This window comes from Hyperolius riggenbachi, chromosome 1, assembly GCF_040937935.1.
Source record: "Hyperolius riggenbachi isolate aHypRig1 chromosome 1, aHypRig1.pri, whole genome shotgun sequence".
Lineage (NCBI taxonomy): Eukaryota > Metazoa > Chordata > Amphibia > Anura > Hyperoliidae > Hyperolius > Hyperolius riggenbachi.
Window position 1 is genome coordinate 563,100,996 of NC_090646.1, and position 268,470 is coordinate 563,369,465.

The 268,470-nt window shown below is 46.1% G+C and overlaps 2 protein-coding genes across 3 annotated transcripts; one reads left to right on the forward strand and one right to left on the reverse strand.

Moving 5' to 3' along the window:
- Window positions 1-31,371: 31,371 nt before the first annotated feature.
- On the forward strand, window positions 31,372-55,486 carry GLRX (glutaredoxin). The gene is made up of 3 exons (XM_068271690.1): window positions 31,372-31,708; window positions 49,749-49,868; window positions 55,364-55,486. Exons 1-2 carry the CDS (start codon window positions 31,502-31,504, stop codon window positions 49,860-49,862), a joined length of 321 nt encoding a protein of 106 aa, XP_068127791.1. The 5' UTR covers window positions 31,372-31,501; the 3' UTR covers window positions 49,863-49,868; window positions 55,364-55,486.
- A 7,713-nt stretch (window positions 55,487-63,199) lies between these two features.
- Window positions 63,200-191,722, reverse strand: RHOBTB3 (Rho related BTB domain containing 3). 2 transcript variants are annotated; one of them, XM_068247500.1, is made up of 12 exons: window positions 191,499-191,720; window positions 180,298-180,493; window positions 173,655-173,847; window positions 156,499-156,653; window positions 135,541-135,637; window positions 131,536-131,883; window positions 107,051-107,163; window positions 103,093-103,210; window positions 96,079-96,252; window positions 78,848-79,014; window positions 68,163-68,259; window positions 63,200-64,016 (listed from the first exon to the last, which is right to left on the reverse strand). In XM_068247500.1, coding segments are annotated over exons 1-12 (1,776 nt in total). In that variant the 5' UTR covers window positions 191,501-191,720; the 3' UTR covers window positions 63,200-63,900. The 2 variants fall into 2 exon arrangements, with proteins under 2 accessions (XP_068103601.1, XP_068103602.1); XM_068247501.1 differs by lacking the exon at window positions 78,848-79,014 and having other exon boundaries at window positions 63,906-64,016; window positions 191,499-191,722.
- Window positions 191,723-268,470: the final 76,748 nt, after the last annotated feature.

The following is a 268,470-nucleotide window of genomic DNA, read 5'->3' on the forward strand; positions in this document are numbered from 1 at the left end:
AGTAAAGAGGAGGCAGTGACTGGATAATGCAATGGTTAAAGAGAGCCTGAGGTGGGCTCATAGATTTAAGAAAAACGTAGGCTACCTGCTGAGCGGATCAGGCAGCCGTAAAAACCGCCGCTCCCCGCCACTCCTGTGGGCCGCACTGGCCCACTTTCATTTTCGTAATCTCTGGGTCACGACGTTGGAATGAGAGATTCATTCTGTTATTCACAGCGTGCAGGAATGCGGGTGAGCGACAGGGGCGCGGCCAGGGAGAAACCCTGCAGGAATGCCCCTAACGGGAGTTTTGAACAGGGAATCCCTCTCCTCTGTTTACCCACCAAAATAGCGATAAATATTGTTGCTAATTTCGGGGGGCTATAGCGCGGCAGTGGGGGGGGGGGGGGCTAAGAGCGGCGGTGGGGGGACACAAGGGCATGTCATGAGGCAGAGAACATGCCTCTGTGTCCCATCTGCGCCCCCACGAACCACCTCGGGTTTTGTGAACAGGCTCATAGGCAGTGAGTTGACACATGTAGAATTATTCTGCAATGAATCTGAGCACTGTGAACAAGCCCTTATAGTAATAGTCCATAGCAGGGCTGGGCTACAGTAACGCCCAATTCTGGAACCTCGTTGACCAATAAATGCAAACTTAATAACAGTTTTTTTTACAATCTGAAGCATAATAATATACACTGATCTAAATACAGCACTTGTAAAAACAAAAGTCTCTTATTTTATGTGGCACAGATACTGCATTTTACACTCTTCTATGGAAAACTGGATTGCTAATTGTCTGTCCCCACCTAGATGTTCTGCTCCTTGTTATAATTTAAGTAGGCCTCAGTTATTTGGACTGAGTTTTAGGTAAAAGGCTTGTTCGCAGAGTATACCTTTAAATAGAGTTTCTCGTGATGCAAGCAGAAGCATCTCAGTGTCGGAAACAGTAAAAAAGGGCGCAGGAGGCTAGTGGACAAATCGGGCGCCGCCATTCACTCCCATAATAAATATTGTTTACTGGGCGCCGAACAGGAAAAAAGGGCGCCCGAGAATAATAACGTTTTCCAACGGCGCCTGAAGATTTTTAATGTTTTATAACTGCTTGTGATGATTTACGTTTCCTATTTCAATAAAACATTTTAAATGTTATCCCTTACTGTTTCTAAAACATTATTATTCACAAAATAAAGCGATCAGTACGTAACGTAAATTGTAATATATTTTATCCCTTACTGTTTCTAAAACATTATTCTACACACAATACAGTGATCACTAAGGAGGGTCTTAGGTTTAGGCACCACCAGGGGGGGTCTTAGGTTTAGGCACCACCGGGGGGGTCTTAGGTTTAGGCACCACCAGGGGGGTCTTAGGTTTAGGCACCATCAGGGAAGACTAAGGTTTAGGCACCACCAGGGGGGTCTTAGGTTTAGGCACCATCAGGGAAGACTAAGGTTTAGGCACCACCAGGGGGGTCTTAGGTTTAGGCACCACCAGGGGGTCTAGGGGTTAGGGGTAGGTACAGGGAGGGTTACTTACTAATTTTTTTTTAAACGTTATTATACATTTCACTTTTTAAACGGAAGATTAACGTTTGCCGATTTCATGCACATTATTTAATGATTTATAACTTTATAAAACATTATTTTTAAACGAAATATAGTACATTATATTTTTAAACTTTATCCATGTTTATCGTTTAAAACCCCGCGCCCTTTTTTCCCAGCGCCCCTTTTTTAACGTACGCCTCAGTGTCTGCTTGAAGCAGATTATGCAAGCAGATACTGAGAATATGTCCTGCATTTGCCATTTGCTGCTGTAAGCCTGCAGCCTCTGCCCTTTTCCATGTGGCTGACATCTGCACACACCCCTCAGGCTCTGAGTATTGTAGTGTCATGCTATTGGAGCTGTGAAGTCACAGGTTACAACTTACAAACAGGAACACCAGATAATACATAGAGGTGAACTTTCGTTTCTAAACTGCTCACCGACCTTCTAATTCTTTTAGTTGTCTTCACTCTGAGACCCCCGGAGAGTTTGTAAAAGGTGTACTGGATGTATGCAATGTTGGAAGTGGGAAATCTATGGACACTTGCAGAAGAAACTGTGCTCTGTATTTCAACATTTATCCTGACTATTAGAGTATGGCTTTGCAATGAGAATGCATTTCCACCTTCGCTAATGAAAGCACTTATCATTTTAATCTTGAAGCCAGACAAGAACCCTCTGCAAGCTGGTTTATATAGACCCATCTCCCTTCTCACGTCAGACATTAAAATTATTGCGAAAGTCTTGGCTATTAGGCTATCGCAAGTAATAACGAAATTGATACATACCGATCAAACAGGATTTATTCCTCTAAAATCTACAGCAGTTAATATTAGGAGGGTCTATTTAAATATGCAAGTACCTTCCAAGGATGCGGGTAATAGAGCAGTTCTGTCATTGGACGTTGCTAAAGCATTTGACAGTGTGGAATGGGGTTACTTATTTACTATACTAAAGAAAATGGGATTTTGGGCCTAATTTTATTAAATGGGTCAAAATGCTTTATCAACATCCTATAGCATGTGTTGCGGCCAATGGACTGACATCAGATAAAATACCTCTCTCTAGGGGAACGAGGCAGGGGTGTCCTCTCTCCCCCCTATTATTTGCAATTGCAATAGAACCGTTAGCGGAACGTATAAGGGCCTCTACTGGGATTAAAGGGTTTAAATTTGGGGATTTAGAGGAGAAAGTGTCATTATATGCGGATGACACGTTAATATTTTTAAATGACGCACATGAGTCGTTGCTGTGCTGTATACAGGTTTTAGAAAAATTTGGCTTTTATTCTGGCCTAACGGTAAACTGGGATAAGTCCTGTCTGATGCCCCTGGACCCCTGGGTAATGCCCCAATATGTATCACAACTTAAATTAAATATTGTATCATCCTTTCGGTATTTGGGTATTATAATATCCGCAGACCCTACCCAGTTTGAAAAATTAAATGTAGGCCCATTGATTGAACATTGTAGGAGTAAAATATTTGCTTGGGCCAAACTACCGTTATCAGTAGTTGCCAGGGTTAACCTGGTTAAAATGGTCCTAATGCCCAAAATATTATATATCATCCACAACTCTCCTATTTGGCTTCCGTCAAGGATTTTTAAAGTAATTGACAAATTATTTAGGGAAGTGGTCTGGAACAAAAAAAGCTCTAAGATTAAACTGGAATACCTACAATATTCAAAAGATGAAGGTGGGTTGGCTCTTCCTAACCCTTGGATCTATTTTCTGGCCGCTCAATTACAACAAATTGCAGGGTGGAATACCCCGGATCTAATGGATTCCTCGAGGAAACTTTTGACATGGCTTACTGGTCATAATACAATTTATGAGGCCCTGGAGACTTCAGAAGTTGAGCGCTATAACAGCTACCCCACTTTTAAACTACTATGTAAAGTTTGGGACAAGGTTAAACTGTTACAGGGAATAAAGGGGTTTATAGCATGTACGCCCCTGTGGGGTAATAAAAAATTACTTGAATTTGAAAAGCTTTCAATTGGACCAACTTGGGCAGTGAATGGTATTCGATATTTGAGGCAAATCCTTCATAATCAGTCACTAGTCTCTTTCTCTGTACTAGTTCAACCGAATCTACCGCCTACAGGTATGAATCAATATCGCTATGTCCAACTACAACATGCATTTATTAAACAAAAGCAAACAAAAACCCTAATCATTGATCCTTCCCCAATATGTGGTATGATTGAAAATGTTTCCTCCAAAAAAGGGCTTATTTCATCAGTCTATGCATTTCTCCTTAGTCCCTATTTGAATAAATATCCTATTAAAAGTAAAACTGGCTGGCAAAATGAAATTCCAGAATTAACAGATGAGCTCTGGAGTGATGCTTTACAAGCTATTCCTTATTTATCTGTAAATGCTTCACAAAAATTTTCCCAAACTAAAATTATTCATAGAGCCTTTTTTACTCCTAAACGACTTTACAGAACGGGTCTAAGAGAAGATCCTTTATGTCCTCGATGTCAAAGGGTTCATGGAGATTTGGTACATATGTTGTGGAGATGTCCCAAACTGCACAGGTATTGGGGAATGATTATTAATACTTTATCAGGGATTTTTCAAACCGAAATAGTGAATGATGTCAATACATGTATTCTTAGTGCGACTGATCTTTCTGACCCCAAACAAGTATCCCTTATTGCAATTCATAGAAGTCTCTTTCAGGCGAGGCTATTAATTCTTAAGCATTGGATAGATGAAACTCCCCCTACTTACACGCAATGGGTTAAACAACTCAATGAGTATCTTAAGCTGGAAAAAATAGTACATATGCATAGAGGTAATGGGGCTCGGTTTGAGAATATTTGGGATAAATGGTTGGATACCCCTGAGGTGGTTGACTTTGACTTGATTAGGGATAGATTATTTTGATAAGAATCTGGTGGAATGTAATATTTTCTATCTGTAAAATATATACACATCTCTTTAGTAATATGTTCTATGATGATGATCTAGAAGCTCCAAATCGTTCACACAAAAAGTACTCTTTATTTCTATTGCAACTAGATATAAGTCTGAATTATGGTTTTCTCTGTTGTGCCTTGAATACGTTAATAAACTTGGTTTGATAAAAAAAAAAAAAAAAAAAAAAAAAAAGAGTATGGCTTTGCAGGGGAGGTCAGAGATACGTGGAGGTCTCAAGTTGTGGGGTTCATATCTCCTCATCACTCCTTCCCCTGATACAGGAAGTAACTGTGGCTACACTGTAAAGGTGGCTTTGCATCAAGAAATGTGGGCAGCTGATATCCAACAGACAGATCTCTCTTTCATCGAATCTGATGAGAGAGAGATCCGTTGGCCGCCATAAACTGCTGGCTGATTCCCGATCGATTTCAGCATGAAACCTTTTGAGAATTGGCCTAGTGACACCGCCTCATCTCCCTCAGCAGCGACACCCCAAATGTCCATATATGCTTCCCCCCCCCCCCCCCCTTTGCCCATGTGTTAATACTTTATCAGTTAGCTGCTGTCTCTTGTTCCTCATGCGCACACCACATAGTTGCCGGTGTAATGTCTGATTGCGCTGCCCGGAAGCTCCATTCCACACTGAGTAGTACGCATGCTCAGTGTGAAGTGAATTATGCTGCTGATGGTAACATAATAAATATCTCCGCTTCCACACATCATACACTCACCAAATTTTCAGTGTAGGGAGAGGATCACCCGAACGACCTCTATGCCAAATTGCAGCCCCCGAGCCCCGCTGGTTCAGGAGATAGATTAGAGAAACCTATCTCGGGAACCAGTGGGTCTCAGGGGCTGCAATTTGGCATAGAGGTAGTTCGGGGGGCCCCTCCCTACCCTGATTTGGGGAGTGTAGGATGTGAAGAAGCAGAGATATTTAGTATTTTACCTCCAGCAGCATCATTCTATAGGAAATGTGGCTGCACAGTCTCCTACTGCGCATGCGGGGCAGCACAAATCCACAGGCAGCGTAATCAGACACAACACCGGCACATTGCACGTGGGGCAGAAATGAGGAAAAAGAGTGCAGAGACAGCAGAGGACAGATAAAGTATTAATGCACAGGCACCGGTGGGGGGGAGGGGGGAGGTACGCGGCTCGGGTTTCCGTCACGTTCATCTGAGATTATGGCTGTGCTTCGGATATTTTCCAGCATGTCCAATTCATACATAATTTGGCTTGAAAGTGGTTGAATAGTCGATTGGGCACGCTCTTGGCGGCACAGATTTTTTTTTATCAGAATCAATAATTGAATCTGATGGGTGATCAGCCACTAAATCTACAGATGTATGTGTATGGCTGCCTTCAAACCTCTATCAGACAGGATGCAGATGTTTATAATCTCTTGTGTGTGAGTGTTTTTTGTTGGGGGAGGGGGGGGGGGTGTCACAGGACTTCTTGTCTGGGGTGAACAAAAGGCTAGAAATGGCTCTGCACACAGGTCTGTGCTTGGATACACTCTTGCTGCCATCACCACTGAAGTCCACTGACACTTCAGAAAGTGCGGCAAAAGCATAATCAACTGCTTGGGGTTCCCATTGGATTGGAACAGATTAATAGGAATCTTCCCTCCCAAGGAAAGCTATTCATGATTAAAGTGGTTGTTTTAATCCAATGGGGAGTCCTATTGATTTGTGCTTCTGCTGGGGGTCCCATCGGTATAGCAGCTCTTGTCCTTAGTGGCGGCAATGCAGAAGGTGACAGAAGAAGGCAGAAGGTGAAGGTGACAGAGGCCAGAAGATAGAGAGCAGGAAAGCATACGGCAAACAGACTAGTGAGAACAGGCACTACTCATTCTCATAGCCTTTCATTGGTTGCAGGAGCTGGTTGCCCTATATGCCCCTAAGTAACTGCTTCTCATTCATCCTTACTAACTTCCAGAGCAGGGACAAGGTCCTCCAGCACCCAAGGCTGAGACACCAAAGTGCGCCCCTCCATCCCTCCCACCCTAGCTGTCACACACTGATTGCTATTAGACTAAGAGGGCCACAGGGCCGACAACCTCCCCAACACCTTAATATCTAGTTCCTGGCTTGCAGTCACAGCTATGTATCCCCTTTTCTTATTTCTTTCTGCTTCATACACAATTAGGAATGACAGCTGAATGAATTGTGCGCCCCCTCCTACACTGCACCCTGAGGCTGGAGCTTCTCCAGCCTATGCCTCGGCCCGGCCCTGCTAACTTCTCTGTGGGGGAGAAGTCTGCATAGCGTACTGGTTAAGGCTGTTGAATTGGATGTATGATTTGAGCCTTTCACCAGGGTTTAAATCCTTGCTCAAGTCAGTAAGGAGTCTTTGGGCAAGGCTCCCTAATGATCCTGGTTGCATGTGGTGTGCACCTTAAGTGGCTGCAGCCCTGAAGAGCTTTGAGTCCGCCAGGAGAAAAGCTCTATATAAAAATACCTCCCAACTTTTTGAGATGAGAAAGATCGACACTTAAGCCACGCCCCTAATCACGCCCCTAGTCACGTATACCATAAAGATTTCATAAGAAAAATATGTTTTATAATTCAAACCGCACTGGTCCTTTCTTTCCTGGTTCATTTTCCTTCATAGTAACATTTTAAAATGAGAAATATATCAATTTAAAAGGATGGGAATAAAGTTTAGAGTCAAACACATTTTTTAGTAGAGAACTATATATATTAACATAGAAAGATGGACAAAGTCCTGAAAGAGGGACAAATGATTAGGAAAGAGGGCTCCCAAAGAGAAGCCCTGTCCCTCCAAAAGAGGGACAGTTGGGAGCTATGTATAAATCTTGTCTTTAGTTCAGAAATCAGGTGTGAATATAGATAGAAATCTCACATTAGGATGGTCTGAGGAGAAAGTTTGGCTCAGGTTACTCAAGTGAACTGAATATGTGACATTGAAACAAATGTTGGTCCAACAATTTAGATAAATATCATACCAGGATGTAAGACTGGTAGATGCACCATATGCTGAACAGCAGTGACATAACACCATGTTTTATAAAGATCAGGAGATGCAGCATGTGATTACCAGCAGTGTCAAATCATGATGTCTTAGAAGATTAATTGATACAGCGAATGATAAAGATAAACAATCACCTAGAAAAATATCTAAAAAGACTGGGAGATGGAAGATAGAATAAACAGCATAGTTCTAACCCCATGTTTAAAAGGATCAGGAGATGTAGCATGTGACAAATAGCAATGTCATACCTTGATACCTAAAGGTAGCCATGATGCATCAAGAGATTTGGCTGTATGATCGACCATTTGATTCAATCATTTTATAGAATTGAGACAGAATCGAGAGTGTTCCAGAATTCCCAATCGATGAAAAGTGGCTGATTTAATGTCGAATCGACCAGCTTAGTCCATCGAGCAGGATGCAGGATATCGGTCAATTGCACAGGAATCGGCTACTGTTCACATGCCATTCAATCAACTCGATTTTTGCATTCAGACCATGGAGACATTGGTCAGATCAAATGTGAAGGTGAATTGCATAGGATATTGCTTGTAGTGTGTGTGTGTTACTAGTCAATCAACTTTCGATCAACCATACTGAAGTCGAATCCCTAATAAAGTTGATCGCTTTGTCGATTGAATCAGAATCACTAGTTGTATGGCTACCTTAAGAGGATTGATTGATGTAGCATATGATAAGGGCCCTTTTACACTTAATCAGTTACTCTCAGTTATAATTGAAAGAAAATTGATTTTCAAAGTAATGCCCATGTTTTCCTATGGCACCTTTCACACTTAACGCGTTTTAATTGAAATCTCAATGCACTGCTATGGAAAAAACGCGTACCAACGCGCACTAACGTGTACTAACGCACACCAACTGATTAAGTGTAAACAGGGCCTAAAGGTAAACAATAGTGATAAAACTTGAACAAAAGAAAATATGGCATTGGTAGTGATAATAAGGATGAGGGTGGTAAGTGGTGCTAGGGCCATCATGGTTTACTTTAAAAAAAAAAAAAATTGTCAAAATCATTAAAAATGGTGCACTTTGAAAGTACATGTTGACTAAGCTTATACAAGATAAACCCAAGTACTCACACTAGTGATGAACATAATGACCTAAATAAGATTACGAAAAATGTTGCGCAATTCACAAAATTACAATTATGGCCATATTAAAAAATCATCATTTTGCGAAATTACGTGTTTATGCGGAATTTCGTAATTACAATCATTTTTCGTAATGACGATAGTTTTCATAATAGAAACAAATCGGAATTTTGTGTTTAATGTGGAAATTCGCCGTTCCCGAAATTGTGTTCCAGTCCTGTGCCTCCGGATACATTTAAAGCGACAGCACGTGCAGGGACATGTGCATTATCAGATATCGCAAGGCCCAAAATCAAGTGTCTCAGCATGCATGACCACTAAGTGCACCTTGGCAAAGAGCACCTGTCTTAGAAGTGGCTGCAGGTAAGAGCCTCCTGATATATTTAAAGCAACATCACATGCAGGGGTCTTTGCATTATCAGTAATTGCAATCAGTAATTGCAATTAATGAGTGACTTTCCTGAGTTTAGTAATAACGTACATTTGCATAATTACTATGAAAACAGAAATTACGTCCATTTTCGTTATTAAAATAACTGTTACTATAGAAAATACGAAATTACGAAATTTCATGTTAAACATGAATTTGAGACAAAAACGCAAAATTATGTGATGGAAATTTCGCTTACGGTATTCTGTTTATATGGCAATTACGAAATTATGAACGTAGTGGCAAAATTCGCGTCTAATTACAGAAATACGAAATTACGCAAATTTCGGCACAACACTAACTCACACCACAAACTCATGTTGCTACTGACCTACATATTCTGGTACTGTGGATGCAAACGCACATCCTGCGCCACCTTCTACGTATACTGCAGCTCCCAGTGGCTTTCCGACATCTTTATTGTAAGGCTCCCGGCGTGTCACCTGACCTACATCGGGTCACATGACATGCCGGGAGCCTTGTAGGGACACAGGAAAGCTGCTGGGAGGTGCAGGATGCGTTGAAGGCGCCAGACGATCAGTGAGTAGTTCCTACTTACAAAACCACCAAAAGCTCAGCCCCATTATCGCACTTAGGCATGCTGATTAGTTGAGACTTCCGGTTGCTTGAGTTCCGTATAACGGGTACTTTGCTGTATACTGTAAGTCAGGTGCTGCTTGGTTATGAGCAAACCCCACAAAACTTTTTTGGGACCTGTTGATGTTGACACTGATGGTGTAAGTGGTCTCCAATAGTATAGCTCTGTGCAGGGGCGTAACAATCAGGGCTGCAAGGGAATGCAGCCGCCGGGGGCAGGGGGGGGGGGCAGTGCCGTTTTGGGGGACAGGTGGGGTTACAGCACATGAGGGGAGAGCAATGGCCACACGCACCTCGGGCTCCCCCTTCAGCGTTCCTCCCTCCAGCATTAATTGGTAGCGGCAGCAGCAGCGGGCAGGGAACACGGAACGCGGATATACTTCTGTGTTCTACGCGATGGAGGTTCCTCTCTGTAAGCGTTCCTGTTTATCAGGAAGTAGTGTGAGGTGCTTACAGTGACCGGACCTCCGTCGCATGGAACACATGGAAGAGATATGTGCACATTTACTGTTCCCTACCCGCTGCTGCCTATTAATGCTGGAGGGGGAGCGCTGATGGGAGAGCTCAAGGTGAGGGGGGGGGGGGGAGTGGGCCCTTCTCCCGGCCGCCCCTCATGCACTGTAAACCCTCTTGCCCCCCCCCAAATCAGGGGTGGGGGGCATCCAAATTTTCACAGGGGGGCCAATTGATTTCTAGTTACGCCCCTGGCTCTGTGTTTGATTTGTTGGCCATTAGATTAAACATGGCCATTCTTCGGTTTGGCGAATACAATGCAATTTGGGAAAGTTGCATTCAAAGTCGATGGAGCTGAATGTAGTAGTTAACAGCTAATTCCCCATACATGCTAGAATTACCAAATGTCCTAGGTGTGCTAAGAACAAGATGAGAACAAAAAGACCTTGTAACTTTTAAGGGAATCAATTTTAAAGTTATGATAAATTATTTTTAAATGAGGTTTATTGACAGATAAAGTATCTTACATATCAATAGTGAAAACTTACACATATCCCCAGAAACAGCAGGGGAAAAAAAAACTTTATTTTTCATTATTCCCACTGTTGTCCTTTAACATACCTAGAAAATGCGGTGATTCTAACATGTTTCATGTATCACGCATACATGCTTTATTATTAACTGCTTCCTTGAGTTGGCTGACTTTTCACTTAATTTTTACAGTCAATTCGGTGGTTTTTGGGTCGTGTAAGTCCAGCTTCAAACAGCTATATTTGTTTAGAATATAAGGACAACCCAAATCAGAACACCAACACTAGTCTCCAACAGTACATAGAGTCTAAGTCGAGAGATGTCTTCACCCTATTGCTGGGTACACACGATGCGATTTTCTGCTCGATTAGCGGGATCGTTCGATTATTTCCGACATCTTCGATCGGGTTTCGATCGATACAGCCATCGATTTTGCATACTTAACATGCAAAATCAACGGCTGTATCGATCGAGCATGTCGGAAATAATCGATCGATCCCGCTAATCGAGCGGGAAATCGCATTGTGTGTACCCAGCATGACAGTGTGGCTAAGACCAGGGCATGCCAGGTTATCTTTCAAATGAGCACAAATGGCTCATTCAGCACAGACATAAATTTGCAAGAGCCTTTGCACTCCAGTAAGTTGCAACACAGAGAGCAATAAAAACCACTGTTAAAATTAAGGCTTTTAGTTCCCCTAAAATGCAGCATTTTTGCACTATACCAGTTCACCACGATGTGGTTCCATCCTTTGAATTGATCCTGACATGTGACATAATGAGATAGACATGTGTATGTACAGTGCCAGGCACACAAATAACTATGTTGTGTTCCTTTTTTTCTTTCTCTGCCTGAAAGAGCTAAATATCAGGTATGTAAGTGGTTGACTCAGTGCTAACTCAGACAGGAAGTCTACAGTGTGACGCTCACTGATAAGAAATTCCAACTATAAAACACTTTCCTAGCAGAAAATGGCTTCTGAGAGCAGGAAAGAGAAAAAAAGGGTCAATAGTTCATAGATTTTATCTTTGGCATACGTCAATGAATGTGTCATTGAGCAAAAACAATGAGAGCTCGTTCACACTAAGGACATTTTTGCCCCTCTTGCAACGGCAGGCGAGTTTCAAAATCGCCCTAAAAACGCTTGTGCAATGATTCCCTTATGAGAGAGTTTACAGCTGAGCGGTTCGTTTGCCAAGGGAAATAAAAGCGCACAAAAACTCAAAACGCTTGAGGCCTAAAACAGTAAAAACTTAAAAAGTAGATTTAAACATAAAATAAAACTGCGGAATATCTTAAAAAGTCATTTTTAAGAGAAAGAAGATCGATACAAACGTTTATTTCATTAACTTATTTTCGGCTCGGGTGTCCTTTAAGCCAATTTTCTGGAGAGCAGTGAGCACCTATCACACCATTTCTGAAAATGTACTGTAATGCCAAGTCTGCGCCGATCGGTCAAATGCTCACAAATAAGTGGACCTGTGCTCTTCTTTTTAACCAGCTGTGTTTTTTTTTAACATTTTAGCAGGCCTGCACCAGTAGTCTCATTATAGACAAGTAGTGGCAGGGCATCCACAGCCAGACAAAATCATTTTGCTGCCTAATGCAGCCATGCAGAGCTGCGCAGGGATTATTTTTATACTCACCGTTATATTTTACCGTTTTTATATTTATGGCGCAGGGATTTCTGCAGTGGCAATGCAATCCCGACATCGTCTTCTGATCACATGATATTACATGTGATTGGGGCTCAGAGTGTCAGCTTTGCAGTGCCACTGGGTGATGGAAAAGACTCATCATTCCTCTTTCACCACTAGAGATGGACCGAACAGTTCAGTATCCGGCGAATATGGCATGTTCGACCCGCCCCCTATACATCATCATTGAGCTAAACTTTGACTCCTTACCTCACAGTCAGCAGACACATGGCAGCCAATCAGCTAGCAGCCCCTCTTGGACCTCCCGTGGGTGGGGGCCGCCGAGCTGGAGAGGGTAGCAGCCAGGAAGGGGGGCAGCGGGCACAGCGGTGGGGAGGGGGGTCAGCCCCTTCTTCCCTCACCTGGGACCCCCCATCCCCGCTCCCCCTCCAGCTATGTCCGCTATAGCAAAAGCAATAATAAGCGAGTGGGGAAGCAACCCCCTCCCTGCCGCTGTGCCCGCTGTCCTCCTTCCTAGCTGTTACCCCCTCAGACTTGCCCCCCCCCCCCCCCCCCCCCCACCGCCACCCATGGACGAGGCTGGGACACTGGAAACGTATCCATGTCTGTGTCCAAAGCTGCCTGTGTAGAGGGAGATCCATTTTTGCATTGCTTTTCCCTACCCCTCCGTGTATCCGGGGTCCGTGAAAAACCTGCAAATCCGAACTCTCCATTCAGTTTTTCAACACGGATCCCCTGGATTGCCCACGGATCCGTTTTTGAAGTGTGTGAAGACGGCCGCTATTTTTAACATTGGTATCCGTGGCTCCGGCTTTGGTCTGGGCCAAAAACTGAGCCAGGGATACGTTTTTAAAAAGAATGTGAACCGACCCTTAGTGAGAGCAGAGTCAGACTTTTTTTTGTGTGTGACCCTCCACAGCCCACTGACACCCAGAGCTGTGTGCACACTACTGCTGTTGCTACATTAACTTGCAGACACAGTACCACTCCTGTGCATTATTATTATTTCACTGTATTCTGATAGTACTATTGCATTTCTGTGTGTGAGTAGAGATGTCGCGAACCTCCGACTTTCGGTTCGCGAACACCGTTCGCGAACTTCCGCGGAAGGTTCGGTTCGTGAAAAGTTCGCGAACCGCAATAGACTTCAATTGGTAGGCGAACTTTGAAAAATAGAAAAAATTATGCTGGCCACAAAAGTGATAGAAAAGATGTTTCAAGGGGTCTAACACCTGGAGGGGGGCATGGCGGAGTGGGATACATGCCCAAAGTCCCGGGGAAAAATCTGGATTTGACGCAAAGCAGCGTTTTAAGGACAGAAATCACATTGAATGCTAAATTGCAGGCCTAAAGTGCTTTCAAACATCTTGCATGTGTATGCATCAATCAGGGAGTGTAATTAGAGTACTGCTTCACACTGACACACCAAACTCACTGTGTAACGCACCGCAAACAGCTGTTTGCGTAGTGACGGCCGTGCTGGACTGGTGCGCAACATGGCCAGAGTGCAGGCCGTGGCAGTTTTCCAGCCCATATGGTCGCCGGGCTGTGGTAGTTCAATGATAGTACAACGGTGACTGTCAAGCTGATCAAATTTGGTCTGTCCACAATGAAGCAACGACCTTATTATCTTGTATGTAGGTAGGCATAGGTAGGAGTCCTAGTATAGGTAGGTAGGCATAGGTAGGAGTTCCAGTATAGGTAGGTAGGCATAGGTAGGTGCCTCAGTAGTTAGCTAGGCATAGGTAGGACACCCAGTATAGGTAGGTAGGCATAGGTAGGAGTCCCAGTATAGGTAGGTAGGCATAGGTAGGTGCCTCAGTAGTTAGCTAGGCATAGGTAGGAGACCCAGTATAGGTAGGTAGGTGCCTCAGTAGTTAGCTAGGCATAGGTAGGAGACCCAGTATAGGTAGGTAAGCATAGGTAGGTGTCCCAGTAGTTAGCTAGGCATTGGTAGGAGTCCCACTATAGGTAGGTAGGCATAGGTAGTTCCTCTAGTATAGGTAGGTAGGTAGGTGTCCCCGTATAGGTAAATAGGTGCCCCAGTAGTTAGGTAGGCATAGGTAGGTGTCCCAGTATAGATAGTTAGGCAGGGCCTGGCTGGCACAGTAAGAACAATTACCAAGTTCAGCTGCAACAGATAGGGCTGTATAATGTCAGTGTCAGTGAGCAACACACAAAAAAAAAACACATCAGGAAAACATTAGCTCTCAAAAGAGCTGTTGAGGGGTGCTATTTTAGCAATAACAATCAGCCAGGAGCAAGCCAAGAGCCTAACTAATCTTTCCCTAGGAGAAAAAATCTGCAGCAGCTCTCCCTAGTCTGTCTATTTGCAGCAGGCACACGAGTGAGTGTCATGGCCAGCGAGCCTGCCTTATATAAGGGGGGGGGGGGGGGGGCTCCAGGGCTTAGTGTAGCCTGAATGGCTACAATGGGCTCTATTCTAAAAGAGCCAAATTTTCCGCAAAATGTTACCGCTATATTCCCGCCAGCGGTAAACTCCGCATTTTTTCCACATTCACTAATATTTTCCGCATACTTTCAGAGAAAAAGACAAAAGACCGAGAGCCCAAATGGTGCGGTATTTCAAGATAATAAAGGCTAAGTTGATTAAAAGTTATACTCACAAACATTGGTTGCCCCTAGGCAACCACTCCATGTGCCGGTGGGGAGAATTAGAACCTGACCCCACTCAGGTATAAGATGTCGCTCTCTGTAGATAGAAATAGGAAAAATCCTTGCCACCATAGGTGGATTGATTGTAGTAAGGAAAAGATCCAGAGGCGCCAAAAGAATAAAAACAATTCGAATTAAAAACCGGGGGGAGATATACTCACCACCCATCAAACAGACCAAGAACCAATAAGAAATTCAATGTTCAGTCAAAAAATTGACAATTTATTTGTGCTCCCAGGTGCTACGCGTTTCACGGGATTAACCCGCTTCCTCAGGCAATCAAACAGGAGAACAAGCTATAAGGAATACAAAACAATGGCATACATAAATAAAGGGCCCCAAGTACTTGTGATAATTCAAAATAAAAGAAAGCGCTTCAAGATAAAATGTAGAGACAGTGCAGGCGCATGCCTTATATATATACATATACCCATATATCCATAAATACACATAGAAATATACATCTCAGTGTCTATAAACCTTGATAGAGACCCATGTCCCGTATATCATAAATAGCGCTATGTTCAATGTCATAATCATTCAGAAATAAATAAATAAATAAATCAGTATTTAATGATAAAAAATATGGCCGTGATTTGGTTGTAGTGATGTATAAAAATAGAAATAATGTGTTAGGAGATAAAAAACAGCCAGGTCTGTTATAACCTAACTTGAAGTGACCACAGGGTAGAAAACAGCCAGGTCTGTTATAACCTAACCTGAGGTGACCGCAGGGTAAAAAACAGCCAGGTCTGTTATAACCTAACTTGAAGTGACAACAGGGGGAATAGTACAGTAAAATGTGAAAGAACATGATTGTCATACATAATAAGTGTAGATTAGTATAATCAGAGGACTTACCAATTGGGGGTCTGGAACACGCTCAGCGCCTCAGTAGAGAACGAGGTGCACTGAGCAGAGTAAATAGATTTGGTGAGCAGAAGACGCCGTCTCAGCGTTCTCCCACGTCATCCCCGGTGTGCCAGGCGGAAGTGACGTGCGGCGCGCATGCGCTAAGCGGCGCCAGCGCCATCTTGGATGTGGTAATCTGCTGGCATGACGCGTCCAGCGCAAACGCGTATTGTCAACGGTCGGACGCGTCAAAGGAGACGCATATGTAAACAGGGGGAACGCATCTCAGGCGCCTGGACGCCATAAAGACGCTATGACATGTTAAAGTGGACACATGTATTATTACGTGGGGCTGATGTGTACGCATTAGATAGGGATCCTAGGGGGTCATGAAGGAAGAGGATTTAGTGCAATAAGGGGATATAACAATAGACCTTTTGCAAAACAGATCTCAGTAATATGTTTAAAAATCAAACAAAATAGACATACAAAACAATATAAAATGACAATATATGTATAAAAATCCAACAATAACCACATTGTGGACAAACATCCATAAAAGAGAGGACAAGCATAATAAAATAAAATCTCGTATCACTATTGGTTGTAGTGCCAATAATGGCGTTTGGAGATCAACATAGTTTTGATATCAAGATAGATCTTTTTTGTCTTTTCATTCTAAAATGCTTTCTCCAGAACCTCATTAAGACCGTTAGGAACCAGACTTTTTAAGATATTGATCCAATATATCTCCTTCTGGCGCAAGGCTTCAAAGGTGTTCGGAATGTGTGGGGGAATTGCCTCTATAAAGGTGATACGGAATAGTAGAGGATTTTTGTCATGATGTGTGCCAAAATGTCTGGAGACACTGTGGAGTGCAAGGCAATTCAGAATATTTCTCTTGTGCTGGCCGACCCTGCTGCGGGCCTCCTGGGTCGTGCGGCCCACATATTGGAGACCGCATGGACAGGAGATGAGATAAATTATGAAACGGGAGTCACAGTTGATATATTGTCTTATGGGGTAAGTGCTAGATGTAATGGCCGAGTGAAAGACGTTAGTGTCATTAACGAACTGACATGCCATGCAACGGGGCTTGTTGCATGGATGGGACCCAGGTCTGGGATTATCTTTGGGCTGTATGTTCCTTAGTCTGCTCGGTGCAAGTAGGTTTTTTAGACTTGGGGCTCTCCTATATGTCAGAGATGGTCTATTAGGTATTGCTACTTTTAGGTAGGGGTCTTGAAGTAAGAGGTCCCACCTGTTTTGTAATATTGCTCTAATAGTATTATGTTGGGCACTAAATCTGGTGATAAATCGTGGAAAGGATGAGTCCTGGGTGGTAGCCCTAGGAGGTAAAGAGGGAACAGTTTGAATTGCTTTGCGTCTGGCATCTCTAAGTAGTTTATTGGGGTACTTGCGTTCAATGAATTTATTTGTCAAAACTGTGGATTGTGAATGGAAGTCCTTTTGGTCAGTGCAGTTACGAAAGATGCGCTTATATTGGCAATAGGGGGTATTAGTAGTCCAGGGTCTGTGGTGATGACTATTGAAATGGATGTAATTGTTAGCATCCACTTTTTTAAAAAAAGTTTTTGTTTTGATTTTGTTTCCATCAATGTATAAGGATAGGTCTAGGAACTCCATGGTATTCTCATGGTGTTGGGCTGTGAATTGAAGGCCAGCTACATTATTATTTAGGTAGTGGACAAACTGTGTAATACTGTTGGAATCGCCCTGCCAAATGAAAATTAAATCATCAATGTATCTCTTATAAAATATGATATTATTGCAGAAGGGGTGTTGTGGGTGAAATTTGAGGTGTTCCAGGAGGCCCATGGACAGGTTCGCAAAGGAGGGTGCGAACGAGCTGCCCATGGCCGTCCCGGTCAGCTGATGGTAATATTTATTTTCAAAGCTAAAGGAGTTGTGCGTTAAAATGAATTCAGCACATTGGATAATGAAACTTTTCTGGGCTATGGGCATGAGAGGGTTATTGCTTAGAAAAAAATCGATGGCCGTAAGTCCGAATTCATGGGGAATATTAGTGTATAAGGATGTTACGTCACAGGTGAGCCAGTGGTAGTTGTCTTGCCAGATAATATCCTTTATTGATTGTATAAGGTGCTGGGAATCCTTGAGGTAAGATGGAAGTGCCTGTACGTGAGGCTGGAGGTGGTGATCAACAAAAACAGATAGATTACTTGTAGTGGAGTCAATGCTTGATATGATCGGTCGGCCCGGTGGTTTACTGAGTGTTTTATGTATCTTGGGAAGGTAATAAAAGAATGGGGTTCTGGGGTGCTGATTAATTAGGAAAGTTCTTTCATTTTTAGTAAGGATGCCCTTGAGAAAATTGTCATTTATAAAGGATTTCAGTGTTTTATTATGTTCCTCTGTCGGGTCATGATCAAGGATGGTGTAATGTTGGGGGTTATCTAGTAGGCGGGAAGCCTCTTCCAGATAATCCACCCGATTTAAAAGAACGATGCCCCCGCCCTTATCCGCAGGTTTGATCACAATATCATACGTTGTTTTAAGTCTTTGGAGTGCAGATTGTTCAGCCTGTGTGAGGTTGGAGGGGGAGGGATCCTGTAAATTAATTTTTTGAAGGTCTTCTAAGACCAGGTCATGGAAAGATTGTAACAAATGGCCCTTAGAAGCTGTGGGGTAAAACCTAGAGCGTCCCTTTAACTGGGTGGTAATATACTTCTCAGTGGAGATCTCATCTGGGTTTACTGTAACCAGTGGTATTGAGGGATTATCCGTAATGATCAGGCTATTGTTGGGATTAGTGGATGATTCCTTATGCTTTTTTATGGCAAAATGACGTCTTAAAGTGAGCTTGCGTATATAAGCATTAAGATCAGTGTATAATTCACTTAGATTCGATGTATTTGTGGGGCAAAATGATAAACCTTTCTCTAATAACTTTGTTTCGTGGGCAGAAAGTAGGTGATCAGATAGGTTAAAAATACTTCTTAGTGGGTTGGGATTTGCGGAGACACTAGAGCATCCTTTTTTATGTGTTTTGCCTTTGCCCCGGCTGCCTCTTTTCCGGGGTCTGGGTGCGACCGCTTCATGTTGTGTCTGGGGTTCAAGAGAACTCGATTGTTGGTGGGGCTCGGTAGAGGGAGAACCAAGGTGCTTTGGGATAGGGAGGCTGGTAGATCTAAAAAACATGCTGTGGTAAGGGTGTTATCCAGATTCTCCGTAGTATCAGGTGTATCGTTCAGAACTATCTGGTCTAAAGAGTGGTCTGAATTCTGTGTTGATGTGTCATATACACTTAATTGAGAAATGCTGATATTGTCTGTGGTGGTGTTTTGGGCGGGATTGACCTGTGCGGATAACTCTGGGCCAGGTGTAGGTCGAATGCTCAGTGTAGCCGGTGGTGGTCCCTTGAGGAATTTGTAGAGTGGTTTTAGATTGCTAGATTTGGGGATGTTTTTATTATTTTTAATTTTAATGTTGGGTAGTGTACCCTTCTTGGACCTAATTTTGAAAATGGGGTCCTTCTTGGTTTTGAGTGTAGAGGTTGTTTTTATAACTGGTGTTATTGAAGGGGCCGCAGGAGGGTCGGCCAGACCCGTCTCCAATGTGGAGGAGGAGGTTGTAACTGGTTCAGAGCAAGGTGTCCTTACCGGAATGGTAGCATGTGCAAAAGTGAATTTCGGTGGAACATAAGCTGGGGGGGGTGGTAGTGGAGTGACAGTTGCTGTGATTGGTGGTGGGAAAGTGGGCGGTGGCAGAGGGCAGGGAGGTGGATAAGAGGGAAAAATACGAGGTGGTGGTGGGGGAATAGTGATGTTCATTAGGGGCTGCGGTGGGTGACGTGGAGGTATAGGATCGGTTATAGGGAATCGAGTTTTGCGCTCGCGTTCCCTATGTTCAGCATATGCTAACCGATCCCTGTTCAGTTTCCTCAGTTTTGTGTCGATGGTGTCAACTTCAAATTTTTTGACCCGTGAAATGAGGTTAGACATGTGAAACTGATACGTTTTGTTTTTGGAGTGTTGTGCCAGTGTGTGTCTGAGTTCTAAAATAACGGGTTGGAGGTCATCAACTATGGAAGTTCTCTTTCTTATGATTCGCTCCATCATCCCGCCCGTACAGGTTTCAAGGTAGATATACCACTCCTCCGTGTAGAGGAGATCCTTAGGGAAGGAGGATAGTGTTTTAATACGGATACCGTCCGGCGATATTTTCTCGGCTATATATGTTTGCTGCATGCAAATGTCTGCTAAGTTGAAAAACTCATCCTTCAACGCGGCCTCGAGTTTATGGAAGATGGGCTTAAGATCGACGTTGGGAGTCGCAGGGTAGTCCACTGTCGGTGTATTTGGAGGGGCATGTAGTTCCGTGTTACTCTTGAATTGTGCAAATAAGCAAGTCCGATGTACTGCGCGTTCATCTATAAACTCCATTCTACAGGCTGCTATCGGGTCTGACACTCCACCAGGCTGGGGAGGCTTAGGTACACTTTCAGAGAAAAAGACAAAAGACCGAGAGCCCAAATGGTGCGGTATTTCAAGATAATAAAGGCTAAGTTGATTAAAAGTTATACTCACAAACATTGGTTGCCCCTAGGCAACCACTCCATGTGCCGGTGGGGAGAATTAGAACCTGACCCCACTCAGGTATAAGATGTCGCTCTCTGTAGATAGAAATAGGAAAAATCCTTGCCACCATAGGTGGATTGATTGTAGTAAGGAAAAGATCCAGAGGCGCCAAAAGAATAAAAACAATTCGAATTAAAAACCGGGGGGAGATATACTCACCACCCATCAAACAGACCAAGAACCAATAAGAAATTCAATGTTCAGTCAAAAAATTGACAATTTATTTGTGCTCCCAGGTGCTACGCGTTTCACGGGATTAACCCGCTTCCTCAGGCAATCAAACAGGAGAACAAGCTATAAGGAATACAAAACAATGGCATACATAAATAAAGGGCCCCAAGTACTTGTGATAATTCAAAATAAAAGAAAGCGCTTCAAGATAAAATGTAGAGACAGTGCAGGCGCATGCCTTATATATATACATATACCCATATATCCATAAATACACATAGAAATATACATCTCAGTGTCTATAAACCTTGATAGAGACCCATGTCCCGTATATCATAAATAGCGCTATGTTCAATGTCATAATCATTCAGAAATAAATAAATAAATAAATCAGTATTTAATGATAAAAAATATGGCCGTGATTTGGTTGTAGTGATGTATAAAAATAGAAATAATGTGTTAGGAGATAAAAAACAGCCAGGTCTGTTATAACCTAACTTGAAGTGACCGCAGGGTAGAAAACAGCCAGGTCTGTTATAACCTAACCTGAGGTGACCGCAGGGTAAAAAACAGCCAGGTCTGTTATAACCTAACTTGAAGTGACAACAGGGGGAATAGTACAGTAAAATGTGAAAGAACATGATTGTCATACATAATAAGTGTAGATTAGTATAATCAGAGGACTTACCAATTGGGGGTCTGGAACACGCTCAGCGCCTCAGTAGAGAACGAGGTGCACTGAGCAGAGTAAATAGATTTGGTGAGCAGAAGACGCCGTCTCAGCGTTCTCCCACGTCATCCCCGGTGTGCCAGGCGGAAGTGACGTGCGGCGCGCATGCGCTAAGCGGCGCCAGCGCCATCTTGGATGTGGTAATCTGCTGGCATGACGCGTCCAGCGCAAACGCGTATTGTCAACGGTCGGACGCGTCAAAGGAGACGCATATGTAAACTACCACTGGCTCACCTGTGACGTAACATCCTTATACACTAATATTCCCCATGAATTCGGACTTACGGCCATCGATTTTTTTCTAAGCAATAACCCTCTCATGCCCATAGCCCAGAAAAGTTTCATTATCCAATGTGCTGAATTCATTTTAACGCACAACTCCTTTAGCTTTGAAAATAAATATTACCATCAGCTGACCGGGACGGCCATGGGCAGCTCGTTCGCACCCTCCTTTGCGAACCTGTCCATGGGCCTCCTGGAACACCTCAAATTTCACCCACAACACCCCTTCTGCAATAATATCATATTTTATAAGAGATACATTGATGATTTAATTTTCATTTGGCAGGGCGATTCCAACAGTATTACACAGTTTGTCCACTACCTAAATAATAATGTAGCTGGCCTTCAATTCACAGCCCAACACCATGAGAATACCATGGAGTTCCTAGACCTATCCTTATACATTGATGGAAACAAAATCAAAACAAAAACTTTTTTTAAAAAAGTGGATGCTAACAATTACATCCATTTCAATAGTCATCACCACAGACCCTGGACTACTAATACCCCCTATTGCCAATATAAGCGCATCTTTCGTAACTGCACTGACCAAAAGGACTTCCATTCACAATCCACAGTTTTGACAAATAAATTCATTGAACGCAAGTACCCCAATAAACTACTTAGAGATGCCAGACGCAAAGCAATTCAAACTGTTCCCTCTTTACCTCCTAGGGCTACCACCCAGGACTCATCCTTTCCACGATTTATCACCAGATTTAGTGCCCAACATAATACTATTAGAGCAATATTACAAAACAGGTGGGACCTCTTACTTCAAGACCCCTACCTAAAAGTAGCAATACCTAATAGACCATCTCTGACATATAGGAGAGCCCCAAGTCTAAAAAACCTACTTGCACCGAGCAGACTAAGGAACATACAGCCCAAAGATAATCCCAGACCTGGGTCCCATCCATGCAACAAGCCCCGTTGCATGGCATGTCAGTTCGTTAATGACACTAACGTCTTTCACTCGGCCATTACATCTAGCACTTACCCCATAAGACAATATATCAACTGTGACTCCCGTTTCATAATTTATCTCATCTCCTGTCCATGCGGTCTCCAATATGTGGGCCGCACGACCCAGGAGGCCCGCAGCAGGGTCGGCCAGCACAAGAGAAATATTCTGAATTGCCTTGTACTCCACAGTGTCTCCAGACATTTTGGCACACATCATGACAAAAATCCTCTACTATTCCGTATCACCTTTATAGAGGCAATTCCCCCACACATTCCGAACACCTTTGAAGCCTTGCGCCAGAAGGAGATATATTGGATCAATATCTTAAAAAGTCTGGTTCCTAACGGTCTTAATGAGGTTCTGGAGAAAGCATTTTAGAATGAAAAGACAAAAAAGATCTATCTTGATATCAAAACTATGTTGATCTCCAAACGCCATTATTGGCACTACAACCAATAGTGATACGATATTTTATTTTATTATGCTTGTCCTCTCTTTTATGGATGTTTGTCCACAATGTGGTTATTGTTGGATTTTTATACATATATTGTCATTTTATATTGTTTTGTATGTCTATTTTGTTTGATTTTTAAACATATTACTGAGATCTGTTTTGCAAAAGGTCTATTGTTATATCCCCTTATTGCACTAAATCCTCTTCCTTCATGACCCCCTAGGATCCCTATCTAATGCGTACACATCAGCCCCACGTAATAATACATGTGTCCACTTTAACATGTCATAGCGTCTTTATGGCGTCCAGGCGCCTGAGATGCGTTCCCCCTGTTTACATATGCGTCTCCTTTGACGCGTCCGACCGTTGACAATACGCGTTTGCGCTGGACGCGTCATGCCAGCAGATTACCACATCCAAGATGGCGCTGGCGCCGCTTAGCGCATGCGCGCCGCACGTCACTTCCGCCTGGCACACCGGGGATGACGTGGGAGAACGCTGAGACGGCGTCTTCTGCTCACCAAATCTATTTACTCTGCTCAGTGCACCTCGTTCTCTACTGAGGCGCTGAGCGTGTTCCAGACCCCCAATTGGTAAGTCCTCTGATTATACTAATCTACACTTATTATGTATGACAATCATGTTCTTTCACATTTTACTGTACTATTCCCCCTGTTGTCACTTCAAGTTAGGTTATAACAGACCTGGCTGTTTTTTACCCTGCGGTCACCTCAGGTTAGGTTATAACAGACCTGGCTGTTTTCTACCCTGCGGTCACTTCAAGTTAGGTTATAACAGACCTGGCTGTTTTTTATCTCCTAACACATTATTTCTATTTTTATACATCACTACAACCAAATCACGGCCATATTTTTTATCATTAAATACTGATTTATTTATTTATTTATTTCTGAATGATTATGACATTGAACATAGCGCTATTTATGATATACGGGACATGGGTCTCTATCAAGGTTTATAGACACTGAGATGTATATTTCTATGTGTATTTATGGATATATGGGTATATGTATATATATAAGGCATGCGCCTGCACTGTCTCTACATTTTATCTTGAAGCGCTTTCTTTTATTTTGAATTATCACAAGTACTTGGGGCCCTTTATTTATGTATGCCATTGTTTTGTATTCCTTATAGCTTGTTCTCCTGTTTGATTGCCTGAGGAAGCGGGTTAATCCCGTGAAACGCGTAGCACCTGGGAGCACAAATAAATTGTCAATTTTTTGACTGAACATTGAATTTCTTATTGGTTCTTGGTCTGTTTGATGGGTGGTGAGTATATCTCCCCCCGGTTTTTAATTCGAATTGTTTTTATTCTTTTGGCGCCTCTGGATCTTTTCCTTACTAATATTTTCCGCATGTTTTCCGCATGCGGGAAAAAAAGATGCGGAAACAGCCATTATTCATGCGGGAATCATGCGGTAAAAAGGTCGCATGAAAAAGTGTTTAAAAAACAAAAGTTAAAGTCCAGCAAGCACAGCCCTTAAGCCTCCAGACTTCATTAAAGTCAATGGGATGCGGAATATATCACCTACTACTTGTAGGTGATAAAAAAACGGTAATTAACGCCGAAATGATGCGCCTGAACATTTTTCAGAATTGATCTTTTATTGCGGAAAATACCGACTTTTGCGGAAATTTTTCCGCATGAATCCCGCACTTTTACCACACTTTTTCCGCATGCGGAAAAAACATGCGGAACATTTTGAGAATTTCAATGTGGCGGTGTTTTGGTCGGTAACTTCCCGCATGCACTTTACCGCATGCAGGAAGTCTTTGAGAATAGAGCCCAATGTGCCTGCTGACTGTGATGCAGAGGGTCAAAGTTGACCCTCATAGTGCATTATGGGGCGAATCGAACTTCTGCAAAAGTTCGCATGGTGCAGGCGAACGCGAACCACCAAAGTTCGCCTGGAACCGTTCGCAGGTGAACCATTTGCGACATCTCTATGTGTGAGACACTCCACAGCCCACTGACACCCAGAGCTGTGCATAATGTGAGTTCTGCCCTTTAGGGATTAAAACCCGACTTAGCATCAACTCTGTAATTTTTGGTGGGACTTTTGACATGGATCCCCCTCTGGCATGCCACAGTCCAGGTGTTCAACCTCTTAAAACAACTTTTTCATCACTGTCGTGGCCAGAAAAAGTCTTTGTAAGTTTTAAAATTTGCTTGCCCATCAAAGTCTATGGCGGTTCACCGTGTTCGCAAACATTTGCGGAAGTTTGCGGTCGTTGTTCATGAAAGAAAAATTCTATGTTCGCGACATCTCTATCCACCACCAGATGGTGCTGCGGCAGATAAAATCAGTGTATGTGTGGCCAAAAGTGGGGACCACCAAAAGTGGCATTTTCAGTTAATATCACCCTTAAAGGGAACCTAAACTGAGAGGGATATGGATGTTTCCTTTTAACCACTTCAGCCTACAGCTTCGAAAATCTTATGCATCCAAGCAATGTTCACCTCCCATTCATTCGCTAATAACTTTATCGCTACTTATCAAAATTAACCTCCTTAGCGGTAACCCCGTGCTGGACACGGGGTAAGCCGCCGGAGGGTGCCGCTCCGGCCCTGCTGGGCCGATTTTCATAATTTTTTTTTTTGCTGGACGCAGCTAGCACTTTGCTAGCTGCGCCAGCACCCCGATCGCCGCCGCCGCGCGCCCGATCGCCGCTATCCGGTGCGGCGCGCGGCCCCCCCCCCCCCAGACCCCTGCGCTGCCTGGCCAATCAGTGCCAGGCAGCGCCAAGGGGTGGATCGGGTCTCCCAATGACGTCCCGACGTCGCTGACGTCGGTGACGTCATCCCGCCCCGTCGCCATGGCGACGGGGGAAGCCCTCCAGGAAATCCCGTTCTTTGAACGGGATTTCCTGATCGCCTATCGCCGGAGGCGATCGGCGGGGCTGGGGGGATGCCGCTGAGCAGCAGGTATCATGTAGCGAGCCCTGGGCTCGCTACATGATTTAAAAAAAAAAATTTAAAAAAAAAACTGCTGCGCTGCCCCCTGGTGGTATTTTTCATACCGCCAAGGGGGTTAATTGATCTATATCTCGTTTTTTTCTGCCACTAATTAGGCTTTCTTTAGGTAGTACATTTTGTTAAGAGCCACTTTACTGTAAATACATTTTAACAGGAAGATTAAGATAGAAATGGAAAAAAATCATTATTTCTCAGTTTTTGGCCATTATAGTTTAAAATTAATACATGCTACAGTAATTAAAACCCATGCATTTTATGTGCCCATTTGTCCCGCTTATTACACCATTTAAATTACGTCCCTATCACAATTTATGGCGCAGATATTTTATTTAGAAATAAAGGTGCATTTTTTCAATTTGCGTCTATCACTATTTACAAGCTTATAATTTTAAAAAATGTAATAAGATACTCTCTTGACATGTATATTTAAAAAGTTCAGACCCTTAGGTAACTATTTATGTAGTTTTTTTTTTTTTAATTGTAATTTTTTTTATTTTTTTTTTAATACAAAAATGTACCGTATATACTCGCAAGCAAGCCGACCCGCATGTAAGCCGACCCCCCCACTTTTACCCCAAAAAACAGGAAAAAATGATTGACCCTCATGTAAGCCGGGGGTAGGAAACGCTGGCCGCGTGATCCCCCCAGTATGTCCCAGTATAGCTAGTATAGTGCCCAGTATAGGTAGGTAGTGCTCAGTATAGCTAGTAAAATGCCCCAGTATAGCTAGTATAGTGCTCAGTATAGCTAGTATAGTGCTCAGTATAGCTAGTATAGTGCTCAGTATAGCTAGTATAGTGCTCAGTATAGCTAGTATAGTGCTCAGTATAGCTAGTATAGTGCTCATTATAGCTAGTATAGTGCTCATTATAGCTAGTATAGTGCTCAGTATAGCTAGTATAGTGCTCAGTATAGCTAGTATAGTGCTCAGTATAGCTAGTATAGTGCTCAGTATAGCTAGTATAGTGCTCAGTATAGCTAGTATAGTGCTCAGTATAGCCAGTATAGTGCCCAGTATAGCGCCCAGTATAGTGCTCAGTATAGCTAGTGAAGTGCCCCAGTTTAGCTAGTATAGTGCTCAGTATAGCTAGTATAGTGCCCCATTATAGCTAGTATAGTGCCCCATTATAGCTAGTATAGTGCCCCATTATAGCTTGTATAGTGGCCCAGTATAGCTAGCATAGTGCCCCATATAGCTAGCATAGTGCCCCAGTATGGGTGGGTAGGTGCTGTCCCTCCCCGCTCCCCCGCGGCCGCCGCTGCTATTACCTTAGGCGGCGCCGCTTCCTCTATCCCCGTCCTCCTCCGGTAACTCATTCACAGCAGCGCGCCTCTCGCTGCTGTGATGACGAGGAAACCATAGAGAGCGGCTTCCTGTAGCGGCGATGCCGTTACTATGGGAACCGCTCTCTATGGTTTCCTGCGTCATCACAGCAGCGGGGGGCGCGCTGCTGTGAATGAGTTACCGGAGGAGGACGGGGATAGAGGAAGCGGCGCCGCCTAAGGTAATAGCAGCGGCGGCGGCCGCGGGGGGAGCGGGGAGGGACAGCACCTATCCACCCATGACTCGCAAGCAAGCCGACCCCCCAACTTTTGGCCCACTTTTGGGGGGTCAAAAATTCGGTTTGCTTGCGAGTATATACGGTATTTGGGTAATTTTAGTTTGGGAGGTAAATAGCCAATTTTAGATGTAATATAATGTATTTTTTATTCAATACAGGTATGTGGGTGCAGTTTACTATTTGGCCACAAGATGGCCACATTCAAAAAATTCCTGGATGCGAACAATGTCTCATCTAGGAACTAAAATGAAGAGAAGAAGTTTCCTGGGGGCAGAAATACCACGCTCTCTGATGAGAAAGCGTCGGTATTTCTGCCGGGGACTTAGATCGGTGAATGGGAATTATATTCCCATTCACTGATCGGGGGGCAGCAGGAGGCAGCGGGAGCGCGCGCGGGCGCGCGCCCGATCGCGCGCACCACACGGCTGCAGCACCACTGCCTATCTGGACGGATATATGCGTCCAGATATGGCGAAGTGGTTAAACAATACCAGTTGCTTGGCAGCCCTCAGGCCTGGATTTATACAATACAATACAATACAATAACATTTGTAAAGCGCTTTTCTCCCGTAGGACTCAAAGCGCATAGCTGTGTCTCAGATTAATACAGGGTTTCAGGCTGGGTTGTGTTACAGAGGAGATAGTCAGATGTTCATGAATGTCAGACTGAAAAGGTGGGTTTTCAGTTTAGACTTAAATGTTTCCAGGGATGGGGCTGTCCTGATTGGGTGTGGCAGGGAGTTCCAAAGTGTAGGGGCAGCATGACAAAAGGCTCTGTCTCCAAAGGTTTTGAGGTGGACTCTGGGGGTGACCAAGGTGTTACGTCCTTTTGATCTAAGATTGTGGGGGGTGTGATGTAGTTGCAACAAGTCCTTCAGGTATCCAGGGCCCAGATTGTGCAAGGATTTGAATGTCAGTAAGCCAATCTTAAACAGAATTCTCCATTTTATCGGTAGCCAGTGGAGTGAGCTCAGGGTTGGTGTTATGTGGCAATGGCGGGGTTGGCTCGTTAACAGCCTTGCGGCGGCATTCTGTACTAATTGCAGGCGGCGTAAGTCTTTCTTATGCAGGCCTGTGTAGAGGACGTTGCAGTAGTCTAACCTTGATGTGAGGATTTACCTCACAGGAGTCTATAGGCACATTTGTCCTGGCACCTTAGAGTTCGCACTCAATGAACCTACAAACCCCCCGCCGAACCGCACCTGTGCTGGATGGCCCAGCTGTCACTTCTCCCTTACTTCCCTTGCACGCGATAGGTAGCTACAAGTGCCCCTTAGTATTAGGTAGCCAGAGCTTTTCTCAGTATTAAGTAGCTAGAGATGGCTGTGACTGAAGGGAGATCTCATAAGTGGAATGCCAAGAGTGGGATAACTTCTCATTTACACTCTAATCAGAACTCTGCATAGGGAAGGAGGGAGGGAGGCGCTCAAGGAGGGGTGTGAGCCGCCTTTTCATCATCAGGCGCCTGTAGGTACGTGCCTACAGTGCCTTATGGTAAATCCGGCCCTGGCAGCCCTACTGGTCTCTGGCTGCAGTAGTGGCTGAATCACACACCTGAAACCAGCATGCAGCTAATCCAATCTGACTTCATTCAGAGCACCTGATCTGTATGCTTGTTCAGGGGCTGTGGCTAAAAGTATTAGAGACACAGGATCAGCAGGAGAGTCAGGCAACTGGTATTTTTTAAAAGGAAAATCCATATTCTTCTCAGTTCCCTTTAAGGGCCCATTCACACAAGGAATCGCAAAACAATAGCGCATAGTCCCCTCAAATAAATACCTTGCCCCTCAAATTTCTGCTCCCAGTCACAGGACTCTGGCCACCGTGCTATGTGCGGGAAGGCGTGGCCACTCGGCCGCATCACCTCACCCCCAGCCCTGCCCACCCACAATCGTGCGGCTGCATGGCCGCGTCCGTTCCGCCCCCACTGCTCTGCCCACTCCAATCTCCCCACAGACTAAATTGATGCCGGGTATGCGCCACATACTTCCGGTTCTGCATACCACATGGACCACAGGAACCGGAAGTAAGTAAAGGTGCTAGACTCCCAGCGTCCCCACTCCCTGCCCACCTGGCTACCTTTACCCCTGCTTTCCGGCTGGCTACCTATGCCTAGCTACTTATGCTGGGACACCTACCTATGTGTCTAGCTACCTACTACTGGGGCATCAACCTACTTTGCCTAGCTACCTATACTGGGACACCTACCTATGCCTACCTACCTACTGGGGCACCTACCTATGCCTAGCTACCTATACTGGGGCACCTACCTATGCCTACCTACCTACTGAGGCACCTACCCATGCTATGCTTAGCTATATATAGTGGAACACCTACCTATTACCCTTCTCCCCACCTAGTGTCTGTCACCCACCTCCTGACCCAGTCAGTGTCACCCTCCTCCCCACCTAGTGTCATCCTCCTCCCCACCCAGTGTCACCCTCCCCCCCTTCCAGTCAATGTCACCCTCCTTCTGCCCAGTGTCCCCCTTACAGCCGCATCCAGTGTCCCTCTCCCACCCCACTCAGCAGCTCAATCCCGCCAGCACCCAGTGGGCCGAAACATTTAATTAAATTATGTCTGAGCTAACATTTGCTGCATTTCATATGTGTATGTGCATTTTTCATGTGTGGGGGGTAATGTTTACTGAATTTTAGCATGTGTGGGAGGCAATATTTGCATCATTTCCCTTTTGCTGCATTTCATATGTCAAAAGTAATGTTGGCCTCATTGCATGTGTTGGGGAAATCATTTAATGCATTTCATGTGTCGGAAGTAGGGGTTGTTGCATATCATGTGTCGGAAGTAGGGGTTGTTGCATATCATGTGTCGGAAGTAGGGGTTGTTGCTTTTCATGTGTCGGAAGTAGGGGTTGTTGCTTTTCATGTGTCGGAAGTAGGGGTTGTTGCTTTTCATGTGTCAGAGGTAATAGTTCTTGCATTTCATGTGTCGGAGGTAATGGTTTTTGCATTTTATGTGTCGGAGCTAAAGGTTGTTGCATTTTATGTTTTGGAGTTAATGGGTCTTGCATTTCATGTTTTGGAAGTAATGGTTCTTGCATTGTCTCCTCACTGTTACGCGTTACATTACAGCTGGCCCCGCCCATATGATGTCATGGCCACACCCATTTTTTTCCCCACGCACTGCACTAGCATGACTGCAAAAAAATGTGCTCGAACATCATGTGAACACGATGCCCCCTTCACATTTCTGACTGACCCCTCATATGTGCCTTTCTAGAGCCAGCCCTGATTCCTATTACGGCCTATGGTGGCTGTTTTTACAGCGCTTGTGTACAGATACATTGCTAAACTGTAGGCTAGCGATTAATTCTGTTCCCATCTGGGCGTGGAGGGCTGACGACAAGGCGGGTAATTGAAGTCACACAATTGGCAGGGTAAATAGAAAGAACAATGCTCTCGGCTGTAACAATCCGCCAGGTGGATTGCTGGCGTGAGGAGGGTCGGGTGGCCTGTACACATGATGGATTTACAGAGTTGGTCTATCAGCCACATTTCATCCAGTGTGTCTATGTACTTTAGCAGAAGTGTTTTAGAATAGTCATCTTGGCAGAGAATTATCTAGCTTATGTAGGAAGCCAGATCAGAGATAGATACTTTTAGATTTTAGAATGCTAGGATGGTCCAACATTTGCTGACCAGCTGTAGCCTGCTGGAACATGTAGTTTCAATGTCCACTCACTCCCATGTAAGTACAGAGTGACTCAGCAGCGTGCTGACCGTTGCAACGCTTCCACTTCCAGTTATGTAAAGTTTCCCTTTGTCAGAACTGGTTCCATAAGTGCGCTGACACGGTGACCCCCGCCTCCTTCCGCCCCTCCCTCCTGTAGACTAGCCGGGATCCCTTCGCCGCTCGCTATTATTAGACTAGACTGCTCTTCCTGGCTGAGTGCAGTGAGTGCGCTGAAGCCTCCTCTCCTCCGATCATGGCTCAGAGCTTTGTGGACGGTAAGCTGAAAGCGTGCAAAGTGACGGTGTTTGAGAAGGCGTCGTGCCCTTACTGTGCCAGGGCGAAGGATATACTGAGCAAGTACAAGTTTAAGAAGGATTGCCTGGAAATCATTAATATCGCCAATATGGATAATATGAGCAGCATTCAGGATTACTTCCTGCAGTGCACCGGAGAGCGGACGGTAAGTCCCCAGCTTGGTCTGTAATGAGTGGAGCATCTATAGCGCTACATATGATGCCTGATAACCGCCAGTGCTGGGCTGAGCTTCTATACATCTGCATGGGATGCCTCTGCTCAGTCCTGTCCTGCAATGCTGCTGATGCTGCTGCTGGGGCATTGGGGATTGATGTACAGACAGCATATCTGGTGCAGAGACTTGCTATAGAAATTCAGCTCTTCTTCTGGTTAATGCTATTGTAATTGTGAGGCTTTTAATGCTGATTACAGCCATAAATTATGCATTCTTTTGTTATTTTGCTGATTTTTTTTTTTATACATAAAATACACTTTTTAATTCACTAGTAACTGTTGCTTATAGAAGCTCACAATCTACAGTCCCATCACAGCCTAGTCATATAAGACCAGTGTTGTGGGAAAGGCAGCTATATACTAGTATGTCTTTGGGATGTAGGCAAATACTGAAATACAAACTCCGGGCTGGGGCACACTGAGCGGCTTTTTGAGCGTTTTTGGATACGCTAGGATAATGTATTTCAATGGGGGTGTGCACACCACAGCGGGAGGCGTTTTGCAGAAACGAATCCTCCCGGGGTGAGGCTTTTTTTTGGATTGCGGAGGCATTTCTGCCTCAATGTAAGTATAAGAAAAACGCAAACCGTTCTGAGAAACTGCAGATCAGAGCGGTTTGCCAGGCGGTTTTGTTACAGAAGCTGTTCAGTAACAGCTTTACTGTAACAATATATGAAATATGCTTCACTGAAATCCGCAGCAGTAATCCGCAAAACGCCTCATAAAAATAAAAAAAAAAGCGTTTAAAAATCTGCTAGCATTTTGCGGATCTGCTAGCAGGTTTTGGTGTGCACCCAGGCCTCCATGCAGATAGAGGCCCGGTGCACACCAAAAACCGCTAGCAGATCCGCAAAATGATAGCAGATTTTGAAACGCTTTTTCTTATTTTTCTATGGCGTTTTGCGGATTGCTGCAGCGGATTTCAGTATAGTAGATTTCATATATTGTTACAGTAAAGCTGTTACTGAACAGCTTCTGTAACAAAAACGCCGGCAAAACCGCTCTGAACAGGCGTTTTTCAGAGCGGTTTGCGTTTTTCCTATACTTAACATTGAGGCAGAAACGCACCCGCAATCCAAAAAATGCCTCACCGCGGCATTTTTCGTTTCTGCAAAACGCCTCCTGCTCTGGTGTGCACCACCCCATTGAGATACATTGACCAAGCGGATCCGCAGCCGCAAGCGGCTGCAGAAACGCTGAAAAAGCCGCTCGGTGTGCACCAGCCCTGAGTTCTGGTTAGAACTCAGGGCTGGTGCACACCGAGCGGCTTTTTCAGGTTAGAAACAAGCATTACAACTATCCGCTTAGGCCTAGTGCACACCAGAGCGGTTCTACTGTGGTTTGCGATCCGCTTGCGGGTGCGGATATGCTAGGGTAATGTATTTCAATGGGCTGGTGCACACCAGAGCGGGAGGCGTTTTGCAGAAACGCATACTCCCGGGCTGCTGCAGATTTTGGATTGCGGATGCGTTTCTGCCTCAATGTTAAGTATAGGAAAAACGCAAACCGCTCTGAAAAACGGCACTTCAGAGCGGTTTGCCAGGCGTTTTTTGTTACAGTAGCTGTTCAGTAATAGCTTTACTGTAACAATACATGAAATCTACTACACCAAAAACGCTTCCCAAAACCGCAAAATGCTAGCTGAAACGCTACAGAAAAATAAGAAAAAGCGTTTCAAAATCTGCTAGCATTTTGCGGATCTGCTAGCGGTTTTTGGTGTGCACCAAGCCTGAGTGTAGCCTTGTTTAGAATGGAAGCTAAGGTGACTATATACACATATAGACTATTCAGGTGATCATTCTGTCATACACATGGATTATGTGACCAGTTGCTCTACCATACAAACCTTAACTGAAAATAAATAGTCTTTACTTGCTGAAAGGACCGCTATCGGGAAAAAAGTAGGCAGTTAAAATCTGACAGAACCAACTGGTTTTGTGCTAGCCCATCTCCTCATGGGGAATTCTCAGGGTTTTCTTTGTTTTCAACAGCATTTCCTGAACAGCAGTTGCAAAGTCTAACTGAAAAAATAGTGTGCAAGTGAGTAGGGAGGCCGGCTGGTATCTGACTATTTTGTCAGTTAAACTGCTGTTCAGGAAATGCTGTTTAAAACAAAGAAAACGAAAAAACAAAGAAACACGATAGTGGTCCTTTAAAGGGAAGGTTCAGGGAGGGTGGGGAAAAAATAAAAATCAATTTCCACTTACCTGGGGCTTCCTCCAGCCCGTGGCAGGCAGGAGGTGCCCTCGCCGCCGCTCCGCAGGCTCCCGGTGGTCTCCGGTGGCCGACCCGACCTGGCCAGGCCGGCTGCCAGGTCGGGCTCTTCTGCGCTCCAAGTCCTTGTACTTCTGCGTCCCACGCCGGCGCTCTGACGTCATCGGACGTCCGCCGGGCTGTACTGCGCATGCGTAGTAAAAAATGCATAGCATTTTTTAATGCTATGCAGATTTGCAGATGCCTCCTGAAAGTGCATTTTTCACATACGTTTTTTCATTGCTGCAAAACACTGCAGATTTTTCCAAATGTGACCCCTGCCTTAGGGAAATATGGACATTAGGTTGTCCTGAGGGAAGCCCCGGGTAAGTAGCTCTCATTTTTTTGGGCTGTTCGGCTGTTTCCTTTAACCACTTGAGGACCACAGTGGTAACCCCCCCCCCCCTAAAGACCAGGCTGTTTTCATAATTGGCCACTGCAGCTTTAAAGGGAAGGTTCAGGGACTGTTTAAAAAAAATAAAAAAACCGCATCCACTTACCTGGGGCTTCTTCCAGCCCGTGGCAGGCAGGAGGTGCCCTCGGCGCCGCTCCGCAGGCTGCCGGTGGCCGACCCGACCTGGCCAGGCCGGCAGCCAGGTCGGGCTCCTTCCGCGTTCCAAAATGCGCCTCACGGCGGCGCGCTGACGTCATCGGACGTCCTCCGGGCTTTACTGCGCAGGCTCAGTAGTTCTTGGCTAGTGTATTTCCATGGGATGGTGCACACCAGCGGTTTGAGGTCTTTAGCAAACCGCAAGCGTGGGGCCTGCAGCACTTTTGCGGTTTGCAGAAGCATTTCTGCCTCAATGTAAAGTATAGGAAAAGCTCAAACCGCTCTGGAAAATGCTAGATCAGAGCTGTTTTCCAGGCGTTTTTGTTACATTAGCTGTTCAGTAACAGCTTCACTGTAACAATATTTGTAATCTGCTACACAAATACGCTCCAAAAAACACTAGGCATGTTTAGAAAATCTCCTTCAAAAACCTCTGAAAATGCTCTGAAAATCTGCTTCAAAAACCTCTAGCGTTTTGCAGATCTGCTAGCGGTTTTGGTGTGCACAGGCACCTGCCCCATGGTGGCACATTTGACCATGGCTGCAGGTGTAATCTGGATACACCATGAATCGTTTCTTGCCCACCACCTGTAAAATGCTGATATGTGGAGTCACATACACTGCCATCCTGTGGAATCAAGGTGCAGCCAGAAGGCTGGCAGACTGGAAGCTGAACTAACTGGCAAGCATGCAGTTCAGCCATCCATGCAAAAGATGGTCTATGTACATTTCATTGCTGCATTTTAAAGCACTACTCTGCATTGTAATGTATCACGGTTAGGGACCATTTCCACTGTGCATGCTGTGATGCCAGCCGCATCTGAATCCCTGTGGCTGTGCTGTGCATTGATGTGATGTGGAAAACTGCAGCATGCCTTTTTTTTTTCTCTTTTTCTTTTTTCCTTCCAAGAATGGGAATCAGATGCCAGCCTTTTGATTTCAATAGGTTTTGTTTCCTTGTCCAAATCGCACGCGGGAAACGCTGCTAATTGTGCAGCTGTGAAAACTGACCATAACACTTTCTACGGAAAAAAAATGTAATGGCTATTTTTTATGCTATGAAGTAATGGGCGTGTTTTAGCCTCCAATGTGAGCGCTGAGTTATGCCCGCGTTCTAATGCATGTGTCATACATTGCATATAGTGTGCACTTACTCTCAATCCGCATCCACAGTGCTGGGCAGGCTTTTTTGCTCTTGAGTTGCATTTCTTAGGCCTGGTTCACACTGGACAAATCAAAAACTGAGCTGTGTAAAATAAAATCAGTTTTTTTTTATTTGGCATCAGTTTTTGATCTGTTACGTTAGCGATCAGTCAATGCAACGTGTCTGTCGCTCCGGATTTATCGCATCCTCCCCAGACTTGGTCTGTTCCATGGAACATGTCAAACGGATCCATTTAATGGAGGGATGTGAATGGATCCTTTATTTTTAACATAGGATTTGATCATTTCCGTTGGCATCCGGTCTCTGCTAAATGGACTGTTTTTAGTGTGGAAATCATTGGCATTTTGAATTAGCGATTTTGTAAGCGACTTCATCACCGTTTTCTGGCAATTTTGGCAGGGCTGTGGAGATGGAGTCTGAGCAATTTTGGGTACCTGGAGTCGGAGGTTTCATAGTTGGGAGTCCGATGATTTTTGTACCAAATCCCAATTACTTAGGGTTCCAGCCCTAGAGCAGTTGAAATGCATGTTAAATGCAGGTAGAGTTGTAGAGATAATAAATGGCCATCCCTCAACATACACAAAGTAATAGGAAACAGACAGGGTTTTCCTAAGCCCAGTGTATAATCCAATTTTTCAAACAAATCTGTTAATCGAGTATCAGTTATTTAGCAAAAGATCAGTATATTATTGTCCTTTTGTCATACTTGACAATTTTAGTGGGAATTCCAACAGTAAAGTAGCGCGTGTGTCACAATCAGGTATTGTGTATGTTACCTGCGCTACGTTACGTTGTTTAGTGTGTGTGGTACACCTTACCTAGTAAACACTAATAGCGCAACATACACTACTTTACTGTCTGAATGAGTGGAAAACTTTACAGTAGGTTACTGAATGCACCACATTGTCCCCAGACAGGAATTATTTTGTTGGTTAGGAAGGGAGCTCATGACGTCTGATGACAATGTGCATACAAAGCAGTTATTTGTATTATTTCTGGAAGCTGAGGATGTCAGCACATCACTGTAGTTCCTGTACTGCATATCTCCCAGATAAAGAGGGACAGTTAGGCCACACCCCCAACACACCCCTAATCACGCATACCATAAAGATTTCATAGGAAAAATATGTTTTATAATTCAATCCACACTAGTCCTTTCTATCCTGGTTCATTTATTTTCATATTAACAGTTGAAAATAAGAAATGTATCAGTTTAAAGAGAACCCGAGGTGGGTTCTAAGAATCCTATTAGCACACAGAGGCTGGGTCTGCATATAATACCCACCCTCCTGTGCTCTGCTATCCCCCATAAATCAAACGGCGTGCTAGCGACATCGCTACCCGGCTGTTTACATCTCCACTGTCACTCTCGCCGCTCCCCACCTGCGTCCCTTCCCTCCCCGCTGATTGGAGGGAAGGGACGCAGGCAGGGAGCAGCAATATAGAGTATGCGGGAGAGTGACGGTGTACATAAAAACAGCCGGCTATCGACGCGTTGCATGTCGCTAGCACGGCTGTGTGATTTATGGGGGATAGCAGAGCGCAGGAGGTGCCTGGGGGGAAACAGTATAGCAACAGAGGCTGGCCATTATATGCAGACCCAGCCTCTGTGTGCTCATTGGATTCTAAGAACCCACCGTGGGTTCTCTTTAAAGGGTGGGAATAAAGTTTACAGTCAATTAAACACATTTTTCAGTATATAAAATACATATATTTACATGAGTCCAGAAAGAGGGGCAAATGAGAAAGAGAAAGGGACATGACTCCCAAAGAGGCACTGTCCCTCCAAAAGAGTACTTGGTACTGCCTGGGTGTGACTGGCTCTGTACATGTTACTTGCTGTCCTGTGTACTCTCGGTGTGTGTGACTGGCTCTGTACACATTACTTCCTGTCCTGTGTACTCTCGGTGTGTGTGACTGGCTCTGTACATGTTACTTCCTGTCCTGTGTACTGTAAGCGTGTGACTGGCTCTGTACATGTTACTTCCTGTCCTGTGTACTGTCTGCGTGTGACTGGCTCTGTACATGTTACTTCCTGTCCTGTGTACTCTCGGTGTGTGTGACTGGCTCTGTACACATTACTTCCTGTCCTGTGTACTCTCGGTGTGTGTGACTGGCTCTGTACATGTTACTTCCTGTCCTGTGTACTGTAAGCGTGTGACTGGCTCTGTACATGTTACTTCCTGTCCTGTGTACTGTCTGCGTGTGACTGGCTCTGTACATGTTACTTCCTGTCCTGAGTACTCTCGGTGTGTGACTGGCTCTGTACACGTTACTTCCTGTCCTGTGTACTGTATGCGTGTGACTGGCTCTGTACATGTTACTTCCTGTCCTGTGTACTGTCTGCGTGTGACTGGCTCTGTACAAGTTACTTCCTGTACTGTCTGCTTGTGACTGGCTCTGTACATGTTACTTCCTGTCCTATGTACTCTCGGGGTGTGTGTGTGTGTGTGTGTGTGTGTGACTGGCTCTGTAAACGTTACTTCCTGTCCTGTGTACTGTATATGTGTGACTGGCTCTGTACATGTTACTTCCTGTCCTGTGTATTGTATGTGTGTGACTGGCTCTGTACACGTTACTTCCTGTGCTGTGCACTGTCTGCGTGTGACTGGCTCTGTACTCGTTACTTCCAGTCCTGTGTACTCTCGGGGGGTGTGTGTGTGTGACTGCCTCTGTACACGTTACTTCCTGTCCTGTGTACTGTATGTGTGTGACTGGCTATGTACATGTTTACGTCCTGTCCTGTGCACTGTCTGTGTGTGACTGACTCTGTACAAGTTACTTCCTGTCCTGTGTACTGTTACTGTACACTGGTGAAAGTAGTCCCCTGTGCTGCCTCTGTCTAGCATACGGTATGTATAATGTACCAATACATGACAATTCCTGTCTATCCTGTTCCGAAAGAATGTCCTGTCTCAGAGATAAAGGATAACCATAAATACCTGTGTTTTGTAATACATTTTAAGCTCATTTTGGGTACCGCTTGTAAAAGAAAAATACATGCTGGTACAATAGTAATAGTACATTTTAAGCTCTGCTAGTAAAAAAAAAAAAAAAAAAAAGTTAATAAACTTGCCTCTCTGTATTGCCCACTCCATGTGGAACCAGTAAAAACTTTGATTAGTAAGTTAGAAGCCAGCTGTCATTGTCACCGTCTGGCTCCAGGGATTTGTCCAGCCCTGTATTTAAGGGGTTGTGTAATATGGAAGCACTCTGTAAATAATACTTTCACTTTATTGGCTCAGTCTGCTGTTTAGTTCATGATCAGACATTTCCCAGTAATAATCTGAGAAAATCATGAGAATCGCTGGCTTCTCTCCAGTACTGCTGCTGAAATGTCCTCTGTCACATGAGATGCTTCCAAGCTGCTGTATCTATAGTTAAGCCTCATACACACGGTACAATTTTTCATCAGATTGACGGGTGATCTGATAAGAGGTTGCAGTGTGTAGCCGTCCAAAGTGTTACCAATTGATTTTGCGTTTAATTACTCAAAATCGATCCTGTTATCGATTGGAGTCAGATCGGAAATTATCTGATTGATCTGACAGAAAATTGTACTGTGTGTGTGAGGCTTAAGGCTCTGTTCCAACTTGAGTGGAGAACTGACTTTTTGTTGTCCGTTCTCCACTCATTACTCAGTGGACAGTGAATGGCTCCACATGTCACGCTGCCACGGATCCGTGGGATCTGATGCAGTATAAGTGGGCCGCACTTCTGTGCTTTCTGGATAAACCCGGGCCAGACGGATGCATTCCCCCTTATAGCCTATGTAGTAGAGCATCTGCCCCTGCTCTCCAGCCGCATCAGAGGACCAGCAGGGAAGACATTATATGATGCCTGAGACAAGTGGGAATGGAGCCTCAGGGCTGGAACCCATGAGAACGATTTTGTGAGAGTTTAGGGAGTGAATCAAAATGCTAGCGATTTCCCTAAATGCTCAGTTAATACACGAGAGTTTGTCAGCACCGCAATAATGACTGCATGTGCTGGGGTAGAGCATGTATACATAGTACTAAAGAGAAAAGATACCCCTATACACAGCACCACTGCAGACCATATGTATCAATCAAAAAAATATATTTTTATTACAAGCTTTGCAAACACATATCAATGATACACAAAAATTTAAAAACATCTAAAAACAGCATAATATTGTATTTCCAGCCATATTCAACATAATGGGCCTGCTAGATATAATAATCTATTATGTTCAGTCTCAGTGGATGTATAACCTGTAACCACTGGGGGCTCAGAGAATGAGCCCCCTCGTGGATGAACCCGGGTTCAGTAAGAATTATAAAGTGCAAAAAATTGGAACCATGAAAGTGCATATAGTGCTACACAAACAAACAATCATTCAACATATGCAATAACTGTGCAACCTATCAGACTAAAAGTGCAGTTTAAATACTGTCAGTCACTAATGACCAAGTGGAAGCAGCCTATTAGGATCTGCAAAGAAGTGAATAAGAAAAAGATACTTAGCCGGGTATGAAAAGAAAGGCAGGCAGACTGGCTTGGAAAGACGGAAGTATCCCCTCAGGACATAGCCCACGTGCTCCGCGGTCGTCACTCCGCTTTGAAAGGTGAGGTAGATGCTCAGTTAATGTTAATGGATGGGCCAAATTCCACTGGAGCGATTGCGATTACCAAAATTGCAAATGCAGGACATGCAGCATTTTTAGCGTTAACAGTTAGTGTTTCTGCATTGTAAAGTATATAAACGGTGGCGTAATCGCTCGTCAAAACCGTCAGAGTGACTTTGCTAGCGTTTTGAAATTACTGCACACTGTAAAAAATTAAAATGAATTGAAAGGACCAATCAGAATTAAAACCGCTAATAGCTACAGAATCGCTTTTTTTAAAATCTCTCTCCAAATCGCCAGAAAACGCTCATGAAATCTCTTACAAAACACTCATACAAAACGCTAGCGATTGCGATTTGTAGTGGGTTCCAGGCCTAACACCAACTCTGGCCCCCCTCGCTCACACCAGCTTATATTGCTTTGTGCACACCATACACAGCAAGATTGCTGTACGATTGTGCCAGTTTTATATTACAGGAGAGTCGCATCATTTGCTGTGTCACTTTAATGTAATACATTGCCAACTTCCTTGTAAAAATGCTAGTTCCCTGGCTGTAAATCTGGGATCCCACTTGAAAGCAGTGCTTGCTAAATAAAGTGCTAGCACTTAGGCCCCGTTTCCACTATCGCGACTCTGCATGCGTCTTGCGTATGCGGATTCGCATAGACAATATAAGTGAATGGGCCTGTTTCCACTCATGCATCTGCGGGAGTGTTTTATTGTGCAGAGAAAATATCACACACAATGTATTTAATAGGGAAATCACATGCGTTTTCCCCATGTGTTTTTTGCCGCGAATTCGCATAGGTACCAATGTAAATTCACACAGGCAGTGACATGGTTAAAATCGCATATACCCTCACCTATGCGAATTCACGTCAAAAACGCATGCGGAATCGCATCCGCATGCGATTTCATCAGCGGTGGAATCCAGGCGATTCCGCACCACAATAGTGGAAACGATCCCTTAGTGTACTGATTTTGGCTGCGTTTTGCGGTATGATTTGCAAAGCATTTGCAAATGCTTGATCTATGACCGTACAGTGCTTGTGATTTGCATTTTGTGCGCCGAATAAAGTTTTACCAACGTGCCGGGTGCGTGTGCACAGATTTCTGGAGTCTTGCCCCGCCCCCTGTCACAAAAGGACAGGACAAATAGCATACAAGAAAAGTATTGCATTTGTTGGAAGTGTGAATCCTGGTAGCCCATAATTGTGATTCAGCACTAGTTACAAAGCTAATGCCTCAGGCCCTGTTCACGGTGGTTAGTTACAGTAAGTTGCTGCAAGTCAATTCACTGCCCATACAACTCTATGGGCCTGTTCACAGTACTGCGTTGTAACTGATCACGTTATTCTAACTCGCTGCATGCAAGCTTTGTATTAAAAATCTATATGTCCAGTCTCCATTGCAGTTCACACGTATTATAACGTGTGCTATGCAACTGACCACTGTGAGGGCCCGTTTCCATTGGCGCGGAATCCGCGCTGAATCCACAGTTTCCCCGCAGGCAAATCGCCACAGGGATGAATAGCACCGCCGGCCGAATCGCTTGCGCTAGCGATTCGGACGGCTTTTCCATCCGAAGTTGTGCAGGAGGCTGCGAAACCCATAGCCGTGCATGGCGGAAGTGCCGGTGCGCGTCTCGCTGACACATGCGGCACAAGTGGAAACGGGCCCTGAACCCAGCCTCAGGTACTATTGGAGCAGGACATCACTAATTGAGATCTGTACATCACCCCCATAGAGCAGTTTGAAGGTCTTTTAGTTATCTGCTGGACCTCATCCTCTGTATATCAGGAAGTTCTTCCCTGAGGGTGCCCTTACATTGCTTAGTTTCCAGGATCGATATATCTGGCCTATTTGATCATAAACATCAAATTTCACAGATATCAATGCAGCAACATGGCCTCCTGATCGAGTGTTTTGACCAATTTCCGCCTGGCTTGTTTGGACAGAGCATTCACATGCAGTCATACAGTGCAATGCAACGTGCAATTGAAAAGTGATTTTGCAGCGATCCTATACTTTGTATTAAAGCGCAAACGCTCCAAAAATGTGATTGATATTGGGAAAGTACATTGACTTTCTTTAATCTCGCACTTTTGGTATCTCTGGCGATTCCAAACTGCTGCTGAAAGGGCTCTGGTGGGCCTAGGTGTATTAGCAGCTTCCTGCTCAGGCTCCATCGTGCTAGCTAAGTCTGATTGGGTTCACTCTTCTGTGCCTGCGCAGTAGATCGGACATGGCTATTTCTGCCAGAGCAAGAAGCTGCTAATGCTCCTGCACGCACCACTGGCAAGCTCTGGTTGGTGGATCTATCTTCTGGGGTGCCAGTGCTGGGTCTCCTCTGGTGAGGAGGAGGATAACATTTACCGGTATTTACTTTTAAACAGTGCACATTGCCTGGCTGTCCTACTGATTCTCGGTCTCTAATAGTTTTAGCCACAGACCCAGAACAAGCATGCAGAATGAGATATCTTAGACAAAAATCTGATGATTATATGCATGCTTGTTTCAGGTGTGTGATTCAGACACCATTGCAGCCAATGAGATCATTAGGTCTAATAGGCAACCGGTATAACTTAAAGAGGAACTGTCGCAAATATCTTAACATTTAACCACTTCAGGACCACAGTGCTAACCCCCCCCCCCCCCCCCCCCCCTAAAGACCAGGTTATTTTTTGTTAAATTGGCCACTGCAGCCTTAAGGCCAAGCTGCAGGGCCGTACAACGCAGCACACAAGTGATTCTCTTCACCCCCCATTTTCTCCCCACTGTGGTCTGATCTGATTTTTAATAAATATTTGTTTATTTTTGTTTAATATTTTTTGGGGTACTTATCCGTTAGCCGGGCACATCCTCTAGGTGGCGACAAAACTCCACCAGAGTTACATCTTTCCCTACTATCCATGTCGGCCTGGAGGAAGAATAGTAATTAGCGCCACCTGCCGGATGCGCCCGGCTAACGGATAAGTACCTTTTTTACTATTTATTTGAGCCGATCGCTCTCGTGTCCCAGGAGGACAGCCATGTCACACGGCTGTCCCCAGTACAGCGCTGCTGCAGATCGCAGTACTGTACTAACTGAAAAGATGCTGCTCTCAGACTGAAGGCAAGGCGGAGCTCCGGCCCTCAAACAGGAGATGCGTGCGTCCTCTTGCAGTAGCCAGCCCAAAGACTTGACGCCAATTGGCGTTAGGCATTCCTGGGGCTGCCGCCACAGCCACGCCCATTGGTGTGGAGCAGTCTTTAGGTAGTTAAAACATAATGATAAGAAGTACATTTCTCCCAGAGTAAAATGAGCCATAAATTACTTTTCTCCTATGTTGCTGTCACTTACAGTAGGTAGTAGAAATCTGACATTATCGACAGGTTTTGGGCTAGTCCATCTCTTCATGGGGGATTCTCAGCATGGCCTTTATTCTTTATAAAGACAGTCTCTAAAAATGATTAATACAAAGATGCTGGCCAGCTTCCCTGCTCGCTGCACACTATTTTGGCAGTTGGACGGAGCAACTGCCATTCACTAAGTGCTTTTAAAAATAAAGAAAACCATGAGAACCCCCCCATGAGAAGATGGGTTAGTCCCAAAATATGTTGGTAATGTCAGATTTCTACTACCGGTACCTACTGTGACAGCAACATAGGAGAAAAGTAATTAATGGCTCATTTTACTCTGGAAGAAATGTACTTCTTATGTGCGTGTTTTAAATTTTAGGATTTTCGTGACCGTTCCTCTTTAAAAGGTAATAAATATGGCAGCTTCCATATCCCTTTTCACTTCAGGTTTTCTGTTGAACTTGAAGGAATAGGCACCTTTTTGTCCTTGTGTAACACAATGAAATTATTTTTCATGACAACCCCCAGGGTGCATATAAACAGCTTAAAAGGGACTCCGAGCAGTGCAGAAACTATGGAAAGATGCATATCATTTTGAAGCTCTTTCTCCTCTTTCCAATGATATATAAACCGCCGCCCTACGCCGGCGGTTTTAGTTTTCGCTATTTTCGCGATCGAAATTGCCGCGGCTTGGATCGCGAAAATAGAGAAAACTAAAAGGCGTAGGGCGGCGGTTTATATATCATTGGAAAGAGAGCTTCAAAATGATATGCATCTTTCCATACTTTCTGCACTGCTCGGAGTCCCTCTAAGGCCCAGTGCACACCGAACGGTTTTTGGAGAGATCCGCCGGCCGCATCCGCCTATAAAAACGCTTGGCTAATGTATTGCAATGGGATGGTGCACACCGACGGTTTGAGATTTTTGCCAAGCCGCAAACGCGCCTCCTGCTGCGCGTTTGCGGTTTGCTAAAAAACCTCAAACCGCCGGTGTGCACCACACATTGAAATACAATAGCCAAGCGTTTTCTCTGGCTGATGCGGCTGGAGGATCGCATACAAAATCCGCTTGGTGTGCACCCAGCCAAATATCTGCTCTCTGCTCCCAAAACCGCTAGCGTTTTGACGATCTGCTAGCGGTTTTGGTGGGCACTGGTCCTCAGTCACAGTAACAAAGGTAGAAATAGAAGAGTTACACAAAGCTTAGCATATAGGGTAGGGACACTCCAGGCAGAATCGCATATGTGTTTTCCATTATGTGCTATGGAAACCGGTTATGTGATTCTGCGAAGTGTGTTCCTACCCATAGAGCTAAGAGATATTTATTTATTTTGAAGTGTTCTCGTCTGTGGCTTTGAAACACATTTGAGGTGGGGCATTGCAAATGCTGATTAATCTCTGAGCTGCACCGCAGGAAATACTACAGAAATGTCACAACTACAACACATGTCCGTGATACAAACACTTCATTTTTTATAACATCATGTTCAGTAATAAATTCTAAATACAACAAGCGTTCTTTATCATTAAACTGCTTTGTGCCAGAGACTTGTTCAGGAAGCAGCTGTATTGGGAAATTCTCTCCTCTTGCCACATGCAGACTTGTGGGAAAAATGGCTGAGCTAAACATTTACTGCGTTTGAAAAATGGACATTTACGGTAAGTATTGGCTGAAATAGCGCTGTATAGACTGCATTGTACTTTGCCAAGAAAAACAGAAAAGGCTGCAGCACTTCACGTTGCCAGAAATGTACAGCTTTTCCCAGGAAGCCAGATCTGCTTACAAATGAGATGCTGCTAAATGAGCTTTCCACATTTGTTACATATAAACTGTGAGGCAACTGATGGCGACCTTAAATGACCACTCCAGCGAAAAAAGTAAGCCGTTAAAAACCGACCGGTTTTTGGACTACTCAATCTACTCATTGGGGATTCTCAGGGTTTTTCAAAAACATTCCTTGAACGGCAGTTGCTCAGTTTCACTGCCAAAATAGTATGCAAGTGAGTAGGGAGGCTGGCTGGTATCTTCATTATTTTGTAGTTAAACTTCCGTTCAGGAAATGCTTTTTAAAACCCTAAGAATGAGGAGATGGATTAGTCCAAAACCCATAGGTTCTGTCAGATTTTAACTGCCTACCTTTTTTGCTGGAGAGGTCCTTTAGGGGGAAAAAAATGCATTTTTATTAATAAAAACAAACAGCGCAGCAGCAATCAGATGCCACCAACGGAAAGCTCTGTTGGTGGCAAGAAAAGGAGGGCAGATTCATGCAGCAAACTGTTAAAGCAGTACGATCAGCCATACTATGCCAGGGAAAAAAACACATAAGTAGATAAATACTTGATCTACTTACATAACACATATATTATACTGTCCACGTTTTGATTTCAGTGAATGTTATATAGTAAATGACGAGAATTCTGTTCCTGGTGGGGGCCATGTCTTTTGCCCACAGTTAAGGCTAGCTCGTGATGTCATTTCTGCCCTGTACTTTTTTTCTTGTCTCCTCCAATCGCTGAGTCGCCTCAGCCTTGCTTGTAAACACAAGTGAGTAGGGGATTAGGTTTCATATAAGAAGCTGGCAGGGAAATAAAGGGAAGAGGAGGAATAGATTATAGATAAAAAGAACCCCCAGCATGCAATTCTTTGGCACGACTACTAAAGGGCCAGTGTTTCCTTAAGTATGTGATAACTCCAAATCATAAACAGCAGAAAAAGTTTTGAAAGTTTTGAAGCAGGCTTAGCATCTTTATCACTTAATACACTCAGGGCGGTTGCTGTTGAAATTTTATTTTTTATGGTGACGACACCGCTTTAAAGCTGCAGAGTGCTGATTTGTAAAAAAAAATAGCCTGGTCATTAGGGGGGTGTTATGCTACGTACACACATGCGACAACGATCGTTTGTTGAGAACGACGAACAAACTTTTAATTGATGAAAGAACGACCTAAGTAAAGTTAGTTTTAAAAGGTGTGTAACGATCTGATCATTAGAATGAACGTTACATCACGTAAAGCAACTATTGCGCCTGCGCATAAAAATGAGAAGTTTCACGGAGAAATTGTGAAATGCGCATGTCAAGCCTAGTACGAAAGACCGTTTCCAACAATGTACTACTTTTGCAAACGATCGTCGTTGGTTAAAATCCGCCGAGACAGAACTTTCTTTTGTAGCGATTTGGCTCGTTCGTCGTTTGCCTTAATAGTCGGTGGTTCGTTTTTTGTAACGATCGTCGTTGGTAAAGATCGGGGAACTATCGTTACAAACGACTATAGTCGCATGTGTGTACGCACCTTTAGCCTGTGGTCCACAAGAGGTTAAAGAAAACCTGACCTGAAAATTAAGTCAAAATAAACGTACACGTCATACTTACCTCCCATGTAGTCTACTCATTCTCCTTCTACTCTCCTACGTCCTGTTTGTCCACTGTGACCTATGGAATTCTCCATCCTCCATTTTAAAAATGGCGATGTCAGCAGACTGTAAGGGCCCTTTTACATGAAATCAATTGCTCTGTTGTAATTGAAAGACTAATGATTTTCAAAGTAATGTCCATGTTTCCCTGAGGCTTAATTCCCTTTTAACTGAAAGGTTTTTCACAATGCACTGCTATGGAGAAAAAAAAATGCATACTAATGCATTAAGTGTGAAAGGCCCCGTTCACACTATGGCCTAGTGCACACCAGAGCGGTTCGGCTGCGGTTTGCGATCCTCTTGCGGGTGCGGATCCGCTAGGGTAATGTATTTCAATGGGCTGGTGCACACCAGAGCGGGAGGCGTTTTGCAGAAACGCATACTCCCGGGCTGCTGCAGATTTTGGATTGCGGATGCGTTTCTGCCTCCAATGTTAAGTATAGGAAAAACGCAAACCGCTCTGAAAAACGGCACTTCAAAACGGTTTGCCAGGCGTTTTTGTTACAGAAGCTGTTCAGTAACATCTTTACTGTAACAATATATGAAATCTACTACACCAAAAACGCTTCCCAAAACCGCAAAATGCTAGCTGAAACGCTACAGAAAAATAACAAAAAGCGTTTCAAAATCTGCTAGCATTTTGCGGATCTGCTAGCGGTTTTTGGTGTGCACCAGGCCTATGGTCTAGTGCACACCAGAGCGGTTCGGCTGCAGTTTGCGATCCGCTTGCGGGTGCGGATCTGCTAGGGTAATGTATTTCAATGGGCTGGTGCACACCAGAGCGGGAGGCGTTTTGCAGAAACGCATACTCCCGGGCTGCTGCAGATTTTGGATTGCGGATGCGTTTCTGCCTCAATGTTAAGTATAGGAAAAACGCAAACCGCTCTGAAAAACGGCACTTCAGAGCGGTTTGCGAGGCGTTTTTTGTTACAGTAGCTGTTCAGTAATAGCTTACTGTAACAATACATGAAATCTACTATACCAAAACCGCAAAACGCTGCAGAAAAATAAGAAAAAGCGTTTCAAAATCTGCTAGCATTTTGCGGATCTGCTAGCGGTTTTTGGTGTGCACCAGGCCTATGGCCTAGTGCACACCAGAGCGGTTCGGCTGCGGTTTGCGATCCGCTTGCGGGTGCGGATCCGCTAGGGTAATGTATTTCAATGGGCTGGTGCACACCAGAGCGGGAGGCGTTTTGCAGAAACGCATACTCCCGGGCTGCTGCAGATTTTGGATTGCGGATGCGTTTCTGCCTCAATGTTAAGTATAGGAAAACTGCAAACCGCTCTGAAAAACGGCACTTCAGAGCGGTTTGCCAGGCGTTTTTTGTTACAGTAGCTGTTCAGTAACAGCTTTACTGTAACAATACATGAAATCTACTATACCAAAACCGCTACACAAAACCGCAAAACGCTAGCTGAAACGCTGCAGAAAAATAACAAAAAGCGTTTCAAAATCTGCTAGCATTTTGCGGATCTGCTAGCGGTTTTTGGTGTGCACCAGGCCTATAAGAGCTTTTTAAACGCTAGAGATTTTAAAAGCTCTTGCTAATACAATGCTATGGGGGATTAAAAAAAAAAATCACATCACTCCGGTGTGAACACACACACAGGATAACATTAGCAAGAGCTTTTAAAATCACAAAGCACTTAGAAAAGCTCTTGTAGTGTGAACACGCCCTCAAAGGGAACCTGAGATGGGGAGAGAGAAAAATTATACATACCTGGGGCTTCCTCCAGGCTGATCGTCTGGAATTAGGCCTTGAAAGTGGGCTTGTTCACACTACAAGAGCTTTTTAAGCGCTAGTGATTTAAAAAGCTCTTGCTAATGCAATGCTATGGGGGATTTTTACAAAATCACATCGCTCTAGTGTGAACATGCATAGGATAAAATTAGCAAGTTTTTAAAATCACATTCGAAAAGCTTGTGTGAATGAGCCCTAATGGGTATTTGATGCGTTCATCGCTCGTCCCGATATCGCTCGCCATTACCGCCGTACATCAGATTGACCATGATGGCCCGACATTTTAAAGAGTCTGTAGCGAGAATAAAACTCGCTTTTTCCCTTATATTCTGCAGGGGCATGTTTGCCCCTGCTAAAACGCCGCTATCCTGCGGCAGAACGGCAGGGCTAACTGCCGCAGCCCTGCCTCTCAGCGCATCTATCAGCGCTGATCGCCGCCCCTCTCAGTCTTCCTTCACTGAGAGGGGTGGGGGAGAGGGGGAGATCTGCCGCTGATAGACGCGCATGGGCCAGAGCTACAGCTCATAGCTCTGCCTCCATGAGCAGCAAAATCTACGACCAAGTTGGTTGTGGATTTTGCAGGGGTGGATTTGGGAGGTAAGGGACCCGCGTTTTAGACATGCCCCTGCTGAATATAAGGGAAAAAGCGAGTTTTATTCTCGCTTCAGATTTGATAATTAGTGAATTGGATAGTTGATTGTCCACCAAGTCGCTAGATGTATGGGTACCTTTAGTTTACTATAGCGAGATCATATTGTAGTACACAGCTTGGAAGCGTTGCTTGTGTTGACATTTCAAAACAGGCTGTGTTTGAACTATCCACGCGTGTAACAGGTGCACTTTTAAGTAAATACATGTATTATGAAAATTTGAAAAATTATTCAGAACAAAACCTAAACACGTTTGTTTTTTCTACAAGGTACCTCGGATATTCCTGGAGAAGAAGTGCATTGGCGGTTGTTCTGATCTTGTACGTCTGGAGAGCAGTGGGGAGCTGGAGAAAATGCTGAAAGATATTGGTGCCTTGGAATAGTGAGCTGTAAGTAAAGACTACCTGGAATATGCAGGCACTGCTGGAGTGGCTAAGATGCAGCATTGCTTTCAGGCTACATTCACAGTGGTGCATTGTGATGTAATGACTGCCTTGTAATGCGGAACGTCGTGCTGCAATGCATCACCTATGCAATGATCACAGTGCACCCAGTGCGGTATAAGAGTGTGTGGCATCTTAATGCACTGCATGCATTGTGTTACTGCAAAATGTAAGCATTAACAGTGCCAGTGAAGCATACTTTTCATTGACTGTTTGCAACAATGTGCGGATATTGTAGGGTTTCCCATTCTATTTCCATAAAGAGTATGAAAATTGCCTGATGTATTCAACATTTGTTCAGCATGGCCAGGCAAAACCTTTCTGGATCTCTTGTATTTTTAAGCCCTTCAGCACTAAATACCCTTTCTTTTCCAAGCTGCACGATGAATAGATGGAACACATAGAAAGCACTTTATTCCTAGAGGCCCAGAATACCAACTCATGCTTGCAAGAGTACCTCTAACACAGAGGTTGTGTAAACCACAAGACTGCACTAAGCAGGTGCCCACTGCTCACTGCTGCTAAGAGAAATAAAGGGATAGAGCTTCTATTAGTAGGGTCCTCTACAGATATAGACTCCAGCAGTGATTCCCTCCAGTAGAATGTCTTTCTATAGACATATTTTGGCAGTTAAAGACTTGTGTAGTGTTCTGTTGTATATCGGGTAAGGTGGGAGCCACATAACTACAAATGCACACCACCATATGACTCTTCAAAATATGAGGAAAATTAAGTCATTTTTTTATATCCGGTATTTCCATGAGGCTAGATTCACAGTGGGACGTTGCGTTTTGATGCCACGTTAAAGTCGCACCGCAAGCTTACAACGCAACGCGCCCAAAAAGTGGCAACGCAGCATTACCGTCGCATACAGCAGATACAGTAAAAAATACAGGCAATGAAAAGTATGCTTCCAAGTCATTACTGAGCATGTGCAAACAGTCTAACACAGCTAATAACGTGTATAACACACTGCATGCAGTACTTTTACTTAACGTGCAGCGTTACACACCAACGCAACGTGTGCACTGTGAACAGGGCATTGATTTTTCATTGCAGTGAGTTATTCTGCGTTAAATGCTGTTTTAACGCGCGACTTTAACGTCCCACTGTGAACTTAGCCTGAAAGTCTGTGGCCCACTAGATATCGCAAATAGATTTTAAGGGCTAGTTCACAGTGCTCAGTTGTGTTACAGAATAATTCTGCATGACAACTCCTGCAACTTCCCATACAATACTATGGGTATAGGAAAAAAACGCAAAACTCTCTCAAAATCGCTTTGTGCAGCGATTGCGTCCGCGGTTTTAACAATAAATACATTGTATTTATTATTTTCTGGAACGAAGAGTTCACTTCCTGACTTGCATCAGGGAGTGAATTAAAGAACCGCTCTGGAAAAGCGCCTAGGAAAACGTTTTTAACAAAGACGCATCGCCAACCCAAGCGCCGCCCGGAAGAGGGAAAAAAATGCCTCTAAAAACTGCCACCGCGAACAGACATGCTAGCGGATCGCAATAGGAACAAGGCCTTATTGATTCCATTGTGGTTCTCACGCATTATAACGCGTGCATTATGCAAGTGAGCACTGTGAACCTACCCTTAAGGTGGCCACACACCCTACAATTTTTTTAACATCTGTACAATTCAAGAATAGCAATCACTTTTTCTGATTGACTGTAATAATTCAAAAATATACCATACACCCATGTTCAATTTTCCCCCTATCATGAATAAAAAAATTTAAAGCTCAGAAAAAAATTAATTGGGACTGTACATCAAGTAAATGACAATCTATCACTTACCATACAATTCTTGATAAAGTTGGTCTGAAATTTCCAAACATGTCCAATGTCCAAAAATAAAAAAAAAATGGATAATTCGAAAAGCTCTCAATTTATGGGGCAACCGATCAAAATGATCGAATTGGTGAAAAATGGGATCTTTTAATTGTATGGTGTGTGTGGCCACCTTTAGACTTCAAACATAAAAAGGTGTCCAGTCCTGTCAGTTGTTGACAGTTGGTATAAATCTGTACATGTCTAGTCCTGTCAGTTCTGTATTTGTTTCTATGGGCGTGTTCACACATAAAAGGTGCAAATTTACGGTCCAGTCAGGTAAAACTGATCGAAAACGTATGCATAACAGACAGGACATAACTGGACTGGAACGAAACCTAAGGCTCAGTTCAGTGGTCAGTTGCATAGCTCACGCCTTTTGACTGTGAACTGCAATGGAGACTGGCCATAGACTTTAACCACTTCAGGATTCGGCGTACGCTTAACTACGCCCCTGAATCCTGAAGTGGATTGCATGGAAACGGCCGCTCGTATGAGCGGCCGTTCCATGTCAGTTCACGGAGGGTGTCTCCGTGAACACCCTGCGAGCCTCCGATCGTGGCTCGCAGGGTAAATGTAAACACACGGGGAAGATCTTCCCCGGTGTTTACATGTATACAGCGCTGCTGCGCAGCAGCGCCGTGGCGGAGATCGGCGATCCCCGGCCTCTGATTGGCCGGGGACCGCCGGCACCTGATAGGCTGAAGCCTATCCTATCCGGCGCAGGACGGAATTCCGTCCTGCGCCGCTCACAGGGGGAGGTAGAGGGAGGGAAGGGGAAGGCGGCCAGGAAGCGCTGCGGAGGGGGGCTTTGAAGAGAGCCCCCCCCGCAAGCGCAAGCAGCCGGCGGCGATCAGACCCCCCCAGCAGGACATCCCCCTAGTGGGGAAAAAAGGGGGGGGGAAGTCTGATCGGCCTGGCTGCTAGCTGATCGGTGCTGCGGGCTGGAGAGCCCACGCAGCACCGATCAGCAAAACCACCCGGTATCCGGAAGTGGTTAATACAAAGTTTGCATGCATATGTTACTGTAAACAAGCTCACAGAATTGCATGGGAAGTGAGTTGACAAGCAGAATTATTCTGCAACGCAACTGACCACTGTGAACAGGGCCGAAATGTACAGCTTTATGTGTGAACCTAGCTTACACTAAACACAGAGTGCTTTCTGGTGCGTTTCAAGGAACACCATTTTGGGTCCTGCATTCCTCGAATGAAATGCTGCAGGGAAAGCAATTGCAATTTCAGCAAATCGCAATAGCTTCTATGAATTCACCGCCATAGATTGACTGGCACTTTTGGAATCGCTGGTGATTCCTAGAAAGCGTAAATCTCTCCAATGCGCTCTAGTGGGCCCCAGGAAGTCCACTTATGATTTCCAACCTCAGTATTTTTTTATTTTTTTTGCCATTCAGTGGCATAGGGTTTCACCACACACTGCAGACCCATGGGACATTAGAACATAGTGGACTGAAAAGGTTTATGTTGTTGTGGTTATTCCAACAGCAAGAACTTTTTAAAAATATTACAGAATAGCCTGGATCTGACCAAAGAAATTCCTAGGAATATGAGACAATAATGAAAATTATTAGAAGTACCTGTATTTTCTGGCGTATATAACACTATTTTTTAACCCAGGAAAATCTTCTCAAAAGTCGGGGGTCATCTTACACCAAATCAGAATCATTTATGTTGCCAAGCATGACAGGGTCTTGCCCGGAATAGGGTTTGGCACAGTACATAGCTCAAGAAGACATATACAGATGGATAGGTACACAAGCAAGCGCTACCACTCTTGTCTTGGAGACAGGAATAGCAGAACAAACCAAGCAGGTTTTGTATACTACAATCGCCGGTAACGTACATCGCTTGCCGTGATTGGCTGGTTGTTGTATACTGGGTACCACATACAGTACAGCACCAGTAGTAGTTAGGGGTCATACTATACGCACAGTTGTCTTATATGCTGGAAAATACAGGCAACTAGATCAATCAGACAAGTATGCAGTGTGACATGCATGATCGATATTAACCCTTATGACCAGTCACTAAGCAACCAGTCTAAAGGCTCATACACACATCAGACTATAGTCTTTTGAAAATGAAAGATCACAGACCAATTGTACCCCCTTCCATGTAGTATGAGAGCCATGCCTACACAGTCTATTCTATGGAGCTGAACTCCCCATCAGACAGAAATCTTTGCAAGATGCTGCACACAAATATGCTGTAGACATTCAAAAGATCTGTTCCTGCAAAATGCATTCATAGTCTATATCTGCAGATCCTCATACACACCTTGTTTAACCACCTTAGCTCAGCTCGTCCATTACCGCCAGAGGGTGCCGCTCAGGCCCTGCTGGGCCGATTTTGATGAAATAAAGAGCAGCACACGCAGCCGGCACTTTGCCAGCCGCGTGTGCTGCCCGATCGCCGCCGCTCTGCGGCGATCCGCCGCGAGCAGCGGCGAAAGAGGGTCCCCCCAGCTGCCTGAGCCCTGCGCAGCCGGAACAAATAGTTCCGGCCAGCGCTAAGGGCTGGATCGGAGGTGGCTGACGTCAGCTGACGTCCATGACGTCACTCCGCTCGTCGCGATGGCGACGAAGTAAACAAAACACGGAAGGCCGCTCAATGCGGCCTTCCGTGTTACTTTTGGCCGCCGGAGGCGATCAGAAGAACGCCTCCGGAGCGCCATCTAGTGGGCTTTCATGCAGCCAACTTTCAGTTGGCTGCATGAAATAGTTTTTTTTTTATTTAAAAAAAACCCTCATGCAGCCGCCCTGGCGATCTTAATAGAACGCCAGGGTGGTTAACAGACATTCATCTGCAGATCAGATCCACCAGGATGGATTTTCAGATCTGCAGATGATTGTCTGATCTGCAGATTAATGTCAGTTAAACCAGGTGTGTATGAGGATCTGCAGATCTCATAGACTATGAATGCAATTTGCAGGAACGGATCTTTGGCAGGAACCGATCTTTTGCAGATACTGATCTTTTGTGTCTGTACAGCATCTGTGTGTGAAGCATCTTGCAAAGATTTTTTTCTGATGGGGAGTTCAGCTCCATAGAATAGACTGTGTAGGTCTGGCTCTCATACTACATGAAAGGGGGTAAGATTGGTCTGTGAGCTTTCATTTTCAAAAGTCTATGGTCTGATGTGTGTATGTGGCCTAAGGCCTGGGACCCACTAGCAGCGCTTTTCTAAGCATTTGTGATTTATGAAGCTCTTGCTAATGTAATGCTATGGGAGATTTAAAAAAAAAAATCACATCGCTCAAGCTGGATCATAGCATAGTATTAAGAGAAAAAACAAAAACCCTAGAAAATATGACGGAAGATCCGAGAGAAGATTTTATGGTACACAAGGTAATGTAACAAAAAACAAAGGGGGGTGGGAGGAGGGTGATTATTAACTAGCAGGGCCTGCAGTCTGAGGGGAAAATCTGTGCGTTAGCACTAAGGTCACGGTCATCTGACATGTATACAGAATACTGTATATGATTTTCCAGAACGCATTGGCTTAGGAAATATAGGATATGGTATCATACTTTAGAATAAACATTTCAGTGTATTGATGCTCAACACTTCATTTCTCTCTAACTTTAGGTGCTGTAACAGAAGATCATGTGTCTGGTGTCAGAGCCACAAGCATGCTTTCATGGATGTCTTCTTTATTGCTCTCAGCTTTGTGTGGTGCCTGATACTGATAATAAACAGCTTTTACATTTACAGTATGGTTTTATTTTTATTATTTCTATTAGGTAAGGACGGCTGTTGCTACTACCTGCATATCAGTACATCTCCACTGTGTTCATCCCGTGGCTATGGATTATTGCAACAGTATGTGTTATATATATTATGGCCAAAGCCAGAAGTGTGGCCAGTTTCCAAATTGGCCAGCCAATGTGGGAAGTGGCCAAGGTCAGATTTAAAGGGCAACTGAAGTGAGAAGACTATGGAGGCTGCCATGTTTATTTCCTTTTAAACAATACCAGTTCCCTGGCAGCCCTGCTGGTCTGTTTGGCTGCAGAAGTGTCTGAATCACACCAGAAACAAGCATGAAGTCAATCTTTCAGATCTGACAATGTCAGAAACACCTGATCTGCTGCATGCTTGTTCAGGGGCTATGGCTCAAAGTATTAGAGGCAGAGGGTCAGCAGGATACCAAGGGAACTGGTATTGCTTAAAGAGAACCCGAGGTGGCTTTGTATAACGTTAGTGGGGCACAGAGGCTGGTTGGGCACACTAACACCAGCCTCTGTTGCCCCATGGTGTGTGTCAAAGACCCCCCTGCTCGCCGCTATACCCCCGCAATGCTGGCGACACGCAGCGTGTCGCCAGCACAATGTTTACCCTAGCGCTGTCTGTCAGCGCCGCTCCGCCGCCTCCTCCGCATCGCCGCTACCCGCCCTCGTCCCTTCCCTCACGCTGATTGGAGGGAAGGGACGAGGGCGGGTAGCGGCGATGCGGAGGAGGCGGGGGAGCGGCGCTGACAGACAGCGCTAGAGTAAACATTGTGCTGGCGACGCGCTGCGTGTCGCCAGCACTGCGGGAAGGATAGCGGCGAGCAGGGGGGTCTTTGACACACACCATGGGGCAACAGAGGCTGGTGTTAGTGTGCCCAACCAGCCTCTGTGCCCCACTAACGTTATACAAAGCCACCTCGGGTTCTCTTTAAAAGGGAATAAACACGGCAGCCTCCATATACCTCTCTTCAGTTGTCCTTGAAGAGAATACATCATACCTTGGCTGGTGAGGTAAAAAATAAAAGCGATTTTTCCCAAATTTGTGACTTGCACTATGCCTAACACTAACCTTCACCCTAACCTGACAATAATCTTCAGTCTCCTCTACCTAACACTAACCTCCCTTCCACTCTGCTTAAAATGAACCTCTCCTACTTACTGCTGGCTTCCAGGAGCAGCACATGGAGGTACAAAACCATAAGAAACTGCCTATCACAATCTACTTGTCGGTTTGATCTGCATATCAGAGGAGCGAGGAACGCAGGGAGACATTGAGCATTACATAAGGGATGTTTCATGCCAAAAGTAATTTTATAGTGATTTTTTTGCAAGTGATTTTCCACACGCTTTTGCATGTCTATACTTGACAGAATCGCAATCGCTCCAAAAATGCTACATGCAGCGCCTTTACGATTTTTTAATAAAAGCAATTCTGTCAGGTGTGAAATAGCTCATAGGATTTTTCTTAAGGTGCCCATAAACGCCAACATTTCCATTCGATTACTTGCAGCTTCGATCACTCCAAATTGGATTGAATCTATCCCTTTAAAATATTATCGATTTTGACCACAAATAGATCGGACAAGATGTTAAATCTAGGTTCATTGAGGGTAGGAGTGGCGGATGATCGACAGGCCATAGCGGTACATTGTATTAAACATTGCAGCACTGAGGTTCAATTGATCCACAATAGATTACCTACTGGAATTTATTGAAAATTGATGTGCCATGTGTGGTAGGAGTAGATTCCTTTGATCATTTTGGAACATTAGGTGGAAATCGAAGTGTATGGCCAGCTTAAAGGAGTCATCAGGCCAAATATAATAAAATAGGTGCTACTTACCGGGGGCTTCCTCCAGCCCCAAGCTCCCAGCATGTCCCTCGCCGCACCTCTGCCATCAGCCGTTCGCCGCAGCTCCATCCTGGTCCCCGGCGATGACGTCAGAGCGAACTCCAGGTCGCTCTGTACTGCGCCTGCGCGAACGACTCATTCACTGCCACGTGGGCCGGAACGGACTGCGCAGAACTACTGCGCCTGCGCAGTCCACTCCACCACGTGGCGGTGATTGACAGCGCCGCTCGTGCAGGCGCAGTACAGAGCGACCTGGAGGTCACTCTGACGTCATCGCTGGGGACGGAGCTGCGGCGAACGGCAGAGGTGCGGCGAGGGACATGCTGGGAGCTTAGGGCTGGAGGAAGCCCCCGGTAAGTAGCACCTATTATTATATTTGGCCTGATTACTCCTTTAACCAGCTGAGCGGTCTGGACGAGCTCAGCTCGTCCAACACCGCCAGAGGCTGCCGCTCAGGCCCTGCTGGGCCGATTTTAATGAAATAAAAAGCAGCACACGCAGCCGGCACTTTGCCAGCCGCGTGTGCTGCCTGATCGCCGCTGCAGCGCGGCGATCCGCCGCGTGCAGCGGCGAAAGAGGGTCCCCCCAGCCGCCCGAGCCCAGCGTAGCCGGAACAAACCGTTCCGGCCAGCGCTAAGGGCTGGATCGGAGGCGGCTGACGTCAGGACGTCGGCTGACGTCCATGACGTCACTCCGCTTGTCGCCATGGCGACGAGGTAAGCGAAACACGGAAGGCCGCTTATTGCGGCCTTCCGTGTTACTTCTGACCGCCGGAGGCGATCGGAAGAACGCCTCCGGAGCGCCCTCTAGTGGGCTTTCATGCAGCCAACTTTCAGTTGGCTGCATGAAATAGTTTTTTTTTTTATTTAAAAAAAACCCTCCCGCAGCCACCCTGGTGATTTAATCAGAACGCCAGGGTGGTTAAGTACTTTTCAAAACATTGGAAAGCGCTGGCAATCAGACAAGCTCTTCAGAAGCGCTCCTGGGACCGTATGCAAGTTGATATTTTTACACCTTGTCAATAAAATGCCGTTTTAGGCCACCAGGAAGCAACAAAATACACTGAACAATTTTGATCATACTTTTTCACTTTTGGTATTTTTTCAATTATAAAGTGCTGAGAAGAGATTTTAAACAGATTAAAATTATCTCCTAGGACAGTGATAGGCAAACTCGGCTCTCCAGCTGTTTAGGAACTACAAGTCCCACAATGCATTTGCCTTTATGAATCGTGACTGCTTTGCGGGACTTGAAGTTCTTTCACCGCTGGAGACCCATGTTTTGCTTATCACTGTCCTAGGAGAAAACGTAGGAGAAAAGGTGAAGTGCATATGGGCTGTGGTGTGAAACAGTCTTTAAAAATGTGGTGATTGTAGCACACATCTCTTTACTGAGCTCACAGTAAATACTGACAGTTCTGACCAATGTCATGTTTCTGCTGCTCTGTACATTTTGGAGCATTGCTGTGGATACTCTCTGGATTGCAAGCTCTGTAACGAACAATGAGTCTTGTACATGTCTCTTGTAAAGAGATTGCTGATAATGTGTTGCCTGGAGTGAGTGATCAGAAGTAAAATTTGGACAAAAGGTATTTAAAGTCTCTATACAGTCTTGTGTTAAAGACAACAGATTACTAAGGCCAAGTTCAGTGGCTGTTGCGTTCCCTGTGACAGCAGGAACACAATGGATCGGGACAGTGGGGCCGCACATTATACTCGTGTTGTGTTGGGTACAGTGAAGTATATAGTCAAAGTATGCTTCACTTCTACTGTTAACGCGCACATTTACCTGTAAAAACTGCATGCAGTTCGATACGATGCTGCAACTAGTTTTACCGCTATGCTCCCGCTGCACTGCAAATGCCGCATTTGTGGTGCAGTAAGCTGTGTTTCAGAGTGGCTGTTACACCTCACTACAGTGCACCAATGTAAACAAGGCCCTAAGGGCCCATTCACACTATGAGCTCTTTTCTGAGAGTTTTGCGTCTGATTAGCATTTTTAAAATTGCTCCCATTCACTTTCATGAAAATCATGGTAAAAATCGCCGCGATTTCACGATCGTGAAAATCGCTGCTATTTGTCTGCGATTTATGCGATTTTAATGAAAGTGAATGAGAGATTTAAAAAAAAATGCTAATCCAATTGTAAAATGCTCAGAAATGCACTTCTAGTGTGAATGGGCCCTTAAATGGGTACAAATTGAGATCCTTACCAAAGGGGGACATCAGACCACCGAGCGAAGCCTTAATAGGATCCTGAGGCTTCCCCCTCTTCAGGTTACTTTAAACCCGAGCTTTGGTTCAGGATCGCTGTAAAGCAGGGCTGTGGAGTCTTGAGTTACAGCAATTTTGGGTACCTGGCGTTTCATAAACTGAGGAGTTGGATGATTTTTGTACCCACTTCATTGCCTGCAAGGGCTGTGGTGTAGGAGTCGGAGCAATTTTTTGGGTACCTGGAGTTGCAGTTTTCATAAACTGAGGAGTCGGATGATTTTTGTGCCAACTCCACAGCCCTGCTTTAAAGTGCAATATGATATCTTAGGCCCAGTGCACACCAAAACCGCTAGCAGATCGTCAAAACGCTAGTGGTTTTGGGAGCAGAGAGCCGATATTTGCCGGGTGCACACCGAGTGGATTTTGTATGTGATCCGCCGTCCGCATCAGCATCCGCGTGGCTAATGTATCTCTATGGGCTGGTGCACACTGGCGGTTTGAGGTTTTAAGCAAACCGCAAACATGCAGCAAGAGGTACGTTTGCGGCTTGCTAAAAACCTCAAACCGCCGGTGTGCACCAGCCCATAGAGATACATTAGCCATGCGGATTTTCAAGCGGATGTGGCCGGCGAATCCGCACAGTGTGCACTGGGCCTTACTATGAGATATTTTAACAATTAACACTGAAGCAGTATGTTCTTTGTAGTTAAAATGGTTATATATTAATTTCACTATGTTCACTATTTTCAGCTAATCCCTACTAGTAATAAACAACAGATTTTATTGACAATCTCCCTTTATTGAGCATCAGAAGGGCAGTTAATTGCCTGTCAAGTATCACATACATTAAAGAGAACATGCTGCATCCCATTGTTATTAAAATGTGAGTACAAAATTTAATAACAAAAATAAATATAAAATCAATCTGACTTACAGTAAGAGGCAGTTCATATGTTGTGTTACAGTGCCTTAGTGTTTGACTTTTCCTGCCTTATCCCCATTCACACTTAAAAGCGCAAAACTGCAGGAGTGATTTTTCCGCGATTTAACAGGGAAAAATTACTGGACACTGCAGCGATTTTTCCGCGATCGCGTTTAGCGCTTCTATAGCACTGAAACCAATCGCCGGGAAATCGCCTGAAAATGGTTTAGGCTACACGTTTGCATTAGGCGATTAACGCAAATCACCCAAGTAAAAACGGGCCCATAGGATATTATAGCACTAGCACCTTAAAAAGCGCTAGTGCTTGAGCGTTTTGCCAAAATCGCTGGCAAAGCGCTCTAGTGTGAATGGGGCCTGAAAGGGATTTATTGATGCGGCTAGTCATAGATGTTAATATACATGCAAAACACGTGCTTTTTTTCTCATTCATTTTACATACATTTCTATTCATTTCTTTCATACCGCAATGCATGTTCAATAAGAATATGGACAAGATGTATCATGTAAATTGTTTCTTAACCACTTAAAGGATAACTTAATGAGAGGTATATGGAGACTGCCATATTAATTTCCTTTTTGCCTGGCAGCCCTGCTGATCTATTTGGCTGCAGTAGTGTCTGAATCACACCAGAAACAAGCATGCAGATAATCTTGTCAGATCTGACAAAAATGTTAAACACCTGATCTGCTGCATGCTTGTTCAGGGCCTATGGCTGAAAGTATTAGAGGCAGAGGATCAGCAGGGATGCCAGGCAACTGGTATTGCTTAAAAAGAAATCAGTATGGCAGCCTCCATATATCTCTTACTAAAGTTCTCGTTTAAGTAAAAGCAGCCTCTGCCCCCCTTAAGGAACAGAGACTGCTGGTACCATAAACCGCTGGATACCGACGAATCGCCGCACATACCCGCCTTCAACCTGTTGACTCAGGACACCCATCTTATGCCGCAGAGCTCTGTGAGCCAGTCAGGAGCTGCTTTCATTGGTTCCTGACCATGTGACCAATGGGAGTTGCTTACATTGATCGGCAGGGCGAGTGAGCTGCGGTGGGCGGAGAGCGACGAGATCGGAAGTGGCGAGAATGCATGGCAGCAGTGATATGAAATCTACCCCCTGGCAGGTATTTGGGGATCAAAACAAGGCGTAGATTTCAGTCACCGCTGTCCTTCAGTGGTTAAAGCCAAATGCAACTTCCAACACAACAAGCACTACAAACATCTACTCCTCCACTTAAAGTGGACCTGAACTCTTGCACAGGACAGAAGGAAAACAGAAAGAAAAAGCAGTTTAGCCTAATTCCCCCTTAACTGTGACTATTAACAACTGCAATTTGATCTCTCAGCTGTGTCAGCTCAGGAATCTTGGCAGTCCTAGCAGAGCAGCTAATTTGTAAAGACAGAATGTTGACCCTATGTCTGCTTGCAAGAAAGCAGAAAGTAGACACACTGCAGACATTTGTAACAAATACATGTTTTCCTTTAAAGGTTATCCTGTTGCTTATCTTTTAGAGCAGGGACAAAGTTCTGAGTTCAGGCCCGCTTTAACTGAAATTTTTATTTTAAATAAGTCCCAATCCTATTTAGAACTAGCCTTGAGTTCCATTTTTCTTATGCTTAAAGTGAACCAGAGACGAAGCACCCTCATGTATTTTACCATATATATCAGTAGGAACATTAGAGAAAACACCTACCCTACTCTGTTTCATTTTTAACTGTTCAGCTTGCTTCTAATCAACCCTGATAAAATCCCCGACTGAGCATTCAGTCTGGCTTTGCTATAATGACTCAGCTATAATGATTCCTGAGCAGAGCCACAAGAGGGCAGGCTTGGGCTTGAAAAGACACCTCAGAACACAGACTGAGGCCCAGTACACACCAGGTGGATCCGCCTGAAAATCTGCGTGGCTAATGTAATTGAATGGGCTGGTGCACACCGGTGTACACCAGCCCATTGAAATACAATAGCCACGCAGATTAACAGGCGGATGCGGCCGGCGGATCACATCCAAATCCGCTCGGTGTGCACTGCCCTAAATATCTGCACTCCACACCCAAAACCAATAGCGGTTTGTGGATCTGCTAGCAGTTTTGATGTGCACTGGGCTATAATAATTCCTGAGCAAAGCCAGACCGCTTTGCTCAGTCGGGTATTTTATCATGGCTGATAAGAAGCAGGCTGAGCTGTGAAGAATGAAACAGAGAGCAGGGTAAGTGTTTTCTCTAATTATGCTTACCTGAGGAAAATTTATGCGTGCTCTAACACCAAGTTTTAACCCTAGCAAGTCTGGCTCAATTGGCTATTCATGAGGCAATGCTCATGCAAATATGCATTTGCTTTCGCACGCCAAACTATGCAGGGTCAAAAAACAAATACCGCAAAGCGGTTGCCCTGCGGGAATTAGTTCATGCCACATTAGCACTATCCAGGAGCGCCACGGGAAGGTTTCCCAATGCCCTTTGGGGGTATTGGGAAGCCTCCCCGTGGCGCTCGTGGATAGTGCTAATGTGGCATGAACTAATTCCCGCAGGGCGACCGCTTTGCGGTATTCGTTTGTTGACCCTACATAGTTTGGCGTGCGAAAGCAAATGCATATTTGCATGAGCATTGCCTCATGAATAGCCAATTGAGCCAGACTTGCAGAGCCAGACTTGCTAGGGTTAAAACTTGGTGTTAGAGCACGCATACATTTTTCTCAGGTAAGCAGTGTTTTCTCTAATGTCCCCACTGATATATATGGGAAAATACAAGAGGTTGCTTCGTCTCTGCTTCACTTTAAGTGCTATTTTCCACTGCAAAGCGCAATCACAAATTATCCTTTGTGTTTTTAGATATTGTTTTTTTAGATTCACTCAATAGAAATGCAGAGGCAAACTGTAGCAAGTTGCATTTTTTTTAAATCTGCCGATATGAAACGCAGTAGTGGAAAAGGGGTGCTGCGATTCACAGTATTTTGCGAGTGTTCCTGCAATTTGCAAAAGTTATACAATCCAAAAACTAGATCAAAGCGCATGTAGTGGAAAACAGCCAAAGGGTAAAGAATCCAGGACTAAATGCAGTTGGAATAGCATGGATCTCATGAATAGCTACAGGTTCATTTTCTCTTTGTCCAGATTGGCCATACAAAGCAACATATTTAGGATCAATGATGTAGAAACTGATTACGGTGAGAAATGCAACTCTCTCAGTTGATTCCTTACCGTAGTTTGATTTTTTTTCATGGCTTTAGTTTAGTTTATCACTATGCCAATACAAGGCTGTGAGCTGCACTATAGAACAGAACCACAATACAACAGTTCCAGATGAATGTGTACAGTATTAGGATCTTACACATCAAAGTGCAGATGGTCCCTGAAGTATCACAGTGAGAGCGGTGTTCATCCTATGCTTTGGCTACATAGTAACACATCTGTGCTTGGGGGAGTGGATGTATTTTCTATACTCTGCAAGCTGAGTCAAGTAAAAGTTCGATGGCCACCTGTGTTTTTCAACAAACTCCAATTCTTCTGCTGTTGGAAGAAAACAAGATCATGTTAGTGCTGTGAATGATAGCTGTGTCATCCAGTTTCGAAACTTGGGGGGGGGGGGGGGGGGGGGAGCGGGGGGTCTCAACAATCAGACAAGCTGGAGTCAATAGTTCTCTAGCAACTTTAATCAAAGGGATTAAGTGTTCCAGGAAAAGTATTCCATCATCGTATGGCTACCACAGGAACACAAGTTCTGCTATTGCTTTCCCTGTACTGCTCCTCTTTAAACACTCCTGCACCTGCCTCCCACTCTGTTCCTCTCACTTTCAAGTACCAGGAAGAAAATAGAATATTCTATCTGGTGAGAAAATGAAGTTATTTGGATGAATGATAGTGACAGTGTCACTGATCAGCAGTAGCAGAATCATTTCTCTCACATGACCAGCTACCTCTAATCTTCAGGGCCTGAGCCCACTAATGCAGTTTTGTCCGCTTTTGCACAACACATAAATGTTACAGATGCTGAAAAGCGGATACAACTGTGTTAGTGGGCTCAGGCCCTCAAGGTGTTTCCTGCGCATCAGCGGTGCAAATGGTGGTAGTGCGCCTGTGCATGGAGGCCACACTTTGGGGGTCCCAGCGCGGGAATGGGGCTGCAGAGCATGATGGGGGTGGCTTCCGCTTCCCAAGGTGAGTATCAAGAAAGGTGCACTGTCAACCTCCCGGTATGGCTTTAACGTTAGGTCCTATTTCCAATCGAGAAAATTATCAGATCAGGCTAAAAAAAACTATATAGCCTGATTGCCAGCTCCAGATCCAATGCTCAAAGTTTGTCGTTCTCTGAGGCCTCATTCCCAGTGGGACGTTGTGTTGTAATGTGATGTTAAAGTCACAATGCAGCATTACAATGCAACCAAAAAAAAGTGGTAACGCACATTAATATTGCATTACCGTCGCATACAATAGGTACAGTAAAGCATACAGGCAATGAAAAGTATGCTTTCCTGTACCTGGTAAGGTGTGCGTTTACAGGTAAGGCACTGCAGCAGTGAGTTACCATAACTACACGGTACAATGCCACGCTAACGTCGCACTGTGAACGTCCCATAGGAATAGCATTGCAATGCAGTAAGCTGCGTCATAAGAGTTTATAATGCAGCTCCGCAGCGTCCCACTGAATGCAGCCTCAATCAGAAGTGTATCGGACATGCTGGAAAAAATATTTATTGAAATACTAGCGTTCCGTGTGTATGTCCTTTTATTTATTCAAATTAGCCAATCGATATAATTTGGAAAAATTGCATATGTATGGGGGCTGGTTTTCTTTTATACCTGATGTAGGTCAGATCTAAATATTGATTTGATCACTAACTTGAATGGGACCTGAAGTGAAAACTGCATGGTATGTACTAGGCTTAACAGAAGGGGAGGAGCACAAAGATCCTTATGAAAAATCTAATAAGCCGGGTCCCTTTTTGGCACCAACTTCACTAGGAAGACAAACAATACTTTTCCTGGTCCCAGACTCAGCTTTCCCACCTCTAAAAGCTGCAGCATATCAATTGTTCTCTGCCGGGATAGTCACACTTTAGGAGGGAGTGGTTCCAGCACTAATCAGTGCTTCACAATGGGACTAGGCCACACCCATTCATCCTCACTCCTAATCATTAGCTGTGATTTTCTGTGCTGGGAAAGGGACTTGGTGAGCACAATATGCAGGGATGGAAGGAGGAGCGAGTAGCTTGTGACAGTGTTTTTTTCATAGATGATATTACTTTAACCACATATGATAACTATATAAGGAGTTTGGAGACAGGTTATTATTGCATGTTTTGCCAGACTATTTCTGAATCATAGCCTTGTAAGCATTTTCAGCTGTAATCAGATATGCACAGAACAGAGAGATTCCTGCATAAATAAGCCAGTTATTCCGTGTAGGAGGCAGTAAGGAGGGCATCAGAAAACCTGGAATGGTTGTATTTCAAAGGAAAGAAGAGAAACTCCATTCCAGCCAAAATCATCACTCTTCTGCCTGGGCCAGATTGGAAGATACAGGCGTGACTGGCACACCACTGTTTATTTTAACAAAAATATAACAGAAATATCCATATATAATTCCAAACCGCCTTGAACAAATTAGTTCCACAGAAAATAATAGGAAGTCAGTACAAAAAAAAATAAAATAAAAAATGCATCAACAGCATAATAACAGGCAATCATTGGCATTCAGGTATGAAAATTAAAGCCTATGACAAGCTTAGCACCATTAAAGGCAATGTCAGCAGATGCTCCACTATCGAGGACTTGTATCGGATTGAATACATCTCATAACACATTATAACGCCTTGCTAGCACCAGTTGTCAGACATATAACCTCTAGGGCTTGAACTCTTATCACGGTCGCGCAAGCGTTTTGCACATGCTATAACCCATGTAACGGTTTTCACGCGCAAACTGCCAAGATTTTGCGTGCAAATTCGCGTTTGCTCGTGAAAAACGTTACGCACGCTATAACGCTAGCGCGACCGTGATAAGAGTTATCACGGCTTTGTGAATCAAACCCCTAGGCACACCACTTTCTGCTGAGCAAAATGGACCTTTCCTGCCAGATTTTGAGAAACTCTGTGGCCTAGTGCACACCTGTGCGGTTCGGCAGCGTTTTTTGATCCGCTTTCGGCTGCGGATACGCTTGGGTAATGTATTTCAATGGGCTGGTGCACACCAGAGCGGGAGGAGTTTTGCAGAAACGCATACTCCCGGGCTGCTGCAGATTTTGGATTGCGGAGGCGTTTCTGCCTCCAATGTAAAGTATAGGAAAAACGCAAACCGCTCTGAAAAACGGCAGTTCAGAGCGGTTTTGCAGGCGTTTTTGTTACAGAAGCTGTTCAGTAACAGCTTTACTGTAATTATATATGAAATCTACTACACCAAAAACGCTTCCCAAAACCGCAAAATGCTAGGTGAAACGCTACAGAAGAATAAGAAAAAGCGTTTCAAAATCTGCTAGCATTTTGCGGATCTGCTAGCGGGTTTTGGTGTGCACCAGGCCTGTGTGCATATATTAGTTTTCTATAGGGTAGACCTTTATTCTTCTAATTTATTCAGCTTTCGTTGGCACATTGGGGCTTACTGTCCACAACTGTTAATGTGTAAGAGAATTTCTATTTGTGCCAAAAAGCAATTGATAACGTCAGGGAGTAGGTCAGGGCCAAGGTACAGCTTGGCTTACAAAGGTTAGAGTCACAGTCACTCCTTGGTTATACAATCACTTGGATATGGACTTGATGGCTAAATTAATAAACTACATTATTGCAGCCCTGTACAATCTGACATACACATAACAGGCAGAGGCGAGAGAGGCTCCAGCCTCAGGGTGCAGTATAGGAGGGGGCACACAACTCACTCAGCTATCATTCCCCTATTGTGTTTGAAGGAGAGAGAAATAATAAGGGCCCATTTCCACTCTCGCGGAAACGGCCGCGAATCCGCAGAGTTTCCCCGCAGGCAAATCGCGTGGGGAAACCCTGCCATAGGGGATAACGGCGCCGCCGGCTGAATCGCTTGCAGTAGCGATTCGGCCGGAACCCCCTACAGAATTCACGACGAAGGCTGCGATTCCCATAGCCGTGCATGGCACGGCTCATGGGATTCGCCTGCGATCCCGCCCACCAGCTCAGTGCCGCACGCCGCACTAGTGGAAATGAGCCCTAAAAGGGGATACATGGCAGTGACTGCAAGCCAGATAACTAGAGATGAAGGTGTTGAGGGCCCTGGGGCGCCTCTCAGTCTAATAGCAATCAGTGTGTGGCTGGGATGGGAAGGATGGAGGGGCGCACTTTGGTGTCTCAGCCTTGTGTGCTGGAGGACCTTGTCCCAGCTCTGTCTGGAAGTCTGGCTTTTCGCTGGCTGAAGATGAGATAGTGTGCAGCAATGAAGTACAGCAGTCAGTTGTACAGGCATTCTAAATGATTAATAACTACATTATTGCATATTTCATATATTATGGCCTGTACTATCTGCCTCACACATGACAGAAGTACCGGAGAGGTCCTGGAAGTCTGGCTTCTGGCTGAAGATGATAGTGTGCATCAATGAAGTACAGCAGCCAGTTGTACAGGCATTCTAAATGATTAATAACTACAATATTGCAGGCCTGTACTATCTGCCTCACACACATGACAGAAATACCTGAGAGGTCCTGGAAGTCTGGCTTCTGGCTGAAGATGAGATAGTGTGCAGCAATGAAGTACAGCAGCCAGTTGTACAGGCATTCTGAGTGATAAAACTGCAACAGAAAAAGAAGAAATACAAGACATCAAACAGAATATAACCAAATCCTTAGGCAGGAAAGCACAGTTGACATAGCATTTTTGTGTGCGATTTTGGCACTCTGTGTTAACGTTTGTTTTCCACTTGCAATTTGTTTGCATTTGTTAAAGATTTTCTGGATTGGGGTAAAATACATTGGAAACTGACATGTGTGCGTTGTGCAGCAGAAATTATCCAAAATTACGATGGTGGAAAAGATCACAAACATTGAGTGATTCCTAAACAGCCACTCAAATCACTAGTCAGTGCAGCGGGGTGCATTTTGCCGCATGCAGCAAATTGTGCACTGTTTTCAACTGGAATCTTGCAAGTGCAGGACTTTCTCTTCCCTTTTGTGGTTTAGTAATCACTGTGTTTCAGAAAACACATTGCGCTGTAGGCATTGCAACATATGTGCTCTCTCTAATGCTGGGCATACACAGCTTGATTTTGCAGCTCGATTCTCACGCTCGATCGTTTCGCCGCTCGATTCCACAGTCAATTCTCTTATCTTCCGCTCGTTTTTCTTATCTTTTGCCATTCACTTCAATCCGGAATCGAGCAGCGAAACGATCAGGCGGGAGATCGGACATGTCGGAAATTATCTATCGAGCCGTGTATTCCCAGCATAAGTCACATAAGCCAAGAAGCCACTCATATCAAAAAGACAATTTACAGTGGCGTCACAGCGCCCACTTGGATTATAGTGAAGCCATTCCTGTTAGTATTCAGTGTGAATACTGGACACCGTGTGTGTTAAGCTGTGTATGTACTATGACTGTATGGTCTTTCACTACAGTTGGATTGTGACATGGACCAGGAACATTTTGGATTCTTGGGTTTGGGTCATGGTCTCCATGGGGACTACTGTTACTCTGTTGTTCAATAAAGATACCTTTTAACATGGATGGAAAAGTAATGAACAGTGCTCTAACAGTATTGGGACTTTTGTGGCAGAGGCATTATTTGCTGGTTGAACATCTATGTTCTCTACCAACTATCTATTATGTAGATCGGGGTCCCCAAAAGTTTTGGGTCGAGGGCCGGGTCAACATACATCAGACTGCTGGGGGGCTGGAGTATACATAAAATGATGTAGAAGTCTTTGCGGGCCAGACAGTGAAGCATACCCAGATGAAAACCTGCAGTCCAATTGGACAGCAGTGTCACTTGATGTGGAATGTGATTGGAAACCAGCGAATTACTGCTTTCTGGCTTCATTCTATATGCAGACCACCAATATTTAAAGATGTAGCTGACTGCATCTATAATACATTTTGTGTGGGGGGGGGCCGGTAAAGAAGCGACAAGGGGCCACATTCAGCCCGCGGGCCTTAGTTTGAGGATTACTGATGTAGATAATATAAAAAATATAGTCTGGGGTACACTTAAACTAATTCCAATGGAAGCCAGGTATATTGTCCACCTTATTACAAAGGTGCTGCAAAGGTGATAGATTAGAAAACACTGCTCTACCTTAAGGGGGGTACACACATCAGATAAAAGTCTTTGGAAAATTAAAGATCACAGATCAATTTTACCCCCTTTCATGTAGTATGAGAGCCATACCTACACAGTCTAGTCTATTGAGCTGAACTCCCCATAAGATAAACATCTTTGCTAGATGCTGTACACAAAGATGCTGTACACATGCAACAGATCAGTATCTGCAAAAGATCAGTTCTTGCAAAGGATCCGTTCCTACAAAATGCATTCATAGTCTATGATATCTGCAGATCTCATACACACCTTGTTTAACAGACAATCATCTGCAGATCAGATCCACCAGGATGGATCTTCAGATCTGCAGATAATTGTCTGATCTGCAGATGAATGTCCGTTAAACAAGGTGTGTATGATGATCTCATAGACTATGAACGCAATTTGCAGGAACGGATCTTTGGCAGGAACAGATCTTTTGCAGATACTGGTCTTTTGTGTCTGTACAGCATCTGTGTGTGCAGCATCTTGCAAAGATTTTTTTTCTGATGGGGAGTTCAGCTCCATAGAAAAGACTGTGAAGGTATGGCTCTCATACTACATGGAAGGGGGTAAAATTGGTCTGTGATCTTTCATTTTCAAAAGACTATGGTCTGATGTGTGTATGTGGCCTAACTCCACCAAGCTGGAGGCGCTGGTGACCAAGATGCTGAAGACTGTGGTGCAGAAAAGCACCGCACTCACCAGGATTAAAAAGTCCAAGACAGCTTTATTTGGCAGATCACAGGTACAGCATAAAAGCGGCTAGCATGCTTTGTACTAAAAAAGCGTCCTTACTCATAGCCTCCTTATAGCCGCTTTTATGCTGTACCTGTGATCTGCCAAATAAAGCTGTCTTGGACTTTTAAACCCTGGTGAGTGCAGACCTTATCTACACCAAAGGTTTATATCGAAAGTGGAGGGCCTGGGCACGCCATGATGGAAGAATTCATATTTTTAATGAAAGCTTTTCCATAAAATTAGTCAATGCAGGTAGCAAGATGAAAATACAAAATTTTCAGTTCAAGATAGCACTGGTGAAAGACACTGACAAGGAGGGCAGAATAGATCTTTATTATGTACTCTTGCCTGTATTATGAACCCATGTTAAGGCCCCTACACACGCTTAGTTGACTGAGGCAGCCGACCACTTCAGCCGATAATCTGCTGTTTTAGCCTCAATTTACTTTTCAGGGAACCTAACTGAATTCAACAATTGTCAATAAGCTCTTTTGCATAGATAACTCAATTTTTTTAACTCTTGCTGTACTGGAAAAAAACAGAAAGAGACTTCAGAGCATTTCTTACCAGGGCTAGTATTATATGTACATAGGTTTATCTCATCATGTCACTTTAGTTACACTTTAAATAGATGTGGCTATGTAAAATTTATAAGCAATACAGTGGGTTGCAAAAGTATTCGGCCCCCTTAAAGGGACTCCGAGCAGTGCAGAAACTATGGAAAGATGCATATCATTTTAAAGCTCTCTTTCTCCTCTTTCCAATGATATATAAACCGACACCCTACACAATTTAGTTTTCGCTATTTTCGCGATTGAAATTGCCGCGGCCGCGATTTCAACCGCGAAAAATAGAGAAAACTAAAAGGCGTAGGGTGACGATTTAGGTGTCGCCAGAAAGAGGAGAGAGAGAGCTTTAAAATGATATCCATCTTTCCATAGTTACATTGTATTACACAGGGCGACTTTTTTCTAAAGTCAGCAGCTCCATTCTGCTGAATGGAGCTGCTGACACTGGGGAAAGTGTCGTCCTGTGTGATATATAAACCGCCGCCCTACACATTTTAGTTTTCGCTATTTTCGCGATTGAAATTGCAGCGGCCGCGATTTCAACCGCGAAAATAGAGAAAACTAAAAGGCGTAGAGCGACGATTTAGGTGTCGCCAGAAAGAGGAGAAAGAGAGCTTTAAAATGATATCCATCTTTCCATAGTTACATTGTATTACACAGGACGACACTTTCCCCAGTGTCAGCAGCTCCATTCAGCAGAATGGAGCTGCTGACTTTAGAAAAAAGTCGCCCTGTGTAATACAATGTAACTATGGAAAGATGGATATCATTTTAAAGCTCTCTTTCTCCTCTTTCTGGCGACACCTAAATCGTCGCTCTACGCCTTTTAGTTTTCTCTATTTTCGCGGTTGAAATCGCGGCCGCTGCAATTTCAATCGCGAAAATAGCGAAAACTAAAATGTGTAGGGCGGCGGTTTATATATCATTGGAGAGAGGAGAAAGAGATCTTTAAAATGATATGCATCTTTCTATAGTTTCTGCACTGCTCGGAGTCCCTTTAAAGTTTTCCACATTTTGTCACATTACTGCCACAAACATGAATCAATTTTATTGGAATTCCACATGATAGACCAACACAAAGCGGTGTACACATGAGAAGTGAAACGAAAATCATACATGATTCCAAATATTTTTTACAAATAAATAACTGCAAAGTGGTGTGTGCATAATTATTCAGCCCCCTTTGATCTGAGTGCTGTCAGTTGCCTATAGATATTGCCTGATGAGTGCTAATGACTAAATAGAGTGCACCTGTGTGTAATCGAATGTCAGTACAAATACAGCTGCTCTGTGAGGGCCTCAGAGGTTGTCTAAGAGAATATTGGGAGCAACAACACCGTGAAGAACACACAAGACAGGTCAGGGATCAAATTATTGAGAAATTTAAAGCAGGCTTAAGCTACAAAAAGATTTCCAAAGCCTTGAACATCCCATGGAGCACTGTTCACGCAATCATTCAGAAATGGAAGGAGTACATTACTAGCTTGGGAATACTTCCTCAAGCACCCTCCAGACCCCAAAAATACTCATGGTCCTTTGATTCACCTGTCGGTTTTACAGCAGTTTACTCCTGATCTTAACCTTTCTGCGTGGTACTCCGCTGATATTAACTTCCTTAATGACTTATTTATTGGGCAAAACATGAAACCCTTCAACTCTGCCATCCTCTTTAAAACTGCCTGATTCGCAACTGTTCAATTATAACAGGATATCGTCATTAATCAGATCCAAACATATCGCTCCCCCTCAGTTACCCAAGCAAATTCTAACTATGCTAAATTATAAAGGTAACTTTGTGGGAGGCATTTCAGTGTGGTATGATGAACTCATCAAAAAGCCCATCGTCCCAATCATCTGGTCCTTTGACCTCCAGTTCTCTATCACGATCCCGCAACTCAACATTGCTAATACTTTAATTCTCAAATACTCCAGATGTAACTCTCACTGGGAGATGTCACGCAAACTCATCTTTAAATGGCATTATACTCCGAGAAAATTGTCCCTATTTTCATCCAATACTTCAGATACTTGCTGGCATTGCTCTTCAGAAATCGTCATGTTACTCCATATGACATGGCAGTGTCCTTTAACCCTCTGGGCGATACAATTATATCGCCCAGGAGGTGGCGCAGCACTATTTTTTTTAAATTTTTTTAAATCATGTAGCGAGCCCAGGGCTCGCTACATGATAGCCGCAGCGCAGCGACAACTCCCCACCCACTCCGATCGCCTTCGGCGATCAGAGTAAGCAGGAAATCCCGTTCAGAACGGGATTTCCTGCTGGGCTTCCCCGGTCGCCATGGCGACGGGGCGGGATGACACCACCAACGTCATGGACGTCGTGACGTCAGAGGGAGTTCCGATCCACCCCTCAGCGCTGCCTGGCACTGATTGGCCAGGCTGCGCAAGGGGTCGGGGAGGGGGGCTGCGCGGCAATCGGAAGTTACACGCAGCTAGCAAAGTGCTAGCTGCGTGTAACAAAAAAAAAATTATGCACATCTGCCCACCAGGGCCTGAGAACTCCTCCTGCGCGACATACCCCAAGCTCAGCTCGGGAATATCGCTCAGGAGGTTAATTCACCAATTCTGGTATCAAGTTGAAGGTCTGATTAAGCATTTTCTGTTTAGAAACTTCAAGATCTCTCCACAACTAGCCTTATTACTGGTGGGACTAAATATACTTCCCAAAAAATTACAGCCACATATATGCCATATCATTCTAGCGGCACAGTCTCTTATTTTTTCTAATTGGAAAACCGCAGATCAAATTACAATGCCCAAACTTTTAGCCCTAGTCCACCGGAACTTAACATTAGAAAATAAGATCAGGAGTAGAACCACTGGGTCCCGTCTCATACCCTCTCTCCCGGATTCCTGGTTGCAATACTCTAAGCGCTAATACTTTGGCTCATGTATCTATATGGACACAAAATAAGTAAAGTCTAGAATTATTGATCTAGTTGAGGCCTGTTCACCGACCCCTGTCCCCTTTCCCTCGTTACCCTACCCGTATAGTTCGTTCACATATCTTTTTAGGTTCCTCTGTCATGGGTTTTCTTTTTTTTTTCTTTTTATATAGCAGCTCTGGCAAAATATGGGGTTTAGGTGGTAATATAAGGATTAGCACCTATACTGCTTTCACTCCAGTTTGACTATGATCGCATCACACTCGTTGGGCCTCAGCCCTCTGCTATTGATGGGTGGTATTGATACAAATTACTTATGCTACTAGCCCATAGTGGCCTAGATAATTGTCTCCATGAGTAATTCTATTCTTAAAAATGGTTGTTAACTTCCTGTCATGCGCAGCCCGCATCTAACACTGAATTATCAAATGTTCACAACTGTTTATAATATGCCTCGTATATGTATACATCATAGTATGCCTCATGTAATACTCTCTGCTCATTTATTTGTCTATATGTTTCTTTATACATTCAATAAAAAGACATTATAATGAAAAAAGAAATGGAAGGAGTATGGCACAACTGTAAACCTACCAAGACAAGGCCATCCACCTAAACTCACAGGCCGAACAAGGAGAGCGCTGATCAGAAATGCAGTCAAGAGGCCCATGGTGACTCTGGACGAACTGTAGAGATCTACAGCTCAGGTGGGAGACTCTGTCCATAGGACAACTATTAGTCATGCGCTGTACAAAGTTGGCCATTATGGAAGAGTGGCAAGAAGAAAGGCATTGTTAACAGAAAGCATAAGAAGTCCCGTTTGCAGTTTGCCACAAGCCATGTGGGGGACACAGCAAACATGTGGAAGAAGGTGCTCTGGTCAGATGAGACCAAAATGGAACTTTTTGGCCAAAATGCAAAACGCTATGTGTGGCAGAAAACTAACACTGCACATCACTCTGAACACACCATCCCAACTGTCAAATATGGTGGTGGCAGCATCATGCTCTGGGGGTGCTTCTCTTCAGCAGGGACAGGGAAGCTGGTCAGAGTTGATGGGAAGATGGATGGAGCCAAATACAGGGCAAACTTGAAAGAAAACATCTTGGAGACTGCAAAAGACTTGAGACTGGGGCAAAGGTTCACCTTCCAGCAGGACAAGGACCCTAAACATAAAGTCAGGGCAACAATGAAATGGTTTAAAAAAACCATATCTATGTGTTAGAATGGCCTAGTCAAAGTCCAGATCTAAATCCAATCGAGAATCTGTGGCAAGATCTGAAAACTGCTGTTCACAAACGCTGTCCATCTAATCTGACTGAGCTGGAGCTGTTTTGCAAAGAAGAATGGGCAAGGATTTCAGTCTCTAGATGTGCAAAGCTGGTAGAGACATACCCTAAAAGACTGGCAGCTGTAATTGCAGCAAAAGGTGGTTCTACAAAGTATTGACTCAGGGGGCCGAATAATTACGCACACCCCACTTTGCAGTTATTGATTTGTAAAAAATGTTTGGAATGATGTACGATTTTCGATCCACTCCTCACGTGTGCACCACTTTGTATTGGTCTTTCACGTGGAATTCCAATAAAATTGATGCATGTTTGTGGCAGTAATGTGACAAAATGTGGAAAACTTCAAGGGGCCGAATACTTTTGCAACCCACTGTATGCTCACTATACGCCAGTGTTTCTAAATAGTGTTGGTGTGCAAATCTCGATTTCTTAATTCAGAAACCTGAATTACACCATACGCGCAGTTCAACACCAAAGCTAGTAGAGAGGACCATGGGGTGCGGTCCACATCGTGCTTCGCGTGACTCTGATACTTCCTCATTCAAAACCGGAAGGAGGAAGCATTAGAGACTTGTGAAGCCCAACGTTAACTGCTAGTGAGTGACCTCCAAAGACCCTCTCCACTAGCTCTGGTGCTGAAGTGAGGTGTTTGGCATAATTAGGGTTTCCAAATGCAGGAACCTGAATTCAAAACACCAACACTAGATCTGAATGTATGTCTGGCTTTCAGGGGCATAAAGAGATAATTTGCATATTAGGGAGTGATGCATCATGGGAATCCACACTTGCTCACTTAAAGGATACCTTAGCGCTGGATAAAAAATGGGGGAGCAGGCATATGTAGCATGCGTCCTCATTCCCACTGCTCCCCCGTTCAACTCTGTTCCCCTCCGCTTTGTTTACTAGCCCCCCAGCGCTACTTCCGGGTCAGGTGCTAAGGTATCCTCTGTTTTAAGAAGGCAAAATTATATTTAGTATAGATATAAAAGGCTGAGCTGAAGGTGCTTGCTTATAACAGAATGAAAGTTACATGCTGGCTGCAATATCCTGAGAGCTGTCAGATCATACCAGCTTGCCTAAAAGTTATACAAGAGACGATTTTGGCTGCAATATAGTATGCCGCCATACAGTACAGTAAGGGACCAGCAGCTAACTGCATAAAGTGCTCCATGTGTCACATATAAACCCAATCTACCCAACAGTTTCAAGAGCAACAAGGAGCTGAAAATATGTGATACACAAATATGTATTAAAGTGGAACCATAGACAGTTTGCTGAAACCAGACTTAAAGGGAACCTGTACTGAGTAAAATTATTCAAAATAAACACATGAGGTAACTTCAAATGAACATTAAATAGTTACCTTGCCATCAGCTCCTCTCAGAAGCTCACCATTTGCTTCTGATAAGAATCGATTCCAGTTCTGACAACATTTTGTCAGAACTGAAATATATCAGTTGCTGTCCGTTATATATCAGTTGCGGTCAGTTATAGCTGAGTGGACAGCTGATGTGCCCGGTAATGTCCATGTTTCCCTATGGCTCAACTGGGCGATGTTATAGTTTAACAGTGTGCTGACTAGGAAGCTGTTATGGGGTAATGGCCATTTTCAAAATGGAGGACGGAGAATTCTCTTGATCACAGTGGACAAATAGGACGCGGGAGAGGAGAAAGGAATTGAGGAGTAGACTACATGGGAGGTAAGTGTGACTTGTGTATGTTTATTTTGACTTTTAGTTTTCAGTTCAGGTTTTCTTTAACCTCCCTGCCGTTATAAAAAATTGCTGCGCACGGCAGGGAGGGTGTTTTTTGGCATTATTTTTTTTTTTTTTAGCATGTAGCTAGCCTAGCGCTAGCTACATGCTTCCCCCCTCCCTGCGGCGTCCCCCCGAATGCGCCGATCGCCGCCGGCGCATATACCCATCCGGAAATCCCGTTCTGAACGTGACTTCCAGGAGGGCTTCCCCCGTCGCCATGGCGACGGGCGCGATGACGTCACCGACGTCATCGACGTCAGAGGGAGTCCCGAACCACCCCTCGACGCTGCCTGCCACTGATTGGCCAGGCAGCGCACGGGTCTCGGGGGGGGCACCCTCTGATGCGGCGGGTTGCGGCGAATCGGCGCGGAGCAGCGGCGATCGTAAGTTACACGCAGCTAGCAAAGTGCTAGCTGCGTGTAACAAAAAAAAAATTATGCAAATCGGCCCAGCAGGGCCTGAGGAATCCTCCGCAGCAGGTTACCCCGAGCTGAGCTCGGGATAACCGGCAGGGAGGTTAAGGCACACCACACAAACACAGTTGTATAAATATGCACATTTTTTTCCCCTCCGCCGCCGGGAGTGTGATCAAGGATGCTTGCAGGCAAGGCTGTGCAGGCGTAGTGACCAGGAACTGGCTCCATCGCCGAAATCCAAACTTGGTCACTGCGGGGGACCGGAGGATCGTTCTGTGACAGTGCGGGCACAGGGCGGCTGCAGGGGGCTGGTAAAAGCCCCAGGTAAGTGAAACACTTTATGTAATGTTCACAGCCGCCCATACGTGAAGCTTACGTCCGGGCGGCTGCTGTGCTCCCGCTGTTCGTCGCACTCCCGCGGGTGCGCCCCCGTGTCCCCGTGGTGTCCGCTGCTAGCCCTGGGATCAGTGAAAAGGAACATGGTTCCCGATCACCGATCCCTGTCCCCCGCAGAAAAACCGAAGCACTCACCCGTGAGGCTTCAGTTCTTCTGCCCGGAACAATTTCCGCATCCCCCTTGTACTTCCGCTTAGCGAGAAGTACAAGGAGGGAAAACAAAAACCAAGGTGGCCATCTTGTGGCCAAATAGTAAAACTACATATACACATTTTTTTCATTACAATTTACACATTTCACTACATTAAAAAATAATTGTTTATGTCCCACACCAAAATATTACCCAAATAAATTTTTTAATGAAAAAAAAAATACAATAAATAAAAAAAAACAACAACAACATAAATAGTTACCTAAGGGTCTGAACTTTTTAAATATGCATTTGAAGGGGGTATACTACAAACATTTTTAAAATTATAAGCTTGTAAATAGTGATGGACGCAACAAGGAAACAATGCACCTTTATTTCCAAATAAAGTATTGGCGCCATACATTGTGATAGGGACAAAATTTAAATGGTATAATAACCGAGACATACAGGCAAATAAAATACATAGGTTTTAATCATGGTAGCGTGGATTATTTTAAACCTATAATGGCCAAGACATAATGCATTTTTACAATTGTTTTCTTATTACCGTAATCCTGTTAAAATGCATTTATAAATAAATAATTCTTAGCAAAATGTACCACCCAAAGAAAGCCTAATTAGTGGCGGAAAAAACAAGATATAGATCAATAAATTATGATAAGTAGTGATAAAGTTATTAGCGAATGAATGGGAGGTGAAAATTGCTCTGATGCGTAAGGTGAAAAATCTCCACGGGCTGAAATGGTTAAGATTCACTTTAAGAAATAAATATCCTTTATTAATATAATTTTACCCTTCTAATGCTACAACAGTATCAGCTGGCAGGGTTACGTACAAAACGCAAGCATTAAACATTACCTTGGCCTTTTTGAGTAGACTGACCACACTTAGGCTTGTAGAGCACAGTTCTCTGCTGGGCATACTTTGGAGCTGAGTGATGATGTAATGTTCACATACATGTTGTAATCGTGACACTTGGTACATCTCAGAGCAGATCAGCAGTGATATGGCTTGCAGAATGCTGGCTGGAATAAAAGGATCAAATCAGTAGTGGAGTGGCTTCAGCTGCACTTTACAGCAGAAACTGCACATAATGAATTAGTTGTACTGTTTCAAGTGTTTAAACTGTTACTTGCAATACATGATAAAAAAATATTGTAGCATATGTAGGTCCTGCATGATGCCACATCTAGCGATCCACTGTGACATGGAACAAATCCGATCACACTTTTTATAAAAGGCATGATATAACTTACAAGGAAGTAGTGGGTTCCCATGATACTGTGCATTTCAGGAAGCAAGACTGTGACGTACTGACCAATCAAGTAAAGGCGTAGAGCATCAGTTTTACTATATAGGTTTCCCATCACAGACTTCTGGTTGGGACTTCCTGAATCCAGGGTTTTTCAAAGTGGGCAATTGGGACTCAGCAGTACTGTGTTACAACAGTCTCCTCTTCCTTACGTCTTTTGTTACCCGCCTCAGAAAGGAAGGACAGCACATCAGCATACCACTGAAAGGTTGAGGAATCCCAGGTCACCACACCAGTGGTGATGGCTGTAACCACACTGCAGGTTGTTCCCGCTTGCTAGCATGGGGTCCTGTGTTTATTCCCTAGTCTTGGAATCAGGAAGCTGTCACCAACTGCTAGGCAGGGGATCCTGTCACTTCCAAAGGGAAGATGGAATGGTCCATTTTCAAGCTGCACAATTTTGCATACAAAATATGCATAATCACCCATCAGCTAATTATTTGCATCTCACGGACCATCCCTATTGTCACTTTCTAGATCGGAGTACCCACATTCTTTTTTGCTAATTATTAAAGCAGAGTATGCTTCAGTACGTCACAGTACATGCTGACATTCATGGTTCCTTCAATTAACTGTAGCTCCTCCCTCAGTGTTAGCAACATTCATGCAGACCCAAACCATGACACTGCCACCACCATGCTTGACACACTTGTCTTAAGTATTCCTCATTTGGTTGTTGCTACATACACTTGACACTATCTGTACCCAAAAAAGTTTATATTGGTCTCATCAGACCACAGGAGGTGGTTCCAGTATTCCATGTCCTTAGTCTACTTGTCCTCAGCAAACTATTTGTGGGTTTTCTTGTGCCTCATCTTTAGAAGACATTTCCTTCTGAGTTGACAGCTATGCAGACTAATTTCATGTAGTGTGTGGCGTATGGTCTGAGCACTGACAGGCTGACTCCCCACCCCTTCAACCTCCAGAGCAATGCTGCCAGCACTCATATTTCTATTTGCAAGCGACAACCTCTGGATATGATGCTGAGCATGTGCAATCAACGTCTTTGGTCGACAATGGCAAGGCATGTTCAGAGTGGAGCCTGTCCTGTTAAATTGTGCTGCAGCTCAGTCTCGGGGCGTTGGCAAATTTCTTATAGTGAAGCCATCTTTATGTAAAGCAACAATTCAGCTTTCTCTGCCATGAAGTGTTTTGCTGTATAGTGAGAAAGTCATGACATCAGTATGAGAAAGTCATGACATCAAATTTAACACACCTGTTCCCCATGCATACATGAGATCTTTTTTTTTGGTTTAACACAAAATTTTATTAAGTGAATTCACAAAGCATGAACAACTAAGTCAAAAGCAGTTAATAGTCATTATAAACATGTAGATATACGAATACCCATATAGGATTCTATAAACAAGGAGGTACATATACATCAGATATTATGATGCTTTGTCATCCTTCTAACCATGTCCACTTCTATTTGGGTCGTAATGCAATGAACATCCTTAAAGAGTGTTATTAACATTGTAATGTACAAGAGAGAGTGATATAAACTTAGAAGTAAGTAGAACTTAGAAGAGAGTCTAAGAGGAGAAATAATAAGAAAAATAATAGAATTAGGAAGAGAAGGTCTATTTGTGTGGGTCTGTCTTTCTGTTTAGTAGTTGATGTCAAAGGTGTAACATCCTCAGGTCCCTGTTACCATTCCAGTTTCCATTTCAATCATGGGGGCATATAATTCAAGAAGTATGTTTCCCATGGATCCCATATTTTATCATAGGTGGTTTCTGAGTCTCGTAATAGAGCTGTTAAGAACTCCATTAGCTTGGTCCATCTGATTTTAGCCATAATCTCAGGCGTTGTAGGACAACAGGGACTGCGCCAATTGGAGGCCAGTGAGAGTCTGGTGGCCGTCAGGATGTGATTTATTAGTCTCATAGTATATTTTTTGATTTTAGGGATAGGCTTGCCTAATAACATGTATATAGGATCCATGGGGATGTGAATACCTGTTACTCTTAGGATCAGGACCTGAATATCTGTCCATAGAGATTGGATAGCTGGGCAAGACCAAAAGATATGCTCCAGGGAACCTATATGACCACACCCCCTCCAACAAGTGTTAGATACATCTTGATAAATCTTAGCTAATACTTCAGGGGTTCTATACCATCTGAATAGTATTTTATAGATATTTTCTTTCACTTGCGTGCACATAGAAGTGTGCTTAGCGTTTTCCCAGATAGAGGACCAGTCTTCCAAGCTTATGGTTTGGTTCAGAGTTTGTTCCCAATTTGTCATATATGAATGATTAGGTTTTGTGGTACCAGATTTATCAAGAAGCAAGGTATAGATTGCTGAAATAAGGCCTTTTTGATGTCCTTCATGCTCACACAAGCGTTCAAATGGGGTGTAAGTAGGTATGGGGTTAGTGTCCTTAGAGAGGGATTTCAGGAAATGATAAATTTGATTGTATTCCATAATAATCTTAGCTGTGAATCGTATCTTCTCCTCTATTGTTTCTTTGGTTACAATTTTTCCTGTTCGTGTGTCAATCCAGCTGCTGAATGTAGTGTATTGAAGGGTGAACCATCTGCCCATAAAATCTTCTGTCATACCTGGAGTAAAGGCCGGGTTTCCTAGTATGGGGTATAGTGGGGATATGGGGGATCTGAGGTTGGCCGTTTTTGCGGTTGCCCGCCATATTTGTAGGGTGAATTTAATAGTAGGGAGTAAGTGAGCAGTAGGGATCTTAGGCGGGGTCTGGGGCCAGATTAAAGCAGGTAATGATATTGGGAAGATACTCATTGCTTCAATGAAGCCCCATTTAGTGAATGTTTTAAGAGTGGACCATTCGGAAAGTTGTCTTAAATGTGCCGCTTGATAGTATAGTTTTAGATTGGGTACTCACAGACCTCCTTGTTCCCTGGATGCCATTAAAATCGTGGATTTGATTCTGGGTTTGGAGTTATTCCAAATAAATTTTAGGAAAGCACGCTGTAGTATTTTAAACTGTAAGGGTGGTACTTGTATGGGAAGGGTCTCAAACAGATATAATAATCGTGGCAATACATTCATTTTGAGGGAGTATATTCTGCCAATCCATGATATCTTATATGCCGTCCACTTATGTAGGTCTGAGAGTATAGATTGGATTAGAGACGGATAGTTTGCTTTATATAGTGTAGAGTAAGTTTGAGTCAGATGAATACCTAGGTATTTGATGGTATGTGTCCTCCAATTGTAGTGAAAAGTGTTTTTTAAGGTTTCAAGTAGGTTTTGTGGAATCTTAATAGGTAGTGCCTCCGTTTTTTCCTGATTAAGTTTAAAGCCTGAGATGGATTCAAAGTTCCGTAATATGGTATGTAGGATAGGAAGTGTAGTGAGTGGTTGGGTCAAGGTTAACAGGATATCATCTGCGAAGAGCGAAATTTTATACTCTCGGGTTCCTTGCCTAATGCCCATAATATCTGGATTCTGTCGTATTGCACAAGCGAGTGGTTCTATACTAAGAGCGAATAATAGAGGGGAAAGGGGACATCCTTGGCGTGTACCATTGTGGATAGGGAAGGGTGTTGGGGACGCGAAGGGCAATTTTACTGAGGTGGATGGAGAAGAGTAGAGGAATCGTATTAGAGTTAGAAAGGGTCCGTTGAACCCCTGATGTTCCATAACTCTGAAGAGGAATGGCCATGATAATCTGTCAAAAGCCTTCTCTGCATCCAAACTTAGAAGCAGAGAAGGTTTCCCAGATCTATTCATTAGTTCTATCAAATTGATTACCTTCCTTGTATTGTCTCCTGCTTGGCGGCCCAATATAAAACCAACCTGGTCATTGTTAATTAGGAATGTGAGGATTGGGTTTAAGCGGTTAGCCAGGACTTTAGTGATTATCTTAAGATCCGCATTAAGAAGCGATATTGGTCGGTAGCTTTGTGGAAGTTGTGGGTCTTTCCCTTCTTTAGGGATCATGGTAATGAGGGAGCTTAGAAATGAGTTGGGAGCAATTTTCCCTTCCATAAGCGTATTGGCTAGGAGGGTCAAATAGGGGGCTAAAATGAATTTAAACTTTTTATAGTAAGAATATGGTAGACCGTCAGGGCCAGGGGCCTTAGAAGAAGGTAAGAATTTAATTACTTCTAGAATTTCTTCAGTAGTTATAGGGGAGTTTAGAAGTTGGACGTTTTCTTCCGTTAGTTTTGGTAGGGGTAATTGATTTAGAAATTCGTCTATTTTAAGCATATGCGTAGGATGGTGGGATGGTTGGGGGAGATTATAAAGTTGTTGATAGTAATCTGTGAAGATTTGGGCAACTTTTTGAGGGTGGAAGTGTGTGGTTCCTTGAGGATCTTTAATAGAGTAGATATGTTGTTGGGATGATTTCGGATTTAATTTTCTAGCAAGAATGGTATGGGGCTTATTACCCCTTTCGAAAAAGAGTTGTCTGGTCCATCTCAGGCTTTTTTCCAGTTGTGTGGTTTGGAGGGCTTGGATTTCTTGTTTTATATTGTGCAGAGCGGTGTAGTGTGTCTGGGAGGGTTTGTCTTTATAGAGGTTTTGTGCCTGTTTAAGTTTTGAATGAAGGGTTAGGAGTTTAGATGTCGCTGCTTTTTTACGTTTGGTAGCTTCCGAAATGAATACTCCCCTAATAAAAGCTTTGTGAGCTTCCCAGAGTGTCCCTACTGATGAAACCGAGCCCTTATTTATGTCAAAGTAAGATTGCAAATCATTTGTCAGACTTGAAAAAAGTTCTTTATCTTGTAACAAAGTTTCATTTAACCGCCAAAAATTTGGCCTATGGCTATGGGATAATAGGTCAATCTCTGCGGTGACAGCCTGGTGGTCTGACCATGCAATTGGTTGTATGTCAGCTTCCTTCAGCAAGGGTAGTACAGAGGCTGTTGAAAATAGATAGTCTAATCTAGAGTGGGATGCATGTGGTGGAGAGAAGAAGGTGTACTCTATAGAGGTGGGATTAGATATCCGCCATAGATCCAGCAATCTATATTGTCTCAGTAGTGTTCTAAACAGGGGCGTAGGGCCTGTGGTCGCAACGGTCGCCTCGGCGACCGGGCCCGGCTCCTGAAGAGGCGGGGGAGGGGCCCGGGGGGCCCATGTCCGTTTGGACTCGGAGATGGGATCCCTGCGTGCGTTATTGGGAGGGGGGAGCTGCAGCCGTGAGGAGGGCAGTCCGACCTCTCCCCGGGCCCCCCCCTCCCCCTCAGATGCAGAGTGCGCAGCGCACGGAAGCGCTGTAGGCAGAACTCACCTGCCTGCGTTCCAAGCGCCGCTGGTCTCCTCCCGCTCTGCATAGATCTGCTGTTACACACTGCTTCCGGCTAAACAGGAAGCAGTGTGTAACAACATCTATACAGAGCGGGAGGAGACCAGCGGCGCAGGGACGGAGGTGAGTTCCGCCTACAGCGCTTCCGTGCCTATCCGGGGGGGCAGCTACCTACTCTAACCTATCCTGGGGGGCCAGCTACCTACCTAACCTATCCTGGGGGGCCAGCTACCTACCTAACCTATCCTGGGGGGCCAGCTACCTACCTAACCTATCCTGGGGGGCCAGCTACCTACCTAACCTATCCTGGGGGGCCAGCTACCTACCTAACCTATCCTGGGGGGCCAGCTACCTACCTAACCTATCCTGGGGGGCCAGCTACCTACCTAACCTATCCTGGGGGGCCAGCTACCTACCTAACCTATCCTGGGGGGCCAGCTACCTACCTAACCTATCCTGGGGGGCCAGCTACCTACCTAACCTATCCTGGGGGGCCAGCTACCTACCTAACCTATCCTGGGGGGCCAGCTACCTACCTAACCTATCCTGGGGGGCAGCTACCTACTCTAACCTATCCGGGGGGGCAGCTACCTACTCTAACCTATCCTGGGGGCCAGCTACCTACCTAACCTATCCTGGGGGGCCAGCTACCTACCTAACCTATCCTGGGGGGCCAGCTACCTACCTAACCTATCCTGGGGGGCCAGCTACCTACCTAACCTATCCTGGGGGGCCAGCTACCTACCTAACCCATCCTGGGGGGCCAGCTACCTACCTAATCTATCCTGGGGGGCAGCTACCTACCTAAGCTATCCTGGGGGGGCAGCTACCTAACCTATCCTGGGGGGCAGCTACCTAACCTATCCTGGGGGGGCAGCTACCTACTTAACCTACCCTGGGGGGCCAGCTACCTACCTAACCTATCCTGGGGGGGCCAGCTACCTACCTAACCTATCCTGGGGGGCCAGCTACCTACCTAACCTATCCTGGGGGAAAGCTACCTAATCTATCCTGGGGGGCAGCTACCTAACCTATCCTGGGGGGCACCTACCTCATCTAACCTATACTGGGGGGCAGCTACCTAATCTAACCTATACTGGGGGGCACCTACCTATCTAACCTGGGGGCACTTAATTGTCTAACCTGTATTCGGGGCACCTAGCTAGCCTATACAGGTGGCAACTATACTGGCTACCTATATTGGAGGCACCTACCTAACTAACCTATACTGGGGGCACCTACCTATCTAACCTATGCTGGGGGCAACTATTCTGGCTACCTATATTAGAGGCACCCACCTAGCTAACCTGTACTGGCGGCGCCTGCCTATCTAACCTATACTGGGGGCAACTATACTGGCTACCTATGCTGGAGGCACCTACCTGGCTAACCTATACCGGGGGCAACTATACTGGCGTACCTATGCCTGGCTACCTATACTGGGGGGACCTATAGCTGGCTATAGGGATTCGGATATGTGTGTGCGTCGGGTGTTGCCGGGGGAGGGGGGCTGTTGTTGCCGTGGGGGGGGCCCACATCCAGATTCCGCATCGGGGCCCAGAGGTTTGTAGCTACGCCACTGGTTCTAAATTTACGAGAATTACGACTGTGGGAGGATGTGGTGGTCTTATTAGGAGGAACATATCGGTCTTTTATATCAGAGAAAGCTAGGTTGAAATCTCCCCCTATCAGTAGGGTGCCCTTAGTGCTTTTAAATAGTTTCCTTAGGAAGGTTGTTAGGAACGATATTTGGTCCTGATTAGGGACATATACATTAGCTAGAGTGATAGGTTTTCCTACTAGAGAGCCAATTAGTATTAAGTAGCGCCCTTTGGGGTCTGTGATAGTCGTAGAGATCTGTAGAGGGAATGTTTTTTTATAGATTATGGCCACCCCTGCTTTCTTTTTGGGACCTGAGGCTAAACACACCTCAGAGTATAGTTTATTGTATAGACGAGGTGGATCTGTTTTGCATATATGAGTCTCTTGTATGAAGGCCAAATCGATATTTAGTCTTCGCAAGTCTTTGAACAGAGAGAACCTTTTCTGAGGTGTGTTTAGTCCCTTGGTGTTTAGAGTTAGGAAATTAACCATTGTCAAAGATGATGTGAGCGTTTGCATATAATCTTAAGACAGACCCAATAGACCTAGAAACAATACCTAATATAGATAGAAAAGTAACAATAATAAAAAAGGCAAAGCTATAAACATATGTAATAATCTGAGCATTGATCTGGCAAAGCATGCCACTGTTATTACAGTGGTCTGTTGTAAGGGCAACATAAAACTGCTGCCTGTATGGGGACCTCCCCAGGTTGGTCGCTCGTAGCAACGGGCGACCAAATTGGGAGAGAGTCCCCCGAAGGTACATGAGGAGTCTAAGGAGAAGACAAATAGCAATCAACATAGTAACTATGTGATATAGTGGTGAGAGAGACCGATTTCCACCGCCAGCTTTGAAAGTGTATTCAGTTCGTTTCTAGAGTTAAGGAGCAGCAAGTCAGATAAAGTTTAACGGTTATAAAAAGGGGAAAGCAGAAAAGCTGGGTGTGTGGAATGGGTAGGCAGTGTGAAAGCAGTATCCTGTCTCTATAGGAGACGTAAAAAGATATGCTGAGGTCCACTTTCAGGTTCCAGACGGTTGATCTTCCATATTGTCAGCTCTGTCAGGATAGGTGATACTGCGAATCGGACCTTGCGACCATTCTGAGACATGTCGCACCTTCCGTGGGGGTGATGACATAGGTGACGAGCGGAACGTAGATGATGGTGTGTTAGGAAGTTTAAGTCCCATTTGTTTAAGGAATAGAGGTGCATCATCAAAATCAGATAGGGTGAAAGTCAGGCCCTGTCTGTTTACAATCAGTCGAAAAGGGAAACCCCATTTATATGGGATATTAGCATCCCTGAGTAGCTGCGTAACCGGTCTGAGAGCTCTACGTTTAGCCAATGTTATTAATGATAGATCGTTGTAAATAGCAATATCGTCCCCTTTAAAGGAAATGGTGGTTGTGCTTCTTAGAGCTCTAAACAGGGCGTCTTTGGCATCATAGTAGTGCAGTTTCGCGATAATATCTTTGGGTCTTGAAGTACCAGGGCGCCGTTCACCTAAAGATCTGTGGGCTCTGTCGATCCTCCACATTTCTTCTGGCATATCAGGCAGAATAGTATGGAACAGTTCTTTCAGATGAGCCCCAATATGTTCACTTTTTATAGACATGGATACCCCTTTAATGCGCACATTTTGTCTCCGCTCTCTGTTTTCCATATCTTCTTGTGCTGTACGCATTGATTTTATATCAGTCTGCATGAGTTGCTGCTCTTCAGCTAAGTCAGCTTGTTTAACAGTTAGAGCATCCATCTTATCTTCTAGTGTCTGAGTGCGCTCCCCCAGCCCTGATATGTCTGCCCGGAGCTCTTGTACAGCAGTTAGTATAACCTTTTGCAAAGAGTCATGGAGGCTGTGATAGTGTTTGTTTAACGTTTGCTCCAGTAAGTCTGCTGTGAGAAGCTGCGTATTCCCCCCTGCACTTGCCTGGTCGGAGAGCTGGGAGTCCTGATGAGCTGCGTGGCCAGCGCCATCTTGGCTGGGAGGGAGGCGCAGGAACTTGTCCATGATGCCCGCTGGAGGGGTGCTTTTCTGGGCCCCTTTGCCCGTCATAGGTTGCGGAGAAGGTTGCGGAGGTCGTCTCCCTCAATGCCGCCCGTTTTTGAGGCTGGATATGCGGAGGTAATTGCTGCTGGCGGCGGTGGAGTACGGAGCTCCTCTCTTATGCGGCCATCTCCCGCGGCTCGCGCATGCGCCCTCCTTACATGAGATCTTTTAATACTAATGAGTGGCATGACCTCTGGAACGAAAAATGTCTAATTGGGCAAAATTTTGACATTCTCAATTTTATTGCCAGTGGTTTAGTCATTTATTGGTTTATGTTGTTATTTTGATGGGACAAAAAATGTACACTGTTATACAAGCTGTACACTGACTACTTTAAATTGTATCACAGTGTCATATATTCAGTGTTGTCCCATGAAAAGATATAACAAAATATTTACTAAAATGTAAGTACTCACTTTTGTGACATACTATATATTTTGTTTTTAAAACATCATTGAACAGACCTAATGGAATACTGAACTTCTCTGGGGCTTCCTCCAGTCCCCTGTAGCCCTCGAGTTCCCTCAGTGTCCTCTGGGTCCCCCCTCTGTTCTCGCGCTGGAGTCTCCATTAGCTGCGCGACCCAGCCATGAGTCACGCGCAACTGCGCATGTGCAGCCCAGCCGCATGCCTGTCTCGATCACGTGCCTGTTACCGTGTGCGTTTTGCGTATGCGCGGTTCTTGAAATAATGAACAGCGCATGCGCAGACCGCCCATGGCAACGTGCGGGTGATTGAGATGGGCACACGGACGAACCGCACATGTGCACAACTCCTGGTCGAGTTGCGCAGCTAACTAAACCCGCATCGGGAGAAAGGAGGGAACCTGGAGGATGCCGAGGGACCTCACGGGCTGCGGGGAGCTGGAGGAAGCCCCAGGTAAGTTCAGTTTTCCATTTTTTAGGTCTGTTCAGGGTAAGTTTAAGGTGGCCTACCCAGGCCAGAACAATTATTAACTGCTGTTATTAGGTGACTTTAAAACAGTTTCAAGCCTCTGAGGTTACCATGAAGTGAAATATCATGAGAACCATTGATTCACAGCTGGACTACAAACAAACAAAGTCTTTCAAACTTTAAAGGGAACTAAGCACCCTTTCCTTCACTGGAATTTCTCTTGGCATAGAAGCTGCCATGTTCCCCCCTCCCCTTCTCACAGTCTTTATTTATAGAAGTCAGAGATGCTATCTTGACACATTCATTTTAGATAATCTCTTTGAAGAAACTGTCCTTATTACCCACCCCCCTCTGTTAAAGAGAATCTGTATTGTTAAAATCGCACAAAAGTAAACATACCAGTGCGTTAGAGGACATCTCCTATTACCCTCTGTCACAATTTCGCCGCTCCCCGCCGCATTAAAAGTGGTTAAAAACAGTTTTAAAAAGTTTGTTTATAAACAAACAAAATGGCCACCAAAACAGGAAGTAGGTTGATGTACAGTATGTCCACACATAGAAAATACATTCATACACAAGCAGGCTGTATACACCCTTCCTTTTGAATCTCAAGATATCATTTGTGTGTTTTTTTCCCCCTGCAGCTATCTTCCACTGAAGTGTCAGGCTGTTTCTTCCTGCAGAGTGCAGACAGCTCTGCCTGTATGTAATTCCTCAGTATGAAAGCCCAGCCAGCTCAGAGGAGGATTTATCCAGCTTGTAAAAGATAAGAGAGAAGAGAGAAGCTGCCCTAATCTAAATAATACACAGACAGTGTGCAGAGAGGGGCCTGGAGGGGGGAGATGCATCACAGAACCACAACACTGAAGAACTTGGCAGCCTTCCAGACACAGGCTGACAAGTCTGACAAGAGAGAGATAAGTTGATTTATTACAGAGATGGTGATAGTAGAACGTGCTGCAGTAAGCCAGAACACATTAGAATAGCTTTTGGAACTTGTAGAATGATAAAAAACAGGATGCAATTTTTGTTACGGAGTCTCTTTAACCTTTTCGGGACCATGTGCATGAGATCCTACGCCGCACTTGTGGCTGTTCTAGCCTGATGCGGCGTAGGATCTACGCCGGCCCGCAATTTCCGCTCCCGACGCGATCGTGCGCACCCGGAGGGGGAGATTAAGCTGTCATATGACAGCCGACATCTCCCCCGAGTGATCAGCAGCCATCGCGTATGGCTGCTGATCACACGATCACTACGATCGCCGTCGGATCGTAGTGATCTGTTTGACAGCTGCGGCAGCAGGGGGGGGGAGAAGAGGATCCACTCACCTCCCTGCCGTTCCAGCGACGATCGGCGCCCCCCTCCGCTCTGGCCGGCATCTCCGCTTCATCTGACGTCAGCGCCGGGTCCCGGCTTGATGACGTCATCAAGCCGCGACCCGGAACTGCTCGTCAGACAGAACGGAGATGCCGGCCGGAGAAGAGGGTCCCGTGCGGCTCATCGCTGGAGCCTGGAAGGTAAGTGAAGGCTGCGGGCAGAAGGGGGAGGCACAGGCCACCATGGGGGACACCACTCTAGCCAGCCACACACGGGATCCGGCCGCCTGACCCCCCCAAACGTGCGCACCCCCTTCCCGCGCAAAATGCCTGGTCCTTAAGGGGGGGTAGGTGGCCGGTCCCGAAAAGGTTAATGAAAAGGTGTTGTTTACTTCTTGGTAATTACTAAAATAATACAATTTGCTTCCTGAAATCTCTGCGGCTGGGACGGACCGGCAGCCCTGCTGAAGTAGGCTTATAAAACTACTTTGAATGTAAAATAAAAGGTAAAATGGACATTTAATTTAATAATGAGACATATTGTTGGCATGCATTTTTCATGTGCTATTGAGGTGCCCTGGGTTCTAAAAATGGTGCTCGGTTCACTTTAAAGACTTCTCAAACCTTATTTGAAGCAAATAACAAATACAGTGGTTTGCAAAAGTATTCCCCCCCCCCTTGAAGTTTTCCACATTTTGTCATATTACTGCCACAAACATGAATCAATTTTATTGGAATTCCACGTGAAAGACTGTCACGGACGGTTGCGGGGTCGCAGGCGTCCTGGAACCGCCCGTGAAGAAAAAGCAATCGCACTCGATTCCCTGCATCGATTGCGCTTCAAATCGGTACAATCTGCGTTGAGTGTGTAGGGACAGCTGAAGTCCTTTTCTTAGCAAAGAGAGAGCACCATCCTCAAGGCTGGATGGCTCTTTTGATATGCTAATGAGCCTGAGCCTAATCTGCCCCAGAGAGTCCCTGGCTTCAAGCTGTGCTGATGGCCCATCCATCAGGTATAAGGTGACAAGCACCATGGCAGAAGCAATCTAGTTGGGCTAAAAGCCAGACCCACTGGCTCATTCCCAGCAGGGGAGGCGACACCTCGCTGGCTGCTCCAAACTTCAAAGAGCCTTTGCCTGGGAATAACCTGAGTCTCATAGCATATCCATAACTTCCCAGATCTGTCATATTTCTGGGGTTCCTGAGATGGCAGCTTCGCCAAACGTGGGGGAAGTGTAGCATGAGCCCCGGTGCTGGTTCTGAGGAAGTTTCAGAACATTCTGAGGTAAGGACTGCCAGTTAGGCAGTTTGGAAATGCCCTGATGATACCACAGGGGTCCCACCCCTCATGTCTGGTATCAGGGCGCTGGGTACATCGAGGCAGACCTGAAAATATTAATAAATCTGCCCTGACCTGTACGGTTCTGTGAGATAGAGCCCATATATGGTTACGGCATGATTTCTGGCCCCCAGGACAAGGGGAGAACTCATCTCATGTTCTAAGGGGGGGTGTGGGCCGGCCCTCACTCCCTCCTACTGAATCAGGGGCATAAGAATGGCAGAAGAGCCAAACTCAGTGTCCTCCACACTGAAACATCTTGAACTCATCAGATGCCAGCTTGAGGATATGCTGGCATCCACCTGGTCTGAACTCTGAACTCAAATTGAAACCCAGAACTCTGTTTTCCCACAAAAAGGACATCTTTCCAGGAACTAAGTATTTTTCTCCCTTCTTTTATTTTTTATACTGGTTATTACTGTCTTAATAATTGTGATTTTAATAATTGTCTGTATATATTAATTATTTATATTGCGTGAATAAACGACTTTCTCCAAGTCATTCACTGTCCGCTACCCTGCTTATCAGCACACACACAGAACTGATCCCGGGTCTCTGAAGATACGCTACTGTTTGTTTGTTGTTGGCTAGACAGAATACCGTGTGTTTAACCGTTTTATTCGCAGGACTAGTCAGTCAGTTAGTGGGCTCCACGGTCCCATGGTAACCGCGGTGGTGGCAGTTTACTCTGAACCAGTAGGTGACGTTGTAATTACCCGTGTCTCACAGGCTCCCTTCTGAGTTGTCTGCGGCTAATTCTTAACGGTTCCTGCGCATTGACTGCGACCAGAGTTCGCACGATCTGTGCGCTGGCACCGTTTAGAAGGCTAAGTGCGGTCAGCCACTAGGGCTCCTGTGACAGTGGTGACAAAGACCAATACAAAGTATTTGTAAAAATGTTTGGAACCATGTATGATTTTCATTCCACTTCTCACGTGTACACCAAATACCTGCAAAGTGGGGTGTGCGTAATTATTCAGCCCCCTTTGGTCTGAGTGCAGTCAGTTGCCCATAGACATTGCCTGATGCATGCTAATGACTAAATAGAGTGCACCAGTGTAATCTAATGTCAGTACAAATACAGCTGCTCTATGACGGCCTCAGAGGTTGTCTCAGAGAATATTGGGAGCAACAACACCGTGAAGTCTAAAGAACACACCAGACAGGTCAGGGATAAAGTTATTGAGAAATTTAAAACTGGCTTAGGCTACAAAAAGATTTCCAAGCCTTGAAAATCCCACAGAGCACTGTTAAAGTGATCATTCAGGAATGGAAGGAGTATGGCACAACTGTAAACCTCAAACACTGGTTCGCCACGACAGGCGGGGGCCCCAGTCTCTCTCACTTACAGGGGCCCCCAAACCACCATGCGATACTCAGAGGGAAATGTGGGCAAGCCCTGGTTCTCTCACCTCCAGGGATTACACCCCTATCACCCCCAAACTAAATGCAAACTGCAAAACACACAATTGCTCACTACCAGTTCAGGAAATTTCCTACCTTTATCTGGCCAGCAGGCACCAGTCAGCCAGTCAGGTGCACGGTCATACACCGTTTGCCTGCCATACCGATCTAGCAGGATCTGCATAAATTAGCATTCATGTGGGAGGCTCGGTTGGACATAATCAATGATTACATCTTTTACAGGGACCGCCACGTGTAGGCATCTCCCACACAGTCCCCTCCCTAACCACTCACCTGCCAACCGCATCCTGGAAGCTGCAAAACAAAAATTTAAACTGTAAACCTACCAAGACAAGGCCGTCCACCTAAACTCACAGGCCGAACAAGAGCACTGATCAGAAATGCAGTCAAGAGGCCCATGGTGACTCTGGACGAGTTGCAGAGAACTACAGCTCAGGTGAGGGAATCTGTCCATAGGACAACTATTAGTCGTGCACTGCACAAAGTTGGCCTTTATGGAAGAGTGGCAAGAAAAAAGCCATTGTTAACAGAAAAGCATAAGAAGTCCCGTTTGCAGTTTGCCACAAGCCATGTGAGGGACACAGCAAACATGTGGAAGAAGGTGCTCTGGTCAGATGAGACCAAAATGGAACTTTTTGGCCAAAATGCAAAACGCTATGTGTGGCGGAAAACTAACACTGAACATCACTATATATGGTGGTGGCAGCATCATGCTCGGGAGGTGCCTCTCTTCAGCAGGGACAGAGAATCTGGTCAGAGTTGATGGGAAGATGGATGGAGCCAAATACTGGGCAATCTTGGAAGAAAACCTCTTGGAGTGTGCAAAAGACTTGAGACTGGGGCGTAGGTTCACCTTCCAGCAGGACAACAACCCTAAACATAAAGCCAGGGCAACAATGGAATGGTTTAAAGCAAAACATATCCATGTGTTAGAATGGTCCAGTCAAAGTCCAGATTTAAATCCAATCGAGAATCTGTGGCAAGATCTGAAAACTGCTGTTTACAAACGCTGTCCATCTAATCTGACTGAGCTGGAGCTGTTTTGCAAAGAAGAATGGGCAAGGATTTCAGTCTCTAGATGTGCAAAGCTGGTAGAGACATACCCTAAAAGACTGGCAGCTGTAATTGCAGCAAAAGGTGGTTCTAAAAAGTATTGACTCAGGAGGTGACTCAGGAGGCTGAATAATTACGCACACCCCACTTTGCAGATTTTTTTTTAAATGTTTGGAAACATGTATGATTTTCATTCCACTTCTCACGTGTACACCACTTTGTACTGGTCTTTCACGTGGAATTCCAATAAAACTGATTCATATTTGTGGCAGTAATATGACAAAATGTGGAAAACTTTAAGGGGGCCGAATACTTTTTCAAACCACTGTATGCTTGACTACCCTGAACACCTCTAAATGTGATTTGCATGTAATAACTACACCTAGCCTTTAATTATAGTTTAGTGCAAAACAGAATCAGGCATTCAAAACAAGGAGATTAATTTACTAAGGTATCTCCAAGTATCATACCTGATCCAGCAAATCTGGATTGAAAATGGCATGCATGAAAAGCTAGGACAAGTGTGAATTGCCCATTGGACCCCATTCACACAAACAGCTGACAGGCTGACAGTTCATGCAGTGTGCGGTCTTTGCTGTATCTGTGCAAAGAGAAAGGTTTCCTGCATCACTGATGCCAAACAAGAAAATATATATAGTTCAAAAATACAAAATAATTGAGTTAATAATGAAACAGTCATAAATATACCAGACAATAGTAAACAACCAAAATGCTCACCAGTTAAGTAAACATGCATGCAGTCCCTGTATACAAAATCTGGAACTGTACTAAAATACATCAACTATTGACCCTTTTCTATATCTCCCCTGCCCTAAGAAGTTGTATTCTGTCTGGAAAACTTTTATGGCTGTAATTTGCTTATTAGTGAAGTTTACTATATTGCTGACAAGATACCAACAAGACAGAAGCTGTCACTTCCATGCCTAGAAATTAACTTTTTCAGGCAGCAAAATAAAACAAGTAAACAGCCTGGTTATTAATATGTTTTGCACTGTACATAAACATGTTAATCTCATCATGTCCCCTCGGTATACACTTTAAACAGTGCCATACCCTTTTTAATCTATACCGATTTGAGAGGGCAGTAAATACCTCAATGTTGGTGCAGTCTGATGTCACATACAACAGTTTCTACAGTTTGACCCCAACCATACATGTAATGATATACTTGAGGAAAGAAAACAGAAAAAACTGGCACCAGTATGCGGCAGGGATGGAACGGCCTCAGATGGGTTTACCTGCAACGTGCACCGATTACAGAAGCGTCTTGAAGAAAGAGGAGAAGCGGGCACTGCTGCGTAAAATCCCTTTATTGTGGCCGGGTTACAGAGTGGTTGCAGTGGGGGGAGAGGGTTGCCTGACAGCTGTTTCGCAGGTATGCAACCTGCTTCTTCAGAGGCCTCTGCGAAACAGCTGTCAGGCAACCCTCTCCCCCCACTGCAACCACTCTGTAACCCGGCCACAATAAAGGGATTTTACGCAGCAGTGCCCGCTTCTCCTCTGTCTCCAACCATACATGTGGTTGGACCAATTCATTTTCACGTACAGCAATCAATTGGCAGTCGCTCCCAAGGTCCTGTGTGACTGGACCATATGGCTCAACCATTATTTGTGAGTGAAGCCTAGCAGACATCCCTCTAAGCAGCCCTGAGTGGGATAAACTAGCCGAAGTGGGCAAATCCTAACCACACAGTAGCAGACAATTTTTAATACTACTTCAGTCTAGGTTTGTTGAATCTCTTACGGTACTCCTATTGAGGATAACTGGAGACCTTTGGAGATGGCTTAGTAAATCTGGCTGATGTGCCATCATGTGTTAGCAGATTGATTCAACTTACCAGGACAAAATGAGTCCCTGTAGATATATTCGAGGAAAGCAAGGAATGTGTCTTTGGAAACATCTTGAACAGGAATGACAGTCTGATTTGCTTCTGAGTAGCTTCCACTGAACATGGCTGACATCACATCACAACGTGCTGCTAGCACAGCTCGGTGTGCAGGTATTCTATAATCTGAAAAGCAAAAGTATAGATTAAACGTTTACTTTCTGTTAAATACACAGATAAAAGGAAACCCAAAGTAAGAGGAACATGCAGGCTGCTATTGCTGCCTTCCCTTTAAGAACGGGTTCTTGCCTGCCTCTTGAGCAGATAAGAATCACTGGCTCAGAAGATGTATGCAGATCAGATGTTCTGACTCCACAGGCTGTATCCTCCAGGTGTGACTACTGAAGCCAAAGATCACTATGACAACCAGGTGAGTTGATTTAATAACAACTAGCAATGGCAGCTTCTGTTCACCTCACTTCTAGTTTACTTTAAAAAACTTCTCATACGCACACTGGGGTATATTCAAATATAAAAAAAATAAATTACAGTAAAATTGCGGTGAGTTGCTAGGGTAACTCCTATTACGTTACACTAGCAACACAAGCATTACCTAGGTAATGCAAGTTGCACTAATTGTCCAAAATGCACTACATAACCCTCCTTGATACAAGTAAACGTTTACAGTGATGCAATTAATATGCCCCCTTTGCTGCGTAGATTTAGAACTTAGCTGCAGCTTAAATTGCATGTATATAGGATTCAGATGCTGATGTTGAGGAATCTTATAAAACATACTGCTCTCCTCTTTGGTCTGCAGCTTTAGTTTGGAGCACCTCTTGGAGTGAAGCACCTCCCCCAATCTAACTGACCAATAGGATGCCTTACCAGTGAGATGCCATGGGGGCCATTAGGATGTCAGGAGGGAAATATGACAACACCAGTGACACTATGGCAGCAGAGTGTTGTTTGAGACACCAAAGTAGTCAGAAACAGTTCTTCCTACAAAGCACAGTTGCTGAGGCCTGAGGACAGGTCCATGGAACACTAGACTGAGGAAAACACATTGGCCTCAATTCACTAAGCTTAACTCTTGTCTTTAATAACTCTTCTGAGCTGTTTTACAGTTATCACAATTATATCACCATGGTAATAACTATAAAACAGCTTAGAAGAGTTATTAAAGACAGGAGTTAAGCTTAGTGAATTGAGGCCATTGGATCTTCAAAGAGAGGTAAGAGTACAATTTACCTCCAAAACAAAGTTACATTATTTAAACCAGAGTTTAATTACAAATATTGAGTTACTTTATGCACCAGCTGGCAGCAGAGTTTTTAATTATGAAAATAAAATGATTAAATCACATAGTTTATGGGTTACAAGGCTTTGCTGGGTCAGCAGAACCTTCTCATTTTCAGGCATTGACATAAAGGACACATCAGAAAAATATGGATGTACCGTACTTCTATACAAGCCAGAACATTACACTGGTGAATATGACGTTCCCTTCCAGCCAGCAGCACAGGCCATCAGCACAGTGAGTGCACATTATTTTGATAGACTTGTAGCCAACCCAGCAGTAGCAATGGGCAATTACGCAAAGCAAAATCTTAACATACCTATCTTTAACACGGAAATCTGCAGCGTAGTTTTCTATGGTTATTTAGGTGTGTAATGAGTGAACTCAGACGTGGCACCAAGGATCGAGTCCTGATCCATCCCTGGCAACTGTCCTTGTACCTGTGTACCAGGCTTTAAATCTTAGCATATCTTAGCATTTATAGCAAATCTGTAATCAAAAACGGAGCAGTGCTTTTCAGCGCTGCTAGATTTGGGCGCAGCCGGCGCCTCCATAGACTATAATAGGAATCACTCCTATTGCAGCGCTCAGTGAGTAACGTCGGTGCCGTCAGAAGACGGAGCCGAGGTTGCTTAAAAACACAATAATTCAGCCTCCAGCAATCGCTGGAAGCCGAATTATTTCATTCCCCCACTATCCATGGCGGCCTGGAGGGGGAATAGTAATTAAAACGGCCCGGAGTTGTGCAGAAGCAGGATCAGCCATATACCGGCTGTATTCTGCTCCCAAGTCTACCGGCGCCGATTTCAAATGTACTCATCAAAAAACAAAACAAAAACAGCTGAGGCATACTTACCTTGGGAGGGGGAAGCCTCTGGATCCTAATGAGGCTTCCCCGTCCTCCGGTGTCCCTCCACTCCAGCGCCAGGACCCCCCCTCCCCTCCCCCCCTGAACATCGCAAGGTAAATATTTGCCAACCGCGATCCAGCACAGATGCAGTGGTGGCTTTCTGTTCGGGCTCAGGTGGAAATAGCCAAGCACAATTGGGTCCGCCCTACTGCGCAGGCGACTTGCGTCTCCACAGTAGAGTGGACCCAATCGGGCTTGGCTATTTCCGCCTAAGCCCATCGGCAAGCCACTACTGCGCCTGCGCTGGAGCCAGGAAGGTAAATATTGCTGTGCCTGCACAGTGCTTGTCAAGCTAATGTTTGGGGCTACTAGAGCTGGGTCACCAAGGCTACAGAGGACAGGGGAAGCCTCATTAGGGCCCTGAAGCTTCCCCCTCCCAAGGTAAGTACCCCATAGAGGCTTTTTTTAATTATAGATGTACTTAAATTGTTGGCATTTCTTACAGTTTCCATTTTAGAACAATAACCTACCGTATTTGCTGCAGTATAAGACGCTCCGGAATATAAGACCCACCCAGGTTTAGAGAGCAAAAACAAGGGAAAAAATATACTGTATGTATGTATGTATGTATGTATGTATGTATGTATGTATGTATGTATGTATATATATATATATATATATATATATATATATATATATATATATATATATATACAGGATCTTCTAAAAAAATTAGCATATTGTGATAAAGTTCATTATTTTCTATAATGTGCTGATAAACATTAGACTTTCATATATTTTAGATTCAAATACACACAACTGAAGTAGTTTAAGCCTTTTATTGTTTTAATATTGATGATGTTGGCATACAGCTCATGAAAACCCAAAATTCCTACCTCAAAAAATTAGCATATTTCATCCGACCAATAAAAGAAAAGTGTTTTTAAAACAAAAAAAAGTCAGCCTTCAAATAATTATGTTCAGTTATGCACTCAATACTTGGTCGGGAATTCTTTTGCAGAAATGACTGCTTCAATGCGGCATGGCATGGAGGCAATCAGCCTGTGGCACTGCTCAGGTGTTATGGAGGCCCAGGATGCTTCGATAGCAGCCTTAAGTTCATCCAGAGTGTTGGGTCTTGCGTCTCTCAACTTTCTCTTCTCAATATCCCACAGATTCTCTATGGGGTTCAGGTCAGGGGAGTTGGCAGGCCAATTGAGCACAGTAATACCATGGTCAGTAAACCATTTACCAGTGGTTTTGGCACTTTGAGCAGGTGCCAGGTCGTGCTGAAAAATGAAATCTTCATCACCATAAAGCTTTTCAGCAGATGGAAGCATGAAGTGCTCCAAAATCTCCTGATAGCTAGCTGCATTGACCCTGCTCTTGATAAAACACAGTGGACCAACACCAGCAGCTGACATGGCACCCCAGACCATCACTGACTGTGGGTACTTGACACTGGACTTCAGGCATTTTGGCATTTCCCTCTCCCCAGTCTTCCTCCAGACTCTGGCACCTTGATTTCCGAATGACATGTAAAAGTTGCTTTCATCCGAAAAAAGTACTTTGGACCACTGAGCAACAGTCCAGTGCTGCTTCTCTATAGCCCAGGTCAGGCGCTTCTGCCACTGTTTCTGGTTCAAAAGTGGGTTCATGCTTCCATCTGCTGAAAAGCTTTATGGAGATGAAGATTTCATTTTTTCAGCATGACCTAGCACCTGCTCACAGTGCCAAAACCACTGGTAAATGGTTTACTGACCATGGTATTACTGTGCTCAATTGGCCTGCCAACTCTCCTGACCTGAACCCCATAGAGAATCTGTGGGATATTGTGAAGAAAAAGTTGAGAGACGCAAGACCCAGCACTCTGGATGAGCTTAAGGCTGCTATCGAAGCATCCTGGGCCTCCATAACACCTGAGCAGTGCCACAGGCTGATTACCTCCATGCCACGCCGCATTGAAGCAGTCATTTCTGCAAAAGGATTCCCGACCAAGTATTGAGTGCATAACTGAACATAATTATTTGAAGGTTGACTTTTTTTGTTTTAAAAACACTTTTCTTTTATTGGTTGGATGAAATATGCTAATTTTTTGAGATAGGAATTTTGGGTTTTCATGAGCTGTATGCCAAAATCATCAATATTAAAACAATAAAAGGCTTAAACTACTTCAGTTGTGTGTATTTGAATCTAATCCCTCCCATGTGTCCTCCTGTATCCCTCCCATGTGTCCATATCCTCCTATTTCTCCCATGTGTTCTCCTGCATCCCCCCCATGTGTCCTCCTGCATCCCTCCCATGTGTCCTCCTGTATCCCTCCCATGTGTCCATATCCTCCTATATCTCCAATGTGTCCTCCTGTATCCCCACCATGTGTCCTCCTGCATCCCCCCCATGTGTCCTCCTGCATCCCTCCCATGTGTCCTGCATTCCCCATGTGTCCTCCTGTATCCTCCCATGTGTCCATATCCTCCTATATCTCCCATGTGTCCTCCTGCATCCCTCCCATGTGTCCTCCTGTATCCCCACCATGTGTCCTCCTGCATCCCCCCCATGTGTCCTCCTGCATCCCCCATGTGTCCTCCTGCATCCCTCCCATGTGTCCTCCTGCATCCCCCCATGTGTCCTCCTGCATCCCTCCCATGCGTCCTCCTGCATCTCCCCCCATGTGTCCTCCTGCATCCCCCATGTGTCCTCCTGTATCCCTCCCATGTGTTCTCCTGCATCCCCCATGTGTTCACCTGCATCCCCCATGTGTCCTCCTGTATCCCTCCCATGTGTCCTCCTGCATCCCCCCATGTGTTCTCCTGCATCCCCCCATGTATTTTCCTGCATCCCCCATGTGTCCTCCTGCATCCCCCATGTGTCCTCCTGTATCCCTCCCATGTGTTCTTCTGCATCCCCCATGTGTCCGTATCCTCCTATATCTCCCATGTGTCTTCCTATGTCCCCCACATCTCCCCAATGGGTCTTCCTGTGTCCCTTTCTGCCCCTGTCCCTCCCCCCACCGTTTGGCTCTCCTCCCTCCTCGTGTCTCCTGGACCCCGGGTGTTGCATGAGAAGGGGCAGCTTACCTAATACATGCGCCCCCGATGAATGCAGACATCCGTCTCCTCTCCACTTCTCGTTTTAGTGAGTAGCTTGAACTGATCACGTGATCAGTTCAAGCCCATCACTAGAGGGAAAAGTGGAGAGGAGACGGATATCTGCATTCATCGGGGGCGCATTAATTAGGTAAGCTGCCCCTTCTCATGCAACACCCGGGGTCCAGGAGACACGGGGAGGGAGGAGAGGCACGCGGCAGAGCCGGGCACACACAGGCAGGGAATCCCCAATGTGTTGGCGGGTCGTGTCATAGGGCGTTCCTAAGTTGGAGATTCCCTCTCTTTGCTGTATAAGACGCAGGAACTTTTTCTCCCCCTTTTTGGGGGAGAAAAAGTGCGTCTTATATGGCAGAAAATGCGGTATATAATATCTAGCAAAAAAGAATAATATAGGTGAAAACCTGTTTTGCCTGTTTAGCAGTAGTGTCTGAATCACTAACCTTAAACAAGCATGCAGCAAATCCAGCCAGACTTGAGAAAGAAACACTATATGGTATCAGACGCACTGTAATGCGGAAAGTCACACTGCAATGTAAAAGCTATGTGATGCTCACAGTGCGTCTGGTGAGATCTAACGGCATGCAGCATCCCAACATACTGCTTACAGTGAATCACCCCAAAACGCATGCATTAACAGCGACAGTGAAATGTCGTCGCTCCCGCTGATGTCAACAGGAGCGTACTGCGCAGGCCCAGTATGGTCTGTTCCTGCGCAGTAGGCTCCTGGTGACATCAGTGGGCGTGAGGACACGGCAACGCAGGCACAGTGGTTTTCAGACTTTAAAGTCTGAAATTCCAGAAGTGAACCGGTGGAGGGACCGGAGCATCGGTGAATGGCTGCGTGTGCACAGGACATCTGCGGGGACCATTAGAAGCCCAGGGTAAGTTCAACTCATTTTCCCCCTACAGTATTTCTTTAAAATGAAATAAATATGGCAGCCTCCATATCCCTCTCACTTCAGGTGTCCTTTAAATCTCTGACACTGCAGCTGATCCATGTGTGGTTATAAACTCTTCCATTTTGTTGCATTATATCTCAACTAGAAGGCGCTTAATCCTGACAATTGGTCGGCTAAACAGCTCATTAAACGCCTGTTTTTCCCTCTGTCTGAAAGGGACTTTTAAATCAATGACGTGCAAATTATGCAACTGCCTTCAAGTAGTGTCTTGATGTCAAGTGATTCATCTCAATCATGTAGCTTTAAGCTCAACACACACCATACAATCTTGGTTGTACAGATTTACCAAATTTATGTAGTATAAGGGCCAACAGATTGAACATACCTTGAATGATTGATTGGATAAGCTCTTATACTACATGAAAGTGGTAAGATTGAACAACCAAGATTATATGGTGTGTGTTGAGCCTTAGGCTGATTAACTGTACTGTGACTGGAAACAAACTTGGCTTCTGCGCCATCTACTGTACCGCTCAGGGATTAATCAGCAACTCAAGCGAGATAATAGAAGTGAAAGAGCTCTATCACTCCTTCCTGCTGCATGAAAGTCACCAATTAAGCTAGAATTGTGGTGGACATGGTGCCAGATGATCAGTGAAGCCACTAGAAGCCATCTCCATAGCCTGTGTGGTGTCACCTGGCACAGAATTCTCATGGGAGAAGTACGCCTGTGTGTCATGTGTTTGGTTGTTTATTGACATCATACCGGCTGGACCATTTCTACTGCACAAAGGAACATTTCCAGAGTAACTGTACATTGGCAGTGCTATAACACAGAGTGTGATAAATCCTGCAGATATTACACAATACCTTGTATTTGGAAGATCACATCTGCTAATAATGGGTTGTTATAGAACAATCCAAGAGACTCAGACAGCTGCATTGGCTGCTTGGAATGGATATTGGAGCCATCTGTTGACTGTCTTACCTAGAGAAAAAAATGAATATGTTTTAGAATTCTTTAAGTACTTTAGTGGAGACACAGATGTTATTTATTATATATATGATATATTATAAATAAGCAACATTACATTATTCATGCCAAGGGGAAAATGTGATAGACTCTCCTAGTGGTCACATCACTAAAAATATTTGTGTTCATATCAGGCTTCCAATCATCTGTAGAGACATTTCTTAAAGGACAACTGTAATGAGAGAAATATGGAGGCTGCCATATTTATTTTCTTTTAAGCAATACCAGTTGCCTGGCTATCTTGCTAATCCTCTGCCTAATACTTTCAGCCACAGACCCTGAACAAGCATGCAGCAGATCAGGTGTTTCTGACATTATTGTCAGATCTGACAAGATTAGCTGCATGCTTGTTTCTAATGTGATTCAGACACTACTGCAGCCAAATACATCAAAAGCAGGACTGCCAGGCAACTAGTGTTGTTTAAAAGGAAATAAATATGGAAGCCTCCACATCCCTCTCATTACAGTTGTCCTTTAAAACCTTAAAGTGGGTTAACTCAGAAAAAATAGTTATAAAATAAAGTGTGTCGAAATATATGTAAACAATAAATTTGTCCATATATGTGCCACTATAGATACTTTTTTTGCTCTCCAGGGTGCTGTTGCTGTGTAATAGGAAACTTCCTCCGCTTGAGGGATTGTATTTGTTTTTTCCCTCCAGCACTGTATGTTTATATTTCCCTCCCACTGACAGTGGAAGCATGTCTGGAGAGACAGTATTTGTGGGTTCCCAACACCAACTTTTATTTGTGGTGTACAAACTTTTTACAATGTTTTATAATATATATATATATATATAAATATATATATATAAATAAAATCGGATGTATGTGTGCCACGATCACTCGAAAATGCCTTGACTGAATTGTACGAAACGTGGTATACAGATCCCTTACTACCTGGGATGATATGTTCTGGGGCTCTCGCGTCCCCCCTGCACATCTGGGCGGAGCTACAAACTGCAAATCAGATTTAACCCATTCATGTCAATGGAAAAAATGGAAAAGGCTGCCATTTTCACAATAATCAAGCCCCCACACTTGGCACAGTTGGTCACTTGGTGACCAAGGTTACAAATCCAGGAAAAGTGAGCATAAAACAGCTAATCAAATTTCAGCCATTTATTTTAAATGGGAAAATGTAAACTCTCGGCATTCTTACACTGTTAATCGCAGGGTTTTCAAACTTGCCACACTTCGTCACTGGGTGGAGCCTACAACAGCCAATCAAAATTCACCTATTGATTTTCAAGGGGAATATTTTAACTTCTGCCATTCTTACACTGTTGATGGCAGAGGCTTCAAACTTGCTACAGTCGGTCATTGGGTGACTGGGGCCCAAATTCACTAAATGGGCAGAGCCACAAACAGCCAATCAGATTTCATTGGTGGATAAACTGCTTCCATTCACACATTTTTGACGCCAGGAACCCGAAAGCTCACAAACTTGGTCATTGAGTGACTGTGTGTCAAGGTTACACAAAGTGGGCAGAGCCAAAACAAATTTCACTGGCAAATATAAACTGCAGCCATTCTTACACTGTTAATGGCAGGGTTCTCAAACTTTGCCCAGATTGTCACTGGGTGACTGAGATTACTTAAGGAAGTGGGTGGAGCCTAAAAAAGCCAATCAAAATTCACCTGTTGATTTTCAAAGGGAATATTTAAATTGCTGCCTTAAACCTGCTACAGTGGAACATTGGGTGACTGGGGCTCAAATGCTGAAGAGGGGTGGATCCACAAACAACCAATCAGATTTGTTTAATTTCTATGGCAATATACAAATTATTGATGCCAAAGACCCAAAGCTTACAAGCTTGGTCATTGAGTGTTTGTGTATTAGTGTTAGAAAAAGTGGTGGAGCCAACACCAGCCAAATACATACCCAGGCAATGCTGGGTCATCAGCTAGTATGTAAATAAAATAAGCATAAACAAAATCTTGCCACTGTCACACTTTATTTCCCAGCTGATTAGTCCTCTCAGCCAACTCCTGGTGTGGATCCATGTGCTCACCTAAGCACCTACCACAGGGAGGACACAAAATCCTGGAGCAGATTAAGGTGGCAGTGCAAGTGAGAGGAGTCTAGGACACACATACACAACACTTATCACTTTCTTAAGCTACAATACTCACAGGAAGATGCTTCTGGGGAACCCACAGCACTGTGACCCGACGAACGAGCGTTCCCTGACCCATCTCCCTACCGTGTGAGTATGCGACGGCACACGACAGGCACGAACGAGAGCTTAAACGATCGTGGCACTTTGCCCATGAGTAGTCGGGGATCTTAACCATTATTGCAGCTGGGAGAGGAGCCTCACGTCACCAGTGGCAGCTGCTACAGCCGCAGGGACGCGCCAGTCACGTCCCTGCAGTTTTGGGGGCTGTGCACGCCATTGTGCAGGCAGAAGCTTGCGAACACGATTTTGCCAGCAACTGGGGGGATTGGCTGCAGGGGACAAAAGTCCCCTGAGCCAATCCATTCTCGTCCGCCAAGAATAATCACTGTTTTTTATCAAAAACAGTGATTATTTTTAAATACAACCTCCGCGCTGTCTTCCGCTCGCTCGTTTCTGCAGCTACCCGCCGCCGATCGTCAGATTAATGAATGGGAACAAAGCTCCCATTCATTCATCTCCCCTCCAGGCCACCGTGATCGCAGGCATCAATGGATGCCTGCGTCACTTCCTTAGTTACATAGTAACTTATTGCTTTTTATGTAGCATACTTATTGTACGCTTATAGGAAGTCCTGTGTGAGGACATCTTGTGTCCAAATTGTAAAATTACACCTACAGGCATTAGGGACTGAATTTTTTTTTTTTATATGTATGACAAGAGGGTATATCATTTTTTAATTATGGGCTTGTAAATAGGGATGGATGTAAAACTGAAAAAATGCACCTTTATTTCCAAATAATATATTGTCACCATACATTGTACTAGGGATATACAATGGATATAATTTAAATTTTGCAATAACCGGGACAAATGGGCAAATAAAATGTGTGGCTTTTATCCACAAAAGAATGTTTACTTTAAAAACTAATCGCCGAAAACTGGGAAATGTTTTTTTTTTTTAATTATTCCCGTTAAAATGCATTTAGAATAAAATAAGTCTTAACATAATGTACCACCCAAAGAAAGCCTAATTGGTGGCAGAAAAAACAAGGTATAGATCATTTTGTTGTGATAAGTAGTGATAAAGTTATAATGGAATGAAAGGAAGGAGTGCTGAAATGTGAAAATTTCTCTCATCTATAAGGTACAAAGAACCCGCAGGCTGAAATGGTAAAAGAGCTGACCCACCATGACGGACGTAATCCCCATCACAAAACATTGTTTGTGAAATCACGTACACGTACCCAAATTGCAAAATTGCACATTTCGCTCATGTACAAGTGCAGATACATGCAAATCATAACCGAAATACAAATATATGAGAGCAGTAAGTCCATGCACAACATTTCTTCCTCAGGTACCCTGAAACCTGGACAAGTGTGTGATATGGTTATATTTTTGCTATGGGTTTGTACTTTTCTCTTTGGTATCATGTTAGTGTACTGGTTAACGGCTCCGCTTCTGATATAAGAGACCAGGGTTCGAATCCTGGCTGAAGCCAGTACCTATTCAGCAAGGCAAAACTCTCTTACGCTGCAGGGTGGCCTATTGAGCGCACCCCTAATGGCTCATTCACGTTAAATCCGAAAGGAGAAAGGAACTACACAAATGTAAGCATTATTATTACTGCGAAGTTAAAGGAGGAAGAAATTACAGTAAATATGTAAACACACCTGGCTTGATTTTTTAACTATACACTGGACAAGACGATAGACAAGTTCCACTTTTTCATTATCTTTCAATTTTTCTTTTATCTGCTGTTCCAGCAGCTGCCAATGAGAAGCACCTAGGACAAATTATAGTTATTAGAAACAAGTTTAAAAAAAACCCACAAAGAATATGAAATCTTTTTTTTTGCATTGGTTTTCAATAGTTAAGACCACATAACTAGAGCCACTGTGTAGAATATGTTTAAAAAGTATCTGGTAATAAACCTTGACAAGGTGATTGTTAAAAGTCACCCCACAAATAAATGACAGAAATCAACAGATCTCTCTCTACAGTTGGTCACTTGGTAACGAAGGTTAAAAATACAGGGAAAGTGGGTGGAGCATTAAACAGCCAAACAAATTTCAGCCATTCATTTTAAATGGGAAAATGTAAACTGCAGCCATTCTTAGATTGTTAATTGCAGGGTTTTCAAACTTGGCACACTTGGATTAATATTCAGGAAAATGTGTGGAGCCTACAACAGCCAATCAAAATTCACTGCTGCCATTCTTACACTGTTAATAGCAGAGGCCTAAAACTTGTTACAGTTGGTCATTGGGTGACTGACGGTCAAATTCAGAAAAGGGGACGGAGCACAAAACAGCCAATCATATTTGTTTGCTTGATTTCAATGGAAAATTTTAAACTGCTTTCATTCTCACATTATTGATGCCAAGGACCCCAAAGCTCATGAAACTTGCTCATTGAGTGCCTGTGCGGCAGGATTAAAAAAAGTGGGCAGACCCAACAACAACCACCAAATACAAATCCAGGCAACGCCGGGTCATCAGCTAGTGAAATGATAAATGACAAATGACACATATGCTGTTTTGTGCGTCCATTTGGGTTTGGTCTGCCGTTCTGTAACGATTGGTGTCAGCACGCAGAGAGAATCTGATTATTGGTGATCTGCAGTATCACCAAGAATGCAGATATATACCTGATTATTGATAATCTGCAGAATCACCGATAATACAGATATATTGCTAACCTCTGGACACCTTTTGGTATGTGAGCGTTTGGTGCAACAGTAGTACTTTGAGTAATGCACCTGCAGAGCAGGTGATAATAGACAGTAAAGAGACACTGCTCTGAGAGCACAGGCACCTTCCAGCAGCCGGAGACTCCTCAAGGGGTGGAGTCAGGCTGAAGATAGGGAAGGCCAGAGAGTGAGTGACACCTGAAGGTGGATGTCACTATCTGGTCTGGAGACTATCTCTTAATAGGAGATATAGCTCTCGAGGTTGGCCTCGCCAGGTCGGCAACACACTGACAAATAAGTACAAAGACAGAAGGTTGATTCGGTATCCAAGGCAAGCAGGGTCTAGCAACGGAATATCAGATATGCGAGGTACCGAATCAGAAGACAGAGGAGTAGTCAGAAAAGCAATAAGTCATAACAGATATCAAACAATGTCTAGTCTTGGTGCGAGGTCCATGGTTTCAGCACCCTGGAACTAGTCTGAAGAATAACACAGATGATAATAAAGTTCCCTAGTCTGGGTGCGAGGTCCGTGGTCTCAGCACCCTGGAACTAGTCTGGAGTATAACACAAATGATAATACAGTTCCCTAGTCTGGGTGTGAGGTCCTTGGTCTCTACACCCTGGAACTAGTCTGAGCATAAACAGAATAACAGTTCAAGTAATCTGGCTCAGTGTGAATTCCCAGGTCCCCCTGGTTCAAACACACTGTAGGATCTGACTGAGGTCTGAGTGCTTCCACGTAGTGATCGCAACGGCAGACAACTTGCAACTGGCCAGCAGAAACTATATATAGAGTAGTGCTCTCCAGCACCACCCCTAATTGCTCAACCAATAGTATCCTGTTTAGGAGTCAGCTGATCGGCGTGGTCAGCTGACTCTCCCTGCCTAATATAAGAATTCTGCCGCTCAGCGCGCGCGTGTGTATTCCTAAGCCTGTGTGCACTAACAGACCCAGCCACACCAGACACACGCTGCCGCATGCAAACCGCCGCGCAGGACGCAGAACCAGCCGCCTGACTGTTGTTGCATGCGGCGGCTTTTCCGCGCTCCGCCCTGCCACTAGACACACGCTTCCGCGTGCAAACCGCCACGCTGGACGCGGAATCAGCCGCCTCCTCAGTAGCACACGCGGCGGCTTTTCCGCGATCTCTCACAGTACCCCCCCCCCCCCGAAGAAGGAGTGGACTCCGGACATCTCCTGCCCGGCTTCTCAGGATGTAAGTTATGAAACTCCTTTTTCAATTCCTCTGCGTGCATGCGACATTCTGGCACCCAGGTTCTCTCCTCAATGCCATACCCTTTCCAATGCACTAAATACTGCACGGAATTCTGCACAAGCCGGGAGTCTAGAATCTTCTCAATTTCATATTCAGGTTGGTCATCAATCAACACGGGGGGAGCGGAATCCACGTGCACTGCTGGCTTGAGCAAGGACACATGGAACGATCTTACACCTCGCATGCTGGTGGGGAGATCAATGGCATAAGTGACATCATTGATTTTCCTGCTCACAGGAAACGGACCCACAAATCTGGGACCTAACTTGGGAGACAGTTGCTTCAGAGCCAAATGTCGTGTGGACACCCAGACCAAGTCGCCTGGAAAGAATTCCCATTCTATGGAACGTCTTTTATCAGCTTGTTTCTTCTGACTCTGGAAAGCCCTCCTCAGATTTCTTTCTACCATTCCCCAAGTCTGCTTCAAGGACCTCTGCCAATCTTCCAGGGCTGGAAACGGAGTGGCAGCCACTGGTAATGGGGTGAACTTAGGTGACCTTCCTGTTACCACCTGGAATGGAGAAAAACCTGAGGAGGAGCTCTTCAAGTTGTTGTGTGCAAATTCTGCAAATGGCAGGAATTTGACCCAGTCAGTTTGAACATCTGCCACATAACATCTCAGAAACTGTTCCAGAGACTGATTGGTTCTCTCAGTCTGGCCATTGGTCTGTGGGTGGTAGCCTGATGAAAAAGATAGCTCCATGTCTAACTGATGGCAGAATGCCCTCCAAAATTTTGAAACAAATTGGACTCCCCGATCTGACACTATATTTTCCGGAATACCATGCAGCCGTAAAATATGTTGGATGAAGAGATCAGCCAATTCCTGGGCCGAGGGGAGTCCTTTCAGGGGGACAAAATGGGCCATCTTGCTGAAACGATCGACTACCACCCAAATGACCGTCATGCCCTCAGACCTGGGGAGTTCGCCCACAAAATCCATGGACAGATGGGTCCATGGTTCACTCGGGACTGGTAATGATTGCAATGTCCCAACAGGTGCCTGATGGGAAGGTTTGCTTCTAGCACACACTGCACATTCTCTTACATAGTCTTTGCAGTCAATTGCCAATGATGGCCACCAGGCACATCTTGCTATGAGGTCCTGAGTTCTGGTGGCCCCAGGATGCCCAGCATTCTTGTGGGAATGAAACAACTGCAGTATTTGTAGACGAAAAGGCAGTGGTACAAACATGACCCCATCAGGCTTTCCCTCAGGTACATCCTGTTGGAACGGACTCAATGTTTTTGTCCAGTCCCTCCAGGTCTCAGTGGCGGCCAGAACCACTTTCTGCGGCAGAATGGTTTCTGGATCTGAGGGCTGTGCTGTCTCTGGCTCAAAACATCTGGACAAAGCATCAGCTTTGATGTTCTTACTACCCCGGGTATACGTGATTACAAATCGGAATCTCGAGAAGAACAATGACCACCGAGCCTGTCGGGGGCTAAGTCTCTTAGCGCCCTCAATGTACTCCAAATTCTTGTGGTCAGTATAGACAGTAATGGTATGTTCTGCACCCTCTAGCCAATGTCGACATTCCTCAAAGGCCAACTTAATGGCTAGAAGTTCCCTATTGCCTATATCGTAGTTTTTCTCTGCGGGTGAAAACCTACGTGAAAAATAGGCACAGGGGTGTAACTTTCCCTGCAACCCAGAACGCTGAGACAGCACAGCCCCTACCCCTACCTCTGAGGCATCTACCTCCACGATAAAGGGGAAGGTGGTGTCGACATGTCTCAAAATGGGTGCAGTACAGAACAATTTCTTTAGAGTGGAGAAAGCAGCATGGGCCTCAGGGGACCAGTGGTGAGTATCTGCCCCTTTCTTTGTGAGACTGGTGAGAGGTGATATCACTGTAGAGTACCCCTTTATTAACCTTCTATAGTAGTTAGCGAACCCCAGAAACCTCTGGAGAGCCTTCAGTCCCACAGGTTGAGGCCACTCTAAAACAGCTGAAACTTTTCCAGGGTCCATGGAGAGGCCAAAGGTTGAAATTATGTACCCCAGAAAGGCAACAGAGGTCACCTCGAAAATGCATTTCTCCAGCTTGGCGTACAGCATGTTTTGTCTCAACTTCCGTAACACAAACTTGATCTCTGTGCTCTGAGAGGTTGGACGAGAAAGTTAGTATGTTGTCTAAGTATACCAAGACGAATTTGCCCACCACCTCCCTAAAGACCTCGTTAATCAGCTCTTGAAAGACGGCCGGGGCATTACACAATCCGAAGGGCATCACCAGGTACTCGTAATGCCCGTCGGGTGTGTTAACCCATTCAGGTTCCATGGTTTTCACGTGAGAAATGTTCACCTCCCATTTATTAGCCTATAACTTTATCACTACTTATCACAATGCACTGATCTATATCTTGTTTTTTCCGCCACCAATTAGGCTTTCTTTGGGGGGTACATTTTGCTAAGAGCCACTTTACTGTAAATGCATTTTAACAGGAAGAATAAGAAAAAAATGGAAAAATTCATTATTTCTCAGTTTTCAGCCATTATAGTTTTAAAATAATACATGCCTCCATAATTAAAACTCACGTATTGTATTTGCCCATATGTCCCGGTTGTTACACCGTTAAAATTATGTCCCTATCACAATGTATGGCGACAATATTTTATTTGGAAATAAAGGTGCATTTTTTCCATTTTGCATCTATCACTACTTACAAGTTTAAAATAAAAAAAATATAGAAATATTTCATCTTTACATTGATATTTAAAAAGTTTAGACCCTTAGGTAAATATTTACATGTTTTTTTTTTTTATTGTAATGGGTTTTTTTTTATAGTAAACATTTTATTTGGGTAGTTTTGGGAGGGTGGGAGGTAAACAATAGATTTATAATGTAAATGTGTGTTAATTTTTTTTTATTTTTTTTTCAGATGTAGTATTACTTTTTTGAGTTAGTTTACATGACGTCACTCTAAGCGTAGCACGCGCTTAGAGTGACACATCGGGAAGGAGACAGCCAGAAAAAGCACAGCTTCCGAGAGAAGGTGTCGCTTTTTCAGCGGGGGAGAGGAATCAGTGATCGGGCACCATAGCCCGATACATTGATTCCTTGGCTACCGAATCCGCGGCCGGGAGTGCGCGTGCACGATCGGCCGCGGGAGAGCGTGGTAGCGCGCATGGTTCCTGGACGTAGAAACTACGTCCAGGAACCAAAATAGGTTAAAGGCCGCCTTCCATTCATCACCGTCCCTAATACGCACAAGGTTGTAAGCACCCCTCAAATCCAGTTTTTTTTTTTTTTTGTTATACTGTTTTTATTGGTTTTTAACATCAGAATGTTCACAAAATTTCAAATAAATTTCAGTTTACAGTATTCAACATACAAGTAATGTGCAGAGATGGTCTGATATTGAGCAAGTTCTTATGAGATAAGGTATTATATGAAGTATTCAAAGTCACTTATTTTTAAGCATACAGAATAACATAAGAATATATTAGTTCTAATAGAGTCCAGTTTGGCAGTGCTCAAGTCGTGAATAACAAGTGATTAGAGTTTCTTTTGACCTGAGTCATATTAACTACCAACAAAGCCAAGGAATATAACCCATTATACTTGTTATAGAAGTTGAATTGAAGCATTTAGTGGAGTGAAATTACAGGTTTGCTTCATCGGCATAAATTTAAACCAACAGAAGTAAAGAACTATGTTTAAATCAACAACGATATGGAGATAGATAAGGTTAGGTTAGTTTGAAAGAAATAGAAAGAAAGGATAGTCGAGAGAAGAAGAAGAAGCAAGGTATAGAGTAGTATTCTCAGCTCCTATGATATATGGTGTGTCAGTGGTTAGCCAATTTTTTGAAGGGTGCAATTAGTTTAGATAGGTGGGTATGTAAAGGCCCAATGTTATATTGGGTAGTGAGAGAGATGTCTATGTGGTGTCACAGTATCTTCTCAGGCCTACGTTAATGATAGAAATTAAGAATCTATAGCTCATGGGGGCTGGTAGTCAGGTGAGGTGTAGGGCCATGAATCCCATATTTTATGGAAATTCTTTTCTTGGTCCCTTAGTGAAGCCGTAAGTTGTTCCATAGATCTGGTCCAGTTAACTTTAAGGATCACCTCGGAGATATCTGGTGGAGCTAGATTTTTCCATGCTGAGGATATGGCTAGTCTAGTGGCTGTTAGGATATGTGTAATTAGACGGTTTACATGTCTGTTTATGTCGGGCATTGGTTTACCTAATACCATATGTAGAGGATCAAGAGGAACCGTGATACCAGTGACGGATATAATGAGTTCTTGGACCTTGTTCCATAGGGGGGAGAGGAGGGGACATAGCCAAAAAATATGTTCCAATGTGCCCTTGTCATTACAGCCTCTCCAACATAAATCTGTTGTGTCTGGGTAAATTTTTGATAAAACTTCTGGTGTCAGGTACCAGCGAAAGATAATTTTGTAGATGTTCTCTCTGATTTGTACACATAATGACGAATGTTTAGCGTTTTCCCAAATTTCATACCAGTCATCCATAGATATGGTTTTGGAGAGGGAGGTTGACCATTTAGACATGTATGGGTGACTTGGAACCCAGGAGCCCGATTTAGTGAGGAGAAGTATATAGATTTGTGAGATTAGGCCTCTCTGAGATCCCGCATGTAGACACAGTCGCTCAAATAGAGAGATGGAGAGAGTGGTGTTGGGTTTACGCATAATTGAGTGTATAAAATGGGTGATTTGGTTATATCCCATAATTATTTGTGGGGTGAAAGAAGTTTTTTCTTCCAGTTGTGATCTGGTGAGAATTTTGCCTGTAAGAGGGTGAACCCAGTTGTTCAAATTGAAGTAACCCAATTTATACCAAGTGGTCATGAAGGACTCAGAGAGGCCTGGTTTGAAGTTAGGGTTGCCCAATATCGGTAGGAGAGGGGAGGGAGAGGACCTCAACTTGGCCATATCGACTGTAGTACGCCATATCTGCATGGTGAATTTAATTGTTGGGAGTATATGTTGTTGGGGAAGCTTTGGTGGTGGTTGGGACCATATTAAGGATGCTAATGAGACTGGCAAAATACTAGTTGCTTCCAGGAGGCCCCATTTTGTTTGGACTCTTAAACTAGACCACTCAGGCAGCTGTCTTAAATGTGTAGCGTAGTAATAATAGCGTATATGTGGAAGCCCGAGACCTCCTTGTTCTCTGGGTGAGAGTAATACATTTTTATGGACTCTTGGTCTTTTATGGTTCCAGATAAATTTAGAGAATTCAGATTGTAAGGTCTTAAGTTGAGAGGATGGAACTGAAATTGGGAGGGTTTCGAATAGATATAGTAAACGGGGTAAAACATTCATCTTCAAAGCATAAATTCGGCCTAACCAGGAAATCTTGTAGGCTGTCCATTTGTGAAGGTCTTGAAGGATTCTCTGGATGAGGGATGGGAAGTTAAATTTGTATAGGGTATTGTAGTGGGGGGTGAGGTGAATTCCTAAGTATTTAATGGATTGATGTTGCCATTTATAGGGGTAGCTTGATTGTAGGGAGATAAGAAGGTCAGTAGGAATTTTTATGGGTAGGGCTTCGGTTTTGTCTTGGTTTAATTTAAATCCCGATAATGATTCGTATAGTTTTATAATGTCATGTAGGACTGGAAGGGACGTGAGTGGGTCCATTATAGTTAGTAGGATGTCGTCCGCGAATAGGGATATTTTGAATTCGTATTTGCCCTGTGTGACCCCTTTTATGTTGATATTTTGCCTAATGGCTGCGGCTAGTGGTTCTATGCTGAGTGCAAAGAGGAGAGGGGAGAGGGGGCATCCTTGTCTTGTACCATTGTGTATTTGGAACGGAGCGGTAGGGGCAAATGGAAGTTTGAGTGAAGCTGACGGAGTGGAATATAAGAAACTAATTAAGTTGATGAAAGATCCTGTGAATCCTTGGTGGTCTAGAACTTTAAATAGAAATGGCCAGTGAAGTCGATCAAAGGCCTTCTCTGCATCCAAACTTAGGAGCAGGGAAGGCCTTTCGGATCTACCCATTAGAGATATTAGGTCAATGGCTCTGCGGGTATTATCTCCCGCTTGGCGGCCTACTATAAAGCCCACTTGGTCGTTGTTTATGAGTCTAACCAGTATAGGATTGAGGCGATTAGCTATTACTTTTGTAATAATTTTAAGGTCAGAGTTTAACAAAGATATAGGACGGTAGCTCTGGGGTAGTTGGGGGTCTTTGCCATCTTTAGGGATGACCGTAATCAGTGAGTTAAGGATAGAGTTAGGGGAGTGTTCACCTTTCATGATTTTGTTGGCCAGGGTTACTAATAATGGAGTTAAAATTGATTGGAAGTGTTTGTAGTACGAGTATGGTAAGCCATCTGGTCCAGGAGATTTGGATGATGGTAGTTTTTTGAGGACCTCTAGTATTTCAATTGAGGTTATAGGAGCGTTTAGGGCGGATCGATCTTCTTCTGTTAGCTTAGGGAGGCTAAGTTGTTCTAAGAAGGATGATACTTTATCTGAATATTGTGGGTTGTGGGAGAGATCTGGCAAGTTATATAGATGTTCATAAAACGAGGTGAAGATGTTAGCTATTTTTGTTGGATCATAGTGGACAGTCCCTTGGGTATCTTTAATCGAATAAATTGGCTGTTGAGTAGTTTGTGGGTTAAGCTTTCGGGCGAGTATAGTGTGTGGTTTGTTACCTCTCTCAAAGAACAACTGTCTACTCCATTTTAGGCTCTTTTCCAATTGAGATAATTGGATAGTGCGTATTTCTAATTTAAGTTGTTGAATGACTGAGAAATGTTCTTGCGTCGGTTGTTGTTTATAGGTAGAGATTGCTCTTGTGAGAGAGGTATTTAGTTCTATTAGTTTTTTGGAGGTGTTGTGTTTCTTCCTAGAGCCTTGTGCTATGAAGAATCCCCTTATGTAGGCTTTGTGTGTTTCCCAGATTAGGCCGAATGATGTGATGGAGCCCATATTTGTTTCAAAAAATGAGCGCAACTCCTCTGAGCAATCCAGTGTCAGAGCCTTGTCCCTTAGGAGGGATTCATTTAGTCTCCAGTACATTGGTTTGTGTGGGTTGGAAAGCCAGTTTAGTTCTAACGTAACCGCTTGATGATCAGACCAGGCTGTGGGGAGTATAGTGGAATCAGTTAGAATGGGAAGGATCGGTGCTTTAGCAAAGAAGTAGTCAATACGTGAATGGGAGGCATGGGGTGGTGAGTAGAAGGTGTAGTCTGTTGCTGTTGGATTGGCAACTCTCCATAAGTCTATTAGTCCAAATTTTCGGAGCAATTTTCGGAATTTACGGGAATTGCGATCGTGGGAACTAAAGGAGGATATAGAGGGTGCTTTACTTCTGTCTCTCGTAGAGGAGAAGGCCAAGTTGAAGTCCCCTCCTAGGATTATAGTACCTTTAGCATGTTTATGCAGTTTAGTAAGAAAAGACGACAGAAAAGAAATTTGTTGTGTATTGGGGACATATACATTTGCCAAAGTAATTGGCTTGCCCGCGAGGGATCCCAATAGTATCAAGTAGTGCCCTTTATCATCACAGATTGTTTTGTCTACTTGAAGGGGTAAACCTTTTTTACATAATACTGCCACTCCTGCACGTTTTTTGGGTCCTGATGCCATGTATGCATCTGGGTAATATCTGTTATGGAGACGTATAGAGTCTTGGGCAGTTAGATGAGTCTCCTGTAGGAGAACCAGATCTGCATCCAATCTCCGTAAATCTCTCAGAAGAGACATTCTTTTCTGTGGAACATTAAGGCCTTTAGCATTCAGTGAATATAGATTAACCATTATCTAATAAGTGAATTTCATCCCATACAGAATTGGCAACCACCTGAGAAAATTTATAGATGTTGTAAAAGAAGAGGGAAGTAAAGAATACATATGAACAAGGAAGAATGAAGGAATATGTATAGAACATAAACAAATAACAAAACATCACTGAAACAGTTTTAGTCGTATAATGGCCACTGTTCAAATTGTGGCAACATATTAGGGCAACCAAAAATGGTTGCATAAAGGAGAACTGTCTGAGGGTATCTGGTCCTCGTGGGGGCCAGATAGACTCATAAACAGCCCTCTGGAGGTACATGTGGGGGTCCAAGGGAAGCCTCCCAGAGCCCAGGATCCAGCACTCGGTTAAGTTTACTTATGAGGGATCAATACAGAACTTTGTGGGTTATAGCGGTATTGCTAGATAGAATAGATGGAATAATGAAATGTTTCCTTTCTTTTTTTTTTTTTTTTTCTTTTTCCTAGGTCTAGGATTTTTAACAAAGAGAGGTATAGGGTAGATCAGCTAGGTAAGGCCTCCATGTCATCTGATCTATCAGGATAGGTGAGGCTGCGTATAGGGGTTCTAGCCCAATCAGATATGTGGCGCATTTTCCGTGGTGGAGATCTGGCCAAGGGGGAAGAGGTGCTTTGGGCAATCGTGTTCGGTGGTAAGCGGAGGCCCATTTGCTTTAGAAACATAGGAGCATCATCTATGTCTGTAAGTGAGTATTGAAGTCCTTGTCTGTTCACTAGCAGGCGAAACGGGAATCCCCATTTGTAAGGAATCTTTGCGTCGGCAAGCAGCTGTGTAACAGGTCTAAGGGCCCTTCTCTTATTCAAGGTGACAAGGGATAGGTCGTTGAAGATCGAAAGTTCATCTCCCTTAAATGGAATTTTGGATGTGTTGCGTAAAGCTCGCATTAATGTTTCTTTTGCTTCATAGTAATGCAGCCTGATAATAACATCTTTGGGGCGGCGTGCAGTAGATTGTCTTTCTCCCAGGGATCTGTGGGCTCGATCCATGCGCCAGAATTCATCTGGTTGGTCAGGCACAACTGATTTATACAATTCAAGTAGATGGGGTATCAACAGGTCTGGTGTGACTGACATTGACATGCCTTTGATTCTGATGTTCTGTCTCCTGTCTCTATTTTCGCTGTCCTCTTGTGCAGCCCTTATAGCTTTCAGGTCACTCTGTATAATACGTTGCTCGTCCTCAATCTCCTGTTGTTTAATATTCAAGCCCTCCATTTTGTCTTCTAATGTCTTAGTGCGTTCCCCTAATGTGGTAATGTCCCCTTTAAGGTCTCTAATGGCAGAGAGTATTACCTGCTGTAAGGAGTCATGCAGGGATCGATAGTGTTTGTCCAGGGTTACCTCTAGCATGGATGCTGTCAGCGGGGTCTCATCTGAGGACTGGAGGAGTGAGCTGGTCTGATGCTGCTGCTGTGAGGCCTGTGATATGGAGGCAGAGCTGGCAGTCTCAGCGTGGCCGGCGCCATCTTGGCTCAGGGGCGGACGGACGAACCGATCCATAGATCCGGCTTGTGGGGCAGCTTTGGAGCCGGGTTTGGTAGCCATCTGCTCGGGCGGATGTTCTGGGACTGATCCCTGTGGTCGCCGCTCGGTGTCTGCGGAGGTGTAGCTGAAAGCGGCGGATTCTGTGCGGGGAAGGGCCGGAGCTCTGTCTCTAAGCGGCCATCTTGGATCCGCCGCGCATGCGCCTCCCCTCAAATCCAGTTTTGAAAAAATCTTAGCATTGGTGACTTGAGTAAACAAATCGTCTATTAACGGCAAAGGATAGCGATTCTTTACTGTAATTTTATTTAAGCCCCGATAATCAATGCAAGGCCGGAGGCCTCCATCTTTCTTTTTCACAAAAAAGAACCCTGCCCCGGCCGGGGATCGAGAAGGGCGAATAAAACCTTTTAGCTAAGTTTTCTCGGATGTATTCCTGCATGGCCAATTTCTCTGGCCCAGATAAATTATAGAGATGACCTCTAGGGGGCATACAACCAGACCTGAGATCAATGGGACAATCAAAGGGATGGTGTGGAGGAAGTTTATCTGCTGACTTGGGACAGAACACGTCTGCAAATTCTGAATATTGATCTGGAAATCCCTCCATGTGAATCTTGGTTTTACCAAAGGTTACTTTCGCAAGACAATGATGATAGCAATGGGCAGACCAGCTTGTTAGCTGACCCGTAGCCCAATTGATCTGAGGCGAATAAATTTGTAACCATGGCATGCCAAGAATGATCGTGGAGGTTGCCATTCGTAACACAAAAAATGATAAACTTTCTTTATGCAACACCCCTATTGTGACCCCTAAGTCTGGGAAAGAGGGTGATTACTTTGCAGAGGGGAATCATCCACCGCAGTGACCCGTATCTGTTGTTTTAGTGGGGAGATCGGAATCCCCAATCTCTTGGCAAATTCATAAACCATAAAATTAGCTGCTGAGCCAGAATCTATGAAGGCCTCAGTAGTCTCTGTCTTATCTTGCCAGGATATAGTGCAAGGGAGAAGAAAACGTTTGTCATCGAGAGGTAATGAATGCGCGCCTAGGGTATTACCTCCGACTACACCTAGGCGGCAGCGTTTCCCGACTTCTTGGGACAATTCTGTACCTTATGACCCCCCTCTGCACAGTAAAGACAGAGCTGCTCTGTTTCCCTGCGTCTCCGTTCCACCTGAGACAATCTCGACCGACCAATCTGCATTGGATCCGGTGGGGGTGAATCAGGTGGAGATGGAGCAGAAGGAGACGCTGCGTAGGACAAGTACCTCACATTGTTCCTACCCCAGGTCTGTCTTTGGTATCGTAAACGACGATCAATTCTGATGGCCGATGAAATGGCCTCATCGATGGATTTGGGCTCAGGATGACAACATTAGATCAGAAACTGCGTCTGACAACCCTGATAAGAAACAGTCTAAAAGAGCAAATGAGTCCCATCGAGCTGACACTGCCCACTTTCTAAACTCCGCAGCATAGTTCTCTACCGGACCTTAACCCTGCCGCAGCAACTTGAGCTTCCTTCCGCTCAGCGGTCGAGGCAATGTCCGGGTCATTGTAAATTATAGCCATAGCTTTAAAAAATTCCTCTACCGACGTCAGGGCCTTATCCCCCGTGGGAAGACTATACGCCCAAGTCTGGGAATCCCCTGACAATAGAGTCTTAATGAAGGTTACTCTCTGTGCCATGGTTCCTGAGGAATTAGGTCTTAACTCAAAGTATGATAACACTCTGTTTCTAAAATTCCGGAAGTCAGATCTGTGACCAGAAAACCTTTCAGGTACAGGCATACGTATGTCTGTGCTAGGAGGAGATCGCACGGTATCCACAGCCATCTGATAAACTTGTACAGTCCCAGACAAAGCGTTGAGTTGAGTTTGGTGACTGTCCAGTACTCGGGTGTAATTTTCCATCATAGTGGTGAGTACATCTAGACGGCTGCGGAGTGCGTCCATTTGGGTTTGGTCTGCCGTTCTGTAACGATTGGTGTCAGCACGCAGAGAGAATCTGATTATTGGTGATCTGCAGTATCACCAAGAATGCAGATATATACCTGATTATTGATGATCTGCAGAATTACCGATAATACAGATATATTGCTAACCTCTGGACACCTTTTGGTATGTGAGTGTTTGGTGCAACAGTAGTACTTTGAGTAATTCACCTGCAGAGCAGGTGATAATAGACAGTAAAGAGACACTGCTCTGAGAGCACAGGAACCTTCCAGCAGCCTGAGACTCCTCAAGAGTGGAGTCAGGCTGAAGATAGGGAAGGCCAGAGAGTGAGTGACATCTGAAGGTGGATGTCACTATCTGGTCTGGAGACTATGGCCTCAATTCACTAAGCTTATCTCCTGTCTTTAATAACTCTTCTAGAGTTGTTACCATGGTGATAAGGCATGTAGTATTCAGGAAACATTTTACCTCAGGCAAACCTAAAGTTAACTCTTCTGTCTTTAAGTTAACTCTTTAATCCTTAAAATAACTCCAGAGTTAAAGACAGGCTGTTCATTAACTGCGTGTGAAAATAACTACAGAGGAGGTAAATTAACTACAGAGGAGGTAAATTAACTACAGAGGAGGTAAATTAACTACAGAAGAGGTAACTTAAGGGTTGAAGAGATAAGATTACTCTCTTACTGTGTGGAGGTAAGTTTTCTCTTGCCTTATTATCTCCAGCATGATCTTAGTGAATTGAGGCCTATCTCTTAATAGGAGAGATAGCTCTTGAGGTCGGGCTCGCCAGGTCGGCAACACACTGACAGATAAGTACAAAGACAGAAGGCTGATTCGGTATCCAAGGCACGCAGGGTCTGGCAACGGAATATCAGATATGAGAGGTACCGAATCAGAAGACAGAGGAGTAGTCAGAAAAGCAATAAGTCATAACAGATATCAAACAATGTCTAGTCTGGGTGCGAGGTCTGTGGTCTCAGCACCCTGGAACTAGTCTGAAGAATAACACAGATGATAATAAAGTTCCCTAGTCTGGGTGCGAGGTCCGTGGTCTCAGCACCCTGGAACTAGTCTGAAATATAACACAAATGAAAGTACAGTTCCCTAAGCTGGGTGTGAGGTCCTTGGTCTCTATACCCTGGAACTAGTCTGAGCATAAACAGAATAACAGTTCAAGTAATCTGGCTAAGTGTGAATTCCCAGGTCCCCCTGGTTCAAACACACTGTAGGATCTGACTGAGGTCTGAGTGCTTCCACGTAGTGATCGCAACGGCAGACAACTTGCAACTGGCCAGCAGAAACTATATATGGAGTAGTGCTCTCCAGCACCACCCCTAATTGCTCAACCAATAGTATCCTGCTCAGGAGTCAGCTGATCGGCCTGGTCAGCTGACTCTCCCTGCCTAGTATAAGAATTCTGCCTCTCAGTGCGCGCACGTGTGTATTCCTAAGCCTGTGTGCACTAACAGACCCAGCCACACCAGACACACGCTGCCGCGTGCAAACCGCCGCGCTGGACGTGGAACCAGCCGCCTGACTGTTGTTGCATGCGGCAGCTTTTCCGCGTTCCGCCCTGCCACTAGACACACGCTGCCGCGTGCAAACCGTGAACTCTCACAATAAGGTAGTGCAATGTACTGGTGATATGTGAGACAGGCACCAACCCATCAGCATCCACATTATTGCATCATATAACAGTAACTTTACACCTGCATTGGGATTGGAATGAGTTGCATACACAGCACATTCCATAATCCAATAAGAAAAGGCAATTGTTCTAAAACTCAACATTTAAATATACACCTCAGCTTAGTATGGAGTCCTCCCACAGAACTGAGACCTCGGGGGTGACATTCCAGTAGATACTCTCATGTAGTCCAAATGCAATGAGCGTGCTCAGAGCTGCAACCAGAAATTTTGCCAATTTCCTTAAAGGATCACTGTTGTGAGAAACCTTTCTCCTATGTTCCTGTAGCTTACAGTAGGGAGTAATATTATAGGTTTTGGACAAGTCCATCAGCTCATGGGGAATTCTCCTGGTTTTCTTTATATTCAAAAGTGCTAAATAAACACCTGTTGCTCAGTCCAGTTGCCAAAATAGTGTATAAGCGAGAAGGGAGGCAGACCAACTTTTTTTGTATATTTCCTTTCTAGGGATTGCTTTTGTAAAGGATAAAAGGATTACTGGGAATCCCTCATGAGGAGATAGATTAGTCCGAAACCTCTCAGATCTGTCAGATTTTACTATAAAAAGTAATTTAGAGTGCATGTTAATTTGGGAGAGATGTACTGCCTATAAGTATAAGTACACATGTATTTTACATTTGACAATTTTTTTTAGTGGTCCTTTAAAAAAGTTGATTGAGTGTTGACAGCGTCGCACAGCCTCACTTTCTTCTGTCTGTACTCTGCATAGACTGACCAGGTGCAGAGAGATCAGCCATGTGCAGCCATTAGGCTTTACTGTGGATGGACAATTATTCCCCATTGCAGTGAAGAGCTTCTGGACAAAACACTTTATTTCAGCTGCTTCCACTGTACCGGAGTGAGCTTTATTCTGCAGGGTTCAAGGAATCCTAAAAAGCAGAAAGAAGCTGAAGATGGCACACTTGCCGTGCAGCACTGGGATTGTGGTTGGAATCTTGGCCAGGACATTATCTGCATGGAGTTTGTATGGTCACCCAGTGAGCTTCCTATGAACACTCTGGTTTCCTCCCACAGCCCAGAAACTTTCAGATAAGCTAATTGGCGATGATATACCTGGTATACCAAATTAGATTAAAGGATAGGTTTTGCTAAAGACATGATTGCTCTCCTCTCCACTGGGGAAGCTCAATAATGATTTGTGCGGAAGCAGCAAATGATCTGAAAAAAAAGGCATAACAGTGGATTTTTGAGCTCCCCTATGATCTGCCAACACACAATTTCTCAAGAGATAAGTTTCAGCATTTACTTCCACTGCTGGCCAGTTTCAAAAGACAACACTAAATTTTAGCTGACTTGTGGGTTCAGTCAGAGGATACCATTCCAATAATAACAACCGCCTGCTATCAATTTGATATTAACATGCATTAATGCTGTATAGTGATAGGCAAACTTCTTCATTGGGGTTCATTGGGCACACATCATGGGTGAACTTGGGATGCAGTTTGCCAGCCCACCAGCAAACCCATGAGTTAGCATTTGTGGCCTGTGAACATAGAAATCCCAGCGTGAACAGCCCCCCCCCCCCCCTCTGCCCTTCCCGACCCAGCCTGCCTACTCCCTCATCACGCATGGGAGCTGGGCTGAAGTCTATGCTGAGAAAGCTAAGAAAGCTGGATGAGTGGGCTGGATGGGTGGTGTGTAGGAGATCAGCCCACTAAATGGCTGTAACTCAGCCAATCAGATTTCTGCTTTCCTACACACCATCCAGCCAGCCCGCCCACCCCAATCTAGCTCCATATGCTCCTCCTGCACTGGAGGTGACAAGAGCCAGTGTAAGTAAAACATGAATAGAGCAGAATAAAAATGCATAAAGTATCTCCCTTAGGACAATATATATATCAGACTGCATACAAAGAAAGTATTGCCTATGTTAGGGACTCTAGGTAAACACAATAAGCCCACAGTCACATATGGTGAAAAAATCATGAATCACTTTATTTATACATTCTCAAGTCAATTTAAAAAACAATTCAAATCTCACCTGAATGTAATCAGAACTCCCTCTGCAGGGCTGGTAATAGAAGTGCTAGTTACGAATTTTTGAGCACGGTCATCATTTCTCTCCATGTGTCACTGTGGGCTAATTGTGTTTAGCTAGAGTCCCTAACATAGGCAATATTTTCTTTGTATGCAATCAGCCAGTGTAAGGGCAGTAAAGGGCACGACAGGCAGGGGAAGGGGCCGAGGGGTCCGGCGGGGGATTGGGAGCTGGAATAGACAGACGTGCAGACAGACAGAGAGATGCGGGTTCCTGAACTGCACATCTGGACGTGGAAATGGGTTCACAAACTGCCAACACTAGTGCTGTACAAATCATTGTGAAATGTAATGTTATTCAAAATTACCTTTTAATTTGTATTTAGTTTGCACACCCACATTCACAGACTGTGTTGGATCATGAAAAAACATAAAACAGACATATAAATTTAAGAATGTAATGCCCAAACCGGTATTTGTAGGCATCGCTTGGCTTAAAATATGTGGGTGTCGTCCTCAGCACTGGTTCAGAAACATCAGTTTCGTTGGAATTGTGTTTTTGGATTCTGCAAAAAAGTTATGGAAGTGCTGCTTCCCAATGTGGAAAGTGAATGCCAGCCTCCATGTTAGCTTCTGGCATATTTATCTATTGCAGTGCTTGTCCTGCTTTTAGGATGCTAGAATAGGTACAAGCGTGTTAAACAGGAGGCTATCCGAGTACGTTGGAAGAAAGCGCCGGTAAATTTGGGAGTGGGGTGAAGCCACTACAGTAGTAGAATGTTGACAATACTGTAGATATTCTACTAAGGCTTTTACCTGAACCTACACTAATTAGTAACCAAGAGAAAGAAAGCCCATATAACTAGCACCACTTAATTGAAATATATTATCATTTATTCAAAACATATTTAGAAATGGTTATATACATCTATGACATATTGGAGTATCAAAAAGGTGTACATAAAAACAATTAAAACCGACCATGTGGTCGCAAATGGTGACAGCTGCAAACAATCATGTCCATATGAGTGATCAAAAAACGGTTATAATAACACTATATAAATCACAAGAAGTAGCAATATATGCTCAAATAAACACCCCAGTGTGCATCAAAATAGAGCACACTCAAGGTTGAACCCGGGTTCAGTAAAGTGCAAGGCATATAAGTGAAAACATGCATCAATGAATAAAAATATATATATATAAGGAAAACATACAAATGACCAAAAATGTTTGTGTTTATATATATATAACACGCTAGTAAACAATATTGCGTCACTGAAAAACTGAACAGTGAACTATTACAGAAATAGACAACCATCAATAAACTGCAATGCAAAATGCCAACGTACTAGTATCAGCCTGGAGAACACCAGGGAATAGATGTCAGGGACACCTGAATTCATGCTCTCTGGCTGCTCACTGCTAAATACTGCTAAATTGGCACTTTATACTGCATCTTCTTGGTGGTAATCTATTCATAGTTCATAGTTCACTGTTACAATGTTTTTTTTCAGCAGTGAATCATTATTTATTTATGACCATTGTTTGCATGGGAAGGTGTCCTCTGGCTCTCTGGTTTGCTTCCACATCCCAAACTAATAAGCTGACCGGCTCCCCTAATATTGGCCTTAAACTATGATAGGGACATTAGACTGTGACCATGGCAGGGATTAGATTGCAAAGTCAGTGACATGACTGAATTTGGTAAAGCACTGCAGAAGGTGTTGGCGATTATATACCGTATCTATCTATCTATCTATCTATCTATCTATCTATCTATCTATCTATCTATCTATCTATCTATCTATCTATCTACATATCTCAGAGGCAGACATGGGCCTGTGCAGGGTGTGCAGCCGCACTGGGACCCCAATGTCCACTAGGTGCCCATTCAGCTGCACCACAGTCAGGGCTGGATTATCCACTAGGATCTTCTCTGTGTATTTCTCCCTGTAACCTTCTCTCCCACTATCACTTTCACCCTGTCACTGTGTACCATGTCCCTGTCATTAACAGCCTTCCTTCCCCCTCTCCTCCTATCAGTATCCCCTATGTGGCTGTCGCTTCCTCTGTGGCACTATCCCCCACTCCCCTGTGTGTCTGTCTCTCCCCTTAGGGCTAGTTCACACTGGGCGCTTTTCTAGCGATTTTGGCAGCGTTTCGGATCGCTAGTGATCAGGCAAATCGCTGGAAAAGTGCTACAGCAATGTATTTCAATGAAGCTGTTCTCATTTAAGCGATTTGCAATTTTAGAAGTTGCAAACGCAGTGCATGCATCGTTATTTTTTTAGTGCAGCGATTTTTGAGTGCTTTTCCCATCATTTTTCAAATAAAAACTACTACCCACTAATCACTGGCTGATTGTTACACTCTGAAATCGCTTAAAAATCGTTTTTTTACTGGACACAAAATCGCCCCGAAAGCACTAGAAAATAATTCATAAAATCGTTAGGCGTTTGTGTTTAGCGACTGCCAGTGTGAACCAACCCTTACTGTGTCACTTCCCTCCATGAGGCTATCTCTCCTGCCCTGTGTCACTCCTCTCCATGAGGCCATCTCTCCTGCCCTGTGTCACCCCTCTCCATGAGGCTATCTCTCCTGCCCTGTGTCACTCCTCTCCATGAGGCCATCTCTCCTGCCCTGTGTCACTCCTCTCCATGAGGCCATCTCTCCTGCCCTGTGTCACCCCTCTCCATGAGGCCATCTCTCCTGCCCTGTGTCACTCCTCTCCATGAGGCCATCTCTCCTGCCCTGTGTCACCCCTCTCCATGAGGCTATCTCTCCTGCCCTGTGTCACTCCTCTCCATGAGGCCATCTCTCCTGCCCTGTGTCACTCCTCTCCATGAGGCCATCTCTCCTGCCCTGTGTCACTCCTCTCCATGAGGCCATCTCTCCTGCCCTGTGTCACCCCTCTCCATGAGGCTATCTCTCCTGCCCTGTGTCACTCCTCTCCATGAGGCCATCTCTCCTGCCCTGTGTCACTCCTCTCCATGAGGCCATCTCTCCTGCCCTGTGTCACTCCTCTCCATGAGGCCATCTCTCCTGCCCTGTGTCACCCCTCTCCATGAGGCTATCTCTCCTGCCCTGTGTCACTCCTCTCCATGAGGCCATCTCTCCTGCCCTGTGTCACTCCTCTTCATGAGGCCATCTCTCCTGCCCTGTGTCACCCCTCTCCATGAGGCTATCTCTCCTGCCCTGTGTCACTCCTCTCCATGAGGCCATCTCTCCTGCCCTGTGTCACTCCTCTCCATGAGGCCATCTCTCCTGCCCTGTGTCACTCCTCTCCATGAGGCCATCTCTCCTGCCCTGTGTCACTCCTCTCCATGAGGCTATCTCTCCTGCCCTGTGTCACTCCTCTCCATGAGGCCATCTCTCCTGCCCTGTGTCACTCCTCTCCATGAGGCTATCTCTCCTGCCGTGTCACTCCTCTCCATGTGGCTGTCCATGCCTTCCTGCATCATTTTTCCATATTTGGCTACGTCTCACTAGGACTATGGTAGGGATTCGATTGTGAGCTCTTCTAAGGACACAGACATGACTATGATCTCATGGTGCTGCAGAATTTGTCTGCTACATACAATGCACAATAACAGTATGGTAGGACATTAGACTGACTCCTTTAAAGAACAAGCGACACCCATGCTAACCTAGAAATAAAAACCACATATATAAGTAGATAAATACTACCTCTACTTACAGAACAGATGTATAGTGCTATCCACTTAATGATTCCAGTGAATTTTACAAAGGAAAAGCAGAAAATCCTTTTCTAGGCAGTGCCCATCTTGCCAAGCTAATGCTGACATCATATCCTCCCTGACTCTTGTTTTCCCCCCTCCCTTCTCTTGCTCATTGTGTATTCATTAGCTGCCCTCCTCCCAGAGTCTTTTTTTTTTATTTACACATCCAATCACTGAGTCACCTCAGCCTTGCTTGTAAACACAAGTGATCAGCTAGGCTGCGAAATAAATGGAAGAGGAGGAATATATTATAGATAAAAAGAACTCCCAGCATTCAAAAGAACTCCCAGCATTCAACTCTTTGGCACTGTTTGGCACTAGGGCCAGTGCTCCTATAGTATGTAATACCTCCAAACCATAACAGCAGAAAAAAAGTTTTGAATGCAGGATTAGCATCTTTATCACTTAAAGGAGAACTGTAGTGAGAGGGATATGGAGGCTGCCATATTTATTTCCTTTTAAGCAATACCAGTTGCCTGGCAGCCCTGATGGTCTATTTGCATAAAGAAGTGTCTGAATCACACCAGAAACCAGCATGCAGCTAATCGTGTCATATCTGTCTAAATTTGTCAGAAACACCTGATCTGCTGCATGCTTGTTCGGGGCCTATGGCTGAAAGTATTAGAGGCAAAGGATTAGCTGAATAGCCAGGCAACTGGTATTGCTTAAAAGGAAATAAATATGGCAGCCTCCATATACCTCTCACTACAGTTCTCCTTTAATACACTCTGACCAGTTGCTGTTGAAATTTGATTTTTATGGTGACAATACCGCTTTAAGGGACTGTTCATGACATGACCATGTACTCTGCAAAGTGCTGCAGAAGCTATCCGTGCTATATAAACACGTAATAATAACATGGTAAGACAATAGAATATGACTATGGTAGGGGTTAGATAGTGAGCTCCTCTGAGAACAGTTAGTAACATAGTAACTATATACTCTGAAGTGCTTCAGAAGATAGCATTCCTATATAAATAAATAATAATAATATGGTAGGACATTAGAGTATGACTATGGTAGGGATTACGGTAGATAGGGAGCTCTTCTGAGGACAGTCAGTGATAGGACTATGTGCTATGTAAAACACTGGAGCACGAGTGGTGCAGGGGTGATTGGTTGAAACTGGATTACGCTATGTCATTCCTGTGTTTTTGAGTGCTACCTAGGAAGAAGCAGATCGGATTACGAGGAGGTGTACTTCAGATTGTGCCTGTTTGCTGATCTGTGAATCAATCAGCCACTTCTGCTGGTAAGGGTATTTCAGCCAAGACAATGAGGAGATAGTTCTGATTAAGAAGTAGTAGTGGACTGTTTGGGGATAAAACGCTTCCTATGAATTTTGGCTTTTGCTGAATAGGAGTTTTCGCTAGGTTCTCTTGAGGACTATCTAAGCAGAGGTCCTCAAACTAAGGCCCGCGGGCCGAATGCGGCCCCCTGAGGCTTTTTTGCTGGCCCCCCACACACAAAATGTATTAAAGTACAATGCAGTCAGCTACATCTATATGGAAGCCAGAAAGCAGTAATTCGCTGGTTTCCAATCAAATTAAACATCAGGTAACAGTGCTGTCTAATTGAACTGCAGGTTGTCACTTGGGTATACTTCACTGTCTGGCCTGCAAATACTTCTACATCATTTTATGTATACTCCGGCCCCCCAGCAGTCTGAAGTATGTTGACCTGGCCCTCGTCCCAAAACGTTTGGTGACCCCTAAACTAAAGCATATGTATATATGTATTTTCAGTTACAGGTGGACTGTTAACTGCAACTTTGCTTTGCTGAATGATATATTGCCTCAGGTTCTCTTAGAGGACTACCTAAATCATATGCATATATGTATTTCTCTTACAGGTGGACTCTTCATTTTTAATTGTTGTGTATGAATGTTAATGTTATAGGGGTGGCACGCACTTTAGTCCGGCACCCTGACCAGACATATGCCCGATTTTGGTGTGCATTATATGCATTGAATGTGTATGTGGTGTAGAGCGCTTCACCTTACTATATTTATATGTAAAACACTGTGGAAGATATCAGTGTAATATAAATATATGAGTGTAGTAGTAATAATAATATGTGATTGTAGTTAGAACCTTTTTTTCTATTTACATGGCTTTTCTTAGGAGCATGTTTGACACTGTTGCATGAGGAGCTGTGATTATAGCTTGTGGCTCAGTCATGTGAAAAATGTGTGCTACAGAATGTTACCAGGTTCCTGTACTTTTATGTAATCAAAATTATTTGGATCCACCCATGATCTGTTAGGATGATGATCTCACATGGGGCCCCTTTTATTTATTCTGCACAGGGGACCACTGTTGGCTTTGACCGCTACTGTATATAGATAATAATCCGAATACCTTTTTGCATAATGAACTGTTTATATTGGTTGCTGGATAGTATAACAGTGCCCCAGGTGGTTGATATATAATAGTGTGCTATTAGTAGGTTTGCCCTTTTCAATTATGTTATTTTGGTTCGTTACTAAACTACAGGGACCTAGCAACCCAATATTTTTTTTGGAGTTATATAGTAGCAGCATCGTCCATGGCACTGTACGGTATTTGTCTTATGGCCCTTTTCCTTGTTCACAGTTTTCATTATTATGCAGTCCTTTTTGTAACTGCAGACAGATGTGGGAGTTTTTAAGTTTAGTACCCTGACTCTTTTTTTTTTTTTTTTTAAATCTCAGTACCACCACCCACCCACACCCTTTTTCTCATAAAAAAAACACCCCTCCTGTGGCTGGCCTGGTCTCTTCCTCCAGCAGCACTTTACAACACATATAAAGACCGGCAGTAAGCTCGCGCCCCTATCCTGCTCTCATATTCGGGAGTGTTCTGCACCAGAGCAGTACTACTACACAGGTGCAGGTCATTTCAAGCACCAGGAGCACGAGGGGCCGTGCAAGCGTGGTACAGTGCAATTGGGGTTCACCAGGGGAAAAGACCAGGCCGGTAGAGGATAAGACCTTCCCAGGAGGACAGCGAAGGTGCTCACGTTTGGAAGGGGGCTGGGGGAAGCCCCAGGAACTTATGAATGCTTTCATTTTTTTAATCTCAGGCTCCTTTAAAGGGAACCGGAGGGGAGAGACATATGAGGCTGAAATTTTCTTACCTTTTCAACAATGTAAATTTCCTGGCTGTCCTGCTGATCACCTGCCTCTAATACTTTTAGCCATAGAACAAGCATGGAAATCAGATGTTTATGACGATATGCGTTACATAGAATACCAGTCAAACCAGTATGTTCCTAGTCAAGGAAATATATGTTTTCTTAAATGTAGCCTAAAGTAAAAAAAAAAATTGCCCATTTACTTACCTGGGACTTCTTTCAGGCCCTTGAAGTCTTCCTAGTCCCTCGCCATCATCCCGCGCTCAGCCGTTCCTCCGCTGTCCCTCTCAGTAATTCGGCTGTCTGATGAATCGGCTGCCCACTGCGCACGCCCTCTATTGCGCTCCCACGGCTGGGAACATTCTGCACATGCATGGTAGCAAAAGGGGAAAGGTAGGAGAAAAAATAGTAGTAGTAATTACCTGTGTAAATGAAGTTGAGGATTTCAGGTAAGCATATATGGAAGCTGGAGTCTTTAACAAGTACTCTTATTGGAGAGCTGTGTGTGGCAATAGCAGATTCCTCATGCACAGAGAACAGGGAGCGTGCTGTGCTGCGTATACTGGAGTCATACATGTCCCTTGAAGAGGTAACGCCAAATAGGAACATGAATACAGCACTCATGCTGCACAGCACCACTCTGTGGGCTCCACACACTGGCTGCAGCTCTGCAGTATAGAACATGACATCGACACACTGGCAGCGGAGCAGCAGGTTCTCCATGTCAGACACATAGCGAGACGGTTCATCCTTCAGGACTGGCATCTTTTCTGTAAACATAATACAATAAGACCATGAGTTACACTGTCTGCTCTCAAATCTGTCACCAAATTCTGAAACGTTAAGCTCGGTACAGACACAATGGTTGCCTGTTTTCAACCAACAGTCTGCAGTGACTGGCTAGTCCTAATTCTGGTAGAAACTCAAAACTTGGTGTAAAAGTAATTATGGTAGCTGCATGCAAGAAGCTCTGGGGCTATACAGTAGTTGATGGCCACCAGAACAACCATCTGATAGAACCATCTGTGATTGAATCTAATCAGAGAGGGATCATTACCTGTCCACAAACTGCACACTATGATCCAACACATTTCAGCATGAAATCTACTAAGTGCTGCCACCTGCCAGGCCCCACCTCCTACATGCCTCCTCAAGTGTCTTCACTCCAACACTGGAGGCTCAGGTAAACACGTCTCATGTACGTGAAGTCAATACATGAGGTGGGGTCACAGGCTACAGACGCCACTGGCGGTAATGGAGTGAAGAGGAAGCGTGCAGCGGATAGGTGAGCCGCTTTCAAACTCACCATGGGTCCCGTGGAAATGGGTATGTGCGACACTTTACACTGGGGGGTCATTATGGGAATTGTCCAGTGATCAGAGCGTCCGGTTACTGAATTCCATCAGCGCCACGCAAGCAAGATCATTGATTGCATCAATTGATTCAGAGGGATATTGAGCAAAACGATAGATTGGGCGGCCATGTTGCGGCATCAATCTCTGCCAGATTCAATCATTAAGATAAAATTGGCTGGATATCCATGCCGCAATCAGGCAACGGATGGGCACCTTAACTCATTTTCTACACATGGACTAACTCAAACTGTGGCAATCCTATAAACCAGTCCCTTCTAGAAGCATTGTGGAATACTTAGGGTTAACATGCACAAAACCGTAACCAAGCTGAATTATTTTTGCCATTAACTCTTGCAACATACAGAGCCAAAATAGAGGAAAATGGAAAGCATTAAAGTGGACCTGAACTCTTGCACAAGACAGGAGGAAAACAGAGAAATGCACCCTGTATGTAATTAGAGAGTTTAGCCTGCCTAATTCCCCTTCATTTGCGTCCAATCACAAGTTGTAATTTGATCTCTCCCCTGTGTCACCTGACTGCCACGGCAGATAAGCTCATTTGAAAGCACAGGATGTTAACAATATGAATGCTTCCATGAAAGCAGGAAGTAGAAAACCTGTAGATTTAATCCAGGATTTGTATCAGCTGTAACAAATAAATATTTTCTTTAAAAGTTATTATGTTTTTGTGTATCTTTTAGAGCAGAGAGAAAGCTCCGAGTTCAGATCCGCTTTAAAGTGAATGTTTACCGGTAAAAAAAAGAAAAAGTCAGATACTCACCTAAGGAGAGGGAAGGCTCGGTCCTAATGAGCCTTCCCTCTCCTAAACCGGTGCCCGGTCCCGCGCAGGATCCCCCGTAGCAGTATTCGACCAGTTCGGTCAAATACTGCCACTTCCGCATGCCGAAGGGAGCTTTCGGAAGCCTTCGGGAGCACTCGGGCTCCCGATGACACGCCCGCTTCATACCACGCATGCACGAGCGCCCTCTATGACGCGCTCGCGCGTACGTAGTATGTAGCGGCCCGTCTTCGGAAGCCCGAGTGCTCCCGAAGACCTCCGAAGTCCCTGCGGCGGCGGACGTGAACGGGGGAGCCAGCGCAGCTCCGAGGGCACCGGGAGAGGAGAGGGAAGGCTCATTAGGACCGAGCCTTCCCTCTCCTTAGGTGAGTATCTGACTTTTTCTTTTTTTCACCGGTACCCATTGGCTTTAAGGTCTTTCTCAACAAAAAGTGCAACTTTCCTTAAAAAATGTGAGCAGCGGGAGTTAGCAGCAGGAACTCTCGGTCAAGTTGCTAGAGCTAGATGTTTATCATCCTTCTGTTCATATTAAAGGATACCCCAAGTGATGTGTGACATGATGAGATAGACATGAGTATGTACAGTGCCAACACACTAATAACTATGCGGTGTTCCTTTTTTTCTTTCTCTGCCTGAAAGAGTTAAATATCAGGTATGTAAATATGATAAAATATTCTATTTCTCAGATAATAGTCATCATAAATAATTTATAAATACAGTAATAACTGTGCTTAGTCCACAAAAATGAAATAAACCAATCAAAAATAGTTACTTGTGCTGCTTCAATAAAGCAGTCCTCGTATACTGTACATACCTGATTGCGACTGTATATATGATGTGCACACAGGAATCTTTTATATGTACTAAATAACATCTATGCTGTAAGAATAAAGCCTGATGTGTAGCTGTGTCACTAACAGAGAGGGTCAATGAGATGGAAATAATTCTGCGTTCTGTACGCACTCTCTTTGCTCATGAAATATTTGATATGCTGTTAAAATTTGGTTTGGCGACTACGAATTAAAGGGAACCTGAGACAGATGAAAAGAAAAAGTTTTATACATACCTGGGGCTTCTTCCAGCCCCCTTCAGGCTAATCAGTCCCTCGCTGTCCTCCTCCACCACCTGGATCTTCTGCTATGAGTCCTGGTAATTCAGCCAGTTAGCGCAGTCCGGCCGCGTGCCACTTCCACAGCCAGGAGCATTCTGCACCTGCGCAATAGTGCTGCGCAGGTGTAGTACGCTCCCGGCGGCGGAGTGTGTGCATGCGCACTATGCCCGACTGGATCAAGTACCTGGACCCATAGCAGAAGATCCAGGTGCCGGAGGAGAGCAGCGAGGGACTGATCAGCCTGAAGGGGGGCTGGAAGAAGCCCCAGGTATGTATAAAACTTTAATTTCATCTGTCTCAGGTTTACTTTAAGTTACACAGTAGTACTATACTCTACATATGCACTCCCCACAGAGCTGCTGGGAATCCACTGAGAATGTTGTGCACATTGAACACAGAGGTGTTGTCTATCACCCATAAACCTGGTTCAGATTGTACATGAAGAATGTGTAATAGAGGAGGAATCCCCCCATTTTCCTGCAGAGTACCTGCACATCACTCTTACATGTACCCACAGTCACATTGCCTAGGGCCTGATAGATGTTCTTGCTTCCTGTCTGTACCTTCTACAAATACTCTTACCAAGGACTAGTTTTAGTCTAGGACTAAAGGGAATAAATATGTCAGTCTCCATATCCTTCTCACTTCAGTTGTCATTTAAAATTCCTAAGCGTTAGCAGTTAAGAGATGAATTTCATGTTACATACTTTCAATCAACAAGATTGTAATATGCAAATTAGAGGAGTCGGAGTTGAGGAGTTGGAGTCGGTGGAATCCTAAACTGAGGAGTCGGAGTCTGTGGATTTTTGTACCGACTCCACAGCCCTGAAGGAAGATAGATACAATCATTTATTTCATTAGTTTATTTTCGCTTCGGGTGTCCTTTAAATGGGGTAGAGCACCGACCGAGAAGATTGCAGCTACAGCAATGAAAGTCTGTGGCACAGGAAGTGAATAGCAACTGGCCTCCTGACAATCATGTAAAAATGATTTATGTAACAAGAAGTTTCTGCTGGACCTGCCATTGACAGACCACACAGAACCAGGAGACTGTTTACAGTGACTGTATGCCACCGCCTATATAGTCCATGCAGAAATCCTGACCACAAGAATAAGATCCAAGGCATGATCATGCAGCTCAGCGACACTCATCCAATATTACCTGGCTGAAACAGCTTTGGGGGTTTTATCTGATTCTTCTTCTTCATTCCATTAGCAGCTAACTTTCTGTTCATTGTCTTGAATATAAAATATTCCAGCTAAAAAGAGAAACAAACAGATTAAGAACAGTGCTATTTGTACTCGCCTGCCACAAATACCACCTGAGTGAACAGATTTATCTTGGTAGAGACAGTAGACAAGAGGCAGCCTATATCTGTGATAGGGCTGGTGCACACCAAGAGCGCTTCTGAACACTTATAAAACTGCTAGCACTTTGAAAAGTGCTTGGCTAATGTATTTGAATGGGATGGATCACACCAGAGCGATGTGATTTTCTCCCAAACGTGGGTCCTGCAGCATTTCTGAGGCGATTCAGCTTCAATGTTAAGTACAGGCAGGGACGGATCTAGACAAAGTTGCGCCTGGGGCAAGGTCAGGTTTTGGCGCCTAAAGGTCAGATTTTGGCGCCTAAAAGTCAGGTTTTGGCACCAAAACGGCGCCTAAAGGTCAGGTTTTGGCGCCTAAAGGTCAGGTTTTGGCACCTAAATTGCAATTCCCCATCCAAATTTTGCCGCCTTTTTAAGAATTCAACAAACTGCGCCTGGGGCAAGAGACCCGCCTGCCCCCCCCCCCCCCCCCTAGATCCGTCCCTGATACAGGTAGTCCCCGTCTTACAAACGGCCGCCGATACAAACAGCATAAATTCCGTGTTTCCATGGGAACAAGCCAAAAAAAAGGTTTCAAATTGGACTTGTAGATTTTGAGAAAATAGATTTAAAAAAAAAAAATCAAAGAAAAAATGGCTTTTAAACGTGTATAAACAGGTACAAAGTGCAGAGGTGAAATAGAGGGGGACACTGGTGGCACAGAGGAGGTACAGGAAATAGAGATGGCACAATGTTCCGACTTAAGAACAGATTCAGGTTAAGAACGAACCTACCGTCCCTATCTCGTTCGTTAACCAAGGACTATCTGGAAAGTGGAAAATCGCTCTGAAAAACGCTAGATCAGAGAGATTTTCTAAGCATTCTTGCTACAGAAGCTGTTCAGTAACAGCTCTTCTGTAACAAAAAATAAAAAACGCTACACCAAAATGCTCCAAAAATCGCTAGGGATCCTTAGAAAATCGCTAGGGATGCTTAGAAAATCGCTAGGCATGCTTAGAAAATCGCTAGGCATGCTTAGAAAATCGCTAGGCACATGCCTAGAAAAATCACTTAAAAAAGCGCTTAGCGTTTTCAGATTATGCTAGCGCTTTTTGGTGTGCACTGGCTCTAGATTTCTTGCTGACACAACATTCTAGCTCTCTTTCTTGGCTATTCTCCACAAGGCTCCAGAATTTCAGAGGCACCTGTGTATGTTTTCAGTAACACACAGATAACCCCTGCAGATGGAACATAATCCTTTAGCTTGAACTCTACAAGGTTGTTATCCATGCTAGCAGTAGAGAAATAACTCACATTTTGTAAGGCTTGGTGGTGTATTCTCCACAGTCAGCATGCAACGCATGAGCTGACGTGGAGGAGGTACACACACTAGCACAAAGAAACAGGCTATCCCTAGTATAGTGGAGGGGAGGACTGACTCCAATAGGAGATTGTGGCGCACAGAGCCGGTGCAGATCTGACAGCCACAAACAATGCTTTCGTTATAACGTCTCAGCGCAAAGTAGCGCTGAGCGCACAAACCAGAACTGAGGAGATCAGGACAGGTAGACAGAATGAACGCTTGCGGCTACCTAGCGACAGCAAGCGTCCAAAACCAGACAGACTGGAATGAGGCAGCCAATGCGATGCGGCGATGGTGTGCCTCACAAAGACAGGACAGGATAGTCAGAAAATAGCAGGATTAAGATAGATGAACGTAACACAGATAAATATACAATAAGTATGTTTTCCTAGCGTATTACAATTACAGCTATCAATGAAACTATTTGTAACGTCTGACTAACATATGTATATATCGGCAGTGAACCGATATATGACATAAGCAGGAACGCTGACTAGGACTGGAGTAATACAGGGAACAGGACTCAGAAGGATTCGCTATCTCTTCGCAGAGATGAACGCAATCCACAAACGGTAACAGAACAGGATTCAGAAGGATTCGTTATCTCTTCGCAGAGATGAACGCAATCCACAAACAGTAACAGAACAGGATTCAGAAGGATTCGTTATCTCTTCGCAGAGATGAACGCAATCCACAAACGGTAACCAGGAGCAGGGTAACTACCTCAGCACGGGTGGTCACGGTACGCGCAACCTACCAAAACGTGCTGGAAAGCTGACTAACTGCACACAGGATATAAACAGTTCGTGTACGTATACATCAGCGACACTGATGTATCAACGTAACACAAATACAAGGAAAATAATAAACGTGCTGGTATGCATATATATTGGCAATGAACCAATATATGATGCAAAGACCAGCAAAGTATCTTTAGAACAAGAAACACGATCGAGGGCTGAAGCGACAGCAAGACAGGCTTAACTGAAGCTATGAAAACCCCAGGAAACCCTGCAGGAAGCAGATCTTTATACTGAGGTCATCCAATGGGAGCAGACATGTAGATTCCCACACAGGTGAATGATAATCAGTCACAAGCTGACAGCAGGGAAAGACAGACAAAGCTATGCAGCTTGCATGGAAATAGATCAGAACTGCCTGAGCTGCAGCACTACTACTTCCAGCAACAGCTGCTGCAGCAGCGATCATCACAGTACCCCCGCCCTTAAAAGCGGATTCCAGACGCTTTTCAAAACTGAAATTCCCAACAAAACAGTCTGACTGATAATTCATGATGACCGGGACAGCCCGGCAAGACCGAATTCCAGAATCAGTCCCCACAAGACTGGACCCATCAGAACCAGAACCTACAGAACCATGCCCATCAGTACTACAAGCCCCAGTGTGACACCCATCAGAACCATGATTTCCAGAAGAAAGCCCTCCGAAACTCCCTGAGCGATACCCACCGCCTTCCAGGAACCGTTCAGAAACGCCAAAGCCTTTGCAATGCCCACCGGTACTGTCTTTACCAACACAAAACCCACTGTTGAACCAGTCCAAGGCACCAGGACAAGTTTTCTCAGAGACCTCCCAGAACACCTTAAAGCTCCAAAGAGATCCCCATAGGTCAGAATGCCCCTTAGGCTCACATGGAGAACCATCAAGAACCCCTATGGAACCTAGGGCAATTCCCGAGTCAGGGCCACAAGGACAAACATCAATATCAGGGCTTTCAGGGACCAGAACCATCTCTGGGCATGCAGGCAGACTGGCAACATCAGAACATGTTCCCACTAAGGAAGCATCAGAGCACGCTAACACCTTAGACACACTTGGGCATTCTGGCACACAAAGAACATCTGGGCACACTGGCACAAGAGAAACCTCTGGGCACGTCAAGGAACTGTGAGCCTCAGGGCCAGCCAAGACGGGACCAAAACCAGGACCGGCCAAAAAAAAATCATCATGACTAGACTTCGCAACTACTGGATTTTTACACGAGAATGCAGGATCAGACTTAGATGTCGCTGATTCCAGCAAAGTCAGTAACAAATCAGATTCAGGGGCACTAACAAGACAGGACAAATCTTCTGATGTATGCACTGAACCAGATAGGGACTCCACAACTACCTCTGGACTGGACAGAGACTCATTTAATATACTGGATTGGAGCTCATGAGGCGCTGCAGAACAAGTCAGTATTGCAGCAGCCCCCACTGGACTAGGCAAAACTGAGGAATTCCCTGGACAGGAAGGGGACTCTGGAACCTCTGCCACAGCGGCCAGAGAACCAGAATCTTTCAGGATACAAGGCAGGGTTTCAGGAATGCTTACTAAATCAGACTGAAATTCTGAGACTTCTGTTATTTTGACCAGAGAATCAGAATTATCCATGTTACAGGGCAAGACTTCTGAAACATGCAGAGGACAGGGCTGGAGTTCCTCGGCTGTTACAACACTGGAGAGGGACTCAACAACATTGGTTAAATCAGACTGTGTACAGGGCAAGGTATCTGACACACTTGCTGACGAGGACAATATTTCAATGGCTTCTGCTTTGCTGGGCAGAAATTCATCAAGTTTTATTAGAGCAGACTGTAATTCCAAAACAGCTGCTAGACAAGTGAATATTACTGCAACACCAACTGAGGTAAGCAGTGCCTCAGACCCTTCTGCTAGAGGGTTTGAAATATCCAAAGTACTGGGTGAAGCATAAGACTCTGCGACCACAGCTTCACTGGACAGGATCACTGAACAGTCCATATTGCAGGGCAAAACCATGGAAGCACCTGCTGGACAGCATAATGATTCTGTGACCTGAGTTTCATTGGAGAGATCTACTGCACAATTCATGGTACAGGGCAAATTTATTGGAAAATTTTCTGAACAAGGTAATAATTCTGCGATTTCAGGTTCACATAGCAGATGCTCTGAGCTATTCACGAAACTAGAGCGAGGTGTAGAAACAGGAAGATCAAGACACAATGTTTGCGCATCTGAATCACCATTCATTTGTAAAATTGGAAAATTCAGATGCTGGGGTTCTGAGGTTACTAGACAGGATTGCTGGGACTCGGAAACTGATGTAGTGCATCTATTGGCATCTGCTGGATCAGACAGGAGTTGAACTTTATTAACACAGGTAATTTCTGCAGAAGTGTTTGCAGAGACAGGCAAGATTTTTCTGGTGTCTGTTTCACTAAACAAAGAGTCATGAGTACTGGCTAGGCTGGACTCGGAAGTCAGCAGGACCTCTGGATTCTCTGCTGAGAAATTTGCGCAGGGCAAGGTTAAGAATGTATCAGTGGCTTCTGTTTTACTGGGAAGTAACACTGAGTTATCCATGGTACAGGGTGGAATTGCAGGAACTTCAATTTCACACAAAAAGAGCTCCGAATCACCTGCTGAATCAGCCAAAGGTGCTGAAGCAGGCGGGTCAGAACGCCAAATTTGCGAATTCGGAGTCACATAAAAATCATCCAAAATCAGTTCCCACACATCAATCAATGGAGCCACAAAGTCATACCCACACACACCAGTTTTTATTAGGTTATAGGCAGACTTAATGCATGCATTCAATACTAATTCACTTTTTGCACTGTAAAATTGACAAAATGAACTTGAATCATTCTTCCATTCATTGACCAGAGCTTCCGTCTCTCCTTTCTCAAATGGAGGATTCCAAGCATACTTAACAGGCAGATCATGGTTTGCAGATATGATTGTAGCAGGGACATATATTGGGTTAATTAGCAGGTGATTGGCAGATTCCTTATTCCTAAGAATCTCCAATACCTGTAGCAAGTGCTGAACTGTAGTGTATGCAAACTTTCCTTGCTTCACAAATAAGTTGATTTGTTCAATACTCTGTAATATCTCCTCATAATCATACTCAGATAATTCTTTTAAACAAAAATCTTTATTTTCCCTAGCCAGGGAGGAAAGTTCATTAGTAGTTTCATAAGTCCATTTAACTCCCCTGAAAGACAATTGCATTTCATTATCTGTTAATGGCAGAATCTCATTATAGGTCTCAGTCGCTAAGGATAACGACTCTGCAGATCGGACACGTTTCTTGGAACGTTTGCGTTTGGCCTTAGACCCTGCTGTTTTTGGTGATTTATTCAAGGCTGCAGGAAAATTATCAGTAACACTTTCTGCTTGCTGAACATTTTTGCAAGCAATTGAAGGAGTAGCTGATTGGCCTGCTGCCAGGAGTTCATTAAGAGGAAAAGGCAATGGATCTATGCGCAACCAGTTATGGATCACAAACGCTAGAAATTCCAGCGGTCTATCTTTCAAATCGGAATGATTGAGAACATCAAATGCCCACTGGAATAATTCCCCTTTAAACAAAATATAACTTAGTTGAAGTGCCCAGGTTGAAACAGGAGTCGCTTGGAGATCAGGATTGGCCAGGAACCTGGCACATTCAGAGAAAAACTCATTTTCTGTTTCAGAGCTAAGTTCTTCAAATTTCTTAAAGGAACAGGAACCATAATTAACAGTGTCATACTTTCTGGGAATCCCCCCCACAATGGGGATTGGTAATGGGGTTTTCATAATGTAAGGCTTGGTGGTGTATTCTCCACAGTCAGCATGCAACGCATGAGCTGACGTGGAGGAGGTACACACACTAGCACAAAGAAACAGGCTATCCCTAGTATAGTGGAGGGGAGGACTGACTCCAATAGGAGATTGTGGCGCACAGAGCCGGTGCAGATCTGACAGCCACAAACAATGCTTTCGTTATAACGTCTCAGCGCAAAGTAGCGCTGAGCGCACAAACCAGAACTGAGGAGATCAGGACAGGTAGACAGAATGAACGCTTGCGGCTACCTAGCGACAGCAAGCGTCCAAAACCAGACAGACTGGAATGAGGCAGCCAATGCGATGCGGCGAAGGTGTGCCTCACAAAGACAGGTCAGGATAGTCAGAAAATAGCAGGATTAAGATAGATGAACGTAACACAGATAAATATACAATAAGTATGTTTTCCTAGCGTATTACAATTACAGCTATCAATGAAACTATTTGTAACGTCTGACTAACATATGTATATATCGGCAATGAACCGATATATGACATAAGCAGGAACGCTGACTAGGACTGGAGTAATACAGGGAACAGGACTCAGAAGGATTCGCTATCTCTTCGCAGAGATGAACGCAATCCACAAACAGTAACAGAACAGGATTCAGAAGGATTCGTTATCTCTTCGCAGAGATGAACGCAATCCACAAACAGTAACAGAACAGGATTCAGAAGGATTCGTTATCTCTTCGCAGAGATGAACGCAATCCACAAACGGTAACCAGGAGCAGGGTAACTACCTCAGCACGGGTGGTCACGGTACGCGCAAACCTACCAAAACGTGCTGGAAAGCTGACTAACTGCACACAGGATATAAACAGTTCGTGTACGTATACATCAGCGACACTGATGTATCAACGTAACACAAATACAAGGAAAATAATAAACGTGCTGGTATGCATATATATTGGCAATGAACCAATATATGATGCAAAGACCAGCAAAGTATCTTTAGAACAAGAAACACGATCGAGGGCTGAAGCGACAGCAAGACAGGCTTAACTGAAGCTATGAAAACCCAAGGAAACCCTGCAGGAAGCAGATCTTTATACTGAGGTCATCCAATGGGAGCAGACATGTAGATTCCCACACAGGTGAATGATAATCAGTCACAAGCTGACAGCAGGGAAAGACAGACAAAGCTATGCAGCTTGCATGGAAATAGATCAGAACTGCCTGAGCTGCAGCACTACTACTTCCAGCAACAGCTGCTGCAGCAGCGATCATCACACATTTAGTCAGAATGAAAAAAATAGGCAGTAAAAGCACAGAGCGGGACAACACCATCTTCAGGCCAGGTTCACACTATAAAGGAAGGTAGAAATGCGGCAGGCACTCAGAAGGGGGTATGGCTATGGATTGTATACAGGACACATGAATCACCCTACGGCCCAACACTGTAACGTGCTCTAGGCAAGGGCTGTCCAAATCCAGTCCTCAAGGGCCTTATACATGCCATTGTTTAGGATAGAGTGAGAAAGGTGTTCTACTTGATGAGCCACACCTTTCCTTATCCTCTCCCATTAATTAATTTGAGCTGTGCCAAAAATGTGTGAAGACCTCGGCCCTTGAGGACTGGAGTTGGACAGCACTGCTCTAAGCAATAGGAACAGACTTGCTCCAATAGCAAACAAAGGGGAAACGTCTGGCACTGTTCAGATGTCTAATCTCAACAAACGCTTAATACAATTGATATTGCAGATTTCAATGTAGCATGATGAGAAAAACATTTATATACAGTAATCATTTAGAACTATAAGCAGAGATATCTGCGCTCTCCCTTCATTACAACTTCCAATGACGATTAATAAGACCCCTCAGGGTACAGACTCGCCAAATCTTTTAACGGCGGCAGAGTGAGGTAGCACGCGAGCAGGGAGAGAGTAGGCCACCCGGGAGCTAACTCCTCCTACCCTACGTGTGTCACAAAATACCTCACAAAAAAAATGCACTGCATCAGCAGGACCAGTGCATTTAGACATACATGTCAAAATCCGGCCCGCGGGCTAAATCTGGCCCTCAGAGCCATCAAAATTGGCCCTCCAGTGGTTTTCCCACTTTGCATTTTGTTTGGCTCTCTATAGACCACCAGGGAAGCTATATTGGAGGTAAAGCTCTAGACCACCAGGGAATCGATATGCAGAAGGTAGGGGAAAAGCAGTAAACACTAGGGAACTGTAAAGGGGAGGGTGGGGACCTCTTGACACCAGGGAACTGTATAGTGGAGGGGGGCCAATAGACACCAGGAAACTGTATAGGGGAGTGAGGACTATTAGACACCAGGGAACTTTATAAGGGAGGGAGATAGCCAGTAGACATTGAGTTCGGCCCACGACTAGGTCCCAGTGTACAATTTCAGCCCACTTTGTATTTGAGTTTGACACCCCTGCTTCAGAGTTAGATGTGAACTAGGGGGGTAAGATTTAGGGAGCAGGACATGGAGAGAGTGACTTTAGCTAGAAGGTTGGATTTTGGCCTTGCACAAACACTGAATAATCTTGGCTGAGAATATAGTGCAGAGCTGGGCAAACTTCTCCTTCTCCCCCCCCCCCCCCCGCAGGGTTGTAAGTGGGCGGTGGGGGATTTAAAACTCCTCTTGATCACTGATTCCCGCATCCCCTTAACAATGAGGCAATGATAGCCTATAAAGTTCAAGTGTAACTGTTCCAGCAGAAAGTAAATGCCATAGCCAAGCACAATGTCGTAACAAGGAAATGGTTTTCTGGATGTAAGCCAAAGATAGATGCATGCTTGCACGGTAATTGTAGTGATCTACTCCAAGATATGTATATACTAGCGAGATAAAGTTCTACAATGTGCATTGATAGATCACTTGATTAGCCCAATAAAGCAAACAGTGTCTGCCTGGGGGCAATGATACTGATGCAGACCAAACGTCGTTGCTGCCACTAACCCATTATCTTTGCAGTATAAGTGGACTTGCATAGGAAACTCTTGAGTATTTCCAGTAAAAAGCCTGTCCATTTCAGCTTATCAGCAGGTAATCACAAGAAGTGTAATGCTGGGAATACACGGTTCGTCTTTGAGCCATTTAGATTGCTCGATAGAGAATTTCCGACATGTCCGATCTCCCGTTCGATCGTTTCGCCACTCGATTTCTGATAGAAGTGAATGGAAAAAGATATGAAAAATTAGTGGAAGATAAAAGAATCGACTGCAGAATCGAGCAGCAAAAAACAATCGAGCGGAGTATGGAGCGCCAGAAACGAACTGTGTATTCCCAGCATAACGGATGGTTCACACGGATGCTTGGCACCGTTTACTGCCAAGTGTTCGGGACACATTGGCTAAACAAGCACAACAGGAAGCCGACGATCGCCGTACTGCCGCCCCGGAATGAGACGTCACAGGATGACGTGGCTTCCGGCCACCCCAACGCCGCCTGCCGTCCGTGTGAACCAGCCCTAATTTGAGCTGTCTGCTTTGACTGAACTGTAGTTATGTGCTAATATGTAAACACAGGATGTTAACTTTCTGTACTCCCATGAAAACAGGAAGTATACACAGCAGATTTATTGTAGTTCTGCAAGTTGTAACAAACAAATGTTTTTCTGTAAAGCTTATTATGCTATTGCTTATCTTTTAGAGTTCTGGTTTTAGGTCCGCTTTAAGCTCTCTGCTGTCATCAAAGATGGATGGACACTAATCAAAAGTGCTGTTGCTTGCTCCCCAAACTATAAGCACAGTAGGCTTAAGCCCGGTTCACACTTCCGTTAGTGGCTAATGAATCCGTGAAAACAGATCTGATCACCGGTTGATCGGATCAGTTTTCACTCCGTTTGCTTTCGTTCCGTTTCCTCAGATACTCCCCAGACCACCAAAGTGGATTTTGCCCCTTAGAACTGTCTGTTTCTTCACTAGTGTGAAGAAATGTTTCATTTTCTCATTGCCCCCAATTTAGCGTTTCAGCTTCCATTTCCGTCCTGCTGGACTCAATGGGCCGTAAAAATTGCTGCAGAAGGAAACTTGTGGTCCGTTCAGCGGATCGTGCGGAACGGATGCGTTTGAACGGATGAATGTGAAAGGATCCATAGGTTGACATTGGATCCATTCACGTTAGGATCAGTGCCGACCTGCGAACAGAATGTTTTTTTTTTTTTTACCACCAGTGTAAACCGGGCCTTATACATCCATAGGAAGAACAGTTAATGCCATCTGTAAGCAAGTCTTAAAGTGTATGATTTCTCTTACATGTATACAGGCAATAGGGCCCCATTTCCATGCATCAAAACAGGTTAATCTTTAAGGAAACTTGTAATGACAGAAATATAGGTCTGGCTATTGCTGATCACATCCTCTCTTCTGTGCTTTCCCTACTCTCTCCATTGACACAACCTTACATGCATGGCTGAGCCAAGCTTATGAAATATTTAACCTGTGGGCAACCGGATCGTGCCTGCACATCTGATTGCCTTCTAATGTATCTGTGAAGCTTTACCTGTGGAAATGAAATGGACTGTTTCTTAAAGTAGCATGAAAGCGCAATATTAGGTCTCTGTTCATCTGGGCACAACTCTGTACTGTATAGTGATTATCAGGACTGTGACACCCAGAAAGGCAAGTAACACAGATTTATCAAGTTAGGTAGGTAAAGAAAGGTTACATTTAGGGGTATTCAATGTTGAGCTCAGGCTGAAGGTGGCAACACACGTCACAATTTTTCTGTTCGACTTTACCACAATTCAATGAAAACAATTGGTTGCGCCGAAAAATTGAAAGGTTTTTAAATTTTCCACCAAGAAATCTGATTGAATTTCCCATTATTCTCGACTTTTTCCAAGAATTGTATTATTTGTGATGGATTGTCAATTTGTATTCAACCAGAATACATTGTACAAAACTATTCAGTGCATACCAAACTTTGTTGTTTGTATAAACAGCAAAATGGATGGAATTATGAAAGAGTGTGTGTGCGTGTATGTAATGAAAATATGGAAAGAGCATATTATGGTATGTAGGGTAAAAGTAATATACTGTATATGGAAATTGTTTTTTTTTGTAGAATTGTTATAATACGTAACCTTATACTTACTTATGTAATTAATAAACAGCTATCATGGAGTGTTTGAAGCAAAATAAAGTGTGGTAAATGCAGTTGTAATGCAGATCAATCGATCTATGAAATCCATTGATCGATTTTCAGCCGATTTCGATCGATTTGATCTACCTGACAGGATGGAAAATCTAGGTCGATCTGCCGCTGGCAGCAGATTGATGGCCCAAAGAGTTGCATTGGATCTAATGGTCCAATAATGAATTTAGATCAATTTCCAATAGATTTCATTCTGAAATCTATTGGAAATCTGTTCCTAGTATGTGGCACACATCAGATAGATTCCTGTTAGATTCAACTTGACAGGCATCTAACTGAAATCTATCTGATGGTCGAATCTGCTGCAAATCTATAAGTGTATGGCCACCTTTAGAAGCAATGTGGCGTTCAGTGGTCATTAAAATGTTAAACAGCAAATGATGATCACATGAGATATTGCTAGATGTACAGAGATGGAATACGGTGATAAATGTCACAGTGGAAAAAGTAGTTATATGAAAAAATGATCAAAAGCTGATTATTGAGTGAAAGGCCATGCAGGAAAGTTTTTTCTTTAATCCAACCAACTTTTTCGACGTTTACGCTCTTTTTTTCCCTTTTATCGGCAATCCTGATCACATGTGTGTTAAATTGAACAATTCCTTCAAAACTTCCAATCAAACCGAAACCTTGGATCGGATTGATTGAATCAAAGTAAAAAAAATAATTGTGTGGCCACCTTGATGGTGAGGAGTTATTGGTAGAGCCAACAGTGAATCACAAGGGAGGTTACAGTGTGAATTGTTATGGAATACTGGCAATGATAACACACATATAAAAGTGTTTACATTCTTATTGGTGGTCAGAAAACATTGAGAAAATCCCATGAGGAGATTGACTCACCCAAAACCTGCCAGTTTTGTCAGATTTTAATTGATTCTTTTTTTTTTTTTTTAAACTTTTGTTAACTTGCTAATCAAGTAAAGGAGAATACTTTTAAAATATGTATTTTTAAAAATCAGTGCTTGGATGAATGCACTATCAAATAAAAACAAAGATCATCACTTCTTGCTGGGTAGACTTCCCATCACAGACATCCAGCTGAGAGGAGTCACTTGTGGCTGGATGAAACTTCCCTCTACAGCTTTTAGATACTCTGACAGCAAACTAATTGCCTCACTCTGGTTAGTATTGCTAGTACCGGGAACAGGAAAAGAACTACAGGTAGTCCCCGGTTAACGAAGATAGGGATTGTAGATTAGTTCTTAACCTGAATCAGTTCTCAATGGCTCAACACTGTGCCATCTTTCTCACCTGTGCCTCCAGTGTCCCCCTCTGTCATCTCTGCCCCCTCTGTGTCTCCTTAGGTCTCCTTTGTGCTTCCTTGTGTCTCCCTTGTGCCACCTTCTGTCTCCCTTGTGCCTCCATGTGTCTCCATGTGTCGCCCTTGTGCCACCTTCTGTCTCCCTTGTGCCTCCATGTGTCTCCCTTGTGCCTCCATGTGTCTCCCTTGTGCCTCCATGTGTCTCCCTTGTGCCTCCATGTGTCTCCCTTGTGCCTCCATGTGTCTCCCTTGTGCCTCCATGTGTCTCCCTTGTGCCACCTTCTGTCTCCATGTGTTTCCCTTGTGCCACCTTCTGTCTCCCTTGTGCCACCTTCTGTCTCCTTTGTGCCTCCTTGTGTCGCCACAACATCTCACCCGTTCCATGGTGGCCCCCTTTAATCAGCGATGTCCGCTCTCCAATCGTGGTTCCCCATAGCGGCTTCTCTAGCGTGGTGTAATGATGTAATCAGGAGGAGCCGCCAGTGGCTGCTGCTCCTCCCGATTGCATCATTACACGACACTAGAGAAGCCGCCAGGGGGAAGCGTGAATGGAGAGAGGACGTCGCTGATTGATGCAGACCGCCGACAGGAACAGGTGAGACATATTGCGGCTTTTGTTGCATCTACTCTGCTATGTCCCCGACTTTTCCCTCCTGTATATTGGCTGGCCAGCTTCAGGGGGCGGAGGGGAGAGACTTGAGTGCCTAGCACGCTGCACTCACATGTAGCAATGCCCTGAAGCTGGTTGCCGCTGCTGACAGGAGGTCGGGTCGGGGCATAAATAAACACTGGTGTTGCAGCTGCGGGCGGCCGGTGCTCCAGTCCAGTGTAGTTAGAGCAAAGCTACAGAAAAATGGCTACCGATGTCTGCATTTGTGGACATCGGCAGCCATTTTCTTGTAGCCTGCTCTAACTACGGAGCAGAGAAGTAGGGGGAGAAAGACCAGAGCGGGACCCGGGGACACATATAACAGGTGCCGCACGTCAGAGTGGGGGGGGGGCGGGCCCCCTGGGAGCTTGGAGCCCATCACTGTAGTGCTGTTTGTCCCCCCCTGATGGCGGCCCTGCTGGTAAGTATTTGACTAAGGAGTCTGAGCCATTTAGGGTACCTGGAGTCGGAGGTTTCATAAACTGAGGAGTCGGAGTTGGAGCCGGATGATTTTTGTACCGACTCCACAGCCCTGGCTCTTTCTCCTTTGTTTGTTTACAATCATGCACATTTGTAGCTCTTCTTGGCCACATAAATTGGTGTAATGGAGGAGGAGGAGGTGCTCCAAAAATAATTTTGCTGGGGCTTGGCTCATAAACCTGTAGAGATAAATAGTATTTAACAGAACTCAGACACTAGTATGGATAATGCGTTTCATGGAACACAGTGCGCTTCTTCAGATCAATAAGAACAGTGTCTTATTAGTGGTCTAGGAGAAGTGAGCCAGGACCACAAGACACTGTTCTTATTGATCTGAAGAAGCGGACTGGGCTCCATAAAATGCATTATACATGCTAGTGTCTGAATTCTATTAAATACTTTTTACCTCTAAAGGCTCAGTCCTTATTTTAGAGGTAAGGTTTATGACCCAAGCTACTGGCTATCGGTAAATTATTTTGGGGGCACCTTCTCCTCCATTACAGCTATCAACAGCCCCCATTATATGGGGGTTGTATTGTTTTTGAACTTTTTTCTGGAGTGCGATCTTACCATCAAGGATGAACGAAGCAGGGTAAAGACCGGTCTTCCTCACAGGTCTACATACTGTGGTTGCTAGCCTTGCAACCCACCTTTGTGAATATATTTCTGTTGCTTACAACTTGCAGGCTCACTGCCTAGACATATTACACCATAAGGACTCCCACTCTCTCCCTTTGTGCTTTTTGTCTTTCTGGAAGGTCTAAGGATCCCAGGAGACCACAACAATATGGTTACATAAATTGGTGAGTTGGGCCAGATTTGGCCAGCGGGCCCGACACCTGTGGGCTAGGTGGATGAAGAGTTGGGGTCTGTACAGGTCACGCGGGGACACGGAGCCAGGATATTAGGTTTTGCAGCCAGTTAAATGTACACCAATCTGCATAATTATGAAGGGTTTCATACAAGGACACGCAAATTGCACAGAAACAACTACCCTTTTGTACTGCCCAGTTTCCCATTAACTTGCTCTATTTTTGCTAAGAAAAATGAAGGCCACAGCCTCCCTGGATAATAGCTCACCAGATAACGATTACCCTTGCTCTTTCTAACAAGCTTACTGTGCGGAATAATCATTCACCCACAAGCCCGTCTGGAAAAGACACACTTTGTTTGGATGTGGCTGTGTAAACGTGCAGGAAAGAAACCTACCCCATCTTACAATAGACCCGATGTGCAACTACACTGCTGACATGGAAAAATACATGCTTGGCTGGGATTTCTCTACAGAAGGCTTTTTGTCTGCAAAAGACATTGTGTATTAGAAGTGAATAATGTGTGCCGTCACAGAGATTTCTTATTTTAGACCACTCAGTTAAATGGTAGGCTGTCAGCATGTGCAACATTCACTCATCTCAGCCAAGTCTAGAATTTTCCTGGTGCCGGGGCCTAAACATTCCATGTTTACCAGAAGCATTGCACTTGGCACAGAAGACATCGGGCACAGCGTGACTGAGGAACGCACAGCATCCGATCTGCTCTTTACAACAGAAAATGGGGATAAAAAAAGTCATTTTGAGCTTTACAATGTCTAAGGATGCCTGAAGTGAGAGGGATATGGAGGCTGCCATATTTATTTCCTTTTACAGAAAACCTGTAATGAGGAAAACCTCCCCTGGGGGTACTCACCTGGGGTGGGGGAAGCCTCCGGATCCTATTGAGGCTTCCCCCGTTGTCCTCGGTCCCACTGCGTTGGAAATAAAGCTCCCCGAACAGCAGGGATGTAAATATTTACCTTCCCGGCTCCAACGCAGGCGCAGTATCGGCTCTCCGCCTCGGAGGTAGACGGAAATAGCCGATCGCTGTCGGGCCGCTCTACTGAGCAGGCGCAAGTTTCCTGCGCAGTAGAGCGGACCCGACAGAGATCGGCTATTTTCGCCTATCTCCATGCGGAGAGCCACAACAGCGCCCCCGTTGGACCTAGGAAAGGTAAACAAATCAGCGCTTGTCAGCCTCGTCGAGGGAAGATTCCGGGACACTTTGGGGGAGCCAGCACTGGACTGCCTGCAGCTACAGGAGTGGGGGAAGCCTCATTGGGACCCTGAGGCTTCCCCCTACCGAGGTGAATACCCCCAGGAGAACTTTTTTTTGTTACAGGTTCTCTTTAAGCAATATCAGTTGCCTGGCTATCCTGCTGACCCTTTGCCTTTAATACGTTTAGCCATAGCCTCTGAACAAGCATGCAGCAGATCAGGTGTTTCTGACAATATTGTCAGATCTGACAAGATTAGCTGCATGCTTGTTTCTGGTGATTCAGTCACTACTGCAGCCAAATAGACCAGCAGAAGGAAATAAATATGGCAGCATCCATATTCTCCTCACGCCAGTTGTCTTAAAGGAGGTGTGTGTGTGTGTGTGTGTGTGTGTGTGTGTGTGTGTGTGTGTGCGCCATGTGCGACATCAGGAGCTTACTGCGCAGACGCAGTACAAAAAAACTTCGTACTGTGTCTGTGCAGTAAGCGCCCGATGAGTCGCGCGCAGGAGCGAGCACTATTCGTCTTCTTAGACGAATATTAGATCGGGACTAGCGGCGGGGAACAGAGCATAGTTTTATCAATTGCAATAGATACACAACACGTATCAGAGTGACCCCATTTCCTCTTTACATCAGGACTGTGGAGTGGAGTGTACAAAAATCATCTGACGCAACTCCTCAGTTTATGAAACTACCGACTCCAACTCCAGGTACCCAAAATTGCTCCGACTCCACAGCCCTGGTTTACATACATGTTGTGTATATGAAGCAATTAATCTAAGAAGTTTGAAAACACTACTGGAGTGCCTCCTGGCTTTCAGTTTGCATACAGGAGTGAGTGGAGGAAGTGAAGCACTGCAGGAATGGCTCCGCCTTCCTGAAAGCAGTATATTGCATTATCCAGGCCTACAAAGCTTTGTCATTATACTAAAGGTGGCCATACTCCTGTAAAAAAGCTCCCAATGTAGCAAAAAGATCAGAGAGGGATCTATTCCTATCACACACAGGACACCGATTTTCAATACACTGTATGCAAAAAAATAATCTAATGCTGGATATGCACAATGGAATGTTTCTTGTCAGATAGAAAGATTGTTTGATAATGTCCAGCATGTGCAATCTGTTCACAATCGAGAAATAAATTGATTTTGTTCACGCTACAATTAGCTGCTCTGGTATGCCATGCTAGATTGGGAAGACCTTGTGGCTATAACGGACACAACAGAACACTGGATGAAGAAGCTCAGCAAGCATCATCAAAAGTACCTTTAATCTGCTGTTTTTTAAAAAAGGTGTGTGTATGTGTAATGGGGAGGGGGGGGGGGGTGTTAAATGGCATAAGGCTTTATGCTTTGAACTTTAGAAGTTCTCCAATCATACTTGCAGAGATATGAAACCTAAAGAGCTTTCTGCATAACACATAGGGCCTGATTCACAAAGCGGTGCAAAGTGTTTGCACGCCAGTGAAAAGCCCTTTATCACGCCTAAACTCAGTTTAGGCATGATAATAAGAAACTCGCGCCAACTTTCCGCGCAGGCGCGCGCGCAGCGCCCATTAAGCCCTATGGGACTTTGCGCGCGCAAAACTTTGTGCGCTGGACTTTGCGCGCGATAATCAGCACAAAGCGGTGCTAACTCAGCGGTGCAAAGGTTATCATGCCTAAAGTCTTTTAGGCGTGATAACTGAGTTATCACCACTTTGTGAATCAGGCCCATGGTGTTTTGTTGCCATGGCTGCAAGGAAGCAAATTTGGAATCATTTGATACTTCCAGATCTTATTGGAATACATTTACAAAATTGCTTGTGTAGCAATGACACTTGCATGTTCTATCAGGTTTTTTTTAAACAAAATCTTGAATAAAAAAAGAAAAAAGATAAACAGGTGAAACTCGAAAAATTAGAATATCGTGCAAAAGTCTGTTTATTTCAGTAATTCAACTTAAAATGTGAAACGAATATATGAAATAGACTCATTACATACAAAGCGAGATATTTCAAGCCTTTATTTGTTATAATGTTTATGATTATGGCTTACAGCTTATGAGAACCACAAAATCAAAATCTCAGACCATTAGAATATTGTTAAAATGTTCAATCTTCTAGGCTCAACGTGTTAAGGCTCATACACACATCAGACTATAGTCTTTGGAAAATGAAAGATCACAGACCAATCTTACCACCCTTCATGTAGTATGAGAGTCATACTATACACAGTCTTTTCTATGGAGCTGAACTCCACATCAGAAAAAAATCTTTGCAAGATGCTGCACACACAGATGCTGTACAGACACAAAAGATCAGTATCTGCAAAAGATCTGTTCCTGCCAAAAATCCATTCCTGCACATTGCAATGAAAGTCTATGAGATCTGCAGATCATCATACACACATGATTTAACTGACATTCATCGGCAGATCAAGCAATTATCTGCAGATCTGAAAATCCATCCTGGTGGATCTGATCTGCAGATGAATGTCTGTTAAATCATGTGTGTATGATGATCTGCAGATCTCATAGACTTTCATTGCAATGTGCAGGAATGGATTTTTGGCAGGAACAGATCTTTTGCAGATACTGATCTTTTGTGTCTGTACAGCATCTGTGTGTGCAGCATCTTGCAAAGATTTTTTTCTGATGTGGAGTTCAGCTCCATAGAATAGACTGTGTAGGTATGGCTCTCATACTACATGAAGGGTGGTAAGATTGGTCTGTGATCTTTCATTTTCAAAAGACTATGGTCTGATGTGTGTATGTGGCCTTAGACTCTAATCGGCTAATTAAAGGGACTCCGAGCTCAACAACAAATGCAAAATAGTACTCACCCGGGGCTTTCCCCAGCCCAGTGCTGGTCGGGAGGTCCCACGACGGCGTCCTGGCTCCTCTCCTAGTCCCCGCTCCGGAGTGGCTGACCGGGCTTCTTCATCCGCGTATGACGTGGCTGACGTCACACGCCGGCAGTACGGCGCATGCGCATTTTAATCGCACATGCGCAGTACTTTCACGCCGGCCGCCGTGATGACGCGAGGCGGCCGGCGTGTGACGTCAGCCGCATCATACGCGGAAGAAGAAGCCCGACACTCGGCCGAGTGTCGCCCGGGCTGCCGCCGGTCAGCCATTCCGGAGCAGGGACTAGGAGAGGAGCCAGGACGCCGTCATGGGACCTCCCGACCAGCACTGGGCTGGAGAAAGCCCCGGGTGAGTACAATTTTCATTTTTAAGATGAGTTCGGAGTCCCTTTAATCCAACACACCTGCATATATACAGTGGCTTGCAAAAGTATTCGGCCCCCTTGAAGTTTTACACATTTTGTCATATACCTGCCACAAACATGAATCAATTTTATTGGAATTCCACATGAAAGACCAATACAAAGTGGTGTACACATGAGAAGTGGAACGAAAATCATACATGATTCCAAACATTTTTTACAAATAAAAACTGCAAAGTGGTGTGTGCATAATTATTTGTCCCCCTTTGATCTGAGTGCAGTCAGTTGCCTATAGACATTGCCTGATGAGTGCTAATGACTAAATAGAGTGCACCTGTGTGTAATCTAATGTCAGTACAAATACAGCTGCTCTGTGAGTGCATCAGAGTTTGTCTAAGAGAATATTGTGAACAACAACACCGTGAAGTCCAAAGAACACACAAGACAGGTCCAAGACAGGTCAGAGATCAAGTTATTGAGAAACTTAAAGCAGGCTTAGTCTACAAAAAGATTTCCAAAGCCTTGAACATCCCACGGAGCACTGTTCAAGCGATCATTCAGAAATGGAAGGAGTATGGCACAACTGTAAACCTACCAAGACAAGGCCATCCACCTAAACTCACAGGCCGAACAAGGAGAGCGCTGATCAGAAATGCAGTCAAGAGGCCCATGGTGACTCTGGACGAGCTGCAGAGATCTACAGCTCAGGTGGGAGACTCTGTTCATAGGACAACTATTAGCCATGCACTGTACAAAGTTGGCCTTTATGGAAGAGTGGCAAGAAGAAAGCCATTGTTAACAGAAAGCATAAGAAGTCCCGTTTGCAGTTTGCCACAAGCCATGTGGGGGACACAGCAAACCATGTGGAAGAAGGTGCTCTGGTCAGATGAGACCAAAATAGAACTTTTAGGCCAAAATGCAAAACGCTATGTGTGGCAGAAAACTAACACTGCACATCACTCTGAACACACCATCCCCACTGTCAAATATGGTGCTGGCAGCATCATGCTCGGGGGGTGCATCTCTTCAGCAGGGACAGGGAAGCTGGTCAGAGTTGATGGGAAGATGGATGGAGCCAAATACAGGGCAAACTTGGAAGAAAACCTCTTGGAGACTGCAAAAGACTTGAGACTGGGGCGGAGGTTCACCTTCCAGCAGGACAATGACCCTAAACTTAAAGCCAGGGCAACAATGGAATGTTTTAAAACAAAACATATCTATGTGTTAGAATGGCCCAGTCAAAGTCCAGATCTAAGGCCCTGCTCACACTGCACGCGTTTCCAGCCGCGTTTTGGAAACGCGTGCAGGTGGCCGACACGCACGACATCAGACAGAGCATAGAGTGCACTGTCTGATGTTCACACTGCATGCGTTCCGGACCTGTGCGGTCCGGGAACGCATGCTGCACGCATTTTTTGTAAAAACGCATGGCTGTCCCATTCACTTTTCAGTGATGGGATCAGCCACGCAACGCACACAAACGTGGATGGCGTGCGTTCGTACGCGTTGCGTTCCGCACGCATGGCCATCCGCGTTTGTGATGTGAACGGGGCCTTAAGCCAATCGAGAATCTGTGCCAAGATCTGAAAACTGATGTTCACAAATGCTGTCCATCTAATCTGACTGAGCTGGAGCTGTTTTGCAAAGAAGAATGGGCAAGGATTTCAGTCTCTAGATGTGCAAAGCTGGTAGAGACATACCCTAAAAGACTGGCAGCTGTAATTGCAGCAAAAGGTGGTTCTACAAAGTATTGACTCAGGGGGTGAATAATTACGCACACCCCACTTTGCAGTTATTTGTAAAAAAAAAAATTAGAATCATGTATGATTTTCGTTCCACTTCTCATGTGTACACCACTTTGTATTGGTCTTTCATGTGGAATTCCAATAAAATTGATGCATGTTTGTGGCAGTAATGTGACAAAATGTGGAAAACTTCAAGGGGGCCGAATACTTTTGCAACCCACTGTATGTTTCACCTTCTAAGTTGAATTACTGAAATAAATGTTTTGCACGATATTCTAATTTGAGAGTTTTACCTGTAGCATTAAAGCAGCAAAGGTAAAATCCAGGGTACCACTGAGATAAATATACAATTATTTTACTTACCACGCCTCCAAAGTATTTCACAACATAGAAGTCATTCAGGGAATGCAGCTCCAGATAGGTGGCTCCTATGTCCTTGGCAAGCTGAAGCCCTTCATTAGTGGTAACACAAATCTCTCTGTCTGAGGTACACATAGGACAAGTACAGAGCGGACCATCTAAAAATAATTGACATTTACTGTGAAATAATGATATACTTCTGCTCTCCTAAACTATTACAGCATGCAAAACACAAGTAGCCTGCCCTATAATACAGGACCAATAGCAGCTATAATTTAAACAAAATTAAAAATTTATACATTAAACCGCGCATGCGCAGTACTGTCACACCGGCCGACGTGATGATGCGAGGCGGCCGGTGTGGTGACGACAGACGTGACGTTTCAGGAAGAAGGAGCACGACACTTGGGCCCAGAGTCGCCGGGGAGCCATTTCTGGCCAGGCCCTGGGAGAAGAGCCAGATGGATGCCGTTGGACCTCCCGACCTACGGTGGGCTGCAGAAAGCCCCAGGTAAGTACCAATTTTGTTTTTATTTAGAGCTCGGAGTCCCTTTAAAAAACGTATCCGTGGGTCAGTTTTTTGGCCCAGACCAAAACCGGAGCCACGGATACCAAGGTTAAAATAACGGCCGTCTTCACACACTTTAAAAAGTTGATCTGCGGGATCCGGTTTGAAAACTGAACGGAGAGTCCGAATTGGCAACATTTTCACGGAGCCCGGATACACGTGTAGGCAATGAAAGGCAATACAAAAACGGATCACCCTCTACACAGGCTAATTTGCACACAAAAAATGGAGTGAGAACTGGTTTGCCTACTGCCTGCTCCTCCCCTTAATGTCATCTTTGCGGACCTCCCCCCAAAAGGATGTACCCAGGTAGCCTGTAGGTGATAGTAGCCAGGAAGGGGGCAGCGGGCACAGCGGCAGGGAGGGGGTCAGACCCCTCCTCTGTCACCTGGGTCCCCCCATCCCCGCTCCAGCTAAGCAGTGAGCGGGGAAGCAAGTACCTACTTCCTTCCTCCACTCGCCGTGTGACTTCCTGCAATGCCGCCCACTGAAGTATAGAGGGCGGCATTGCAGGAAGTCACACGCCGAGCAGTGGAATGCAAGGAAGGTAATTGCTTCCCCGCTCACTGCATTCGCAAATAGCTGGAGGGGGAGCAGGGACGGGGGACCCAGGTGGGGGGGGGGGGGGGGGTCGACCGCCCCTTCCCGCTGCTGTGCCTGCAACCCCCCTTTCTGGCTGCTACCCCCTCCAGCTCTCCCCCCTCCCACGTTCTGTAAAACGCGAGTGGACTGGAAAAGCCCGGACCATGGATTACGCTCTGCAACCGCACCAAGTGTGGACCAAGCCTCACTCAAACTTCGTAAAAATCTTTCATGATACATCTAAAATTAGAATGGACATCCTCCCCCAGAAACTTCCCGCCTCCCCAGCCCCCTCAACCCACACGCATCCACACAGCACAAGCATGGTAGCTAAATGGTCATACCTTAAAGTGAACCCGAGGTGAGATGGATATGGAGGCTGACATATTTATTACCTTTTAAACAATCCACATTGCCTGGCTGTCCTGATGATCCTCTTTCTCCAATACCCTTAGCCATAGACCCTGAACAAACATGCAGATCAGATGTTTCCAACTAAAGTCTGACTGGATTAGCCACATGCTTGTTTCAGGTGTGCGATTCCCAACTACTGCAGCCAAAGAGGTCAGCTGGGCAGCCAGGCAACTGGTATTGTTTAAGAGGAAATAAATATGGCAGACACCATAGTCCTCTCACCTCAGGATCCCTTTAATTTCCTTCACTAGATCTACATGACCCAAGATAATAATGTAAGATCATCTCAAACAGTGAAAATGATGCATCAGTGGAGGAGTCCCAAGATGTCATTTAGAGTTACAATATGTTGGATAACCAAAGCAGATTGGTCAGCACCATCATGCCCCTCTCTCCATACAGAAGAGCAGGTGGCTCAGCTGTTGCACAGCAGTATGTGCATGCAGCTTGTGTTCCTTATATGGTCACTAGAAACTATTATTCTCCCAACCCTCTTTTAGGCCTTGTTCATTGTGCTGCATTGCGGTGTGACATTGTGTAACACGGCTTAAGCACTGCACTGCATCACCTGTGCGACCTTCACAGTGCTGCGGTAGTTCTGCGGTATAACAGGGTTCGGTATGGCAACGCACGTCATGCGCTAAACGTGTACATTAACAGGTACAGTGAAGCATACTTTTCATTTAATATATGCTTCACTGTATGCAACACAGCGATGACTTGCGGTAACAACTTTTTCATTCCATTGCCTTACTGTTATACAATCCAACAAAATGTCCCACTGTAAACGTGGCCTAAAGTGAATGAGTTCCAGGCTCAGCTTCCACCCAGGAGTATGTATGTTCTTCTCTTATGAGAATGGGTTCATCTACAGCTCAAATAAACAAAACAAAAAACGACAATCGGTATAAAACAGCTTATCTGAAAGGGAAAAAAAAAAAAAAAGACTGCTTGTGAATTGATTAATGTTTCCAGTAAAGCACTGCGGAAAAACCATGGAAGCGCTATATAAATAATATTTATTACAACGTATCTATCTCTGAATTTACCAATAGATCCTAGAGCAGGGTTTCCCAACCCATGTTCCGCGACACATTTATGTGTCATGGCAGCCTCGGGTATGTGTCGCCGTCCACCGCCCCACTTTATCTCCCTCCTTTGTCTTCGGCTTTTCTGCTTTGCCTTCATTCCGTGTAGAGTTAGAGCAGGGCTACAAGAAAATGGCCACCGATGTCCACAAATGCAGACATTGGTGGCCATTTTCTTGTAGCCCTGCTCTAACTATAGTAAACACAAAAGGCAGAGCACTGAAGTGGAGAGGGAGACATAGCGGGTTGTGGAAGAGAGACGTCAACGCTGGAATCCATGGAACTGGTAAGTGAGCCACGGCCCCCACCTGCACATGCTACTGGGGACGCCTATTCTTGGCTACCAATATTGGTGACACCTACACACCTTTACTGAGGGCAATTACATAACTTTACTGAGGGCACCTACATACCTATAGTAATGGCACCTGTATTTCTATACTGAGGGCACCTACAGTAGCAGGAAAAAGTATGAGAACCATTTGGAATTATATGGATTTCTGCATAAATTGGTCATAATGTGTGATCTGATCATCTAATGCTTCATACACACTTGAGATAAAAGTCTTTGGAAAATAAAAGATCACAGACCAATCTTACCCCCTTCCATGTAGTATGAGAGCCATACCTACAGTCTATTCTATGGAGCTGCACTCCCCAACAAATAAAATCTTTGCAAGATGCTGCACACACAGATGCTGTACACACTCAAACGATCATTATCTGCAAAAGATCTGTTCCTGCAAAAGATCCATTCCTGCAAAATGCATTCATAGTCTATGAGATCTGCAGATCATCATACACACTTGGTTTAACAGACAATCATCTGCAGATCATCTGCAGATCAGACCCACCAGGATGGATTTTCAGATATGCAGATGATTGCCAGATATGCAGATGAAATCTGTTAAACAAGGTGTGTATGAGGATCTGCAGATCTCATAGACTATGAATGCATTTTGCAGGAATGGATATTTTGCAGGAACAGATCTTTTGCAGATAATGATCTTTTGAGTGTGTACAGCATCTGTGTGTGCAGCATCTTGCAAAGATTTTATCTGATGGGGAGTTCAGCTCCATAGAATAGACTGTGTAGAGTATGGCTATCATACTATATGGAATGGGGTAAAATTGGTCTGTGATCTTGCCTTTTCCAAAGACTGTTATCTCAAGTGTGTATGAAGCATTATTCACAACAATAGACAATCGCAGTCTGCTTAAAGGGAACCTAAACTGAGAAGGATATGGATTTTTCCTTTTAAAATAATACCAGTCGCCTGACTCTCCTGCCGATCCTGTGTCTCTAATACTTTTAGCCACAGCCCCTGAACAAGCATGTAGATCAGGTGCTCTGACTGAATTAGCTGCATGCTTGTTTCAGGTGTGTGATTCAGGCACTACTGCAACCAAAGAGATCAGCAGGATTGCCAAGCAACTGGTATTGTTTAAAAGGAAACACCCATATACCTCTCAGTTAAGGTTCCCTTTAAACTAATACCACACAAATAATTAAATGTTTCCATGTTTTTATTGAACACACCATGTAAACATTCACAGTGCAGGTGGAAAAAGTATGTGAACTGCTAGCCTAATGACATCTCCAAGAGCTAATTGGAGTGAGGCGTCATCCAGCTGGAGTCTAATCAATGAGATGAGATTGGAGGTGTTGGCTACAGCTGCCCTGCCCTATAAAAACACACAACAGTTTTGGGTTTGCTTTTCCCAAGAAGCATTGCCTGATTTGAATGATGCCTCACAGAAAAGAGGCCAGTTTCCCGACACCAGACTGCCAAATGGTTTGCTGATAACCCTTTTCGTTCCACTGTTGGACCGCTCTCCCCAGCTCCTGTCAGACATAGTCCAACAAAGATTATAATGGCTGCCGCCATCAGATCTGATCCAACACAGCATCACAATTTCAGGGCATCTCATATAAATTACCTTAATATGCCAGGCCTCAATTTCAGCTCCCACACATATTTACACTGTGGCACTGGGCATCACTTAGCCCAACTTCAACATATTGAGTAATACATTAATACTACATTTCCAAATAATAATAATTTAAAAAAAAAAACAATGTATGGAAAAGGAGTATTTGATATACAGGTGGTCCCCAACTTACAAATGACCCGAAAATTTGACATTTGATTCTCTGGGAACAAGTCAAACATTTTTTTTTGCAAAAAGACCTTGTAGAATTTTTTTTTTTAAACTCTGTAAAATGACTTTTACTACTCTACACTATACTTAGTTCTGCATACACATTTTATACATTTTAAAGAGAACCCGAGGTGGGTTTTAAAAATCCTAATTGCACACAGAGGTTGGGTCCAGCCTCTGTTGCTCTGTCGTTCTCCCCAGACCCCCCCTGCGCTCTGCTGGTCCCCATAAATCAAATTGCTGTGCCAGCGACACACAGCGTGTCGATAGCTGGCTGCTTACATGGCCACTGTCACTCTCTGCCGCTCCCCCGCCTCCTCCATATCGCCGCTCTCCGCCTGCGTACCTTCCCTCCAATCAGCGGGAAGCGGCGATATGGAGGAGGCGGGGGAGCAGCGAGAGTGACAGTGGCAATGTAAACAACCAGCTATCGACACGTTGCGTGTCGCTAGCATGGCAATTTGATTTATGGGGGCAAGCAGAGCTCAGGGGGGGTCTGGGGGAGAACGATATAGCAACAGAGGCTGGGCATTATATGCAGACTCAGCATCTGTGTGCAATTAGGATTTTTAAAACCCACCTCTGGTTCTCTTTAAAGCAAACCTGTGGTTCCAGTGCTAGAATCCTCTGGAAGTTTGCACAGATTATGTGAAATCAGTTGAATTTCAAAATTGTAATTACATATAATCATAGTTGAAAGTGAAAATGTATGCACATTTTTCGATAAGCCAAATTAGCACATTATGATCATCACTAGGACAGAAGGAGGCACAGAAGGACACAATGGAGGCAGAGGCAGCACAGAGGAGGGCACTGAGGGAACAGAGCGGACAAAGTGGGGGTGCAGAGGTGGCACAGAAAGGAACACTACAGGAGAAAAGAGGTGGCACAGAGCGGGATACTGGAGGTACAGGGGACAGAGGTGGCACAGTGCTTTGACTTAGAGGACACCAGAGCTGAATAAATATGAAAAATCGTTACTTACCCGGGGCTTCCTCCAGCTCCATAAGCACGTCTGAGTCCCTCGCTGTCCTCCCGCATGCTCAGAAGACCACGACTGACGCGACTGAGCCTGTTACCGGGGCTGATTGCAGCTAAACGGCAGACCCCGGGAGGACAGCGAGGGACTCACATGTGCTTATGGGGCTGGAGGAAGCCCCAGGTAAGTATCGATATTTCATATTCACTCAGCTCTGGTACACTTTAAGAACGCATTCAAGTTAAGAAGAACCCTGCAGTCCCCGTCTCGTTCGCTAACCAGGGACTACCTGTACACCATTTCAATACATAAATGTATCTACTGGCAAAACGCCGACATAGGAATAACCAGGTGAGGGAGTGTGCAGAAAAAACAATCAGCCTGGCAGGAAGTCTGTGAGAGACTGCTAGTCATGAGAACACTGTGCCGGACAATTCTACTTTCACACGGACATGTTGCATTGCATTGGACAATATAAATGTATGACAATCGCAATGCAAATGCATTGTAATGGGCATTCTGTTCAGTACCAGACAACACGCGCAAGTATTGTAGCAGTGAAGCATACTTTTCATGTACTATATGCGTCATATGTCACATGATGCGACTTTTCCCTTCGTTGTTTTGCAATTCTGTTTTTACATGATGTGCAACGCAGCACCCCAATGTGAAACTAGCCTTTGGGCTTGAGAACATGATAATTTACTGTAAATGTGTAAAAATCTGTAACACACATCTGATATCGTGCGGCTATAGACAGAGATAAATGCTGCTGGGACATACATTTGTGTGTAATTTTGTTGCCAGCATTGGCTACAGCAATCAATTCAATTATGGCACCTCTTCCTCTACTGTTCATAAACAGTGCAAGGTCATGACCAGTAAGGGCCCTTTTCCACTGGCTGCAATCTGCTTCAAAAAGCCAATCGCTAGAGGGCCGCGATTTACATGTAATTCGTAAATTGCGGTGCTCATTTCCCAGTAGTGTGCGCTGTTTACGGGAACACAAACACGCGCTTGAGCGATTCTCGTCGCAATTATGCTCCGCTCCCTATGGCTATATGGCGTATTCGTGACTAGTGGAAATTGCTGCTTGCGAGTACGCACCATAGTGTGATCACAGGCGTACTTGTAGGCAGCAGTGGAAAAGGGCCCTAAGTGTTATGTGCAAGCAGCAAGGATGAAAACAGCACAAACTAAATATAGCTATTCAAGATAATGTATTTTATTACTCTCTACAGTACAGCCTGCTGGTCAATGTGTCTTCAATACAGAAGGCATCTTGTATTAGTCTCCTTTGTCGGTCTCATGTTCCTACCTGCATAAATATAAATCTATAAATGGCATGATTAAGTGGAACCTGTACTGTGGAGCGGCAGGCTTCTGTGGCTGCTGTAATCTTACAGATAAGGGCTGCTTGTCATGCTGATCTTTTGCCTTCACACACCTGAAACACTACTGTAAGCAGCATGCAGACCATGAAACAGCCCCTTGCTAAGCTGCACCAGTAGTACGACTTCTATATTGCAATTTGTCTGTGATTATATCATTCAGTGTGAAGTGAGAAAGTCATGGAAATAATTATATTGATTAATGCTTACAGAATTTGCTCCACTTGCCATACACCCAATGCCAGCTCTGTATTCCAGCCCTGCCCAGCCCTTCTGCTAGCTCTTCTGGAGAACCTCTGCTGTATCTTGGCATGCAAATCTGAGGCAAGAGAAGCATGATGCACATATAATGAGAGATGATGCATGCAATGTCATAACACTTTCTTACTAAAACTACTTTGGAGGATGCGCCCTCCCTCCCAGAAACGCTGAGAACTATATATACCCCCCAATCATATATACCCCATATCACATATACTCCATCAGCAGCAAGTTATCACCATGGCCAATCAGAAGGGAAGCTCAGGCACGCAACCAATCAGGCAAGGTGCTGGCACCAGACTGGCCAATCACAGCCGCCCACTGCTCCTTTTGCTAAACGATGCCAATGGTCTTGAGAGCGGGAGCATGGTGTCATCATTGGGCCATCACTGCACTCTATCAGTAGCAGTGACCTATCAGATGTCACTGCTACTGAGAGCAGTGATTGGCTCAATGATGGTGCCATGGTCCCGCCCGCGAGACCATCAGTACCAGTTAGCAAAAGGAGCAGCAGGTGGCTGTGACTGGCCAGTCTGGCGCCAGCACACTTAGCAAAAGGAGAAGCGGGTGGCTGTGATTGGCCGGACTAGTGCCTGCACCTGATTGGTAGCATGGCAGAGCTTCCCCTCCGACTAGTCATGGCGATCTCTCGCTGGTGATGGTGTTTTACTGTAGCATGCCTCGATACGAGACATATATATCGACACCTCACCTGCTTATGATGTCCTAGGGAAGGGCGGTAGGTGCCACTTGTCAACTGAGGATGGGGATTCGGGGATGCGTGGATGAGGAGGGTAGTCTGTGTGCCGGAAGGCAGGTGGGAGAGCGAAGAGGAGGAAGGTGCCCCAAACACCGCCCCCTAGATTTTGCTGCCTGAATCACATGATTCAGGTGGCTTCATGGTAGGTCCGTCTCTGGGTCCATGCAAAGGAGATAACACCATGATATGTCTGTCTCAGAATCCCATATACCAGGTTGCTTTACTGGGTGAATTGGTTCTTGTAGAATACCTGGAGGATTTGTGCAAACTCATCTGCTCAAAAACCAACATACTTTTCTATTAGTTTAGTCAGGGGCGCCTCTGGCCATTTTGTCACTCCAGGCGAGAAAGCTTGTGGCGCCTCCCCCCTCCTGATTTAAGTGCACATTTAATGCAATTTGTAAAAAAGTTATAAATGGGGCTATTATGTGTATTGTATATTACCAACTATAATGCATCCCTTTTGATATAAGCGTGTGCCATATGATTCATGCTGCCACCGTTTCCCTAAAATAAAATCAGCAGATAGCATGGCCACTTCAGAACATGTTCAGATATATAATAGCACAAATAACAATGTCAGGTATCATGTCCCCTACAAATCAAATACAGATAACACGTCCCCCACAGAGCAAATGCAGATATGTCCACCATAGATCAAATGCACAGAACACGTCGTCCCCCACAGATCAAATCCAGATATGTCCCCCATAGCAGGACGGAACCAGGGGGCTGGGCGGGGGAGTGTGTGTGTGCAGTGGGCGTGTGCGCATACGGTGCGCAGTCGCACAGCGGGCAGGCGCTTGCATGCATGCTGACTGTGTGGCGGTGGTAACTGGGGAGGGAAGGGAGTTCAGACACAGACCTAGAGCCCGTTTTTAAACGGGCTTAGATCTACTAGTAAAAATAATAATAATATGGTAGGACATTACACTATGACTATGGTAGAAATTAGATTGTGAGCTCCGCTAACAGCAGTCCGTGACATGACTATATACTCTGTAAAGTGCTGCAGAAGATGTCAGTGCTCTATAATTACATAATAATATGGTTGGACATTAGGCTATGACTATGGTAGGATTAGATTGTGAGCTCCTCCGAGGACAGTCAGTGACATGACTATGTACTCTGTAATGTGCTGCAGAAGATGTCAGTGCTATATAAATACATAATAATAATATGGTAGGACAATAGACTATGACTATGCTAGGATTAGATTGTGAGCTCCTCTGAGGACAGTCAGTTACATGACTATGTACTCTGTAATGTGCTGCAGAAGTTGTCAGTGCTATATAAATACATAATAATAATATGGTAGGACATTGGGGAGAGGTCACTGGGTGCTGTTTGGGGGAGAAGGGGCAGGAAAGATCATTGGGTGCTGCTGGGGGGCACAAGAGAGGTCACTGGGTGCTGCTGGGGGTTGGGAAGAGAACACTGGGTGCTGCTGGGGTTGGGGATCAGGAGGAGTAACTGGGTGCTGCTGGGGGGGTCAGGAGAGGACACTGGGTGTTGATTTGGGGTCAGGAGAGGACACTGGGTGTTGATTTGGGGTCAGGAGAGGACACTGGGTGTTGATTTGGGGTCAGGAGAGGACACTGGGTGTTGATTGGGGGTCAGAAGAGGTCACTGAGTTCTGCTAGGGGTCATTGGATGCTGCTGAGGGGGTCAGATGAGGTCACTGGGTGCTACTGGGGAAAGGGGGGGGGTGATCAGGAGAGGTCAATGGGTGCTTGGGGGGGGATCAGGAGAGGTCATCACTGGGTGCTGCTGGGGGGGGGGGCAGGAGTCAGGAGAGGTAACTGGGTGGGTGCTGCTTGGGGGTCAGGAGAGGTCACTGGGTGCTATTGGGGGTTGGGAAGAAGTCACGTGCTGCCTGGGGGGTGAGGGTCAGGAGAGGTCACTGGGTGATGGCGGCCTGGGGTGGTTCTGGTGGTGAGGAGAAGTCATGGTCCTGCTGATGGAGTGGAGGCACCATCTTACCGGCTGCTGACAGCATCCCAGTCTTCATTCCTGCCACCACTAGTATTTCTGTCACGGCCATAGACAGATGGGGGCGGAGCTTAAATTCGGTGTGGGCGGAGTTTCGATTCGGTGGGGGGCGGAGCTTCCCGCGGCCGTGGCTTCATCTGCGTGCAACTGAAGAACCTGGAGCCAGGCCAATATCTCCTCCCCTTCCCTCTCTGTGAGTCGCAGCATGACCCGGGGGAAGCCAATGGTGGAGGATTCAGCTGTTTCTTCCCTTCTTCCTCCTCACGCTGGAGTCACGCTGCGAGGGGGGCGGGGCTCCTTTAGCTAAGCATGCTTGCCACTATGCCTCTCTACCTTCCGCTGCAAGGCACCCCCCCCCCCCTCTATTCCTAGCATTCTAAGTGGTCCATAGTGGCGGCAGAGAGATAACTTGCCCGCGGCTTTAAAGGGGCCATGCCGCGGGTAATTTTAATGACAAGGAGCGCGCCCTGTGCATTGTGGGCGCTCCAGGCAGTTGCCTGGAATGTCAGTGCCTAGAGGCGGCCCTGAGTTTAGTGATGAAGATAGCAATATTCAGGAGACACCAAACAGAGCCCTATAGACAACATTAGAAATGCTTTTCAATTCCATTTACTGATCATGCCACGCTATATGTAATCGGTAATGATTATTCAAAACCAAAATGGGTTACGTTTTTTTAAAGAGTAAATTGTAACATTGTATTAAAAATGCATGGCATCTAAATAAAAAACAAATACTTTTTGCGCTAAAAAAATAAACTAAAAGGACCTGCTGTACCAACTCCCAAGCGATGGTCTCCTTCACAACGTTATGCAGAAGTTGAGGAGTCAGAGCAATTTTTGGGTACCCAGAGTTTAAGTCAGTAGTTTCATAAACAGAGGAGTCCGAGTTGGATGATTTTTGTACTAACTCCACAGCCCTGGTAAGATGACTAAGGAGTCGTGGAGTTGGAGCAATTTTGGGCACCTGGAGTTGGTGGTTTCAAAAACTAAGGAGTTGGAGTCAAATGATTTTTGTACTGACTCCACAGCCTTGCCAAGACACCAGATGGACTACAGGGGCTGAAAGAAGCCCCAGGTAAGTATAAATCCTAAAGCCAGCTTCAGACTATGTATTGGCGGCAGCATTGCGGGCTGCACCGCCAAAAACAGGCCTTCAGGGATTACCACGTTAGTATGCGGTAACCCCCTTCTGGCTGGGATCCAAACAGGAAGTGACGCTCGTTTGCAGAAGTATATTGTAAAACTATGTGTCCAGTCCAACATTATTCATACCCTTCACAAACTGTCACAGTCTGTGGAAAAATGCAAAGTTCTATATCATTTCAAATAGTCCAAGCTGTTCTAAAGCATCCTAATTACCCTGATTAATTGGGAACAGCTGGTTTAACCACTTGACCACTGAGGGGTTTTACCTCTTGAGCACCAGAGCAATTTTCACCTTTCAGCGCTCCTTCCATTCATTCGTCTAACTTTATTATTACTTATCGCAATGAAATGAACTATATCTTGTTTTTTTGCCACCAATTAGGCTTTCTTTAGGTGGGACATCATGCCAAGAATTATTTTATTCTAAATGTGTTTTAATGGGAAAATAGGGAACAATTTGGGAAAACATCATTATTTTTCAGTTTTCGGCCATTATAGTTTTTAAATAATGCATGCTACTGTAATTAAAACCCATGAAATTTGCCCATTTGTCCCGGTTATTACATCGTTTACATTAAGTCCCTATCACAATGTTTGGCGCCAATATTTTACTTGGAAATAAAGGTGCATTTTTTTCAGTTTTGCGTTCATCCCTAATTACAAGCCCATAGTTTATAAAAGTAACAGTGTTATACCCTCTTGACATAAATATTTAAAGAGTTCAGTCCCTAAGGTAACTATTTATGTATTTTTTTTAACCACTTAACAACCTCTGCCACGCTTATCTACGCCCCTTTAAAATTCACCTGAGTCACAGGGCGTAGATAGGCAACTCCTGTTTATTTTCCTGCTGTGCGCGATCGCGTTCGCGTGCGTGTTCGCATGCACGCGGACGTGCATACGCGTCGGGCACCCGCTGGTCTGTGATTGGCTGATGTGAACATGTGTTCACAAAGCCAATGACAGTGCTTATTCATGCAGAATGTGTGTAAACATTGTATCAGTCACTATGCTGTTACAGTTACTGAGATCACTCGTGAGAGGATCTCAGATAACTAACACAGCATTGGTGACTGATCAGCATCAGTGAGGTTTTTTTTAAATAAATTATACCCCCATTAAGCCCATTAACCCTTGCCTCCTTTAAATGTGAAAATTGCTGTGGTTTTTAGGTGAAAAACCCCGTGGTAGAGAAGTGGTTAATTGTAATTTTTTTTTTATTACAAAAAAAATAAATAAAAAATTGGGGAGTGTGGGAGGTAATGAGTTAATTTATAATGTAAAACTATGTATATGTATATGAAAAATGCTTTTGGATGTAGTTTTACTATTTGGCCACAAGATGGCCACAGTAACTTTTTGTGAATGCGTCTTGCAAGCGTAGGAAGTACGCTTGCAGGAAGTTCAGGGAGGCTGGGAAACTTTTTTTTTCCCACAATGATTGCGCTGCTTCTCATAGAAGCAGACGACCATTGCTGGGGGCTTAGATCAACTAACGGGAATGGTTATTCCCGTTCATTGATCTCCTCCGGGCGAGCAGGCGGCAGCTTGCACGAGTGCGGGAGCGAGTGGGAGCGCGCGTAGCGGCGGGAGGTGCGTATATCACCGCCCCTGGTGGTTAAAGGTTGTGCAAAGGGAAGGAGACAGGCGGCACCTTCATACTGTCCTTTACTGCTGACCCATACACGCGTGCAACTTTCTCGGGGTTCCCATTGCATGGGCCCCGTATGTAAGTTTTGTTTTTATGCTATTTTTATGCTGTTTTTACTATGAAAACTCTATATTAAACGGTTTACACTTAGAGTTGCCGTTTGTTTGTTTTTTATGATGTTTACTGATATCCATTCGTGAGAGGAATCATTGCTGAATTGGTGGATCCTGGACAGACTGTTGCTTCCTGATGTCCTACCAAAGCGTTGATACAACCTTATAATGTGGGTTGTCACCAGCTGGTAAGCCTCTTTCCTTTTTGGGTATCCATGATTGCAGAGCTGTGCCGTGAACCCAATATTTATTGTGGTGGAGATTTGCCTGCTTTTATCCTTTGTTGAAGACTCGTCTTTTGTTTTTGGACTCTGCGCTGAGCATATATAATTTATCTGTTTGTGAACTCTGGACATCGTTCTTCTCTCAGCAGTGGCCACTTTGTTTCCTTGGCGCTGATACACATATGCAAAGGTCCGGAGATATACGCACCTGCGGTGGTAAAGTGGTTAATCAATGGGAGACAGCTATGTCATTTCCCGTCAAAAAATACTTGCTTTTCAGAGAGCCTTGGCAGTAGCAAGGGCTCATGGGAGCTTAGTCTGGGCAGGAGGAGGTGTTACTTGCCATTGATTTCAGAAGCAGAGGGGAGGAGGAGGGGGATTAGGTTTTTTCACAGGCTGAGTGCTCAAGATGCAGATAAGCCTTCCTCTTTGTAATGTTTACAAACAACATGGCTGCTGTCGTATCACAGGAAGAAATAATCATATTCTATTAAAGCTGTTTGCAGCTAGATTTGCTGTGTAAATCTAAACTTTAGAAAAAAATATATAGACAAGTTACTAGTTATAATTTTTCATCTCAGATCCACTTTAAATATTCATCAACCAGTTTGCAGGACTGGCGCATGAATCTGCAAAGCACTTTAAATAACGATATGTCTGCTATCAATGCAGACATATCTCCTCTGATGAATAAGAATCCTGGCTTATTGTTCTCCCGAGGCTGGAATGATGCTGTGGGCGTCGTGGGAGACTGAAATATGCAAGCTCAGACAATGGTAATATGCGGCTGTTGCAGAAGGCGGACTTCTCAGCAGCTGGATTGCCTCTCACTACATTGCTGCTGCCCAAGATCATGGCTTGAAGTTTAAATGTATCATTCAACTGGGATCATCCTTATTTAGTACTGTTCTCAGAATCCATGCAACACAATGCAAAGTAGCGATGCAAATGGATTGCGTTTTTCCTTCTGAACAATCCCAGCATGCACTTCAGCTTTCTGGTCATGCCTGTCAGGTAAATTGATAATCTATAGTCCAGTGTTTATTGCAGCTTTAGATCAGAAGCTAGCTGCTGATTTGATTTATAGCAAGAGAGATATGGATTGCTAAATATTAACTTTTTGTATGCTTTGGCCCAAAGTATTTCAGATATTTATGTTGCCTTATATAAGATAAAAGCAAATTATGTAAAAATAATCTAAAACATTTGCTGCAAGTCAAAAGCTAGCAGGCAAAGCGCTGAGATGAAGATAGACCCATTATCATCATTACTTGTTTTTCAAGTCTTAAAGGGAACCAGAGAGGAACGGGGGGTGAAAAAAGAAACAGATTTTATACATACCGGGGGCTTCTTCCAGCCCCATAAGCCTGAATCGCTCCCACGCCGCCATCCTCAGCTTCCTGGATCCGCCGGTACCGGACCCGTCACTTCCGGCGGACGCGGCCAATTGTCCGCATCACAGGGGCTCCCTCCATACATGTACGCATGCGGCTGCGCAGTTAACAGCCACATGCGTATCTGTATGGGGAGAGCACCCTGTGATGCGGAGAATTGGCCGCGTCCGCCGGCCGACTTGCCGACTCGCGGCAATGACGGGACCCGGTGGCGGCTGATGCAGGCAGCGGAGGAGTGCGACGTGGGAGCGATCCGTGCGTATGGGGCTGGAGGAAGCCCCAGGTATGTATATTGCATCCTCTCTGGTTCCCTTTAAAGAGAGTCTGAAGCGAGAATAAATCTCGCTTCAGACCTCATAGATAGCAGGGGCACGTGTGCCCCTGCTAAACCGCCGCTATCGCGCCGCTAAACGGGGGTCCCTTCACCCCCAAATCCCCTCGTTTCAGCGGGGGAGCGCTTCCTGGTTGGGGCAGGGCTAACCGCCGCAGTGCTGCCCCACGCGCGTCTGTCAGCGCGTATCTCCGCCTCTCCCTCGCCCCTCTCAGTCTTCCTTCACTGAGAGGGGCGGGGGAGAGGCGGCGATGCGCCGCTGATAGACGCGACTGGAGGCAGGGCTGCAGCCGTTAGCCCTGCCTCCAGGAGCGACCAAGTCTGCGACCAAGTGTCGAAGTGGGGGGTTTGGGGGTGAAGGGACCCCCGTTTAGCGGCGCTATAGCGGCGGTTTAGCAGGGGCACACGTGCCCCTGCTAACTATGAGCTCTGAAGCGAGATTTATTCTCGCTTCAGAGTCTCTTTAAGGCCCCTTTCACAAGGGTGTTGTGTCGCTCTCTCTCATAGAGCTCTCTCTCATAGCAGTGGCCATTAGTCTCTTTGAGACTGGCCACAGTACCCGCAGTGTGACACGTGCTTTGGACAAGGCAGAGGCAACACACACTTTGCAGTGTGTTGCAGGCAACTAAGTTGCATAGGAGTCTATGGCACCACAACAATCTATTTAGATTGTTGCGGTAGTGGTGCAGCGTGCATGCGCAGATCATTGGATAACCAGTGACATACTTCCTGTCCAGCATAGGTATGCAATTTACCCTGTCTGCTGCAAGGTGTATGAAATAGGAAATGGTGCAGTGTGATTGTCCTGTGGCGAGTTCTCATGCCGCAGGAAAATCGCACTGCACCATGTGTGAACGTAGCCTAAAAGGGCACCTGGAGTGAGAGGGGTATGGAGGTTGCCATATTATTTCCTTTTGAACAATACCAGTTGTCTGGCTGTCCTGCTGATCTTTTATGCATCAACAGTGTCTGAATCACCCACTGGAAACAACCTAGAATTTCCCCATAACAATTAATGGAAACTACTGTATATACTCGAATACAAGTCAACCTCATGTATAAGTTGACTCCAATAATCCACCCTCTTAAGCTGGAATTGTTTATTGACTCAAGTATAAGTCTACCCAGCAAAGTTGATGGCTCCACTTGGGGCTCAGGAGGGGGTAATGACTGCACTGCATACAGTATTGCAGCTATTAACCCCTCCTGTCCCTTAAGTGCAGCCAATACCTCCTCCAGGCCCCCAAGTGCTGCAATTATTCACTCCCTTTTATGCAGCCTAGTATTTCTCCCCTGCTCCTTTCCTTGTTAATTTTTGTGGCCAAGACCTGTGTTTTCTTAGCATTTCCTTTCCTCAAAGTGTCCCTTACCACTGGGTAAATTGCTGCAAATGGGAATGTCATTATTAGTACACACATTACTCACTGTGCTCAGTGTTGCCCATGACTTGTGTATAAGCAGTCCCCTATACTTTTATGAAGTGAATCAGACATGCATTTCTAAACTTATACTCGATTATATACATATATAGATAATTTGTCCCACAATCCAAAAACATGTCTAAAAAAATATTTAAAACAAAAGTAATGCACTGTATAAAGTAAAAATGCATACAGTACAAAAAATAAACTTGCATTTACTTTTGAAAAGTATTTTGGCTGGTGGAAATGAGAGGATGAAGGATATTGTGTTCACTATAACTAGCAGAATCATTTCTATCTGTTGGCTCACCCCAATCTTTTTATTTTTCTGTGTTTTTAACAAAGATCTTATCCAATGACAGTTTGACTTTTGCCTCCTTTTGAGGATTTCATGGAAATATGACATTGAACAGTCGTTACAATTATTAAGTACAATCCTGCAGCATGTTGGAGGCCCCAAGGCAGCCCTGCCCAGAGGAATCCCACACAAGCATGAATGAACATACAGTACAGACTTCACATACAGTGTCCTGTCAACTGAACCCAGAGCACAAGTCTGTAAGGCAAGAGTGCTAACCACCGAGCTACCATATACCTAAAATGAGAGGGAGAGAGGAGCGGAATCACACTTTTCTTCAGAGTACAAAATCAACAAATGAAAATATGATATTGTACTCACCGTTCTGTCTAGCGCCAATTGCCAACACAATAACTGGAATAAAGCTATGATTAAATGTTTGCTTGATCACTGGTAGAAAATGGTCCTTAATTTCCAGGAAAGAAGCCTTGTCATTGACAGGGAATTTGATTACCACAATATCAGCTTCGTCAAGATTGTTCTGAGATCCCTCTGAGTTATTGTTAAAGGTGTCCTTGACAAAGACATGAAAAGCAATATTATTTTATACTGCAGTGCAAGATTCATTTCATAACGTAACCATAAGGTTTGTATTTATTGTTGTCAAATTAACAAAACAAAAAAATTTAATCCTGTTAACGACATTTATGAGGTAAACTACAAGTGCTAAATGGTAAGCACTAAACGGTATAACTAAGCAAAACCACATCAAGACATATTCTATAACTTCTCTCATGAGTAACAGGGCCAGATTTATCAAAGCATTACCAACAGTTTTTTCTTCTTAAACAGTTCTAACCAGCAATGGGAACTGTTCTGCATGATACCGTATATACTCGCAAGCAAGCCGACCCGCATGTAAGCCGACCCCCCCCCCACTTTTACCCCAAAAAACAGGGAAAAATGATTGACCCTCATATAAGCCGGGGGTAGGAAACGCTGGCCGCGTAATCCCCCCAGTATGTCCCAGTATAGCTAGTATAGTGCCCAGTATGGGTAGGTAGTGCCTCAGTATAGCTAGTATAGTGCCCAGTATAGGTAGGTAGTGCTCAGTATAGCTAGTAAAATGCCCCAGTATAGCTAGTATAGTGCTCAGTATAGCTAGTATAGTGCTCAGTATAGTTAGTATAGTGCTCAGTATAGCTAGTATAGTGCTCAGTATAGCCAGTATAGTGCTCAGTATAGCTAGTGAAGTGCCCCAGTTTAGCTAGTATAGTGCTCAGTATAGCCAGTATAGTGCTCAGTATAGCCAGTATAGTGCTCAGTATAGCCAGTATAGTGCTCAGTATAGCCAGTATAGTGCTCAGTATAGCCAGTATAGTGCTCAGTATAGCCAGTATAGTGCTCAGTATAGCTAGTGAAGTGCCCCAGTTTAGCTAGTATAGTGCTCAGTATAGCTAGTATAGTGCTCAGTATAGCCAGTATAGTGCCCCATTATAGCTAGTATAGTGCCTCATTATAGCTAGTATAGTGCCCCAGTATAGCTTGTATAGTGCCCCAGTATAGTCAGTATAGTGCCCCAGTATAGCTTGTATAGTGCCCCAGTATAGCTAGTATAGTGCCCCATTATAGCTAGTATAGTGCCCCATTATAGCTAGTATAGTGCCCCATTATAGCTAGTATAGTGCCCCAGTATAGCTTGTATAGTGCCCCAGTATAGTCAGTATAGTGCCCCAGTATAGTCAGTATAGTGCCCCAGTATAGTCAGTATAGTGCCCCAGTATAGCTTGTATAGTGCCCCAGTATAGCTTGTATAGTGCCCCATATAGCTAGCATAGTGCCCCAGTATGGGTAGGTGGGTGCGTAGGTGCTGTCCCTCCCCGCTCCCCCCGCGGCCGCCGCTGCTATTACCTTAGGCGGCGCCGCTTCCTCTATCCCCGTCCTCCTCCGGTAACTATTAATTCACAGCAGCGCGCCCCTCGCTGCTGTGATGACGCAGGAAACCATAGAGAGCGGTTCCCATAGTAACGGCCGCTCTCTATGGTTTCCTCCGTCATCACAGCAGCGAGGGGCGCGCTGCTGTGAATTAGTAGTTACCGGAGGAGGACGGGGATAGAGGAAGCGGCGCCGCCTAAGGTAATAGCAGCGGCGGCCGCGGGGGGAGCGGGGAGGGACAGCACCTACCCACCCACCCACCCATGACTCGCAAGCAAGCCGACCCCCCAACTTTTGGCCCACTTTTGGGGGGGTCAAAAATTCGGCTTGCTTGCGAGTATATACGGTAATAAGAAACTTCTTAATTCCTAGTTAATAGCGGCAGTTTAGTGTTAGTTTCTAGAACTGCACTACAGTTAAGAAAAGTGCAAATCCATTCCTAAACTGCGACAGATTAAGAAGTGCTTAATAGCAGTGTGGGTTAGGTATGATTTGTGAAGTGCTCCTCCCCCTGCTGCCAGGTGTCCTGTGAAGCTGTTCTGTGCTTAACCCTTCCAGTGTTGGGCATTGGTGCAATACAACAGATGTATTGGTTACCTCAGCAACAGCAATTTCCCTCACACACTGCTCTGCCTGAGAGACCTCCCTAACTCCTCCTATCCCTAAAGGTGGCCACTAACGGTCCAATTTCTGGCGAAAAATCGTTCGAGCGATCAGAAATTCTGATCGGATTGGTTGTAAATAATCTCCATTGGTGGACACAATCGATTATGAACGAGTGAAAAAAATGCCGCCCGAATGAATTTTCTATGAACCAAAATTTGGATTTTCTTGTTGGTTGTGATAGATAGGTAGTAAAGATTTTCCTTGCTATGTACTAATTTAAGTTTTTGGTCAGCTGCTCCCACTTAACAGCCATGCTTTTGGTGTATATGCAGAGCTTCTGTTTGGATTCAAGGTGCGTTTGTAGTTCCTGGGGGGGCTCAGCGCATCTCTGATTGGAGGCGGCCTGGTGTTGCGCTGATCCACCTTTTGCACAATTTTCGATTTTTTTATTTTACTTGGTAGCGCACCCAGGCTATGCATATACATAGGTTAGGATTTAGTTAGTGTTAGGCCCCTCCCATGGAGGATTGACTTCTTCGCAGTGGGAGGGACGAGTACTTAATAGGTTGCATGCAAGCTGTTACAGGAAACCAACATCCTCCAGTGGTAGACAGGTCATGTGTATGCTCGGTGTGTATTCGACCCCACAAGTGGGGCTTGCACTCTTTTGCAGGTAGGCACTAGTCTGTTTTTACGTAGCGCTGCTCATTTCCTTGCTATGTACTAATTTAATTCGTTTTTGGTCAGCTGCTCCCACTTAACAGCCATGCTTTTGGTGTATATGCAGAGCTTCTGTTTGGGTTCAAGGTGCGTTTGTAGTTCCTGGGGGGGCTCAGCGCATCTCTGATTGGAGGCCATTTGGAGGCGGCCTGGTGTTGCGCTGATCCACCTTTTGCGCAATTTTCGATTTTTAAAATGTACTTGGTAGCGCACCCAGGCTATGCAAGTGGGGCTTGCACTCTTTTGCAGGTAGGCACTAGTCTGTTTTTAAGTAGCGCTGCTCATTTCCTTGCTAGGAAGTAGATTGGTTTGTTGATGGTGTAGTGAACGATTTATTACAATATTTAACTTCCGATCAGAATTTCTGATCGCTCGAACGTTTTTTCGCTAGAAATTGGACCATTGGTGGCTACCTCAATAGTTTAAAAAGGAAACTGCACTATGTAATGATTTCTTAAGATGTCTGAGACAGCTCTGCACAGATTTCTAAAAACCTATCAATATTTTGTCTCAGACACTCAAATATCCCTCACTGAATTACCCTGGTGTTTTCTTCCTGGTTCACGCTCTTGATTGAATATACTTTCTTTCTTAAGTCAGTGACACCACTATAACTTTGCACTTTAAAAGCAGAAAGTGGTGTCACCTTCCATTCCTGCTGCATGCACAATGCAGAATTGTCATTATATGGAATACCGTATATGGATCAGGCTGTATGAGAGTTTCCTCTGTGGAGAGGGGTTTTATACTCTACTCATTTACCCACCCTACCTTTGTGCCCTCCCCTTGAGTTGAAGTTGTTTTTTCAGGGAGCTGAATCAGAAAACATCAGTGGTAGTTTGTGAAGTAACACATTGATTATTAGGGCTGAACGATTTTCAGTTTAAAACCGAAAATTGTGATCAGGGGCTTCACGATCTTCTGATCATCAAAGTAGCGGTTTTGCTGTGATTTTTCCCGGCGCTGGTACCTACTCCTCGCTCATTCCCCCCTCCTCTCCTGGCCCCCTCCTCCAGCAAGTTCTAATCACATTTGGCTTCACCGCATTAGTTTGCCATGTGGTGAACAGGCAGAGTGTTGACCAGTATCGCGGGGCCTGAACCAGGAAGTGTGACATCATGTGATTTTTTTCCCGCCACTGGTACCTACTCCTCTCTCATCCCCCTCATTCTCTCCTGGCCCATCTGGCTTACTGCGCGGCAAACTAATGCGGTGAAGCCAAATGTGATCAGAACTTGCTGGAGGAGGGGGCAGGAGAGGAACAGGTACCATCGGCGAGGGGGATCTGCCTAAAGGGAAGGGGGGGGGGGGGGGGGGGAGTGTATCTTCCTATACTAAAGGGGGGATCTGGCTATACACGCTAAAGTGGGGGATCTGGCTATATACATTAAGGGAGGGAACTGCCTATATACAATAAAGGGGGATCTGGCTATATACACTAAAGGGAAGGGGGAAGTGTATCCGCCTATGCTAAAGGGGATCTATATACATTAAGGGGGGGGGAGAGACTGACAGAATTGACAGAGCTGCCACTCAGTGCCTGTCCACTAGATTGACTGGTGTGGGGTGGTTCCGACTGCAGGGAGGAGGGGTGTGCAATTCAAATTGTATTCTACCTAGGCACTGGACACACCCCAATCCACTGTGTGTGCAAACTTCAATCAATATAAAAAAAACGACTTAACCTTACACAAACCATCCTTTATCAAATAGTAAGCATCATTGAGCAGTGTGCACACAACATATCAAGCAACCAGGGCTTTTACTACATTCTTTAGGACAAAACACACTTCAGATCACAGCTCAATCCCCTGGTGCAATCAGAGCCTGGACAAGGTCCTCCAGTACCCAAGGCTGAGACACAGAAGTGTGCCCCTCTATGCCTCCCACCTCAGCCGTCACACACTGATTGCTATTAGACTAAGAGGCGCCCAGGGCCCCTAACATCTGGCTTGCAGTCACTGCCATGCATTCCCTTTTCTTATTTCTCTCTGCTTTAAACACAATAGTGGAATTATATCTGAGTTGTGCGCCCCTTCCTACACTGCGCCCTGAGGCTGGAGCCTCTCTCGCCTCTGCCTCAGGCCAGCCCTGGGTGCAATGCCAGCAGGGGCGTTGCAATAGGGGGTGCAGAGGTAGCGACCGCATCGGGGCCCTTGAGCCAGAGGGGCCCCGAAGGGTCCACCCTCTATCACAGTATTAGCTCTCTATTGGTCCTGTGCTGGTAATAATCACTTCTATAGATGCTTTGAATAGTAGTAATCCTTAACACACTGTTCCCCATCCCCTTCTTGCACCTCTGACACTGGGGTTGTCCTTGGCAGGTTTTGGTGCGCCATATCAATTGTTATGTATAGAGTGCTTGGGGGGGGGGGGGGGGCCATGTAAAACTTGCACTGGGGCCCACAGCTCTTTAGCTACGCCACTGAATGCCAGTGTTTAGCAAGCTGAAGCAGAACTTGGTGGTGCAAAAGCTATACATTACCCAGCAAGATCATGGTGAACCAAAACACCTGGGAGTGTGTAAGGGACTACAAAGGACCAAAAAGCTCTCTTACTAAAATGGTAGGAAAAACAAAAGTTTGCCTTCTTAAAACAGAAGGTATTTGTGACTATTCAGGTTAGATTGAGCATATGATGTCTCCCACGATGCATCACTGCTGAATATGCAAATCATCATTTGTTCTACCTGTAAGCTAAACACAACTCCAGATCCGCTGGAATGCAATGTTGTGTCCTTTGTAGCCCCTTACACACTCCTAGAAGTTCTGACTCACCATGAGCTTGCTGGGTAATCTGTAACTCTGGATGCTTCAAGTCCAACCCCATAGAGCCACATTAATCCATGCCATGCATTGATGAGGATCAACCAATCCTAACCGGTCTGCATGCATGATGGATTACTGTGGATTTGCACAATTAACAAGCTGACACATCATTGCATTCCAGCGGATCTGGATGCTCTAATGCTGGGAATACACAATGTGTTTTTTCGGGTTGATTTACCATTCGATCAATTTTCAATGCGTTTTTCTGCCCGATTTCCAGATTGATTCTCTTATCCATTCCATTCCATTCACTTCTATGAGAAATCGAGCGATAAAGCGATCGAAAGTAACTCGGACATGTCAGAAATGATCTATCGAATCATCTATCTGCTGAAAAAAACGCATGGTACATTCCCAGCATAAGTCCAAAATGAAAAGCCACCTGTTTAGCCTGGCACCTGACTATGTCCTCTGTAACACAGTCCAGCCTGCAACCCTGTATTGCTCTGAGACATACCATATCTATGCGCTTTGAATCTTATGAGAGAAAAGCACTCTACAAATGTTGTATTGTATATTGTAAGAATTCTAGAAGCTGTACAGTTGAAACTACAGCTGGACATATATTATTAGATGTGGTCGATCGATAATCATTTTGCAACATTCAATATTAGATATGATCTCACAATAGATCTGATCACAAAGCCGACAACTTTTGTATACTGCTTTGCCAGGAACACTACCCCTCTCCCCTCCTTCTTCTCTGAGGAATCTAGATTCAACCTGCAGTCCTTTTACTAAAGATTTTGGTAATATACAATACTTTTAATTGACTCTTAAATCTGTTCTGTTAATAATGTCTAGAGGTGTATGACCAGCATTAAATGCCTCTATAACTTAAGTATGTCCTTAATACACCATTTCAACATGTACTCTGGGACCTTAACATTTTAATGAGTAATAAATACAAATTGAATTCATTTTGAAAGACTTACCCAGTCAGAATACTCGTACACCACTACTTGGACGCGGCCCAGAAGAATGCCTTGGTAGACCTTGTAACCTGGGCTGCTCTCCTCAGTCCGAGATTTATAAGCTCTGCGCCCGAGGTAGAAGGGGACCAGGCTTGAGGGATCTTCATTGTCCGATATCCTGCTGTCCTCTTTTCCAAGTGAAACAATCCCAACTGACCTTAAACAAATACATGTCTTATTTACTAAGTTCACACAACTGAGCTGTCTACAAAGCTAACACAACAATCAGCACTGCAGGATGGCATTTCCCTGCGGCATCTAAAGAGGTTTAATAACAATGAATTTCAGAGCCATAACAATAGCTTTTAAATTATTCATTCTGTAGAACTCTGTGTTTCAATGTTATTTTTCAGCATTCAAAACCAAGTACAGTGATCTAAGTGCAGGGTTTCCAGCTCTAAGCCTAAATAGTAAAGTTATCCGTTTGCCTGCCCTAGGCATAAAGGGCCACTACTGTGACTTCAATGGTATTTAACCACTTGAGGACCAGAGGTTTATACCCCCCTAAAGACTAGGCGATAGTTTACAATTCACCACTTCACAACTTTAACGTTTTATTGCTCGGTCATTCATACAACTTACCACCCAAATGGGTCTTACCTCCTTTTCTTCTCACTAATAGAGCTTTCTTTTGGTGGTATATGATTGCTGCTGTGATTTGTGGTGTGTGTGTAATATATATATATATATATATATATATATATATATATATATATATATATATATATATATATATATATATATTCTCCCCAGAATTTTTTTACGACCAGGTGGCATGAAAAAGTAGCTGGGTGGGGCAAGATGAGAGAATGGAGGGCCAACGCTTTTCTGCTGAACTCTGCTTACAGTAAAGGAGGAGATGAGCAGATAACAGCCGGGTGCTCATCAAAACTAGCTGGGTGGAGTACCCGGCTAAAAGAGCCTGGGGAGAGTGTGAGACCCTCCGAGGGACAGTTAAAGGAAACCAGAGGACGGCGGCATGGGAGCGAGCCATGCAAATGGGGCTGGAGGAAGCCCCAGGTATGTTTTAAACTGTTAGAGTTGCTCAGCTCTGGTACACTTTAAGTGACAAGGCTGTCCTCTGTACAGTGCTGCACAAGATCGCAGCGCTATATAGACATTTCTATTTATTTATGAAAACACAGCCTGCCAGCTCTGATCGCGGGCTGGCAGGCTGATCATTGTCCCCACCTGTTTACAATGACGGAAGCTAGCACTTGTGCGAGCTCCCGTCTAATGCCACTCCTTGCGAAATGACGCCATATGACGTGATGGAGGAATAAAGGAATAAAGAAGCCACTCTGCAGCCGCCAATCTGCGTTAGGTCGTCGCAGAGTGGTTAAACGAAATTGGCAACATTTCAGTGTACTTTTTTGTTTTACTATAAAATCTGATTTATTTAAAATTTTACAACTTACACTAATGTACACATCACTATTGTAATTATGCATGGTGGCTGCCATATTCATTTACTTTTAAACAATATTAGTTGCCTAGCAGTCCTGATGATCTCTTTCCCTGCAGTAGTATAGCTTTTGTATAGAACATCTGATCTACATGGCTGTTCAGGCTCTATGGCTAAATGTATTAAAGGCAGATAATCATCAGGACAGCAAAGCAAACTGCATGGTTTAAAAGGAAAGAAATATGGCAGCCTCCACAACTTCTCAGTTCAAGTTCACTTTAAAAGGTAAAGATAACCCTTTAGGCTGGACACCCACTTGCATTTGCAAAATCACTCTTAAAATGCTGATTTTGCATCTTAAATGTGAGCGATTCCAGAGCAATTTAGAGTCAAGCGATTTTGGTCCATCACTTTCCTCTATTAAATCCCTCCAAAATAGCTGAAGGTTCCACGTTTGCGATTTCAGCAAATCAAAATTGATCTGTGGGCTCCACTCCAATGACTTCAATTAACCTTCTGCTTTTGGAATCGGCAGCGATTGCCGGCGATTTCAAAGCGTGGCTAAAAGTGCTCTAGTGGGATATAGCCTTTAGTGTCTGGAGTAGCTGTCTCATTCACTTGGGAACATCAGCTTTGCAGGCCTCATCACTTTGTGAATTTCTTAAAAGCAAGATGTCAGTACCCATGAAACACAGAACATTCTGCAGCTCGGGTCAGCGAGGGGAGATATCACTGTGCACTAGAAAGACTAGGTTATTTACCTTTGAAGAACATGGCAGAAGAGAAATCACATGGTAAAAAGTTTTGTGCAGGTTAACTCAATGGATGATATTCCCAATGAAGAGCCTACTTGCTTTTTAGTCTGGTGAGTTGGCCTGTAAACAGTATCACTTCATCTCTAAACATTTCAGATGCTGAAATGGCACAATATGCTGCCATAATCATGTGCAATTCAGGGGTGTCAAACTCAAGTACAAAGTGGGCCGAAATTGAAAACTGGGACAAAGTCTTGGGCCAACCTCAATGTCTAGTGGCCTTCTCCCTTCCTTATAAAGTTCCCCGGTGTCTAATGCCCCCCTACCTCCCCTATGTAGGTCACTGGTGTCTAGAGGTCCTTCCTCCCCTATACAGTTCCCTAGTGTGTAGTGGCCCACTCCCTTATGCTGTTCCCTGGTGTTTTTGGCTTTCCTCCACCCTCCACCATATGGCTTTCCTGGTGGTCTAGGGCTTCACCTGCAATACAACTTCCGTGGCAGTCTATAGTGGGCCAAACATAATGCAAAGTGGGGAAACCACTTAGGGGCCAGATTTGGCCCACGGGTCGGAGTTAGACATGTATGATGTACATACACTGCACACATTCCCCATGTCCTGGACATTCCACAGGAATGATATATTGTGAACAAACGCAAGGTACTTTTAGAAAGACACACATATAACCACAGAAGTGGTATGTATGTGAAATTTTTGTAGGTGTTATTGATACTATATTAGTAGGATTCAAATTACACTGTTACTGATTCCATTTAATTCCTGTAAGTCTTTTAGAAGGAGACATGTGATCAAACTCACCGAGGTCTGCCATAAGCACGTGAGCGCCACATCCCCCAGACATGGGAGCAGATTCTCTTGTCTGACAAGTTTGTAGATTTCAGACATTCTTGTGCTTCTTTGGAAATAGCTGAATGTTACTGAATTTAGCCTGTGCTAAGTTACTTCAGCTCAGTAAAGGCCTATATGAAAATCCCTCTAATGAAAAATGATGCGTTCAGCATGAGAATCTATCAGTGATCACACCAAATTATTTATGTCCTTAGATAAAGTGATCCTCAAAAGTCTATTTAATAAGAAATTGAACTGAAACATCCGGGGAAAAAAAACAAAAAACAAGATCTACTTACCTGGGGCTTCCTCCAGCCCCTGGCAGCCTATCTGTCCCTCGCTGCAGCTCTGTTCCAAGCCAGTGTCCCCTCCGTTGCAGAGGTCTTCTGCGTCTGCGCAAATGCAACGCTCGCGCTCCCGGGGCTGGCAGCATTCTGCGCAGGTGCAGTATTTCTGTGCCTGTACAGAACGCTCCAGGCTATGTGAGCATGATCCCAAGTGGCGCAGCCAGGTGCAAAAGATCCCAGCCTGGCGAGGTCGGCATCTGCAACGGTGGGGACCCCAAGACACCAGCTGGAAGCGGAGCTGCCCCGGACCTGTCCTTTAAAGCAAAACTGAATATAACCTGAAAAAAGGTAGATACTCCACTATAGAGAGGGAAGGCCATGGATTGCATAGAGCCTTCCCAGTCCTCTTTTCGTGCTCTCCATCCGCCACTATCATCCGTAAAAGTTATTTGACCAACTAGTCAAATACACCTTCAGATGTCCTCGTGAAGGCTACGGAAGTATTCACATCCCTGAGTGCTCTTGAAGACTAGCCGATCTGTACTGTACACAGTATGGATGCGCCAGTCTTTGGAAGCACCATGGAACACAAGTGCTTTTGAAACCTTCCGAGGAATCCCGAAAGTGTGAACCTTCATGATCCAGAGCCTTGCCTCTCCATAGGCAAATATCTAACTTTTTTTTGCAGGTTCACTTCAATATTGCTTTAACCACCCTGGCGTTCTGATTAAATCGCCAGGGTGGCTGCGGGAGGGTTTTTTTTAGATAAAAAAAAAACTATTTCATGCAGCCAACTGAAAGTTGGCTGCATGAAAGCCCACTAGAGGGCGCTCCGGAGGCGATCTTCCGATCGCCTCCGGCGGCAAGAGATAACACGGAAGGCCGCAATGAGCGGCCCTCCGTGTTTCGCTTCCCTCGTCGCCATGGCGACGAGCGGAGTGACGTCATTGACGTCAGCCGACGTCTTGACGTCAGCCGCCTCCGATCCAGCCCTTAGCGCTGGCCGGAACTGTTTGTTCCGGCTACGCTGGGCTCGGGCGGCTGGGGGGACCCTCTTTCGCCGCTGCACGCGGCGGATCGCCGCGCTGCAGCGGCGATCAGGCAGCACACGCGGCTGGCAAAGTGCCGGCTGCGTGTGCTGCTTTTTATTTGGTGCAAATCGGCCCAGCAGGGCCTGAGCTGCAGCCTCTGGCGGTGTTGGACGAGCTGAGCTCGTCCAGACCGCTCAGCTGGTTAAAGCAATCCTGAAATGTAAAAATGTATGGAAGTTAGATACTTACCTCAACAGTGGAAAGCATCCAGATAGTCCAGATGCCTCCAAGATCCTCCTCAAGCCCCCTTTATCTAATGTTTGGGAGCTGTGAATGAGCTAACAAACAGTAGATGGGCCGACCTTATTGCACATGCCCAGTGTGGATATGCTCATTCACAGCTGCACTCCTAGACTGAAGAAGCATATTCAATTAGCTAGCTGGAATATACTTGAAGGGACCCATCGCTGGACCAAAGGATACGGGAAGCCTCTGGATCATACAATGCATTGTGCAGCTGCTGATGGTGCATTGGGTTTTAGTGGAAATGGGAGCAACTGAAGGCTCCTCTTCCACCATACAGACCCCTGTCATTTTATCTATGGTAACCTAGTTACAGGCCTATTTTCATGCTATGTTTTGCTGATAGAGCGGAACAAGGACAAAGTACTCAGCTTTTAGCTAAAGCTGCCAAAATAAAAGTGCTTATTAAAATATTCAGACCCACTGAATTAAACAGTGCACTGCATTTACAGCTCACAACAGAATACATAAAATGCAGTAGTCCATAGCCAAGGCCAGGCCAGGGCAAGAGAGGCCCCAGAGGCTGGGGTGCTGCAGTAAGAATAGGTTTGATGTGTCCCACTTGCATTGCCGCCATCTCTGGAAGCTGTTGCACAGCAGTGACAGGCGGCGCTCCACACAGCCCAGCCACATACAGATTGCCCCCCAATAAGGCAAACAGATCGATCCCTATCAGCAATAGAGATGCGGTTTTATAATTGGACTTTTTCCAATTAGTGGGACCTAACCTGAACTGTGCAAATGGTATAATCAGTTTTGGACACTGATGATTAAATAACTGGCAGTTTGAACAAGGTATCAATCTATTTTTTTGAACCCCATTTAAAAAAAAATCAAATTTAAAGAGAATCTGTACTCTAAAATTCTTACAATAAAAAGCATACCATTCTATTCATTATGTTCTCCTGGGCCCCTCCGTGCTGTTTCTGCCACTCCCTGCTGCAATCCTGGCTTGTAATTGCCAGTTTTAGGCAGTGTTTACAAACAAAAGACATGGCATGTGATAGGCTAAGAGAAGCTCAGTCTGTGACTCACACAGAGCCTGCAGGGGGAGTGGAGAGGGTGTGTATAGCTTCTATCCTATCACAAGAGCAGCACATTCTTTCCTGAGTCCGACAAAGCCGTCAGAGGAAAGAAGATTAGATTATATAACAGAGATAATACAGCCACTGTGCAACTAGGAAAGGCTGCAGTAAGCCAGAGCACATTAGAACAGGTATAGGAACTTATAGGATAGAAGAACTAAGGCTGAAAATTTTGTTACAGAGTCTCTTGAAAGCAGATTTCAGACAAAGAGCACAAAGGGCTCGATTCACAAAGCGGTGCTAACCCAGTTAGAGACTTTAGGCATGATAACCATTGCACCACTCTGGTGAAAAGCCAGTTTAGGTGTGATAAGTTTAGGCATGATAAGTTTAGGTGTGATAAGTTTAGGCATGCTAAGTTTAGATAAGTTTAGATAGCTTGCAAAGTCCCGCACGCAAAGCAGAGCCATTAAACTTTATACGAAATGCACCAGTCTTTGCTAGCGTAAAACTTTTGATCAGCTGTGCACTGCGGTGCTAACGCAGTTGGCGCTTAAACTTATCACACCTAAACTTATCACACCTAAACTTATCATGCCTAAACTTATCACACCTAAACTTATCACACCTAAACTTATCATGCCTAAACTGAGTTTAGGCATGATAAAGGGCTTTTCACCAGGGTGCTAACTGTTAGCACCGCTTTGTGAATCAGGCCCAAAGTGTTATACTTACCTGGGGCTTCCTCCAGCCCCATGTAGTCTGTTAGCTCCCTCTGTGACGGTCCGATCTCCTCCGTTCTACCACTGTGGAGTCTGTGATCTAGCCAAGGTGCAGGCCACTACGCATGTGCGGTCTTCGCTACGCAACCCCCTGGTCGTCCTCTTGTGGCCAGGAGCGTTCTGTGCAAGCACAGTTACACTCTTAACGAAACTGCACATATATGCAGAACACTCCCAGCAACGGGAGCGCGATAGGGGAAGCATGAGGCTGGGTCCGCACATGCGCAGTAGTCCTCACCTGGCCCAAGGGACTTTACTGCCGCTGACAGTGGCGCAGCAGATGCTGACAGTGGTGCAGCAGAGGGGAGCCAGGAGGAAAGTAAAGGAGCAGACAGACTACAGGGAGCTGGCATGCATGCAAGCCAGAATTATTACTATAGTATCTCATTGCCATTTCTCTTCATCATTATAGAATCTACAGATGCAGACGAGTTGCAGTTTCACCTTCCCTATTCCTGTCAATGAATTCACTCCTTGGAAAAGGAGCCCAGGGTTGGCTGTGTACCCTGTTATCACAGACCCATATCCCAGTTCTGAGGGAGGGATCACACTTGTGTATGCAGGGAACACAGATTATTCCTCACAAGGCTTTTACCACATGATATGTGAAGTTAGTCTATGACTGAACACAGGCGTTTTGAGGTTTTATTTAACAGTGGCCAGTGAATTTTAATGCAGAATCACATGAGTTGTGGAGAAAAGTAGTGCAGGTTGTACCTTTTTTATATGGTATACAGAATCGCACATGGTTCCTGGGCATAGGTAAACATTATTTACGTTTTTGCATGCGATTTCACATTACAGCAAAATGTCTGCAATTTCAACAAGTGTAGCCAATGCCTGGCACATTGAAACTGAGCCTATTCAGCTTCACGGCACTTTCAAGCAAAGGTAAAAAAGCCTGTTTATCATTCTTATGACAAGAACCTGTGAACAGCAAACACACTGCAATACAGACCTGTACACACACACACACACACACACACACACACACACACACACACACACACACACACACACACACACACACACACACACACACACACACACACACACACACAGTACACACACACACACACACACACACACACACACACACACACACACACACTCATCATCATCATTACAATTTCAAACTCTTACCTTTGGTTTCCTTTTTCATAATAAAATGAAATGTGACAAAGACTTTTATAGGCAGGCAGCGTGAATGGCATCTTTATTGCTGCATGCTTGAGCAGTCAGTCTTTAGCCTGACAGTTAAAGGAAATATCAGGCAAAACGTTTAAAAACAGATTTACTTACCTGGGGCTTCCTCCATCCCCTGGAAGCTTGTGTGTCCCTCGCCGCAGCTCCACTCAGCAGGTTGCCTGGGGTACCTTTCCGTAGCAGCGGCTGCCCCGGCAAGGTTGGCAGATACTGTGCCACCACACCACTTGGGCTCTCGTCGACGGCAGCGTTCTAAGCAGAATGCTCCTGGTGACGGGAGCGTGAACGCGAGGCAAAGCAGATGCTAAGAAACGGACCCCGGGCGTCCTGCTGAGAGCGGAGCTACAGCGAGGGACACCTATGCTTCCAGTTGCTGGAGGAAGCCCCAGGTAAGTATACAGTATTTGCTTTTAATAATTTAGCCTGATATTTCCTTTAAGCTAGCCATACACTTATTTAACTGCAGTGCTGAATGCAGGTCGATTGCAGGAGAAGGTTAGATAGTAGTAGGAGGCGCCCTTGTAGTAATGTTTGCACTTATGCGTATCTATAACAGTAAATGTATATGAAGTCGATCGCCTACCTTAAGAATGGACACTCCACTCGGTAGGATGAATTTAAACGATTTAATGATAGTAAGCACCTAGGACAACGCGTTTCGCGGAACAAACCGCTTCATCAGGTCAATATAGTGCTGTAGCAACTGGTGAATACTCTGGGCGCCAAAAAACTTTGCTTACTATCATTAAATCGTTTAAATTCATCCTACCGAGTGGAGTGTCCATTCTTAAGGTAGGCGATCGACTTCATATACATTTACTGTTATAGATACGCATAAGTGCAAACATTACTACAAGGGCGCCTCCTACTACTATCTAACCTTGAGTTTAACATCCCACGCTGTGGGAGCGTTATTTTCTGCCACAATCCGTGGCAGGAACCTTTTTTTCGAAGGAGCTGCGACCACAAACCATAAAGACCGAGTGGAGACGGGCTTTCTCCACCGGCATACACGAGTGGTTGCCTCTTCAAGCAACCTACACTTGTGAGTAGCTTTCTTTATATATCTTGATCGTATCACAAGGATAATACACTATAGGGGCTCCCGGTGTCTCTGTGGTTTTTTTCGTTTCTTTGTGTTACACAGTATGATTGCAGGAGAAACCACCTATCCCAATCATGAGATGTCATCTGTAAGTCGATAGCGGGACAACTGAGGTGCTGTGGTTAACCACAATTTCTGCCCAATTGTAGATCCTAACATCTAATTGAGCATACATGCAATATCTGTAGAACTGATCTGAATGGAAACTTTTTTTGCTGGTCACACTAGAGCAGGGGTCTCAAACTCGCGGCCCGCGGGCCATTTGCGGCCCTCGATACAATATTTTGTGGCCCTCGCCGGCAAAAGCTTCCTTATAGTTCGCTTCAGTGCTCCCAAGTAATCCGCCGCATCCTCGCCGCTAAACGAGGGCTGCAGAGCCCCCAAATCGCCCGGGGGGCAATCCGCCAGCATTTCCTGGAAGGGGCAGAGCTTTCAGCTTCAGCTCTGCCCCTCCTGACATCAATCGCCGCACGGATCGCCGCCTCTCCCCGCCCCTCTCTGTGAAGGAAGAGTGAGAGGGGCGGGCAGAGGCGGCTATGCGCCGCGATTGTGAAATTCCTTATGCGGCCCAGCCTCATCCAGACTTTGCCTCCTGCGGCCCCCCAGGTAAATTGAGTTTGAGACCCCTGCACTAGAGGGAGAAAGAAAGATTTAACACAGCATTTGATTCACTCTACCATATTTTCACGTTTCATGGTAGTAAACACCAAATACATAAATAATTGGTACAATTAACATCATTGTTCAAATAATGTTTAAGATAACAAGGGGTCACAGACCTACTGAACGATCACTGGACGACCCAAAATACTCTTGATGAACGCATGCCTGTAGACCTCTACTTATTACCATTCATTATACAGAAGAGCCTAGGTTCTCCTCTAAAGGAACATGTAACCCGGTTGATACTTGGTTGGGGTTCAGGGGGCACTTACATTGATCATAATCAATCCATTATTGTAAGTTAAGAATTAAAAAATGATGAATTGTATATAAACAAACCTGAATAAGGGTGTTTTTTTACTTGGGTCGCATTCACAGTGGGATGTTGCAGAGCTGCGTTATAAAGTGTTATAACGCAGCTTACCGCACTGCAATGCTAATCCTATGGGGCGTTCACAGGGAAATGTAGCATTGCATCGTAACGTGTAGCGTTATGGTAACAAACTGCTTGCAGTGTGTTACCTCTAAACACACACGTTAACCTGTACAGGAAAGCACTTTTCATTGCCTGTATGCTTTCCTGTACCTACTGTATGTGACGGTAACACAGCGTTAAGGTGCGTTACCACTTTTTTTTTGCGTTTAGTTGTAATGTTACGTTGTGATTTTAATGTCGCATTACAATGCAACATACCACTGTGAATGCAACCTTGGAAGTAAGATCGCAAGCGCAATGCCCTGCATTTGCAATCAAGCAGCCTGCTTCTTCCACTTGCCACAACTGTGGAAACGGGGGGGAGCCCGTTAAACTCTGAGCGCTGTTACCCTGCACAAGTCTGTAAGTGCATTTTTAAATAAAGGTTTTTTTAATCATACGGAATCACGCTATGTGAGGTCTTTTCCTCTCCTCTGAGCCTACTGCATATAGGAACAGCAGCATCTGGACGACATCTGGAAAGCGCAGGGAAAGGACAACTTCTAACCACCAACCAGTAGAAGACGATTGGACAACATAGAGCATTATCTGACCAATCTCGCAGTGGTCACACAGGCGGGGTGAGTGTTACTCTATTGGGAGTGAAGTGATATCCTGGTACAAGCGGAGCGCTGTCTATTTACATTATCTGATTTAAAGGGGACTCACCAAAGTCCATATAGAGCGCAAACGACTGCCCTGATCTTTGAATGAACTGGCGGACATTATTTATATATAAACTCAATATTCCTTTGTATAGGGACTCATTGCATGCAATTTTAGCGCTGGTCTCTACATATATAACAACTGTGGAAACAAAATGTGATCGCACCAAAAAACACGCAGGCAGACGATTGCATTTGTGAGAAAATTGAAGTGCCCTGATGGAAAAGGAGCACCACAATTTACAGGTTCATCGCAATGCTGTTGTGATTGGTAAAACGCTAGCAATGTGATTTTTTTCATGGTTTTCAGCAAGTGGAAAAGAAAGCCGTTTACAGTCAATTCAAGGTATCCAGGAATGTTTGAACAGCATTTATAGGCAATTATGGAAAATCTTTAAAAAATATACATGCATCAAGGGGTAGTTGAGATAATGTTACCCACAATGAGATACTTGGCCAGCAGAGTCACTGATAAAGGAGTACACGTTATAATAATAGGAGACACACTGCTGTAGAGGGTACCAGAGTAGAGGCAGCGTTTCTCTCTTCCCACTGCTGGAATGTGCATGTAAACATCCATTCACCCCCATCTCCCCCCAAGTGGGTCACTTACATTGTTGGACGTCGGAGCTCCCAGCTTTGCACGGTTACATCGCTGCCTGCAGACTTCAGGGCTGTGTATTGTATGGGAGAGGCGGACACAGGTCAGCCGTGGGTTAATATTCAGCTCACTCTATTCAGCAGCACTGGTCCGTTGGAGCTGCCGCCCTCCCCAACATGAGGAAGATCTCAGTACAGCTCCTGCTGGCAACCTTGAATGCAGCAGCTCTGCCTAGTCTCTGCTCACTCAGCATACATAGGACGAGCCAGCTGCGTGTGGGCTGCTGACATGAATGCTGCTGGTAAACAGCTTGCACACAATCGCCGTGTTGTGTGCATGTAGGCTGCTGCTGCTGCTCACTACTGGAAGGCCCAGGGCAGCTGAGAGAGCCCCTTTGTCTAGCCATACATAAGGATAACGTACATTCTAGTGTTAAATATAGATATTCACAACTAGACATCATCTTGTTAAACGTACATACAATAAAGGTGCTCATAAATCAGCAGATTCCACAAAGAGACAATATTTATCTCTAGTCAAATCTGATTAGAGATAAATTTGTCTCTGTCGAAGCTGTCCATATACTGCAGGCCAATTCTCACCCGACTTCAGCATGAAATCTTATGCTGGGTACACAGGGTAAGATTTTCCGTGCGATTTTGCGACCCGATCGTTTTTCCCGCACGATTCTCTTATCTTCATTTGTTTTTCTTATCTTTTTCCATTCACTGCTATGACAAATCAAGAGAGGAAATGATCGGGAGCAATATCGGACATGACGAATTTTATCAATCGGATCCATCCATCGCACGGAAAATCGTACCGTGTGTATTAGGCATTAAGGGAATCGGCGAACCGACCGCATCCGCCTCGCTGCTGCCCCCCCTAATGTATAAATGTGCCCCCGTGTGTGTATTAATACATTACCTGTCCTGTGTCAGCCTCCATGCGGTGTACGTCTCTGAAACCTCCGAGATCAGATGCTATACGCCAGTAGCGTGTATGAAGAGCTGCCCGCAGGTTACGGGCATCGTGCGGAGGCTGACCCAGGACAGGTAATGTATAAATGCACATATGGGGGGCACATTTATACATTACGGTGGCGGGGTTTTGTCGCTCGGTCCGAGATAAGCCTCTGTACCGCTGTACACCCGATCAACTAACTTCAGCCCGACATCTTGCACCAGGCACAATCGACAAACATGACCAATTTTCGAGAAAAATTAGTCGCATTATCAATCGGGTCTGCACTTGGCGGCACCGATTTTCAACCAATTCGACAATAATCAAATTGGTTGGTCGATCTTCCATCAAAGTCGCCTGATGTATGGGCACCTTATTGCCCCATTTCCACTTGCATGCGTCTTGTGAGATGCAATGCCGGCACAGCTGAGACTTGTCTCGTAGCCGAATCCCTCTAGCCGCGCTCTGCATAACGCGCGCATTTTTTGCTGCAGGGCCTCAGATTTTTCCCCGGCCACAAATTTGTATGCTCTGCCTAGACTTTTATAGGCTGCCAAATTCCATCCGAATTCGTGGCTCAGGAATCAGCCCAAATTCGCACAAATGGAAACCTAGCCTAATGGTGGCCATACATGGTACAATTTTTTCATCCAATCTTATAATTTCTATGTAGTATAAGGGTAAATTAAGTGAATATATTGAAAGGATAATTTAGGCAGTTCCCTTATATTACATAGAAATGGTAAGATTGGATGAAAAAAATGTACCATGTATGGCCAGCATAAGGCTCTGTTCCCACCTGCTGCCAGATCATGTGCGGCCAGAAAAGTGGACAGTGGAGAGTATAGTGTCCGCTCTGATGGTCCACTGTGATCCAGCTGGAGCCTGGGGCAGATATGCTCCACTATAGGCTATATGGGGGAACGCATCTGCCTTGCTCAGGTTTATCAGGCACTGCACAGAGGTGCGGTTCGCTTACTGTAATGGATCCCATGGATCCGTTGCAGCGTGGACGGCTCCTATTAGGAGATGTTCACTGTCCACTTAGCGATGAGTGGAGAACGGACAAAAAAAGTGAGGAACACAGTCAAGGCCAAGTTTGCAGTGGAGCATTGCTGTGCGCTGTAACGGCAGCTTTGTAGGCACTAGTCTTCTTTAGGGGACCCAGCAGGAAACCTCCATAGGAGGCAGCGTCCTCTACAGCACAAAGTGTTGTGATTGGCCGAATAGTGTGGGCGTAGTTTACTGCAAACTATTGGAAACCTTTCAAGAGGATGCTGTCCACTGAATTACCTTCACTGAATTTCTCTATGAGGTTTCCTGCTGGGTTCCCTAAAGTAGACTAGTGCCGCTTTCTAACATGGCTTACCGCACTGCAATGCACCGCCTATGCAATGTTGAAGGTGCAGCAGGTGCATTGCAGTATGACGGGTTGCAGCATGGTAACGCACAGGAAACTGCATGTTAATGCGTGCATTTACAGTAGAAGTGAAGCTTATTTTTAATTGACTGTATGCTTCACTGTACCTGATGCATTGCAACCAAAATGTGCGGCGCCGCTGTCCTGGCCCCTTGCGTTTCTGCTGTCACAGGGAACGCAACGCTCACTGTGAACATGGCCTAAGGCTCCTTTCATACTGCGTCTGTTGTGTCACAAAAGACAATGGGCCTGATTCACAAAGCGGTGCAAACACTTTGCACGCCTGTGAAAAGCCCTTTATCACGCCTAAACTTAGTTTAGGCGTGATCTGAAGGCATTCAGTTTTCGCGAAAAAGCTTTGCGCGAAGTGCCCATTAAGCCCTATGGGACTTTGCGCGCACGCATACGCGCGTACGCGCGGGAACTTCGCGCGGGTTAGAGCACAAAGCGGTGATAACTTTGCTGGTGCAAAGGTTATCACGCCTAAAGTCTTTTAGGCGTGATAACTGAGTTATCACCGCTTTGTTAATCAAGCCCAATATCATCACATGACAAGGTGATGACATTACTATGGGGCCATCACAGTGATTGCAGTGCAGTGTGCAGGGCAGTTTCTAGGTTACAGAGCTCTGAGGTAAGGGTGTGTAAACCCCTAAACTAGGGCACTCTGTTGCAATGCGGTAGCCAGAGGGTTCACACTTACATCTACTTTAACGTGTGTGTCAGCTGACAGCGATATTAAGGCTATTTTCCACAGAGAGCACTCTAGAAAAGCTTTTCTGATTGCCAGCGCTATGCAGTGTTTTGAAAAGATCTTATATTTCACACCAGCCACTGTTTTTGGTGGCAAACACCCCTTATGTAGTGGGTAGTACGTTTTTTTTCTGCATGTGGAAACCGCATATGAGGTGAACAAGCTTACCCATTAAATAGACCCTGTAGCAAAAAAAAAAGGTCTCTTGGGGGGTACTTACCTCGGTAGGGGGAAGCCTCAGGGTCCCAATGAGGCTTCCCCGACCCATGTATCTGCAGGCAATCCAGCACTGGCTCCCCCGAAGTGTCCCGGAATCCTCCCTCGACAAGGCAGATAAGCACTGATTAATTTACCTTTCCTGCAGCGGCGGCTCCAGCTTCAGATTTTTGGGGGGGCTCAAAGGGGGCACAAGGGCTGGCAGGCCGGTCTTGGCGGGAGGGGGGGGGGGGGCAAATTGGGCGTGATCATGACGTCATGTGGGCGGGGCTAACTGTAATGTAGTTGTACCAGCTAACGTAGTTACATTAAGAACATGAAGTAAACGCACATAATGACAGATAGCCTTTCACCAGTAAATGCACATAAGAGTCAGCTTTTCACCAGTAAATGCACATAATGACAGACAATGTTTCCCCAGTAAATGCACATAAGAGACAACTTTTCACCAGTTCATGCACATAATGACAGACAGCGTTTCCCCAGTAAATGCACATAAGAGACAACTTTTCACCAGTTAATGCATGTAATGACAGACTGCATTTCCCCAGTAAATGCACATAAGAGACAACTTTTCACCAGTTCATGCACATAATGACAGACAGCATTTCCCCAGTAAATGCACATAAGAGACAACTTTTCACCAGTTAATGCATGTAATGACAGACTGCATTTCCCCAGTAAATGCACATATGAGACAACTTTTCACCAGTTCATGCACATAATGACAGACAGCATTTCCCCAGTAAATGCACATAAGAGACAACTTTTCACCAGTAAATGCACATAATGACAGACTGCATTTCCCCAGTAAATGCACATAAGAGACAACTTTTCACCAGTTCATGCACATAATGACAGACAGCATTTCCCCAGTAAATGCACATAAGAGACAACTTTTCACCAGTAAATGCACATAATGACAGACAGCCAGTGTCCCCAGCATAGGTAGCCAGGTGTATAGCTGTCCCCAGTATATGTAGACAGGCATATAGCTCTCCCCAGTATATGTAATCAGGCTGGTGGTGGTGGGCTGGGGGCCCCAGGGCACCTAAATCCTGACTGGTGATGGGCTGGAGGCCTCAGGCCTGCGTGGCTGGTGGTGGTGGTCTAGGGGCCCCAGAGCAGCTCAGGCCTGGCTGGTGGTGGTGGGCTGGGGGCCCCAGGGCAGCTCAGGCCTGGCTGGTGGTGGTGGGCTGGGGGCCCCAGGGCAGCTCAGGCCTGGCTAGTGGTGGTGGGCTGGGGGCCCCAGGGCAGCTCAGGCCTGGCTGGTGGTGGTGGGCTGGGGGCCCCAGGGCAGCTCAGGCCTGGTTGGTGGTGGGCTGGGGGCTTTAGGCCTGGGTGGTGATGGTGGGCTGGGAGCCCCAGGGCAGCTCAGGCCTGGCTAGTGGTGGTGGGCTGGGGGCCCCAGGGCAGCTCAGGCCTGGCTAGTGGTGGTGGGCTGGGGGCCTCAGGCCTGGCTGGTGGTGGTGGGCTGAAGGCCTTAGGCTCAGGTCTGGGCTGGCTAATGGTGTTGTGGCATGGGGGCCACAGTACAGCTCAGGCCTGGCTGGTGCCAACATCACATCATGTAAAAACAAAAACAAAAACATTCAATTCGGCAGTTGGCTTGGCTGCCCAGTGCCACCAACCTTGAGTCCTCCTCCTGCTGCTGAGCTGTCTGTCAAATGGCTAGCTAGCTGTCCAGTCCTTGGCTCGGATGTTTGTGCATGCTGGCTAGCAGTCACTCACTAGTAGTGAGCAGTGACGCAGTCTCACTCTCGCTGTGGTCTGGCGGGGTCTGGCTGCAGAGTCCCCACACTGTGCTGCTGGCCTGGCTGCTTACAACGGGCGTCGGAGCGGCAAGCCTCTCTGAAGATGAGCGGGCCAGCCCGGCCAGGTGAGGCAAGGACGCTGCACACTGCGTCCGGTGCGTGTCATGTGACGGACGTCGTCACATGACACAAATTTATAGGCAGGAACGTTGCTTGCGGGCCGCTCTGTGCCGGCGTGGCTGCACATCTGGCGGGGCGGGGTTCCGTGACTCTGATCCAAGTGACAGCCAGGCCAGCCCTCCTCCAGTCCTCCTCTTTCCTTTCTTCTGAACTTGCGGCGGCCGTGGCCTGCGGGGGGGCTTTAATGGGGGCTGATTAGTTGACAGCTGGGGCTGAAGCCTGGGTAAGCCCCAGTGTAGCGCCGCCACTGCTTTCCTGGCTCCAGCGGGGGTGCTGTTGCGGTAAACCGTACGGATATAGGCGAAAATACCTGATCTCTGTCGGGTCCGCTCTACTACGCAGGCACGGGAGACTTGTGCCTGCGCAGTAGAGCGGGTCGACAACAATCAGGTATTTCCGCCTATATCCGAGCGGAGAGCGGATACTGTGCCTGCGCTGGAGCCGGGGAGGTAAATATTTACATGCCCGCTGTTCGGAGGGGCACAGCGAGACCGCCGTGGGACACAGGAGGACGGGGGAAGCCTCGATCGCATCCGGAGGCTTCCTCCTACCGAGGTGAGTACCCCCCAGGGGAACTTTTTGTAGTTACAGAGTTTCTTTAACATGGGCTGTCATATCTGGTATGATTCTGCATTTGGGGAAACCGCATGTGATTTCATTAAGCCATCACCGCGTGATGACACCTGATGTCCTGTAGCGGTACTGCAGGCTGTCAGTGTGCGGCACCCATCGCGTGTGTGTTTTCTTGGTCCCTGCTTTCTCCTGGATGAGCGGCTAGTCACTAGTAAGTAGGCAGATCTACTTGTGACCTGTGGCTGTGTGACTGTCTCTAAAGAGTAAAGGTGCCCATAGACCTAAAGATTATGGGCAAATTCGACAAAGAGACAAATTTATCTCTTAATGGAATCTGATTAGAGATAAATTTGTCTCTTGTCAATTCTGCCCATACACTACAGGCCAATTCCCATCCGTTTTCAGCATGAAATCTTTAGGGAATTGCCTGAGCCCACTGCCCCCAATGTATAAATGTGCCTACCGTGTGCATTTATACGTTACCTGTCCGGTTGCAGCCTCCGAAAACCTCCGGGCGATATTCCGTATGCGCTACTGGCGCATAGCATCTGACGTGAGACGCTATGTGCCAGTAGCGTGTACGGATAGCTGCCCGGTAGTTACTGGACACCGTGCGGAGGCTGCAACAGGACAGGTAACGTAACGCTCGCTCGGAAATCACCGCCGTATCGCCGCACACCCGACCAACCAACTTCAGGCCGACATCTTGCAACATGCGCAATAGACAAAGTGACAAATTTCTGCCCCGAAATTGGTCGCCTTGTCAGTCGGCATGCACTAGGCGGCAACGATTTTCATCCAATTTGATTATAATAATTGAATTGAATGGTCGATCGGCCGCCAAGTCGCCTGATGTATGGGCACCTTAAGGGTTCAGGAGTCCATGGGGGTGGGAGGGAAGGGGGCACAATTTGTATACCCTCGCCCTGGGTGCAATTTAGCCTAGAAACTGCCCTGCTGGTCACACACCGGATTCTCGGAGAACAGTCTAGTGTGTACGAGGCTTAAAGTGGGATTTTCACCATAAAAATTTCAACAGCAAATGGTCTGAGTGTATTAAGTGATAAAGATGCTAATCCTGCAGTCAAAACTTTCAAAACTTTTTCTGCTGTTATGGTTTGGAGTTATCACATACCCTTAGGAGCACTGGCCCTTTAATAGCAATTGCCAAACATTTGCCTGGGGGGGCCTTTTTTCTATAATATATTCCTCATCTTCCCTTTTAATCACTGCCTAGCTGAAACATAATCCTCTGCTCACTTGTGTTTACAAGCAAGGCTGAGGTGACTCGGATTGGAGGGGAAAAAAAAAAAGGGAAGAAATCACATCAGGATTTAGCCTCAAACTGTGTGCAAAAGACATGGTTCCCACCAGGAACAGAATTCTCTTCATTTACTATATAACATTCACTGAAATCAAAACGTGGACTGTACAATACATATGTTATATAAGTAGATAGATCAAGTATTTATCTACTTATATATGTGTTTTCCCTGGCATAATATGGCTAATCCTCCTGCTTCAAGATTTGGTAAAACCAATTAACCTTACAATAAAAATTACTTGATAAGGGTTCACCTTTGTGCAGTCAGACTGTCACATAATCTGTCACATGGTGCCTTTATAAACAGACCTGTTGTGAAATGCCACTGACCCTTCAACAAAACTTAGCAAGTGATATATAGACCAAGGAGCAGTCCAAACACCTCAGCAACAAAGTTGAGAAGAAATACAGATCAGAGTAGGTTATAAGAAAAAAAATCACCCAAAATTGATTAGGCCGCAGAGCAACATTTAACTCCATTGAAAAAAAAATTTGAATGAATATGATGGCACTACTAGAAACCTGACAAGAAAAGGCTACCCACTAAAACTCAGAAACCAGGCAAGGAGTGCATTAATCAGAGATGCTACAAATACACCAAGAATGAACACTGTCGGTATGGTGATGGCAGGAGCATGTCATGCTATGGGAGTGTTGGTAGGAACAAAACTACTGGTCAGGATTGAAGGAAAGATGAATGGCACTAGGCACTGGGCAATTCTCCAGGAAAACCTGTTTCAGAGATATGAAATGAGAAACATTGATCACCTAGAATGAAACAATGCTGCTAGAGCTACACTAAAGTGGTTTAAAGTGTACCAGAGACTAAATAAAATACATACCTTGGGCTTCCTTCAGCCCCATGCGCACAGATCGCTCCCACGCCGCCGTCCTCAGCCTACTGTACCACCGGTACCGGGTCCCGTAACTTCATCCAGTCGCGGCCAGTCTGTACAAGAGAAGTGCGCTCTCTACGTATCTCTCCGGCGGCTGGCCAGTAGGCTGCTCAGACTTGCCGAAGTTACGGGAACCGGAACCGGCAATACAGAAGGCTGAGGACAGCGGCGTGGGAGCGATCCGTGCGCATGGGGCTGGAGGAAGCCCCAGGAATGTATAAAACTTATTTTAGATCGCCTCTGGTTTCCTTTATTAAAGAAAAACATTTATTGTAAATTATTTAGAATGATTTTGGCAAAGCACGGACCTCAATACAACTAAGAATCTGTGGCATGACTGAAAATGGCTGTTGGGAGGCCCAGCAGATCTCCCGCCTTCCTTCAGTCTCAAAGCCCCAATCTCTGCCGCAGTAGCACATCCCGCTCAGCTGAGGGACAACTGAGCACGTCGTCCCAAAACTCTGTTACACCCAGGCCATTTGTGCGCAAGGTATTGAAACTGAGGGTGAGAAGGTGGAAGTACCACCAGAACCACACTAACCGGTACAAGCAGATGGGTTATAGGCAGTCCAGTGTCAGGTAGTCAGCATATAGCAATCATTTGTAGGATTTACATGCATTGAACACGTTATCTTGAGTAGTGAAGTGCTGTTTTGCCTGTTTAGTATCTACATGGGAAAGCGCGAGTCCTACTGGTATGGTGTTTCTTATCATTTTGTAAACATTGCTGCATTCAGCATTTGAACGAAGTCCTTGTTCCCATCCTGAGACCCTTGAAGAATAATGGAAAATCAATAGAATGCTAACCAACCCTCACTGGGCCTCATTCTTGCTGCAGTACCCATTCAATGTCACTTCATTACAGACTCAGGACTAGTGCAGGGAATTTGAAGGGCAACTGTAACGAGAGGTATATGGAGGCTGACATATTTATTTTCTTTTAAACAATACCAGTTGCCTGGCTGTCCTGCTGATCCTTTGCCTCTTATGCTGGGAATACACAAGGAGTTTTTTCGGCAGATAGAGGACTCAATAGATAATTTCCAAAAGGTCCGATCTGATTTCTGATTGTTTTTTCGGATCAATTTGTATAGAAGTGATCAGAAAATTGATCAGAAAAACGTAATGAGATTGGACCTGTCGGTAATTATGTATCGAGCCATCTATCTGCTGAATAAAAGTCATTGTGTGTTCTCAGCATAATACTTTTAGCCATAGACCCTGAAGAAACATGCAGAAGATCATTATTGTCAGATCTGACAAGATTAGCTGCATGCTTGTTTCTGGTGTGACACTACCGCAGCCATATATATCAGCTGCCAGGCAACTAGTATTGTTTAAAAGGAAAATATACCAGCCTCCATATTCTTCTCACTTCATTTGTCCTATAAGCTCATTAAAATGTATATAAATATTTTTTTTTCTTCTGCCTTGAATGTGTTTATATATACAGGGTAAACATTCTCGTAAGAGATTAACCTTTTCAGGACTTGAATCTAACATCCACAGCTGCTGCTGCTACAGCCGCAGGCATGGCCGGATTTCCGCACAGGCCACCTAGGCCCAGGGCCGGATTTGTACTCTTTACCGCCCTAGGCCACTGTCACCAGCCGCCCCCCTTCAGTAGGTAACAAGATGATCCCTACCCCGTCCCTCTAGTATAGGAAGCCTGATGACCCCTCTAGTATATGTAGCCAGATGACTCCTCCCCTCTTTCCCTCCAGTATAGGTAGCCAGATGCCTCTCTCGATCCCTAATCCCCCCCCCCCCCCTTTCAGTATAGGTAGCCAGTTCGCCTTCACACCGCAGCAGCCATCTGTGTCACTCATTTCTTAGCTCGTCTCCAGTGCAGAAGCTTCTTCTTCCTTACCGTTTCCAATGCTGCCCAAGTCCATAGCCGCCGGCCACAATGCAAACGTGCACAGAGAGCAAGGTGGCTGCTGCAGGCAGCTAGCAGGAGAGTACCATGGTCAGGCGCTCGCCTGATCTCCCTGCATTGCATTTGCAAGCTTTCAAATTCTGCACCAGTTTAGCCTGCTCCTTTGGTGCCCTTCCTTCTGTGGTGCCCTAGGCCATGGCCTTTGTGGCCTAGGCCTAAATCCGGCCCTGCCTAGGCCGGTTCCTAGGGCGGAAACCTGCCGCCAGAAGAGCTGGGGCGGGTGTCACACACAGGCAGCCAGCAGATCAGTTGCTGTCTGCTGCCGCGCTGTCCTCCAGTCTCTCCTGGGTGCTTGGTACAGTACACTGCACAGAGAAAAGAGCGCCCCGCCTCTCCTCTCTCACTCTGAGGGGCAGGGCTGAGCCAGCAGACCGGGAGATTTGAGCGGAAGGAGGAAGAGGCAGACAAGTAAGCTATGCGTGTGGAGGAGGCACTGGTCAGGTTAGGGAATGAGATATTGCACTGTGCACTGTAGATTAGTTGTAGCATCAGAGGGGGAGAGCTGTGTGATTGTGTGTGCAGATTTTTTACTCACTTGCAGCACGCTGCCTATTAGAGATGGGAAGTTCGGATCTTTTCAATGATACGGATGATTCAAATCGGATCATTGAAAAGATCCGGATCTTTGATCCGAATCTCGGATCATTTTTACAAGGGAAGCATTCGGGGGTGAAATGACTAGCAGGGCAGGAGAAGGGTAGGGTGGGGGGGACACACAGAGAAGGGGAGAAGATGGACAGAGGGGATGGAGTGGACAGAGAAGGGAGGAGGGACGAGCAGAGAGCAGAAATGTTTGTTTGCACACAATACCCACATGCTGCAATCATATGCTTTACATATATTTTACCTACATGTTCATCTGTATACCTTGAATGGAAACGTCGCACAGTGAAAGAAAGCATTCCCCAAAGCATTCCCAGAAGATAAGTGCAGCTGTTTAGAGCGAGTGCAGGAGGATCATATTGCCCTGCAATCACAGTGCCTGCAAAGTTACTGAGCTGTGCTGAGCTGAGCCAAAAGTTTCCAATGTGATCACTGTGCACAACTACGGAACAGACAGCCTATAATGAGCAACACATTGCAGCCAGTATGTGTGCTCTACACATATCTGGCAGTGGCACCCATGTCCCCTCTACCTGTCCCTGCAAGGCTTGCTCCCCTGAGTCCTCTCCAACAGAGCGATCCATCTCTGCTCTGCTTCCAGGACCCCGCTGCCCGCTGAGAGGGGGCGTGTCGCTCCTGGCCCCGCCCCTTTTGCGATCCGAATCACTCATTTTGATGATTCGGATGATTCGACTCACAAAATAGATTCGGATCAAAGATCCGAATCGTTCATGATCCGGACAACACTACTGCCTATTGCTAAACAGCTGGAGAGAGAGTGACCAGCTGGCTAACTTCTTTCAGTGTTGTATTCATGCACACAGCCCTGTCACTACTACTATCTTGTTTTGCCAATCAGCAGCTGTCCTCTACTCCCCCCTCCCTTCCACAGAAATTAACCTTTCATTGCCTCACTGGTTTCTTTGTTACTGTCCTTTTGGTCTTCTGGGCACAGATGAGAGAGAAAAACACTATCCTCTCTATAGCACATTACAGAGTATATAGTCATGTTAATGACTGTCCTCAAAGGTGCTCACAATCTAATCCTACCATAGTCATAGTCTAATGTCCTACCATATTATTATTATGTATTTATATAGCACGGACATCTTCTGCAGCACTTTACAGAGTACATAGTCATGTCACTGACTGTCCTCAGAGGAGCTAACAATTTTATCCTACCATAGTCATAGTCTAATGTTCTACCATATTATTATGTATTTATATAACACTGACCTCTCCTGCAGCACTTTACAGGGCACATAGTCAGGTCACTGACTGTCCTCAGAGGAGCTCACAATCTAATCCTACCATAGTCGTAGTCTAATGTCCTACCTTATTATTACTATGTATTTATATAGCACTGACATCTGCAGCACATTACAGAGTACATAGCCATGTCAGTGACTGTCATCAGAGAAGCTCACAATCTAATCCTACCATAGTCATAGTCTAATGTCCTGCCATATAATTATTATGTATTTATTTAGCACTGACATCTTCTGCAGCACATTACAGTACATAGCCATGTCACTGACTGTTCTCAGAGAAGCTCACAATCTAATCCTACCATAGTCATTGGCTATCATTCATAAAGCATTTCCGCATGCGGAAATGCTTAAAACAGCTGACTTTACCGACCACTTCGCAAAGTCAGCATTCATAAAGGCTCTTTCCGCATGAAAAAATGACACTACCGGGCAGAGTGATAAATCACCGCCTTGTGCGGTGATTATCGGAACAAATGTAGCAAAATGTTAATTCATAAAGATCACCGCAAGCGGTGTGAGGTCGGGAAGTACCGCTCCCTCTGATGTGGCGATACCAATGTAAGTGAATGGAGACACACAGACCTCCCAGGCAGCTGCAACAGAGCGGAACACGGAGAAATGTATCAACTCGGCAGCTTCCGTGTCTCCGCAAGCCTACCGCCTGCCTACCGCCTGCCTAGTTCGGGGAATCTCCGCACTGCTACCGCACATGGATACTTTTTTATGAATGCCCACCCAGAAGTCTAAAACACCGCCAGCGGTGTTTTCCCGCACTGATTCTCCATACCGACAGCACTTTCATGAATGATAGCCATAGTCTAATGTCCTACCATATTATTATGTATTTATATAGCACTGACATCTGCAGCACATTACAGAGTACATAGCCATGTCAGTGACTGTCCTCAGAGAAGCTCACAATCTAATCCTACCATAGTCATAGTCTAATGTCCTGCCATATAATTATTATGTATTTATTTAGCACTGACATCTTCTGCAGCACATTACAGTACATAGCCATGTCACTGACTGTTCTCAGAGAAGCTCACAATCTAATCCTACCATAGTCATTGGCTATCATTCATAAAGCATTTCCGCATGCGGAAATGCTTAAAACAGCTGACTTTACCGACCACTTCGCAAAGTCAGCATTCATAAAGGCTCTTTCCGCATGAAAAAATGACACTACCGGGCAGAGTGATAAATCACCGCCTTGTGCGGTGATTATCGGAACAAATGTAGCAAAATGTTAATTCATAAAGATCACCGCAAGCGGTGTGAGGTCGGGAAGTACCGCTCCCTCTGATGTGGCGATACCAATGTAAGTGAATGGAGACACACAGACCTCCCAGGCAGCTGCAGCAGAGCGGAACACGGAGAAATGTATCAACTCGGCAGCTTCCGTGTCTCCGCAAGCCTACCGCCTGCCTACCGCCTGCCTAGTTCGGGGAATCTCCGCACTGCTACCGCACATGGATACTTTGATTCTCCATACCGACAGCACTTTCATGAATGATAGCCATAGTCTAATGTCCTACCATATTATTATGTATATATATAGCACTGACATCTTCTGCAGCACTTTACAGAGTACATAGTCATGTCACTGACTGTCCTCAGAGGAGCTCACAATCTAATCCTACCATAGTCATTGTCTAATGTCCTACCATATTATTATTATGTATGTATATAGCACTGACATCTTCTGCAGCACTTTACAGAGTACATAGTCATGTCACTGACTGTCCTCAGAGGAGCTCACAATCTAATCCTACCATAGTCATAGTCCAATGTCCTACCATATTATTATTATGTATTTATATAGCACTGACATCTGTAGCACATTACAGAGTACATAGTTGTATCACTGGCTGTCCTCAGTCAGTTTAATCACTATAATCTTTTAATCAGTAACCCTAACCTAATACTTAATGTTATCCCTTTTCCCATAACCATATTCTCAAATTACTAGCCTCACCATAAATTGCCAAAAGGCCTAGCTATTAAGTTCCCCTAAACAGCTTTTGTTTCATAAATTCCATTCCCTAATATCCTGATCCTGCAGAATCTCTAACCTCCTCCCTTTCCTATGTCCGATAACCCTATCTGTGGCTATTAACGAATCGATACAATTCTCCAGACATTATTGATCAAAAATGATCATTTTTAACCACTAATGGGAAAGGCACGCTGCTATTCAATTTGATCAGATTAATGGAAAAAATCAGTTTTCCAGATCAACGTTGTCAATCTTGTTAAATTGAATAGCAGCTTTCTTTCCTTTTGTGGTCCTGAATGATAATTTTCGAAAAATTTGTATTAATTGCTACATTAACCCCGCTGTTGCCATGGGGCGGCTGGAGGTAGTGGGCCTTGGGCAGTAAAAAGTACAAATCCGGCCCTGGCCGCAGGGACGTGAGACTCCCGACCATGCACATTGCGGGGATGCACGTGCGATCGCGCACGGAAGTGCACAATCGTTATGGTCCCTGAGACAGGGGGGATTGGTGGCAGGGGACAGAAGTCCCCTGAGCCAATCCATGCTTGTGTAGCGTGAATGATCACGGTTTTTGCTCAAAAACAGTGATCATTCTCAGATGTACAGTCTTTGCTAGGTCTTATTTTTTTCAGGGGGGGCCTTTGACCCTCACGCTGACACTATGCAGTACGCATGCCTCTGTGTCCTAATAGGATTTCACAAACTCACCTCGGGCTTTCTTTAAAGTGTTCTTCTTTCTTACCTCAAAAAATTGTTTCACACTAAGCCCAAAAAATGCTATGATTTATCAGGATAGAAACGGAGCAGTCAAAAAGCAGACGAAAAAGACGCGACCTACACCTCCAGTAAACGTCGCCTGACCTCCCCCTACACCCCCCCTTTAGGGCTGCGCCCTCCTTTAACATCTTCAATAAGGCCCTCAAAACACACCTTTTCACTCTCACCTCAATGGTGCTCTAAACCCACGGCTGAGCTCTGGTTTCCTATCTTTCGTGTCCCTACCTCTCCCTCTAGATTGTAAGCCTTTGGCAGGGTCCTCCTCCATGTGTCTCTTACCTGTACATGCACCTCCATTACCTTACACCCATCCTATGGATCTGAGTGAACTCAACTGGCCTAATCCCCATGCTCCCATCCAGTGACTGATTAAGCATTACCAATACTGTGCTGCGTCACCTGGTTTGCAGGTATTCCTGTATTGTCATATTGCTGTATGCAGGGTTGCTCGGGTAGTACTTTTTAATACCCGCCCTGTCAGGAACCGGCCCGCGGCACGCCTGCGTATACGGTTTCCGACTACGGGTTTGACCAGATCAAGCGGGGAGCAGCCTTATTCGAGCTACAAACATGGCTGTGACCCCTCAAAAGCTCCTTACTGCCACTACTAGTGGTTTGCTAGACACGTCCACTCGGCTGTCGAGTGCTCAGCACGCAATCCGCGTTTTCGTATTCGGGTCAGCTTTGTGCTTTAGGCCGAATACGGGAACGCCACGCACACACACACACGCACAGTTGCAATCTTACACTGTAGTGAAGCAAAACCACTAACAGTCATTCCGAACGATACTGTTAGCTACTCTGCTGTCGAGCTACGAGCAACGTACGAAAACTAGGCGTTTTCGTACGTTGGATCAGCTGCGCGCTTTAGGCCAACGTATGACAAACACCCCCACACACAATGCAATTACAATCTCATACGGTAGGGTTACTCAAACGTACAATTAGGCATGGATTTATACACAGTTGCACTTCAGTCTCTTCTAGGCTATGAGTGTTGGTTTAGTACAGCAGAAGTCAAACTTATTTAAATAACGATTTAATATTCCAGGAAAACGTGAAACAGTGCAGAAAGTAATATATACAACAGATGTACAAAAAACAAAGTAAAAAAGTACAAAGTAAAAAGTACAAGATAAAAGGTACAAAAATACACAAAAGGATATTTGCGTAAAAATAAACGGGGAAAAAGAGAACGTTACCAGCTTAGGTTAGAACGTCGTTTGACGGGAGGACGCTGTTTGTTCGACCAGGAGTCGTGATCATCTCTAGCTGTGCGCTACCTCCAGGAGAAGGAGTTCTTGCTGCCCTATGGAATTCACATGAGTTCAGTTCAGTTAATTGTAGATCAATCATTACCCAGCCCCGGACGAGTGTTACAACTCTATACAGTATTTTGCACTCACAGGAATTTCTTCCATCGCATCTGTCCTGCCTGAACACGGACCTCCTACTGCCGGCCACAAGGGGGAGCTCCGGGTGTAATTACTGATGAGACATCATCACTTCTAGTTTGGAAGTATGGAGCTGGGAAACCTGTCGCCCGTCTCCTCCTCTCCTGGCGATCCGTCTGAGGATGACATCATACCATGTGCTCCTCAGTGCACGCAGCCCTGCGGTCAACGTGCCTGCAGCCCTGGGAGGTGTAACGGCATCCTTTGTGACCCTCAGTGCATGCAGCTCTGTGGTTAATATCATACCGTGTGCCCCTTAGTGAATGCAGCACTACTGTCAACAAGCCTGCAGCCCTGGGAGGGTGAAATCATACCGTGTGCTTCTCAGTTCTTCCAGCCTTGTGGTCAACAAGCCGGCAGTCCTGGGAGGGGGAAATCATAAAGTGTGCCCCTCAGTGAACGCAGCCCTGCAGTCAACAACCCTTCAGCACTGGGAGGATGTTATCATACCGTGTGCCCCTCAGTTCATGCAGGCCTGTGGTCAAGAAGCCTGCAGACATGGGAGGATGAAATCATACCACGTGCCCCTCAGTTCATGCAGGCCTGTGGTCAACAAGCCTGCAGACCTGGGAGGATGACATCATACCATGTGCCCCTCAGTGAAAGCAACCCTGCGGTAAACAAGTCTGCAGCTCTGGGAGGGGTGACGTAGATACCAAATTGTGACAACCTGCAGAGCTGAACTCAGAGGTATATTTAAAATGATTTAAATATACCCCTAAGTATGGCCTCCTCCTCCCCTACAGCCATGCCAATCCTCTCCAAAAAAGTACAAAGGATAAAAATTGTTGACCGCAGAGCTGCATGCACTGAGGGGAACACGGTATGATGTCACCCTCCCAGGGCTGCAGGCTTGTTGTACGTAGGGATGCGTGCACTTAGGGGCACACGGTATGATATCACCCTACTGGAGCTGCAGGCTTGTTGACCGCAGGGCTGCATGCATTGAGGAGCACAAAGGATGACTTTACCCCTCCCATGGCTGTAGGCTTATGGACCGCAGGGCTGCGTTCACTGAGGAGCACATGGGACAACGTCACTCCTCCAATGGTTGCAGGCTTGTTGACAGCAGGGCTGCATGCACTGAGGTGCTTACGGGACGCGTATCATGCCGTTCAGCCAATTGCAATAGCACCATGATGAACACGTAGACCGTGGTGCTGGTTTATTACTAGAGTAATTCATGTTTTCCCTAATCACAATTGTCAGCCTGCAGAATTTTTGTTTGGTGTGCGATTTTTATCCTTTGTACTTTTTTGGAGAGGATTGGCATGGCTGTAGGGGAGGAGGAGGCCATACTTAGGGGTATATTTACATCATTTTAAATATACCCCTGAGTTCAGCTCTGCAGGTTGCCACAATTTGTGATCTACATCACCCCTCCCAGAGCTGCAGACTTGTTGACCGCAGGGCTGCTTTCACTGAGGGGCACATGGTATGATGTCATCCTCCCATGTCTGCAGGCTTCTTGACCACAGGCCTGCATGAACTGAGGGGCACACGGTATGATAACATCCTCCCAGTGCTGAAGGGTTGTTGACTGCAAGGCTGCGTTCACTGAGGGGCACACTTTATGATTTCAACCTCTCAGGACTGCCGGCTTGTTGACCACAAGGCTGGAAGAACTGAGAAGCACACGGTATGATTTCACCATCCCAGGGCTGCAGGCTTGTTGACAGTAGTGCTGCATTCACTATGGGGTACACGGTATGATGTTAACCACAGAGCTGCATGCACTGAGGGTCACAAAGGATGCCGTTACACCTCCCAGGGCTGCAGGCACGTTGACCGCAGGGCTGCGTGCACTGAGGAGCACATGGTATGATGTCATCCTCCCAGGTCGGCAGGCTTGTTGACCGCAGGCCTGCATGATATGATGGGAACACGGTATGATGTCATCCTCCCAGGGTTGCAGGCTTGTTGACCGCAGGGCTGCGTCCACTGAGGGGCACACGGTATGATGTTGACCGCATTTCTGCATGCACTGAGAGGCACAAAAAATGATGTTACTCCTCCCAGGGCTGCAGGCTTTTTGACCGCAGGGCTGCATGCACTGAGAGGCACACGGTATGATGTCACCTTCCAAGGGCTGCAGGCTTGTTGAACGCAGGGATGCGTGCACTTAGGGGCACATGGTATGATATCACCCTCCCAGAGCTGCAGGCTTGTTGACCGCTACGCTGCTTTCACTGAGGGGCACATGGTATGATGTCATCCTCCCATGTCTGCAGGCTTGTTGACCACAGGCCTGCATGCATTAATAAGCACAAAGGATGACTTTACCCCTCCCATGGCTGTAGGCATGTGGACCGCAAGGCTGCGTTCACTGAGGAGCACATGGGACAACGTCACTCCTCCAATTGCTTCAGGCTTGTTGACAGCAGGGCTGCATGCACTGAGGTGCTTACGGGATGCATATCATGCCGTTCAGCCAATTGCAACAGCACCATGATGAACATGTAGACCGTGGTGCTGGATTATTACTAGAGTAATTCATGTTTTCCCTAATCACAATTGTCAGCCTGCAGAATTGTTGTTTGGTTTGCGATTTTTATCCTTTGTACTTTTTTGGAGAGGATTGGCATGGCTGTAGGGGAGGAGGAGGCCCTACTTAGGGGTATATTTAAATTATTTTAAATATACCCCTGAGTTCAGCTCTGCAGGTTGCCACAATTTGTGATATACGTCACCCCTCCCAGAGCTGCAGACTTGTTGACCGCAGAGCTGCTTTCACTGAGGGGCACATGGTATGATGTCATCCTCCCATGTCTGCAGGCTTGTTGACCACAGGCCTGCAAGAACTGAGGGGCACACGGTATGATGTCACCCTCCCAGGGCTGCAGGCTTGTTGTACGTAGGGATGCGTGCACTTAGGGGCACACGGTATGATATCACCCTACTGGAGCTGCAGGCTTGTTGACCGCAGGGCTGCATGCATTAAGGAGCACAAAGGATGACTTTACCCCTCCCATGGCTGTAGGCTTGTGGACCGCAGGGCTGCGTTCACTGAGGAGCACATGGGACAACGTCACTCCTCCAATGGTTGCAGGCTTGTTGACAGCAGGGCTGCATGCACTGAGGTGCTTACGGGACGCGTATCATGCCGTTCAGCCAATTGCAACAGCACCATGATGAACATGTAGACCGTGGTGCTGGTTTATTACTAGAGTAATTCATGTTTTCCCTAATCACAATTGTCAGCCTGCAGAATTTTTGTTTGGTTTGCGATTTTTATCCTTTGTACTTTTTTGGAGAGGATTGGCATGGCTGTAGGGGAGGAGGAGGCCCTACTTAGGGGTATATTTTTTTGTTTGGTTTGCGCTTTTTATCCTTTGTACTTTTTTGGAGAGGATTGGCATGGCTGTAGGGGAGGAGGAGGCCATACTTAGGGGTATATTTAAATCATTTTAAATATTCTCCTGAGTTCAGCTCTGCAGGTTGCCACAATTTGTGATCTACGTCACCCCTCCCAGAGCTGCAGACTTGTTGACCACAGGGCTGCATGATCTGATGGGCACACGGTAGTATGTCACCCTCCCAGGGCTGCAGTCATGTTGACCGCAGGGCTGCATGAACTGAGGGGCGCACGGTATGATGTTGACCGCATTTCTGTATGCACTAAGCGGCACAAAAAATAATGTTACTCCTCCCAGGGCTGCAGGCTTTTTGACCGCAGGGCTGCATGCACTGAGAGGCACACGGCATGATGTCCCTTTTCGAGGGCTGCAGGCTTGTTGAACGCAGGAATGCATTCACTTAGGTGCACATGGTATGATGTCACCCTCCCGGAGCACACGGGACAACGTCACCCCTCCAATGGCTGCAGGCTTGTCTACAGCAAGAAGATAATTTTCCTCTGTCTTCCTCACCAGGTACCTGGATTCCCCCTCCACGCCCACTGTGGACTAAAGTCACACCTCGCAAAGCTAGCAGACTGAGAACTTCTTCTCAGAAGGCCTCAGTTTCATCGGACGGCTAAGTGTTCATAAAGGAAATAGTGGTGTAACGATCGGTGTAACACAGAGTGGGTCTGATTACCGGTGATCTGCAGTATCACCGAGAATGCAGATATATACCCAATTATTGATGATCTGCAGTATCACCGATAATCAGATATATCTCTAACCTCTGGACACCTGAGTGAGAAGTGAGTGTTTGGAGTAACAATAACACTTTGAGGACTGTACCTCAGGAATAGGTACAGAAGCAGTAGGGAATACTGCACAGGAGGATGTTCCTTCCGCTAGCCTAGATTGTCCCGGGGGAGGAGCTAGGCAGGATGTGGGAAAGACAGAGCGTGAGTGACACCAGAGAGAAGGTGTCACTAAGAGGTCTGGGAACTGCCTCTAACAGTAAGGCCAGTTCTCGAGGTCGGGCAAGCCAGGTCGTAACCACACAGACAGATAAGGTACAGATTCAGGAGACAGATACGGAATCCAATGAACAGGCAGGGTTTGGCAACGGAGTATCAGAATAGCAAGGTACAGAATCAGGAGGCAGAAGCAGAGTCCAGGAACGAGCAGAATTTGGTAACAGGATATCAGAAATAGCAAGGTACAGAATCAGAGTTCAGAGGAATAGTCAGGCAGGCAGAAAGTCATAACAAATAATACAGTTTAATTCCTAATGCTAAGGTGTGAGCTCCGTGATCATCAACACCTTTGGAAACTATGCTAGAACACAGATACTGACAAGGTCTGAGTGCTACCACGTAGTGATCGCAACGCCAGACACCAGAGAAATGACCAGCACCCAGTATATATACTACAGCGCTCTCAAGCGCCACCCCTAAGTGCTGGACCAATGGAAGGTGGTGAAAATGTCAGCTGACCAGCTTGGTCAGCTGACTCTTCTCTGGCTGTCATATAAGCTCTGCCTCTCAACGCGCGCGCGCGTCATTCTGAACCTGTGTGGACTAGCAGTCCCAGCCACACCAGACATGTTTTGCAATGTGTCCGCTGATTCTAGCGCGGGAGCCGCTGCACCGCTCTCCAAGCAAGCGGCGGCTTCCCCGCGTCCAACCAAGGTGTCAGTAGTATTGCTATGCGCGCAATCCGCCACATCCAACGCGGACTCCACCGCTCTGCCCATGCGGCATGCGGCGGTTTCTTCGCGTTGTGCCGCCATGTTGGACGCGGAAACAGCCGCCTCACTCTGAGCACTTGCGGTGGCTTTTCCGCGTTTCCTCACAAGTGGCAGTGAGAAGCGGTAGTAGGAGGGTTATAAGAAGCCATATGTGGGAGGGAGAGGAAAAGCACTAGACACCAGGGACCTGTATAAGGGAGAGGGGGGGGGGGGCAGCAACACTACACACAAGGGAACTAAATAAGGGAGGAAAGGGGCCACTATACACCAAGGAACTGTATAGGGGAGGGAAGGTGCCACTAGACACCAGATAACTGTACAGGGGAGGGAGGAGGCCGTTAGACACCAGCTGAAGAGAGGGGAGGGGGACCATTAGACAAAACTTTTATAAGGGAGAGAAGTGGCCACTAGACATTAAGGTTGACCTGTGACTTGGACCCATTGAGTTTGACACCCCTGGTCTACAGCAAGGAGATAATTTTCCTCTGTCTTCCTCACCGGATACTAGAATCCCCCATCTACGCCCACTGTGGACTAAAGTCATGCCTTGCAAGCTATCAGACTGAGACCTTCTTCTCAGAAGGCCTCAGGTTCATCGGACGGCTGAGTGTTCATAAAGGAAATAGTGGCAGTAAGAAGCGGTAGTAGGAGTGTTAGTGTTAGGTAAAGCTGCAGTGACATTAGTGTTAGACATAACGGTAGTAGGAGAAATAGTGTTGGGCATAGCGGCACTGGCACTGAGGTTACTATTAGCAGTAGTAAGAGAGTTACTGTTAGGTGTAGTGGCAGTGATGTTAGTGTTAGGCAGGATAGTGTTAGGTGTAGCGGTAGTAGGAGGGGTAGTGTTAGGTGTAATGGAAGTGACGTTAGTGTAAAGGTGGCCTCTAACGATACAATTTACTGAATGATCGTTTATGGATCATAGTTCGTATGAACGATTGTAAATTACTGTTTGGGACCACTAATGGACAAAATTCTTCTAACCAATCCAATCAGATTAATGAAATTGATCCAAAAACCAGATCAATTTAATTAATCTTATTGGATTAGTTAGAAAATTTTTGATCGTTGGTGGTCCTAAACGATCATTTATGATTAATTACGTTCATACGAAGAATCATTCATAATCGATTGTTCAGTAAAGTGTATTATTAGTGGCCACCCTAAAGGGGGCCATTAAATATACAATCCTACAGCTGATCAATTGTTTCTGGTCACTGCATTAATCGATTGGAAACGATCGGTCGTACCAAATAACGGTCAATTTCTCGCTAACCAATTTCATCAGCTTGATGGGATGGATCCAAAAAACAGTTTGATTCCATTAATCTGATTGAATTGGTTAGCGGGAATTCGTATTTTAACAGGCAAAACTAATCATTTCTGATCAATTACCGCGACTGATCATTTCTGATCACCACGGTAATCGATCAGAAACATTGTATTGGGATTGTATCTTTAATGGACATCTTTAGGGAGAGTTAGGTTAGTGTTAATGGCAGTGAGATTAGTTTTAGTGGTAGTAGGAGGGTTAGTGTTAGAGGTTGCAGTAGTAGGATGGATATTATTAAGGTAGCATACATCTAGCGATTTTGGTGGCCGCTCAACCAAGAGACATATCTCTATCTGATCTGAGAGAGATCTGTTGGATACTATAAACCGCAGGCCAGTTCCTGATCGATTTTAGCATGAGATCTTGTGATAATTGGCCTTGTGACAATGCCACACTGCCCTCGGCCGCTGCCCCCCTAATGTATGTCCTCCTGGTGCCCCGCGCAGTTATACTTTATCCGCTGCCATTCGCGTACTCCAACATTTACGCCAAGTGGTTGCTGGCGCTGTAGCACATGTGGCGTGTGTGTGATGTCACGCACGTGCCCCACGCGCTATATGCCAATAGTCACATGGGGTCACAATACAGAAGTATGGCAGACACTGCGGCAAAAACCATCTTTCTCTGGGCATGCTCTTAGCAGCAACGATTTTCATCCAATTCAGTTAAAATTATTGAATTGGATGGTCGAGTTCAGTAATCTATGGGCACCGTTAGGCGAAGTGGCAGTTAGGTTAGTAGTAGTAAGAGCAGAGCCATGACAAGGTCCTCCAGCACACAAGGCTGAGACAGCAAAGTGCGCCCCTCCATCCCTCCCACCCCAGTCATCACTGATTGCTAATTGCTATGAGACTAAGAAGCGCCCCAGGTCCCCCAACACCTTAACCTCTTGAGGACTGCTGTGTTAAACCCCCCTAAAGACCAGGCACATTTTCATTAAATTTGCCACTGCAGCTTTAAGGCCAAGCTGCAGGACCGCAAAACACAGCACACAAGTGATTCCTCCCCCCTTTTCTCACCACCAACAGAGCTCTCTGTTGGTGGGGTCTGATGCCCCCCCCCCCCCCCAGTGTTTGTTTGTTTATTTGTGTTTTGTTTTTTTAAATAAAAACGGTGTTTTATCTTCCCCTCTTGTAAAGCCCCCTCCCCCCGACAGCCAATCCCTGTGATCAGCTGTCATAGGCTTCAGCCTATGACAGCCGATCACCTCTGTGGCTCAGGAGGGGACAGCCGTGTCACACGCTGTCCCCAGTACAGCGCTGCTGCTATTCGCAGTGCTGTACGGGTAATTAGACAGCGATTACGCCGTCTAACAGTCTCCCGAGCAGCAATAGCCGCTCGGAGACTGAAGAGGGGGCGGAGCTCCGCCCTCCGAGAATGAGATGCGCGTGCAGCGTGCGCGCGATCTCATTCAAAACAGAGCCCCAGGACTTTACGCCAATTGGCGTTAGGCGGTCCTGGGGCTGCCGCCGCGGCCACGCCCATCGGCGTGACGCGGACGGCAAAAGGTTAATCTCTAGTTATTTGACTTGCAGTCCCTGCCATGTATCCTCTTTTCTTATTTCTCTCTGCTTCAAACACAATAGGAGAATGATAGCTGAGTGAGTTGTGCACCCCCTCCTAAGTGATGATTGATCTACAATTAACTGAACTCATGTGAATTCCATAGGGCAGCAAGAAAGGCCTATTGTTGTACATTGACTATCAGGTGTTTCAGACCAGTTTCCTTAGCAGAACCCTTCTCGTACCCCTGAAATGTCCCTAGATTAGTACCCTAAAGAGCCTTCATTATTTACATAGCATTGAGCACTTGTGACTGAGAAGTGTTCCGATTAGCGATTCACACCCCTATCAGGTGCATCTAAGTAGGCTGCTCGCTATGATGTCCTCCAGTATACTGATGATCCTCGCAGTGCAGCTGTCATCCACCACACATACAGCATAGTGAACTTGTTTCTTGTTACTCCACACCCCCATTGCTATAATGCAGGGGCGTCGCTACTAGCCCTATTTTGGGGGGGCACGTGCCCCCAATCTGTCCTGGGGTGCCACGGATCTCCGCCCGCCGCTCACCCCCTCTATCAGCGCAGCCGCCGCCGCCGCGTCACACTCAGTCAGACCTCAGCATCAGGCGGCGAGCCGGCGACCAATCGTGCGGGCGCTAGGACCCAGCGCCCGCACTGATATGCGGAAGTGACATCACTTCCGCATATCGAGCGGGTGCGTCCGGCGCCTGCTGGTACTGGTCGGGTCGCCGCTGATCCTGAGGTCTGCTGCAAAGTAAGGGGGGGGGGGGGGAGCGGCGGCTAGAGGGGGGGCCTTCCTGTCACTCACTCACTCCCTAAAGGGGCTCCCTGGCACTCACTCCCTAGGGGGCCTCCCTGTCACTCACTCACTTCCTAGGGGGCCTCCCTGTCACTCACTCACTCCCTAAAGGGGCTCCCTGTCACTCACTCACTCCCTAAAGGGCCTCCCTGTCACTCACTCACTCACTCCCTAAAGGGGCTCCCTGGCACTCACTCACTCACTCCCTACAGGGGCTCCCTGTCACTCACTCACTTCCTAAAGGGGCTCCCTGTCACTCACTCACTCACTCCCTAGGGGGCCTCCCTGTCACTCACTCACTCCCTAGGGGGCCTCCCTGTCACTCACTCACTCCCTAAAGGGGCTCCCTGGCACTCACTCACTTCCTAAAGGGGCTCCCTGTCACTCACTCACTCACTCCCTAAAGGGGCTCACTGGCACTCACTCACTCCCTAAAGGGGCTCACTGGCACTCACTCACTCCCTAAAGGGGCTCCCTGGCACTCACTCACTCCCTAAAGGGGCTCACTGGCACTCACTCACTCCCTAAAGGGGCTCCCTGGCACTCACTAACTCCCTAAAGGGGCTCCCTGTCACTCACTCACTCCCTAGGGGGCCTCCCTGTCACACTCACTCACTGCCTAAAGGGGCTCCCTGGCACTCACTCACTGCCTAAAGGGGCTCCCTGTCACTCACTCACTGCCTAAAGGAGCTCCCTGGCACTCACTCACTCCCTAAAGGGGCTCCCTGGCACTCACTCCCTAAAGGGGCTCCCTGTCACTCACTCACTTCCTAAAGGGGCTCCCTGTCACTCACTCACTCCCTAGGGGGCCTCCCTGTCACTCACTCACTCCCTAGGGGGCCTCCCTGTCACTCACTCACTCACTCACTCACTCCCTAAAGGGGCTCCCTGTCACTCACTTACTCCCTAAAGGGGCTCCCTGGCACTCACTCACTGCCTAAAGAGGCTCCCTGGCACTCACTCACTGCCTAAAGGGGCTCCATGTCACTCACTCACTGCCTAAAAGGACTCCCTGGCACTCACTTACTCCCTAAAGGGGCTCCCTGTCACTCACTCACTTCCTAAAGGGGCTCCCTGGCACTCACTCACTCCCTAAAGGGGCTCCCTGGCACCCACTCACTGCCTAAAGGGGCTCCCTGGCACTCACTCACTGCCTAAAGGGGCTCCCTGTCACTCACTTACTACCTAAAGGGCTTACCTGCCACTCACTCACTTCCTAAAGGGGCTCTCTGGCACTCACTCACTGCCTAAAGGGGCTCCCTGGCACTCACTCACTGCCTAAAGGGCCTCCCTGTCACTCACTCACTCCCTAAAGGGGCTCACTGGCACTCACTCACTCCCTAAAGGGGCTCACTGGCACTCACTCACTCCCTAAAGGGGCTCCCTGGCACTCACTCACTCCCTAAAGGGGCTCACTGGCACTCACTCACTCACTAAAGGGGCTCCCTGGCACTCACTAACTCCCTAAAGGGGCTCCCTGTCACTCACTCACTCCCTAGGGGGCCTCCCTGTCACTCACTCACTGCCTAAAGGGGCTCCCTGGCACTCACTCACTGCCTAAAGGGGCTCCCTGTCACTTACTCACTGCCTAAAGGGGCTCCCTGGCACTCACTTCCTAAAGGGGCTCCCTGGCACTCACTCACTCCCTAAAGGGGCTCCCTGTCACTCACTCACTTCCTAAAGGGGCTCCCTGTCACTCACTCACTCCCTAGGGGGCCTCCCTGTCACTCACTCACTCCCTAGGGGGCCTCCCTGTCACTCACTCACTCACTCACTCACTCACTCCCTAAAGGGGCTCCCTGTCACTCACTCACTCCCTAAAGGGGCTCCCTGGCACTCCCTAAAGGGGCTTCCTGTCACTCACTCACTTCCTAAAGGGGCTCCCTGGCACTCACTCACTCCCTAAAGGGGCTCCCTGGCACCCACTCACTGCCTAAAGGGGCTCCCTGGCACTCACTCACTCCCTAAAGGGGCTCCCTGGCACCCACTCACTGCCTAAAGGGGCTCCCTGGCACTCACTCACTGCCTAAAGGGGCTCCCTGTCACTCACTCACTACCTAAAGGGCCTCCCTGCCACTCACTCACTTCCTAAAGGGGCTCCCTGGCACTCACTCACTGCCTAAAGGGGCTCCCTGGCACTCACTCACTGCCTAAAGGGCCTCCCTGTCACTCACTCACTACCTAAAGGGCCTACCTGTCACTCACTCACTTCCTAAAGGGCCTCCCTGTCACTCACTCACTTCCTAAAGGGCCTCCCTGTCACTCACTCACTTCCTAAAGGGGCTCACTGGCACTCACTCACTGCCTAATGGGGCTCCCTGTCACTCACTCACTGCCTAAAGGGCTCCCTGTCACTCACTCACTTCCTAAAGGGGCTCCCTGGCACTCACTCACTCCCTAAAGGGGCTCCCTGGCACCCACTCACTGCCTAAAGGGGCTCCCTGGCACTCACTCACTGCCTAAAGGGGCTCCCTGTCACTCACTCACTACCTAACGGGCTTACCTGCCACTCACTCACTTCCTAAAGGGGCTCCATGGCACTCACTCACTGCCTAAAGGGGCTCCCTGGCACTCACTCACTGCCTAAAGGGCCTCCCTGTCACTCACTCACTCACTCCCTAAAGGGGCTCACTGGCACTCACTCACTGCCTAAAGGGGCTCACTGGCACTCACTCACTCCCTAAAGGGGCTCCCTGGCACTCACTCACTCCCTAAAGGGGCTCACTGGCACTCACTCACTCCCTAAAGGGGCTCCCTGGCACTCACTAACTCCCTAAAGGGGCTCCCTGTCACTCACTCACTCCCTAGGGGGCCTCCCTGTCACTCACTCACTGCCTAAAGGGGCTCCCTGTCACTTACTCACTGCCTAAAGGGGCTCCCTGGCACTCACTCACTCCCTAAAGGGGCTCCCTGGCACTCACTCACTCCCTAAAGGGGCTCCCTGTCACTCACTCACTTCCTAAAGGGGCTCCCTGTCACTCACTCACTCCCTAGGGGGCCTCCCTGTCACTCACTCACTCACTCACTCACTCCCTAGGGGGCCTCCCTGTCACTCACTCACTCACTCACTCACTCACTCACTCACTCACTCCCTAAAGGGGCTCCCTGTCACTCACTCACTCCCTAAAGGGGCTCCCTGGCACTCACTCACTGCCTAAAGGGGCTCCCTGGCACTCACTCACTGCCTAAAGGGGCTCCATGTCACTCACTCACTGCCTAAAGGGGCTCCCTGGCACTCACTCACTCCCTAAAGGGGCTCCCTGTCACTCACTCACTTCCTAAAGGGGCTCCCTGGCACTCACTCACTGCCTAAAGGGCCTCCCTGTCACTAACTCACTACCTAAAGGGCCTACCTGTCACTCACTCACTTCCTAAAGGGCCTCCCTGTCACTCACTCACTTCCTAAAGGGCCTCCCTTTCACTCACTCACTTCCTAAAGGGGCTCACTGGCACTCACTCACTGCCTAATGGGGCTCCCTGTCACTCACTCACTGCCTAAAGGGCTCCCTGTCACTCACTCATTGCCTGAAGGGGCTCCCTGGCACTCACTCACTACCTAAAGGGCCTCCCTGTCACTCACTCACTGCCTGAAGGGGCTCCCTGGCACTCACTCACTACCTAAAGGGCCTCCCTGTCACTCACTCACTGCCTAAAGGGGCTCCCTGGCACTCACTCACTACCTCAAGGGCCTCCCTGTCACTCACTCACTGCCTGAAGGGGCTCCCTGGCTCTCACTCACTGCCTGAAGGGGCTCCCTGGCACTCACTCATTGCCTGAAGGGGCTCCCTGGCACTCACTCACTGCCTGAAGGGGCTCCCTGGCACTCACTCACTGCCTGAAGGGGCTCCCTGGCACTCACTCACTGCCTGAAGGGGCTCCTTGGCACTCACTATCGGGGTCCCTGTCACTCACTACCTAACTGGAGGCGCCTGTCACTCACTAGCTAACCTGGGGGTCCCTGTCACTCACTACCTAACTTGGGGGGCTACCATATTAAGGGGGCATTCTGCCTATTTATGTGAAATGCTGTCTATTTATGTGCCTCATGACTGCTGAATTTGTCTTGTTGGGAGCCTTATGATTTGTTGGGGGCCTCAAGATTGCTGAATTTGTCTTGTTGGGAGCCTCATGATTTGTTGGGGGCCTCATGATTGCTGAATTTGTCTTGTTGGGGGCCTCATGATTTGTTGGAGGCCTCATGATTGCTGAATTTGTCTTGTTGGGGGCCTCATGATTTGTTGGGGGCCTCATGATTGCTGAATTTGTCTTGTTGGGGGTCACATGATTGCTAAGTGCGAGACTATGGGAAAAGCTGAATCCTTATCATATGAGACAATAGCATTAAACCTACTTTTTTAGCTTTTTAAAACAGAAAATAAAACTGGGAGGTTCTAAAAAATTGCATACTTTTTTCAGGAGTAGGATGGATGAAATTGTTTATCTTCACAGTTTATTTTCAACTTGGATTTTCCATAATGTTCATGTATGAGTTAAAACGTTTGTACAGTATTTAGTTGAAATTGCTGTTGCCACTTTGCGATAGATAAGTGACTTTTGGGTTGCAGTTTGGGCACTCGGCCTCCAAAAGGTTCGCCACCACTGTCATAATCTAATGTCCCACCATTGCTAGGTTCATGTAAATTTGTCTCCACCCGTTACCACACCTATATTCTGGTCCATGGCCCACCCATTTTTCGGTGCGGCGCGATAAGCACGCCGCACAACGTGATCCTCATATTTTTGGCACGCTAGCTGCAGTGTGCTGAATTCTGCTGCCTACAGTATGTACAGTATATGCTGTTCTCTAGTGCCTGCACTGTGTGCTGATTTACCTCCAGTGTGTACAGTGTAAGGTGTTACTCTGTGCCTTTACTGATTGTAAACCAGCTATATTGTATGCTGATCCCTGCTACTTTCAGTATGTACAGTATTAGCTGTAAAGCCTGGTACACACATACAATTTTGATTAGCCAATTTTAGCTCTGTTCATAAAATTCATTGTCTGTTGGCCCACTTACTGCACAGGGGTGGTAAAATTGGGGGTCAGTGATTGACCAATCAAAATTGTATGTGCGTATACATCTTTGATCTATGCCTATACTGATTGTAAATTATCCAAATAAAGGACAGGGGGCTCCATCCAATATTTCGATGGGCAGGCCCGTTATCTGTAGCTTACACCGCTGCTAAGTTCATGTACATTTGGCCCCACCCATGGCCACACCCACTCACCTCATGGCCACGCCCATTTATACCTCCCCGCCTGGTGCCCACAGGTGCCCCCGATCTCCAAGGACCCTAGAAACGCCCCTACTATAATGTATATATATATATATATATATATATATATATATATATATATATATCGCAGCAATGGAAACTTAGCCTTAGGGCTCTTTCACATCAGACAACGCGTGCAGGAGCCGTTCTCATGCACGCGTTGATAGCCTGCGGCAAAAGGTTAATCTCTAGTTATTTGACTTGCAGTCCTTGCCATGTATCCTCTTTTGTTATTTCTCTCTGCTTCAAACACAATAGGAGAATGATAGCTGAGTTAGTTGTGCACCCCCTCCTAAGCCAATCTCGCTTCTACCTCGGCCCTGAGTAAGAGAGTAGGTTAGTAGTAGTAAGAGAGTAGTAGGTTAGTAGTAGTAAGCAGCAGTGCTGGGTGGAGCCAGGTTAGTGTTGGAGGTAGTAAGGGCTCTTTCACATTAGATAACGCATGCACCAACCCGATTTTGTGCATGCGTTATGACCTATGCCGTGACGTCAGGAAGTTGCTAGTTCTAATTTACTTATTTAATGGGAGAGCCTTGGCGCTGGACGATTAAAAGCTCCCAGATGTGTTACAAATTAACGCTCTGGAACGCTTTGTTTAAAGGTAACCTTAAAGAGAACCCGAGGTGGGGATCAATTCTATACACAGAGGCTGGGTCTGGCTATAGTGCCCAGCCTCTGTTGCTAGTTGAATCCCCCTGAAGTGCCCCCTGCGCTCCGCTCTCCCCCATAAATTACGGCCGTGCTGTTTACCTCCCTAATGTCACTCACGCCGCTCCCCCCCGCCTCCTGCAGAGCGCCGGTCCCCGACCGCGACCCTTCCCTCCAATCAGCGGCAAGGTAAGGGACGTGGGCGGGGACCGGCGCTCTGCAGGAGGCGGGGGAGCACCGTGAGTGACACTAGTGAGGTAAATACAGCCCGCTGCGACACACTGCGTGTGTAATTTATGGGGGAGAGCGGAGCGCAAGGGGGACTTAGCAGGGATTCACCTAGTAACAGAGGCTGGGCACTATAGCCAGACCCAGCATCTGTGTATAGATTTCTTTGTACGATCCCCACCTCGGGTTCTCTTTAAGTCTAGGAAAAAAAATTACATTTACTCACCTGGGGCTTTCCTCAGCCCCCTGCAGCCGATCGGTGCCCTCGCCGTGTCTCGGAGATCCTCCCGTCCTCGCCGGCGACCACTTCCGGTTTCGCCATCAGGACCCGACAGGCATGGGAACGCGAGTGATTCTTCGCGTACCCAGCCACAATATCACCCCCTATGATGCTATTGCGGCCAGGAGGCCACAATAGCAGCGTAGGGGGCGATATTATGGCTGGGAACGCGAAGAATCGCTCGCATTCCCATGCTTGTCGGCCAGTGACGGCCAAACCGGAAGTGGTCGCTGGCGAGGACGGGAGGATCTCCGAGACACGGCGAGGGCACCTATCGGCTGCAGGGGGCTGAGGGAAGCCCCAAGTGAGTAAATGTCATTTTTTTTTGCCAGACTTAAGGTTACCTTTAATGTGAAAGGTAACACCAAAGTCAAAAAGACTCATGTTACCTTTCTAACTGCATCCTAGGGACGATCAGTCAAAACGGACGTATTAGCGCCTAGTGTGAAAGAGCCCTGAGAGAGTCATGGCTCGTTTCCACTTGTGCACCGCATGCGTCTTGCTAGATGCGATGTCGGCACAGCTGCTCGCGTCTCGCAGCCGAATCCCTGTAGCTGCGCTATGCGTGGCTATGGGATTCGGACAGTGACGCGTGCAATTATGCTGCAGTGCCTCAGATTTTTTCCTCGGCCATGAATTCGGATGCCTTACATAGACTTCTATGGGCTGCTAAAATCCATCCACATTTGTGGGCGGGGAATCGGCCAGGAATCGCAGCAATGGAAACTAAGCCTTAGCGCTTGATAATCTACTTCTCCCATTTTCTTTTACTTTATGGGCAGGTGCAGCCAGGGTTCCCTGCAATGTGCCAGCACTGTCCTGTACACAGCACCCCAGCCTCCAATCAGAAAGCTCCTGGTAAGGGGGTGAAGTTTGGACGCCACAGCAGGCAGCCAGGACCTACAAGCAGGAGGATTGTGGTGGTTCAGGAGCTTTCACCCAATGCCCTGGACTCTGGCTGAAACTACAGCTGAGCACAGCCAGATTGCCAATCAGGACAGGTATTTACTGCTGTAGGCGGGGCTTAGCCAGCTGCTCTAGGGGGGCGGAGCTTAGCCAGCTGCTTGAGGGGGCGGAGCTTAGCCAGCTGCTCGAGCAGACTTTACCAGGGGTTCGGGGCAGCATGAGACAAGTGTCGGCTGGTAGAATCAAATACTTCGCCCAGCACCTGTATCACTAGTGGTACCCCACCAGCCCTGATATGTGAGCTCCCGCCCGTGGAGCAGACGGGGTTTTGTCAGCAGCCATAAATCCACCCTGAATGTCTCACCTGTATCCCCCCTACACACACCAAGAAACCATGTCCAGGCTCAAGTGTTTTCAAAGTGTCAATAATTCATCTTTATTTCATTATGCTAATTGAAAAAGGGGTGTGGTCACGTGAAATTGCATGAGCCCTCCTCAGCGGCTCAGCTGTGCACCTGCGGCTCAACAGCTAATTTGCATAACCCCTCCCCGCCCGTGTCACAATAGCCACATTGCATAACATCCTGCCCTCATACCTACTCCACGCGGACGGATCGCCAGGAGAGGAGGAGTCGGGCGGCAGGTTTCCCTGAAGAAAATTCCCGTGAGTGCAAAATACTGTATAGAGTAGTAACACTCGTCCGGGGCTGGGTGATGATTGATCCACAATTAACTGAACTCATGTGAATTCCATAGAGCAGCAAGAAAGGCCTATTGTTGTACATTGACTATCAGGTGTTTCAGACCAGTTTCCTTAGCAGAACCCTTCTAGTACCCCTGAAATGTCCCTAGATTAGTACCCTAAAGAGCCTTTATTATTTACATAGCATTGAGCACTTGTGAGAAGTGTTCCGATTAGCGATTCACACCCCTACCAGGTGCATCTAAGTAGGCTGCTTGCTATGGTAACCTCCAGTATAGTGATGATCCTCGCAGTGCAGCTGTCATCCACCACACATACAGCATAGTGAACTTGTTTCTTGTCACTCCACACCCCCATTGCTATAATATATATATATATATCGCAGCAATGGAAACTTAGCCTTAGGGCTCTTTCACATCAGACAACGCGTGCAGGAGCCGTTCTCATGCACGCGTTGATAGCCTGAAACTTTATTTCCAACCTTTAAATTGATACATTACTAATTTTAAAATGTTACTATGAAGGAAAATGAACCAGGATAGAAAGGACCAGTGTGGTTTGAATTATAAAACAACATATGTTTCTTAAGAAATCTTTATGGTATGCGTGACTAGAGGCGTGGTGAGGGCGTGGCCAAGTGTGTGGCAGGGGCGTGGCTTAAGTGTCCCTTTTTCTCATCTCAAAAAGTTGGGAGGTATGTCCAGTATATATATATCTATATCTATATCTATCTATCTATCTATATATATATATATATATATATATATATATATATATCGCAGCAATGGAAACTTATTAGTGCTAGATGATCTACTTCTGCTCCCATTTTCTTTTACTTTTTTAGACCTGTGCAGGTGCAGCCAGGGTTCCCTGCAATGTGCCAGCAATGTCCTGTACACAGCACCCCAGCCTCCAATCAGAAAGCTCCTGGTAAGGGGCTTGAGTTTGGACGCCGCAGCAGGCAGCCAGGACCTACAAGCAGGAGGATTGTGGTGGTTCAGGAGCTTTCACCCAATGCCCTGGACTCTGGCTGAAACTACAGCTGAGCACAGCCAGATTGCCAATCAGGACAGGTATTTACTGCTGTAGGCGGGGCTTAGCCAGCTGCTCGGGGAGGCGGAGCTTAGCCAGCTGCTCGAGCAGACTTTACCAGGGGATTGGCCGGGGCAGCATGAGACAAGTCTCGGCTGGTAGAATCAAATACTTCGCCCAGCACCTGTATCAGCACCTGTATCACTAGTGCTAGGCTACCAGCCCTGATATGTGAGCTCCCGCCCGTGGAGCAGACGGGGTTTTAGCCAGCAGCCATAAATCCACCCTGAATGTCTCACCTGTATCCCCCCCCCCCCCCCCCCCCCCTCCTACACACACCAAGAAATTATGTCCAGGCTCAATTGTTTTCAAAGTGTCAACAATTCATATTTATTTAATAATGCTACTTGAAAAAGGGGTGTGGTCACGTGCAATTTCATGGGCCCTCCTCAGCGGCTCAGCTGTGCACCTGCGGCACAATAGCTAATTTGCATAACCCCTCTCAGCCCCGTGCGTCACAATAGCCACTTTTGATAACCCCGCCTCGCGCATCACAATAGCCACTTTGCATAGCCCTTCCCTGCCCTGCGTGTCACAATAGCCACTTTGCATAACCCCTCCCCGCCGCGTGCATCACAATAGCCACTTTGCATAACATCCTTCCCTCATACCTACTCCACGCAGACGGATCGCCAGGAGAGGAGGAGTCGGGCGGCAGGTTTCCCAGCTCCATACTTCCCAACTAGAAGTGATGATGTCTCATCAGTAATTACACCCGGAGCTCCCCCTTGTGGCCGGCAGTAGGAGGTCCGTGTTCAGGCAGGACAGATGCGATGGAAGAAATTCCTGTGAGTGCAAAATACTGTATAGAGTTGTAACACTCGTCCGGGGCTGGGTAATGATTGATCTACAATTAACTGAACTGAACTCGTGTGAATTCCATAGGGCAGCAAGAAAGGCCTATTATTGTACATTGACTATCAGGCGTTTCAGACCAGTTTCCTTAGCAGAACATTTCTAGTACCACTGAAATGTCCCTAGATTAGTACCCTAAAGAGCCTTCATTATTTATATAGCATTGAGCACATGTGAGAAGTGTTCCCATTAGCGATTCACACCCCTACCAGGTGCATCTAAGTAGGCTGCTTGCTATGGTAACCTCCAGTATAGTGATGATCCTCGCAGAACTTGTTTCTCGTCACTCCACACATAGCTCCCAACTGTCCCTTTTTTGGAGGGACAGTCCCTTTTTGGGAGCCCTGTCCCTCTGTCCCTCTTTCACCCTCATTTGTCTCTCTTTCAGGACTTTGTCCCTCTTTCTATATAAATATATATATATGTCTATACTAAAAATGTGTTTGATTGACTTTATTCCCATCCTTTAAATTGATATATTACTAATTTTAAAATGTTACTATGAAGGAAATAGAATAGGATAGGAAATAGGATAGCTATAAAGGACCAGTGTGGTTTTAATTATAAAACAACATATTTTTCGTATGACATTTGTATGGTATGCGTGACTAGATGCGTGACCAGGGGCGTGGCAGGGGCAAGGCTTAAGTGTCGCTTTTTCTCATCTCAAAAAGTTGGGAGGTATGCACACCCCCAATGCTATAATGCGTGTGTGTGCGCGTGCGTGTATATATATATATATATATATATATATATATATGTAAATAATGTGTGTGTGTGTCACTATAGCTAATTTGCATAGCCCCTTCCCACCTCGTAACACACTATAGCTATTTTGCATAACCCCTCCCTGCTTCGCACATCACAGTAGCTAATTTGCATAACCCCTCCCCCGCCTCACGCGTCACACTATCCTTCTTATTGTATAAGATCCTACCCTCAAATCTCCCCCTTGCAGACGGTTCGGCGGTAGAGGAGGATACAGACAGCAGCTTTCCCAGCTCCGCAAAGCTGAACCAGGTGTGAGGCTGTGTGATCAGTAATTACCCTTGTGGCCGGTGTTCCGCAGTGGCTGAATATGATTTCTGTGAATACAAATTACTAATATATATATATATCTATATATATCTATATATATATATATATAGATAGATAGATAGATAGGTCAGAATAGCTAATGTGCATAACCCCTCCCCGCCCCTCGCGCGTCACAATAGCTAATTTGCATAAACCATCCCCACCTCGCGAATCACAGTATCTAATTTGCATAACTCCTCCCCACCTCACGCGGCACTCGCTAATTTGCATAATCTCTCCCCGCCTCATGCATCACATTACCTAATTTGCATAACCCCTCCCCATCTTGTGCATCACAATACCTTCCTCCCTTCCTACCTCCCCCTCGCAAACGGATCCGCAGGAGAGGAGAAGACTGACAGCAGCTTCCTCAGCTCTGTACAGCCGACACAGAAGTGAGGCTGTTTCTTAAAGAGGAACTCCAGTGAAAATAATGTAATAATAAAAGTGCTTCATTTTCACAATAATTATGTATAAATGATTTAGTCAGTGTTTTCCCATTGTAAAATATTTTAAATTTGATTTATATTCTGACATTTATCACATGGTGACATTTTTACTGCTGGCAAGTGATGTAGCTGCTGCTTGCTGTTTTGGCAGTTGGAAACAGCTGTAAACAGCTATTTCCCACAATGCAACAAGGTTCACAGACAGGAAACTGCCAAGAGTACGTATTTAGAATTGCTTTGTGGGAGGGGTTTCACCACAATATCAGCCATACAGCGCCCCCTGATGATCCGTTTGTGAAAAGGAAAAGATTTCTCATGTAAAAGGGGGTATCAGCTACTGATTGTGATAAAGTTCAATTCTTGGTCAGAGCTTCTCTTTAAGTAGGTTTCAATAATTTTTTATTAAAGAATTTCAAAATATATAAACAGTCACATTCATGACATTAAATGTTTGATAATGCAGTTGACAGTATAGAGTATAAAGTTTACAGTTAAAGTTTACAGTACATAATAGGTAAAGGTACATAAGGTACAGTATACAGTGTAGTAGGATAAGGTAAATTGTGTAATATACAATCAACGTAGTACTTACAGTAATAATTGGTGAGGTTGTTATATATAATTCTTTGATTTATTTCTGGTAGAGTGTTGTTCAAATATAAATCACTTCTGTTATGGTGAAATGGGTTGTAGCCTATGTCTTCCAGACTTCAGATTAGGCAGTTGAGTTTTCAGAGAATGTACCTTAAACCTAATAATTATTAAATTAGATCTCGAGTTGAACTTGGCTGTCTGAAAAATGGGGGAGTAAACCGCCCTACAGAGATTTCAGACAGTGCACTGTTCTGATTGGTGGGAAAAGGTAGGTATGGCACAAGCTCTAAAATAGTCTGTTCCAAAGTCGAAGTCTGGAGAGGTTACAGACAGATTTCCAGTGTTGACCTCTGTATTTTTGGTCAAGAAAATTGTGAAGTATTATGAAGTATTATAAATTACTTAATGCCCTAATATTTATTATGAGTAGTATTTACTTTGTTGCATTATATTTGTTTGGTTTGTTTTTGTTTGTATATTGTTTGTATATTGTTAGTACAAGATACCTTTCTATCTGGGATAGGGAGTGTAACGATCGGTGAAGCACAGAGAGGATCTGATTACCAGTGATCTGCAGAATCACTGGGAATACAGATGTATACCAGATTATACGTGATCTGCAGTATCACTGATAATCCGATATACTAGCTAACCTCTGTTCACCTGAGTAGAGTGTAGTGTTAGGTGCAACAATAACACTTAGAGGACTAGGCCTCAGTGCAGCAAGGAGTACTGCACAGATTCCTTCCGCAGACCTGAGCTCTCCGAGACGGGAGGAGTCAGACTGACAGTAGGAAGGACAGACTGAAAGTAACCTTTAGGAGGAAGGATCACTAACAGAGCGAGGAACCGCCTCTAACAGTAAGGTCGGTTCTCGAGGTCGGACAAGCCAGGTCGTACACACACGGACAGATAAAGTACAAGATCAGGAGGCAAAGGCGGAGTCAAAGTACAGGCAGGGTTCAGCAACGGGGTATCAGATATATCGGGGTACAAAATCAGGAGGCAGAAGCAGAGTCAAGGAACGAGCCGGGGTTCGGCAACAGAGTATCAGAAATATCGAGGTACAAGATCAGAGTTCAGGAGGATAGTCAAGGCAGGCAAAAGTCATAACAGATAATCACAATCAAACTAGTACTTTAGCTATCAACAGAATCTAGCTAAGTGTAGGATTACAGCTCCAGCTGGTCCCGGCACACTTGCGGATCTGACTACGGATCTGGGTGCTCCCACATATGTGATCGCACGCCAGACAAAGAGCAAGTGAACAACCAGCAGTATATATACTCTAGGACCTTTCCAGGACCTCCCTAATTGCTGGTCCAATGAGAGCAGTGGAATTTGTCAGCTGACCCAGCTGGTCAGCCGACTCCCTTCTAACTGCTATTTAAACTCTGCCTCTGTGCTCGCGCGCGTGTAAGTCTGAATCTTGGTGGACTATCAGTCCCAGCCACACCAGTACTGTCATGCAATGTATCTAGAGCGGGGGCCGCCTCTGATGCGGATTCCGCCGTTACCAATGCGGACTCCGCCGTTACCAATGTGGATTCCGCCGCACTACCCATGCGGCATGCAGCGTTTTTTCCGCGTTGTGACGCCATGCTGGACGCGGAAACAGCCGCCTCACCTCGAGAGACGGCGGCCTTTCCGCGTTTCCTCACAGGGAGTGAATATCCTTATGTTCCCCAAAAGAGGGTACCTATATGTATCAATCTAATCTAATAAAATATCTTAATGTTGGGGATTATATACAGTGGTGTGAAAAACTATTTGCCCCCTTCCTGATTTCTTATTCTTTTGCATGTTTGTCACACTTAAATGTTTCTGCTCATCAAAAACCGTTAACTATTAGTCAAAGATAACATAATTGAACAGAAAATGCAGTTTTAAATGATTGTTTTTATTATTTAGTGAGAAAAAAACTCAAAATCTACATGGCCCTGTGTGAAAAAGAATTTGCCCCCTGAACCTAATAACTGTTTGGGCCACCCTTAGCAGCAATAACTGCAATCAAGCGTTTGCGATAACTTGCAACAAGTCTTTTACAGCGCTCTGGAGGAATTTTGGCCCACTCATCTTTGCAGAATTGTTGTAATTCAGCTTTATTTGAGGGTTTTCTAGCATGAACCGCCTTAACTAATAGTTAACGTTTTTTGATGAGCAGACACATTTGAGTGTGACAAACATGCAAAAGAATAAGAAATCAGGAAGGGGGCAAATAGTTTTTCACACCACTGTATATTTGTGACCTTCAATCCCTATGGGGCTGCATCTTGATTAACATAGCAGCTGCTAAGTAATAACCGAGCTAGACTGAATTAGCTAAATAAGTAGCTAAATCTGTCAGTCAATAACAAAACACAAATTGAACGAATAACCATGTACAATGAACAATGAACATTCCCAGGATTCATATGTATGATATATTGAAATCTCAGATAAGTAAAATAAACATCCACAAGGTTATCAGTCATATGTCTCAAGACGTTTGTCTCAGTTCAATTATAGTATTCCCATTTGTGTTGATATCTATGCTTATACTTTTGTCTTCCCTAGTAAGAGGACTTCCTAGATTCTCCAGAGTATAGATAGAGCATCTTCACTTAGGTCTAGAGGTTAGAGGACCATCCAGTGAACCAGAGCTTCTTTGTAGGTTAGATTAGGTTAGGTTAGCATGTCCTCTCCCTCCAGAACTAGAACCAGAACTTAGAACAAGAATTAGAGTTAGAACTAGAACTCGCCCAGGGTTGACTCAGGGTATATAATGGGCCATAAACCTGCTCTTCCCAAGAACGACCGAACATTGCCATTCCTAATGGCCCATGACTTTTCAGCCAATAAGTTAGCTTCAACAATTTTTAATATTTCATCAATTTGGGGTACATACCGTATATACTCGCAAGCAAGCTGTAAGGCTTGGTGGTGTATTCTCCACAGTCAGCATGCAACGCATGAGCTGACGTGGAGGAGGTACACACCCTAGCACAAGGAAACAGGCTATCCCTAGTATAGTGGAGGGGAGGACTGACTCCAAAAGGAGATTGTGGCGCACAGAGCCGGTGCAGATCCGACAGCCACAAACAATACTTTTGCGATAACATCTCAGCGCAAGGTAGCGCTGAGCGCATAAACCAGAACTGAGGAGATCAGGACAGGTAGACAGAATGAACGCTTGCTAGCTAGCCGCTACTAGTGACAGCAAGCGTCCACAACAAGACAGACTGGAATGAGGCAGCCAATGCGTTTGCAGCGATGGCGTGCCTCACAAGGACAGGACAGGATAGTCAGGAAATAGCAGGATCAAGATAGATGAACGCAACACAGTCAAAAATACAATAAGTATGTTTTCCTAGCGTATTACAATTACAGCTATCAATGAAACTATTTGTAACGTCTGACTAACATATGTATATATCGGCAATGAACCGATATATGACATAAGCAGGAACACTGACTTAGACTGGAGCAATACAGGGAACAGGACTCAGAAGGATTCGCTATCTCTTCGCAGAGATGAACGCAATCCACAAATGGTAACAGAACAGGATTCAGAAGGATTCGTTATCTCTTTGCAGAGATGAACGCAATCCACAAACAGAACCAGGAGCAGGGTAACTACCTCAGCACGGGTGATCACGGTACGCGCAAACTACCAAAACGTGCTGGAAAACTGACTAACTGCACACAGGATATAAACAGTTCGTGTACGTATACATCAGCGACACTGATGTATCAACGTAACACGAATACAAGGAAAATAATAAACGTGCTGGTATGCATATACATTGGCAATGAACCAATATATGATGCAAAGACCAGCAAAGTATCTTTAGAACAAGAAACACGATCGGGGGCTGAAGCGACAGCAAGACAGGCTAAAACTGAAGCTATGAAAACCCGAGGAGTCCTGCAGGAAGCAGATCTTTATACTGAGGTCATCCAATGGGAGCAGACATGCAGATTCCCACACAGGTGAATGATAATCAGTCACAAGCTGACAGCAGGGAAAGGCAGACAAGCTATGCAGCTTGCATGGAAAGAGATCAGAACTGCCTGAGCTGCAGCACTACTACTTCCAGCAATACCTGCTGCAGCAGCGATCATGACACAAGCCGAATTTTTCACCCCCCAAAAGTGGCCCAAAAGTTGGGGGGTCGGCTTGCTTGCGAGTCATGGGTAGGTGGGTTGGTAGGTGCTGCCCCTCCCCGCTCCCCCCGCGGCCGCCGCTACTATTACCTTAGGCGGCGCCGCTTCCTCTATCCCCGTCCTGCTCCGATAACTAACTCATTCACAGCAGCGCGCCCCTCGCTGCTGTGATGATGGAGGAAACCATAGAGAGCGGTTCCCATAGTAACGGCATCGCAGCTACAGGAAGCCGCTCTCTATGGTTTCCTCCATCATCACAGCAGCGAGGGGCGCGCTGCTGTGAATGAGTTAGTTATCGGAGCAGGACGGGGATAGAGGAAGCGGCGCCGCCTAAGGTAATAGTAGCGGCGGCCGCGGGGGGGGGGGGGGGGGAGGGGCAGCACCTACCCACCCACCTACCCATACTGGGGCACTATGCTAGCTATAATGGGGCACTATGCTAGCTATAATGGGGCACTATACTGGCTATACTGAGCACTATACTAGCTATACTGAGCACTATACTAGCTATACTGGGCACTATACTAGCTATACTGAGCACTATACTAGCTATACTGAGCACTATACTAGCTATACTGGGCACTATACTGGCTATACTGGGCACTATACTAGCTATAATGGGGCACTATACTGGCTATACTGAGCACTATACTGGCTATACTGAGCACTATACTAGCTATACTGAGCACTATACTAGCTATATTGAGCACTATACTAGCTATACTGAGCACTATACTAGCTATTACTGAGCACTATACTAGCTATACTGAGCACTATACTAGCTTAACTGGGGCACTATACTAGCTATACTGAGCACTATACTAGCTATACTGGGGCACTATGCTAGCTATAATGGGGCACTATACTGGCTATACTGAGCACTATACTAGCTATACTGATGACTATACTAGCTATACTGAGCACTATACTAGCTATACTGAGCACTATACTAGCTATACTGAGCACTATACTGAGCACTATACTAGCTAAACTGGGGCACTATACTAGCTATACTGAGCACTATACTGAGCACTATACTAGCTAAACTGGGGCACTATACTAGCTATACTGAGCACTATACTAGCTAAACTGGGGCACTTTACTAGCTATACTGAGCACTATACTAGCGATACTGGGCACTATACTAGCGATACTGGGCACTATACTAGCTATACTGGGCACTATACTAGCTATACTGAGCACTATACTAGCTATACTGAGCACTATACTAGCTATACTGGGCACTATACTAGCTATACTGGGACACACTAGGGGAATAAGGCGGCCAGCATTTCCTACCCCCGGCTTATATGGGGGTCAATCATTTTTCCCTGTTTTTTCAGGTGAAAGTTGGGGGGTCGGCTTACATGCGGGTCGGCTTGCTTGCGAGTATATACGGGTATGTAGATTTCCAATTACTAGCAATTAAGTGTCTAGTGGTGATAAAAATGTGATTCATTATTAGTCGTTCTTTGGGGGGCAGGTCCATAGTTCCAAGGTGTAAGAGGCACATAGAAGGGGGAATAATGTTCAATGATACTGGGAGTTTTTTGAAGCAAGATTCTATGTCTTTCCACATCTTTCGAAGTTTGGGGCAGCTCCAGAATATATGTAGGAGAGAACCATTTTCATTACATCCTCTCCAGCAAAGGGGGGAGGCTTTATGGTCGAACTTACTGATCTTTTCTGGTGACATATACCATTTCCACACACACTTAAGGAAACTTTCCTGGTGGTTAGTACAGTGTGAGGACTTCCTTAAAGATTTGTAGGCCAGTTCCCAGGCTTCCTGACTTATTTCAGTTTGAAAAAGTTCTTGCCAAGTTTTAAGCTGCCATTTAGGTGCCTCATCTTTAAGTTCTAATATTGTTTTGTATATAGTGGGTATGCCTTTCAGGTTTGTTTTTTCAGGTAGAATTAGTTTTTTAATTTTGGGTGGGATAGATATTGGGGTTAGGGGGTGTCTAGCCAGGAATCTATGCACTTTAAAATAAATTGGTTCATCAGTTTTTGGAATATTATATAGTTCAATCAGGTATTCAAATGATCGCTTCTCTTTAAGTAATTGCACCCGGAGCTTCCCCTTGTGGCCAACTATATATATATATATATATATATATATATATATATATATATATATATATAATATATATATATATTATTTTACATATGCCCCAGAGTGGTAGTTTTTAATTATGCCCAATAGCGGTCCTCTGCAACTTGCCACCATTGACGAGGACTGATATGGCTGTAGGGGGAGGAGGAAGTCATACTTATGGTTATATTTAAATAGTTTTAAATATGCCCCAGAGTGGGTACTCTGCAGGTTGCCATGCCTGACGAGGATTGGCTTGGCTGTAGGGGAGGAGTAGGAGGCCATATTTAGGTGGCATATTTAAATCACTTGAAATATGCCCCAGCAGTGCCGTCCTGACCATGACGCGGGGTGATGCAGCTTCCTCAGGTGGCGGAAATGTGACAGGAAGTGAAGAGTGTGTCTAGCTTGCCGCTGCCTGCCTTATTGCCGCCTGCCTGGACATCACGGCCACCTGGACATGACATCGGGGACGGCAGAAGATCGGAGAGTCCTATAGCAGTGCCTGGTGATATAGCGGCCGACAGATATCAGAGGTCCTGCAGCGGTGTCTAGCTATAAAGTTGCTGTGGTAACCAGCAGGAGATCGGAGAGGATTGTTAGAGCGGCTGAGGGGGACCAGAAGAACATCGTGGGAGCGGCTATGCAGGAGCAGTGGCAGGAAGCAGGATGTAGCAGCAGGAGCCGGGAACCAGAGCAGGGATAGCAGAAGATCGGAGCCGGAGGGGTCCTGCAGCCATGCCTGTAATGGAGCGGTCAGCAGAAGATTGGAGGATCGTGCAGCAATGCCTCGCGATTGAGCGGCCGGCAGATGATTGGAGGGTCTTGTAGCTGTGCCTGGTGATGGAGCGGATGGCAGAAGATTGGAGGATCCTGTAGTGGTGCCTGGCGATGGAGCGGCTGGCAGAAGGAAGCAGGAGCCACACGCTAAGGACACAGGTAAACATGTAAGCTGTATATGTATTGTATATGTATATGATTGTATGGCTCAGCCCAGACAGTTTCAAGGTTCTGTGTAGCATTTAATTGCAGAGTAAATTTTTTTTTTTGGGGGGGGGGAGGGGAACATCCTCACATGTTTGCCTCTGGAGGCAAAAAGTCCAGAACCGGCCCTGTGCTCTAGACTGGTACTCTGCAGGTTGCCACGATAGGCGAGGATTGGCATGGCTATGGAGGAGGAGGAGGAGCCCATACTTAGACGGCTAATTTGAGTCATTTCAAATATACCCCAGAGTTCTACTATGCAGGTTGCCACAATTTGTGATCTATGTCACCCCTCCCAGGGCGGCAGGCTTGCTGACCGGAGAGTTTCGTGCACTGAGGGGCACACAGTATGATGTCACCCTCCCAGGGCTGCAGGCTTGTTGACCACAGGGTTGCATGCATTGAGGGGCACAAGGGACGACGTCATCCCTCCAATGGCTGCAGGCTTGTTAAAGGCAGGGCTGCGGGATGTGTATCATGCCGTTCTGTCAATTGCAACAGCACCATGATGAACATGTAGATCGCGGTGCTGGTTCATTAATAGTGTAATTCATGTTTTCCCGAATCACAATTTTCAGCCTGCAGCATTTTTGTTGGGTTTGCGATTTATATGCTATGTACTTTTTTGGCGAGGATTGGTATGGCTGTAGGGGAGGAGGAGGCAATACTTAGGGGTATATTTAAATCATTTTAAATATACCTCTGAGTTCAGCTCTGCAGGTTGCCACAATTTGTGATCTACGCCATCCCTCCCAGAGCTGCAGACTTGTTGACCGCAGGGCTACTTTCACTGAGGGGCACATGGTATAATGTCACCCTCCCAGGGCTGCAGGCTTGTTGAACGCAGGGATGCGTGCACTTAGGGGCACACGGTATGATGTCACCCTCCCAGGGCTGCAGGCTTGTTGTACATAGGGATGCGTGCACTTAGGGACACACGGTATGATATCACCCTACTGGAGCTGCAGACTTGTTGACCGCAGGGCTGCATGCATTAAGGAGCACAAAGGATGACTTTACCCCTCCCATGGCTGTAGGCTTGTGGACCGCAGGGCTGCGTTCACTGAGGAGCACATGGGACAACGTCACTCCTCCAATTGCTGCAGACTTGTTGACAGCAGGGCTGCATGCACTGAGGTGCTTACGGGACGCATATCATGCCGTTCAGCCAATTGCAACCGCACCATGATGAACATGTAGACCGTGGTGCTGGATTATTACTAGAGTAATTCATGTTTTCCCTAATCACAATTGTCAGCCTGCAGAATTTTTGTTTGGTTTGCGATTTTTATCCTTTGTACTTTTTTGGAGAGGATTTGGCATGGCTGTAGGGGAGGAGGAGGCCCTACTTAGGGGTATATTTAAATCATTTTAAATATACCCCTGAGTTCAGCTCTGCAGGTTGCCACAATTTGTGATCTACGTCACCCCTCCCAGAGCTGCAGACTTGTTGACCGCAGCGCTGCTTTCACTGAGGGGCACACAGTATGATGTCACCCTCCCAGTGCTGCAGGCTTGTTGACCGCAGAGCTGCATGCACTAAGGGGCACACAGTATGATGTCACTTTCCTAGGGCTGCAGGCTCGTTATACGTAGGGATGCATGCACTTAGGGGCACACAGTATGATATCACCCTACTGGAGCTGCAGGCTTGTTGACCGCAGGGCAGCATGCATTAAGGAGCACAAAGGATGACTTTACCCCTCCCATGGCTGTAGGCTTGTGGACCGCAGGGCTGCGTTCACTGAGGAGCACATGGGACAACGTCACTCCTCCAATGGCTGCAGGCTTGTTGACAGCAGGGCTGCATGCACTGGGGTGCTTACGGGACGCGTATCATGCCGTTCAGCCAATTGCAACAACACCATGATGAACATATAGACCGTGGTGCTGGTTTATTACTAGAGTAAAGGTGGCCATACACTGGTCGATGTGCCATTAGATCGACCAGCTGACAGATCCCTATCTGATCGAATCTGATCAGAGAGGGATCGTATGGCTGCCTTTACTGCAAACAGATTGTGAATCGATTTCAGCCTGAAACCGATTCACCATCTGCTGAGCTGCTCCTGCCGCCTGTCCCCCCCCCCGTATACATTACCTGACGCTGGCTCCCGGGCATCTTCTCCGCATTGCACGGCTCTGTTCCGGCTCCATTACGGCGCTTCCTGTGTTACTCCGTGACCAGGAAGTTCAAATAGAGCGCCCTCTATTTGAACTTCCTGGTCACTTCAGTGACACAGGAAGCGCCGGGATGGATGGAGCCGGAACAGAGCCGTGCAATGCGGAGAAGACGCCCGGGAGCCAGCCTCAGGTAATGTATACTTGATCGGATCGGCCGCCGCTAGCGACGCGCACTTTACCCGCGGGCGATCTAAGGTAATTTCCCGCACGGCGCGATCGACGGACCGATCCGATTTCGGGAGGAAATAGGATCGGCGGCTGCGTTTACCGCGAACGATTGGCAGCAGATTCGATCCCAGGATCGAATCTGCTGTCGAAACGGCCGGGAATCGAGCCAGTGTATGGCCTGCTTTATTCATGTTTTCCCTAATCACAATTGTCAGCCTGCAGAATTTTTGTTTGGGTTGCGATTTTTATCCTTTGTACTTTTTTGGAGAGGATTGGCATGGCTGTAGGGGAGGAGGAGGCCCTACTTAGGGGCATATTTAAATCATTTTAAATATACCCCTGAGTTCAGCTCTGCAGGTTGCCACAATTTGTGATCTACATCACCCCTCCCAGAGCTGCAGACTTGTTAACCGCAGGGCTGCTTTCACTGAGGGGCACATGGTATGATGTCATCCTCCCATGTCTGCAGGCTTCTTGACCACAGGCCTGCATGAACTGAGGGGCACACGGTATGATAACATCCTCCCAGTGCTGAAGGGTTGTTGACTGCAGGGCTGCATTCACTGAGGGGCACACTTTATGATTTCACCCTCCCAGGACTGCCGGCTTGTTGACCACAAGGCTGGAAGAACTGAGGAGCACACGGTATGATTTCACCCTCCCAGGGATGCAGGCTTGTTGACAGTAGTGCTGCATTCACTAAGGGGCACACGGTATGATGTTAACCACAGAGCTGCATGCACTGAGGGTCACAAAGGATGCCGTTACACCTCCCAGGGCTGCAGGCACGTTGACCGCAGGGCTGCGTGCACTGAGGAGCACATGGTATGATGTCATCCTCCCAGGTCGGCAGGCTTGTTGACCGCAGGCCTGCATGATATGATGGGAACACGGTATGATGTCACCCTCCCAGGGCTGCAGGCTTGTTGACCGCAGGGCTGCGTCCACTGAGGGGCACACGGTATGATGTTGACCGCATTTCTGCATGCACTGAGAGGCACAAAAAATGATGTTACTCCTCCCAGGGCTGCAGGCTTTTTGACCTCAGGGCTGCATGCACTGAGAGGCACACGGTATGATGTCACCTTCCAAGGGCTGCAGGCTTGTTGAACTCAGGGATGCGTGCACTTAGGGGCACATGGTATGATATCACCCTCCCACAGCTGCAGGCTTGTTGAACGCAGGGCTGCATGCTCTAAGGAGCACACGGGATAACGTTACCCCGCTCCCCCCCCCCCATGGCTGTAGGCTTGTGAACCGCAGGGCTGCGTTCACGGAGGAGCACATGGGACAACGTCACTCCTCCAATGGCTGCAGGCTTCACTGAGATGCTTATGGGATGCGTATCATGCCGTTCAGCCAATTGCAACAGCACCATGTTGAACATGTAGACCGTGGTGCTGGTTTATTACTAGAGTAATTCATGTTTTTCCTAATCACAATTGTCAGCCTGCAGAATTTTTGTTTGGTTTGCAATTTTTATCCTTTGTACTTTTTTGGAGAGGATTGGCATTGGCTATAGGGGAGGAAGAGGCCATACTTAGGGGTATATTTAAATCATTTTAAATATACCCCTGAGATCAGCTCTGCAGGTTGCCACAATTTGTGATCTACGTCACCCCTCCCAGAGCTGCAGACTTGTTGACCACAGCGCTGCTTTCACTGAGGGGCACATGGTATGATGTCATCCACCCATGTCTGCAGGCTTGTTGACCACAGGCCTGCATGAACTGAGGGGAACACGGTATGATGTCACCCTCCCAGGGCTGCAGGCTTGTTGGCCGCAGAGCTGCATGCACTGAGGGGCACACGGTATGATGTCACCCTCCCAGGGCTGCAGGCTTGTTGTACGTAGGGATGCGTGCACTTAGGAGCACACGGTATGATATCACCCTATTGGAGCTGCAGGCTTGTTGACCGCAGGGCTGCATGCATTAAGGAGCACAAAGGATGACTTTACCCCTGCCATGGCTGTAGGCTTGTGGACCGCAGGGCTGCATTCACTGAGGAGCACATGGGACAACGTCACTCCTCCAATGGCTGCAGGCTTGTTGACAGCAGGGCTGCATGCACTGAGGTGCTTACGGGACGCATATCATGCCGTTCAGCCAATTGCAACAACACCATGATGAACATGTAGACCGTGGTGCTGGATTATTACTAGAGTAATTAATGTTTTCCCTAATCACAATTGTCAGCCTGCAGAATTTTTGTTTGGTTTGCGATTTTTATCCTTTGTACTTTTTTGGAGAGGATTGGCATGGCTGTAGGGGAGGAGGAGGCCCTACTTAGGGGTATATTTAAATAATTTTAAATATACCCCTGAGTTCAGCTCTGCAGGTTGCCACAATTTGTGATCTACGTCACCCCTCCCAGAGCTGCAGACTTGTTGACCGCAGCGCTGCTTTCACTGAGGGGCACACGGTATGATGTCACCCTCCCAGGGCTGCAGGCTTGTTGACCGCAGAGCTGCATGCACTAAGGGGCACACGGTATAATGTCACCTTCCCAGGGCTGCAGGCTTGTTGTACGTAGGGATGCGTGCACTTAGGGGCACACGGTATGATATCACCCTACTGGAGCTGCAGGCTTGTTGACCGCAGGGCAGCATGCATTAAGGAGCACAAAGGATGACTTTACCCCTCCCATGGCTGTAGGCTTGTGGACCGCAGGGCTGCGTTCACTGAGGAGCACATGGGACAACGTCACTCCTCCAATTGCTGCAGGCTTGTTGACAGCAGGGTTGCATGCACTGAGGTGCTTATGGGACGTGTATCATGCCGTTCAGCCAATTGCAACAGCACCATGATGAACATATAGACCGTGGTGCTGGTTTATTACTAGAGTAATTCATGTTTTCCCTAATCACAATTGTTAGCCTGCAGAATTTTTGTTTGGTTTGCGATTTTTATCCTTTGTACTTTTTTGGAGAGGATTGGCATGGCTGTAGGGGAGGAGGAGGCCATACTTAGGGGTATATTTAAATCATTTTAAATATACCCCTGAGTTCAGCTCTGCAGGTTGCCACAATTTGTGATCTACATCACCCCTCCCAGAGCTGCAGACTTGTTGACCGCAGGGCTGCTTTCACTGAGGGGCACATGGTATGATGTCATCCTCCCATGTCTACAGGCTTCTTGACCACAGGCCTGCATGAACTGAGGGGCACACGGTATGATAACATCCTCCCAGAGTTGAAGGGTTGTTGACTGCAGGGCTACGTTCACTGAGGGGCACACTTTATGATTTCACCCTCCCAGGACTGCCGGCTTGTTGACCACAAGGCTGGAAGAACCTGCATGAACTGAGGGGCACACGGTATGATAACATCCTCCCAGAGTTGAAGGGTTGTTGACTGCAGGGCTGCGTTCACTGAGGAGCACACGGTATGATTTCACCCTCCCAGGGCTGCAGGCTTGTTGACAGTAGTGCTGCATTCACTAAGGGACACACGGTATGATGTTAACCACAGAGCTGCATGCACTGAGGGTCACAAAGGATGCCATTACACCTCCCAGGGCTGCAGGCACGTTGACCGCAGGGCTGTGTGCACTGAGGAGCACATGGTATGATGTCATCCTTCCAAGTCGGCAGGCTTGTTGACCGCAGGCCTGCATGATATGATGGGAACACGGTATGATGTCACCCTCCCAGGGCTGCAGGCTTGTTGACCGCAGGGCTGCGTCCACTGAGGGGCACACGGTATGATGTTGACCGCATTTCAGCATGCACTGAGAGGCACAAAAAATGATGTTACTCCTCCCAGGGCTGCAGGCTTTTTGACCGCAGGGTTGCATGCACTGAGAGGCACACGGTATGATGTCACCTTCCAAGGGCTGCAGGCTTGTTGAACGCAGGAATGCGTGCACTTAGGGGCACATGGTATAATATCACCCTCCCAGAGCTGCAGGCTTGTTGAACGCAGGGCTGCATGCTCTAAGGAGCACACGGGATAACGTTACCCCTCCCATGGCTGTAGGCTTGTGGACCGCAGGGCTGCGTTCACGGAGGAGCACATGGGACAACGTCACTCCTCCAATGGCTGAAGTCTTCACTGAGGTGCTTACGGTACGCGTATCATGCCGTTCAGCCAATTGCAACAGCACCATGATGAACATGTAGACCGTGGTGCTGGTTTATTACTAGAGTAATTCATGTTTTTCCTAATCACAATTGTCAGCCTGCAGAATTTTTGTGTGGTTTGCGATTTTTATCCTTTGTACTTTTTTGGAGAGGATTGGCATGGCTATAGGGGAGGAGGAGGCCATACTTAGGGGTATATTTAAATCATTTTAAATCTACCCCTGAGTTCAGCTCTGCAGGTTGCCACAATTTGTGATCTACGTCACCCCTCCCAGAGCTGCAGACTTGTTGACCGCAGCGCTGCTTTCACTGAGGGGCACATGGTATGATGTCATCCTCCCAGGTCTGCAGGCTTGTTGACCACAGGCCTGCATGAACTGAGGGGCACACGGTATGATGTCACCCTCCCAGGGCTGCAGGCTTGTTGACCGCAGAGCTGCATGCACTGAGGGGCACACCGTATGATATCACCCTATTGGAGCTGCAGGCTTGTTGACTGCAGGGCTGCATGCATTAAGGAGCACAAAGGATGAATTTACCCCTCCCATGGCTGTAGGCTTGTGGACCGCAGGGTTGCGTTCACTGAGGAGCACATGGGACAACGTCACTCCTCCAATTGCTGCAGGCTTGTTGACAGCAGGGCTGCATGCACTGAGGTGCTTACGGGATGCGTATTATGCCGTTCAGCCAATTGCAACAGCACCATGATGAACATGTAGACCGTGGTGCTGGTTTATTACTAGAGTAATTTATGTTTTCCCTAATCACAATTGTCAGCCTGCAGAATTTTTGTTTGGCTTGCGATTTTTATCCTTTGTACCTTTTTGGAGAGGATTGGCGAGGCTGTAGGGGAGGAGGAGGCCATACTTAGGGGTATATTTACATCATTTTAAATATACCCCTGAGTTCAGCTCTGCAGGTTGCCACAATTTGTGTTCTACATCACACCTCCCAGAGCTTCAGACTTGTTGACCGCAGGGCTGCTTTCACTGAGGGGCACATGGTATGATGTCATCCTCCCATGTCTGCAGGCTTCTTGACCACAGGCCTGCATGAACTGATTTCACCCTCCCAGGGCTGCAGGCTTGTTGACAGTAGTGCTGCATTCACTAAGGGGCACACGGTATGATGATAACCACAGAGCTGCATGCACTGAGGATCACAAAGGATGCCGTTACACCTCCCAGGGCTGCAGGCACGTTGACCGCAGGGCTGCGTGCACTGAGGAGCACATGGTATGATGTCATCCTCCCAGGTCGGCAGGCTTGTTGACCGCAGGCCTGCATGATATGATGGAAACACGGTAGGATGTCACCCTCCCAGGGCTGCAGGCTTGTTGACCGCAGGGCTGCGTCCACTGAGGGGCACACGGTATGATGTTGACCGCATTTCTGCATGCACTGAGAGGCACAAAAAATGATGCTACTCCTTCCAGGGCTGCAGGCTTTTTGACCGCAGGGCTGCATGCACTGAGAGGCACACGGTATGATGTCACCTTCCAAGGGCTGCAGGCTTGTTGAACGCAGGGATGCGTGCACTTAGGGGCACATGGTATGATATCACCCTCCCAGAGCTGCAGGCTTGTTGAACGCAGGGCTGCATGCTCTAAGGAGCTCACGGGATAACGTTACCCCTCCCATGGCTGTAGGCTTGTGGACCGCAGGGCTGCGTTCACGGAGGAGCACATGGGACAACGTCACTCCTCCAATGGCTGCAGGCTTCACTGAGGTGCTTACGGGACGCGTATCATGCCGTTCAGCCAATTGCAACAGCACCATGATGAACATGTAGACCGTGGTGCTGGTTTATTACTAGAGTAATTTATGTTTTTCCTAATCACAATTGTCAGCCTGCAGAATTTTTGTTTAGTTTGCGATTTTTATCCTTTTTACTTTTTTGGAGAGGATTGGCATGGCTGTAGGGGAGGAGGAGGCCATACTTAGGGGTATATTTAAATGATTTTAAAGATACCGCTGAGTTTAGCTCTGCAAGTTGCCACAATTTGTGATCTACGTCACTCCTACCAGAGCTGCAGACTTGTTGACCGCAGCGCTGCTTTCATTGAGGGGCACATGGTATGATGTCATCCTCCCATGTCTGCAGGCTTGTTGACCACAGGCTTGCATGAACTGAGGGGCACACGGTATGATGTCACCCTCCCAGGGCTGCAGGCTTGTTGACCGCAGAGCTGCATGCACTGAGGGGCACACGGTATGATGTCACCCTCCCAGGGCTGCAGGCTTGTTGTACGTAGGGATGCGTGCACTTAGGGGCACACGGTATGATATCACCCTACTGGATGACTTTACCCCTCCCATGGCTGTAGGCTTGTGGACCGCAGGGCATACGGTATGATGTCACCCTCCCAGGGCTGCAGGCTTGTTGTACGTAGGGAAGTGTGCACTTAGGGGCACACGGTATGATATCACCCTATTGGAGCTGCAGGCTTGTTGACCGCAGGGCTGCATGCATTAAGGAGCACAAAGGATGACTTTACCCCTCCCATGGCTGTAGGCTTGTGGACCGCAGGGCTGCGTTCACTGAGGAGCACATGGGACAACGTCACTCCTCCAATTGCTGCAGGCTTTTTGACAGCAGGGCTGCATGCACTGAGGTGCTTACGGGATGCATATCATGCCGTTCAGCCAATTGCAACAGCACCATGATGAACATGTAGACCGTGGTGCTGGATTATTACTAGAGTAATTCATGTTTTCCCTAATCACAATTGTCAGCCTGCAGAATTTTTGTTTGGTTTGCGATTTTTATCCTTTGTACTTTTTTGGAGAGGATTGGCATGGCTGTAGGGGAGGAGGAGGCCATACTTAGGGGTATATTTAAATCATTTTAGATATACCCCTGAATTCAGCTCTGCAGGTTGCCACAATTTGTGATCTACATCAGCCCTCCCAGAGCTGCAGACTTGTTGACCGCAGGGCTGCTTTCACTGAGGGGCACATGGTATGATGTCATCCTCCCATGTCTGCAGGCTTCTTGACCAGAGGCCTGCATGAACTGAGGGGCACACGGTATGATAACATCCTCCCAGTGCTGAAGGGTTGTTGACTGCAGGGCTGCGTTCACTGAGGGGCACACTTTATGATTTCACCCTCCCAGGACTGCTGGCTTGTTGACCACAAGGCTGGAAGAACTGAGGAGCACACGGTATGATTTCACACTCCCAGGGCTGCAGGCTTGTTGACAGTAGTGCTGCATTCACTAAGGGGCACACGGTATGATGTTAACCACAGAGCTGCATGCACTGAGGGTCACAAAGGATGCCGTTACACCTCCCAGGGCTGCAGGCACGTTGACCGCAGGGCTGCGTGCACTGAGGAGCACATGGTATGATGTCATCCTCCCAGGTCGGCAGGCTTGTTGACCGCAGGCCTGCATGATATGATGGGAACACGGTATGATGTCACCCTCCCAGGGCTGCAGGCTTGTTGACCGCAGGGCTGCGTCCACTGAGGGGCACACGGTATGATGTTGACCGCATTTCTGCATGCACTGAGAGGCACAAAAAATGATGTTACTCCTCCCAGGGCTGCAGGCTTTTTGACCGCAGGGCTGCATGCACTGAGAGGCACACGGTATGATGTCACCTTCCAAGGGCTGCAGGCTTGTTGAACACAGAGATGCGTGCACTTAGGGGCTCATGGTATGATATCACCCTCCCAGAGCTGCAGGCTTGTTGAACGCAGGGCTGCATGCTCTAAGGAGCACACGGGATAACGTTACCCCTCCCATGGCTGTAGGCTTGTGGACCGCAGGGCTGTTGTACGTAGGGATGCTTGCACTTAGGGGCACACGGTATGATATCACCCTACTGGAGCTGCAGGCTTGTTGACCACAGGGCTGCATGCATTAAGGAGCACAAAGGATGACTTTACCCCTCCCATGGCTGTAGGCTTGTGGACCGCAGGGCTGCGTTCACTGAGGAGCACATGGGACAACGTCACTCCTCCAATGGCTGCAGGCTTGTTGACAGCAGGGCTGCAAGCACTGGGGTGCTTACGGGATGCGTATTATGCCGTTCAGCCAATTGCAACAGCACCATGATGAACATGTAGACCGTGGTGCTGGTTTATTACTAGAGTAATTCATGTTTTCCCTAATCACAATTGTCAGCCTGCAGAATTTTTGTTTGGTTTGCGATTTTTATCCTTTGTACCTTTTTGGAGAGGATTGGCATGGCTGTAGGGGATCAGGAGGCCATACTTAGGGGTATATTTACATCATTTTAACTATACCCCTGAGTTCCGCTCTGCAGGTTTCCACAATTTGTGTTCTACATCACCCCTCCCAGAGCTGCAGACTTGTTGACCGCAGGGCTGCTTTCACTGAGGGGCACATGGTATGATGTCATCCTCCCATGTCTGCAGGCTTCTTGACCACAGGCCTGCATGAACTGAGGGGCACACGGTATGATAACATCCTACCAGAGTTGAAGGGTTGTTGACTGCAGGGATGCATTCACTGAGGGGCACACTTTATGATTTCACCCTCCCAGGACTGCCGGCTTGTTGACCACAAGGCTGGAAGAACTGAGGAGCACACGGTATGATTTCACCCTCCCAGGGCTGCAGGCTTGTTGACAGTAGTGCTGCATTCACTAAGGGACACACGGTATGATGTTAACCACAGAGCTGCATGCACTGAGGATCACAAAGGATGCCGTTACACCTCCCAGGGCTGCAGGCACGTTGACCGCAGGGCTGCGTGCACTGAGGAGCACATGGTATGATGTCATCCTCCCAGGTCGGCAGGCTTGTTGACCGCAGGCCTGCATGATATGATGGGAACACAGTATGATGTCACCCTCCCAGGGCTGCAGGCTTGTTGACCGCAGGGCTGCGTCCACTGAGAGGCACAAAAAATGATGTTACTCCTCCCAGGGCTGCAGGCTTTTTGACCGCAGGGCTGCATGCACTGAGAGGCACACGGTATGATGTCACCTTCCAAGGGCTGCAGGCTGGTTGAACGCAGGGATGCGTGCACTTAGGGGCACATGGTATGATATCACCCTCCCAGAGCTGCAGGCTTGTTGAACGCAGGGCTGCATGCTCTAAGGAGCTCACGGGATAACATTACCCCTCCCATGGCTGTAGGCTTGTGGACCGCAGGGCTGCGTTCACGGAGGAGCACATGGGACAACGTCACTCCTCCAATTGCTGCAGGCTTCACTGAGGTGCTAACGGGACGCGTATCATGCCGTTCAGCCAATTGCAACAGCACCATGATGAACATGTAGACCGTGGTGCTGGTTTATTACTAGAGTAATTCATGTTTTTCCTAATCACAATTGTCAGCCTGCAGAATTTTTGTTTAGTTTTAGTTTTTATCCTTTGTACTTTTTTGGAGAGGATTGGCATGGCTGTAGGGGATCAGGAGGCCATACTTAGGGGTATATTTAAATGATTTTAAAGATACCCCTGAGTTCAGCTCTGCAGGTTGCCACAATTTGTGATCTACGTCACCACTCCCAGAGCTGCAGACTTGTTGACCGCAGCGCTGCTTTCACTGAGGGGCACATGGTATGATGTCATCCTCCCATGTCTGCAGGCTTGTTGAACGCAGGGCTGCATGCTCTAAGGAGCTCACCGGATAACGTTACCCCTCCCATGGTTGTAGGCTTGTGGACCGCAGGGCTGCGTTCACGGAGGAGCACATGGGACAACGTCACTCCTCCAATGGCTGCAGGCTTCACTGAGGTGCTTACAGGACGCGTATCATGCCGTTCAGCCAATTGCAACAGCACCATGATGAACATGTAGACCGTGGTGCTGGTTTATTACTAGAGTAATTCATGTTTTTCCTAATCACAATTGTCAGCCTGCAGAATTTTTGTTTAGTTTCCGATTTTTATCCTTTGTACTTTTTTTGGAGAGGATTGGCATGGCTGTAGGGGAGGAGGAGGCCCTTCTTAGCGGTATATTTAAATCATTTTAAAGATACCCCTGAGTTCAGCTCTGCAGGTTACCACAATTTGTGATCTACGTCACCACTCCCAGAGCTGCAGACTTGTTGACCGCAGCGCTGCTTTCACTGAGGGGCACATGGTATGATGTCATCCTCCCATGTCTGCCGTCTTGTTGACCACAGGCCTGCATGAACTGAGGGGCACACGGTATGATGTCACCCTCTCAGGACTGCAGGCTTGTTGACCGCAGAGCTACATGCACTGAGGGGCACACGGTATGATGTCACCCTCCCAGGGCTGCAGGCTTGTTGTACGTAGGGATGCGTGCACTTAGGGGCACACGGTATGATATCACCCTACTGGAGCTGCAGGCTTGTTGACCGCAGGGCTGCATGCATTAAAGGGGAACTTCAGCCTAAACAAACATACTGTTATTAAGTTACATTAGTTATGTTAATTAAAATATATAGGTAATATAATCTTATACCCACCCTGTTTTAAAAGAACAGGCAAATGTTTGTGATTCATGGGGGCTGTCATCTTTGTCATGGGGGCAGCCATCTTTTTGGTTGAAAGAAGGTGACAGGGAGCATGAGACACAGTTCCAACTGTCCTGTGTCCTGATAACCCCTCCCAGCTGCACACACTAGGCTTCAAATGTCAAATTCAAAATGTAAAAAAAAAATTGAACCAAAACAGCAGAACGAGAACTTCATCAGAAATCCCATCATGCTTTGCACAGCATAAGGGGAAAACTGCCCGGGCAGTTTTCTTCTGTGCAGCTAAAAATGAGGCTTCTATAAGAGAAACAAAGTTCTGATGCTGTGAAACTGTTAAAGAAACATCAGGCATTTTCAGTGCTGCCGAGTCGATTGTTAGTCTGGAGGTTCACTTTAACCACTTAAGGACTGCAGTCATAAAACCCCTTAAGGACCAGAGCCTTTTTTTCCATTCGGACCACTGCAGCTTTCACGGTTTATTGCTCAGTCATACAACCTACCACCTAAATGAATTTTACCTCCTTTTCTTGTCACTAATACAGCTTTCTTTTGGTGCTATTAGACTGCTGCTGCGAGTTTTACTTTTTATTATATTCATCAAAAAAGACATGAATTTTGTCAAAAAAATGACTTTTTTAACTTTCTGTGCTGACATTTTTCAAATAAAGTAAAATTTCCTATACATTTGAGCGCGAAAGTTATTCTGCTACATGTCTTTGATAAAAAAAAAAAAACCATTCAGTGTATATTTATTGGATTGGGTAAAAGTTATAGCGTTTACAAACTATGGTGCAAAAAGTGAATTTTACCATTTTCAAGCATCTCTGACTTTTCTGCGCACCTGTCAGGTTTTATGAGGGGCTAAAATTCCAGGATAGTACAAATACCCCCCAAATGACCCCATTTTGGAAAGAAGACATCCCAAAGTATTCAGTGAGAGGCATGGTGAGTTCATTGAAGATTTTATTTTTTGTCACAAGTTAGCGGAAAATGACACTTTGTGACAGAAAAAAAAAAAAAAAAAAGTTTCCATTTCTTCTAACTTGCGACAAAAAAAAATGAAATCTGCCACGGACTCACTATGCTCCTCTCTGAATACCTTGAAGTGTCTACTTTCCAAAATGGGGTCATTTGTGGGGTGTGCTCACTGTCCTGGCATTTTGGGGGGTGCCTAATTGTAAGCACCCCTGTAAAGCCTAAAGATGCTCATTGGACTTTGGGCCCCTTAGCGCAGTTAGGCTGCAAAAAAGTGCCACACATGTGGTATTGCCGTACTCAGGAGAAGTAGTATAATGTGTTTTGGGGTGTATTTTTACACATACCCATGCTGGGTGGGAGAAATATCTCCGTAAATGACAATTTTTTTTATTTTTTTTACACACAATTGTCAATTTATAGAGATATTTCTCCCACTCAGCATGGGTATGTGGAAAAATACACCCCAAAACACATTATACTACTTCTCCTGAGTACGGCGATACCACATGTGTGGCACTTTTTTGCACCCTAACTGCGCTAAGGGGCCCAAAGTCCAATGAGTACCTTTAGGATTTCACAGGTCATTTTGAGAAATTTCGTTTCAAGACTGCTCCTCACGGTTTAGGGCCCCTAAAATGCCAGGACATTATAGGAATCCCACAAATTACCCCATTTTAGAAAGAAGACACCCCAAGGTATTCCATTAGGAGTATGGTGAGTTCATAGAAGATTTTTTTTTTTTGTCACAAGTTAGCGGAAATTGATTTTAATTGTTTTTTTTCACAAAGTGTCATTTTCCGCTAACTTGTGACAAAAATAAAATCTTCTATGAACTCACCATACTCCTAACGGAATACCTTGGGGTGTCTTCTTTCTAAAATGGGGTCATTTGTGGGGTTCCTATACTGCCCTGGCATTTTAGGGGCCCTAAACCGTGAGGAGTAGTCTTGAAACCAAATGTCGCAAAATGACCTGTGAAATCCTAAAGGTACTCATTGGACTTTGGGCCCCTTAGCGCACTTAGGGTGCAAAAAAGTGCCACACATGTGGTACCGCCGTACTCAGGAGAAGTAGTATAATGTGTTTTGGGGTGTATTTTTACACATACAGATGCTATGTGGGAGAAATATCTCTGTAAATGACAATTATTTGATTTTTTTTACACACAATTGTCCATTTACAGAGAGATTTCTCCCACCCAGCATGGGTATGTATAAAAATACACCCCAAAACACATTATACTACTTCTTCTGAGTACGACGATACCACATGTGTGACACTTTTTTGCAACCTAGGTGCGCTAAGGGGCCTAACGTCCTATTCACAGGTCATTTTGAGGCATTTGGATTCTAGACTACTCCTCACGGTTTAGGGCCCCTAAAATGCCAGGGCAGTATAGGAACCCCACAAGTGACCCCATTTTAGAAAGACGACACCCAAAGGTATTCCGTTAGGGGTATGGTGAGTTCATAGAAGATTTTATTTTTTGTCACAAGTTAGTGAAAAATGACACTTTGTGAAAAAAACAATAAAAATCCAATTTCCGCTAACTTTTGACAAAAAATAAAATCTTCTATGAACTCATCATACACCTAACAGAATACCTTGGGGTGTCTTCTTTCTAGAATGGGGTCATTTGTGGGGTTCCAATACTGCCCTGGCATTTTAGGGGCCCTAAACCGTGAGGAGTAGTCTTGAACCCAAATGTCTCAAAATGACCTGTGAAATCCTAAAGGTACTCATTGGACTTTGGGCCCCTTAGCACAGTTAGGCTGCAAAAAAGTGTCACACATGTGGTATCGCCGTACTCAGAAGAAGTAGTATAATGTGTTTTGTGGTGTATTTTTACATATAACCATGCTGGGTGGGAGAAATATCTCTGTAAATGACACATTTTTGATTTTTTTTTACACACAATTGTCCATTTACAGAGAGATTTCTCCCACCCAGCATGGGTATGTGTAAAAATACACCACAAAACACATTATACTACTTCTCCTGAGTATGGCGATACTACATGTGTGACACTTTTTTGCAGCCTAGGTGCGCTAAGGGGCCCAACGTCCTATTCACAGGTCATTTTGAGGCATTTGTTTTCTAGACTACTCCCCACGGTTTAGGGCCCCTAAAATGCCAGGGCAGTATAGGAACCCCACAAGTGACCCCATTTTAGAAAGAAGACACCCCAAGGTATTCCGTTAGGGGTATGGTGAGTTCATAGAAGATTTTATTTTTTGTCACAAGTTAGTGAAAAATGACACTTTGTGAAAAAAAAAAAAAAATCCAATTTCCGCTAACTTTTGACAAAAAATAAAATCTTCTATGAACTCATCATACACCTAACAGAATACCTTGGGGTGTCTTCTTTCTAAAATGGGGTCACTTGTGGGGTTCCTATACTGCCCTGGCATTTTACGGGCCCAAAACTGTGAGTAGTCTGGAAACCAAATTTCTCAAAATGACTGTTCAGGGGTATAAGCATCTGCAAATTTTGATGACAGGTGGTCTATGAGGGGGCAAATTTTGTGGAAACGGTCATAAGCAGGGTGGCCTCTTAGATGACAGGATGTATTGGGCCTGATCTGATGGATAGGAGTGCTAGGGGGGTGACAGGAGGTGATTGATGGGTGTCTCAGGGGGCGGTTAGAGGGGAAAATAGATGCAATCAATGCACTGGGGAGGTGATCGGAAGGGGGTCTGAGGAAGATCTGAGGGTTTGGCCGAGTGATCAGGAGCCCACACGGGGCAAATTAGGGCCTGATCTGATGGGTAGGTGTGCTAGGGGGTGACAGGAGGTGATTTATGGGTGTCTCAAGGTGTGATTAGAGGGGGGAAATAGATGCAAGCAATGCACTAGCGAGGTGATCAGGGCTGGGGTCTGAGGGCGTTCTGAGGTGTGGGCGGGTGATTGGGTGCCCGCAAGGGGCAGATTAGGGTCTAATCTGATGGGTAACAGTGACAGGTGGTGATAGGGGGTGATTGATGGGTAATTAGTGGGTGTTTAGAGGAGAGAAGAGATGTAAACACTGCACTTGGGAGGTGATCTGATGTCGGATCTGCGGGCGATCTATTGGTGTGGGTGGGTGATCAGATTGCCCGCAAGGGGCAGGTTAGGGGCTGATTGATGGGTGGCAGTGACAGGGGGTGATTGATGGGTGGCAATGACAGGGGGTGATTGATGGGTGATTGACAGGTGATCAGTGGGTTATTACAGGGAATAACAGATGTAAATATTGCACTGGCGAATTGATAAGGCGGGGGTCTGAGGGCAATCTGAGCGTGTGGGCGGGTGATTGGGTGCCCGCAAGGGTCTAATCTGATGGGTAACAGTGACAGGTGGTGATAGGGGGTGATTGATGGGTGATTGATGGGTAATTAGTGGGTGTTTAGAGGAGAGAATAGATGTAAACAATGGATTTGGGAGGTGATCTGATGTCGGATCTGCGGGCGATCTATTGGTGTGGGTGGGTGATCAGATTGCCCACAAGGGGCAGGTTAGGGGCTGATTGATGGGTGGCAGTGACAGGGGGTGATTGACAGGTGATCAGTGGGTTATTACAGGGAAGAACGGATGTAAATAATGCACTGGCGAATCGATAAGGGGGGGTTTGAGGGCAATCTGAGCGTGTGGGCGGGTGATTGGGTGCCCGCAAGGGTCTAATCTGATGGGTAAAAGTGACAGGTGGTGATAGGGGGTGATTGATGGGTGATTGATGGGTAATTAGTGGGTGTTTAGAGGAGAGAATAGATGTAAACAATGGATTTGGGAGGTGATCTGATGTCGGATCTGCGGGCGATCTATTGGTGTGGGTGGGTGATCAGATTGCCCGCAAGGGGCAGGTTAGTGGCTGATTGATGGGTGGCAGTGACAGGGGGTGATTGACGGGTGATTGACAGGTGATTGACAGGTGATTGACAGGTGATCAGGGGGGATAGATGCATACAGTACACAGGGGGGGTGAGGGTCTGGGGGGGTCTGGGGAGAATCTGAGGGGTGGGGGGGTGATCAGGAGGGAGCAGGGGGCAGTTTAGGGACTAAAAAAAAAAATAGCGTTGACAGATAGTGGCAGGGAGTGATTGATGGGTGATTAGGGGGGTGATTGTGTGCAAACGGTGGTCTGGGGGGTGAGCAGGGGGGGGTCTGAGGGGTACTGTGGGCGATCAGGGGGCAGGGGGGGCAGATCAGTGTGTTTGGGTGCAGACTAGGGTGGCTGCAGCCTACCCTGGTGGTCCCTCGGACACTGGGACCACCAGGGCAGGAGGCAGCCTGTATAATACACTTTGTAAACATTACAAAGCGTATTATACGCTTCCTATCCGGCGATCGTTGGGTTAACAACCCGCCGGCGCTTCCGATTGGCCGGCGGGTTGACGTCGCGGGTAGGCGGAGCCTATTGCCGGCGGATGCGCGCGCATCCCAGCGCGCGATCCCCGGCCAGAGAGTGCCCCAGGACCTGACGCCAATCTGCGTTACGTGGTCCTGGGGCTGCCACTTTGCCGCCGCCAATATGAAGTAGGCGGTCGGCAAGTGGTTAAGGAGCACAAAGGATGACTTTACCCCTCCCATGGCTGTAGGCTTGTGGACCGCAGGGCTGCGTTCACTGAGGAGCACATGGGACAACGTCACTCCTCCAATTGCTGCAGGCTTGTTGACAGCAGGGCTGCATGCACTGAGGTGCTTACGGGATGCATATCATGCCGTTCAGCCAATCGCAACAGCACCATGATGAACATGTAGACCGTGGTGCTGGATTATTACTAGTGTAATTCATGTTTTTCCTAATCACAATTGTCAGCCTGCAGAATTTTTGTTTAGTTTGCGATTTTTATCCTTTGTACTTTTTTGGAGAGGATTGGCATGGCTGTAGGGGAGGAGGAGGCCATACTTGGGGGTATATTTAAATGATTTTAAAGATACCCCTGAGTTCCGCTCTGCAGGTTTCCACAATTTGTGATCTACGTCACCACTCCCAGAGCTGCAGACTTGTTGACCGCAGCGCTGCTTTCACTGAGGGGCACATGGTATGATGTCATCCTCCTATGTCTGCCGGCTTGTTCACCACAGGCCTGCATGAACTGAGGGGCACACGGTATGATGTCACCCTCCCAGGGCTGCAGGGTTGTTGACTGCAGGGCTGCGTTCACTGAGGGGCACACTTTATGATTTCACCCTCCCAGGACTGCCGGCTTGTTGACCACAAGGCTGGAAAAACTGAGGAGCACACGGTATGATTTCACCCTCCCAGGGCTGCAGGCTTGTTGACAGTAGTGCTGCATTCACTAAGGGGCACACGGTATGATGTTAACCACAGAGCTGCATGCACTGAGGGTCACAAAGGATGCCGTTACACCTCCCAGGGGTGCAGGCACGTTGACCGCAGGGCTGCGTGCAGAGGAGCACATGGTATGATGTCATCCTCCCAGGTCGGCAGGCTTGTTGACCGCAGGCCTGCATGATATGATGGGAACACGGTATGATGTCACCCTCCCAGGGCTGCAGGCTTGTTGACCGCAGGGCTGCGTCCACTGAGGGGCACACGGTATGATGTTGACCGCATTTCTGCATGCACTGAGAGGCAAAAAAATGATGTTACTCCTCCCAGGGCTGCAGGCTTGTTGACCACAAGGCTGCATGCACTGAGAGGCACACGGTATGATGTCACCTTCCAAGGGCTGCAGGCTTGTTGAACGCAGGGATGCGTGCACTTAGGGGCACATGGTATGATATCACCCTCCCAGAGCTGCAGGCTTGTTGAACGCAGGGCTGCATGCTCTAAGGAGCACACAGGATAACGTTACTCCTCCCATGGCTGTAGGCTTGTGGACCGCAGGGCTGTTGTACGTAGGGATGCGTGCACTTAGGGGCACACGGTGTGATATCACACTACTGGAGCTGCAGGGTTGTTGACCACAGGGCTGCATGCATTAAGGAGCACAAAGGATGACTTTACCCCTCCCATGGCTGTAGGCTTGTGGACCGCAGGGCTGTTGTACGTAGGGATGCGTGCACTTAGGGGCACACGGTATGATATCACCCTACTGGAGCTGCAGGCTTGTTGACCACAGGGCTGCATGCATTAAGGAGCACAAAGGATGACTTTACTCCTCCAATGGCTTTAGGCTTGTGGACCGCAGGGCTGCGTTCACTGAGGAGCACATGGGACAACGTCACTCCTCCAATTGCTGCAGGCTTATTGACAGCAGGGCTGCATGCACTGAGGTGCTTACGGGATGCGTATTATGCCGTTCAGCCAATTGCAACAGCACCATGATGAACATGTAGACCGTGGTGCTGGTTTATTACTAGAGTAATTCATGTTTTCCCCTAATCACAATTGTCAGCCTGCAGAATTTTTGTTTGGTTTGCAATTTTTATCCTTTGTACCTTTTTGGAGAGGATTGGCATGGCTGTAGGGGAGGAGGAGGCCATACTTAGGGGTATATTTACATCATTTTAAATATACCCCTGAGTTCAGCTCTGCAGGTTGCCACAATTTGTGTTCTACATCACCCCTCCCAGGGCTGCAGACTTGTTGACCGCAGGGCTGCTTTCACTGAGGGGCACATGGTATGATGTCATCCTCCCATGTCTGCAGGCTTCTTGACCACAGGCCTGCATGAACTGAGGGGCACACGGTATGATAACATCCTACCAGAGTTGAAGGGTTGTTGACTGCAGGGATGCATTCACTGAGGGGCACACTTTATGATTTCACCCTCCCAGGACTGCCGGCTTATTGACCACAAGGCTGGAAGAACTGAGGAGCACACGGTATGATTTCACCCTCCCAGGGCTGCAGGCTTGTTGACAGTAGTGCTGCATTCACTAAGGGGCACACGGTATGATGTTAACCACAGAGCTGCATGCACTGAGGATCACAAAGGATGCCGTTACACCTCCCAGGGCTGCAGGCACGTTGACCGCAGGGCTGCGTGCAGTGAGGAGCACATGGTATGATGTCATCCTCCCAGGTCGCCAGGCTTGTTGACCGCAGGCCTGCATGATTTGATGGGAACACGGTATGATGTCACCCTCCCAGGGCTGCAGGCTTGTTGACCGCAGGGCTGCGTCCACTGAGGGGCACACGGTATGATGTTGACCGCACTTCTGCATGTACTGAGAGGCACAAAAAATGATGTTACTCCTCCCAGGGCTGCAGGCTTGTTGACCGCAGGGCTGCATGCACTGAGAGGCACACGGTATGATGTCACCTTCCAAGGGCTGCAGGCTTGTTGAACGCAGGGATGCGTGCACTTAGGGGCACATGGTATGATATCACCCTCCCAGAGCTGCAGGCTTGTTGAACGCAGGGCTGCATGCTCTAAGGAGCTGACGGGATAACGTTACCCCTCCCATGGCTGTAGGCTTGTGGACCGCAGGGCTGCGTTCACGGAGGAGCACATGGGACAACGTCACTCCTCCAATGGCTGCAGGCTTCACTGAGGTGCTTACGGGACGCGTATCATGCCGTTCAGCCAATTGCAACAGCACCATGATGAACATGTAGACCGTGGTGCTGGTTTATTACTAGAGTAATTCATGTTTTTCCTAATCACAATTGTCAGCCTGCAGAATTTTTGTTTAGTTTGCGATTTTTATCCTTTTTACTTTTTTGGAGAGGATTGGCATGGCTGTAGGGGAGGAGGAGGCCATACTTAGGGGTATATTTAAATCATTTTAAAGATACCCCTGAGTTCAGCTCTGCAGGTTGCCACAATTTGTGATCTACGTCACCCCTCCTAGAGCTGCAGACTTGTTGACCGCAGCGCTGCTTTCACTGAGGGGCACATGGTATAATGTCATCCTCCCATGTCTGCAGGCTTGTTGACCACAGGCCTGCATGAACTGAGGGGCACACGGTATGATGTCACCCTCCCAGGGCTGCAGGCTTGTTGACCGCAGAGCTGCATGCACTGAGGGGCACACGTTATGATGTCACCCTCCCAGGGCTGCAGGCTTGTTGTACGTAGGGATGTGTGCACTTAGGGGCACACGGTATGATATCACCCTACTGGAGCTGCAGGCTTGTTGACCGCAGGGCTGCACACTGGCGTATCCAGACCGGGGTTCTGGGTGTATGGAACACCCCCCTGGGACTCCTGTCCCTTTAAAAAAAATTCCCTGAAATCGCTGAAGCGGCGAGCTGGTAAAGGCTTGCCTCCTGCAGGGATTGTGGGAAAAACTCAGCTCTTTCACTATTGTAAAGACTGCATGTAGACAGCTACAAAAGGTATTTCACAGGTTGAAAAGTTTTGACAGTCCCTAAACTCCAGGAGGGCTGCCTGCAGCTTGTGTGAGAGGCTTTTTTGGCTGGCAGGGACAGGAGACACATGCAAGTAGCCTGTGTGATGGGGGACTGCAATACAGATACTCTCTCTGCATTCTCTCTGCATTCTCTATTGTTTTCCTCCTTCCCCTAGTGCTGGCTGGAAGGGGGGCAATCTCCCCCCAGGCAGCCTTTCATTCAGAGATTTGTGTCTGGTGTATTCAGGTGAAACACTAGGCTAGCTGATAAAAATGCAATCAGAGGGCAGGCAAGCTGGTAAATATACACAGCATAATGCAGAGCTTGCCTGGAGGGTCTGTGGGCAAACATCTGTCTGGTCTCTCCTCATTGTTATAATGACTGCATGTGTGGATAAGGTGTTAAGGTAAATGGTATCATCCTGATTTAAAACTTCTTGGTGAAAAGTTTTTGACAGTCCCGAGACTCCAGGAGGGCTGCTTTCTGCAATACAGATAAGCTCTCTGCTCCATCTCAGGCTATTCTCAGTCTCTCTCCACTCCTCACTGGGCTAATGCATGCCAAAATCACAATAGCAGTTGCTAGCAATTAGTGAGTGCAATTTTGTGAAGCGATTTTCAGAGCGATTTCTGAATGAATTGCTCAAAAAAATGCTACATGCAATATACCTGCGATTTTGAAAAAATCACAACGCTGCTGTGAGAACACGCTCATAGGGTAACATTAGCCAAGCGCTTTTCAAATCACTGTCGATTTGAAAAACGCTCAGAAGCCCTCTTGGTGTGCACCAGCCCTCCCTCATTCACCTTTGTTTCCCTCTTCCCCTAGTGCTGGCTGGCTGTGTCTTCTTGCCATACAGGAAAGCTAAATAAAAGTGCAATCCTGGTGAGGCAAATTATTATTATTTAGTATTTATATAGCGCCGCCATCTTCCGAAGATGCATATAACCCTGCATCATATGGCTATCGCTTGCGCTATGTGACACTGTGGCATATTCCACTGAATTGTCCAAACTAAGTCTATCTGCCGTTTCTCTCTCGGGGAGTTGTTCCATCGCTGTCCCCCGTTCAAATTTGCTGCTACCAGAAGCCCTCAGAAACACTCGTGTCCTTGAGTACTTCCAAAGATAGGCAGCTCCGTAATACGCCAGCGCACTTTTGTGCATGGGCAGTATGGAGCCACCTGTCTTCGGAAGCACTCGGGGACATAAGTGCTTCCGGACCTTTCAGGAATCCCCCCCTTAAAAATCCTGCGTTTGCCCCTGCTGCATGCATTAAAGGGGAACTTCAGCCTAAACAAACATACTGTTATTAAGTTACATTAGTTATGTTAATTAGAATAGATAGGTAATATAATCTTTTACCCACCCTGTTTTAAAAGAACAGGCAAATGTTTGTGATTCATGGGGGCTGTCATCTTTGTCATGGGGGCAGCCATCTTTTTGGTTGAAAGAAGGTGACAGGGAGCATGAGACACAGTTCCAACTGTCCTGTGTCCTGATAACCCCTCCCAGCTGCACACACTAGGCTTCAAATGTCAAATTCAAGATGTAAAAAAAAAAAAATTGAACCAAAACAGCAGAACGAGAACATCATCAGAAATCCCATCATGCTTTGCACAGCATAAGGGGAAAACTGCCCGGGCAGTTTGCTTCTGTGCAGCTAAAAATGAGGCTTCTATAAGAGAAACAAAGTTCTGATGCTGTGAAACTGTTAAAGAAACATCAGGCATTTTTAGTGCTGCCGAGTCGATTTTTAGTCTGGTGGTTCACTTTAACCACTTGCCGCCCGCGCACTCATACCGCGCGTCGGCAAAGGGGAAGCTGCAGGACCAGCCGGCTGCAGGCTAATTAATCAGGAAGTAGCCGCTCGCTACTTCCTGTCAATTTACGGCGGGGGGCTCCGTGAATAGCCTGCGGGCCGCCGATCGCGGCTCGCAGGCTAAATGTAAACACAAGCGGAAATAATCCGCTTTGTTTACATTGTACGGCGCTGCTGCCCAGCAGCGCCGTAAGGCAGATCGACGATCCCCGGCCAATCAGCGGCCGGGGATCGCCGCCATGTGACAGGGGACGTCCTGTCACAGGCTGCACAGGACGGTTAGCGTCCTGTGCAGCCCCGATCACCAGGTGGCCAGGTAGGAGAGGGGGAAGCGGAATTTCGCCGCGGAGGGGGGCTTTGAGGTGCCCCCCCCGCAACAATACAGCCAGCAGGAGCGATCAGACCCCCCCTTCACATCATCCCCATAGGGGGGAGAAAAGGGGGGGCGATCTGATCGCTCTGCCTGCACCCTGAACTGTGCTGGGGGCTGCACAGCCCACCCAGCACAGATCAGCTAAAACAGCGCTGGTCCTTAAGGGGGGGTAAAGGTGGGTCCTCAAGTGGTTAAGGAGCACAAAGGATAACTTTACCCCTCCCATGGCTGTAGTCTTGTGGACCGCAGGGCTGCGTTTACTGAGGAGCACATGGGACAACGTCACTCCTCCAATTGCTGCAGGCTTGTTGACAGCAGGGCTGAGGTGCTTACGGGATGCATATCATGCCGTTCAGCCAATTGCAACAGCACCATGATGAACATGTAGACCATGGTGCTGGATTATTACTAGAGTAATTCATGTTTTCCCTAATCACAATTGTCAGCCTGCAGAATTTTTGTTCGGTTTGCGATTTTTATCCTTTGTACTTTTTTGGAGAGGATTGGCATGGCTGTAGGGGAGGAGGAGGCCATACTTAGGGGTATATTTAAATCATTTTAAATATACCCCTGAGTTCAGCTCTGCAGGTTGCCACAATTTGAGATCTACGTCACCCCTCCCAGAGCTGCAGACTTGTTGACCGCAGGGCTGCTTTCACTGAGGGGCACATGGTATGATGTCATCCTCCCATGTCTGCAGGCTTCTTGACCACAGGCCTGCATTGACTGAGGGGCACACGGTATGATAACATCCTCCCAGTGCTGAAGGGTTGTTGACCGCAGAGCTGCATGCACTGAGGGGCACACTTTATGATGTCACCCTCCCAGGACTGTCGGCTTGTTGACCTCAAAGGCTGGAAGAACTGAGGAGCACACGGTATGATTTCACCCTCCCAGGGCTGCAGGCTTGTTGACAGTAGTGCAGCATTCACTAAGGGGCACACGGTATGATGTTAACCACAGAGCTGCATGCACTGAGGATCACAAAGGATGCCGTTACACCTCCCAGGGCTGCAGGCACGTTGACCGCAGGGCTGCGTGCACTGAGGAGCACATGGTATGATGTCATCCTCCCAGGTCGGCAGGCTTGTTGACCGCACGCCTGCATGATATGATGGGAACACGGTATGATGTCACCCTCCCAGAGCTACAGGCTTGTTGACCGCAGGGCTGCGTCCACTGAGGGGCACACGGTATGATGTTGACCACATTTCTGCATGCACTGAGAGGCACAAAAAATGATGTTACTCCTTCCAGGGCTGCAGGCTTTTTGACCGCAGGGCTGCATGCACTGAGAGGCACACGGTATGATGTCACCTTCCAGGGGCTGCAGGCTTGTTGAACGCAGGGATGCGTGCACTTAGGGGCACATGGTATGATATCACCCTCCCAGAGCTGCAGGCTTGTTGAACGCAGGGCTGCATGCTCTAAGGAGCACACGGGATAACATTACTCCTCCCTTGGCTGTAGGCTTGTGGACCGCAGGGCTGCGTTCACGGAGGAGCACATGGGACAACGTCACTCCTCCAATGGCTGCAGGCTTCACTGAGGTGCTTACGGTACGCGTATCATGCCGTTCAGCCAATTGCAACAGCACCATGATGAACATGTAGACCGTGGTGCTGGTTTATTACGAGATTAATTCATGTTTTTCCTAATCACAATTGTCAGCCTGCAGAATTTTTGTTTGGTTTGCGATTTTTATCCTTTGTACTTTTTTGGAGAGGATTGGCATGGCTGTAGGGGAGGAGGAGGCCATACTTAGGGGTATATTTAAATCATTTTAAATATACCCCTGAGTTCAGCTCTGCAGGTTGCCACAATTTGTGATCTACGTCACCCCTCCCAGAGCTGCAGACTTGTTAACCGCAGCGCTGCTTTCACTGAGGGGTACATGGTATGATGTCATCCTCCCATGTCTGCAGGCTTGTTGACCACAGGCCTGCATGAACTGAGGGGCACACGGTATGATGTCACCCTCCCAAGGCTGCAGGCTTGTTGACCGCAGAGCTGCATGCACTGAGGGGCACACGGTATGATGTTACCCTCCCAGGGCTGCAGGCTTGTTGTACGTAGGGATGCGTGCACTTAGGGGCACACGGTATGATATCACCCTACTGGAGCTGCAGGCTTGTTGACCGCAGGGCTGCATGCATGAAGGAGCACAAAGGATGACTTTACCCCTCCCATGGCTGTAGGCTTATGGACCGCAGGACTAGGTTCACTGAGGAGCACATGGGACAACGTCACTCTTCCAATGGCTGCAGGCTTGTTGACAGCAGGGCTGCATGCACTGAGGTGCTTACGGGACGCATATCATGCCGTTCAGCCAATTGCAACAGCACCATGATGAACATGTCGACTGTGGTGCTGGTTTATTACTAGAGTAATTCATGTTTTCCCTAATCACAATTGTCAGCCTGCAGAATTTTTGTTTGGTTTGCGATTTTTATCCTTCGTACTTTTTTGGAGAGGATTGGCATAACTGTAGGTGAGGAGGAGGCCATACTTAGGGGTATATTTAAATCATTTTAAATATACCCCTGAGTTCAGCTCTGCAGGTTGCCACAATTTGTGATCTACATCACACCTCCCAGAGCTGCAGACTTGTTGACCGCAGTGCTGCTTTCACTGAGGGGCACATGGTATGATGTCATCCTCCCATGTCTGCAGGCTTCTTGACCACAGGCCTGCTTGAACTGAGGGGCACACGGTATGATAACATCCTCCCAGTGCTGAAGGGTTGTTGACTGCAGGGCTGCGTTCACTGAGGGGCACACTTTATGATTTCACCCTCCCATGACTGCCGGCTTGTTGACCACAAGGCTGGAAGAACTGAGGAGCACACAGTATGATTTCACCCTCCCAGGGCTGCAGGCTTCTTGACAGTAGTGCTGCATTCACTAAGGGGCACACGGTATGATGTTAACCACAGAGCTGCATGCACTGAGAGTCACAAAGGATGCCGTTACACCTCCCAGGGCTGCAGGCACGTTGACCGCAGGGCTGCGTGCACTGAGGAGCACATGGTATGATGTCAGCCTCCCAGGTCGGCAGGCTTGTTGACCGCAGGCCTGCATGATATGATGGGAACACGGTATGATGTCACCCTCCCAGGGCTGCAGGCTTGTTAACCGCAGGGCTGCGTCCACTGAGGGGCACACGGTATGATGTTGACCGCATTTCTGCATGCACTGAGAGGCACAAAAAATGATGTTACTCCTCCCAGGGCTGCAGGCTTTTTGACCGCAGGGCTGCATGCACTGAGAGGCACACGGTATGATGTCACCTTCCAAGGGCTGCAGGCTTGTTGAACGCAGGGATGCGTGCACTTAGGGGCACATGGTATGATATCACCCTCCCAGAGCTGCAAGCTTGTTGAACGCAGGGCTGCATGCACTGAGGGGCACACGGTATGATGTCACCCTCCCAGGGCTGCAGGCATGTTGTACGTAGGGATGCGTGCACTTAGGGGCACACGGTATGATATCACCCTACTGGAGCTGCAGGCTTGTTGACCGCAGGGCTGCATGCATTAAGGAGCACAAAGGATGACTTTACCCCTCCCATGGCTGTAGGCTTGTGGCCTGCAGGGCTGCGTTCACTGAGGAGCACATGGGACAACGTTACTCCTCCAATTGCTGCAGGCTTGTTGACAGCAGGGCTGCATGCACTGAGGTGCTTACGGGACGCATATCATGCCGTTCAGCCAATTGCAACAGCACCATGATGATCATGTAGACCGTGGTGCTGGTTTATTACTAGAGTAATTCATGTTTTTCCTAATCACAGTTGTCAGCCTGCAGAATTTTTGTTTGGTTTGCGATTTTTATCCTTTGTACTTTTTTGGAGAGGATTGGCATGGCTGTAGGGGAGGAGGAGGCCATACTTAGGGGTATATTTAAATATACCCCTGAGTTCAGCTCTGCAGGTTGCTACAATTTGTGTTCTACATCACCCCTCCTAGAGCTGCAGACTTGTTGACCGCAGGGCTGCTTTCACTGAGGGGTACATGGTATGATGTCATCCCCCCATGTCTGCAGGCTTCTTGACCACAGGCCTGCATGAACTGAGGGGCACACGGTATGATAACATCCTCCCAGTGCTGAAGGGTTGCTGACTGCAGGGCTGCGTTCACTGAGGGGCACACTTTATGATTTCACCTCAGGACTGCGGGCTTGTTGACCACAAGGCTGGAAGAACTGAGGAGCACACGGTATGATTTCACCCTCCCAGGGCTGCAAGCTTGTTGACAGTAGTGCTGCATTCACTAAGGGGCACACGGTATGATGTTAACCACAGAGCTGCATGCACTGAGGATCACAAAGGAAGCCGTTACACCTTCCAGGGCTGCAGGCACGTTGACCGCAGGGCTGCGTGCACTGAGGAGCACATGGTATGATGTCATCCTCCCAGGTCGGCAGGCTTTTTGACCGCAGGCCTGCATGATATGATGGGAACACGGTATGATGTCACCCTCCCAGGGCTGCAGGCTTGTTGACCGCAGGGCTGCGTCCACTAAGGGGCACACGGTATGATGTTGACCGCATTTCTGCATGCACTGAGAGGCACAAAAAATGATGTTACTCTTCCCAGGGCTGCAGGCTTTTTGACCGCAGGGCTGCATGCACTGAGGGGCACACGGTATGATGTCACCTTCCAAGGGCTGCAGGCTTGTTGAACGCAGGAATGTGTGCACTTAGGGGCAGACGGGATAACGTTACCCCTCCGATGGCTGTAGGCTTGTGGACCGCAGGGCTGCGTTCACGGAGGAGCACATGGGACAACGTCACTCCTCCATTGGCTGCAGGCTTCACTGAGGTGCTTACGGGACGCGTATCATGCCGTTTAGCCAATTGCAACAGCACCATGATGAACATGTAGACCGTGGTGCTGGTTTATTACTAGAGTAATTCATGTTTTTCCTAATCACAATTGTCAGCCTGCAGAATTTTTGTTTGGTTTGCGATTTTTATCCTTTGTACTTTTTTGGAGAGGATTGGCATGGCTGTAGGGGAGGAGGAGGCCATACTTAGGGGTATATTTAAATCATTTTAAATATACCCCTGAGTTCAGCTCTGCAGGTTGCCACAATTTGAGATCTACGTCACCCCTCCCAGAGCTGCAGACTTGTTGACCGCAGGGCTGCTTTCACTGAGGGGCACATGGTATGATGTCATCCTCCCATGTCTGCAGGCTTCTTGACCACAGGCCTGCATTGACTGAGGGGCACACGGTATGATAACATCCTCCCAGTGCTGAAGGGTTGTTGACCGCAGAGCTGCATGCACTGAGGGGCACACTTTATGATGTCACCCTCCCAGGACTGCCGGCTTGTTGACCACAAGGCTGGAAGAACTGAGGAGCACACGGTATGAGTTCACCCTCCCAGGGCTGCAGGCTTGTTGACAGTAGTGCTGCATTCACTAAGGGGCACACGGTATGATGTTAACCACAGAGCTGCATGCACTGAGGATCACAAAGGATGCCGTTACACCTCCCAGGGCTGCAGGCACGTTGACCGCAGGGCTGCGTGCACTGAGGAGCACATGGTATGATGTCATCCTCCCAGGTCGGCAGGCTTGTTGACCGCACGCCTGCATGATATGATGGGAACACGGTATGATGTCACCCTCCCAGAGCTGCAGGCTTGTTGACCGCAGGGCTGCGTCCACTGAGGGGCACCCGGTATGATGTTGACCACATTTCTGCATGCACTGAGAGGCACAAAAAATGATGTTACTCCTTCCAGGGCTGCAGGCTTTTTGACCGCAGGGCTGCATGCACTGAGAGGCACACGGTATGATGTCACCTTCCAGGGGCTGCAGGCTTGTTGAACGCAGGGATGCGTGCACTTAGGGGCACATGGTATGATATCACCCTCCCAGAGCTGCAGGCTTGTTGAACGCAGGGCTGCATGCTCTAAGGAGCACACGGGATAACATTACTCCTCCCTTGGCTGTAGGCTTGTGGACCGCAGGGCTGCGTTCACGGAGGAGCACATGGGACAACGTCACTCCTCCAATGGCTGCAGGCTTCACTGAGGTGCTTACGGTACGCGTATCATGCCGTTCAGCCAATTGCAACAGCACCATGATGAACATGTAGACCGTGGTGCTGGTTTATTACGAGATTAATTCATGTTTTTCCTAATCACAATTGTCAGCCTGCAGAATTTTTGTTTGGTTTGCGATTTTTATCCTTTGTACTTTTTTGGAGAGGATTGGCATGGCTGTAGGGGAGGAGGAGGCCATACTTAGGGGTATATTTAAATCATTTTAAATATACCCCTGAGTTCAGCTCTGCAGGTTGCCACAATTTGTGATCTACGTCACCCCTCCTAGAGCTGCAGACTTGTTGACCGCAGCGCTGCTTTCACTGAGGGGCACATGGTATGATGTCATCCTCCCATGTCTGCAGGCTTGTTGACCACAGGCCTGCATGAACTGAGGGGCACACGGTATGATGTCACCCTCCCAGAGCTGCAGGCTTGTTGACCGCAGAGCTGCATGCACTGAGGGGCACACGTTATGATGTCACCCTCCCAGGGCTGCAGGCTTGTTGTACGTAGGAATGTGTGCACTTAGGGGCACACGGTATGATATCACCCTACTGGAGCTGCAGGCTTGTTGACCGCAGGGTTGCATGCATTAAAGGGGAACTTCAGCCTAAACAAACATACTGTTATTAAGTTACATTAGTTATGTTAATTAGAATAGATAGGTAATATAATCTTTTACCCACCCTGTTTTAAAAGAACAGGCAAATGTTTGTGATTCATGGGGGCTGTCATCTTTGTCATGGGGGCAGCCATCTTTTTGGTTGTAAGAAGGTGACAGGGAGCATGAGACACAGTTCCAACTGTCCTGTGTCCTGATAACCCCTCCCAGCTGCACACACTAGGCTTCAAATGTCAAATTCAAAATGTAAAAAAAAAAAATTGAACCAAAACAGCAGAACGAGAACATCATCAGAAATCCCATCATGCTTTGCACAGCATAAGGGGAAAACTGCCCGGGCAGTTTTCTTCTGTGCAGCTAAAAATGAGGCTTCTATAAGAGAAACAAAGTTCTGATGCTGTGAAACTGTTAAAGAAACATCAGGCATTTTCAGTGCTGCCGAGTTGATTTTTAGTCTGGTGGTTCACTTTAACCACTTGCCGACCGCGCACACATAGCGCGCGTCGGCAAAGGGGAAGCTGCAGGACCAGCCGGCTGCAGGCTAATTAATCAGGAAGTAGCCGCTCGCGCGAGTGGCTGCTTCCTGTCAATTTACGGCGGGGGGCTCCGTGAATAGCCTGTGGGCCGCCGATCGCGGCTCGCAGGCTAAATGTAAACACAAGCGGAAATAATCCGCTTTGTTTACATTGTACGGCGCTGCTGCCCAGCAGCGCCGTAACGCAGATCGGCGATCCCCGGCATGTGACGGGACGTCCTGTCACAGGCTGCACAGGACGGTTAGCGTCCTGTGCAGCCCCGATCACCAGGTGGCCAGGTAGGAGAGGGGGAAGCGGAATTTCGCCGCGGAGGGGGGCTTTGAGGTGCCCCCCCGCAACAATACAGCCAGCAGGAGCGATCAGACCCCCCCTTCACATCATCCCCATAGGGGGGAGAAAAGGGGGGCGATCTGATCGCTCTGCCTGCACCCTGAACTGTGCTGGGGGCTGCACAGCCCACCCAGCACAGATCAGCTAAAACAGCGCTGGTCCTTAAGGGGGGGTAAAGGTGGGTCCTCAAGTGGTTAAGGAGCACAAAGGATAACTTTACCCCTCCCATGGCTGTAGGCTTGTGGACCGCAGGGCTGCGTTCACTGAGGAGCACATGGGACAACGTCACTCCTCCAATTGCTGCAGGCTTGTTGACAGCAGGGCTGCATGCACTGAGGTGCTTACGGGATGCATATCATGCCGTTCAGCCAATTGCAACAGCACCATGATGAACATGTAGACCATGGTGCTGGATTATTACTAGAGTAATTCATGTTTTCCCTAATCACAATTGTCAGCCTGCAGAATTTGTGTTCGGTTTGCGATTTTTATCCTTTGTACTTTTTTGGAGAGGATTGGCATGGCTGTAGGGGAGGAGGAGGCCATACTTAGGGGTATATTTAAATCATTTTAAATATACCCCTGAGTTCAGCTCTGCAGGTTGCCACAATTTGAGATCTACGTCACCCCTCCCAGAGCTGCAGACTTGTTGACCGCAGGGCTGCTTTCACTGAGGGGCACATGGTATGATGTCATCCTCCCATGTCTGCAGGCTTCTTGACCACAGGCCTGCATTGACTGAGGGGCACACGGTATGATAACATCCTCCCAGTGCTGAAGGGTTGTTGACCGCAGAGCTGCATGCACTGAGGGGCACACTTTATGATGTCACCCTCCCAGGACTGCCGGCTTGTTGACCTCAAAGGCTGGAAGAACTGAGGAGCACACGGTATGATTTCACCCTCCCAGGGCTGCAGGCTTGTTGACAGTAGTGCTGCATTCACTAAGGGGCACACGGT

What these genes read in the sequence shown, in the direction of transcription:
- RHOBTB3 (XM_068247500.1), bottom strand. An exon ending in CCCAAAGCTGTTTCAGCCAG is followed by an intron (nt 131,884 to 135,540) that starts GTAATATTGGAT and finishes TTATGTTTACAG; the next exon opens with AAAAGATGCCAGTCCTGAAG. An exon ending in GTCTACTCAAAAAGGCCAAG is followed by an intron (nt 68,260 to 78,847) that starts GTAATGTTTAAT and finishes TTTCTGTTGCAG; the next exon opens with TTTTATCACTCAGAATGCCT.
- GLRX (XM_068271690.1), top strand. Translation starts at nt 31,502, where the DNA reads ATGGCTCAGAGCTTTGTGGACGGTAAGCTGAAAGCGTGCAAAGTGACG. An exon ending in AGTGCACCGGAGAGCGGACG is followed by an intron (nt 31,709 to 49,748) that starts GTAAGTCCCCAG and finishes TTTTTCTACAAG; the next exon opens with GTACCTCGGATATTCCTGGA.